This window comes from Chaetodon auriga, chromosome 2 (genome assembly GCF_051107435.1).
Source record: "Chaetodon auriga isolate fChaAug3 chromosome 2, fChaAug3.hap1, whole genome shotgun sequence".
In the NCBI taxonomy this organism is placed as follows: Eukaryota; Metazoa; Chordata; class Actinopteri; order Chaetodontiformes; family Chaetodontidae; genus Chaetodon; species Chaetodon auriga.
The window spans coordinates 6,682,501-6,927,500 of NC_135075.1; the positions used below are offsets into that span (position 1 = coordinate 6,682,501).

Here is a 245,000-nt window from a genome sequence, read left to right on the forward strand (position 1 = left end):
ACAAATTGCAGACCTGAGCAGCGGGACAGCGAGAGATATAAGCAAAGGGAGAGGGTTGGGAAGGAGGGAGCAGAAGAGGGAGGGGTGGAGACAAGGATGACTAACAATTACAACACGATAGGGGCTGGGTCTCATTACTGCGCCCATTAACATGCACCAAGTAATTTTCCCCTCTCAGTTTGTGTGTGCGCAAGAGAGCAAGAGAGAGAGTGAGTGCTGAGTGTGTGCGTGCGCGCCCAGTAGAGTGTGCCCATTAGGTTCTGCAACACACCTCCCTGCCTCCGTGCGCAATCTGCCCGGAGAACCCGGCGGCACCTCATTTCTTTCCCATATGTCTGAGCTCCGCGCGCTCTCCTCTATATTCCCAGTCGATCACGATCCATGCAAAGCGATTAGAAAGGGACATGAAAAGAGCCCGGTCAGCGGATCAGCCCCGCAGATCACTCAATAGGTACTAAGCAGCGCCGAGCTCCGGCCGATCGCTTATTTAACCTCAGCCTGGTGAAACACTGCATCAACCTCACCTCAGCATCCCCTGCCCTCACCGACAGCACGCGCTACACACGGCCAGCGGAGCTGGCAGCCGTTTGAATCGGCTCATCATGTGTTCCATTTTTACGCATGGCCATCACGCACGAGAGGGAGCGGAGGAGGTTTTCGACGGAAATCTTGCTGTTTTAACAAATCGTTCCTCAGAAAAAAAAAAAAAAAAATGTGTTCGCTGCGCTCTGTGCCAAGAACATCAAAGTTGCTTTCAGCTCGCCAGTCATTTAGTGAGTCAGTCAGCCAGTCACCACCCCTTCTCTCCCTGCTGCCCATGGAAAAAAAATGTTCCACATCTCTACAGCCAAAGTCCCCCTCTGACCCCATCCTCGTTTCATTAGCCTATTGACCGTGCGCCACGAAAAGACACAGGGAATTAAAATGTGAATCTATACTAATTGAATCTGAATTTTTAAAAAACAGTACCTTACCCAAATCTATAAACTCGATGGCATGATCACAGGGAATTGTAAAGGATCCAGGAGAGGTAGTAGAGCGCTTTGCCACTTTCTGCTTCAACTCCACTGATTTTGTTTTCCACTGAACGGGGCAATCCTTTTGAGCCTCCTGTCCAGCTCCCGGAGCCCGCGCACACACGCACTGAAGCAGGGGTGAGGAGGGCTACTGCCACGCCAGAGTACCAGCCCTCCGGAGCCGGGTAAGAAAGCAGAGCGATGAGATCCAACCTGCCATGATCTCGCCGCGTCCCATCTCAAAACCACACTGAGGAAAAACTCATGAAAAGTACGTAATCCCCCCAAAGAGACATCGGGCTCATGTTTTTGGCCAACACTCCACACAAGTTCATCCCCCTGCGAGCGACTGTCACACAGAGGCGTTATACTCGCCGGAGAGATGCTGATGAGAGTGATGGTATAGTGATGCGGGAGTGATAGTTGCGCTCCCGTCGCTCCTCCCGAGCAGGGATCGATTGGACATGAGAAATGCGATGCGAGCCCGTCTTCCCCATTCAGAACACGTGCAACAGCGCCCGCCCAGTTCACCAGCTCCCAAGTACACCCCCTCTTCCTCACTGATGTCATGTAGTTTACAAGTAGCCTGGACTGTTGAGGTGGACGGGGGGGCGAGGGGGGCGACAATTCTCTGCCTGTATGTCCAAGGAGACATGGGCTACATGCGAGCCATCCTTAGGCTGCAAAGAGTAATTCGGTGTCGTTTTGCGGCATTGTGAAATACTTGACATTTCTACTTTTTATGGTTTATTTAAGCGAATTTGCATTTACATGTCACAAGTTGCAACAGGGACAAATGATGAACGAGAATCAAGCGATTTTGGGTGCACACCTGCATGCGCATCTTAAGGTTGCCCTAAAGCTTCCAAGCGATATATTCTCCCCCAGAGTAAGATATATGAGTACAAGGTCTCTGAGAGGATTTTTGGTCAAATCTGGAAGGTCTTTGCTGAATGACGATCACAAGCTGGAGGTCATCTCTTACACCTCAGTGCTCACCTCATGTGTATAGCTTGTACGTGCGTGTGTGCTGAAGTGAGGAGGGGGTCTGATGACAGTCACGGTCCCTGACTGACAGGTGCACGAGTCGATGAGCCCTCCTCATCACATAATAGTCCACCTCGCCCCCACACTTCGATCATGTTACAGATGGTGTCTGGATATCAATACTTGGTTGTGCGCTCGCCCACTCCCACAGCGCGATGTTAAACAGAATTTAATCACCGCCGCCTCTCCGTTACGCACCAGGAGACAGCCTATCAATTATCCCATCCCTAGAATATTGTAGTGTGTTGATGGCGATTGATTGCCTTGCGCTGTATTTGCAGTCGTTCAGACTTGGAGGAGGTCGATGTCGATGCTAACGACCCAAGTTGAGGAGTATCCGATACATTGCGATGTCTTCCTTGTTTTCTTGCTGCCAGCCTTGCTGGGCCGTGCGGTGAGCCCTGTGTCACTGGAGGCGTTTTAGTTGGGAGTAGTTTAAAGATACGCGCCTTTTAACTTACCTGTGGAAAAAAGGGAGCCATGCAGAATGAAACGTAATGAGTTTCAGGCCTATGACATGGAGCACAGGCATTTATCTTTGCAGCAATCTCAAGCTTCCTTATCTCGCTGTCCTCAACCCCTTGTGAACGTTTTGTCACCTGTGCATGAGTGAGAAAGCGCTGCATGTTGATCTCCACCGATTCATTTAGGCTCCAGTCTATTACAAATCGATCTGTCTGACTTTGAGCTGAGAACAGATTAGTCATCTATGTGGTTTCGCCAGAACTGAGGTACCTGCAGGATTCAGATAAAAAAAAAAAATGAAGTTGAACTCCTAACTTTCAGCACCATGGACAGAGCCATACGCGCTGCATGAATCCACGGGGTTGAGCAGCTCCTGTCACCGCGCTTTGCTTTGCGTTTTCTTTGCTGTCAAATCGCTAATCCAGGTTGCAGACAAAATAGACAAAAGTAGTTAAACTGTGTAAAGTGTAAGCGAACACCGGAAAGTTGATCAAACATAATATATCCTGTCTGCTGCAGCGAGTGGTTGTGTCTACAGTACTGAACCTGTGTGTCGCAGTGGGGATATGAGGCCTTTTATCTTAAAGTGAGGCAGCTAATGGATGCAACAGCCCGTAGCACTTATCTCATCTGTCCCTCCTCAGAGGGGGCAGATAGTATCAGAGCAAAGACATCATGTGACGTAAACACGGACTTCAGAGTGTGAGGTTGAACGGTGTGAAATTTAATTTACTTCCTTTTCCCATTACATTTCCAGCTGTTGTTACAGGGCCATCAGCTTTCTTAACTTGTTTCACCGTGCGCATCCCTTTCAGTCTGAGGCAGGTTTGGCAAGTCCAAGATCTCAGAATCATCCTTATATATGGTGTGGTATTGTGGAAAAGGTAAGAGTATATAAGCTGAAGCCCTCTTGGCGTGTCAGGTATCAGAGGAGCGCGGTTATAAGATCTCCTCTGGGATTTTCCCCTCAATAATCAGCCCAGGAGAGAGAAAAAAAAACATTAAGAAAATATCTGCTCATAACTTCAGGAATATTTCTTCCTCCTAAATCGATATTCCTGCATCAAGACACAGTTTTCCTGGTGTGGTAAAATGAGCAGATTGGGATTGATTCGTCTGAGTTCTGTGGCCAGAAATGTTTGCCTTTTGAGATAAATTAGATGAAGCTAAAGATCACTTTGTAAAACGCAAAGACAAATGGCAGTGCGATTAGCTTTAGACAATAATTAAAGAAATAAAGCCAATATCTGCTGCTCTGGGACGCGCAGTCGTGCAAACAACGGAGCAGAGAGTTCAGAATACATCTGCTGATATGGCTGCTCCTGTGCAAATGTCAGACAAACTAAAACAAGACACTGACAGTCAAACAAAGCGGCCAGTGGGGCATCTCCGGCTCGAAAACCCTCCAAACTCTGAAGTGTGAATCGCGGATCAGACGTGATCTAATGACTTTACTCACAGCCTCCGCCCCGGTGATTAAACCTCAGCCTTTGCTTGCAATCAGCTCTCCTGTCCTGGTGCCTCTGAAAGCTCACTTCTGCACTCCGCAAGGCCGGGCGACAGAGATAAGTCATTTAACATTTCTGCAGGAAAACACACTTCAGGCGCGACAAAATAAGGCCACCCAAGCACGGCTGTTGCGAAACTGTGGGTGGTAAAGTTCCAGCGGCCGGAGGCAGTAAAATGTGGAGCCTGTTCAGTAATGATAGGTGAGAGAAAGTAAGCCTGCAACGCCGCTAATTACACAAGTGCACATATGCTGCGCCCTGGCGGCCAATGAGGCAAGTGTGAGGTTATACCGTGCGCACGACCACCACGCACACACAGACACACACACAGGAGAGGAGTTTCTGCCTGAGACTTTGTACTGTTTTCCCCATGACTCATTCTCGAAATCGAAAGGCTGGCTGGGTGCGTTTCTCATGTCCCGGCGTCTTCTCTTCCGCTCAGATGCTCCATTTTGGATACATCCAGCATGCAGGCTTTTCGCTAAAAAACAGGACTTGGTCATCGATTTGGAGCCGCCATGAAGGTTAATGAGAACAGACATCTTGGTTCCTCTGCTTTTGATGCCCCACCCTGCATGGAGATTCTTCATTTCTTTACGAGGTCACTGGCAGTAACCCGAGCAGGGCCATAAATAGTGTCCACCCCAGACAGGCCCGGTGTCTGTCAATACTCAGAAAGTTCAGACACAACATCCGCAAAGAGCGGCCAGGAGCTCAACTGCTGACATCAAACGTGTGATATCGGAGCAAATGCATGTAAAACAAACATTATCTTAACATGACACATTGGATATATTTGAGCATAAATTGTTGTCACTGTCTACACTGTTTTAAACAAGTCTGTCAGGGACGATCACGAAGCGCACGGTTGCGATCGGGTCTCATGTGTGGTGTTATACTGCCCCCGCGTGGCTGTGACGCGTCACTGTTACCTGATGTAGTTTTTTGAGGTCATCCAGATTTATTACGGTGACAGTAAAAACTGAACTAGTGCCCTTTTGCGAAGAGCCCTTTCCCTCCTTAGACCTGAACGCACTAAAATAATGAAAGCCACAGCAAAGAGCTGTCTGGTATCAGCAAGAGCTGCCTTCAGTTTTCTCTGCTCCAAGGTCAGACTTCAAAAGATGATTGATTAAATTAAGATGAATTAAACCTCTGATGTCTAATATGGCCAGCACAGTCAGAAAGACATGCTTCAGCATTTTTTTAGAATTATTTATTTCAAAATATTACATAGCTTTTGAATATGAAACGCCAACAAGTCGAGCAAAGCCCTGACCAAAAAGGCCCGGCCGAGTTCAAAATGATTTCACTGATAAATAAAACATCAAGCTCACGGAGAGGCCAAGAAACACGAAAATGAGCCGCTGAGTGTTCAAAATGCTCTTGTGCATCGCATCAGACTGCATGTAAATTGTGCTCAGTCCATTTTAGACAAATTTACAATGAAGTCTAAAACTAACAGCATTCAAAAGGCTTTAGGAAAGGTAACAGACAACAGCAGCACCCTCATCTTTGACCACATGACAGCACAGTTCCTTTGATAAAATGCAAAGGGATTCATAATAAAAATAGACATCAGTATTGATGCCGTATTTCATCAAACCAACAAGACATGTTTAAATATCCAATGTTAACCCATGTAAAAGAAAAGTGTGCATAAAGTGTAAATACAGCCACCAAAAGGTAGATTTAAAAAGCCTGCCATGTGTTTTTGATACTTACATAATTTTCATTATGTTGCATGAAGCGGAGTGCTGAATTTCATGGACAAATACTTGAATGTGTGTTTCATAGCTGTACTTGCACACATACAAATGCTAATACTGATATAAAAGACAATCCCTCTTGGCAGTATGAGTGTTTTACCTTCTGTGCCTTATTTTTAGTTTCAGTGTTTGGGATGAACATAACGTAAAACCACATGAATCCACCTGCAAAAAAAAAAAAAAAAAAAGCCAAAGTCCATGCGTGAATCCAGCATGTTGAATGCTGCACATCATATTAGACAGCCGCAGATGAGCTCAGAAACTCGGGCGTGATTGTCAGCCGCTCTGAAGGGGCTCACGTCAAGGTGACTCTGATCAAATGTGACAAGATGTTGCATGTGACGGGACGCCGCAACAGCTGCTCATTAGCTCACTTTGTCGGCGTGGAATGGAGCAGACGCAGCAGAGGTAATGAAGAAACATAGGACGCATCTTATCGCTCTCCAGATGCTTCAACTGCACGCACCTCGTCCTTTAAGTGATTTGAGACTAATGGAGCTGGTGGGACGCTATTCAAGCCCGAGTTGTCCGCCACAGTGCTTTCACCCATCCCAACATAGCAAAGCAGCTGACAAATGTGACAGGCGACAAATACTCTACCAGACCCCTGATATCCACTGTCGGACGAGGTAACTTTAAAAAAACTCTTTAAAAATGACTGCCCACATGAAGAGGTTCATGTCAGTCCTTCAGCAGCCACACGCCTGTGTCCCACGCTCACAGAGACTCTAGAGTTCATCGTGAAGGGTCCCACCCTGCCATTTGGGATGGTGTGTGACATAATCAGCTGCCTCCAGCACGAGGCGCATGAACTCTCCCACATCAAAGGAGTAGTTGGTAAACTTCGGATGGTCCCCGAGGGTTGGATGGTGACCCTGTGAGAAGTGATACATACGTAAAAAGCACAGGGAAACACAACATACAAGCAGAGGAATGTGGACGCTTCCATGAGATGACACTTGAGAAATGAAGTCTGAGCATTTGCTCTGCTCTGCCTATAATTGCACATAATCAAATGTGTGCATGCGAGTGTAAGCGAGGGCCTATGTGAGATAGGTGAGATGAATTGAGAAAGCTCACGCCGAGGTGACGGGCTAATGGCTGGTACGGGAGTTTCCCCTACCTTGTCCTGTGGGAGCACTTTGTCCATTTTCTGCCAAGTCACGTATCGAATGCCCCGCAGCCGAGCCAAATCTCGATAGCAGCTCTCATCCTGACAATTATATCTGGGAGAGACAGATGCAGACACTTTATCTCTCGCTCTTCTCAGTTTGCCTCACTTTCACTCTTTCTTGCTCTATCTTTCTCTCTCTCTCTCTCTGTCATTGTATACACACTGTGGTTCTCCCTGTGTGTCATTCACCAAAATGCACACAAAATGCTTCCACACATGCTCATTGAGACACACACACACTTTACAATCAGCTCCTCTACCCAGGGTAGCCAGGTGTGATGTATGCCTGGTTAATTAGACAGTATTTCACAGTCATACACTAAGTGTCTGAGGGGCACTTTAGGCACAGCACCCTGCCAAACACATCGCTCTCCCTGCTTCCCTCTCTGTCTTCCTCTGTCTGTCAGTCACATACACACACACACACACACAGAGGCAGACACAAAGTGTCACTCACAGCTCAAAGATGACAGCCCAGTCAGGGAGGAAGAGGAGGTGTGTGAGACCCGCCCCGTGCATGCCTATAAAGATGTCAGAGTTGTGGGTGATCCTCAACTGCATAAGGAAGGGAACATCCCTGAAAGACAGACAGGGAGTAATACATCATTCATCCTCAGTGTGTGAACACTGTCACTGTTACACAATTTCACTTTACATCCTTGACCAAGCAGCACTGAATAGCTCCTGTAATAATGGGGCCAACACTCTATAACTCACTTGTACTTGTAGTCCACCACGTTGACCTCCAGTAAAGGCACAGTCTTGAGGGCATTTACCAGCTGTAAGAACAACAGAGGTATGTGTTCTCTGATCAGGGAGAGAGCAAACAAATATATTGGCAGTGACCGTATAAATCACAAGCCTTTTTCACTTGTACTGTTTATAGCAAATAAGATTTTAAATAGGCACTTAGCAGCTGTGGGCAGTAAATCAATGGTGGAAAAAAGGAGCTGAGGGAGCGGGAGAGCTGTACAGAGTGAGAAGACAAAGGGTGGGAAGGAGGGAGACAAAGGAGGACAGGGGGCAGAACAGGATGGAGGGAAAAGAAAGCAAGTGTAAGAAAGTAAGAGACAGAGAGGAGGAGGGAGGGAGGGTGGTGCGGGACTCACCTCCACTTGGTTTAATATCCTTCTGTATTCTGTGCTGCGAGCCAGCAGGGTGACACGAACACGCCCCTCCTGAAAACAGCAATGCACCCAATAATCAATCAGCCAAGGACAGAAAAGATAGGCGGCTGGGAAAACATGATTCTCATTCAAACTAACTAAAAAGCCTCTACTTCTAATGTCTCTTTCATACAGCGCAGGCCATGATAGGATACATTAGTTAAAATCACATTACAGTGATTGCCACTTAAAGTATTTTTTTAAGTGGCATCAAAGTTTCCCTCTCTGATGTGATCTTATTAGTTAATGAAAGTCTTCTTTTTATATGTTCTTCTACTGCCACCTTGTGTTCAGAAAGAGAATTTAGACTTTTGTAGCAATGAGGATCATAACTTCACAATCCTGAAATCAAAGCAAAGACACTAAGAGCAACTTAGTGCAATCTGCTGCACATGATAAACCCGCCAAACTAGGGCAAAACACCTTAATATAAGCACTGGACATGAATGCATCCACAGACCTAATTTCTTGTCTTCCACTTAAAAAGTGTTTGAAAAAGTATTGAGAAAGCCCAGACCGAAGCAAATTATGACGAGTGGGAGATAGGAGGAGAGGGGAGGTAGAGGCAGATGAATAGGACACAATAGAGGAGAGCAGCAGAGTGAGTCTCTGGCTGTGCCATTAATCTAGGGATGAAAGGAGGAGCTGGGGAGAGGGTCAGGACCAAAAAGACCTCTCATTCAGTCGCCGGCCTGCTATCGCTAGCAGCCCCATGTCTCGCTGAAAAGCCTCTTAGCATATTTCCAGTGAAGGCCATGAATACCCAATGAGCTGCTCCACGGGAAGGAAGAAGTCATCGGCGTTTGCTGGTCATAAAGATACAGTCGAGCACTTCAAACCTGAGATTATTAAATACCTGTGAGGTGCACTGCTGAGTTATAGATGTAAGAGATGCATAAGGAGGTGAGTGCATGGCTGTGACAGTGCTTAAGTGTGAGTGCACACACAGTATTCACGCATGTACTCTTTCAAAAACCCGAAGGCCGCTCATGCCACTGAGGAGCTCTTTCCCTCAGTTTATCACAGAAATGAGATCACCAGTGAAGTCTGGCTGTGGTGAGTGCACTGACATGGCTGTTTATTCTGCTATTCAGCATAAAATTTACTATAACAACTTGATCTTTGCTTAAAAAAAAAAAAAAAAATTGCATGGGCAGCCCGATCAGCCTGAAAAGAAGTAAACAAGTTTCCAAACTCAAAACTGCACATGCAAACTAGAGTCTTAGAGGCCACAGCTTTAGGCATGACAAAAACATACAGAAAACACGATTGAGCTGGGTATGGCATTATTGGACTACTGCTTCAAGAGCAGCCATGTATCATCCTGTTGGCCTGGTGGTTTGGAGTCTGCACTTTGAACTCCTTCTGTCTTCCAGCCCACGCCAGATTCCAAGTGGATCAGATGGCGATACAAAGCAATCGGTCTGAAAGCCTTTCCCCTGGGCCAGATAGTCCACAGTGTGCCGAACCCTGACTGAGCCATTTCATTTAATCACCTCATGCTTTCATTTCATCATTCAAATGTGACTGACCGATGATCAATTATGAAGGACTGCAACGGTGTTCATGAAACTGCCTCCATCCCATGTGTAAAAACAAGATTAAATGTATTTACAGTTGAATCTTTTTCATCCTTCATGCTACATACACTAGCTGTGTTACTGACTAGAAATCTGAACTCTGCTGAGCAGAGTGTTCCCTCTTCTACAGATGTTCACAAGTGATCTACAGGACCTGTCCAGGTAAATCTATGATCTCTGTATGTGGACATGCAATGTAAACTGAGAGAGAAATGAGTTCATAGTTACACCATAGTGCTCCTTTTTGTTCTGCTCATGTTAGGCTGTGTTTTGCTGAGGGCTGAGAAAATGGCAGGTAGGATTTTGTGCACATAAGCCGTTTGCCATTAGGCTTCCATTTAAAATATAGGGGTCTGTTTTACACATTACCCAACTAGCACGCAGCTCCCTGGTGGTCTAGTGGTTAGGATTCGGCGCTCTCACCGCCGCGGCCCGGGTTCGATTCCCGGTCAGGGAACTTAACTATTTACTGCATTTACATGATGCTCCTCTAGACAACCACGCTTAAGGGCAACATTCTCACATTCACACACTGGTGGAAGAGCCTACTACAAAAGCCACCTGGTTATCAATAGCGACAACTATTCACACACCGATGACACAGCTATTGGGAGCAATTTGGAGTTCAGTATCTTGTCCAAGGACACTTCAACATGCAGAGTGCAGGGACGATCGCGCTACTTCCCCAACTGCAACTAAAATAATATCAATAATAGGTGAGGGACCTGCCCTCGACAGTCATGCTAAAGTCATTTTATGTATCTATTTGCACACGTTTAAGCACTTAGCACCCTCAATTCTAATCACATATCAGGGGACACACGGGGGTGGACATTCAGATCACTCAGAGTCATTAGTGCCTCAATGTAAACGATGTACAAATGATGCTCATCAGGATGCATAAACCATGCACATGTAACCTACTGATGCATGTCAAAGATTGCAAAAACTGTGCTCAAATGTACATCAGTAACTCCCTGGTGGTCTAGTGGTTAGGATTCGGCGCTCTCACCGCCGCGGCCCGGGTTCGATTCCCGGTCAGGGAATGCTCACTTTATGTGTCTTCTGCAAGGTTAACTGTGTGAGAAGTTATAATAGTTGATGCTGAGATCTGCCATCAACACATAAAGTGTCACTTTCACTCACATATGCTATTGGCATTCTCACTGCCATGGCCTGGGAGTAAAACAATGAATCCAATTCTGTGACAGAGACTACTGATTAACTGCTTGAGTAGTTGTCATGATTTCTGTGTACTGTGTTTCAAGAATGTCATGAACACAACAAATGCAGCCTGAAAAATTTCCCCTGACAGGAAGCACTGTCTATGAAGGAAATTTCCGTTGTAAACTTCTCTATTGAAATGTACTTGATTAAAAAGGTAAACGTCCTCCTCCCTACTCCTCACAGTTTTTCACCTTAGGAGCTGTCTGAAAGGCCAAGATGCTTTGTGAATAACTTCTCTCTTTACCAGCATCTCATCTTAACAGCAGGGGGACATTCTTAGAAAACATCATAATTCTAAGAATTTCATCACTGCCACCAGGGAGCTGTCATCGTATTCATAGCACCAGCTAGTCTCACATGGAGTGCTGTCATAGTCACTAAATAATATCTGTTCTATAGATGGAGAATGTCAGGACCAGCATGTATGTATGTTAACACTTAATCTACAAGGCCTTTCCGGGTAGATCTGTTATCTACATAATGACATACAATGTAAACCAAGAGAGCGGTTGGTTAGTTAACAGTAGTTAAATCATAATCGTCCTTTCTGTTCTACTCATGTTAGTTTGTGTTTTGTTGAGGGCTGAGAAAATGGCAGGTGCGGTGATGTGAATGTATTAAGTCATTTTCTATTAAGGGTGTACTGATGCAGTATCACAGAGCTGTGCCTGTAAGACACACTTTCAGACAAAGGCAGGCAAGATCAGAGAAATTAAGAGGTCAGAACTGCCAACCTTTTCTTTTCAATTGTCAGTGAGGATCTTTGCAAGATGAACCGAAAATAGTATTCTAAGAGTGAAACTAGGGGGATGGCTACGGTCTCTGCCAATTAAGATTGATCCACTGGTAAATATGGTATTGACAGCATATGTGAAACCCAATTTGGCCATTTATTATGTTTTGATCTTTTCTGGGATCAACGTGTTCCTCAGTGTAAAGTCTGACTTGATGGTACAACTAGGTGAATAGTTTAGGGATCAACAGTTTTGATTATGAATCATTGTCTGGTAACCACATTCATGGAAATCTGACATGTTACTGTTGACATATTTTGCTATAGACAAAGAGACTGACTATCATAGTCATCATTAGGTCTTCAATACTTAGATCATGCATTACCCATATGGGCTTACTCCTGTTCAGACTGCTGCTCAGACCAGCATTAACAAGGCAGAGGTCAGGGAGGCATCTTGGAGAGGTTTGAATGAATTGTGGGTTTTCTTACCCTCTATTCATTTTCTTACACTGCTGTTACCCTTCATGATGGATACTAATGTCCCAGTGTCTAAACTGATGAAGAATAAACTAAACCAGGGTAAAAGGTGATGATCAGCAGAGAACTAGTGAAACAGATACAAACATGTCGGTGAATTATTTTTGATCCAAAGAGCTAATACAGCTCCCTGGTGGTCTAGTGGTTAGGATTCGGCGCTCTCACCGCCGCGGCCCGGGTTCGATTCCCGGTCAGGGAACATAACTGTTTACTACATTTATGTGGTGCTTCTCCAGTCTCTACAACTCAAAGTCCCTTTAGGGCTGCGTTCACACACTGGTGGCAGAGACTACCACAAACGGTGATGACCGGTGATGACCAGCAACAACTATTCACACACCGATGGCACAGCTTGTGGGAGCAATTTGGATTTCAGTATCTTGTTCATGGACACTTCGACGTGCAGGGGACACTGAACCACCAACCCTCTGACTAGCGGACAACCATTCTATCTCCCCAATTGCAACTGAAATAATATCAAAACTAGATGAGTGACCTTCCCCTCTAAAGTCATTTTATGTATCTATTTGCACACATGTTTAGGCACTTAGCACTCTCAATTCTAATCTCATATCAGGGGACACACGGGGGTGGACATTCAGATCATTCAGACTCATTAGTGTCTCAGTGTAAGTGATGTACAAATGACGCTCATCAGGATGAATAAACCATACACATGTAACCTACTGATGCATGTCATTCCAAAAACTGTGCTCAAAAGTACATCAGTAACTCCCTGGTGGTCTAGTGGTTAGGATTCGGCGCTCTCACCGCCGCGGCCCGGGTTCGATTCCCGGTCAGGGAACATGCTTTTGGGGCTATTTGGTAAATGGAAGTCACTGTGCTCTAGTCACACTAAATCATGTAATTTTATATATCTATTTACACACATGTTAAAGCATTTTACCATTCCTCAGTCTAATCACATATCAGGGGACACACGGGGGTGGACATTCAGATCATTCAGAGTCATTAGTGTCTCAATGTAAATGAAGTACAAATGACCCTCCTCAGGATGCATAAACCTGAATCACGTCATAGATTCCAAAAACTGGACTCAAAAGCACATCAGTAACTCCCTGGTGGTCTAGTGGTTAGGATTCGGCGCTCTCACCGCCGCGGCCCGGGTTCGATTCCCGGTCAGGGAATGCTCACTTTATGTGTCTTCTGCAAAATGTGAATCTATGAATGTGACTGCTGATTAGCTGCTTATATAGTATATACTGTGTATATATATATATATATATGGTGATTTCAGGCTTGACTAAATGAATGTCACCAACAACAGAATACCTGCCTCAGTAAAGACAACTGTTGCTGTCAACACTGACAGAGATCTGCTCAAAAGTTCACACTGACAGTTTACACTGTAAGCTTCACTGAGATTGTTACTACCCTTAATAGTCTATCAAATTATACTGGATTATAAATGTGTTCATGAAACTGTGTCCACCCCATGGATATAAACAAGATTCTAATATGAATAAAATGTTGTTAATTATTCACTCTTCCTACCTTTGGTCCATCTTGCGGGATGTTCAGTCGATGGAGGACATGCTGAGAGAACGCCCTGAACATTCCTTCACTGTAGCAGTCTGAGATCTGCCATCGACACAACACATACAGTGTCAGTTTCACTCACATATGCAATACATTTTTCATCCGTTCAACTCAAAACATTGTATTAATGTGATTATTTTGTAACAGGCTGTATATAGTCATGTGAAAAGATTAAGAGTATTTGCATTTTTAGAAAACCTACTCTCTGATTTGAAATAAATTGAAGGCAAATGGAATCTGGCCACTAGTGCACTGCAGTGGGTTGTGATGAAAAATATGTAACACACTGGGAATCTGACAATTGTAAACATATTTCCTAATCTCCCCAGAATGAATATCATTTGAGCCTATGCATTTCTCAAATCTAAGAATCTCACACGTACACTGCTGCACTGCAGCTGTAAATGTGAGCACATGAATATAAACATGACATGTGGTGCAGGGGCAATCAAAAGCATCAGCTTGAGGCTGACCTATCAATATTTCACACCTCAAGGCTGGAACCACAGGACAACACATATTTACATGGTATCATATTTATAGTAATCTCCTTGGAATTATCATTTAAATAACATAAGCACTTGCTGAGCCTTTGAATACATCACATAAATATTTGACCTGAACTGCATCTTTATGATTAAACTGGGTATTATTGTGCACGTGGGTAGGAAATGCCAAAAAATAGCTATCACAAAACGTGAGATTAAAACATACAATAGAAGATGCAAACAAGGAATCACTGAAAGTATGAGACACGTGTATAAAGTACATCAGCCTACTGGCTGCACACACAAACAACACGCAGATATACATGAGTGGTAACTTACGAGAGGCGTGTTGTAAAAGAGGCCATATCTCATTCTTGGGAGGAGGGAGAAGAAGGCATCTTTGAAACACACCTATGGACAAGTGTGAATACATCAATGAAGCAAGCAAACAGCAGGGCACAGAAATCAGTTTGTGTATATGTACACGCATGAATTCATACATGAAGAATGAGGCTGCATATAATATACATACAAATCAACCATTGCCTTGTTTTGCTTATTCTATTGTTTATTATTGGGATTAATAAAGTATTATCTTATCTAATCTTAGAACCTGCTCACTGCTGTGGTGTTTTTAATTCTCAGAGGTCACTCAAGATCTACCATGTTTGAGTAATTGATGAATTCACAACCTTTACAACGAAGGAGCCTACAATGAGGGGACATTATACTGTACCTACTCTTTTCGAGTCATGGGTCTTCAGGTGGATGATGCCATACTCTGAGAAGGCCTTCCATGTTTCACTGAACAGATCTCCATAACCATAAAAACTCTAGCTCAGACATAAAAAGAAGGGAACAAATGTTAACTCAATTACTCTTACATCTGAAATGAAAAACAAAGCTGCAAAATTCCAATCAACTCCAGCCTTTAGCAGAGCCTGAGTCATTTATCTGTTCTCAAACTCTGCTGGTTGTATTTTTCTGAAGTTCTGGTTTTATACTAAGTCTGCTCTTACACTGTTATCTGTCAGCCTGCCGCAGTTTGGATTGCAGTGTGCAGTTTGTGCTGAAAGGTCACTGCTTTCCTTCTCCCTGACAGTTTTCTCTCCCTCCCATTTCTCTTTCTCTCTCTCCCTTTTCCTCTTTCCCTCTGTGCACAGTGGAGGGAACAATGGGCCGGATAAGGCTTTCTGTAAAGCGTTCTGTTTTTCAACTGGTGTTTCCCCTTGATGTCTTCATCAGGCACATGTGCCACTGACTTGTTAAACAAAAACTCTGGCTGTAGCACATTGCAGACGACCTACTGCTTGGCTTTCTCACTCGGTTGCACAAGCCAGATTCAATCTCAGTTCTCAGGCACTTTTTTCATTTGTCTTTAAATATTTGTCTACCTGTGTGTTTCAATGTTAGTCTGGATAGCAATGTCACATTAGTGATTAGTGATTCTTTCTATGAGGGAGGAAACTCCTATAACAAGTTAGCCGCTCATGAACTGTTGTAATTTCCAGTGGTGATAGCAGCTATGTTTCCCTAACTGCACAGTATGTGAAAGTAATCCTTAAATAAAAACAACATATTCAGAAAAATCTACACCATCCTCTTCATTGGACCTGTGGTGGGAGGCATCAGATACCCACCGTGTCCCACATGATGATGTTGATATCTGAACTGAAGGAGTTGTTAATGTGCTGGGAGATGTAGAGGTTGACAAAGTCACAGAAGTGGTGGTACATGTTCACCCCTATTGGAAAACACACAGTTCTTATTTTTGTCATCATGCCACAATACTTGCTATTGAATACTGAGAACATGAATTGACTGTATAAACATCTTCATTCAGTGTCTAGCCTCAAACGAGCTGAATGTGCAAGCGTGGAATCAAGCATGTGTGCTAACCGTGTAACAAGAATGAACGTTTTGTCATGTAAATATTTGTCACTTGCCAGCATCCAGTTTCATGAAAACAGTGGGTTTTTCAATGATGACGTCACAATGTTCATTCTCTATGGGATGAGAGGCCAACTCTGTGTATGACTGCAGCTCAGCGTACCTACAAAAACAGCACAGCACATTAATATGATTTCATAACAAGAACTGTAAAAATCTGCATTAACATGGAACAGGTGGCACACCATGGAAAAAACAAACAGCACAACCCAAAAACAAAAGCTGGCTGCTCTCCTGCACCTGACTTTGCTGTCTCTTTGCAGAGCAGGAATACTGAGGGAGGACTGATGTTCTTTGCTTAAAACATGGTGAGTGAGGGCAGAGTGCTGATCACTGGTACATGTTTGATTTGTGCATAGATGTGCTGGTTTTGTTGCATTCAGTACAAATGTCACAGTACGTGAAATTGTCATCTGAGAAGCGCAGCCATTTGAATGTGTGAGCCACTTCTTGAGAGGTTCACTCTTTTTGGAAAAGGCCACTGAATGTGGCAGCTCATCTGCAGCAGTAGACATAGAGGCAGGGGTAGGCTGAGCGGAGGCTGAGGCAGGGAGGGAGGCATCAGAGGAAGATTTATAAACAGAAAATATACCTGCAATAGCTTGCTGACCAGCAGTATTTGTGATGTTTTTCTTTGGTGGAATTCTAATATATTTTCCTTTCACTGATTATTCCAGAAAAATGTGGTACACATGAGCAACATTTTACGTGTGCAGTCAAATTTGATCACGCTGTCATAGCCGATTGCAGCACAACTCTCCACCAATGGGGAAAAGAGAACCGAGCCAGCCAGGAGTCGAACCTAGAATCTTCTGATCCGTAGTCAGACGCGTTATCCATTGCGCCACTGGCCCACTGCTTCATGGAATGCCTTCAACAAAAGGCAAGTATGGAGCACAAACTCCACCCCCACATTCCTGGCAGGCCCTGCCACCTCTCTCAGGACTGCTTTGAGAAGCAGCAGCATGTTTTCCACTACCTTTACTAACATGATTACTTGAGATACTATGTAAGTGGACAACTTAAGTGAATGATTTGAAAGATCAAAGATATATGCTACATGTATGTTAGGGTCTAGGATTTACATTTTATTTATAGCAGTAAGGTGGCAAGTGACTTCATTAGTTCTGTCTAACACTTGAAATCAAGGTCACTGCTCCAGATGTCTGTTTGATCTTTTGACATGACAATGGGTGCCAATCTCTTTATTTCATTCAACCAACAAGTAGCAGTTGTCTGCACAGCTTTGCAAAATCTTTCAGACATCACCTACACTAATGGAGACATAGCTGGTCTGACTCAAAGTAAACATGGCAATTCTGTTAGTTCTCCAGGCAAGACATTAGCCAGCCTGAAGCCATGCAGGACATTCATACCCCCTGGCACATGGTCAGCAAAAATGAGTACTTGTGTGGGAGAAAAGCACCATCTAGCGACGATCTGTGTTATCACGGACAAAAAGCCTGGGACAGCCAGCTGTCACAGATGCCATATGATCAAAGACAGCTCTCCAGTGGAGGTCCGAGGTCAGTTAGAACACATCACTAACTCCCTGGTGGTCTAGTGGTTAGGATTCGGCGCTCTCACCGCCGCGGCCCGGGTTCGATTCCCGGTCAGGGAACTTAACTATTTACTGCATTTACATGGTGCTCCTCCTCCTTATATATCTATTTGAATGCAGGGTGGACATTCAGATTATTCAGAGTCAGTAGTGTGTAACCAATGTACAAATGAACCTCATTAGGATGCATAAACCGTTCATGTTACCTTCTGACTCATGTCATAGATTCCAAAAACTGTTCTCAAAAGCACATTGGTGACTCCCTGGTGGTCTATCTACGTGATGCTTCTTTAGTCTTAGCAATCACTCAAAGCCCTTTCAGCATTCTCGCATTCACACACAGGGAAACATGAAGGCTAGTCAATGGCACCAATGCCTTTGTCATCCAGGAACTGCCTGCACACTCTGGCCACATGAGGCCGGGCATTGTCCTGCACCCAAAGGAACCCAGGGCTCACTGCACCAGCATAAGGTCTGACAGTCGCTCTGAGGATTTCATCCCGGTACCTAACAGCAGTCAGGGTACCATTGGCTATGACATGGAGGTCTGTACGACCCTCCAAGGATAGACTTCCCCAGACCATCAATGATCCACCGCCAAACCGGTCATGCTGGATGATGTTACAGGCAGTATAACGTTCACCACAGCATCTCCAGATTCTTTGACGCCTGTCACATGTGCTCAGTGTGAACATGCTTTCACCTGTGAAGAGAATGGGGCGCCAGTGGCAAACCTGCCAATTCTGGTTCTCTGGTGAATGCCAATCAAGCTGCTAGGCTGTGAGCACAGGTCCAACTAGAGGACGTCAGGCCCTCATGCCATCCTCATGGAGTCTCAATTAGCACTCTCAATTCTAATCACATATCAGGGGACTCACGGGGGTGGACATTCAGATCATTCAGAGTCATTAGTGCCTCAGTGTAAGTGATGTACAAATGACGCTCATCAGGATGCACAAACCATGCATGTGTAACCTACGGATGCATGTCATAGATTCCAAAAACTGTGCTCAAAAGTACATCAGTAACTCCCTGGTGGTCTAGTGGTTAGGATTCGGCGCTCTCACCGCCGCGGCCCGGGTTCGATTCCCGGTCAGGGAACTTAACTATTTACAACATTTACATGGTGCTCCTCTCATCTTAACAACTCAAAGTCCTAAAGAGCAGCGTTCTCACATTCACACTTCACACACTGGTGGCAGAGTCTACCACAAAAGGCGCCACCTGGTCATCAATAGTGAAAACTGTTCACACACAACTATCGGTAGCACTTTGGGGGTCAATATCTTGTTCAAGGACACTTCCACATGCAGAGTGCAGGGGCCATCAAACATCTGCTCTATCTCCCCAATTGCAACTGAAATAATATCAAAACTAGATGGAGGGCCTGCCCTCTAAAGTCATATCATTTTATATATGTATTTGCAGACATGTTATGCACTTAGCACTCTCAATTCTAATCTCATATCAGGGGACACACGGGGGTGGACATTCAGATCATTCAGAGTCATTAGTGCCTCAATGTAAACGATGTACAAATGAACCTCATCAGGATGCATAAACAATGCACATGTAACCTACTGATGCATGTCAAAGATTCCAAAAACTGTGCTCAAAAGCACTTCAGTAACTCCCTGGTGGTCTAGTGGTTAGGATTCGGCGCTCTCACCGCCGCGGCCCGGGTTCGATTCCCGGTCAGGGAACATGCTTTTGGCCTCTTTAAGTCGCCATAAACTCCTGTTTTTACCAGTTCACAAGAGCTCATGCCAAAGTCATTGGCTAAAGCTCAGTAAGTGTGTGAATGTGTGTGTAAGGCCTCACCAAGATTGCAAGGGGCTCTTGTGCTCTCCCGCTGCAGCAAGTGCTCGCTTGTTCAGTCTGCAAAAACCGCCAATCTCACCCTTCTGAATGAAGTCCTCATTGTATCTACAGCATACACATGGATGAGTTTCAAGACCGTCATCTGTGTCAGTGTAATGCTTTTTTCATGTCCATGTCACTTTCAAGTAAACTGACCTTTCGTGACTTCTGCGCGGCTTCCGCAAGTCCAGGTAAAGGTTGGTTGCCTTACAGAAGCGAGTGTGGCTACTACATTTTAATGATGAGTCTCCCTGGAAGGACAGAAATATTTAGTATTTAGGTGATATGAATAGCCTCTGGACCTTTGGGGATTGTCAGAGTGGTCTCTATACGATACTCTCCCTATACTACTACTTTGGAACTGCAAATTAAGTCGAGGCCTATTGTCTGTGGACTCTTTTGTTTAACACTGTGTCTGTTTCTACCTGTTGTTTCTTCCTGTTGACTCAGGAGGCCCGTGGGAACGAAGGAAATGGGCAGACTTACTGGCTTGCTGGCCTTGCAGAGTGTTTTGAGCTCAGAGAGGCGCTCCTTAACATAGCCAAAATCAGCCTGCTTCCAGAAAAGCTCCTGGGCTGCCTCCAGAGAACGGGCCCTGACAGATTAAAGATTTAGGCAGATCAGCAAAGCCAAAACCATAATGGTTCATCAATGATGCATGCTATGAATGAGTACACTTTAGCTGAGGAAAAACAGCATAGACTGTGGTTCAGTAAATTCAATACATATGAATAAAAGATTACTATCATTTGTTATACTTTAGATTACAGAGCACCTGACACATCGTGTAACCTGCATTACACTCCTGAGAAGGATCAAGTGAGAACATCATGTGTTAGAATGTGATGTGAGGAACAGTACCATGCAGAGTCAGCTTTGGTACAGACTGGATAGCTAAAGCGCTTCCCTGGGTCACAGTTCTTCTCGTAACCCCAACAGGCAGACAGATCCTGCAGTGCATCCTGTTGTAAAAACAAGTGTGAATATATACGTGTGCGTGGTGAAGGGTGGGAGTTCCCTGTCTTACTATGGACACAATGCAGACTCTGTGGACACACAATCATTTTCATGCACTAAGAAAGCCAAGTCAGACCAAAACTACTTCGAGAATATTTGCTAATCCAATTAATGAGCTAACTAAACTGACTGGAGAACATGAACACAGGTTACAAAAATAACTTTACACAATGAGACTGCAAGTATCTAAAACATGCTTCTCTCTATTACTCCTCTTACTTCAATTGTAATTGCACTTGTTCATTAAACTCCAGATTAAACCCGCTCCAGTTAGGGTAGAACAAAGTGCTTTTTAAACAAGTTACATGAGTGCTAACAGCTATGGTTCAAAAATAATTCTGATGTTGTGTCTATGTGAAGCGCCATAGCCGTCTTTCTGAACTTTTCTAAACCATCCTGTATGGAGCATCAGTGTGACTCCACAGACGAAGGGACAGCACAGTCTTTCATGTCTTCTTACAAGCTACAGGAGAGTAGAGTCCATTTATCAAAGTGCACAAATCAACTCAAAACTGCAACTGAGAGCAATCTCCATTAAATGATGTGCTGCCTTTTCTGACAAATCATAATGCCACCATGTTGCTTCATGCTGTAACAAAGAACTTTGCTAGAGCTTTTCCTTCACAGTACAGCAAAACTCAAAGGAACAACCGAACATCGACTCTCCACAAAAATCAAATTTGAACAGTGGAAAGTTGACAGAGTGCATATCTTACTTTAAAAGGGCAGAGTGGGTCCAGACGGCACAGCTTGGCGACCTTCTTGTTGTTGTAGAGGTAGTAGGGTATGTGCTCTGGCGGCAGGGAGATCCTGCTGTAGTTGAGCAGCGGTGCTGGTGGTTTGTGGTTGGTGTTGTCGGCCCTCTCAGCGGTGACCACAGTAAAAGAAAAAACGATGGCCAGCGCTACCAAGAGCAGCATAGTCAGAATCACAGGGACATGTGAGATAGCCGCCTCTCTTCACAGCAACCTGAGGAAAAAGCAGAGGAGGAGGAGAGACAGAGACACAGACTCAGACTTGCACTCTGTAATCTTGGTTGAAAGCCTAACACCACCGTGTACAAGCATGTGGGCACAAGCAAGTGTGTGGGAACAGGCGGATCTAAGCACCACATAAGGAAAAGGTCCTGCTGCAGGAAGTATCACTGACCCTTTTTCCGACTGTTGTCTGAGCAATCAAAACCGAGGCTGAATGGGCAAATGTAAACTGCTGGCCGCTAATAATGTGACCTATGCAGTTCAAGGTGGCCAAGCCAGTGTGAACACAGCAAGTCATATTTCCATGATTCATGCAATTTAGTTGAATCTCAGAGTGCATGTGCTCACACAGCCCACAGTCACTGGCATTCTTCACTCCCTAAATTAATGATCAAAGCACATTAGTGTGACTGCTGTTATGCTGTGCTGCCTAACAATGGCTCCTATATCTCTGCACATGTGAGCGAGCTGAGAAGGACTGATGACATTTTAACAGTAAGACGAGTTATTAAATACACGTGCTCTCCAGGAGCTACTTGAAGGAGGTTAAAAACAGTGGAAAAACACCCTGAAGCCACCGTGCTGCATTAAAACAACGGCACCATTAATGAATCACTTCAGGAGTGAAGCTACATGTGAAAACACGTTACAGTGTCTATGATGGCACTAGCAGGAGCTAATTGTCATCGTGAGGTTTATTTTAATTGTTTCTGTAGGGCAAAGATTTTCTTTTAAACGAGCCTCAGTTTAATTTTGTTAAATTACGGTACAGACTCGCGTTCTTGTCGCTTGTGTGCTCCCAGAGAAGAAGCAAACTTGATTACAGCCTGCTAATGAACTGTAATGTTACTCCTAAACTTTTAGCTAGCGACAATAAGTGAACTAACGAGTTGAGCTTTAAGGTAACGATGGCGTTTGAAACCGCCGGGGACTCTCAGTGAAGACCGAGGATACGTGGAGGTAATTAACTATTACTTACTCTTTTCTCTAACAGGCGGTAAAATGTGGGAATACTTGACTGGAGGCTAATGTCTGACATATTTAGGAGGTGGCTAACGTGTAGCGTTACTTCTCGACAAAGCCAAGACCACTTAACGTTAATTGAAGATGTAACGTTAACGTCACCGATGTGACAACAAAAGAACTGGAAATATAACAAATATCTCACATTTTTGAAACTTACGAGGGCAAGAAACTCACCATGAACGGTCGTCTCCGTAAGGCTGGTGTGAGTTAGAGTGAGAGGCAGTAGTTTACCTGTATGCACAGTCTGCTGTCCTCCGGACTGACGCGACGATGTTGCCGGTGGTCGCCATAACACCGGAAACCTGACCGGCGTGTAATGCGAGGCGACAGCCACAGGGAGGCGCTGTGCACCACATCTCCTCCCAAATAACACAGGCGTTCTCCAAATCTTCTTAAGGATAATTTTACAGTAAATGTTAGCATCAGTTATCGGACGTTACAACCATTCAACATTTTTATAGAACTTTATCCCCATGTGATTAAATGTCTTTACAATGATGACAACATCTGTTTGTGTTTATGGAGCACATATAAAATGTTTGTCAGTTTTAATTGCGTAAGAATAAAATGCATGAAATCATTCAGAACATGTATAAAGATGTTTAAAGGGTTTAGTGCATTATTAAGATCACATAACATTTTGTGTGAATGCAGTGAAACTACACAATTCAAATTAAGAATCACCGTACTTTCCACCACCCAAATAAATGTTTATTCATTTACATATTTATACGATTTAACATCCAATCTTCAGGATTTCAGTCACAAACTATTCTCAGGTCTACGCCACATTCTGTGATTTGTAAGGAGATAAGAACAATACATAAATTTCTCTGTACAATATTTTTTATATAGTTCATCAATTCTGTAATGTATTAAGAAATAAGGAGGAATTTGTAAAGTGCAAAACAACCTTCACCATCTCCTACAGTTATAAACTGTCTATACAATGCTATGAGAAAGGTTCGATCATGAGAAATTATTCTTGCACTACTGGAAGTCCAAAAGATTTCAAATAGACACCCGAATCACAAACTGTGGCTATCCTTCATACTGGTTCTGTAATAATGCATTGTATGTTATGCATGATCCCAAGACCCCACTTAAATAGAACATGTAAGAATGAATTTAAATAAGATAAATGAATTTTCTTTAGTGATTAAACTCTCTGCCCGATCTTTGTCTGTGAATGCACATGTGGCTATCAAGGTCAGCTGATTTGTTTTTGAGTGTCCCAGAAGTAACACAGGGCAGTAGAAACTGTTTATTTCTGGTTCTGCAGCAGTTCATCTATTTGGGTTTTGTACATGTTCTTCACATCTTCAAGGTCTAGTCTCAGCTCCTCTGCCTCTTCAGCCTTTTCTCCATACATCTGCAGGATAGTGTTGTGCCGCTGCTCCAGGTCCTGAAAAGCACAGCCACGCAAATTAGAAGAGCCTCTGCAAGTACAGTACCTCTTGACAGAAACTGAGACTACGAACAATTTAAGTCACAATGAATTCTCCATTTCCTCATACAGGCTTTACCTTGAGTTGGATTTTCAACTTGGGGATCTCCTTCACCTTCTCCTCCATTTCATCGTTTTGATTGGTGAGTCGGACAAGCTCTTCCGCCATCACAGAACGACTCCTCTCTAGACCGGAGATCTCAAGCTGCAACAGCAGGAGGAACGAATGAGAGTAGTATAAACCACTGGTACTCAGCTGCCTCTTAGGAAAAAAGAGCAATTTCCTGCACTATCAAAATGTTGATTTGCATTTGATACATGTTTTTTCACAATTAAATATATTATTTTTTGTTTTATATTCAAAGCTCCTTATCCATTAGAAGTTGACTGTCAATGTTATGAATGAAGCTTCGAAGATTCATAACATTCAGTACAGCTCTATTTTTAGATTTGGCCAAATGGTGCTGACCTGTAGCAGCACCATCAACCTGATAGTGGTTTGTTCTGAATTGCTACCTGCAGCTGTGCTATCTCTCCCTCTCTGAGCTTGAGCTGAGACTGGAGGTTCTCTATGATGCTGGAGCCTCCCGACAGTCTGGCGGCCTCGTACAGGTTGGTCCCGCTCATCGACATGGACATGGTCATAGTACTCAGTGAGTGGTCTAAAGAATCATCCTGTGGACGAGTCAAACAAGGCATAGGACCAGTCAAGCTGCACAAACCCCAGCACGTACAAACTAATGTTCATTTCTTGGTTGTGACATGTTTCCCCGGTGTGTACCTGGGAAAGAATGGAGGTGTGCAGACCAGCATTGTCTGCCCCACTGATGGAGCTGGAGCGGGACAGGGAGGGTGTGGATGAGGCTGGGGGCTCTCCCACGGAGTGGGTCATGGCCTTTCGCTCCTGATAGAGAAAAGATTCACAACTGTTAGAGAGCAAAGTGAAAACATTTGAACAACTGAAATTGAGAAATTTGTCTTAAAGAGACTAAAGATAAAATCAGGTGCTAATAATCTCTAAAATTCTCCTGAACCTTTTCCTTCAGTGCCTCTTGTGCTAAGTAGCATTTCTTCTTCTCTTGCTCCACCTTCATCTTCTCCATCTCTAACTGATTGGTCAGCAGCAGCTGGGGGAAGAAGCAAAAAGATGCGCATGAGGAAGCTGTTTCACAGACGACAAAACAAGAGTGGGAAAAAGAATTACGGTACCTTTTCTTTCTTAGCATCTTCGAGCATCCGAATGTGTTCTCCTCGCAGATTTTCCAGCTCAACATGCTCCCTGCATTGAGAGAACAAGCAATACGTCTCTACAATCACCAGTATCAAAGACTCAAAGCCAGTGAAATACCCCTCTGACACGCCTAGAATTAAATGAAATCAGTATAATGGTGTGAAATATAATGAAGGAGCCACATGTTTCCTTAAGTAGCCAAGAGCTGTATACAACATCAGCTTAAACAATCAAATTTATGGCATTTATTTACAGCTACGTGTGGTTAAGAGACTGTAGAGACATTTTATTGTAGTAAGCCAATATATTTTCTTCTTTGTCGTAAAATGCCTGCACAGTGTTTCATGCATACAGTTGCACGTCGTAGCATAAGACAAAAACTTTTCCCGAGCCAGCCAGGAGTCGAACCTAGAATCTTCTGATCCGTAGTCAGACGCGTTATCCATTGCGCCACTGGCCCAGCTACACCATTAAGCCTTCTAACAAAACATCAGTGTGCACACATGCATGAACGCTTCTGCCAGGAGGGGGTCCCCCCAGCCTCCGGTTCACACTCTGACTCACAAATGGGTTTGTTGTGAAACAAAAACACTCCCTGGGTGGCATTAGCATTACAAGAGGGGACGTGGTGACAACAATCATATGTTTTATCCTACAAAGAAAAACTATGCCAACAACTTTCTGAAGGCAGCATAACATTTACTGTGTTGTCTACCAGTGATTTAAAGTAAGGTTTCTGGGAAGAATGACAATAAAACAAACTGCCGACAAGACAAATACATTTGCAGTCTGCTATTGATTGCTTATTGATTCTCCTTCATTTTGTCATGCAGCACACCTTCTTGATGCTCTAGTGGTAGCAATTTGAAAGCCATACCATTGTTCAAATTAAACCAACTTACTCATCAATTCATTTATCCAACCCCATACATTTTAGTCATGAAAAAATACATTGAGAATAAACAGCAAAGACAGCTGGGTGCACCACATCACTCAACCCTGCAGGCTTAAGTTGTAATCTGTTACCTGCTGCTCTCATCCTCCAGCTTCTCTCTCTTGTTCTTCTCGGCATCCAGCTGTGCCAGGAGTCGCGCCTTCTCCTGGCGGACCAGGGAATTCTGGGACTCCAGAGAGGCCAGCTGGGACTTGATGGACAGCAGTTCTTCCGTTGCTGATCGCTCCTTCTCCACAGCAACAGCCAGCTGTGCCTGGGCATCCGCTGACGGAAAGAAAACGAGGATTAAAAGGGAGAGCAGATGTGAAGCTTTTGTTCACTTTGCACAATGCTGTCTTTTGATGATCGTTTTACACATGCAGTTTAACTCCTTACCGAGCCTATCAGAGATGTTCTTCTCCAGTTTTTCCCAGGATGCCGTCTGGCCGCCGAGCGAGGCCTGTAAATTCTCGATCTGGCGCAGTAGGGGCCGTGTTGCAGAGGTGACACTCTGACTGAGTTCCTGGTTCCGAGTCTCTGCCTCCTGAAGCCTCTGTGGAAGATGCCAAGAAAATGCCTTAAATAAATCCTGTCCCTGTTGAAATGATGGTTATTTTTGCCTCTTGCCAAGGGGAACCAACTTTGTAGGATGCCTTCGAACCAGAATATTATGTTACCTGCTGCAGCTCACTGATCTCCTCCCTCAAATAATCTTCTTTCCTTGCCTGCTGTTGCTCAGCCCTCTGCAGAGCCAGTCTCAGGTCAGCCACCTGTACACAATATTAGACAGAGTTAACAAAGGACGTCCTGTTAAGCCTGGCAGTGATTCAACGAACATCGAGTGCTGAAAACGGTGGAATGACACATTACAAACTGGCTGACTTTCATATATGTTTAAATGAAATGAATGTGTGTATAGAAAACATTCACATCACTATTAAATTGACATTGTTGCCTGACTATTTCTTGTAGCATTCTTAACGTAGCATCTCCAACAAAATTAGCAAGAATATGCTGTAAAGATTCACTACACTGTCCTGCCCTGGTGGTGCATGAAAGCAGGTGCTGCTGAACAAAGTCTGATCATAGTGTAGGAATCGCACACCGTCACTGCATGCCCGAGTAAGTACCCCCTGCACTGCAGAAATAAAACATGGTGAAAATAACAGCTGCACCACTGACTCCCATTTAAACATTAGGGTTTATTGAGGCTGCACTAAAGCCACCCACAGTGTACACTTAACATTTAAATATGCAAGGTGTGCTTCTGACTGATGAGCCTCCTACGCTTTCCTAACATGTGTAGCAAGCAAATTGTTCCATGGTGCTTGTGTACAGTGAGGCCGTGTTACCTGATCAGCCAGGGCCTCCTGTTGAATCCTGGCCTCCTCCTGGGCCTTTTCAAGAGCCAGGCTCAGCTGCTCCTTGGCCTGCGTGTCCCGGTTGAGAGCCGCTTCTTCAGCCTCGCTGGCTCTGCTGGCGTTCGCCTTGTGAAGTTCTGCCAGCTCCCTGACAACAGAGATGTAGAATTAGACCATCATCACCATGAGCCTATGACAGCTGTCCCCTAAAAACTGATGGACTACGTATACAAATGCTTACAGTTCTTATACCAGTGTAGATGAAAACACCCTCAAATTAAAGATAGAGGTCAACACTTTCACTTTCAATGCATCATTTCAAATCCAACAAACTGGAGTACCGCACAATAAATATGTCACTTTCACACACACACACTTAGCCTGCGCTGTATACTCTGTCAAACAAAATGAAATGTTTGCTACAGTACAACAGCTGGCTCGTAGGGTTGGATTTATACAGGAGCTCAGTGGCAGGGTGTGTCAGTGTTTACTTATAAGAGCTGTCCAGAGCAGCCTGCAGGCTCCGGTTCTTCTCCTGCAGCTCCTCGTCGTCCGTCTGCAGCCTGCTCAGTTCCTTCTCCTGCCGCTCCACCACACCGTTTAGTTTCTTGATGTTCTCCCTGTGCTGTTTCTCCACCTCCTCCTTCCCATCTAGAACCTAAACACATAACACACAGACAGGATTGATTGTTGTCACGATTATACGAAACATAGTTATTTAAGTTAATTATACATTACAATCATTAAAAGTGTGTGAGTGTGTGTGAGTGTGTGTGTGTGTGTGTGTGTGTGTGTGTGGGGGGGGGGGGGGGGGGGGCTCAAATCATGTTTTGCAAAGGTTTATGATGGACGATAAAGAGATAACAGTTGTGAAATGTGGTAAATCAATAACAAAAGCACAGACAAACAACATCTAAAAAGGCCTCATATCATTCTGCTTCCTGAACAATATGCCACACTGCAAGAGAGCGAGGTGTTTCACTATGTTTTTGTCCTATTTCTAAATGTTATTCAGACATTGTGTCGTATTTTATTTGTGACACAGGACCATAGACTACAGACTTTGACATGACCCATTCGATTCCACCCATTTAGCGAGGTTCCTTTGTTGCAAAATTGATTTTATGTACTAAAATGTGACCTGCTGCAGTTGCCTGAGCTCCTCATCCTGCTCCTTGATTTTCTTCTGCTGCTTGGCGATCTTGGTGTCGCTCTCCTTCTCCTTCACGCGCAGTTTCTTGATGATGTTGCTGTGCTGCAGCTGCTGCTTGGACAGCTTTTCACCTGAAAGTGACAGAAATTGACAGCCGCTCAGCTGAAGTAGGTACAGTTAAAGAGTACATCCACGGCAGCATCCACCTCGACTCCATCAAGATCAATGTATGCATGATTTGTTGAGCCCTAATGAATCATTAGCTGTAACTCCTAAATCATGCTGACTCCTCAGTCAACTCCTGATGTGCTACTTTTTATGAAGCTGGACAGAGTAAAAGCACCTTTATTTTAAACTGTTTCTCACCTGAAAAGCCTCTTCCAAAGGGAAGAATAATAGTCTGCTACAATTAATATTACCTTCTTCCAGCAGGCCTCGGATCTGCTCTTCCTTCTCTCTGATGATCTCCATCGTATCACTGGAGTTAAGTCGTGTAGAAAGCTCTTCTCGCAAGCCCTTTATTTCCTGTGGCACAGAAAAATGTCATCTTTGACACTTTGGACATGTGAGATTTTGGATTTCACCGTCAGAGTAGATAAATATGGGTCACATTGTAGAGTAAATATATATAAACAGTAGAAGTAGAGGCTCAGATCGCTAATATGTGAGTTACCTTCTTGGCTATGTCTCTTTCTTTGCAGGCCAGCTGAGCCTTCCTCTCTGCATCGGCTATGCGCTGGGTGAACTCGTCCTTCAGGGACTGAACAGTGGAGCTCTCCTCCTTCAGGCTCACCACTTCACTGGAGGATGAACAGTCATTAGTGTAAGAGCTCACTGTCAAAATCTATACAGCCTCAAAGCCAAGACGGCACAAGTAGATTATTCTACGCATTCACCAAATTCACCACCTGAGTGACTAACTGTACCTGTATCTTTATACCGTAGTTAGAACAATTATATGGTGCATATAGATATATAAAGAAAGACTATTTAGAAACACTTTTGCAGTTTAAGAGTCCAACTAATTTGTGGCATTTGGTAGTTTCACAGAAGCAACATAATACAGTGACACCATGTTGCCTTCTCTGACCTGGATATCAGCAAGGACAAAACAGCTCTTATCAACATTATTTACAGTGCCAATGTGAACAAGGTGTGTGTGTGTGTGTGTGTGTGTGTGCGCACCATATACTCACTCTTTGAGATTGTCACACTCCTCTTCCAGCCTGGCCTTGTCTTTGCTGACTATCAGCAGCTGAGACTCTCTCTTCTCAAGGCGGCCTGATAGCTCATCAATAACCTACAACAAGTCCACAACACTTAACCACAGCAGTTGCACAGGAAAGCCTAAAAACATGAAACTTACTCTTAAGGAAAACAGTGTGGTAGTGTTTAAATATGGCGTTGCATATTTCCTTGAGTATAACAAATTCTGTCAATTATGGGGGAAATAGTGATTGTTGACCAAACTTTTCTATGCATTGGCAGATATTTTAAAATACACTGGTGTTCAAAGGTCTTCAACCACATGGAAAAGGTGGCATTAAAGCTGTTACACAGGAAAAACACAGTGCTGCTCTGGACAACACACTTGGAAGGTCTTGCAAGACAATATGGAAATATGTCATGACAGCCTAGCTAAGCCATTTACTTCTGTTTTGAATAAAACACAGAGCTGGTTAAACAAATTTGTTGTTACTTATTAGGTGTATAAATGTTGTTTTGTATGCTCAGATAAACAACTTTACTTGTCAGAGCAGTTTGAGACTTCTGTATGGTACTATATACACGAATAATCTAGAACTAGTATCCTTCATATGCTGGGGTTAGGGTGTTCTGAAGCTGAACAATAAACTCTAGTGTATTCAACATGATCCAGGAAGTTGATTTTGACAGTTAAGCATGCATACACATATGTGTACATGAAACAAATCTTTACAATCGATGCTATCAGCTACACAAGATATACAAAACCAATTGCTACCTTCTGAAGCTCCAAAATCTGAACTGTTGAGAAACTTTTCATCTCTTCTGTGATTGGTGGAATGATCTGTTCTTCAGCTTTGGAGGTGAGATCACAGAGAGTGACATTCGCCTCAAAACCCTGTTCCTGTTCCGTCAACTCTTCAGGCTGCTCACTATTAACAGGCGTCGCACTCCGTCCACTCTCCTCCATCTCATCCAGCGATTGCTCCCTCATTGTTTCAGTAAAGCCCTCTTCCTCCTCTTCCTCCTCCTCCTCCTCTTCCTCCTCTCCTACCTTCTCCACCACCCCATCTTCCTGCTTCTGACACACAGCTGATGACACTGTTAAAGGAGCAGGGCCCGCAGTGACAGACGCTAGAGTCCGACTGCCAGGGATCTCATCATCTGAGTTAACCTCGCTGACGCTCCGGCTATCCAGTGATTGCACACTGAACGAATCTATGCGCTCAAACGCATCTGAGGAGGAACCGCAGCTCTCCGTGAGTTTGGAATAGTCATCCAGACGGGGGAAATCTCCACAAGTGGAGGCAGTGAGAAGCTGGAAGGAGCCCTGCATCAGGTGAAGGCCAGCCTTGCCCTCTCCAGTTTCTTGTCTTGAGCTGGCTGAGCTCTCACTCAACACAGACTCATGGTCCAGCACTTCAATGTCACTGGTGGTAGAGGTTCCTGAGGAAAAAGCGCTGACTGGAGGAGAGGGGGTATCATTTTGACGGTCCTCCACCTTTGAGTCTTTATGCTCTATGAGCACTTCCTTAGAGGCAGGGGAGGGCGAAGGATCAGAAGGGGTAGAGCTCTTGGGTTCAGAAGTGATAGCAGAAGGTTCAGCAGAATCTGTGGTATCCTGTTCAACTTGGTGCTCTGATGGAGTGTGTGGCTGCTCCAGTTTTGAGTCTACAGAAAGTGTTGAGCCAACATCTGTTTTCACAGTGCTCGTTTCGCTGTCAGGGCTACAAGGAAGATCATCGGAAGAAGCCACAGCAGGAGAAACCGGCTCCAGGAGGACAGTGTCTGCACAAGGGGCTGCCGGGGAGGACTCGGGCTCCAGGGACTGGCTCTCAGCAACTCTCTGACTCTCATGACTCGTGTCATTTTGAGTCTCCACGTCTTTTTGGACCACTGCTTCTTTGTTTTTCTTTTCCTTCTCCTGAGGGCGCCTTTTAGACTTAGTCGGGGGTACAGACACTACCTGGCTTTTGGTGACACCTACGTCGCCAGGGGACAAAAAGGCACTGAAAAACTTTTCGGATTCATCCACAACTGTGCGGGTGACAGGTGTAGTAATGGCCGCAGACGAAGGAGGAGGGGTGGTGGTCTTTTCTTCAGGGGGTGCTTCCCACTGCGTCATTCCCCACCCTCCACTTAATGATAGCTTTCCAGGTAATGTAACGTCTGGCAAAAATAGAAATTGTACAAGTTATAGCAGTTATCCGACATTTGCATGTGACAACATTAGCATGCTGTTAGCCATCGTGTAGTACATGACTTACCATCATAGGGCATTACAGCTGTGTCACCCCATTGGCCCTCTTCTTTGATGTCGAGAACTCGATCGATTGACTTCTGAGCTGATGTTAAAGCTTGTTTAGCGAAGCTGGACAGATGAGATGCGTTGAACCAACTCATTTTGACTATTAGGCTAGCTAGCTAACACCAAGTTCAGAAATTGTTGACACGGATGTACCACATGACGCACAGTCACTTTAACTGTCGCTGCATTTGTCGTTATTAATGACAACGTGGTGCGAGCAGTTTTCGCAATTTCAAGTATGGTTCTGTCCAGGAAAGGTTTGAGGACAGATACCTACCACTTAGCTAGTTAGCAAAGCTATGAGTTAGCCAACGCATAACGTTAGCGTACAGGAAAAGCATCAATCCCAGATCCAGTTCACCGACAGCTCAAACTGGCTAGTTGACACTCAAAATCAGTCATGTAGAAATGCAGGTGTCTCCAAAACAGTAGCTTGAAGCCTACAGCAATCAAAGCGAAAGCATCTCCATGGTTAATCCATGCTTTTTTCGGCTCCTTTGCTCGGCCGTCATGGTTTGTTTTGGTCGCTCTCAACTTGTATCTCAGCTAGCGTTAGCTTCCTCGAGACTTCCTTTCCACGTAGCACCATGACGTCATGATCCGGTCTGACCGGGCTGAGTCTGTAGTCTCGTCAGCAGAGGAAGATCCTCCGACACACACAAGCCTGCGTTGTTAATGTTTAAACTCACAGTTATAGGACTGTGGGTGTCTACACAGCTCCAGTACGTACATATTATTGCATCGATATTTTATTTATTTTTGAGCCTTTTAGATGTTGAGCTGTTTTAGATGATGCGTGAATATGAACTGCTGTCTGTATTGATACATGTCAACAAATGGCTTCTAAAGCAAAGTGGATCTAATGCACTAACGTCTCTCAATCCTACATACTAAACTTGAGTAAATATTATTTCACTTCCACAAATACATGTATGTACATGTAAAGAAAACAGAAACTTTATATGAAAAACATTTTATTCCAGTTCACACATCATTATCAGTGTCTGCTGATTACCACTTCAGTGGTTTCTGCAACTAAAAAAAAACTGTTGTCTAATAAATAAATATGCAAAACAACAAGTACATAATAATTTTTTCCATAACAAATGCTTGTCTCTTTGCACAGAGCACATTTTAGGTTGCAGTGCAGATAACACATTAATGCAGAAATCTTTCAGACAATGAATCACCAAAACATGATGACAGGTTTTGAAGTATGATTTGGCTTTTCAGTTGAAAACATTAACTTTAGTCAGTAAGTACATTAAAACGATTAAATTAGCCACACTCATTTACACTGTGACTGAATAGATTGTAAACTGTTCCAGTTTTTAGGCCATTTTAAATATTATGTATCTGCATTAAGTAATGGTTGGCCAAGAAACCAGAGTAACAACTGGTTGGGGGAGTGCCTGAGTTCATCCTATGAGGTAAAGCAGAGTCTGAACAACATGGTCTGGGGTGTGGTGACATCAGCCACAGCGAGCTCCTGCCCGTCAGTCAGCCCCAGCTCTGGAAAAAACACGTTCATTAGTGAGTCAGCATATTCGCAGTGTATTCATCTGACAAATTCAGAGTGTAGGCACTGTCATTTCTAGGGAAAATATTCAGTAAATAAAGCACCCCACCCTTCAGCGTTCTGGACAGATTTGGCCGCGTCCTCTGTTCAATTGAGGCGACAGACTGGAAAACAAAATACCAACTGAATGTCAGCCCAAGCCAAAAATTGCACAAGTGCCTGGTTTCATCAGGACACAGTCGTCACCCTGAGACGGAAAACACAACAGCGTGCAACCAGAGGTTAATTACCTGTAAATATAATGTTTTGTTCTTTCCTTCCACTGTTGCTGTTATAGCAGGTGATTTCATTTGTCTGAAAAAACACATTATATTTGGTTATTAAAGACAATGCACTACTAAAAATCAACAGCAAACAACTAACACCATATGCAGAACTTAAGTATAGTGTCGTAACTGCTAATGAATTGAGGTAAGGGAGCTCAACCTACAGGGAGGCACTCTCAGTCAGGTAGTCCAACACCTCCTGGAGTTTAGAAGATGGAGAAAAGTGCAAATCCAGAGGTACTTGGCTGCAGGCTGAACAGTTTTCCTGCATTGGAAGTGAACGTAAGGATATTTTACAAAAAGGGCATTTCATCACTGTAGAAAACTTAACTGGCAGTAAGTCATGAACTGGTCAATGAAATTCAGTGACAAACCTTCCGTTCTGCTTCAAAAGTATAAGTGTATAGGCCGTCAACATCACTGAAGACCATGTAGTTATTGAGAGGTATAGAGGCACTGCGGATGCAAATGGTCATATCATGAGACACAGTGAAGTGCACAGACGTTCACTTTGTGCGTATGGCTGCAAAGCAGAACCTGCAAACTCACCTTGATGCTATTTTGAAAACCTCGGTTGCACAAGCAGCTGCATCAAATGAAACAGAAAAAAACTATTATGTTCAGGTAGACACGTCTGTTTACATACAAGTCAATATGAGATAATCAGCTCTCGTATGGCAGGGCATACAGTAAAGGCGTCAGTCCACAGGTCTGTGCACCTTCACATTTAGCTACTCACCGGCTATAACAGCATTTGTTGAAGCTACAGCTGGAATTATCCTCTTTACAACACCTGCAACATTTAAATAGGATGTAGAAAATATATTTTGCTGACTTCTGAAAATGGACAAAGAAAAAAAAAACAATACAAATCTGCCAATCCAAGCAAACAACTCAAGATTTTTGTTTGTTGTTCTTTTACCATTTGTCTTGCACAAAGAAAAACAGTATTGTAGAGACACTCACTAAGATACCAAACTTCCGTCCTCAGTAGGGCAGCAACAGCTTGCAATGTTCTATGTACTTTGGCTTGTCTCCCAGCAGAGCTGCAAGAAATTTAGCTGTGCTCTGGTGGTGACAGATGGATGTGCTTTGTGTGCTCACCCTGGGTTAGTCTGTATGTGACTCCTGTTATGTTGAACTCTGCTGCCCTCTCCAGAGATCTCTGGTACACCCACTGGATGTGCTCTGGGTCGTCCCCATCGAGGTCCACACCATCTAATCCACAAACAAACAAGAGCGTAACGATAATTTAAGTTCATTTGTTTGAAAAAGTTTGCAAGCCACTACAAATTACCCCTCAACAGAAATAATAGTAACTGCAGTGTGATTTCATACCTCCAAAGGGTGACTCTTTGGGCCACAGCAGCATCCGGACGTACTCGATGCAATGTTCAGGCAAACGAGGCATGGAGGCTATTGTGCACATGGGGAAGTTGACCTATAAAGACAGACGTATTTTAAAAACAACACGCTGACCAGGAGCTGATTCTGTAAGGCCACTAAGTTGTGGTTGTAAACATTATTTTTTTATTTTTTTTTTTAAATGCTACCTCACCTGAGGAGGGTAAAGCTCAAGGGTGCAGTCGATGCAGGCGGTCATGCCGGGGAGGATGACTCTGACGTTGCCTTTAAAGCCTTCAGTCCCACCATCAATTAAAGGAATGATAGAACCTGGGTCCAAGACACCATCCTCATACACCAGCAAAGACAGCTGCACAGAAAGACAGGAGTTGCATTTGATTATGTAAAATGTTCCTTTCAGCACAACATCTTACAGCTTTACTGTTTTTAAACGCAAGTATTTCACAAACAAAACCAGCTGGCCGCAATACTGAGAAAGATGGACCATGACAAAGAGTGCAGTGAAGACACATTTTAATAAATAATAAATTAATAACTCACCAGCATACCATTCATCCACCTCCTGGCAACTATGGAGTCTAGTCCACAAACAATTATATGGAACTCTAGATGAAAACAGAAGGATGAATTTAAATCTCTGATAATGACACAGTCCAAGCAGTGGGCGTGTAACACAAAGCCATGATGCAAAAAACCTAATGTGTGCATTACAGAGCAGAAAAATGGAATGTAATATGATGTAAATGTTATCAGTGGCGATGTGAGAACTGCAGAGTGGGAGTGGAGCGCTGCGAAGTAACAAAACCAGTGTTTGTCAAAATAACAGGCAAGTTGCAAATGATTTTTTTTTTGGCTCTTGTTCCCTGATGGAAGGGCTTTTCAGTCTGTGTGTTTTGGTCTCAAGTCGTTTATTTGTAGTGAAAAGTGTTGTGAGTGTATCAAACTGACTAGTTACGCTCCTTCCAGCCTGGCATTAGGAAAATTGGGAATGAAAAAAACTTACGTCTGTAGAATGTTTCATCCAAGTCTTGAATTTTCTTAAAATGTCTGCACAAAGCATTTAGGAAAAGTTGCCTGCAACATTTTTCACACTGGTATCAAGTAGACTGTGGGAATTTTTAACAACTGCATTTAACTAAAGCATCTGAACTCTAGTCGTTCACTCCAAAGGATACGGGACTACACAGCATCCAGGTATGCGGGTGTTAATAAAGTCAGCTGCAACGTCCGCTTTGGGCCGACCTACATCTTTGTGCCTGGTCAACATTATACACACATCAAAAGTACATATCGGTTTGCTCCAAGTATGACATTAACTGATTATGTGGGTCAGAAATTAGTCATAGAATTCATTACAATTCTACTGACCTGAAGAGGAACTGACGATTCAGGTTCGAGACATCAATGGTGTCCATGTCAACAACATGAATGTGGCAAAAGCCTGATAGAGCCTGAGCCACGGCGTGAAAATAAATAAATAAAACAACAAAGTGTTGGCCATTCATTAAAGCACAAATTGCACCATCTACATATTCATAACAATAGTGTTCATACCAGGTCTTTCAGCAGCTCACATCCCAGTCCACCAGCACCAATGACCAGGATTTTGCAGGTTTCTAACATGAACTTCAATGACTGTGGTGAGAAGTGACAAACACGCTGTTTATTACAGCAATACAAGCCGACACAGGACAGACTAAATGCTTGCATCATTCCACTCCTTGTAAATTGTCACCTCTGTGCTGGGTTCAAAGTCAGGATGCGTGAAAGGCCCCGATCTTTCCAGAAACTTTTTCACATGGCTCCATCGCCCCTCCCACTCACAGGTGAGTCCACTGCCTCCATCAACCACCATCCTGAAGACAACAATGAGTACATTTAGGATCAGTAGCAACTCTGCTAAACTCTTAAGTATTTCATGATGGATGGCAAACATGATACTGGATGGTCTGACATTAGATCGTGCAAAAAATCAAATAAAAAAATATATATCAATCAAGACCTACACTCAATACTGTGATGAACTCTCACATAGTAAGGGTTCTATTTGCAATCCACAGCAGATCATGTGATAATTTAAGAGGTTCAAGAAACTAAGGACTGTAACATTCACTTGTGTTTTGATGTCTGTCCTGTCGTCGTGTGACGTTTTGTTGTTCAACAACGTGAAAACGTAGTAAAACTACATACTTCTGACAGGTGGGCGTTTCTGACCCTCTGACATTTTATGGGTCATCTCGCGTGCCCTTCCTGCCTGAACAGCTCGCGGAGCTAGGCTGTGTAAACAGCTAATATAGCATGTCAACAGCGTCAAGCTACAGTCAAGACCTTTGACTTTGCATAGACGTGAATGATACATCACTTTTATGTAAAGACGTTTCAGCTTCTTCCGACCAGCTCGTCAGTGTTTCTGTCCGTAGCCTAGCTGTCTAATCAATACCAGGTTAGCTCCTTCAGCTAGCTAACGTTAACCTTCCTCCTGGCTCGTAACCTCAAAACCTTCCGACAGTTCTACCAATTCATCACTAACTTCTCAGTCAGCTCCACTACTCTCCTTCTTTTCTTCTCCCTAAAAAGAGGGATAAAAGAAGGTTCATTCATGCTGTGCTCTCGTAGGTTAAAGAGATTTGAAAGCATCTTTCGGGCAGTTAATCACTGTGTTTCTTGTTTCTTCGGCAGCTACTTACGGCTCATCCATGCCCGCCATGTTTGGCTACTTATCTGCCTTCAAATGCCAAAGTCAGCAGTCGTAAATACAAGTGCTCCTGGGCAATATTAAAACAAAATGGCCCCTAGGACAAAGATTTAGACGTGATTTTAATGTGGAAACAATACAGGTGCTGTTTCGTGCTAGCTGCACGAAGAAGATAAAATGCATGTGAGATAACTTGGCATTACCTATAGAGTTTTAGCCGAATTCCAATATTTCCGATAGCTTGAATGCAGCACTGTAAGCGGCAAGTACACCACAGGTCCAGCAGGCGGCAGCATTTACCCATTATTTTCTATGGTCCAGATATACTGTGCACCCACCACTGGGAATACCTACTGCGGATTATATCAAACTGTATTTCTTTCATAAATGTTAATGGTCAAACAGTATATTTAGCACAGATATCCAAGTGTTGGCACTGTTTCATGCAAAATGACTTTGACTTGTCGAATACAATGCAGGAACAGTAGCTTTAATAATGGCAAGCAGAGTTAAATAATTGACTCTGCTGGTAATTACATGGTAATCACTCTACTCTGTGTGGTTCAGCCCTATAACTTTAGTAATTATCTATAAAGACCAGTTAACAGTCAAGGAGAGACAGGAGGAAAGAAATGGCCCATCTGAGTTAAATTAATCTGTTTCAGAACAGAATTTGGTCAAATTGTCAGCCTGCATGCAAACTGTTACTGGATCGATAATCCAGCCTTTTATTATAGTTTATATACAGCACCTTGTGTTATTACTTGCAAAAAAGAAATCAGAACTAAACAACTGTGCTAAACTGCCCGAAAGTATGCTACAAATTTATTGATTTGAGTTGCTTTCATTTGGGAATTGCTGCACGAGGCACTTAGCATGAAAAAGACATAAAACTGAGATCCTGTTATTAAATTTAACGACGTTAAAATGAGGACATCTCCCTCACGTATCTGATTTAGTGTGTCCACATTGTACTAATGAATCTTGGTGTTTAATCTCTCATTATAGAATGATTAATACGCCTTGGATGGACTTCTGTGCATTTTAAGAGACATGTCTGTGGGCGCATGAACATAATTCATGCATCTGTCTGCAACCCCTAAAGGATATGTGGTGTAGATACCTTGTGCAGAGGTCACCAAAGATCTGCCTAATTTCTGTACTGATAGCCTGCTGCTCTCAAATTATTTGACGCTGACATTGGATAGTGTGTGTGCCTATGTATTACTCACGTTGTGGTACCTTACTTGTGGGTACAAAGTCCCCATAATGTAAATCGTAGGTAGGTGAGGTTAGAATTAAATTAGTCTATGTAATGTCCCCAGAAATCACGGAAACATGACACTGTGTGTGTGTGCAGGCAGGCATGTGTGTGTGTATGTGTGTCAGCAAGAGGGAGAGCATGCACAGCAGGACATAGAGCTTTTTTTTTCTCCTGGTTTCAATGATTTGAATGGTTTGATGGAGCATCAAGATTTTTTTTCTGATTTTTAATGAGATGTTCCGAATGACAGCCTCCGAAAACTGATAACTAAAAATAACTGCTGCGGCCATGTCCTTCATAGCTGACTGCCTGCCATCTCAGGCCTCCTCTCTCTCTCTTTCTCTGTTTGTTCTGTCTCACTGTCTTGTCCTCTTTCATTTAACCTCAGCTATGCTCTCATGTGAAACAGGGAAATGTGATGAAATTTCATAGAAAAACATGGAAGACAGAAGCCCAGAAGACACTTAAAAATTGCTTATATTATGAATGAGGACCATCGCTGTGGGAGTCTTGCTCTTGGGCACTTCAGTTGATTATGCACAGATCTTCAGGTTGAAGCAATGTCTCCTCTTTTGGTTTTGCCTCCAGCGTTTTCTTTTTTTGAAGGTCTTTAAAGCACTGTTTAATGCACACTGGATCTAAAGTAGGGCAGCAGAGAACTAGAAGTCAAAACATCTTCCAGTGGTGGCACATTTTTATAGATTCCATTGAAATGCCATCTGTCATTCCTCCACCTTAAGCGGTGACATTCTGAATGTCACTACTGTGCCTTTGAGATGACCCGGCTCTCTGCCATCCATCACAGCCAACCACAGTTAACACGTCCATGCAGAGACTGAAGAGTCCAGAATTGAATGAAATACTTGATCATAACTGTCCATCAGTACTGTGACGCTTTCCTTGGAAGAGAAACCTCAGAGGTGCTGTCTTTCCCCGTCTGGCTCTCCAGTTTTTCTCAAAACAGAGAAGACATTCCAGTCTTTCCTATGCAGATTTCCTTCACACACACTGACATGGGAATCAGGGTTTGTCAGCTTTATGGCCCCATATATCTTCATATCCATTTGCCATTTGATGGCTTTCCGTCAGGACGTCCAAAGTGGTGTTGATTGTGCTAATGATGTGTCACAGCGATGTGTCCCACGTTAGGCATGAGCGGGGCTGCCAGCCAGAGGACAAGGAGAAGCTACAGGCTGATGTTGTGTTGTGCTGTAGTAAGTGATTGATGACTCTCTCTGTTGTAGTGCTTTGATTAAGACTCCAGTGATTTATCGCCACGGCTCACAATGTAATTAGACTCTATATATACACTCAACAAAACAGTGTTGTCTTGCTATATGATACCAATATGTGTGAGTGTGTGTGCGTGAGTGCGCACACTCTTCTGTTATCTTCATATGTTATTACATTGTATTCTGATGTGTGCATCTAAATGCTTCCCAAGCCTGCTTGAATAGATTCCTAGGGAAAGAAACACACCCCTCTGATCACCTTTTGTGTATTAAAGCAGGAAATGTGTTGCACATGAGGCATTTATTAAATTATTTAATATGTGATGGATGTGTTTGCCTTAATCTGAAATTGCCTGGAGTGTATATTCGCTATTGGCAATAAGCTCTATAAATAGATCTTATTTGCAGTGAAAATGCACCCGTGCTGTGTTTGATGGTTCGGGGCTGTGGCTTTTGGTTTGTCTTGGTCTCTTCAGTTTGGCTGAAGCAGAGGAAAGACAGCAGATAGCAGGAGGACTAGCGAGTCAATGTACAATGAGTTTATTTCAAGTCGAAAACAACCACTGATAATGGGCAAAAATCAGGCTTTGTTTGTTTCCCCATTGATCATTAAAATCCCTTAAAGTATTTTTTTTTCCACATTGCTACTTGTAATGCAAATCCTAGGTTCCACTGCCAATGTCACCATTGTAACGTGTCTCTAAGTGAAGAGGCTGGACCAGATCTTACAGTACATGGGGTCGTTGCAACATCACCAAGGTGTTCAACAACACAATTCATCTTCCAAGCATGAGGGGTGTGCTGGTTTGCACTTTGTTCTTCCTGTTTCTGATGGGCAGAGCCCCACAGACGATTTGTGCTCGGCACTTCCTGCCTGCAGGGGTGGAGGACTTGCCGTGATCTTGCTGCACATAGCTTTTTTTTCCTGCTGTTTGTTCCCTAGAAGTCATTTCTAAGATGGAGGAAAAAAGCTGAAGACTTGGACCAAAAAGTATTGATCACGTGGTGACTTGGAAGCCCCACTACACTACATGATATGTAACTCAAAGGCTATTAAAAGCAGCCACTGCAATAGTTAGTGTCAATCCTGCATTTAGTTTCATTTGACTTTAAGACACAGAGACAGAGAGATAGATATGGACACATGCAGGGCAAAAAGCTGAGTAAGAAAGAAACAAACTACAGTAAGATGCCAAATCACAGTGCCAACAAAGACTGATGAAAATACACATCTGGTTTTCATTTACATCATCTGCTGTCAAGATTAAAGTAATAGTTCATGCTTTTGGGGCGTATTTCCCATTCGCTCTCTTGCCAGAAGTTAGATGAGAAAATTGATATCATTCTCGTGTCTGTTTGGTAAATATGAAGCTACATCCAGCAGGTAATTAGCTTAGCTTAGCATAAAGATGGGAAGCAGGGGAAACAGCTATCAAATATGATACAGCGTGTGAAGTAGTGATTTTTTAGGTTGTGGTGGTGGATGTTTTAACTTTTGAACAGAGCCAGGCCTGTTTCCAGTGTTTGTGCTAAGTTAACTGGCTACATATTTGGCGTGCAGACATGACAATGGTATCAACCTTTTGCTCTAACTCTGGCCAACAAAGAGTGGAATATCAAGCTGTTCCTTTCAGTTTCATTACAAGTGTTGACACCTTGAGTTCCTGCACCACTGGATTTGTTCTTGTAGCCACCAAGAACATCACAACAAGGACTGCTTACATATACTGCTCAGGCCGGTCACATGACAGAAAACAAACAATAGAAGGGACCCATGTCTGCATTATGCTGATTTGTATCAGTTTGGTGTTAATATAAGACCTGATATATTCCGTCTATCAGATCTCTCATCTTTGGGACAGGCTTGCTGTCTGTGTCTTTCAAGGACAGCAGAGGAATTACTTGCAGGAGAACCTTAAGACAGTGGAACGGAAATTTCTCTCCGGCTATTTCAACAGCGTTTATTCCTGCTTGTGCTTCCTATTTCCTGTCCTCCTCGGCACGCTTCCTGCACTGCCATTCCTACTTTTCCTTCATCACTATTGTCCCCTTCTTGCTAAAAAGAGACTTTGTGCACTGCAGAGACAACATCCAGCCTGTTAGCAGTCACCCAAGAATTTCCTCACAGGAGTGAAACACACCTAGGATTGAAGTGGCAAACAACAGATTTTTAAAGATTTGGATTTTCCATCCAAGTAGGATGCAACTGTGACAGAGAAGGTACAAATCAAAGGGAAGCTCCTTTTTTTCCAAAGTTTTATTGTGTGGTGTGTTTCATCCAGGAGCAGCAGTTGACTAAAGCAGTGTGCACATTGATTAGAGATGTACCAATACCAATACTAATATCGGATATCAGTCTGATACGGACTCAAACAGCTGGATGGGGTATCAGTGACCATGGGCCGATCTGGTATCAGATGCCATTATTTTGATAAGTAACAATTCGGTATGTTATTTGCTACATTTTTGTTTTACAAAATTAAAGTCAAGTATGATTTTGCCTTACATGAGAAAATGATTCTAGCCTCTTCCACACAGTGAGGCGTACAGCTTATTAATTAAACACTGGTATCAGTATTCGGCACAGGCCATTACCCAGACTCCAGGCATTAGTATCAGTGTCAGGGCTTCAATAGTCAGAGCGGTGCATCCCTGCCAACTCACTGCTGATCTCATTTGTTCAATGTAGACTCATCATTTCAAAAATTACCTTTGACCTTTTTATTTGTGGCAGTTTTTGCTTGATTTTAATCAGTCAGTCCCACACCTTGCCATACCATATAAACAGCCATGATTTATGATAAAGAAGTTGTCTGTGCTGTTCCCACCCTAAGGTTTAAGCCCCAGGGGGTTCCTCAGGCCTGCATTTTATGTTCTCCTCTTTCCTCTGCAGAGCATGGGGCAGGGTGGAGCTTTAGGAAGTGGGGTATATCCTTCCTCTCCACTGAGAACGTGACTGGGGAGAGAGGCTGGAGGCCTGGATGGCTGGGGCTCTTAACCAGTGATAGGACTACAGATACCACTAGCAACTTATTTCCTTTGTCAGTGGACTCAGATGTTTACGTATCATAAGCATAATGGAACAGTCACGGGAGATATAGCATCTTAAAATCTTTCACTGTCTCCACTAAAGTATAAACAGCAGTGCACCTGACAGCTTGGCAGCCCTTGGAGTTCAGTTGCCTGTGAGATTTGTATTGTTAAAGTGACAGCTACAAGAAAACACGCTCTTCTGTCAGAGCAGCTTGATTGCAGCAATATGCTTTAAAATGTGTTTTAGCCTTGTTGTACTCTAGTTCTCTCTGGCAAGATTTAGCTGTCCCATCCACTGGAACAGTAAGTCATTTTTATATGCACTCGTGGTATTTCAGATTGACGATATCACATAACGAAAAGAGTGTTATTTACGCTGCTTTTTCACTTTGACTTATGCAAGGTGCCAGACCATAATGATAACTGCACAGACTGTTAGCTGGAGGAACAATATGTACAATATTACTCATGTTGACATAACACACGTTAATGAATCATAAACTGATTCATTTGTGTTTTCCTCTTGACTTTTAATCTTTATGGTGGCTATACATCTGCATAAAGACTCATAATTTAATGCATGAATGCACTTTGGAATTTATCACCAGATTAAACAACCATAATGACGGTATGATGTGACAGTTTGCTTGTTAACGTCTCTGAGCAGTGGAGGCAGTTGAGTCTGTTTCAGTTCCTCACTCAAATGAGCAGCATGACAAGAATAGTGCAGTTTAAAGGAGAGTTCCACTTTATTACAATTTTGATCTTATTTTTGTGGTTTTGGTGATCATCATTAATAATAACATTGTATCAACCAAGCAGTGACATGGTGACGTCACTACAAATAAACTCTGACAGAGCCAAAAACTAAGCATCAAATGGCATTGGTGTGAAAGGTGTTGGTCTGAGCGTCACCTGACTCTGCACTTCCTCTGAGCTCTATGGAGCATTTTGGCATCTTTCACCACATTTCACTTTTGGTTCTTTGCTGTGTTGGTTCGCTGTCAACGCTCTCATCAAATCCACAGCTGTTTTCAGAAAAACACTGTGATAAACATAAATGTGCACCACCTGCCCAGCGCCACATGGCAGAAGATAGGGGACATAATGGAGTGTTTATCTGCAAAAGAGCAACATATTCTTTCTCAGGGGTTGGTGGAGACCAAAACAGAGCTATGAGGACAATAAATATCGGACTTTACATCAGGTGGACACAAAGACAACTCCAAATCAAGGCTAACGATGCTCCTTGTGTACTGTGTGTTTAGATAAGTAACTGGATCTTATTGCCAGCATATCAGCTGTGCTCACTTTTATATAAACCTGTCTGGGCAACTACTCATCTTTCATGCCTCGCCTGACTTTGTTGTGGCAATGCCAGATCTTTTTTTTTATTTTGGTGGTAGAAAAACATGGCCAAAACTATAGAAAGTAGAACCTAAAAAATGTTTTACCATCGATTCATGAAATCTGAGATGAAGCTCTTCTAGATGACGCAACAGTGGATCCCCATGTGCAGATGTAAGCAACTTTCCAGCCAGTGTTGAGCTCAGTGCTCTCCCCAGCCCGCTGTAATGAATTCATTAGAGCACAACTAAACTGAGATCTTGATTAAAAACAATTTGGGTGCTTACTTATTTATTAAAGTGGTAGCCAAGTGGCGTTTATCAGCTCCTGTGGGCCACTCAGCGAGGTAATGGCCGTCACATGACTCAATCTACTGAATGTATAATAGAAACACGGAGACACCCACATATTCATAACTAACACTGTGTATGATGAACACAGCCCCCTTTCTCAAGGAAGGATTACTCTGTTTTTCTACCCCTCTCCCTCCTGCCTGAAGTGATGACTCCATCGTATGTCACTGTCTCCCAGCATCACCCTGAGTGATTGCCAGTCCTGACACCCACCTGCTTGTACCACTAACCCACCCAAATGCCCGGGAAATTAAATGCTCCACCGAGGTAATAAAGAGAGTAAATCCTGGTTGTGTTCTCTGCCGACGGCTGGGGTGCTGTGGGGGCAGGTATTACCATATTAAGCCTAGGGCAGACAGGATCACAGCCCAGCACTTCCTCATTACACCTCATCTAGTGGGGATTTACTGCTTTTCCAAAAACAGCTTGCCGACAGCTGTAGTCTTAGCCTGTGCTGTGTGGAGGTCGTGTGCCGTGTGAGCACAAATATTCAGAGCTGGATAATTTAGCTTTCAAACGTTTATTGTAAATTGTTGAATATTTGGTGGTATCCCTGTTGCGACACTATACTCACATGGCACGTTGGCTTTATCTGTACGTGGGTTCGGTGCACATGAACGGAAACTGTCCATATCAACTATTCACAACATTAAAGCGCACCTGAATTAAAATCAAAGTCAAGTCAAAGAAAAATTATTCGTTGTTGTAGGATTTTATGTCTTTGACTAAAAGATCCAAAATACAGTACAAAGTATAAAAAGCATAGATTTTTTTGTTTTGTATTTCCTAACAGTAATATAATTTTCATAGTCATCGTACGGCCCTTGTTTGATTATTAGCTAATGAGGAGGTACAAACAGCTTGCACAGTTACTGCAACAAACATGATAAAATAGTTCATTTTGAACAGATTCTCCCTCCTGATATCAGCTGCTGAGGAGCAGATTAATAATGAAGCAGGAAAGGAGATTATGCTGACTCATTAAGTTTATAACTCTCTGTAGGAGTAGATGATGATTCTGCTAGTGATCATAACTGTTGCCACAGAGTCACCAGTATGCTTGATTATAAATGACGGCCTTGAAATCTTTTTCCAGGGGGAGCTGGATGACTTCTTTTTTATTGAAGTGCAAAGTCAGTTTATGGGATGCCAAGAGTTGCTTGTCTCTTAAAAGGGAAAATAGTAAATGGTGGGGGGAGTGGAAGAATCTGATAACTCAGCTCTCCCTGTAAGATAAGTCAAGAGGACACAATCTATAATTTCTTATAATCACAATTAAATGAGTGGCTTTGATTTTTTTTTGTTGCCTTTATGTCCTGTCATGTGACATTTCCACTAGTGCCACTCCATAAAATGCATTTTCAGCTCACTGTGTCAAAGCATGTAAAAGTCTCGTGACGGGTGTGTACCCCATTTTAACAACAAACTGTGTGTGCGCACACTGTCTGTAGAACAAAACTGGCACTTTTTACACACACAACTGCTTTAATGATCCCTGCAGACACTTAGTAAACAGCCTTCGGCGGGCCCTCAGCAGGTTTGTTGGTGTGTATTTCCATTTAACACATTGTCTCCCTACAGTTGATCAACCTGGCTGATATCAGAGTGAAGTCATCTATTCGCACAGCAGGCAACAAATGGCAGTCATTAGCGTCAAGCTATATTTTGAATCTACCTCAAGATGGAAAATCAGTTTTGGGATTACACATCTTCAAACTATTGGGACTGTAGCCCTTTGAAACACATGACAACAGTAAAATGTAAGGCAGCAGCAGTCGAAAGTATGAAGCTCCTAGTCCAAAATATCCGTCTGCAAAATTCAGTTAATTGCTTTGGAAACAAACTGGTGGGCCGCTATTTCATTTTAACTGTACCACATCTGTGCCGCAGTAACCACACTGCTGTAGTTGTACTTAATAGAAACATATTGTAATTCTGAACTTGCATTCTGCAAACATATGACAGTATTTGTTTATCCAAGAGGGATTTTTGGAAAACAGTTGCATTTTTACATTGAAACCAGACCCGTCACTGACAATTATTACACGACCCTCAGGCAAATATCTGTGAAGGGTTCAATCAAAGCTGTCAAGATGAGGATTTAGCATGTGGGGTGTTGATGGAGGATCAATACAACTCCATCATGGCTAAGCCATCGCCTCACTGCTAATAAACACAAACCATTCACCGCTTTATGATGTTCACAGGCAGACCAAATCCAACACACTCCAGGGGCTGAAGATATAAACAGACAGGGGTGCTTCTGTTCTGTACACTTGGGATGTGATCACACACATCACAGTTGCCCATCTTGTGTTGTTTTGTGTTTTTCTTCTGCTCAATCTGCCCCAAAATATCACCGGAATTGGATGCCTTGCCTACAGCTGTTATCAGCTCCACATTACTGCCTTGAATTCAGCGAATGTTGAACTGATGCATCTTCTGCCGCCACATGAGAAGAACCACATACCGTATGTGCCTTGATATGAACTGTGAGTAATCAAATAAGATCTGGAGTTCCCATCCTATATTTTTCATAACGTGGTAATACAAGGTGTATGTGGAGTGCAGGCCCTTGCTGTTATATGGTGACCCTTGAGCTACTGTTTGATAAGAGTCATATATTTGTCTTGGTTATATTCGTCCCATGGTGATACCGAGGTTGAAAAATCCCACCATGTGTTACAGGGAAGGCAATAGCAACATGAATGAGGTAAAAAGGAAGAGATCATTGTTTATTGTGGTTTTGAAATTTCCATATTGCCTGAAAGCAGTAACATAAAAAAGAGATATTTCTCAACATTTCCCACGCAGTTTATAGAAACAGTAAAGTCTTCTCAGGGGGTCCTGCCCATAGGTCCAGCCTCAGGTGGATCAGCGCAAGACAGCTTTTGTCTCTTGATTCAAAGCCGGCAGCTCTACTCTAACCCCACAGAGAAACAGCACATTGTCTTATCACTTCCTCAGCAAAAAGCCTTGGTGTGTGGGGAGGAAAAGGTGAGAGACAGAAGAAACTGGTGCAATTAAAAGAAGGGAAAAGGAGCAAAAGAGAACGCTGTTAATGGGAGTAGAACATAAATCAAACCTATGTATTTTTGAAAGGAGGCAAGGGGAGGTGGTACAGGAAGGGGGGTAACCATCTGTCTCTGTGGACAAAGTGGTGTTTAACTCCTGCATTTAAGCACATGCTCAACTGATTACACATACATGAGATCACTAAGCGAATGTGCTGAGGTGAGATACTGTGAAATGCTGGTGGCTCACAGGAGGTGTTGGGATTTACACCCTGTGTGGGTGACTGCTGCTCCCCTCAGCAGTGGAAGATCCTCTCTGTGGGATGTCGAGCAGATAGAGCATTGTTATAATACACTTTATAACCTCACATTGACTGTGATTAGCCCCTGAAATGAGCATGGCTTTCTATCACATAATTCAAATCTATCTCATATCTGTTAATATCATCTTTAAGATGCTGCTCATCCTGTGATCAGTGCATCTAGTTGTATGATAGTAATGTGATCAAACAAGCACAAGAGAGCATTTTCATTATTTTTATATCTTTTGTTTTCAGCCTGTCTACTGCTCAGTCCAGACTGAATAATCTCAACAACTATTGGAAAGACATTTATGGTCATCAGAGGATGAGTTGTACTCATTTTGGTGATCCCTCAACTTTTCATCTTGCACCATCATCGGTCAAAAATATATGGGCATGAATCACATTCCCATCAGCCACGGCTGCACTAGGTATTAAGTGCTAATTAGCCACTGTGAGCATGCTAACACTAAACGAAGATGGCAGACTTTGTAAACATCATAACAGCTTAGCTTTATGCATGTTAACACTGCCGTTGTGAGTATGTCAGCATGTTGACATTGGTTTAGCTCAAAGCACCTCTGTGCAGCCTCACAAAGCCGCTAGCATAGTCATGTTTAATTACCATTCCTCATGCTCCAACTTCTCACCACCTTACATAATTAAAAGCTCTATTTTCAATATATTTTCCATGTGACGCCAGAGGAAAATCAGGGTTCTACTCCATGCAGGTTGTCATCACAATGGGAACCCCTTTGGGACTGTTTAATGTAAAATACAACCAACCACTTCACAATTTTCATAGCCCAATTACAGAGATGACTGCTAAAAATATCTGCCACAGGTCCCTCACGTGTAAAATTGGGATTCTGGCTAGTTGCATTTGCTGACAAAGTGTAAACTAAATGTTGGCATGATGTATTGTAGCCTGCCAAATCCCTCCACCTCTAACCCCATGCATCACAGTGATTGAATAGCTTTCGAGGTATCAACAACATTCACCAATCGCTTGTCTGCCAGAAGTGAAAGTCAATGACATTATGTCTATTTATGTGTTTTGATTAATTGGTAGGAATTGCCTTTTCCATGCGCGTCTCCCTGCCGCTTAGAGGAGTAGCTGTTGGCAGTCATTACCATAATCATGTTAGTGTTTGGCTCTGCCCTTGTAGTGGCTCTGTCCCATTATCATTCCACACAGTAATGGATGCACATCAGAGATGAGATTGTGACAGCCTTGTCCTCTACAGGTGAGGATACTGGTCACAGCAGCACAAAGCAAAATTAGCTTTATAATTTGATACTTTAAAGTTGAAAACATGCACCCTGCTGATGAAACTCTCGGCTTATATGCAGCCCTTTAGAATGATGTTGCTGTAGCGTTTAGCCAAAAGTGCAAATGTGTCCGTCTCATAATTTACGCTGTGGTCTGCTGACAGTCTCTGCGGGGAGCTCAGTGGCACTGCTGTTAGCTCGCTGCTGTCTATCTGACTGAGACATCTTCTGTTCCATCTCAGCGGCCACCTAAAGCTTCATTTCCCTGCCTGTCACCGTCCGCCCCGCTCACTGTCTGCCACAAGGACGCATGGTTTGATAAAAGCCACTCCGCCACATATTACATCTCATTTCACTGACACTAGTTGTGCAGCTACGGTGTAAGACCCGAGCACACCTCACCCCTTGACCTCACCTTATGAGAGTAATGAAAAGTGCAGCTGTGGATTAATGTAGACCACCTCCCTGCACACACACACACACACACACACACACACACACACACACACACACACACACACACTTCCCAAAGGCAGGTGGGGAAAATGCTGAAAGGTGTTGTTGCTAAAGGGAGCAGGGATTTGTTTAGCACAATAAGCATGTGTCCATCCTGAGGTGAACAGGAATCCAATAGTGAGGTTTGCCCCAAGGATGATATCTCCTGTTTTATTGCCTGTTTATGTCTGTGTTAGCACAAACTTTGTAATGGAGCTCATAAAATGTGCATACTGCTTGAAGGTACGGATTTTGTCACAGTGGGGACCTATTGCTGCTACAGTGGAAAGAGCACGGGTGCTTGTGCTGTCTGAATGTCATTTCTATCTCTTTCATCTTCATATATTCTGCAACACACTTGACAAAATAGAATTATTTTTGATGGTGAGCCTTTCATAGCTCTACATTTTGCATTGTGCCATAAAAGCATTCAAACTATTCTGCCTTGCAACATTGACTACACAATTTATCCCAAGGTTAAATGAGTTTAGTGTGGGACGCAGTCTACAGACACAGAGAGAGCTGGAGAGACCATAACGATGATAATGACAGTTGTGTTTCATGACAGTCTGCTGCCTAACTCAGTTCATTGACAGCAATGGCATTTGAATACATCTACTTTATCCAATCAGCCACATTTCATTAGCTTAGTCTGAATTGCTGCTTCTATTGCAACATGTATTTCTCAATAACAGTCAGATATTTCTTGCCGCAGCTCAGTGCTATGAGTTGGATTTGGCTTCTCTACAGCGGAACCAAACTCGATTGAATAAAACATGACAAAAATGAATGCTCCAAATTATTTTGTCTGCTGGTCCGGCTATGACCTCAGCTGTGCTTCAGCTCCAGGTGCCGCTTAACCTCATTAGAGCAAAATGAAAAAAACTAAATATATATTTGTCTAACCATGCACACACACACACACACACACACACACACACACACACATAAAATATAAACAAATATTTTAACCTTTACACACTCGATACTTAAAAAGCCACTTTGTCTGTGCAGTATATCCTTATTGCCCACTTAAGCTTAAAGTGGCTCCATCACCTGACATTTAAATCTCAGTTATTGCACTGGCGCCACAGAGCTGAATTCATAAACCAATATGACACAGCAGAGCCAAGAGCCTGCTCACAAAAACAAGTGTGGGCATTACAGACAATGGCCAGCAGGTCAATGAGGGGTGAGGAGTGAAAGTGAGTCCCAGGAGACGGAGCAGGAGGGATTTTCACTGCACCAAATAATTGACAACTCAGGCAATATCAACCTGCCAATGTGTTGCGACAACAGTAACGATTGGTTGTGGTTCATTGTATCAAAGCTGACCCTTTTGACCTCTAGGTTGCCATGGAAACACACACACACACACACACACACACCTCTAAAGGAGCAATAGCTGCCTATTGACATCTGACACAGTGTCGAGAATGACAGCTATCACTTGGGGCAGATATTACTTATAGATAATGTAATTATAAGTGTCCTCTCCTTCTGCTGATTCCCACTGAGAGACAGATGAGGTGCTTGCACGCTGAAGGTCTCCACAGGTCAACGTCTTTTTCATTATCACCAGTTTAACCACGCCGTCAGACTGTGGCAATGTTGTGACCTATGCATTGTTGTCCTGATAAACTGCATGATCAAATATACACACTGAAGCATATTCTACACTTTGGTGGTTTTGCAGCTTCCATAAGTGAAAATTGACCGTGCTGTTTGTGCTGATGTTGGTAGAAAACCCTCCAGTTTATATGTGAAGCATCCTCCCCCCGCCACGCCCTTTATCCCCCGAGGCTCGCTATGCGTGAGAATACACGAGAGCCCAGCTGAAACCACCTCAGCAAAATATCTGACCGGAGACAGGACAGCTAGACCACTCATGTCCCTTGAGTGTGTTTCACAGTGTGTGTGTGTGTGTGTGTGTGTGTGTGTGTGTGTGTGTGTGTGTGTGTGTATGTGTGTGTGTGAGGGAGAGAGAGAAATAAAAGAAAGGAAAACCACAACATGAAGGAGGGTGGTGCAGATGATGAAAGGAAGAAGTGAAGGAGAAAAATAGATATCAGCAGTCAAATAAATTCAAATAAGCCCCTACATCCTGTAAAGCAGCCTCCTATAGGGTCACCTTGTCTTCACAGACGGGACATCAATGTCCAGGGAAAAATTGACCTGGAAAAGGAAAATTCACAGTGACCTGAAGTGAATCTGAGCATCAGCTGGCACGGCGTGCTTTCAGAAAGGACACAATAAAACGGTGCATATAGAGAGCAGAAGTAGTCGCCTGGAGTGAATTTATATGAAATAAGAACGTAATTATAACTGATAAAGTCAGGACGCATGCCTTTTTTTTTTTTGTTAACAAATCTCATAAAAAGAACAAAACTAACAATGAATCATTCTAATAACAAGTACCGTCTGTGTAGCTTCATTCCTTGAGCAATAGAGCTCCACTGTACAACTGCACTGCCCTGATGCTGAAAGTACTTATTAGAAAACAAAGTGTGTATTAATCAGCAGCTGAAAATAGTGCCACTGTCAAACTGCAGAGTTTCAAAGTTTCAAACTCCGGAGTTTGAAAGTGCATGGATTGTGTACAAATGGTCAAACATGGTCACAAGTAATGTACATTATCTAGAGTGGTTGGAAAGTTGATGTACAGTACACACAAACAGCACAGTGATCCAAGATGAAAGCCCAGTCTTAATTTGAAAACCTTAAATATATTTTTATACTACTCATGAATACAAATCAAAATTTTTCCAGTTTCCCATTTCAACTTCAAAATAACCCTAAACCTATGATTTGACTGTCACTATGTCAAGAACAGTGTGTCTCATCTGAGAGCAAAACGTACATGACCTGTGAGTTACAAGGGGTCTCACATTGTTGCAAACACTACCAGGAACCTCATCTTCTTTTAATGCAATCTCTCATTTCCTGTCTGTCAGAGACCCGTCTTGATTAGAAAGGACTTAATTATTCCAAAAGAAAGGGCTGGTGGAGACACTAAAGGGAGGCTGTGGTGCTGGCTGTTGATGTTGTTCTATCAGACAGCTCGAAGGGAGGAAGTCCTCTGTCTGAGCTGCCAGGCCTGGCTGTTTTTTGGGCGGGGGGGTCCTGGGGATAAGAGACCGCCCTGTTATCTTTGTATAAAAGGTCACATAGGTCTGGCGGAAGAAGCAAAAGCAACAACCATCTGTGTTTTCCACACACTCTGGTGCAGCTATCTAGACAACGGAGAGCCTGGCTGAGTGAACACACACATGCATCACATCGCTCACTCATATCTGTGCACACGGGCTGCACGGTGAAAGATGCATTGTCAGAAGAAGTTGGAAAGCCCCCGGATGCGTTTTCCTTCTTGTGATGTGTATGTTTGAGCATCATTGTTTTTGTAATGCACACAGTTTCTGTACACACTATTTCTCAGAATCACTACTACTGATTTATCAGAGGTTTGATTTATGGTTTGACTTGTTTTGACGTGTTTTGTGCAGAATGTTATGCAATTTTTCATTCACGTGACAAACCGTCAAGGATGACATTTCACTTTGCAACCCTGACGTATTACAACGAAATACACGGTTTAGCTGTACAGCTAAAGACAGACACATGCAACCGTTGTATGTGAGCTTAAATGACATGTTTTTTTTTCTGTTGCATGTTGTTACATAAATCATACAAGGTGCTTACATCTACAGCAAGACTTGCGTGAGTCTGTGTAAAAGCTCTGCCAAAGACGTGCGTTTCAGGAGCAGGAGCATCTGCATCCTCCCAGTCTCCTTTGGCTGAGAAATGGGAAAACACACAGAAATGATCCCATTGTTTTCCATCCTTTAGTGCCGTACATAATCAAAATATAGAAAATAGCACCAACGCTTTCTTTATGTCGACTATGCACAGGACACACCTACATAAACACACACCTTACACACTCTGCTGTATTTCCACATGGGACCTGGAGTGCTTACGGTCGTTAAAATGATAAACAAAACATACTGCAGAGAAAACATGTGATGCCGTAGAGACCCACGAGACACAAACCACACAAACTCAAGAGTCTCCTACAATCAAAGGCCTCGACAGTGTTCGTTAATCTGTGACGCCAACAGCTGCATATAATGTTTTGACTGTGCTATTGTGCTTTATTTGGAGAGGATATAAATGCTTCTTTTTTTGAGAGAGAGAGAGATTTTTATTTTCGGCCAGTAAATCATTGTTTTTACAGTGTAGCTTGGAGAATTGTCTCTGCAGCAATAGAGAAAAAGAATAACAAATTCATCTGTTATCAGAGTCTGACCTACTCTCTCGGCTTCAGGCTAATTAACGGCAATGTGACAGCTATTGTGCCGTAGCCATGGCCTTCAGAGTCTGGCCTACAGAGCAATAATACTTTGTTTTTTGGGAATGGAGCGGTGCTGACATTTCATCCTACAGTGGGCTAGACTTAACACAAACAGCACTTTGAAATTAGAAGGTAATGAGAGCAAATGAGCCACCGACACACTGCTCAATCATTATTTGGGTAAGATATGTGTCATCTTTTAAAAAGTGCTTACACATGGGAAAAATACCCAATGCAATGACTGCAGCACTATGACAGTAAACATACCTTGAGCATTTTTGAATATCATGTGTCTGTTATTCAAATGACAACAACGATACAGGCCGGTTTTATTGATTTGCTGTGGAGTTCTGAAGGTCCTGTGGGGAATTAAACTTGTATTTGCTGATTTTTGATGAAGTGCTGACTTCCATGGTCCACCTGTTTACTGGAAAGCTCTGCTGTGTGTGTGTCTGTCTGTGTGTGTGAGAGAGAGACAGAAAGAGAGAGTAGAATAGAGTTTGCTTTGTCTGCTGACATCAGGGTTTTCTTATCTCCCACAGGTTACATAAAACTATTTTCATCCATAAAGACATCTGAGTTTCTTTATGTGGTTCTATTTAATAATGCATTATACATACGGTTCTTTGTCAAAAACAACTGAACTCAATGATCCCAAGATAATGTCTGCATCTCTGCAGTCCGATGACATTTTAATGAAGTCTGTTGTCCTGTTATATATACATATCCTCTGCTGCGAAGTCCCTTAATCAGAATCTAAAGCTCAGGGCAAATACACAAGTCTGAGAAGAGAGCTGTGGTCCTTACTGGTTGTGCACAGCTGGGGATCAATAACATAAGTCAATAATGATTCGATCCATTACAGCAGTCAAAAGCTTTGCCATCCAATTACAAAGGTGTCTGGGTCACTTTAAAGAGTGAAAGACCTGAGCATGATTGTACTTGATTACCACATAAATCAATATCTGAACTTCATACACCGCAGGTAGTTTGCATAAGGTTTGCATGCATAAGTGGCTTCTTGTCTTAGAAATGAATTCTGAGGCAAAGCTGCTGCTGACATACATTAAAGAACACACTGTGGCCAAAAACTAAAACATGCGCTTTCCAGCAATCAGCTGCATTGAAGTATGATGCTGTACTCTCAGAGGGGAATAAAAACACTCCATTCAATCCAGCGTCCAGTCACTGGCAAAGCAGGTGTTATGGATTGTCTCAGCCCTGGGAACAAGTTGCCGACCCCTTTCCCTGATCCCTTTCCTGTTTGGCGTTGTGTGTGCAGCCGAGGTGAGGGGAGATAGCGTCAGTTTGTTCTCTGCTACTACGGAATGTTTTTAATATCTCCATTCCCCTTTTCTCTTCCAGTCAAGTCATGTTCCAGGTGGGGTGACAGAGCACAGCACGCAGCTACAGGCGGTCCAGGAAATTTGTGTCCTCCGTCCAAAAACATGTTTTGACCGTCTGTGCCACATCTGGGGGGATATTTACTCCTAAAGCCATTCTTTTGTGCAGCCACATGACACAATACTCTTGACAGATTCTATTTGCACACCCTGCGAAAGCAAAACATATTTTGCGCAAATGAAACGAAGAAAAAAAAAGGTCATATGTGGCAATTGTGAGCAGAATACTCTTGAGAGAGGTAATTTGGCACTGCCAAAAGACCAGAGTGGAGCTATCTTTAGTCTTCCAACTCAAAAACAAAAGGTTACTTTATGGCAGCTATAAATGTGCTACTACTGACACATTAAAAATTGTCTTGGCTTCAACACTCCATAATGGCTATTACAGTATCACATTGTAACAAGGGGATGCAAAACAACTGAGTCACACTGATTCAATTGTTTTGGTGATGTTGTAGCGTATTGCAAAATAGATTACTCAGCATCCTACAGACAGGAATAAATGTCTTAATTACTGCAGCAAACACAATGGTCACATCTTCATTGGAAATTACTTCTACATACATTACACATTCAATATCCTCTTTAGTGACTTGCTTAATAATTTAGAAATTGTCTCATTACACACACGAAAATATTTACTGTGTGAGATGACCGAGCAAAGATAACATAAGGTGATTATGACAAGAACACTCTCTAAGCACCTCTTTGAGTTTGACAGAGCTGTGCACCTGCAGCAGAGCTTAATCCTTACTGCACCAAACCATCTGGAATGGGAATTTTGCTGTGTGTATAATATATGGGTCTGTATGCCGCTGCAGCAGTGAGGACCGGAGCCCTGCAGCGTTACAGCATTGCTAATTCTTTTATTGTTCTTCTCTACTCTATCACTTTCCACTTCAAGTCTGCAGTAAAAATCCCAGAAGTATACTCCATTGTTTGACCTTCAATGTGTGGGTGTTAAACCAGCAATGGGAGCTGTCAAATCAAAGACCCCAAGAGGCGATGATCCCAGTCTCCCCCTGTGTTGCACAAGGTGCCTCTGTCCTTGAAAGCCCACCATGAGTCCCCACACTGAAGCTGGTCAAAGTTTGTCTGTTCCTCAAACCATCGGGCTCTGCACAGCACCACTCAATCAGCTCTGTTAGAGGTTACCGAAGGGGTTAACATCGCCAACCTTTCCCATCTGTTGCTAAGGAAGTGTTGCCTGTTGTGCAGGAAACAGGGAGAGCAGTTTCCTGTTATGAAGAGAGGGTTTTAAAGGGTTGCATTCATTCAATCATGCAACAGATGCCGGGCCAGGAAGCCTGGCCAATAGCAAAAGCTTTGGTGTCTGAGAGAAACTGTATTTGGAAACTGCTTTTAGGAATCTTTTTGAGCACTTCTCTGGTTCAGGAAATAATCCATGAGCAAAACATGATGGAGAAAACGCTGAGAAGAATCTACGCTTGATGTCTGACTGTCTGATTATATAGTATATTGTGTACTCCTCTCTATACATGATGTTCTAGTCATTGCAAGCATGACAAGTATGTCATATGTGAGTAGCTCATGTAACTGTGAGGGTATTAACTTTCTGTATATCAGTCAAGGGGCATGCACATTGCACCAAAACATGCGCAGATGTAATTTAAAGCTGTTTGTCTGCACAATGAAACATTGCAGATGAATATCTATGGTCTGAATCTCTCATACTGATTGGATTTGGTCTTACCCAAGTCTAGTCTGCCCTGCTGCCTCTGGGCAATGGCACCGTTTCACACATCTGTGGAGCAGAAACAAAACATGACCAGATGTAAATATAATTGCCCACTGATGCTCAATGTGCAAAAAGTAAACTAAAGTAAGTGAGACACACTGACGTGCATTGCAGAAATGAAACATGTAAGAGTGGGTTTGGTTCGCGCTGCGTGTCCGCGCTGTGCTGTGGAGTCCAGCCTCAGGAAGCGCCAGGCAGCACCTCCCGTTTCCACACAAGAGCGCACCAGTGTACTGTAGCATCAGCAGTGGAGATGCACGCCAGTTGAAAGCTCAGCTGCGACTCTGCGAATACAGACATCTTCCTCGATTTCACCTGGAGAAGACAAGACAACGTGTTCTGCAGCTCTCCCTCTGCCTCTTGAGTTCCCCGCGATGTGTTTGCGTTTGGATTAAGTTTCCAAGTGGTTTCGAGGGGCACGGTCGCTGTGGGGAGATATGGGGATAATTGTCGGTTCCCGTGGATGATGGTGTCCCACAATGAACGCAGGTGGGTCGCTCGTGCTTTCTGTCGAGAGTCCAGGAACCAAACTTTAAATGTCTTACAGCAGACAAAAAGTGATACGCGGCGGCGTGACTGTGCGTTCACTTGTGTGTTTGTTTGTGAATGATGCTGTGTTAATCGAGGCACTTTGTTCATTCTGTAGGAAAACATATTTCACCCCACCGTTTATAGTGCATACAAATTGATATACACTGCAGCTCGATGCAGCCTGTTGTAGTGCATAAAGTGAGGTAGGCATTGGTCAAATTAAATGAATAATAATGAATATTCAATATATCAGGGCTATAGCGTAATCATACAACTCCAAAAAATCCGGATGGGATGAATTCTGTATTCAGTTTAAATCCACAACGCTGGATGAAGTTATTTGGGGGGGAACTCTCCACCGTGGAAATGTTCTGTCCTAGGATTAGATTATAGGATTACAATCCATGATTGTGAAAGGAAGCAAAGCCATTGTTCTATGCAGAAGATCACCTGTTTTGCAAGTGCAGTGTCAGGTGAATTTATCAAATAAAAAAAGAAAAGTTCAAAATTGTTATCTTGCTTGTGCGTGCTGTACAACTGTCAAAGGAAATCTTAAGTAATAATATCCCATTCTGCTCTATAGCCTTGTCACATTGGAGTTTAGGCAGGTTGTTGAGACTTGGTGGGTGACATTTCGTGATGAGGACACAGTCTGAAATCATATCCTGTGAGTTTGGCACAGCCAAGGTCCCAGTGTCTATCTCTTCCTTTGTTTTTCAAACATTTGTTGTAATTGAATTCTTGTTGCATAATTCATATCCTGTTGTTTGCAGTTGGGTGCTTTGTCAGACTGGGACCCTTGTTTTCTCTTCCATCTTTATTGTTCTTTGACGCACTCAAAGGACCTTTTCAGCAACAAAAAAAAAGTGTGTGCCTATATGTGTGTGGTGGTGGTGGTGGTGGTGGTGAGTGTGTGTGTGTGTGTGTGTGTGTGTGTGTGTGTGTGTGTGTGTGTGTGTGTGTTTCTGTGAGGCAGAGTGAGTAACTATTGTGAGAATCTGGGAAGAATGATGAGAAGGAAGTCCATTTGTGTTGTGAAAATCTGTGCTCCTAGAGAGGTTCATGGTGGAGGGATGGGGGCCATGCTGTTAATGTCCCTTCCCCTGTGGACATCCTGTGTGGAGTCCTTCAAGGGGGCTCTGCTGGAGTACCTAATGAACCTGGAGTCTTAAAAGACAGAGCGTGATGACATTTATAGAGAAAAAATACGTATAAATGAGAGCAGAAGGCGATGTATGGCAATGAAGGACAGAGAAAAAATATAAATCAGACACAATGACAGAGAGAGAGAGAGAAAACACTCAGAGATAGCCAGGGTGCACACAAGGTTTAATAGGATGTGCGTCAGGGCAGGTACAAAATAACAGGAAGAGACTAGGGGTGTACACACTTTGTTAAATACGGGTGTGTTTCATGACAGTTCTAAATTTCATAAGCAGTGCTCATGAATGACTTCAGAATTTTTCACACTTAACTGCTTGACATGGTAGCGTCTAAATTTGAATGCAAAACAAAGCAAGTCAAAATTAGAATACTGATTACAGATTAAAGTTGTCTAATCATCCTTCATGCTGCCATTGTCATACAGATACGGATGTTTTGGAGTAATAAAATCATCTGAAAGCCAATTATTTGTTAAAGTTGAAAGTTGAAGTTAAAATCTGCTACAAGCGTCCAACCCCCAATGTGTCACTTCCCAGACAGGGAGATGTTATTGTTCCTTCTCTAAGTACCCTGTGGCTCTGTTGTTTTTCCTGCTGATAATGTCCCCTGCAGTATTCTGCATGTCACTGACTATTGTATAGGACTTGACTTCCTCTTAGCATTCTATACCAAAACAAGACTCACATATTTACCCTTATGTAACCCTTTTTGAATTAACTTTTACTCTCTTTGCACAGATTTTCAAAACCCAATGCAAGTCCCTCAACCAAAGGTCCGCAGTCATCTGACCATCAAAGTGCAGTCCAAACTGATGTCCAGGCCGTGTCCCCCTGTCCATGGTCCAAAACCTCCTGTTGCCCCCAAGCCCAGACCCCTGTATGGTCCTCACACACACGGTGGGACCTGCCCACCGCAGAGCCTGAGTAACGGGGACCTGGCTCACTCTGATGGAGAGACGGAAGATCTCCATGAAATGGCTGAGGAGACTCAGGACAAAGAGGAGAAAAGTGAGACAGAGGACAAATTCAATGACAATGGCATAGGACACAATAACAAAGAGGACACAGAAACTGAGAAGGAAACAGAAAGAGAAGTAGACGTATTGGATAATGACAGTGACAGCATTGGCTCTGAGGACACAGTCAAAGCAGATGATGGTGAGACTGCTGACACTACTGAAGATGAAAACACTGACAATGACTTGAACCACCCTGAGGGTGGCAATCACACTGATGATGAGAATACATCAGCACTCTCACTTCTTCCTGCTGACATGAAGGATGAAACAGGAGAGGAGGGAGAAAAGGAGGAACAGAGTTGCAGTGAAAAGACTGAAATACTTGCCTCTACAGGACATGCAGAGGAAGAAAACTTTGATCACACACAATCACTCAGTCAGGGTGGTAAGGACAGTGAGACTGAACTCAATGAATTGGACAGTGGACATAGTGAGGACTGTGTTCACTGTCCAGAGGAGACTGAGCTGGAAGATGGAGGATTTGCATTTGGATTCAGCGTGCTTCCAACAGTAACTGAGGAGTATCCCTACGATGTGATTGGCCCCACAGATGATGCTAGTGATACATGTGAGTCGTGTGACACAGCTGAAACAGAGGTATGGCAACCAGAACGGGCCACCAAAGACCTCTCTGGCTGTTTTCGATTCACATCCAGCACTGAGGATGTGTTTGGGCCTTATTCAGTCATCGAAGCCGTTCCGTCAGATATCGGTGACACTGCTGACCCAGAGTGGAGTCAGGATGATACTGATGACAAACCTTCAACTGAAATACAAACTGCAGGTGCTTCCAACCAGGAACCTTTCTATGTGTCATCAGATGATGTGGACAAGCTAGAAGATAAGCAATCCCCCTCAGGACTGGGTGAGATTGAGGAGGGCACTGAGGAGTCAAATCAGCACAAAGAAAAAGTACAGGGCAATGAGTCAGCAGATGAGTACGCAGACATTGACGACTCACTCTGCACTAAAGCAGATGACTTTGACCAGTGTGTCTCATCGGAGGATTATGTCGAGATAGGCGATGATGACGAAGAGGAAGAAACGGAAAAGAAACATATCAAAGGGAAAAGTGCGAAAGAGAGAACTGCAAAACGAGAGCAGGCTTTCCTCAGCCAGCGAGCGAGCTGCCAGCCTCGCCTCAGGTTGTGCAACATCACAGTACCAGCTGACCTTGACCTGGGCCGCACCCCAGAGCTCACCAACAGGGTGGTGTTTGCCCACACCACTGAGGCCTTTGAAGAAGACATTGAAGAACTGGACTGCCATATTGTGCCTTACTATGAGGACACAGACTCAGACAGTGAAGAACATATATATGAAGAGGCAGGGTTTGACTCAGAAGGAGAGAACTTTGTGACACTTGATAGGAAGACTATTGTCACACGATCACGCTCTTATTCTGGGAAAGTTCCAGGTTATGTCCCAGAAACTGTACCAGAGGAGACAGGGACAGAGTATCAGACTCATGACTACTGTACAGTGGCCATGGATAAGACCAATGAACCACTTGGCCATTCACAGCAGCCCGGGACCAACTGTTTGATCCCGTCTATGAAGTCTCGCCGCTTCCTGTTATATTCCCGGTCTGCAGAAGGTCCAGAATTGTCCTTGACTACACCCACAGAAATCGGTCAATCTCTGAAGGACGAGATCAGGATGAAGAGGAAAGATGATACTCTTTCACTTCCATGTGTCATAACGTCTTCTGGAAGCTTCTCTCAGCGTAGCCATCAATCATCCAGTGGTGTTTCCACACCAACCTCTCTAGTTGACATCCCACCACCATTTGAGCTGGCATACATCACTAAAAGACCAGTCACCAAGAGTTCCCCATCCGTCCTGATTCAGCATGAACCCAATGACATACCTAAGAAGAAGAAATCCTCCTTCAAGCGCTTTCTGGCTCTTAAGTTCAAGAAGAAGACAGATTCAAAGGGTTTCAGTGATGGTAGTGTCCGCTCTTCACGTTCTTCCTCCGAGTCTAGCCACCACGGCCCGGTAAGAGTCATAGAGCTTGATCGCAGAAGTACTGGCAGCTCTCCTCAGCTTCAGTCCCACCTGGTGAACTCCCATCACCGTCCTTTAGACCTGCCATCTTCCTTTGTCCACCACCAGAGAAGAAAGTCTTACGGCAGGGGCGTTTCCAGAGTGGAGTCCTTCGAGGAGCGTTCTCGGCGCTCCATCATGCCGCTGCCTTTAACCAAACCGCGGTCCATCTCATTCCCCAGTGCGGACACCTCAGACTATGAGAATATCCCAGCCATGAGCTCAGACTATGAGAACATCCAGATCCCAGGCAGACCCACCAGATCCCACACTGTGACTGAGTTTTTTGAGGACCCAAACCGCAGTTCGGCTCCCTGCAATGAGAATGATGGCTATGTGGATATGAACAGTTTCCCAGGAATTGACAGCACACTCCAGACATCAAAAGCAGACACTGAAAGGTATAGTAAAATCTTAATAAAGTGAAAACGTTTTTTTATCATCTCAAGCCAACCTGAAAGGTGCTTTTTCACCCAACTTACAAAAAACATGTTGCCTTACTTTACCTTTACTTGTTTAACCCTACCTTTAGTGATATCTAGCCATACAGGTACTTTTGTTATTACTTTCCCAGGTTTTGAGATAGCTCTCTGAGAAACTTCTGATGCCGACTCAACTAGGTCGACCCAAAAGACCTTTATAGACCTATACGTAAAACTATGGAGGTGATTTGAAGTTCCAGTGAATTGAAACTTATATTCACTGGTACAGTTTTCTACCAAAGAAATAGTGCCAGTGAAACTGTTGACTGTGTTGCTGCTGATCATTTTATCAGTGCTATGAACATCCAAAATGAAATTCTATTCACTTCCGCTGGAGATGAAACTGAAATTTTCAAGGCTGATATCTCAAAATCTGGGCAAATAAAACCAAAATTCTATGCATTGTCTAGACACCAAACATTTGGGTGTACTGACTCTTTAATGTGTGTATTATTCATCAACGGCATCCACGACTAGTTAGTCAAATGATAGAGTAGGTGACTGACAGGAAATCAACTGTTTTGTTAATTGATTAATCGTTTAAAACATTTTTTCAGCAAAGATGCCAAATTTTCACTGTTTCCAACTCCTCAAATGTGAATATTTGCTGGTTTTCTTAGTTATCTCTGATGGCAAATGAAACATTTTTGGGTGTTGGACTATTGGTCAGACAAAACCAGCTATTTGAAGACATCACTTTGGACTCTGGGAAATCAGGATGGCGATTTTGCACTTTCTTTCTCCCCACACATGTTCTGACATTTCGTAGACTAAACAACATCAGTAGAATGATCAGCAGATAAATCAATAATGAAAACAGTCATTAGCTGCAGCATTAAGTTAGATGTCTTCAACATAATAAGCCTAAATGATTATTTATTTATGATGACATGTTTTTGCTCATCCTCTCAAACATGTCAGTGTTAAAGTGTCGCAGCTAAGCGTATCCTGCATGTTCACTTTGTAGTCTATGGAACAGGAGTCAGTGTTTATCTCTGGACTCTTGAAATGGTCAGCTGAGTTGTTAAGCCTGGACCAATCTGCAGTCCCGGGGCAGTCTCGACCACTGAACAGCTGACAAATATTCCTACACTGTATCTCAGATGAGCAGAGGGCACCTGGCTGAGTAGAATCGGATCTCCCTCTTGTAGGAAAGTGTTCAGTGAGAGATGAGCAGCCTGCTTTGTCAGGCATCGCTGGCTTTGGAAAGATGGACAATGCTTGTGGGAGAGCTTACTCCTGTTTTTTCATTTGGTGGATTTAGAGGTCACATCTGGTGCCGCTGCTTCCTCTGCAAGTCTGAGGTGATAGAACAGGTAATGGCAATTGGGTAGCTCGCTGAGTGCAGCTTCTTCACATTAGAGAAAGTCATCATGAGCTGCAATTAAAAGTGAGAAAAGTGTGGGGGAGTTTCTTTCACACAAGGAAGTTGAGAAGGATGAGGGAAAAGATGAGAGAATGAGGGGAGGGATGTGTTAATGGAAGGCGCAGAAGAGCAAGAAAACAAAGAGTGTAGAGATAAAGTGATATAAAGGAGGGGGAGGGGCAAGTGAGAACAGGAGAAAGGGAGCAAGAGGAGTTGGTGTAATTGCTCTCCTGTACCTGACACTTACGGTTAAGTTTAGGAGGGCTTTTATTAAAGTAGCTCTCTCCCGAGTGTTTCTCTTTCATTGGACCCTTGAGGGGCAACAGGATTTACTGCAGTGTGTGACAGAGTGAGGAATCACTGTGGTCAAACTGTACCAAATTACACTGGCCTGTGCCACAGCTTCAGCCACTGCGGGCCACAGTCTTTCCCCAGTCTTAATAAAATAGTTATGTTTGATGACCTGTGTGTGGTCTAAGAGACAGGCCATTACCGAGAGCTTCTTAAAAGGCTTAAGAAGAAAAAAAAGGGCAAAATGCTTCTTGCTGTGCCCTTTGTTTTATAATTCATGTGCAGTTACTGTCTTGTGTAACTATTTTACAGATGTAGAAGAGGGTCCAATTTGCAGTTCATATCATTTATTCAACTTTTCACACACGTAAAGCTCATAGTAACCTCTCCTCCAGACAATCTGTGCAGCAGTAGACACTATATTTCCAGTGCACTTTAAACTCTATACATAGTATCTCAACATTTGAAACCAGTCCATTTCCCAGACAGTGGTCCCTCAGTGAGGGCTCTTTCTGTCCCGATGATGTTATCGATGTGGCTCATTGTGTGGTGGAGGTCTCACACCACTCACAATGATGCAAATAACCTATCTGTCCTGTCACCTCGCCTTTGCTGCATTCCCCCGGTGATCGCTCTGTTGCCAGGGCCACTCTTTGGTGTGTCTATACAGAACTGGTTTATGTTTATTTGAGTGTGTGTACATATATGTGTGTAAGTGCATGCCCACAGTGTATGCTATGTGCAGCCAGTGTAGGTGTTTGTCCCTTCCTTTGTGTGTACGTCTTACATTAAACTCTGTTCAAAGCATGACATTGTCGCCGTCCCATGGCTGCCTAGCTGATGATGGCAGTGATTTATTGAGACACATTCAACAGTCAACGTTGTTTTGGACCCACAGAGGAAAAAGTGGATTTTTGTGGTGAGGTAAATGACAGAATGGCCCCAGAGCAGTGTACACAAAAGGACTGTGCCTACAGTAGCAGACATACATTTTAAGGAGTACTCACAAAGCTTTTGTGCCACAGGCTTGGCTTGTTTCCACTTGTGTGATTAATGTATAGCACTGGTCAAACACTGCTTCACCACAAGCATTCAGGCTAAGCTAAGAGATGTGTTCATTAGCAAGCTACCATAGTGTACAATGGAGAAAGAAAAGGCACACTAATGATTCATTGCAAACCTAACCAAGGTGTTTGTAGGTGTGTTTGTGTGTGTGTGTGTGTACATATATGTACGTGCACACTAAGTTACAACTCAGCATTGCTTTATCAAACATGAGGCTCCCGCTGAGAATGCAGTGTCAGCAGAATTGTCCTTGCCAAGTTGCGGTGTAGCAACAAATGAGTGTTGAAAAAGGCGTTTTAGCAAAAAAAAAAAAATGCCCAGGGTTTGTGATTGTGCTCAACTTAACGCCCATTAAGTGTTCTTTATGTCAACTTTAAATAGTTCCAGGTCGACTTACAGCACAACAGTAATTCAGATGTGCTGTCCCTATGCACACAGTAAACAGAACTATAGTGGTGTGTTCAGTAAGATACTGCCAATGTATGCAAAACTGTACATCTCTAGCATACCCTTTGGCATTATTTTCACTTCAAACAGCTCAAAATGAACCTCTTCAGAGTGATGACAAAGCCCTGCCGTGCCCTCTAAAACAGCTCCTCCACCCACTGTTATGTTACTGTTAGTAGTGATGAGGGAGCCATCTTAACTACATTGTTGTACTGGGTGGTGGCTGTGTGCTGTGTGGCGAGGTGGTGGACAGGGTGTGTCATTTGGCTCGCCAGGTCTGGTGCCAGGCACTCTGAGGTCATTGCCAGGTCATCCCCGGGGAGGAAGTGTCCAGCCTAGGAGCTTCCCACCAGCCTGTTTACAGGAAATGCAGGACGAGGGCGGTTCTCTGGCGGGAGGCAGGGAGGTGGAGACAGGAGAGGACAGATAGGATGACGGGAGGAGAAGGGGGTCACCATGGTGGGGTGGAGGTTCCCAGACTCTCCCTTGAACAACAAGATGAGGTGTGGTCCCGGCAGGAATGCCAGGTCTGCTGTTATTGTTGCTCCAGTTTGTCAGGAATGCCTCCAGCCTCCCACTGCATACACCCCAAAGTACTTTTGTGGACAAATCAAGTGAAAACGAGTGAGCAGAGGTTATAACACGATTGCATCCGTGGCCCTGAATCACAGCCTGTCACGTGATGTAGGATTAATATCATCCAAAGCCATCGTTCATCTCATCACAGGTGACACAGCAGCAGACAGAGTGCCAGTCTTCACACATCACTTTGTCACACACTGTCACAACAGCAGCAGCACAACAGCCACAGGCAACATGTAATCATCATCACTAAAAGCAGCACATGAGCTAAAACTGCTCCCTCCTCTTAATTTCCCCCATCAGTATCAACATCTTCTATAGTTAGCAGGCTAATGAACCTATTCAGCTGCTGCTATTTCCTATAATAGCGCCATTACAAATGGAAAAGGCCCTTGCGGATTGCATCTAATATATATTTTAATACTCTATGTTTGGCTCAATTGAATTATATATTACAAGCATCATCAAATTCACAGGTGATTGGTGGAATACACGTCCTTTCACGGAGACTCATTGTGTCCTCCTCTGATTTTGACATAGTAGATTTTGCTTTGCCGTGTTAAAAAAGACATTGTGTAAAGCTGAAATAATAGCATTGCCTTAATGGTCTTGTTAAAGGGCTTCATGTATTACCATATTATAATATCACAAATGTGCAGGTTTAAATATAGGGTCATACAAGAAGCTGATTGGAGCTAAATTAGCATTAGTTACATTGGTACAGAAAAAACTGGAACATCAAGGAAGAGCATGTAATTGTTTTCTGTCCCAAAAAACATGAGATGCAATTTAAAGAAGAAATTGTTCAAGTGTAACTATTCATAATAATTGTTTGGGATTTTTCTGTTGGACTTTTCTGGGAGGCGTCATTGTAAACATTCCACGACAGCACAGACGATGTGCTGCTGATGGTGGAGGGTGAAAAGGTGAAGGTGAGAATGTAGGGTGTGTTTCTCTTATGAAGGACATATGGAAGAATTTCCCTCACTCTCACTAGAATAAATCAGAGCTCAAGAATGAGTTTAAAGAAGATCCATCCCTACAGTCCCTTTCCTTCCCAACATCACCCAGGAGCCCACAGCAGGCTGACCTGTCTACTCTGAGGTCAACCATGAGTAATGGCCTGTAGGTGCTTTCTTCAGCCCACCCAAAAGGGCTGATTGCGCGTGTGTGTGTGTGTGTGTGTGTGTGTGTGTGTGTGTGTGTGTGTGTGTGTGTGTGTGTGTGTGTGTGTGTGTGTGGTTTCATGTGAACCTCATGAAGCATGAGTATGTCTGAATGGAGATGAAGTCCTGCGGGTAACTCTGTTAACCTTTGGTCTTCTAATAGCCATCTACTCTCTGCACACACGGGCGACTGTTTAAGACATTAGGGCCAACATTCTTTATTTCTGTAAAATGACAGAAAAAAATAAAAATTACAAGTTCCTAAAGCCCACTGTGACATCTTCAGATGCTCGTGGATAGTTCCCGATTATTATTGTGTTGATCAATTAATCAATTAATCAGATAGGAACATCTGTAACATTGTTCGACATCTCACTTTAAGGGAAAGTCTTTTTTTGTATATTTTTGATGCAGTTTCGTTGTATTCTTCATACACCTGTTGTTTTTTTTTTGCTTGTTTGTTTGTTTTGTTTTGTTTTTTCTTTGTTTGTTTTGTTTTTATGGAATATATCAATCAGTCCCTCAGAATCAAAGAGGAGGAATTATTCTAACATGAATGACCTTGGACAGATTGGGTAGATCTTTGTCATAGAAAAGTCAATGGCTTCCACTAAAGAAGCACTTCATTGCAGTACCTGCAGTACTCTCAATACTTAGCATAGCAGAACTTAATGGATACTGGAACTGTCCTGTCTGTTCATTTCTATTCTACACTTTGCATCTCATTGTTAGTCTGTCCCATTTGTGTCCCATGTTATGTGACATCCTGCATAAAGATTCAGCTTTTATATCATAACAAGGGTGAACTTTACATATATCAGGTATGCCATGAAGCTGCCCATTAGTTGTGAAACCTGCCAACAGTCTCAGTGGGTAACGAGCATTCGTATATGACGGCTATAGAACAAGCTGTCCTACAGCTGTCATATAGCTGCTTTGAGAATTCTTGTTATCCAGTTATCACCCTGGCAATGTGAATTTGGTCAAACACATTATATGGGTCTTAATGGGCCAGAGGACATTAATAATTACCACAGGTAGCATTTAAAAGGATTACATGTGAAATGACCTAAAGTGTGCCCCCCTCAGGCACAGCAGCACACAAAAGGATTACCCATGTGCGGACACAGCCGTGCCATCTGTGAGGAGAGCGAATCATGAAAGGGATTACAGTGTGCCACTGGAGGACTTAATGTGAGGAGTGGAAATGTTCAGAGACTCACACAGGAAAAGGAAAGACATATATTTACAGGGGACTTAGAGTATTGCTCTGTGGTTTGAGAATATGTTGCTGCAAAGATTTTTACTGTAAATGTGCTATCTGGGATATGTGTCCTTAATGTGTCCTTGCATTTCCTATTGAAAATATTCAGAGTCTTTATTTATATTGAACTCATGCTGTAGTATCAATACTGGTTATATTACTTATTCATATTTCACTACCAGTGCAGTTTTGCTGTATTCATTCGGTCTTTTTTCTCCTTTGGCAGCGCCTACACAGAGCCTTTCCCAATGAACCCAGTCTCTGGTGGGCTGTCAGCAGATGAGGACCACGGGCGTACCTCAGAGGAGGAAGAGGGGGTGGCGGAGCAAAGTTATGACCGACAGGTGAGATGGGATCCAGAGACAAAGATGGTTCATTCACTCCTCTCAGCTAGCAACTGGTCCAGCAAATCAACATGATGAGCAGATGATGCTGCAAGGGTCCCACAGAATGGTTTATTGTATTAATAGGCCTTTTTAGACATGCACCTGGCACATTTGAATAAAACTGACATCACACCATGAAATAATAGGCGCGAATCAAATGTTCTGTGGGACCAGAGTAATCCATCTGATGGGTGGGACTTAACGTATAGATGTTACAGATTCACCATTGTGCTAGTTGAAATGTATCACCTCAAACTTCCCAGGCTTCCGTACAGTAAAAGGCAGCCATTTTACAGTAGTATCAGAGATGGATCCCACCCTTCCTGCTGCTACCACAATAATATGAGACCGCTGCTCCCATCATGTTAGACACATTTCCTTGTTTTCTTCTTCAAAGAGAAGAAATACAACAAATTGAAGGAAAAACAGAGAGGAAGAGGACCTGAGACACTTGAGTTGGCCCCAGGAACAGCTTCGACTAATGGGAGTGTGTTTTGGTTTTATTTCGAGGAAATGAGGATCAGTTATGCCTTTAATGCAGTATTTGTGAAATGCCCCACATAGGAAAAAATAACACTGATAAAGCACAGGAGCTATGCCAGTAAACCCCTAAATGGCTTCAATGTTATGTTTTGGCTGGGATGTTTTGAGACCCTGTGATTAGCCTCTAAATCAATGGGCAGCATTGTTGTCACCACACACACAGCCTCTCATACATAATGCATCTGAATTTAAAAGTCCCGTATTTGAGAAGGCTTTCGTGTCTATGCTGCACTGTAATGAAATAATCTGTCTTATTTTGACAGCAGAAATCTAACCAAAAAGGGAAAAAAAAAACGTGAATTTGCTTTTTCTCCACTCTCCCTGGCTCCTGTTCTTATTAATGCTTGAGTGGAATAAGTGGCCACAGACAGCCTTTCAACATTAGCTGTGTTCATTCATCTCCCACTGTTCTCTCTGCCTGTCATCCAGATTGATGGAAGATCCCGAGCCTTCTACGTCGCCAAAGAGCTCGTCGACTCAGAGAGACTGTGAGCATCTGCCCTCGCGGATTTCCCCATTTGCACTCTTATCCCACATGTCATCACACACAAACACACTGCATCCAAATTGTGCGTTTCTGTGGCCCTCGCCTATTCCTTCCAGTTGCATCGCTCCTGCTCCTTCGCCAATTCATCGAGCTGCATGCAGAGAAACTGACAGCCAATTACACGAGTGTCTTGTGTAACATATTAAACACACTAGCCTCGCCATTACCTTGCTACACAATTAAACATTCCACTAATGTACTTTTCCCATCATGCATAATAAAATAATTGAAGAAATCTTGTGGAAAAATTAACATCATCGGGAGGAAAGTAGTAAATTCCACAGTTTAATTCAATCTTATGTTTCTCTCTCCTTGTTTTTCAGACATGTCGACACCCTTAAGTACCTTCAAGAGGTAAGAAAACCTTTGCTGCCACGCCATGAGCATGTCACAATAGCGTTGAATGTCTCCTGCTTCAAGGTCTTTTTTGAAAACCTGCTGATAACATCATATCCTGTGTGTCTGCTCCCCAGTCTCTGTCTCCCTCTTCTCCTCCCCCGTGCTGTAAGGCTCTGCTCAGGTTTATCAGTGTTGTTGCAGCAAGATCTACTTCCTGGTCTTGACAAAGTTGACATGTTGTCCTCTGGCGTGGTCAGTTGTAAGATGACGCGGCATGCGTCCACCAGGCACTGGTTACTGATGCTGTGCTCGTATCCGTACTCAGCTGATATGTGTACACTGATACTCAAACAGCTCAGCCGGCAATCTGCCACCTAAAGGTCACACAAAGGCTGTTGCTGGTATTTTATACTGGTTATATGGGATACACAGTATTAGCTCCTTATGACAAGGTTGTCCATGAAATGGAGAATTTTCCTCTCAGTGGAGTAACGGGTGTAGTTAATGCAGGACAGAGGATTTAAAGGTGAGCTGTGGTAAGCCTCTCGAGGTCGGCCATGCATCACAGCTAACTGTTGTCATCCATTTCCATCATTTCTCATCCACTGCCTGTCAAAACAAGACCACAACCCTGCAGTTAGGAGCAAAGGAGAATGTTTACCAAAAATACCACATAAATGACACCGAAACCGTTAAAACAATTATTTGATTTTAATCAGAAAGGAAAGTCGTGAAGGAGAGGTCATACCTTTTAAAGAATGGTGCAGGAGAGTTGCTATTAAGGTGATGGTTGCCAGTACAGATGTGACAGGTAGAGTCATTGAACCCAGAGAGGGCCATCAGTCAGCCTGTACCTTATACCCTTGAATAAGGTCATAACCTGAATTTCTTATATATGCCCCCTCACCACGATTTATGAAAGCCTGCTGTGAGTACAGAAGCAGCACATTTGTGTAATGTGTAATTTGATGCCATCAAACAGCAACAAATGCAAATATTATACAACGGACCCTCTAATAATCATGCATCTGCAGTCTCATCATGACGCTCAGTCATACTAATTAGCTGCATGCCAAAGAACAGACAGAAACATATGCTGCAAATCAGTATGGGCATGAATGCCTCAGAAGTGGCATTGTGACAGTGATGTAGCCTGAACTCTTAAATCTCTTTGTGAATGATTTCTTCACAAATTCTCTCTTAAAAAGACAGAGAGTAACCTTGGCTCGTGCTCCTGTTTGGTGTTACCCTAGGCCTACCCCTTAATTGAATCGTTTTGACACCTTTCAGAGGTGACATTGAGGCCTTTTTCATTATGCTGTTGCATAATGCATACGTCGTGTTATAGGGCCTTGTTATTCTTCAAACTTCAAACAGCAATATGTCGAGATATTAGTTACTGCTTGATGCAGACTGATGCAATTAGCACGAAACTGAGTAATTCAGCTGGGAAACACTCCAGCAGCGCAACATGCACAAACACACAGTTTGGGGGGGAAAAAAACAGGAGCAGCGTTAAGTGAGAGGCACACATGAGCTATTGTTCCATTGTTTGATAAGGAATAACAAGAATACAAAGAATTTCCAGACCCTGTCTCCACAAAGGAAGGGGGGCCGTGCTCCTCTTCTGAAGGACTTTCCCTCTAACAGCTTCGACATGTCAGGCTCAGACTTATTCTTTTTTTTTGTGTGACCTCTGAGCAGATTCTCTGTGTTGAGTTATGACCAGGCATGACTGGTCACTCCACCGACTGCTTAACGCTGCTTCTTGACCTGCCTAACGTGAGGAAAATAGGGATAAGGTGGAGAGTGGACTGGCAAAACGGAGAGTAAAGCTCTCATTCATGGAGCTGAGTGTGTGTGTGTGTGTGTGTGTGTGTAACCTGGGAGACTAAGTCAACCAGAGCCGTTAAAGTAGCCATTCTTCTCCCCAGCGGACGTGATGAATGTTAACTCATACGCAATCGATTGTGCATGATGAACGGCGTGCTCTGAAGCGCCCGGTGTCACCACATTATCTCACGCCAACTGGGACAACTCTGTTTGTTTTATGTCTGCGCTTTACTCAGAACTGGAATAGATGAGCTCCAGACACTTATCCCTTACAGACACGCCAAGGCTTTATGTACTGTATGACATTAGTTTGCCAGACAGCTTTGCCCACAGTGAAAACTGAGGTTTTTTAAAGCATGTTGACACCTCCTAATGTTTCCTCTACTTTCATCTATTTTTTTGTCTTCATTTGCTGAGTAGATAAATAACCTCTCCCCTGCTTTTTCACTCCCATGTGCCATAACTCCTTATATTAGTCCTCTTAGTCACTGACACCGCAGCTATTAATGCCTGTTGCTTATGTTTTATGTGTGCTGAATGGACTTCAATGCACCCCAGTTCATTGTATATCAGGGAATTTTTAGGTTCTTGTCAACTGAGACATGAAAAGTGGGGACTATATACAAAACAGCATTGTGTCATTGAGCGCCAAGGTCATTATGCAACAACACCTGGTGTGTAACTCTTGTGCAAGCAGTGCCGCCTTTCCTGAATGCCTGGACAGAGCCCAAAGTGGCGGGAAGGCACTGAGGTGATTTGAAGGGAGGGTAGCAGGAAGGATGTTTAGGAGGATCTGACCTTCCTTCCTTCCATTTTTCTCCCCCACTTCATTCCTCATTCCTTTATGCCTTTCGGTTCTCCTGCTCTCCCTCCCTTCCTCCTTTCATCCTAATTACCATTTCCTTCATTCCTCTCTCTTTTACGCTCCTTTTCTGCCCCACTTTGAAAATCCTTGCTAACCCTGTTTTCTCCTCTCTCGTGCAGGACTTCAGGTCAGCAGTGACAGAGGCGGAGGGTGAGGAAGGGGAGCCCGTGCTGGAGGAGCAGAGGTTAGGAGAGATACTGGGCGTGCTCCCACAGGTCTACACCCTCCACAGCAGCATCCTGAACGAGCTGGAGCAGCACATCAACCAGTGGTAAAAAACACTGTGGCCGTTTGCGTCTGCTTGTGCTGTGGTTGTTGTTGTACACTACAGTTAACGCTCTGTTTTCATCAACAGACTAATGTAGTTTGGATGTTGAGTAAAGAGACTTCCACTATAGTCATAATTCATTCTCCGCTGAGGTCACAATAATTACTGTACTCGATTCTAACCCTGATTTAAAATTCATATGATAATTTCAGAGGCCATTCTTCAACCAAGAGGCCTTGCATGGCAGCAAGTGCCACCAAACTGAAGTGCTTTTTCACCAGTTTTTAATATTCTTTTATATTCAGATTTGTCCTTGAAAAATCCATCCTAAATCATTGGTGGGAGACTTTTCTCAGGGTTAATTTGGTGCTAATTGTTTTTGCATTTTTTTTGAGGGATAGACGTCTGTACATTAGATATAAGGGGCGTTGACTGGCTTAGCTTAGCTTAGCTTAAAGACTGGAAGCAGGGGGAACTGCAAGCCTGGCTGTGATCAAAGGCAAAAAATCTGCCTACCAGCACCTCTGAAGTGTGCTTGTTAATGCATTTTTAACTTAACAATTGTAAGCAAAATGTTTGCATCATTGTTTGTATAAGGTTGCCAAAAACGTCATTATGGAAAACATAGGAATTCAGTAACTGGAGGGCCAGCAGGCTTGAGGAAAAGTGGTTGCAACAAAAAATAAATGAATTGCAATAACATATAAATTACAGATTCTTGAAATGCACAGCATGTCATAAAATTTGGATTTTTGTCTAAATTATAAACCTTCGCTGTAAAATGATGAAATGATGACAGAGAATGTGCTTAATCTCTCTCTCTCTTCCTTTCTGCACAGGGAGGAGAGCCAAAGGGTAGTAGATGTGATCCTGTCACGTCGGCAGGACTTTGGGGTGTTTGACACCTATATCTCAGAGTATGATCGCAGCATGTCCTTACTGGAGGAGAGCTGCAGGAACAACCTGGCCTTCGCCAGCATCGTCAAGAAGTTTGAGGTAAACCACTGAGCAGACAGGCTAGAGCCTGAACAGATAAAGGCGGCTTTTAATTGTGTCTCCTGCCAACAGTTAGTCTTCTACTTAATTCCCATTCCCACCCCAAAGGATCCTCTGCAAAGGCAAACAAGTGTTTGAACTGTCACGTATTCAGATTTCAAGTTCAGTTTCCATGTTTATGGAGTGAAAGTGAAGCCTTGTGGGTTTTTCCAGGGAGCAGAGATCAAACCTGGTATTTCCCCTGGTACCCATTCACCACTCTCAACTTAGATTTTGTCACCCAGCTTCCACGGGGAGAAAATGGCCTTTCTAAACTCTCACTGTCCCACTGCTCTTCACAGGACTGACCTTTCCACTGTCATGCTGGCATATTTTATATCCACTCAACACCAAATACTCATTTTTTGTTCAGCATGGATCTCTTCATCCCTGATCCTTCCTGGAGAGCAGGGAAGTGAGATTTGGGTCACGGGATCTTAATTCTGAAAAAAAACCCATTCTAAAACCATCACTGATTGTGTGCCTGGTCTACTTAATCAATGCTTTATCCTGATGTTGAATAGGAGTGGGTTTAGTCCCAGCTGGTAACAATACAACTGACTGTTTTTAACTAAAAGACAGGGTATTAAGAGAGCCTATAGTTAAGACCGCAGAGATACAGCAATAGATTACTCATTTCCATGTAGCCGTGTCCTGGTCCATAAAATTGATTCACAATTTACAGAGTTAAAACCGCTGTGTTTCAGCACACAGGACTCCCTGAATAAAAAGACAGAGAAATGAAAAGGATTTATTATCATTCAGTTGTTGTTTAGTAACTGGAAAGAGTTTGTGTTCAGTTTGAGTGCTTCAATTTGTGTCAGACATCAGTAAAAACTCTTTCCTGGGCTTCTGTTTATGTTGAAGTTTAGATAGATACCTACTCAACTCAGCACCTCTCTCCCCAAATCTACGCATTACCAGTTCCATGCTGTACTCTGGTTCACTGTGAGTGGTTCCAGGCGTTTCCAGTTTGATAAGAAAAGCGAACAGACAAGGCACCAACTGTCTCCGCTCATGAATATTCAGCAGCAGCTGCCCCTTCCCAGAAAAACTTTGGCTCTGCCAGACTTTAGTGGAGTTAATGTAAATAGAAGGGAGTGGAGGTGAGAGATGAAGACTGCAAACAATGACCTCTACTATCTTACAGCATGTTTTCACGCTTGGTCTATGCCACACAGTAATTTAGCCCTTGATAACCTTGATCAAAGTCAACAACGTGCCACCTCATTTTAGCCTCATGAAGTTGATATCGGTCCCCTCTCTCACATCATAAACTGCTAATAGCTTTCTTGAGTACCCATAAATGACTGATTTGCAAAGAAGGATAAATGTAAGAAAGGATATCATCTTATCAAAGGTCACAAGCACATTTTTCTCCATACAAAGGTTGGTTAGAATAAAGGTTTTTTCCTACTCCTCACCTGTGTCCATGTGAAAGCTTTGATTCATCTTACACCTCTAAAATGAACACCCAGAGGCACATCCACGGACAGTTCACCACACCTGCAGCGCATATACACACTGCATGTTGTATCTACGTTTCCCATATCACATGTAAGCCTGTAATATGGGGGCTGTCCTCCCACCCTCCCACAGCGGAGCACTGTGTGTATATGATGGATGCTGCGTTGAATCAGAGCACTGCCATGGGAATTGCAGGATGTGTGTGACCCCACTGTAATGAGGGAGAAGCAGGGCCGAGGGAGAGCAGCGAGGAGGGTACGGGTCACGGGATACACTATACCTACTACTGAGAGCGGCGACGCTCATTTATCTGTTTGCCTTGTGACAGTTCACAAGTCATTACACTTCAAAGGAGTGCAGATGCCCATTTGAATGTTTTCATTTACTGCTATTTTTTGCCATTTTCAAAAAGCTGCTGACTCAATAGCTGCTATTTTATTCTCTTTCTCTGTGTCGACACTTAAACCCTTACCTCCCTCAACGCGTTTCTTTCTTCTCCACCCTCCTGCTCCTCCATCTTTATGGCTACAAGCCAAAGTCCAGCAGTATAAGTGGTAGTAATTTCATTGTGGATGTGGTGATGACAGTGATGAAGTAGCCACAGACCCTGATCAGATCCGAGCTAGACCCTTACAGGATTAAAGCCTCCTCTCCACAGCCACTTTCTTGTTTACCACACCATCTATAAACATTGGCTGACACAGTGGGGTGTGTGTGTGTGTGTGTGTGTGTGTGTGTGTGTGTGTGTGCATGTTTGTGCCCCCCCCTTTTGTGAGAGTGTTTGCGCCTCTGTGTATTTGTGTCTGATTGTTTTGCAGGGGCATGTCCGTACACAAATTGAGTGGATCATGCGAAACTGGTTTTTATGAAATCTTTTTCCAAAGTGCTCCAGCTTGGATTTATATTCATGTCATAGCTTGCGTTTGTGTAAAGCCCGGGTGTTTTCTCTTGTGCCAGAAGCCCAGGAGGAGAGGAGGAGGCTGTGCAGCAGGTGGACAGAGAGCGATAGAGGGAGAGAGCGATGGAGTGAATTCCTTGTAAAGGCAGCTGGGCAATGAGGCAGACAGAAGCTAATTAGAGAAGCAGCCTCCTTTACAACTCCCAATTAGATCAGTTGTGTGTGTGTGTGTGTGTGTGTGTGTGTGTGTGTGTGTGTGTGTGTGTGTGTGTGTGTGCAGGCAGCAAATCAGCTGGCCGTGACAGAGTCTGAAAGGTGTGTTTGTTTGTCCGTGTATGTGTGTCTGTGTGTTTATCTCCCAGCACGAGGCATCACACACACTCCCTGCTCTCTCCTCCATTTGGCTCCTTCACCCAAACAAACCACACGCTAATTACCATCTCTGGAAAGCCACTTCTTCCGAACAAGTGTCAATTGGATGACAATTTGCAAGCGACACTTGAGGAAAGCGGATGTTCTGAAGCTGAGCGGGCTGAATAATGGAGGGCTGGTTATTATTGTACTCAGTGCATCAGGATTAGGAGAGAGGAGGCGGGGGGAGGGTTGTTGCTGAGGACCAAAGTTGAGGAGAAGAAAGAGAAATGGAAATAAAAAGAGAAAGTGAGCGCTTGTGAGGGTCTGCTCATTAAAAGAGGCATCAGCTCTGTTTTACTTTTGGACTCCTGCACTCCAGATTGTGATAATGATGACAAAGAGTGGTGTGTTTAACCTGCATCTCATCCCTCCCCTTCTCAGGCCTAATCAGTGTTATCGCACCACCAGCCCAGTGTCGGTGTGTGTGTGTGTGTGTTTGTGTCTGCTTGTGTGTAGAGGGTTGCATTAATAATATATCATATGTGTTTGTGAATGAGTCTGATATGAGTTCAGTGTGTGTCAGTGCGTGGGTTCCCGTTTGTGTGTGCAGAGTGTGTGTGTGTGTGTGTGTGTGTGTGTGTGTGTGTGTGTGTGTGTGTGTGCAGTGTAAATAAGATGAAGATGCTGTTTCCCGCAGGGTGCTATCTGTGCCTCTCTAATGGAGGATAGGACTTCATTAGATTAGAAAAGAGTGCTTGTGTATGTGTGTGTGTGTGTGTTTTAGTGTGTGTGTGCACGCGCACCCAGTCCCCCGTTGCTCCTCTACCTCTCAGGGCATAAATACCTGTCAGAGACAATTAGATCCTGATTGATTTTCTAAAGCTTTCTTTGATTGTGCCAATTTCTGTCCCCTTTCACCTACAAATGACTACTCTGAGAAGAAGAATGGCACTTGTTCGGGTTTTTTGTGCGCTGCAAAGACGTGTGAAGGTCAGCCAGTCCGATGGTGTTCCTTTGGTCACCTGTGACCTTGACTTGCAGCCTCATATTATGGAGGTTGCCCTCATTTAGAAGACATAGAGCTGTGGTTTTGTGTGTGCAGTTCAAGGAAGCTCAGGGGTCCATTATTGGCACAGCGCATTGATGAAGATTTTAATAATAATATTCAGCAGAAATGATCAGGTGTCAGTAACCCCTGTGAAGCTGTGATATCTGCATATAGTTTTAATTGTCTAACTGGTGTCTGTGTGTCTTTGTGTGTGTCCGTGTGTTTGCAGACAAGAAGCCCAGAAGAAGCTGAAATCCCACTGAAACACCAGCTGCTGCAGGTTATAGTGAGAGTACTTCAATATCGAATGCTGCTCACAGGTAACACACACACACACACGTGCGTAGTAATCTTTAAAGCAAGTCCATTGCATTTTTGCTGAATAGAGACCATTGTGGCCATTAGTAGCAATTATGGGATAATAATAAGTGTAATAGAAGCAAACACAGAGGAGTCAGCAAACTGACCTTGTAATATGAATTATACCTCAATATCTATGGTTTGTTTACATTAGCAGTAGCCACCATTAGCTAGTATTCATGCAGCTTACTGAAGGCTACCAACTAAGGATGTCATAGCAAGTGTATATAAGTGAGCAAGGATGTGTTTTATTGCTCGTATGAAGGTGTTATGTCTTCTTTTAGAAGTGACATACTCTTACTTTTAAATTCACACTGGTTAAGACAGTATTAGTATTAGTTTAGTATAGCATAATGTCATGGCCTCATGCATTGAGCAAGCTGCACTTTACACTTAAAAAATGTCACAAGTGTTCTTATAAGCATTCAGTTGTATGTAAACAATCAGTTTGAGTGCCATATTTTCATGTTTGGATTTTCTTTTTTCTGCGTTTTCTGCAGATTACCTGAACAACCTCTCCCCCGATTCTAAAGAATACGAGGACACGCAAGGTAAACCTGCAGAATGGAGCTCTGTGATATGCATAACCAGAACCATAACAGTGGTGTCTTTTCAGCACTCACAGACATACTGACACATAGACAGTGCAGCTGCTGGACATGTATCAGACCCTAGTTGTTGAGTCACAGTCACTGAGTGTGTCTTTATTGAATGCCGTTGCGCATAAATCTCTCTCTTTCTCTCTCTGTTTGTGTTGCAGCTGCCTTGGTGATCGTGTCCGAGGTGGCAGACCAGGCCAATGACAATCTGAAACAGGGGGTAGGTTTACTGCGGGTGCACTCCATGTGTTTATTACAATCAGACTGTTTAGCTCCTATTGAGTTTGACATATTCACAGCCCAGCATGCTGTCATTGAGACACGTCTTTATATTCCGCCTGGCAGTGAAAGAGCAATTTTCAGATGGAGATGAGGCGTGAAGAAGTTAGACAGCTGAGGTTTTCCTGTGTATGAATCCCTCTTCTAAATGAAATGAGTGAAGGAGCGGTCTATCCCTCTTTGGCGCTGGCCTCCGCAGCCTGTTGATTAACGCAAGTTGCGAGGAAAGCTGATGTCATCAGAAAGTCCCAGGTGTATCATTACAAAGGGAGCAGTGTAAGGGTGGACATCACTCCCCCTCAAACATGAGCAGTGTATGGAGATAATTCACCCTCCCCCCACTGGCTTCTTGCCTCTGTCAAGATCCCCTGTGCCTCGCTTTGGCTTGCCTCCTCTGTTTATCACACTTGCTTTCTTCCCTCTTCTATGCTCATGCGCTGACACACACACACAGGCTGACAGACAGTGGAAACACAGGCTCCCTCTATCTCTGCGCCCCCCCATTCAGTTTTCAGTATCACATCCCTTTCCGCCTCCCTCCCTTTCATTAACGAACAAACAGGGACAGTTTCATTCTCGGTCTTCTCTTCTGTCCATCACTGGATAATCTCCCTCCATCTCCACGCTCCCTCTGCTCCCTCAGGAGAACCTGCTGCGCCTGGTCCACATAGAGTACAGCGTGAAGAGCAAGAGGGACCTCCTGAAACCCGGAAGGGTGAGCACCACGTAGCTGCTTCTGGCTAGTGTTACTATTTCACTATGAAAACACAGCAACACATTGTTCTGCAATGACATCTGAAGAAAAGTATTTGAAGGCTTTCACACGGTCTAAAACACAGTTGATGTAAGCAGTAATTTGACAGCCTAAAATGCCTTTCTTATGCTTTTTCTGCGTGTGTGTTGTTTCTTTTGACAGATGTTTGTGAAAGAGGGCACACTCATGAAAGTCTCGAAGAAAAGCAGGCAGCCCCGACACCTGTTTCTGGTAATATTTAATTGTTTATTATACCTTCGTTCCATGTAACTCTACGTGTGAAGCTCCTGTTTGAGCCTTTAAAATACTGCTTTTTGTTCCCTTCTGTAGTTTCAAACTATTAAATACAAAATTTGGGGTAATATGCTTATTAGCTTTCTTGCTGAGAGTTAGATGAGATGATCCATTCAACTCCCATATCTGTCTGTTAAAGACAGCCAACAGGTGAACATATATTGTGCAGAAAGATGCAGAGCATGACTCTGTCAGATTAAGATGTAAAAGTCCACCGACAGGGCACTCAGAAACCTTTGTACCATGTAGCTGCCTTTCTCCAGCTGTCACTATCATAATAAAGCAGAAATACCAAAAATAGATACAAATCCCCCCATCCGCACTTCTAAAGGTCACTAATTAACACCTTATATATCACGTGTGTTAAAAAAAGACAATTTGTGGTTTTACGAGGTTCCTGTGTGTCAGGCTATTTCTTGGCTGGGCTCAGTGACTTCTATGGTTTTCCTGCAATGTCACATGATGGTGTTTTTGCATGGATTAATCAAACAAGGTATAAGGTGTTAATTAGGAAGCTTCATAGGTGCCATTTTCATCTTTTGGATGGAGCTCCAACAGAGATTTGTCACCCCCTGTCTTCAACAGGAGAAAACACCTGTGATTTGATCGAAGCGGTATCAAAAACAAAGCTAGCGTGGTCTGCGGAAATATGGGGGAATGTTGGGCGGCGGTCGGTCTGCGAGGTAGGTGAGGTTAAGAGGAGGGGGAGGAGGCACGAGGCCAAGGCTGTGAGACCTCCACTTGGCACCACACCCATCAAGAAAGGGCCTCCCTCTCCGCTCTTCTCCTCTCCTCCTCTCTCAGTGCTTGTTTTCCAGGGCCCCACTTCCTTACAGGATGTTTGGTGTGGGTCACTGGATGCTGGCTTCCTGTGTACTGGGAGGGGACTGACAGCAAAGTGAAGGCCAGACACCCTGTAGAATGCAGGGAGGAGGAGGTGGTGGTGGAGGAGGGTGGCGGTGCTACACAAACACATAACGTGAAATAGTGAAGCCCATTCTATTGTTCCATGTGCAATCAGTGCTGTCTCATGTTGTGAGTTATGCTTGAGCTACATATCCGCAGGAGCAGCATTTCTGATTTTGGCTTGTACTGGTTGATCCAAATAGTATAGTATAATGTGAAGATATGGATTTATTTATTGTATTTTATTTTTTTGCTCTATTCCATCATTCTCCCAGTCTGTCCGAACAGAATTGCAGTTGAGCGATAGCTGAAAGGGGTTGGTGGTTGATGCTTGTAGGCTATTAGGGATATATAGCCATTCTCTCCCCTTGAAGTGGACAGCTTCAGTGGGTCAGTTGTTATTTATGGGCTTTTAAAGAAAGAGAATCCAAACAACAGTGAAGATGAAAGCCATCACTCACCTCAGCAACACGGAGAAGCTACAGGCATGTCACAAAGCTGAGCTCTAAAGAAGAGAAGAGAGGTGGAATGAATGAGTGAGGGAAGGAATTAGAGGGAGGATGGAGGTACAGAAAGCTGCCAGAGGGAGGAGAGTGTGAGTGAAAGAAGTAGGTGAAGGAGGTCAGTGGATGAGATGAAATGCCACTGTTGAAAAAATAAATGTCTTAGGTGCCAAGCGGTCAAGAAGGTGCATGCTGTGTCTCATCTGGGAAAGTCATTAACTTGGAACTTGCTTGGATTTCTGTGGAAGGAATCTTTGGGTAAGCGAGCAGCGAAGGGTGGAGCAGACGAACTGCGGTGGCTGCAGCCCAGAGGTCGCAGGCAGGGCTCGGGCTTGGCTATCATGCACTGTTTTGTCTCCAGCCAGTGAACCCGTAACTGCGACTGTTTGTGTTGTTGTTGTTGTGGTGAAGGTGGCCGGTTCCACCCAGTCCTGGTTCTCAGCGTAGCCTGAGAAGGCTGGGAGGGTGAAGAGAGGCCTGGAGCCCAGAGCAGGGTGGAGAATTCCTGGATGCTGCCTTTACAGCCCCAGCGGATGTTTAGAGCACACATTAGGTGTGACCAATGATGTCATCTCTTTTGTCTGGGAAAAAATGAAATACCTCTCATAACACAATGGACTCTCAGCGTGTTCGGGGATCACAATACTTTTGGTCTGACAAGCAAATAAACACTTTTAATGCCTTATTTTGTTGTGTGCATACATGGGAATTTTGTGCTGGGCGGTTGCACAGACATGTGTGAATGCTGTGAGAGGAAACATAGTCTAAGTAACTGAGCCCATAAAGTTGCTTTCAAGAAAGAAAGAATAGAGAGAGGTGTGTGCTGCAATTTAAATATTTCCCTCAAGGTAACATCGCCACCTTGTGGTAATCACGGGGTATTCTGAAAAACTGGGAATGGAAGCTTGTTTTGGCGACCCAAAAGAAAGAGTCTCATTTATCTACTCTTTCATTCTTTTGAAGAGCATGATAAAAAAAATCAATTTAATCCAACACAATATGTCTTTTTCTGTTCTTTACCAGATGAATGATATAATGCTGTACACCTACCCTCAGCAGGATGGAAAATACAGGCTAAAGAACACTCTGTCTCTGTCCGGGATGAAGGTACGTGAACTTTTCCCTTCTCCTTTTTAAGATTTTCAATTCAGTTTTCAAATTTGAGCTCATCTCCAGCTTGATCTCTTGGCTGAACTCAGATGTGTTTTTGCTCCTCACAAACACACACAGGTGAGCAAACCTGTCCTCGACAACGTGCTGAACTGCCTTAGGATCGAAGTGTCTGACATCACTATTACTCTGTCAGCCAGGTGAGCGTCTGACCACCACATCTTGAAATGAACAGTGTGCAGGCACAAGACTCCCTGTTAGTCTTTGAGGAGTGTCGGGTGTGATTTTCTGTTTCTCTCTTCAGTTCAGTTGGAGAGAGGGAGGACTGGTTCCACACGCTGAGTCGAGCCATAGCAGACCATGCTGCAGGACTCTGTACGTTCGGTGGACCCTGCAGTGAGGTAAAAAAGGTTAAAAGAAGTAATAATAATAATTCTTCTTCAATTTTGCCGACATCCTCCTCACCTTGTCTGATGTGCTGTGTGTGTCCACAGGCACGTGAGAAGTTATGGATGGCCCTGGGTGAGGCGGCTCCTGTGCTGGTGCCAATTTCTCATGTGATGATGTGCATGAACTGTACCTCCGACTTCAGCCTCACGCTGAGACGACACCACTGCAACGCCTGTGGCAAGGTCAGACACGCAGACCTCGATGTGATTAGTCTTGACTCCAGTTTTGTTTCACTGTACAGGATGCCAAGTTTTAGATTGCTGACCCATGAAGCGCTAATGGAAAAGAAAAGTACCATATATCAAAGAAACCCATTATTATGGGTTAATCGTTTCATCTATTGAATAAAAGAGTTACAGTGTCTGTCACCAAGCAAGCGATGTGCGTTAAATAGACTTTTTTAATGTGTTTTTCTGAATATTTATTTGTTGTCTATCCTTTTGGTTCAAATGTCTGAAAGTCAAAGATAGCCCACTGAAACCAGATGCTGCCTATCTGTGGTTTGTACATTTTCTTTGCATTCTGTGGCTCTGAGCAGGTGGTGTGCCGAGCTTGTTCCAGGAACAGATACCCACTGAAGTACCTCAAAGACAGGGTGGCCAAAGTGTGTGACCACTGCTATGCCGAGCTCAGGAAAAGAGGTGAATCTCAGCTTTCTGTGTTCAAGTGTGTCACTGCTGGGGGAATGCAGTGGGAAGGAAAACATCTTGCTGTGCTTCTACCTCTTTGATATGGTATTAATTATGTGTGTGTCTGTAGGAGGCAGCGTGTCGGGGGCGTGTGGTAACTCCAGTCCTCGGACTCACAGGGCCAGCCGTCCTCTCTCTGCGGTCTTCCAGAGCCTGCAGCCCCCGAGTTTGTGGAAGAGCAGGAAGAGCACCTCCCCTCTCAACCAGGTGGACTAGGCTTCCCATTTGCCATCTGTGCCTCTGTTTCATTTCAAACATGCTCATTTTTAGCACATAATTGCCTACTGTATACTATATGTAATCAGCTGAAAATCAAAAGTCTGTTATGTGAGTAAAAAACATTCCCTGACTGGGAATCAAACCCACACCAAACCGCAGTGAGAGCTTTGATTCCTAACCACATGTGACAGGTTTGTGTACTGGAATGTCTGCCATGTGCGATACTGATCAGGTGGACACATGTGTAGTGCAAAACAGCTGCAAGTAGGTTTCACTATGTACTTTTCAAATGGTCTTCCTATCTTCAGGGGTTGGACGGAATAACAGAAATGTAATGCTGGTCATGTGGTTTGGTTGTGGTGGGTTATATTGTTGCAAACAGTTCCAGTTATATTGTCCAGTCCCTCTATCCGTTAATGTAGGTTTATGTGTATCTAATGTCCATCTGTCCATCAGGTAGCACTTACCGTGGAGGGCTCCACCATAAGCGGCAGCCTGCAGCGCCGGAAGAAAAGCAAGCGGAAGTGGAAGCGGCTGTGGTTCCTCCTCAAAGACAAGGTGCTCTACACCTTCACAGCCCGTGAGGTGAGGGGGCACAGAGTCTCCCACACCAGCCCCAAAACTCTCACACATTTTCATGACCATAGAGGCATTTCCCCACAGCCTTTGTCTATACATTTTCTTCTTCACGTCCGGCTAATAACGTACAGAACTGTTTTAAGACTCACATTTCCACTGTTCAGCCTTTCCTCCTGAGCACAACACTTGACGTGACTAATGAAGGGATTCTCTGTGCTCTCTCTGTTCCTTTTTGACAAGCATGCGTCTGAGCATTGCACCGCTTTGTTCTTCTTGAAGCATGAAATTCTTGCAATGCGCATATCGCTGCTGACAGTGAGATTGCAGTTTGTAACTTGTGTGCCTGTATTTGATGTCGTCCGTCTGGTTTCTTCAGGATAAAGTGGCTTCAGAGAGTCTACCTCTGCAGGGCTTCACCGTCAAGCTGACAGAGAGGCCAGAGGGAGAGGAGAGCAGCAACGTGTTCCATCTGTACCACAAGAAAACCCTGTACTACACCTTCAGGGCTGATGACCATCAGACTGCACGCAGGTCAGAAGTGATGGGTTTCTGCATTGGAACTTAAGTTTTAAAAGTATGTTCCCTGACCGGGAATCGAACCCGGGCCGCGGCGGTGAGAGCGCCGAATCCTAACCACTAGACCACCAGGGAGCTGTGTGTGTGTGTGTGTGTATGTGTGTGTTTCTCTGGGTTCGTGTGGACATGTGTGGAATGTGTGACAGCAGGCAGGCCGGATAAACTGCCTCTACATTCCTGTATGACCCGTATGTCTCATGCAGGACAGCTGTCCATATGGGTTGATGTTATTTATACCTTTAGTGAGCCTTTTTTCAGGACTGAAATTCTGTTTTGATTTCTAATTTTAAAAATATTGAAAAATGAATAATTAACAGTCTCATATCTGCTTTTGTATTATTATGTTTTACTGGGTTATCTGTACATGACATTTAATGCAGAAATGTTTTGGTTAAGATCTGATAGCATTAAAGTCAGTATTAGTGTGAGAGGTTTAGGCACTGCACTCTTTTAATGAATATGTGGATATTCTTACACTACTGGTAACTAAGCAAGGTGACAGAACATGTTTATCAAAGGGCATTAGACTTAGACTGCTTCTTTATTGATCCCAATTTGGGAAATTATTTTGTTGCAGTAGCAGTTAAACATAAAGACAGAACACAGAATGTATACAGCTTTGTTTAAAAGGCACCAATTATCGTAATGCTTGTTGACACATTTTCTTTGGATCAACGTGTTACTCACCGTGAGGTTCATTAGGACTTTCTTTGTAAAAGGGGTACAAAAGAGTTTCAAGTGCACATCCTTAAACATGTGCACAGGGGCAAAAGCGTGTTATTTATAGGAGAGCTTGATGTACCATCCATCATTAACTTAGTTCTATTGGTGTGTATGTTGGACAATAATCAACAAGAAATGTCAGTATAGAAATGACAGACTGGGTTTGATGTAGTGCGGAAACATTCTTCATTACATAATTTGTCCACCAGAGAGCACTGAAAACTAGATTTTTTTTTTTTTTTTTTCAGCTGTCAGACAGTGTATCTTGGTCATAATTGTTTTTTGTCTTAATTCATCCATATCAAGACAGCTTACAATCACCCGACATGTAATTTCTATTTTTTAAGTCTCATATATTGATATCAGTACTGGGCTCAGAATCCAGTATCAGTCAGGGTATAATTTACTGTAAACACTGTAGATACTGTAGAGGAGCAATAAAAGAGCAAAAAAGGAACTGAAAGAAACGATATAACGATAAAGATATGTACTGATTTGTTGGTTAAAAAAAAAAAACTAGATAAAAAAAACTAGATAGATTAGGTTATTAACACTCATGCATTCATGTTTAAGCATCTTTTTTCTGTTTTCTTTTAACTGTTTCATATTGGGTGGCACCTAATCACTATTTTCATTATGGATTAATCTGATGGTTATTTTATGATCAGTCCATTTGTTCTGTAATATAGTCACAATTGAACAGAGCTCAAAGTGAGTAAATGTCTGACCAACCATCCACACCTCCAAATGATTCACTCTACTGCAGTTTAATACGCAGAAAAGAATCAGAATCAGAATCAGAATCAGAATCAGAATCAATCAGAAAAGGCTTTATTGCCAAGTATGATTTTACACATACGAGGAATTTGTTGTGTTGCAGTTGGTGTATGATACATCTATTAAAAATAAGAGCACAAAATATAACAATATAAATATATATACACAAGTCTGTTTTTTGTCTGTTTGTTTTTCCGGAAACACGGTCTGTTTTTTCAGAAGGAAATCCAATCTGAGCGTTAATGTAACGCATAGAGTTGTATTTATGTATTTATGTAAAAGTCTCAAATCGTGACATTTGAAAAACTGAAATGGAATATTTACCATTTTTGAATGAGAAATTAATGAAACAATCAGTTATGAAAACAGTCCCTGATCAATTGTTTGATACTGAAGCATCATAAAATGGAAATATTCATGTAAAGTACAGATACCTCAAGTTTGTACTTATGTGCAGTACTTGAGTAAATGTACATTCCACCACTGCCAATCTCCAAAAACACTGGATCCTTCATTTCCCATAATGTAACCAATAGTATCTGTCTGTGAGACTCACGGTAAAAGCCCACCTCTTTCTGCCACCCCTTGCTGAAAGTGTGTAGTGGTCACGCCAATGCTGGACAAAGAGGAGAAGTCTTTTCCATGACTAGCAAAGTGTCTTTATCATGTAAAATCAGAGTTCCCCTTTAAGAGTTCCATGAACCACTGTGCTCAAAGGTCTCATGTTCCTCTTTCTTGTCTTTCAGATGGGTCAATGCCATGGAGGAGGCAACTGTTTTATAGCACCTGCTCAGTTAAACAAATGTGCCCAACTGTCCGTGACTGCTGCAACTCCTCTGTGGAACACAACATAGCTACCTGCCGCATCTGAGCTCACTCCATCAGTCAGGATTCATCACATCTGACCTGTTGTGGAATATCATGTGACAGTTTAATCAGCAGGGGGAATCTGAAGCAAGGCTGCCACCCAATGGTAGGGAGGTAAAAGCAGGGGAGTCAGAGGGTTGCCACTATGTTGGAAAGAGAAGTGGAAAACTCTTGTTGGAGTATTTTCCAAAGCATGAAGGTTCCCAATGTGCAGATCCAGCCGAGTTCACGGGAGTCCTCACTTTTTAGGAGCAGCTTGGCTACATCAAATGTTTCATCTAACAGAACATTTTACTCCCTATGTTTCCCTTTTTCACAACCATCCCACAAAAGACTGATGTCCAAGTCAACTTTGTTAACTTTGCTGTACTTTGGTGTCTTTTTTTGAGGTTCCACTGGATTATGAAACCACTCTTTTGGTTCTGCAGAATGTCACATACCTTTTTATACGTTTTATACAGCCTGTGTTCTGCAATCACGTACAAAAACATCTAAAACAAACTTTGCTCCATAGTAGTATTCACTAGTAGAAGGGAAAATATTGGTAACCGTTGAAGAGAGATATTTGGTATTCCGACTATATATGTGAAGTATACACTGCAGATAGTGAGGTGAATTACATGACTTGTTTGTATAGAAATGGTGTTAGATGATGTTCTGAGTAAGAGGTCATTTTAACCATCATGTTGTGTGTACATTTTATTTCTTGTGGAGTGTTACACTTGTATTGAGTCTACAAAACTATGGAATGACCCTCAGCATGACAGCCACTCAACAGAATTTCTAGAAGGATGAACACTTTCAAAGACACTTTGTATTTGAGTCTGTAGGTTTTTGACAAATCTGTCATACAGTTCTGAAGTGCCATTTGATTTCTTCCAGTTGAATGCAGTGCAATTTGTAATTGATGATGAATGTGCCTGAAATGAAATTGTACTCCTTGTTCGTCTTTTGTTATCACAGTACTGTACTGCTGTCATGCCTCCAGAAGAGACCTTGATAACATCTGCTTTTTATCTACTCTTATATACTTTAATCTTCTCGTATTTTGAACACTTCAGTTACAATCCAGTAACATAAGAATATACTATTGTGCCACTTTTATTAATGGATTTTTCATGCTGTATATACACTGCTGGATAAAATCATACTTCAACTACATGGACTTAATGGAAAGTGCTGAACAGAAGTCATTGTCGTACTACCTTTAAACTGTCAGTGTTAGAGTCATCTGAGCCGCTCATGTCTTCAGCAGTAGGGAGGACACTGGACCGCTGCTCTTCTTTACATAATCACACATGCATATTTTCTCCTAAATATAAAAATAAAACCCACCTAAATGCATTGTCTGCTCCATTCACAGCGCAGCTGTACTACATGTGATCTTTCACCCTGTCAAACTACAATCGTTCTAAAGCACACATTTGTTCATCAGACAAGTACTGTTCAGCTTTTCTACCTGTTTCCTAGGTGCCATACCTATAGTGTTATTATGGATTGTACCTCTTGCATATAGTGCATTGTAAATGTTTATGTATATAGATACATATAAAAATAAACTCCTTCAAAAAGTTTACTGAATGTGTTTTCACAATGCAGCGCTGTGCTGTTCTTACATGTTTATATCTATCTATGTATATATATAATCACTACCTTGCTCCTTATTTGAGAACATGTCAGAAAGGTTCGCTTGTACAGTAAATTTAAGACCAGAATTGTTATGTATATAAATGCAATTAACATGCTCATATTATTTTGTATTTCTACTAAACCCCCCTATATCTACATATGAGGAGACAGAATGATCTCGACACATCAGAATATTATGTAATTTAGCTCAAAAACACTGCGCACAGAAAATGGCTATATTCAGTAATTCAATCAACTGTCACACATTCCTAGCAATTATGAGCCCCACAAAGCATATCAAGGTGTTCTTGTCATGCTCTTAATGTGTCTGTACAGTGTTGATGTTGTGCTTTTGACTGTAAGTGATAAATACTGGGGTGATTGTGAAATAGGTTCTTGTGTGGCTCCATTGTTTGTGGCGCTGACAGTTTAGTTAAACATCTGTTTCATCCAACAGGGGGCAGCAGTGCATCATTCCATCCAGAGCTCATTTGAGCTGTGTAAAACCTACTGATCACTGAAGACATGAGGGTTCCTCCTGCACAGGTCTTTTTGTCCAGCAGTAAACACTTACTGTCAGGGCGTTTGAGTTAACAGAGTTCAAAGATTAATAAAATGCAGTTACAGAAGCAGAATTTTCCCTTGCAGAGCAAATGTCCTGCAGCATGCCTTGCACTTAAAGTTCAAGCAGTTCTTTTTCAATTATTAATAGAAATTTGATTTATCGGTCTTGTATCAATACGGAGGAGACAGAAGGGGAGAGTGAGAGAAGGAAAGAGTAAATGTGAAGCATACACTGCAGATAATGAAGCTGCAGGTGTACTAAGTCTGTCTTGATTGTGATTGTGATTGTGTGTGTGTGTGTGTGTGTGTGTGTGTGTGTGTGTGTGTGTTGGTGTGGTATATGATGGAAAAGTCAGGTAAGAGAACATGACAGATGCATACAATAAGACAGATTTACATCCTGCAACAATCAGTGTTATGTCCTACAGCCTCTTGTCCTTTGTGTAAGCTATTAATTAAGACTCTGCTGTCCTGAGGTTTCAGTCTCTTGTCAGCACCTATGTATATTATTCCAAAGAGCTGTGATGCCGCTCTTAAAAAAGCAAGAATTACTGTGTTTGTCAAACCATTTAATGTACGAGGGTGATGCTAGATCAGAATGTAACTGTACTGCATTCCATTCATTTTCACTACACTGATTGACCCAAGAGAGGGGCTCTAATTTTAGGTCAAATTAAGGTGACATATTTGTATTAGCCGGGGGGATTACACATCATTACTGTTAACTGTGGCGTTTTTGCAGATGTAATTTGGCCAAATTAAAGAACCACACATTTCCATCCACTGCCAGGAGAGACTGTAATCAGCCCTTCTTCTCTGCAAGCCTTTTACTTTCCAGCCACAGGCAGACTGCTGGGTAATGCGAGCCGTCTAGATAAGTTAATTAGTTATACCAAAGAGTTCCACACAGCCAAAACAACCAAGTCAGACAGCAGTTGACCGCAACCAAGAAAGTAGTGGCTAGCATGAATATTTAAAGACAAAGAAACAGCACAAAACATTTTGGCCTATTTTTTTTTCAACATCTGCAGTATTAATGATTCTGAGTTAACCAGACCCGATATGAGAGCTTACTAAAGGAGGGGAAAAGGATGTGGCTTTAATTTATCAGCCAGTACAGATGCTTTGATCATTCAAACTGGCATTTGATTTGATCATTAATAATTTTAAAAGCCCGTCTATACAGATAATAAGAGAGGAAGGGAACAGAGGAGAGTGGTTGCTGAGGACACTGTTACCGGATACAGAGGTCAAGACCAGAAGATCATTTCCAATTAGACAAGTGAAGATGGAGCGATTGCATGTCATTCAGAAAGTAGGCAGAACAGAAAATAGGAAGATTGGGGTTGCTCTAGATACATGATCCCAGGAGCGTCAATGACCCAATACTTAGTTGAAGTAACAAGAGAGAGAGAAGTGAGAAAGGCATTGGAAGCATGGGAAAGTTGTTCTTTTCCTTCACGCATCTGAAAGTTAAAGACACCTTGTTCTGCCTATAGCAAGGACTCAGCGGCACGGCCTCTAATGCAAACACATTCACAAACCCTTTTACTTAGTAGCCAGGGAACCAGAGCTGCATGTTCGAATCAATAACCTTCAATTTCTGCAGTCTCAGCAAATAGTAAGAAAAGAACCTCTAAAAATAGAAAAAGGACAGCTTCACCCTGTACACACTCACAAAGATTCAAATCCACCTCCAGGAGGCCAATAATAAATCAGAAATTCAACAGAGCGTTATCTTAACAACCCTGGGTTCAGAATATTATGAGAATTTGGCTTCAGTGCTGCATCAAGCCCTTTTTTCACCAGGCCCAAATAGACCCAGCATTTAAAGTGTGCTTCAGAAATGGTATCATTTTTATAAAGACCTCTTTGTAAATAGCTCATTTACTTCGTTTGATGCCATAAAAATTACAACATTTCTTTGTTTTTTTAGACATTTATCAGTTCAAAGCTTTGCCATGAAACATTATATAACATTTCCTGCCTTTTAGAGAGCTGTTTCAGGCCTGACACAAAGCTTAAAGGTCGTATTCCAATGGGTCTATGATGCAATTTAACATAACACTGACCAAGAACAAGGCCTAAAGGTGACTCTTCCCAATATTATTATTAGTCATATTTACTCCTCATTCATTTGCATCCACAAAGTTGCTTATCAGGTCAGATTCACTCATCATCTCTACTAAGCCGTCAAAAATGTTCTCAGCCTCTGATGCCAGCTGTCCTTAGTGTCACCAGTCGCCAGCAACGGTGGGCCTTAAGTCCTGGTCATGCAACTCATTAAACAATTTCTGGACTTCATTATTTGAAATGCACTCTACACTCGCACACTATATCTGCAACAAAGTAATAGGTTATAATGCCTATATGGTGACATTTGGTGTACCCTCTGCAGAACATAGCATCATTTCATATCAGTCCAATGCCAAAGCATTATATTTCACTGAGCGACAATTAATCCTAATTAGATGGAAGGCCACCTGTCCCCGCTCTTTCATACAAGGATCAAGGATGTTATGATGTGTCTTCAAATGGAGAAGCTGAGATCCATTCTCACAGAACCTGGTTTCCATTTATTGAATATGTGGAGAAGTTATCCTTCCACGAGGCGATACTCTGACCTGATTCTAATCTTTCTTACTTCTATGCATTTCCTGTCTTGTACAACTGTTGTTGTTGTTGTTTAACCCCTCCCCTACCACCTCCAAAATACACACCTAATTGTCTGTGGCAGAAACAGCCCACTGGTATGTGACTGTTATCGTTCTGGTATCACAGTGTTCACATGGGCTTTATTCTTATGTCTTCCCTGGCTGTGGAGCCTACGTGACACCAGTCATAGCGTGCTTACATGCTGACATTCTCAGAATCCTTTTCCAATACCAGTACAGCTGGTATGCATGAGGGCTTTTTCTTTTAAGAGGAAGTGTTCCTTCTGATTTTTGTTCTTGTCTAATGCTCCTTTTCACAAGCGCATTAACGTACACTACGTAGCACAATAGAGGATAAGTATGAATGCCAGCGTAAAATTAGCAGCTGAGTACAAATTTCCTGCTGCCATTCCTGTTGTTTGTGTCGTCTGCTGTGGTGGCTGGCACAACATTTCAAACCAGAGACAACACAAACACTTGGAGATGTGTGTTTGCCATTTTTGTCACCGCTTGTGAGGAAATTCACGTTGACAGCGTCTAAAAGAGGAATGTGAGGTTATGCTGCTTTTACAGATAACCCACACCCTGGCCCACCATGTTGCCATGTATGGGCTGAACGTCTGTCTAAAAAACTGGTCTGGTTTACCTCATGGCCACTTGAAAGAAGAACCTGTTGAACGTCTCTTTGTATACAAACATGCGGTTCTCAGCCTTGAAACATGAAAAAGGCGGAGAGGTAGGCTGAGGGGACGAGAGATTGTGAAACGCAAAGGACTGAAAAAAGCTGAAGAGAGGGGAGACGGAAACGAGGACAGATAGAGAAAGGCAGATTTAGTCTGTGGCGTGTCTCTTGATGAAAGGACCGTTTCTCTCCTTATTTAGGGATTGTTTTTTCATCCCTCGCTCCCTCCCTCCGTCTGTCTGCTCCTCTCATTACTCACTCTGATGTTTGCCCTGGCACTGCCGGCATGGCAGAAATGGCCATCACAACAGGGACCATCTCGGTCGCCTGCCCAGATCCAAATCTAATTCACACAGGAAAATATGAAACCAGTAGTTTCATACATTATATGCTGTCATGTCATAGCACTGGTATTCTCACAATGAATGTATAATAACCCACAGAGACTCAACAACAGGCAGCTTTATCCCTTTCAAAGTGAACTGAATTCTTACAGCAGATAACGATGCCTCTCATTTAAACTTTAAAGCTGCAAGGGGTCATTTTTCCCTCCTGCAGCCACAGGTATTCACGAGAAATGAACCATATTAGCGTCACATAAATTGTGATATCAGAAAACTATGCCCCCCTTCTGTCCTACTTTTCTTCCCTCGGCGGGTGGTGATGGTGAGAAAATCTTGTTTGCTCTGCTCGTGTTGAGGAGAAAATCTTGCTTCTCCAATTCGATGTGGTTCCTGTTGAACCAGAATGCTTGGGCGGGACAAAACACAGGAAGGGGTCAGTCAAGTGCAAATCCACTGGCTATCAGTTGGCAAACCAGAAGAGGGTTTATTGTGATGGGAGGGGCAGGCAGTGATGACTAATCAAAAGTGTGTGATAATTTTACTGGGAGGAATTTTATTTACAACTACTGGTGCCGCATGAGGTCACTGGTGAAGACATTTTCCAGGAAGTGAAAGTGATGGAAAAAGTCACGCTTTCCTGTCATGGGACTTTATAAGTTTTTTGTGCTTGTTTGTGAGTGTGTTAAATACTGCACACCTGGCTGACAGGGTAAATCTTTGGGGTTGTAATACAACTCTTTGTTCCAACTACATTTGAATCTGTAGTTTTGAGCGATCTTGAAATGATCACATTGAAATATATGCTTGACTGCAGTCATGTCCAGTTGCCAAAGTTTTCTGTATGGTGGACAGATTTTTTTGTGTTAAAAACTTTTGTCCTATTGAGTTGCTGTCCCATGCCCCAAATGTTTGTGGTGGTGATGAGGTGATGAGTAATTCCAAAGTCTTACTCAGTAACCTCTACCAGCATTCAACCCTGATCACCTTTTCTATACGTCATTGTTACAGCCTTTTTAGAGCTATAAATAGCCCTTTAGGAGCAGAGACAGACCGTCTAAATTTACCGGTCCCTTCTCTCTTATAGTCATACAGTTTTGGTGGGTGGAGGCTGATGACTCAGCACCACGTGGACCTCTGTGCTTTGTGCAGGAGAGGAGGAGTGGGAATGTGGAGGTGCTGTGGGCAGGGCCAACACGGAAATGCATGGCATTGTTTGGATCAGCCCACAAACTGTATTCGCTTTAAACCTGTGTTTGTGTAACCAGACAAGTTGAGTATTAGAACAAACACATTGCACTGATTTCCTGGTTCCCCTGCCGAATTTTTTGCTGGAGGGAAAAATTGTTGGGTGGCATTAGCACAGAGCTTCACCTTCACATTCTTGGTTTGCTTTTCAAAACTGACATGCTTGATATAATATGTTTGAAACCGTGTGAGGTTCAGATCAAGATGCTGCAAGATAAAACAGATCATGATACTGTGACTAAGATAGGCCAGCTTCCAAATATCAGGTTTCCAGTGTTGTCAGTCCAGTCCTGCCAGTGTAGGAAAAACAGTTAAGTCAATGAAGAGTCTTAAACAATAATCCTCTATTCTAAGGCAGCAGTGGAGGAAATATTCAGATCCTAACACCACTGTAAACATACTCTGTTACAAGTAAAAGTCCTGCATTGAAAATGTGACTTCAGTAAAAAAAAAAGATGTCAGTATTGTCAGGAAAATGCACTTTAAAGTGTTAAAAGTAGTTTACTCATACTTTAACATAAAAGCAGGATCTTACTCTTGTGGCTGACGGGGAGCTGATTTTGAACTATTCTGTGTGGGACTGCAACTGATGATCATCTTCATTAAGGATTAATCTGCTGACTATTTTCTCAACATTTTGATTTGTAAAAGAATTTAAAGTGGTCAGAAATTCCATCATAATTACAAATTCACAGTGCTTTTTTTTTTTTTTTTTTTTTTTTGCTCAATGCTCAGTGTTCAAATAATCAAAAAAAAATACATTAAAATGATTAATGATTAAAATAAGCAGAGAATCCTCACATTTGTGAAGCAGTAACCATGAAATGTTTTTGCATGAAAAAGGACTTATGACAATATTATTTGACTATTCGTTTCGGCTGCACTTGTAGATATTCATATGAGCAAAATGTTAATTTGTAAAGCAAGTAGTAGCTGAGGCTGTCAAGTGACATTTAAAAAAAAAAAGTACAAGTACACGAGTTTGTAGACTACCTAGTTCCATGCCACCACTGTATTATGACTTTATGGCTTGTGTGTGAACTGAACAACTATGGAGTCTCACTTCTGCGTGTGCTGGTGTGTGTGTGTGTGTGTGTGTGTGTGTGTGTGTGTGTGTGTGCGCGTGTCTTTGGGAATTCACCTGGTTGACGTCACACATTGACTGCTCTGCACCGCGCGCCACAGAGCCGCAGCACAGCGCCAGGCACAGGCACACAGAGAGCGAGCTCCACTTAACAGCAGCCGACTACAACACTTCCTTTTAAACACCGCTGCATTTTTTTTTCTCGAACCTTGGAGAAAACCGTGGTTCAGAGACCAAACCCGGCACAAACTCGCGACCAGCAACACTTTCCAGCTCGGTGGAAGCGGTAAGTCACAGCTTGACGTGAAGCGGTTAAACTTGTTGGAAAAACTTGAGCTCGGCGTTGTTAGACAGTTGGGACAACAGCGCCTTTTTACCGGCTTGTTGTAGCTTACTGGGTGTCAAGAGTCGGCCGTCTTTGCTCTGAGTCGGCTTCGGTTGGTGTTTTGTCTCTCAGGGAAGCGAAGCTCGACAGCAAACCTCGGCTGACATCAGTAGTAGTTGTGGTCGGACTTCTCTGGGAATGAGAGGATTTACTGTCGCGGAATGTCTCCCTCTCTTGTCGTGTCACAGTTGGAGTTACGTAACTTAAGACATGGTTCAGTGTTTGCAGGTCCGGTTAACGAACTCTGGGGAACAAACTTCATCACCAGGAAGGCAGTTTGTGTGCTTCATAAAGTGCTCTAGCTAAGTGTTGTATCCAATGGCAACAGAGGAGTCTGTTTCAGTGATGTAGCTAGCAAGCTAATGTTAATGGAAAATTAAAGTAGGGTAATGGGTGGCGTTTATCATGCTGACGACCACCACGATGAACTCAAACCAGAAATGTGTTCCTGTAACTTGAGCTGACTCTTTCCTTTGATAGCATACCCGTTGAAACGCCTAAATGTCATACCTCAAATGTCCTTGACTGGGGTGGTTCAAATATAGTGGTCAACCCCCTCAATAATTCATGTGAGCAAGCTGACAAACATACTACATTTTTGTTCATGGATGCTCAGATTCATCCTTTACAGTAACTTATTCCAGAGTGTTTGAACGTATACAAATAAGGGGTCCTCTTAGTGATCCCACAGGTGGACACAAATGGGGCACTGACAATAGTGTCTCTCTACTGACTCCCACAGATTGTAACGATGTGTAACTACTGAGTTTTACATGTAATCACATCGTGATTATTCACCGTACATGCAGCCACAAATGTGTATATGAGCCGGATTTCTTGAAGTACAAATGTAGATAATTGGATTTCTTATTTACCTTACTTGCATTAAATCCCTTTGGTCTCTGGTATGTGTTGAACGAAAGCTGCCAGTTTCACGGTCATTACAAAGACAAAACAGATGATGAGCAACAGCGCTTGGCACATTGCGGTCTAACTTGTACTGGAGCCGGTTTGCATTGTTCAGCTGAGACTAAAGTCCATGAGCCTTAGATATCAAAGGTTCTTCTGCACTCAGGTTTAGCAAGTGGAATTACCATCATATAACTCCCTTCCCATCCATCACAGCCTTTTCTGGGTGAAGTCAGTAATTGAGAAACAGGCTACGTGGAAAACACAATGAGAACAATGTATTTGTGTCAAAGAAAAAAGAAGTTATATCTCTCAGTAGGATGACAAAATTCATGTGTGAAGATTACTCTGCATTCTCGTGGCTGTAAACAACTCAGCCTTCTGACAAGGCTTGTCAGCTCCCCAGGTACACCAAACACATTATCCTATTATGAAATATTCCCTCCATCGCTTATGAAAATCTTGTGTCACGCACTACAACACAGCTCTGCATTTGTGGCAAGGCTCTATCCTGTTGTTATCTTCTGGAGGCAATGCAGCTTTGTGATCGCAGGTAATACTATCTGCCTGCAGTTAGTGATGTGTCAATATTGGCCTGTGACTCCATGTGCTGCTTGGAGGACACAGTTGGGACATCTGCTCAGTGAGGAGTTGGCCATGCAGCTCTGATCCCTTGATAGTACAGCACACAAATAAACACATCACCGACTTGTATGATTCAAACAATGTTTGGACTGATATTAGACTGATCAGTGTGTATGAATAATTGATCATTTAATTTGAGACAGGATGGCAGAGTCGAGTCAGCCTCAGTAGGTACAGCAAATGAAAAGTCAAAAACCATCACATCAGTAATTAGTCTACTTTATGATTTTAAAGAGATATTTACAGATTTACATGATGATTTTTATTAATTTTGTACTTTATTAGGCAAAGGTGTACTGCTGTTTGTGATGAGACAACATCAGAAATTTGATTTATTTCAGTAAGTAAAAAAGTGTTTAGTTGAGTGTGTTTGTAATGAATAAAGTATCGCATTGAGGAAGCAGATGAGATGCAGATATTATAAAAGTACAGTATCTATCTTATAAATAATTCCACACACACACACGTAGACGAACACATAAACAGGCATTTGGCATGGATTTTCTAAATCAGCACTGGGTGATGATAGGCTGTTTAACCTGCCCTGGGCTTCTTGTCACTACCTCTCTCTCTCTCTCTCTCTCTCTCTCTCTCTCTCTCTCTCTCTCTCTCTCTCTCTCTCTCTCCTCTACACACACACCTGCACACCTGCTTGGCACTTCATGCTCAGATGCTATTTTGTCTGTGTTGACCAAGGCTTTGTGAACTGTGAGCGTGGCAGAAATGGACACCGCACTTAATGCATGTGGAGAGAACACACACACACACACACACACACACACACACACACACACACACACACACACACACATAGTGGCAGGATTCATTCCGTGCTGGTATGGCAGGTTTGACACCAAGCCAAAGAGTTCACTGATACTCGGGGGAAGGGAGAGAAAATCAGAAAAGGTTAGCACTCCACAAGAGTGACAGTGTACTGTCAGTCTGAACATCAGTTATTAACAACTTGCATTGATTTGGCCTTGCGTCATTCAAAGCACATCCTGAAATTCTAGCACTCAGTAACACTGGAATAAATGTCATCACAACAACAGCCATTCATCTGGCTCTGACCTTGAACCAGCAACCTCTGCTCAGGTCTCATTTGTTTTCAAATCTCACTCACTTCTCTTTCCTGTCCTTCTTTGACATCACAGAAGGGCAGTAAAATTCATTTTGTACGTGCAGGTGTTGGTGTCTCCTCAGACAACATCTGTAACATACAGTCTGTTAACGTAACCTCTCTGTGTGTCTGCGTGCGTGTGTGTGTGTGTGTGTGTTTGAGGGGGAGGGGGGTGCTTATGAAGGGGTGTGTTAGACATTAACCTTGGTTACTGAAAGAAAGGAAGGCTTTGATTCCTTCAAGCCAGTCTCTGCTGAAATTCATTAAAGGCTGCTTTGTTCAAGGTTATTAGTGTGCATGCACAAGTGCAGTTATGTGCTTTTGAGGCGGTGTTAATGCGGCGATAACAAATGCCACCTTGCCTCAGTGAAAGATTCGTGGATTAAGAAAAGTTTTGTAAGAACTAGGTTTTGTGTATAAATTTGTGTGTCAAAACTGGGCATGAAAAAGAAAATCAAATGATTGATTGGTCTCAAAACTTACCTATCGCTCATGTTATTACCTCCACCAAGGAGGTTGTTTTTGGTTGTACTCAGTGTGTCACTTTATAAACCACTCCCGTTCTCACCATGACAGATTTTCAGCCATTTGAAAGTGAGCAAAACTGCTAGTTCCAGCTAGTTTTAGCCTCAGAAAGAGTTCTTCAATAGTTTTTTGATATTCCATACCATTTTTCTGTAACTGGTAAGCCAAATTCTTGGAGGTGTGAACTATTTAACATACAATTCTGATTTCAAAAAGTTTGGATGCTGTGTAAAACATAAATAAAAACTGAAAATGATCATTTGCAAATGAACTGTGTTTACTGACAACACTTTACAAAGTGCTCCCCAGCACACACAGTAATATTGAAGCAGTGAACCTCGCCCTGTCCTTTCCAGGATGCCCCTTTCAAACCCAGTAATGGTGCTATCGCCTGTTACCAGTTAACATGTTTACCTGTGGAATGTTCCAAACAGGTGTATTTTCAGCATTCCACAACTTCTTCTGGTCTCTAGTTGCTCCTGTCCCAACTTGTCTGAAACATGTTGTTGGTATCAAATTCAGAATAAGCAGATATTTGCAGCATATATTAAGCTGATGAGGTCAAACATTAAATACATGGTCTTTGTACTGGTTTCAATCAAGTATTGGTCAAAAAGGATTGGCAAGTGATCACATTCTGTTTATGTTTTACACAGCATCCCAACTTTTTGGGAATCAGGGGTTTGAATCGCCATAATTCTTGAAGGCTTGTGTGCAACATGTCCAGATGTCATCAAAACTCAGTGGTCTTTAGTGTGACTCATTTTTTACACAGTCCATCTGTGCAAAGCCCTAATAGTCACAGGATTTGGGTATTCTCCAAAATATTCATTGATGATGATTTCTTTTCACCATCTGTATCTGAGTGCAGATCCAGATAAAGACAGACAACTGTGAAAATGATTCAAATGGTAAACGTAGAGGATTGCCAGAGGTACAGTATGTACTCTCTTGAGTGCTTTCTAATTTCTGTACGTAAAGCTAGGAAAGCAATATCCCAGCAGACGCCTACGATCAGCAGTGCTCTCACGGTTAGAAACAGCCCCTTTCAGTGATCACTGTTTAACATCCAGTGTGGATGGATTTTTTTTTTTTTTTTTTGTTCTTGAGCTATCATAAAGAGCGGTTTCACAAAGCAATAGATGTTTACACACACAACAACACAGCTTATTAGGTTGAGGCGCTAGTGTTGCCTGGCTGAGTGTGACCACGCTCGCTCAGGTTCATTATAATCATATGGAGCGTGTTTGTTCAGCTCTAATTTGCCAGTCCACCTACCGGCCCACTGCCATCCAGCCAGGCTGTTGTGGTTCTGTTGTAGATCTTTGTGTCTTTCACTCCGCCTCACTCTCTCGCTCTCTTGCTCTGTCATTTTATGTAGACAGCACAGTCTCTTGAAGTAACAGTGAAAAGAGCATAAAGTGGGAGAACAGAGACTCCAGAGTCATTATCCTCTGTCACATTTCTCTCTATATTTCTGATTACCAAATACATCATACTATATAGTATACCAATGTGTTAAACACTTTCTAGTGTTGCATGACAGCACCAACAGGTCACCATCAAGTGAGTCAGAAAGCACCTAACCTGACTTGCTCGCAGTGGGTTGTATGATACGAACTGACAACTCTATTTTAGTCATGTTAGGTAACTTTGACGTTGCTGTGACAAGCTTTGCTCGATGGAAATTTTTTAGAACAGGTTGATCTGTTACCTCTGTCCTACTTTTCATCTTCTAGCTACTTTTAGCATCCTGTAAGGCCGGTTTTCACCGCTGAAGGTTTTCCTCTGTCACTGAGGCAGTCATAATTTCCAGCCATTGCTCCCTTTCTTAGTAGACAAACACCAGCTAACATACTTGTATTGAAAACATCTGTGAACCTAATCAGTCAGGTCAGAAGATGTGAACGTGCTGAGTCAGCATAGATTTTGTCAGTTCTACTGATATGCCTTTTTCACAGCAGACATTTTGACTTGTCAGTTACTAATAACATTAACAGTGGCTCTGTTCCATTCAAGTGTCAGCGTGACAGCGAAGCAGCATGCACAATACCAGGACCCTGAAACTGAGGAAGCTGAATGGAATTCAGCCATCATTCTCTTTTTTTTTTCTTGTTGTGTCACGTTCAGATATCGTCCATGAAAAAGCCCTGTTGGTTTAGAGACAGCAGAATTACAACCCGAGCATTTAAACCCAACTTTAATTCGACCATTTTCCACTGTAGACATGTTGACATATCACAATAGGAAAAGCACAGGTGTAATTAACAACAGTAATAATTGCTGCATTCCATTTAGGTGAGACAGTTTCAAGATCATGTAACTGAGCCATCCTGATGGCTATTAGTTTCCTGCTATGACAACTCAAAATATCTGCTACGAAAAAGGTCTGTTATCCATGTTTTGTGCTTGAATGAATGACACTCACACATCCTGGTTGTGTTTGCCTTGTACTACGCTGAATTTGAAATCAAACAAAGACTGTCTGGCCAAAGTGCACCCTCAGCCATAATTTGAGGGTGTTTACATTCACATCACATGAACAATGCAGCATCTGTAGCCCTTTTAACGCACATATTCCCAACTTAAGGTTAATATTAAGTCATCATGTTTGGCTTCAAGTTCTACTCTACAGAATGTTAACACTCCTGTAAATGTAAACAAACCTTCCTTGCATTTGTGTAGCAAAAGGGTGGCCTTGTTCGAGTAAGGGTTAACTGTTCAGCAATACTTTGCAGTCAAACATTCAGTTCAATTCAATTTTCAATTCAATTTTATTTGTATAGTACCAAATCACAACAGAAGTTGTCTCAGGACACTTTCCATATAGAGCTGGCACAGGCTGAGCTCTTTTATCTACAGAGACCCAACAATTCCCTCATGAGCAAGCACTTGGCAACAGTGGTGAGGAAAAACTTCCTTTTAACAGGCAGAAAACTCAAGCAGAACCAGGCTCTGGGTAGACGGCCATCTGCCTCGACCGGATGATTCTATGTTCACAATAAAGAATCAGTATATCTTTGATCAAGACTGAATCCCTTTAAGATGTTCTGCAGGCTACTCTATGGCTGACAAATAAGAAGAATTTCCCTAAAGGGATTAATAATCTATAATCTGATCATCTCTCTGTCATTGATTTGTGGATTTATAATTCAACTCTGCCAGTAGCACAGTTCAAGTTGCTGTCCTTAATGGCACAAAAAACTAATGTTACACAACAATTCTTGTTTAATATGTGAAGGAAACTCAGTTGTTGTTGCTGTCTGTCTAATTGCACCTGTCTTTGTTCAGACCTGCTGATGAAAGGTTGACAGACAGAAGCTCCCCAGCCTGCCAGACCTGTTTGATCACTCCATCCGCTAAATGACACGTCCATTAATTCAGTACATACCAAAGCTTTGACTTGTTTGTGGTGCATTGCTGAGTATGACTTTGATGATAACCGATCTATTGTAAACAAACACGCACCTCTGGCTTCATTATTGTGTTCTCTTTATATTGTTGGAAGATTGGTTTCACGTCATTCAATCTAAAGAATATTATTATTGTCGTATACTAACCTGTTTATTAGCTACTTGCTGGTTCTGTTGTCTTGTTCATTGCAGGATTAACTGCTTCATGAATCTGTTTTTATATAGTTTGCTGAATTGCGCTCAAAGCATATATTGCACTGTAGTTATGGGAAAAGGAGCACTTAAACTTCCACCAAGCTGATATGATGGACAACAGCAATTTTCATGTCAAGTCAAGTCTCCTTTAATGACATGTTCTAGTTACTTACACCTTGCTGTTGTCATGTTTTCCGCATACTGGACCTTCTTTCCAGCTAGTGTATAATTTATTAATTCTTTTCTGTTGTACAAAGTTAACACGAGCAAGCAGTGCAGCTTTACAGTTACTGGCACTTGCCAGTCATTTCAGTTTAGGGCAAAAGCTAATGACTTACTTCAGGGTAACTAAATAGCTCCTGTAGGCCACACACACGCACATGGACAATATTCATCTCCTTGGAAGTTAACCTCATTGTGGCTGGATCCAGTGAAGACAGATCTGGTACTATCATTCAGTTTGATTTCTCTGTATGTCCACTGGCCTGCCTTCCAGTGTGTTGTCAGCCTTTTTTTCTTTCCCTCTCTTTTGCTCTTCTCCTCTACCCACCCCTTCCCCAATTGCATGCACTCATTTTTTCCACTCTCTCTAGGGAAACAAGGCTTTCTTTTCTATGTACCAATGCCTGTGCATGTACATAGTGTGTGTGTGTGTGTGTGTGTGTGTGTGTGTGTGTGTGTGTGTGTGAGTGAAGTGGAGACAAAGCTGGAAATGGACTCTGCAGAAAGTATGTCTTTGTGTGTATTTTACTTCTCGCAAACTCCATAACTTTGATTAATACTGTTTTTCTGTGTGTGTCTGTCCGTATGTTTGCATGCGTGGGCAGTACCATGAGAGCTCTAACAGTTTCTCAACCCTCCTGACCTCACTCAGAAACAGTCGCTTGTTTAAGAGTTTCTAGATCCCCAAGCAGGCTTGCAGGGTCAGTCAAAGCCTTCAGCAGCAACAACAGAGATGTGTCATTCTCAGCCCAGTGGAGATACAGCTGAGGAGGACAGCTGGAAATGCACAATGCACAAATTATTTTAATAGAATCTGCTAAAGATTTAAACATGTAGCTAACACAATGTATTACTGTAGCTTTTTCCCAATACAACACATCAACATTTTGAACTCTATATGATGGAAATTCATGTCCTTGTATCATTTCATATACAAATGATCAATATACACATTTATTGTGCATATATTTGTCATCTTCTGACATGTCTGCTGTAGGAGCCTAAATGCAATTCTTGGATTTTTGGTTCTTACATGCATTAATAAATAATTTTAGTTAAGTTTAAAACAGTTAAAATACATGGTAATATAAGTTAATTGATGTAGAAGGAATTAAAAGGCCTATTTACAGGTATTTTCAGTTCATTTGTATGGTAATCTAATTAGTTTATGATTTAAAATGCATTTTGATGGTTTAAAATGGATGAAAATGTGATTTATGTAATATTTGTAATGGATAGGAGCATATAAGATTTTGGTGTTTTTTGAGGTGCTTTACAGCTTTAATTGCTTTGATTGAGGCTCCCGTGAGGGCAGTCAGTCATTCAGTGGGGCGAGGTGAGAGTGGAGCCACACGGTTTTTTGACCTCTCTACCTCGTTGTTAATGTTTTTGGATATGGATGCTTAATGTGCATAATCTATATTTTCTTGTATCACCCTGTCTTTGTTTTTGCGTAAGTAAACCGTTTAAACTTTGACGAGCGGTCCTGTGGATTCCTTTTCTTTTTTTTTTTTGGTGGATGTGGATCTTAACGATGGGATTTGAGAGCGTCAAGCCAAGCTCCATTGTGTGGAAACCTACATCTGCTATTTTATTTGTTTTATTGCTTTGTTTTTAGACTCTTTTCATGTGATAACATTGTCCTTGCTTCAGCTTAATGGTAATATGGTCCTCTTCGGTGCCCTTCCATCTTGACGCCAGTTAAACCTGGACAGGGATTTGTGGCTTCAGAGCTATGGAGGATGGCATGATGGCACTGTAGCGAGCTGAGTTGCATCAGAAAGCAAAGATCCTGGATTTGAATTGATTGGCTGAAGGCTTTTTTGTGTGGACATGTCAGAGCGTGGACTGTGAGGGTTTCCTCCAGGTGCTTCAATTTCCTCCAAAGTTATTAAATTTGAAAATTGCTTGTCTATCTGTCTGTATGTCAGCCTTGTGATGCACTGGTGACCTGTCTAAAGCGCAACTCTGCAAAGGAAAAGTGAGGATTAGGGCTGCAACTAACAATTATTTTCATTATTGTTTAGGCAGCAAATCCCTTCGCTTAAGAAGCTGGAACCAGCAAATGTTTGACATTTTTGCTTGAAAAATGAGTGAAACTATTAATCCATTATCAAAATAGTTGACAATTAATATTCATTGCGGCTCTCGTTAGGATAGAAATTGGATGAACTATTAGAACATATGCAGTACATCTAACTCTATGGCATTTGTTGGGTGATTATTATTAGATTTTCTCACTCTGAAATTGGCTTTGATTTCACTAACCTACATTTGAAAATGCATGCTGTGTTTCTTAGCCGCAACCAGCAGTCACTCAGTCACTGTCAGTCATTCCCAGTCAAAGACTTTGTTCATGTGTCATTTTAAATTAGACCAGACTGTTGACGTTTTCTCACCTATGTGCTGTTTACTGAGTAACTTTTGAGTTTTGGAGCGCTTGGGGTGTAAAAAGCTTACTCAAAGGGCACCTTCGTGATGGCTACTGAGATGCCAGTGTTAATCACTCACTTCCCCATCCAGACTGTTGGAATGTCAAACCAACAACCTCCAGAACACAAGACTGCCTCTGTAGGTCCCGCTGCCTCCTAAACACTACAGATCCTGAGAGAGGCAATGTATCAAGAATCATGTTCACCTACACGCATTAATAGAATTGCACAGGTTTACACCTGAGACCTGTTCAGTGCAGACACAGTAACATCTTGTACTGCTAAGCAGCTCCACATAGCGATTAGAAAAAGCAGCAGAGAATTAGAGACAGGGTTTCCTCTTTCCACAACACGTTTCAGCTGCAGTAAGATAATTGTTAAGAACCTAAAGACCTCTTTTCTCTAAAACTCCAGAGCTTAAAAGCCACGTGAAAAGCAACATGAACATAAACAAAGCTTGTCTCCTTTTGAATGATTCATTATTTAAGCAGAAATAGGGAAAGCTACAGTGTGTTCCTGTGCAGGAGTTTAATGTCCATGTTCACACTCACTCACAGAAGGATGTAGTGTTTAGAAATCACTGACTGTACATAATTATTATTTCAACGAGCAGCTAAACATCCTTGTGTGGTTAGAGTAAGATGGTGTTTGCCTCAAATCACAGGTGTGTCATGTCTCTGAAATTACTATTAAGCCAAGATTATGTTAATGGAGCAAGAGACTAAAGCTACATGAGATCAAGTTAAGGAACTTAGAAGCTCACAAAAAGTGTTGTGTGGAGGAATTTGGTGGGATTTTATTGCTGCTTTGGGAATTAGGATGTGGGCAAATATACCCTCCGGGTCCTGTGAGTGTGTGTGACATAGCATAGCAGCTTTGATAACATGAAAGTATCTGTTAGCACAGTTTCCTTACACAGCATGAGGCTTGACTGGCTGGCCCCCAGGTTTAGAAAATTTCACCCTTTGTAATCTATTATAACAAGGCCCCTTGAGGGGAAGCAATACTAGTTTCAGCTATTGTTTTCAAGGTGAGACAGTTTAGTATTAAAGAACACTGATTTCCTGAACACTGTGTCCTACAGCCGAAAACACCGGACGAGTGTCACCTAATGATTAGCTCTGTGGTGTCATACTGATATTTACTGATATTGCAGGATCATTAAATTTGATACATGTTATTATTTTAAAGCGTGCGCACACACACACACGCACGCACAGAGTGTATAAAACTTCTGGTAACTTGGCCTACATTTTTCAGGTACAATAATAAAGCATGATGTGTGTGTGTGTGTGTGTGTGTGTGTGTGTTTGCGTGCTTATTTATCACACCATTACATTGAGATAATTGTCTTTGTTGAAAACATTCATTAACACTTTATACTGCTTTATAAGGAGACTTGACCACGCCACTTGACCACCATAATTGTTATGTAAAGATTTATTGAAGGGACCAAGGCATCCAGGCAGATAAAGAATGACTCTGGAAAGACTGCATTCAAACCCCACAAGAAACATTTTAAGAGGAAGTGTACGAAACACATGCAAAGTAGCGATTAACAAATCAGTCAGTGGTGCAATTCAGCTTGAATGAAGCAAGCAGGTAATACTTAAGGAAGTTGCATTTTCTGTTTCAGTTTTCTACTATATCTTTACAAGTGACTGAGGATTTTTTTTCTTTGTCTGCATAATAGCTCTAACATACCAGTTTTCAGATCTCTGCTTTAGATAGCTTGATGCTAGTTTAGATTGACTTACAGTACTATATAGAAGATCGGCAAGACCGGTGCTAGTTTAACAATTCTCTATGATGTAGTGCTCCAAAAATCCCTCAAAGAATGGCCATAGATGCAGCGAACCAGAATTACAGATCATAAATTGTGCTAGAAAATAAGCCCACAAAATCAATGTGAAAACAGGAAAGTAGAAAAAGGGACTTCACAGCTTATCTTTTAACTTTGTTCCCCAGAAATGTGATCCTATTGATTTTCTGCTTCTATCTCTCATTCCCTCATCTTGCTGTCATGTGCACAGTTTGTGATTAATACTCTTGTTTCTTTCCTCATTACTGACAGGTAGTTTCCAAAGTTGTGTCTTGAGTTGGAAACTTCTACTTCCTCTATAGTTCCCATCTGAGGACACTGTTAACCACCAGCTCTCTTCCTTCTTGTTTTAAGTGCAGAACTTAAGCAATCCAAGTACAAGATATATATATATGTGTGTGTGTGTGTGTGTGTGTGTGTGTGTGTGTGTGTGTGTGTGTGTGTATGTGAGATGTTCTAACTGTGAGTCTCTCTTTGTTCCAGGAGGCTTAGGTGAGCAGTCACCATGGCACCCTTCCTGCGCATTGCCTTCAATGCTTATGACGTGGGCGCACTGCCTCCTCCGGCTCAACCTCCCATCTGTGCTGTCAAGATGAAGGAGTCTGTCAACACAGGTATGTGCAGATGGACACACAAGTATGCAGTTGTCATTTTATCTAGACAGTGGAGTGGCACAGTGAATGTAGAGACCAGACGTCCCGAATTTAATTGCCTTAACAGCCACCATCTGCTGGCCTCAAAAATCCATAAGCAAACTGACTCTCTACTCACTTCAGGGGCTTTGTGCTGTCACAATCTTTTGTGACTTTACTGAGAAAGGAAAAGTAAAAGACAAACGTTTTGTTCCCAATGATGATTCCAATCTTCTTTCACAGAGCGAGGAAAGACCTTGGTCCAGAGGAAGCCCACCATGTATCCAGCCTGGAAGTCCACTTTTGATGCTCACATCTATGAGGGGCGAGTCCTAGAAGTGGTCCTCATGCAGAGCAATGAGGAGCCATTGGCCAAGGCCACGATGGGCATGAATGTATTAGCAGAACGCTGTAAGAAGTCCAAGACCAACGGCCGTGTTGAGTTCTGGGTGGACCTTCATCCTTCAGGGAAGGTCCAGATAGCTCTACAGTTCTTCCTGGAGGACACTGATACAGGTAGAACTGCTACATCTTAAAGCCCCTGGAAACCTGGTTTCAAACCTTAAGTGTTTTTATGTAACATTTGATGTGCAGGACTAAACAAGTCAACAAGTTAAAGTTCAAGAGAAAAACACATTCCTAGATATTATTTTAGTCTATCAAGCAATCTCAAGTATGTGACATCAAAGTGCTTTTTTGTAACCCAGCCAAACTCAGTTCAAATCAACAGTTTGTGTTCTCGTAGGACCCGATCATTTAGAAAATATGTTTTACACTGCCTTTAAAACATCATTCCCTGACCGGGAATCGAACCCGGGCCGCGGCGGTGAGAGCGCCGAATCCTAACCACTAGACCACCAGGGAGTAGTGTTTTATAGGTTGGCCATGGTGTGTGGGGAAAATCCCCTGGCCCCTTCCTCCTTACCTGTCCTCTTGGCCACTACTCTTAAATAGACCCACAAAAAATCTTTCTCTGTCAGTGTTGACACATAAATGCCCTCTACAGGCAGAAAGAATGCTCATTCCCTGCACTTCCCACTCACAACCACAGCTTAACATGTTAGGTTGTTTTAGTGTGGAGTCCTCGTTGCTCTGGGCCAACTGCCCCGCCATAAACTGTCTACCTCAGGCTATCAAGGGTTAATCTGCATGCAGGTGACATGTCTCTCCCTGGGCTTGTCAGCTGACTACAGGTGTGGCCATGTAGCCAATGCAGTGTAACAGTCCTTCAAGGTCATGAAGGAATTTGGTCTCGGGCTTGGCTGTGCTTTGAATAAATAGCCAATATACTGGCCACAGTAACAGTGTATATGTATACTGTGTGAGTCATCATACATAATGAAAAGTGTTAATGCCAATTCTTCTTGATACAGTGTACTACTGTAGGGATAGGGTTTAACAAACACACTGCAGTATGTAAGGCCTATATTGGTATTTTCTGGTAAGATTTTTTAAAATTTTATGCATTTGCATTATGTGTTTCATCAAGAGTTTTATATCATTATGGTCTATCCTGGAATGAAAGGAAAACATTGAATCATTGGGATATTTTGGTATAATTCAGCCACTTAAACATATTGAATAGCAGCACAAATGTTCCACCACCGGCAGCTTGAGTTCAAAAATCATATTGCGATCATTATCTGCAATCAAAAACCTATTTTAGTTTCACTTCAGCTGTTCGAAGCAGAAGTGAAGGAAAGCAGTTGCAGCTGAGAGTGCTGTATTCATCTGCCAGCTCACCACCCCAGACGGGGAACCCAGTTTGTGGTAGCCACTGGGATCGAGTGAGACTTACAAACCAGTTCCATTCAGAGGGAGTTTCTGTGTGGGAGGAGCACAGTCGGGGGTTCGCTGTTCAGGGTTGGAGAGGGTCATGAGAGGGGAGTGTGTCTACTGTTATGAAAGAGCTCTATACTCCATCAGCTCCCTCCTACACACTCCACAGGTTTCCTGAAAAGCAGCCTGGGGTATTTTTAGGCATGTGTGAACAGCCCTCAATGCTGTCTGCCTCCTCTGTCTGTCTTATTTCTCTTGCCCTTTCTCTCACTCCCACTTTCTTGGCTTAGCTCACTGAAGCGCTGTCCAAACATAAACATCTGTCAGTAGAATGGCAGAGAGGAAATTACTTTATCTCCCTCACCTCATCACTCTTCCAACTTTTCCCTGTCTATCAATTGTCTCTTTAGGGGCTACTCCTTTTTTGAATCATGCCTCCCTTTCTCCCATCCACCCACTCACCCACCCTCCCCATCTCTTCCCAAGTTTCTGCCTTCTTTGTTTACTTCTCTCACGCCTCTGTCACTGTGTTCTCTGGGTGGCTTTTGACCCCACCCTGTTGACTTGTGTCAGTAGGAGCCGCTTATCCTTTTTCTGCTTTTACCCTCTGTTTAGCAGCAGTGACTGTGGCCTCCTTCTTTAGCTAATAGGGCTTTTTGACTAAATACCCCAAGGTGATTATATTTAATAATATATGATGACGTCCACTGTGACGTCATTCAGGGAACATCAATCAATGTTATCGGCTTGAATGTTAAAAAAATGTGGTTATTAGATAAATAATTAACATGACTGTTAGCTCACTGCATCCTTGATATCATCTTTTACTGTCTTTGCAAATCAATGAAGTGTATTTGGACAATTACTCACTTTACAGCAACAACATCTGTTTTGAATAGACAATAAATACAGCACTTTGATTTGTAAATTGATCTCTCCCCACAGTGGCTAGTCAGCCATCAATTAATGTTGCTCCCGAGGATGGAGTCACAACCCTCAACAGGAGGAGAGGAGCTTTCAAGCAGCCCAAGGTTCACATGATCAAGAACCACGAGTTTACAGCCACCTTCTTCGGCCAGCCCACCTTCTGCTCTGTCTGCAGAGAGTTCTTGTGGTGAGATGCCAAGTCCTGCCTTTGTTACATTATGTCACTCTTATGTTTGAGTACTTGAGCCTGTTAGCATATCAGATACTTCTTTGACTTTGACCCCCACTATGTCTTGAGTATCTTCTGAATTCCAGGGAGAGGTACTTATTAAGGTACTTATTTTCTATGCTGATCCAGAAGCAGCTAACCTTGCCTCTTGTTTTTCTCTGCATTATTATTACAATCAGTGTTGTGTTGTTGTCAAAATGCCACTGGCACAACTTTGATAATTCCAGACCATTTGTGCTGTCACTGACTATTTTTTCCGGGTACCAAATGAGACAAAATAAGTTGTCCAATAAGAAAAGTCCAGCCTCCCAAGGGTGTTTCTCAAAAGACCAATTAGTAGCGTTTCTACTTTCCTAAATGGGGCAGTCCTTGGGGGTGGGGTGGGGGGGTGGGGTGGGGGGGGGGGCGTAGTTGTGGAAGGAACAACAGCAGGACTGCTATTGTGAGCATGAGTCTCTGTCTTGGGAAATCCCACAAGGCTGTCATGTTGTTTTCCAATGGTGTCAGCAGCATTAACCTGTGAGCCAAGCTCTTCCCATATCTGCCAAACTACACTATTATTTATCCCCTTCAGAGACAGACTGGAAGAAATCTAATGCTTGCTTTACTATGTGCGTATGTGCGTGACACTGTGGCTACTTATCATCTGAGCATATTTGTTTTTTATACGTTTCAATCTCATGATGTGAAAGAAACAGTATCTTCAGGTATGTTGATAGCAAATGAGTCATTGTTGTGTCGATTTTAGTAGCAAGTTGCTTTTCCCATGCTTTTTTGTATTTGCATAATATTTTGGAGAAAGGTTTGCAGACAGTACAGATGGAGTTTGGTAGCTGTTGCATAAAGGAGACAGTAAAGCTGTACGTTAAGGCTTCTAATTATCTGCATGCTAGCTACAGCACACCACTGTCATAACCGCAATCCTAGTAATGAAAACCATCCTGGATGTATTACTGTAGTATCAGCTGCCATTTTTTTCTCAATTAGGGCAAAGGAATTTTTTTTTTTTGTTGCTTCATGTCACCCATTGCAAGAGTTTAATTGTATTCCTTTTCTTCCATACAGGGGGCTCAACAAGCAAGGTTACAAGTGCAGACGTGAGTGTTTCATTAACAGCCGTTTGCCTTCTTATCATATTTTATCCTTTTGAATTCTTCACAGTTAACGCAGTTTTTGTTTGATTATTTATTTCACTCAGAATGCAACGCAGCAATCCACAAGAAATGCATCGAAATAATCATCGGCAGGTGCACCGGAACAGCGGCCAACAGTCGTGACACTGTGGTGAGCGAAGTTAATGTTCTCAGACGTTAATGCACAGCCTCCCGTCAGATCTGACACTGACAATGAACTGCATGTTGTTTTGCACTATTAGCTTTTATTGCTGATTCAATACTGACTTTGTATTCTCTCCAGCTTTATTGTATGACTTCTTCACTGTTATGGTAGTTCATTCATCACTGAGTCAAGGATCAAATTCTTCAGTACAACCAAATTTTACAAACAATAACAATATTAGATTGAATATGTAACTCATTGGAGAGGTGTGTTCAAGTATTGTCCGTGAAATTTCACTTTGACTTTTACCTGCCACTCAAAAGCAACCCAATTGGCAACAGATATAGTCCCACATGTGTCTACTTTAATGACCAGATATTAGCTGTCTGTGGGTTCAATGGATTTCTGTGTGCTCGTAGTTTCAGAAAGAGCGCTTCAAGATTGATATGCCGCATCGCTTCAAGTACTATAACTACAGGAGCCCCACATTCTGCGACCACTGTGGCAGTCTGCTGTGGGGTCTCTACAGACAGGGCCTTAAATGTGAAGGTGAGTCTAATGTGCTAATTTTTTCTTTTGTTTTTCTTTTACTTTGTCTTAGATGTTATGTTTGCCTTTCTCATTTTGACATGTGTCTCTTTCATTGTATTCCCTTTCTCTAATTGGCTGACCAGACTGTGGCATGAACGTACATAGTTACTGTCAGAAGAAAGTGGCCAATCTGTGTGGAATCAACCAGAAACTACTGGCAGAGGCTCTGTCTCAAGTCTCTCAGGTTTGCACAGTAACAGACTGTTTATTTTAGTTTGTGTGGCCTATGTGTTTATTTTATGCTGGCCAGTGTTAAACAAAAATAAGAGCAAAGGATTGATGTCAGTGCACAATGTCAAAAATGTTTCAGCAAACATTTCTCATCCCTAGAAATCTATGAAGAAGTCTGATGACTCCAATACAGCAGACATTGGGGTCTACCAAGACATCCGTAATGCAACAGCAGACCCTAGTGGTAAGATGTGTTCATTGTATTGCACAACACCAAGCTGCTTGATTTAAATCGAGTTTTATCCTTAAAGACTATCAGTGACAATCTTAGTCACTGATCGTGACAAGCAGTCGTACTAGTCGGTGATATTCTGTTTAACTTCATTTACATTCTCAAAACTTTGTTGGATGAGTCTGCATGCATTTTTGCATTCAGGTTTGCATATGTATTTACTGTGTGGTTGCAAATGTGTATTTACAGCAGATGGCAATGGCAAGGCCCATGAGGGCTTGAGCCCAGCCCCCGCCGCACCTACAGTTGCCCGGGTACGCCTCACCATGAACCACCTGACATTCCACAAGGTGCTGGGAAAAGGCAGCTTTGGCAAGGTAGGCCCCACGGTCCCCATCTGTAAATCCTTTCCTAAATTTAACATGAAATGATTGTGTGACACAAGATTGGAAGACACTGTTAACTTAAAACTTTGCAGAGACTTGTTATGCCCATGATGTTACACATGCTGTATATGATAAAATAAAACACATTCATCCAGAAAGTATGTGAATGTTCCACATGAGAATGTTTGTTGCTTTGTAGATGAAAACCACCAAAACAAATGTTACCTTAAAAATGGCAGTAAAAGACAGAACTCGTCCATGTCTTTATGTTTTATGTAGTTTGGAGCCATTAGAAGTGGCATTGTTGAGAAAAAGAAATATGTGAAGATGTTTGAAATGATGAGACGAAGGTGAATTCTAATATAAACTGAAGGGCACACATCTACAAGAGACAGACTCTTATCATGTTACTGTCTCTTTGTGTATTCTGTTCTCAGTCTCTTTTCACTGCCCTTCCTTAAGTCTTTTATTTTTGTATTCAATTTATGATTTATGAATTATTAATTAATTAATTACCACCTTAGATGTAGTTGACCTAATTTTTGATTAACTAGGTTTTCTAGAGCAATACAGCTCCCCACTGGCTGTTAAATGACACTGAGGTTGGAGTGGGAGACTGTGTTTCGATAAGAAAAGAGCTTAGTTATCATCCATCACTATAGCTGCCAGGTAACGTTTGACAAAAACATCCAGCCTCTGAAGGTTGACCTATTTGAGGAAAACAGAGAAGCAGAGGGAAGATGGTTTACTTATATCCAGGCCCAGTGTAGTGCAGTGGCAGTAGATCAAACACCCAGTGTCCTCATTCAGGTACATTGAGATTGAGCATGTAAGTACACCAAAAAGAGGAAGATGTATAAATAACCTCCTCGTTTGATTGTAATTTGCTCTGATTGTACTTCATGAAACTGGTGTGATCACACTGATGTAGTACTTACTCTAAGTGGCTGTGACACCTCAGGTGCTGCTGGCGGAGCTGAAGGGGCAGGGACAGTACTTTGCTGTGAAGGTTCTGAAGAAGGATGTCGTCCTCATGGATGATGATGTTGAGTGTACCATGGTCGAGAAAAGAGTCCTGGCCCTCGCCTGGGAGAACCCCTTCCTCACACATCTCTACTCCACATTCCAGTCTAAAGTAAGCACACGCACACCGAACATCTCGACTAGTAAAAAGCATGTTCCCTGATAGGGAATCAGCCAGGGCAGTAAGAGCGATAAAGACCTGTACTCTAGCCCCCCTTATCTAAATCCCTTCTCTCTCACGCACTCTTCATGTCTCATTTGTCTGCGACCGTGAGCTGACAATGATGTGTTGTTTGCACAGGAGCACCTCTTCTTTGTAATGGAGTACCTGAATGGAGGCGACTTGATGTTCCACATTCAAGACAAAGGTCGCTTCGATCTCAACAGAGCCACGTAAGTACACTGGGATACTGTGTGAGTAGTACAGCAACCGTTAAGAGCTAATATAACTTGAACTCTCACAATTAAACCATGTTTAATGGTTGCTTTGCACATTTCAACCTTCAGGTTCTATGGTGCTGAGATTATTGTGGGACTGCAGTTCCTCCACTCAAAAGGAATTATCTACAGGTAAGACCCTACAGCTACTACACACTGGTATCTACAGTCTTTATATTCAACCTGTTACTGCTACAAAGTAAGCTGGAACTCAATCTCTTTTTTGGATTTTAGACTGCAGCACTTCAAACAGAATATATTGTAGCATAACTGGTTGTACTTTGTTTTATATCTATTTCTGTGTCTTTCCTCAGAGATCTGAAGCTGGACAATGTGATGCTGGACAGGGATGGACACATAAAGATAGCAGACTTCGGCATGTGCAAAGAGAATGTGTTTGGAGAGGCCAGAGCCACCACATTTTGTGGGACACCGGACTATATCGCTCCAGAGGTTAGCTTCAGGGCTTGCCGTCACATTTCCTACCACTACTCTTCTATCAAACATACTCAGTCTTTGTGCCCCCTAGTGGTCATTGGGAGGCATGGCAGTGTCTGCACATATCCCTGAGCAAAAGACATCCACTTTGCTGCTGCAGTACTGGTGAACAACAGCAGAGTGCTTCCATCTACGCAATGTGTGTCCTTGTTCTCTTGACTAACTTCTGGTGTGTTTTGTGAATCTGTCTTTCATCTCAGATACTGCTGGGACAGAAGTACACCTTCTCAGTAGACTGGTGGTCTTTCGGTGTGCTGGTGTACGAGATGCTGATTGGCCAGTCACCTTTCCAAGGCGACGATGAGGATGAGCTGTTTGAGTCCATCAGGTCGGACACACCTCACTACCCTCGCTGGATCACCAAGGAGGCCAAGAGCCTGCTTGAGCTGGTAACTATTAGGACACCTATACAGGGTTATTAGGGACGTTCTGCTCCACATAGGCAAACACCGAGTTCACACCATACACATGAATGGGGTTCAGTGAATACATTATCTCAACATGGTAGCACATGGACTTTTTTTGTGTTGTTTCTGTAATCAAAATGGCCGTTCTCTTTCCCTCCGTCTTCATTCCAGTTGTTTGAGAGAGATCCCACTCGCAGGTTGGGGGTGGTAGGAGACATCCGTGCACACCCATTCTTCAAAACCGTCAACTGGCTAGCACTAGAGAAGAGAGGAGTGGAGCCTCCTTTTAAGCCCAAAGTGGTATGAGCCAATGATTTTGTGTCTGAACAAACTATGTCTTTCCTAAAATGCATTTGTGTAAATATGACTGAATGCAATGCAATGGTTACTGATTACTTGATGCTTTGTTGCATTAACCCGACTGACATCGCTGACCTGCCACCCACAGAAATCCCCCAGCGACTGCAGCAACTTTGACCGAGAGTTCCTGAGCGAGAAGCCGCGGCTCTCCCATGCGGACAAGAACCTCATCGACTCCATGGACCAGCGAGCATTTGCTGGCTTTTCCTTTGTCAACCCCAGACTGGAACACATGATAAGCAAATGAAAAAACCAAAATGGCTCCCCTGTGAGTGCATTCTTGGCCCTGCACTTCTAAATAGATTCTTATCCTAATCCCTTTATCTTCGTATGGTCTAAGTTCAACTGGATGTATAACAAGAACATCAAAAAATTTGGGCTCAACTATGACTTCTATGAGTGGATGAAATAAAAATAAAACCAGGATTTTGCTGACATGTAAAGCAATAATCCTGTCTCAGCTGTCAAACTGTATAGGTGTATAAAACAGTATAAAGCTCTATGAAATTAAGGGAGATTTTGAAGAAACCAGTGCTACCTTAATCAATGCAGGGGGAGTAGTCAATGATGTATTGTGTCTTTTCTTACTTTTCTGTCATTTTTCGTTGTGATCCCACTTTGAATCTGTACAAATCATCTCATGTACTGTATTTGAAAATATTTTATTCACAGGTACATGCCTGACACCCTTATTGAGTTTTTAGAAATATATAATCCCAGCATGGCATGTACAAGTTAAGAGAGTTCAGTGGTACTCACCCTGTATGCTTTGCCTATTGTATGCCTCCTATTACACTCCACCTGTGTATAATTGTGTGTTACCACATGCACACAAGTGTGTGGGTATGTGCAGATCTTTCTTTTTAAGGTACAGTTGCTGGCACTGCAGTCGGTAACATTGTCTGTTGTTGAATGATCCCCTGATTCTGTGATGCCTGTGTCTGGCAGATATATAGGCATCATAAAAAGAATTGTGCTACAAAGTTGGAGGGAAGTTGAATTCCTCTGAATTGAAATAATGTTATTGCAGAACTGTATCGTTCCCTCCCTCACTGACTGCATATGTCTTGAGAAACTGGAGGTGCTCTAAACACACCCCAGAGGCTCACATACCCTCACTAGAAGTAATCTGTTTTTTTGTTTTAGCACAGGATTTTTGCATGGGAGGCTTCTAGTCTTTTTGTGCCATTGGTGTCCAACCTCTTGAACATGAAACTGGAGCAGAGTGCAAACAATCATTCCATACAAAATATTAATTTTCTGGGCTGTGTTCTGGAAAGTTGCAGTAATGGCACATCTAGATGTATTGAAAGATGTGTCATTTTGTGTGGGAGGGACGGGCATTTCACTGTAAGCATAGGGTCTCATATGTGTTATATTACTTGAATGTAGGAATTTGAATGTGAAAATAATAGTGCTGTATATGGAAAATGAATATGTACATTATAATGAGCTGTCTGTGAGTAATGGGTGTACTTTTTATACTCCTCATCTTTTACATCTGATTATAAATAAATACATTGTTAACTCTAAATCCCTGCCAGCCGCTGTTTGGATTCTTTCTTAAATGCATTTACATGTGTTGTAGACTTGTATGTTTCAAGGCCTCATATGCAGAAGCTCTTACAAAAACAGAAATCCTTTTGTAAAGATTCACATACCATAGAAATTCCAGTACTAATCACTGCATTCCTGCTGCTATCGTGCGGTCCTCTGGTCAGTGCTGGCTCCCAGTGATTGTTTGCTATATTTTAGGGTGCCTATATTGGTCCCTGTGACATCTTCTGCGGTACCCCACCTCAGACAACGTGAGATCCCGTAGAAGGGCACCAAAACATGTCCAGGTACCGCAGGGATTTTTAGAAAACCTATCGGGGTCGACTGCCATCTAGCGGTCAGGTGCTATAATTGCACCTCTTCGTGTAACGTGTGAACGAGAGACGATGAGACATTCCTGCAGTGCGCACGGCTCATGACCTGTCCTCGTCCTCTGTCCCCAGCAGTAATCCGCTGCCTGCTGCAGGATGTGGACAGGGAGCGAACACCAGGCATGAAGCAAAAAATAAAGAAATAAATAAAGAAATACGGCGACATGCACTGAGCAGTAAACCTGCTCCAAGTAGTTGAGAAATTTGCCTTTATGTAAACAGCCAAACCAACGCAGTATTAAAGTTGTACACCTTTGAAAATAAAACGAGCACTTACAATTGTCAGATTAAAACGCATAATCCAAAACGCGGAATCATTTTTTTTGTCGCTATGTGTTTATTTAATAACCCCAATTTTCTAGTATTAGTTGCCTGGTGCTCTGTTTGAAAGCTTACAGAGGGAGCAGCTCTGCACTTTAATAAAATGACTGAACGAATTTGGGAGTAAATGCCTGCCCCCTTTTGATTTATTCATGGCTCTCTCCGATTGTTTCGACTGTTCAGGCAAGATCCGACTGCTTCTCTGTAGCTCGCATTTATTGTACTGTTTCCACCTCAACGCGAGCAAAACGCGGATATTTTTTTCTTTTGTTATAATAGGCATCCGATGGGTTGGTCTATTATGGAGGATGATCTGAGGCAGTATCCTATATATGGTCCAAATGAGCGGCAAAACCTGTTTCGGGCTACAGATTAGGTTTAAAGGCTCCCAGAAACGCCTTCCGAAACGACTAATACGCTTATTTAATAAAGAAAGCACATTTGTAGTGGGGAATAGATGGACTTTGAGCATTGCACTCACAGTGTCAAGGCATATTTCCAGCAGTTTCTCCCGCCCTCTCCTCCAAAAACCCGACTTGAGATCCTTTTGCAGCAGAAGTACCGTACCAGGAGTGACATGTACAGTTTTATCCAGCCATCACGACAGGGCGTTATTGTGATTTATTTTAAAAAGTAACTGCTCATTCAGCCTTTAAGTGTACATTTTTGTTTACTTAACAAATATCATATTGAGAGGAAATTAAGCAACTCGAGGTCATCTTCAATAACACAATCTATAGGCTACTTCATTATAAATCGCACTATTTTTTTGGAGCAAAAAACACTGCACTTATCGAAAGTGGGTCGATTACATGTGCAATTAATTCCAGCTCAACCAGTAACTAAGTGTTGATTCCGCTGGGGATAAAACCCTTTAACGACTGTTCACGTGAACCATCGCGTCAGCATAAGAATGAATGCAAATGAAAGCCGTTCTGCTTTTTTCTTTTCTTTTGTGCGTATTATAGATTTTGGTCTTGATTCTGGTTGTGTGATATTTTATTGTGTGTGTGAAGATGGAAGTCAGTGTGATGTAGCCGGGCTCAGAGGCATATAGGCGGCAGAACATGCGCAGTGGCCATTTGTGCCATATTGGAATGAGGTCGTGAACGAGAACTGCGTCAAGTTAGCGGGACGCTGCCCGAGCCACGCCGGAAGTCTCGCGATTTAACCCTCAACGCGGAAAGTCTCGCCGTTGCTCGAGCGACGGTTACGACTCCCGCCTCGCTGAGCACTTTATTTTGAAACGGTCAACCGGAGCTCCCGCGTCTCCTTCACGTGAGCTTGACGTTACTGCGAGCGAGCAGGCGGAGAGGAACGGCATCTAAAAAGCGACTTGGAAAAACTACTTAGCGGTAAGGGGCGAATTTTGCGACTAAATATTCACATACTCTGTGTTGTTTGTTACAAATCCCTAACGGTGTTTTGCATTGTGGTGGCGCGTTCGTCTTTTTTCCCGTCTCTCAAAAAGATGACTCGGGTTCGGTCGAGTGTAAGCGCCCTTATTGCTCGTCAGCCTGCTCTTATTGCTCAAGCTGTGACGTTCAGTAACTTGACTCGGACACAGGCGATTTTACCATGTGTCTACCGAGTCCCACACGGTCGTTCTGCACTGAGGCCGGCATGTTTATTTATTAGCTAGCGATTTGTTCATCTTCTCGATCGGTATTTGTCATGTTCTCCTCAGAGTGAAAGTTAGACCGTCGGCGCTGTAGTCTCTCTCTGCAAAGCCGTTGCGTTAATGGCCCATCTCTGAATGCTGCGGTTCGTCCGTATACAAGCAGTGCAACCTTAAGCTAGTTTCAGTTCGGGCATTGTGTGGAAATTTCCAGCATTTGGCCCTGAGTAACTACGTATATTTATAATGTCGAAGACTTACATAATGAAGGTTGCACGACCTCAGCCGATGTGTGTTTCTGTGTAGCTGCGAACAAACAGCTAAATCAACTCATCGGCTTATGGACGCGCTGTGGTCTGCCCGTACCCGATGGACGGGATGATGCTCCGTAGGTTGTCACATTCCGCGTTGACTTATTGCAACCGATTTTTCTCCTGCCTCTTAACTTCCCTATTGTGCAACTTGAGTGATCGTCTGGCAGCGCTGCTATGCGATGGCAGCGAGCAGCATTGACGCCGGTGGATGAAACGGCGGCGTTATTTGTGCGGAGGAAATGTGGATTTGCGTTTTCAGCTCCCCGTTTGGGCTGAAGTTAGAGCAGGTCGACCAGTTGATAGAACTAGTTTGACGGAGCCCGAGGATCGCCGTCCTCTGAAGCAGCAGGCCGACTCCCATGGCTGGGCTTCAGTGCAGCCCTTTGTTGGCAGCCGTAATGTCCATATTAATGACGTTTGGGGGGTTTAAAGTTATTTAGATCGCCTTGGCAGGTGGAAGTCATCCCAGAAACCTGATGGGACCCTCCACTGGGCTACACAATCATTGGTTTGTCAAGATTATTAGAAGTATTATGAGGAGTACCATGAAATGTCAACCTACCTCCACTTTGTCAGCCCTTTTAAAGGGGTCATTAAGCCTAAATTCCATAATAATAATAAAAAAAAAAAAGACCCCCATGTTTGCTCACTTACCTACAGTACAGCGCTATTGACTCATCATCCAGATGGTTTTGGTTTTATGGTGCCAAGTCTTCAGGCACCAGTCAGTGAAATTTCTGCAACCGCTCCGATACAAAAGAGGTTTTTGTGGATCACAGCACTGAAATTTTTTTTTTGGGGGGGGGTAAATAAATGAGGCATTCAGCAGCAGCAAATCACGTAAAACAAGCGAATCCACAGCCATCAGTGTGATCAGGTTTCATTGGCACTGCTGAAGACGTGTTGTGATGAAAACTGTCCACAGTGAGAAGTGTTGGTTAATGGGAGTTTGGTGGACTTTGCACACAGCTGCTGGACTTCAGTGCTGATATGTCAGAAACCTGCCACCATGAACCCAAAACTAACAGCATAGCTCAACAGCACGGCAGGTGAGTGTGGGGAAAGGGTTTTTGTAGTTTGGTTGAAATAGACCTTAAGTTTTTTAATGACATAGATTTGTAACACACCGCGCTATAAAACCATTGCAAGTAATATGAAAAACAGCAAATCAGGATTATTTATGCTCCAGTGTGGACGCGAACAGGAGGACATGCTAATTGCCTTATTTTCCACTACATTACTGCTTATAATGTAATGTCATCTACTGGTGATCAGCAGATGCCATTAAATAGTGTTTGGGGAAATGTTTCAGAAGCTAATTTAATTTTATTGAAAGTGGAGTATGATTTCCTGGAGAAGCCGTACTGTGTGCGAATGCGCATTTTGTCAGATTGCATTTCCCGCCCAGGGACCTCAGAGGTTCAGGAAAGTGTGCATTGAAATACTCAATCGCATGCTAAGTGCTGATGAGAATATGATTCAGTAAGTGCTTGTAAAGAGGATGTAGTATGGATCTCGGTTGTCTACGAGTGCCTGTTTGTATGTGTGTGTTTGTGTGGGTGTGTGCACTCCCTTTCTCTTTCAGGTTCAGTCAGTCAGAGTCTCGGGTGGTGCAGAGAGATTCAGGCACATTGCTGCTAGCTGTGGTCCACACAGACCACTTACTGCGTATGAAACAGGGGAAGTTGCATTTCTTCCTGTCTGCCTATGCAGGCAGAGGCCGTGCCGCTCCGCCAAGTTAAGTGTTGTAGAAACCCACAAGGAGCAAGTGTTGAAAGCTTGTCTTTGGAATTTTCAGATGATACTACTCAGAAGTGTTGCAATCAATATACCTCTTAGAGGTGGAATATGGACACTGCGTTATTTTTTGAGAATGATTCAGTTTTGTCTTGTTGAAATTGCATCAAAAACAAACAGTCCTGAAATTGACTGGGAGACTGTAGGTAAAGATTTAAAATCCCACCATGAATTCATAAAAGATCTAATGTCTGAGCTCAGCATCAGGTGTGAGAATACAGCTTCTTAACTTCCACTCCTGTCTCCACTGCTCTTTTTTTCCACTCTTATGTTTGGAGCATGACCCCAGAGACAATAAGGCCCTCTGGTGTGTGTGTGTGTGTGTGTATATGTATATGTTGGGGGGGGGGCGGGGGGCAGAGGGAGTCTGGGGCAAGGTCGCGGGTGAAAGGTGGCGCTGATCCCAGCGGAGCACGGGGGTCGCAGTGGCAGTCGGGAGGGGGTGGTTTCTGGTGGTGGCCCTGGTTTTAATAGAGACGTCAGACATGACAAAGACGGGCCTGACAGGCCGGCTGAATGGAGCTGCCGTGACGGAGCAGCTATCCTCAGCGTCCCATACACCGCTCTCCCTGCTGTCGTCACGCCCCGCGCTCCCTTCTTTCTCATTCATGCCGTCTCTCTTGTTGCATTAACTTATTTCATCTGCTTGTCACAATACTGCAGGTCGGTTTGATGTGTCAGAGCTTGATGTGCGTGTCCACATTCATGTCACTGCGCGGTTTGAAATCTTCACATCGGGGCCGGAAAAGGTATACGATCACGCCTTTGTCGAGAGATGAGCCCAGATGAGTTTCACAAGTAAAGGTGGAGCTGGATGAGATTAGCATAGTTTAATATATTTCCCGCCGATCACGTACCATCTGGTGTGTTACGTAGGTGGTAGCCTGTGCCACCTCGAGTGAATGGCAAATATGCAGCATGTAGTTTGTGGTTTTGTTCGCCACTTCTCGTGTTTTGTACTGACTGAACATAACGGTGGATTTGGTATCTGAACAGCTCTATTGTCAAGGCCGAGGAGTCCTTGATTTCAGAGTGGCTGGAGGAAAATCCAAACAAATGCAAATTCATTTAATGTTGGCCTTGAAGCAGGGCTTATAAATTAAGGCTGTTGAATTTATGTCTTTCTTGAGTCTACAGCTTGACTCTAAAGTTGGAGGTTACTTTGCCGGCTAATTAGTGCCACAGTTGCTGGTGCATTAATGTGTTTGACTGTTGACTGATAATATTTTTATTCTCTGTGGCTGCGGGCTGGTAGATGTCATCTGTCCGAGCTGGCGGAGCAATTCTTGATCTTCATTTCTTCTTTGTGTAACTTCCTGGTGACTCGGTTTGGCCTGTGAACTGCTGAGTGGGCTGTTACAAGCCAGCAGTATCACCTGTCTCATTAATCTTGTTGAAAACAGTATCGAGTTCAGAGATTATTGAGTAAAGTTGAGATCTACAGAGGGTGATTTGATTAAGCACAGGCTCACCGTAGTGTGCTGCGGATCACTGCGAGGAAGGCGGCTTGGTTAGACGCTTGCTTTCTATGTTTTGGACCAGCGCTCATTCATTTACTCTCACTGGATAATGATCCTCCTCCTCTGTTCCTCCTCAGAGCTCCTAGTCTTGGCCTTGAGGGGGCACCAGCATGAGTCAGGAGTCACTGGAGTCTGGTAAGAACTACTCTGTGAACAGCTGCGTGAAATCAGCTAGATAATATGTTTTGGAAAGCAGGTTGGGAAAGAGAAATGTGTTGTGTGTTCCAGATGGAGACTCAGCTCAGGATGTGTGTGACTTCAGCTGGGATGACTACCTGGAGGAGACTGGAGCCATGTCTGTGCCCCATCACGCCTTCAAACATGTGGGTGCTGACAGCCTTCACAGCTAACACACAGCAGCTATTCATAATCTGTTACTAAACATCTGTGTAAAGTCCTTATTAAGTTTCAGGTAACTGCTGGTTGGTTTCAAACTATGTATTAAGTCTGAAAGCATGACTCAAATATATGGAATGAGTCAGCTAGTAAAGCCCCTAGTAAGGTGAACAGCTAGAAAAGCACCCAATCATAAAGCGGAAACACAGAAGTCACTGTAACGTCACCAGCTGTGACAAAGCTTCTTTAGATAACCACTCTGACACATGATGCGTAGCTGCAAACCAGCAGCGAGGTGTAACTGGAGTAAGAGCCAATAATGACATAAAATAACAGTCAAGTCAGTTGTATTTGAATAGCACATTTCATACAGGAGGTAAAATCCACGTGCTTTCCAGGAAAGCATAGAAAACATTAAACAAATGAGGTAGAAAACATACTGTGACTGTGAGCGTGTCAGTCAGGTCAGTGATTCCAAGCATCTCCATTCTGCAGGTGGACCAGGGCCTGCAGACCGGACTGACCCCAGGCATGAAGCTGGAGGTGTGTGTGCGCTCGGAGGCCGACAGTCCTTACTGGGTGGCCAACATCATCACCACATGCGGCCAGCTGCTGCTGCTGCGCTACGAGGGCTACCAGGACGACCGGCGAGCCGACTTCTGGTGTGACATCTTGACGGCAGATCTCCACCCGCTGGGCTGGAGCCGCCAGCATGGAAAGACCATGAGGGCCCCTGAGGGTGAGGCATGGCTGCCGTTGGCATGATGGACGCTGGAAAAGTTGCAGCCGTTTTTTCCCTGCACGGTGATCGTATAAAACATGGCTGACGTGCAGAGGATCAACAAACACCAGCCATGAAAAGCTGGCCTGGTGCCAAACATAAGTCATTTTATTTTGTAAATGAAATCCACAGTTAACTCAACGTTATTTTAACGATGAATTGCAGATGCTGTGTGTTTTAAATGTAGAGCAAATATAGTGCTTCCACTTTAAGACTTTTTTTCTTTTTGTGTGAGTGCTTCAGGGACAGGCGAGCTGTGGATGAACAGGCTCTGCAGTGGAGAGTGCGCTCGGTTCCTTGTACCATGTATCTGTTCCCAAAATGCTATTTAATGGTGGAACTCAACTAAGTAATTGCACTTTTCATCAGCATAGCAAGGAATAATGAACAGTGTTCTCTCGGTACACTGCTGCCACTGTGGTCTCTTCTAGCTTCGTGAGAAATACTTTTGCCTGGAAAAATGGGCAAGAGCTTTGCAGTTTATCTTTTTTTTTATTTAAATTAATGCAATATAATTAAACCTTGACACCTAGACATGTCAACTTATTGAAACAAAGAAATATTAGGAAACAAAGTACAAGAAAAATACGTGATTGGGCTGTTCAGGATGTGGTTGCTGCACGATACAGTTGACACAGATGGAAGTTGTTTACAGCGTGACAAAAAAAAAAGCCTGATTTGATGTATTTATCTTTCAATTAACTGCAGTAGTGATTCTTATTTTTTTTGGCTGATGCTGGGATTCAGGGTGACTAAGGGAGAGCAGGCAGAGTAGTGCATGTGTGATCTTGAGCCCAGTTGGTGGTTTGGTTAATAAAATCAACACTGTGTGTATGATCCAACTCAGGTGTGCGTGAGAAGCACCAAGACTGGGAGGCTCTGCTGGAAAAGGCCTTGGCAGAGGAGTGCAGCGCGCCTGCCAGCCTGCTGGAATTGGTAAGGCAGGAGAACGGAGCAGCTGTCTTCTTACAGACTCCTCACACCCAGGGCGGGGCGCTCGTGTCCGTCGGAGCCAAGAACAATCTCCTCTATCAGTACTGATGTGATTCATTTGACCACTTTAAAACAGCATGTAATGCAGTTAGAAAAACTGTTGAGATCGTCATCATGAAGTTGGACCTGCCCCGTTATTGTTCAAGTGGTGAGCCAAGTTGGCTAAATACAACTGACGTTAGAAAACCAGCAAGCCGACAGTTTGTACCCTCGGGTGATCAGAATTGTCAACAGTGACTCTGCAGTGTTCGCTCTCACACACACACACACACACACACGCAAACATGTTTGCTGCTTGTATTTATTGTCTTAGTGTGGATTTAAATCTCCAAGTGCTTGGCGTGTTTGTTACGGCCATTTTGAAATGGCAAAAAGGCAGTTCGCACTTAAAATGTCTTAAAAGGCTGTGAGCTTGTGTTTACGGCACCGAGGCTGTGCCGCTGAAAACAAATTTGCTGCAGGAACAGCCTGTGAAATTCTTTGGAGCCATTAGTTAGCTTTCAGTGACTGTGCTTCAGTTCTGCCACTTAGTCATGCAGCGCATTCTCTCCCAGTACAAATTCCTCTCCTTGCCTAGGCGTGTGTTCGTTTGTTGGTGTTCGTGTGTGTGCTATCAGCTTCTCATTTACCATCCCTCACCCACCTCCCCCCCTTGCAGCCCCAGCGTGGAAGAGACCCAGTGGAGCTCCTGTGTGCAGGCTGCTACGTGGAGCTCCAGGACAGCGTTGACCTGGGGCTGGCCTGGGCTGCCGAGGTAGAGGAGAACGTCGGAGGAAGGCTAAAGCTGCGCCTGGTAGGCACAGAGGGCCTCCCAGACACACCCGCAACCCTCTGGCTCTTTTACCTCCACCCACGCCTCCACCCACCCGGCTGGGCCAAAGAGCATGGCTGCACCCTCAGGCCTCCCTCAGGTCAGTGCTACTGACCTCGGGTTGGATTTTTATATTTAGAAACATAAGAAAGAAAGGGAAGATGATTTCTAGATCTCAAGGTTTACAGCCAAAGCAGACATCACTAATATTTTCGGATGGAAGGACACATGAGGAATTCGCAAGGCAGTCAGAGACCAGATGCATGCCTGATTATGTATCTGATGTTTTCTTACTGGTTACTAGAAAAATCACATCTCATGTTTATTCCTACCGGCTCAATCAGATCGGCCATTACTCCTCATTTGTCACATTATGTGAGTTATATTTACATTTTCCAATACTCTGTGCATGCTGGTGGAATGCAAGCAACCAGTATTCAGAATGTGATGGTGTCCCACCAGACCTTGAAATTGATTTTCTGTGCGGGTTTAGATAGATCATTGTTTTCAGGGCCACGATCTGCTAATGCCCTTCAAGTGAATAAAGTTTGTTAATATGCAAGATGTATGAAGCACCGCAGGCGATATCTCTCTCCTGACACAGCTGATCTACCTTCTGGTACCACCACTGCTAAAGGCTTATTGATATTTAATGCCAGGCTTTTATTGCTAAAATTTTGTGTGTGTGTGTGTGTGTGTGTGTGTGTGTGTGTGTGTGTGTGTGTGTGTGTGTGTGTGTGTGTGTGTGTGTGTGTGTGCGTGTGCGCGCCTTGCTTTTGCAAGTTAATAACAGAATGTAGTGAGCGGTAGTGGTGCATTAAACTGATCATAATTACAGCCTTTTGTATTGCTTGTATTTTAGTTTCATGAAAGAAAAAGGAAGAAGCAGTGCTTCTCTTTGTGCAGTGAAAGCTATCAGCTGAAGTTCAGCCTTATTAATTCCGCACATCATCTTGTTTATAAGGCCTTCTGGAACATGGCACCCCTCAGAAGTTAATGTGTTTTGTGGTTACAAAATTGAGGAGGAGACCATTTTTTTGTTGTTGTTTTGTTTGCTTGTTTCATTAATTGTGGTGACCTACAGCCGATTCCAGAAGACGGGACACTGTAAAACATAGACAGGATTGTGATCATTTGCTAATCCTTTTTGACATTTACTCCATTAAAAACAGTACAAACACAATATATTTCGACGTTTTATCTCATCAACTTGTTGTATTAGAGCTTGATACAAAGAACCCGCTTTGTGTTAGCCCAGTTCAGCCATCTAGATGTCATTATTCCCATAAAGGAGTTCATGGATTAAAGTCAGATGTGCATTTTACCTTTTCATGAAACATTTCTTTGATAATCAGACTATACAGCAGTCATCAGGGCGTCACATTTAGCTCTTCAGCCGCTGATTTGCATGGATATGTTTCAGACCTGTTGGCCCTGCGGACAGAGAGGGAGTGGGAGGAGGTGAGGCAGAGGATCAGCGATCTGCCTCAGGATGAAGCTCTGACTGCAGAGTTCAGTAAGGTACTGCCAACCGCACTCTTATTTGTTCATGCTGTTTGTCTGCTTGTCAAGATCTGATCATTATGCAATAAGCAAAGAGTTGCAAAATTTTCCTCCAAACTGGGTGCGAAGAGCTGAGCTTTTGGAAATGACTGTGCGTGCGCGTGTGTGTGTGTGTGTGTGTGTGTATGTTGTGTGTCTCAGGATCAGCCTGCCATCACTGCTCATTGTTTCAAGGAAGGAATGAAACTGGAGGCTGTTGACCCCGCTGCTCCTATTTCCATCAGGCCTGCCACTGTCACCAAGGTAACAGACTTTCCTATCAAATCTGTCTCTCCTATGCTGCAATGCTTCTCTCCTGTTTGCTGTTTATTGGCCTTAGTTGGTTGTGTTCATCACCACACAGTGTTTATTTTGTTAATTCTGTAGCTAAAAATGATCTGAAACGATGTCTTTTTCAACCCAAGATGTTGCTGTTCAATGACAAAGTCAAAGTCTTTACTTTCGTGTGACTCAGTGAAGGAAAAATGACGATTGACAACTTTACAGCTGTCAATTAAGAATGTCCCAGAATGACCTCCTCTCTGCCTCAGGTGTTCAGCGAACAGTACTTCCTCGTGACGATGGACGACCTTTGTGGGATTGAGGAGTCAGAGGGTGCCGGGAGGTCCTTTCTGTGTCACAGAGACAGTCCAGGCATCTTCCCTGCTCAGTGGAGCCTCAAAAATGGACTCCCTCTCAGTCCCCCACCAGGTCTGCTCTGCCAAATGTTGTCCCCAGCATGTTATTTTATCAGCTGTCAGTGATATCAAGACTTAAGGAATGGTGGTGATTAGATCACTGATGCTTTCTTTCCCTCTGTCCCTGACTTCATTTGCTTCTCTCTTTCTGTCCATTCTTTCTTTATTTTATCATGTGCAGGATACCAGGGTCCAGACTTTGACTGGGCAGATTACCTGAAACAGTGTGAGGCCGAGGCAGCTCCACAGCATTGCTTCTCAGCTGTAAGTTAACCTCCTTTTTACCGGTTCACACTGGTCAGGCTGCAGTGAAAAGGGCTGTCTAATGTCCACGACACGTGAAAAATCCACCACCAAGGGCCGGTCAGACCCACACTTTCAACAGTGGTCACTTAGAGAGTCAAATATGAGATGAGCGATGAACCAGCTCCCTGCGCATTGTGCTGTCCATAGGTCGTTGTTGAAATGACAATTAAATATGACATTTGTTTTAGATTAATATTATTATATTGCTGTCGTAAGAAGGCGGCATGAGGTCTGTGCTGTGATGCAGTGTGCCTGCATGAATGAATAAGAATTTATTCAACCATTAGCAAGCTGTCAGAGCCAAAGCCTCCTTCCTATTACTTGGCTTGCATTATTCAAGCAGCAGATCAGACTGCTGAGATCTTTTTTTATTGAAATAAAATGAACTTTTTACTGTATACAGGTTTGGTTTGTGTGTGTGATTTAACGCCATTGATAGGATTAGGTCCAGATTTATGTTAAGAAAGAGAGACTGACAGTATTCCTTTGAAAGAAATATACTGTAGCATCCTGTAAAATGTGACACCTGCTGTATGTCATGGCCACCTCTTATCATCTCTACAGCAGGCATGTAAGCAAATTGCCGCTCTGTTTGCAGCCTTGTTGCCATTATTTTTTGATAGATTTTATAGTTTACTGTCGTAACATCTTCTGGTCATGTGACAGAATGTAGGAAATGAGATTTAACTCATTTCACTGACACTTTAATCAAATGTGATGATAACGTGTGTCCACGGTGTGATGAGCTGTTAACAGCAGGCTCACTGTAACTTTTCTCCCTTTCACCAAAGGCAAATATTTGTATTTCTATATGGGTTTTCATAATGGGCACAACTATCCTTTTGCTGTGAAATAGCACTCAGATGAGTTTTTTCCCCTCTCTGTTTACTTGCCAGGAGCAGTGTGACCACAGCTTCAAAGAGGCCATGAAACTGGAGGCCGTCAACCCGCTGTCACCTGAGAACATTCACGTGGCAACTGTGACCAGGGTGAAAGGGCAGTATGTTTGGCTCAGCCTGGAAGGTGAGATGGGGTACTCAAACAGTGAGCTTACAACAAAACGAACATGTCTAATCTCTGCACAGACCTGCACCACATGAACGGCCGTGTCATGTCAAGCATGTGGAGCTGATCTCAATTTCCTGGCTCCCTTGTTGAGTAGCTGCCTTTTTTTATTTTCTGAGGAGAACAGCAGAGTGTTTATGTCACATCAGTTTGTACACAAGATCGCTGCTTTAGAGATTACACCGTCTCCGAGAGAGGCAGAAATTGTTGCAGGGTTGCACAGTTCAGACAACATCTTAAAATTCAGCTGTTTTCAAGCACCTGAAGCTCTTTAAAAGAGGTAGTAAGAGTCGCTCTCCGAAACCTGATCAGATTTGATTGATGGTGGTGTCTGCCTGGCAGCATCTGTCTCTTACAGTAAGAAGATGATTAAGAGCAGAAGTTTTCAGGGCTTTTTAAGGTTGACGTCTGTTCATTTTGATGTCTGCACACTGCCAATACAACACTGTCATTTATTCTAAAATGTAAGACTACACGCTGTCGTTGACGTGTGTGTGTATATAAACTTGGATTCACGCGAACAGTAGATGAAGAACCTAAAAGTAAGGCTGACTTGTTTGACTAGAATTATAGCTGAAACATTATATAATATTAAAGTAGAAGGAGTGAAGTGTGTCACTTCCATTTCCTCTGAGTTTCACATCCACAATCACTGTTGTGATTTTCTAATAGCTGTGTGTGTGTGTGTGTGTGTGTGTGTGTGTGTATGTATGTGTGTGTGTGTGTGTGTGTGTACAGGACTGAAACAGCCCATGCCAGAGGTTATAGTTCACGTGGACTCCCTCGACATCTTCCCTGTCAGCTGGTGTGAGACAAATGGCTATTCACTCGTCTACCCCATCAAACCCTCAGGTATACACCTGCCATCATGTGGACTCTCATGCTCTTTGCATGTCTGCCTTAACGAGACTGTTACTGATGCCTTGACAAAATAATGCAATCTATTGTTTTTTCTTACCCGGATCTCCAAATTAGTGGCATAATGTAATAATGTGACTGGACTGACATTAGTCTCTCCTTTGTTTTCCAGTTGAAAAAGAGAGGAAGATTGCTGTGGTGCAGCCTGAGAAACAGTGAGTATAACAACAGGAAGGGCGGGGGTGTTGACTGAATCCAGTTGCCTTTCAACATCTGACTACATTTTCATCACTTTACAGCCGAACTCCACCTAAGTCATCGTCACCCGACGCTGTCAAGCAGCAGATGGCCAACCAGTCAGAGACAGGTGAGCGGTATGTCTGGGGTCTCATTGAAGGAGTCCACAGTGTGATATGTGATCTCTTCTGACTGTCTCTGTAGTCTGTGCCTGTTTGATCGTTTGTATCTCAATGTGCGTCCACGTGCAGGACAGGGGAACGGGAAATACTGCTGTCCCAAGATCTACTTCAACCACCGCTGTTTCTCTGGTCCTTACCTTAACAAGGGACGCATTGCAGAGCTGCCTCAGTTCATTGGCCCTGGAAACTGTGTCCTCGTGCTCAAAGAGGTGAGGAGGGCTAGTCCAGCTGTTAACTGTATGAATACCACCAAAAAAACAGATGTCATCCCTCAGTCCTGAAACACAGGCAGGAAGGTTCAAAGTCAAACGTTTCATTTGTCCAGTTGAAGTTTATGACCAGATAGCTGCAAAAATAATGCTGCTAAGGAGAAGCATGTTAGCATGCTAAAGTTAGCATTTAGCTCAAAGCACTGGTGTGCCAAAGTCACACAGCTGCTTGCATGGCTGTAGACTCTTTGTCTTGTAATTGTTCAATTAGTTGTGATTCCTTTGAATATTTACTTGAATCATTTTGGAGATGCCTGATAGCCTCTATCTCACACCGTGGTGTGAGACTACATTTCCCATAAGCCTTATTTCATGGGCAGGAAGAGGAAGACTACTTGTGCTCCTTCCCATCTTCTCAGTGAAGTGATCTTCTGTCAGTCTTTTGCTCATTGTACCATGTGACATATCAAGAAAAACAGATTTAGTTTCATTTACACTGAAAGAAGACCCCCCCCATTCTGTGTGGCAAAGCAGTGACATTTCTACCATATAGCAATCTAACTAATTGATAACCAGTGCCACACAATGTAGTGGCCAGTATAGGCTGCTAATCTACCACCTACCAACTGTCACACATTAACGGTGATGGACGTCACAAAATGACAAGGCTGCTTGATGTTAAAATGCTACACAGAAAAAAAAGACCTAACCTTCAACCAGCAGATAACCTGTGGATGTTGCAATTCTCTGCTTGTCTTTTATCCAGGTATTGACTCTGCTGATAAACTCTGCATACAAGCCCAGCCGTGTGCTGAGAGAGCTGCAGCTGGACCAGGAGAGCCGCTGGCAAGGCCATGGAGAGACACTCAAAGCCAAGTGAGGGGAAACGCCATTAAATCCTCAGCTCGAAATCCTCTGCTCTGTGGAAAACCTGCAGGAATAGCAGGAGTGTTCACAGCTGGCCTATTTTAGGACGCGTGCTGGATTAAACATGTACTTGAATGCACAAGTGGAAATAAATATCTGCGCACCGGAACCCTGCACATGCTCCTGATACTTCAATGATTTAGCCGACAGCATTTCAGTCACTTTCTTAAGAGAGAACATGCTGCTGTAGCAACTGTGTGAGATCAAACATGAACATAACAGGAGCTGTAGTGAGTGAGAAGAGTCAGATTCGTTTTGCCCTTTGTTTTTTCAACCTAATACTGTGTGGAAATATGAGCGATTTATCACTCTTCATTTACCATTCAACCTTGCTTTTCCCTAAATGTCAGGTACAAGGGGAAGAGTTACCGTGCCACTGTGGAAATCGTTCGCACTGCAGACCGTGTGGCAGACTTCTGCAGGAAAACCTGCATCAAGCTTGAGTGCTGCCCAAACCTGTTTGGACCTCGCATGGTTCTGGACCGCTGCTCTGAGAACTGCTCTGTCCTCACCAAGACCAAGTACAGTAGGTGTTTTTCAGAACTAGAGACCAGTGATTGTCGAGACTTCAGATGATTTATCGAGTGATCTGGGGTGGCTGCTTTTTCATCAAAGGAGAAAATGAACATGGCCTCCAATTGCTGTGATTAATTTGTAATGGCTCAGAAATCTGTAAGCTTGCTTGTCAGTTGTGACCTTAATTCTAAACACCATTCAAACGTGCTCTCATTTAACACAAAGCTCATTCATTCCTCCTTTCTCAGAAGCCCTCACTTCTTTTCATTTGCGTTGCTCTTGAATAGAAATCATCAATGGCTACATAAATGCTCCCTTAATGAATACAGACATTCTGTGAAGCAGAGGGATGCAGTTTGGGATTTAGAAACTGCAGTAACCTTCCAGAGGCAATGAATGTGCAGGTACAGTTTGCTGAAAATGTGTCAGAATTGGCCTCTTTCATGAACAAACCGAAAAATCACACATTTGTTGATATGTTTACTTGCTGCTGCTTTGCGGTGATAATGCAGTCATTCGTCTGTTGCTTTCTCATTTGTCTCTTATGTTTTCATCTCACTCCATACAGCACGTATCCTCCACAGACATGCTGTTCCTGTAGAGGATACATATGTTAAAATCTCCTCGATCAGTTCATTTCCATAAATAGATTAAGACATGTCACATGCAACATTACACAATAAGCCTGCTGTCTCGTCATCAGCGTACTACTATGGAAAGAAGAAGAGTAAACGTGTTGGCCGTCCACCCGGGGGCCACTCCAACCTGGAGGGGGGTGTGAAGAGAAGAGGGAGGAGGAGGAAGAGGAGGAAGCAGCTCTTTGTCCATAAGAAGAGACGCTCCTCAGCCTCGGTAGACAACACACCTGCTGGGTCTCCACAGGTAACGCGCTTTCTTCATTAAGCATCATATGAAAGGATGCATCAGTTGTATCAGCCACACTGTTAACTTCTGTTCCTCCTCACACTCGAATCTAACGTCTCTAATGTCTTTGGCTCACAGGGCAGTGGAGAGGAAGAAGATCTGGATGAAGATGACTCCCTGAGTGAAGACTCTGGCTCTGAGCTACAGGACGACCTGCAGGATGATTCTGAACAATCATTTGGGAAGTCTCAGCCCACCACACCGTCCCCCTCCCCACCGGCAACACCCAGGCCCACGCGCCGGCGCCGGAAACCCCGCTCTCCCTCTTTCTCTGATGATGAGAACCGCCCTCCCTCACCAAAGGTAGTGAAAGCCGCAACGGGTTTTAAAATGACTCAGTGACAATATATGCTGAAACATTCTGGAAATATTGATCGTCTGGAATTTTCGTATCAAAGTTTACCTTCCAGACAGTGTATCTTTTATGAATACTGTATTGCAGGGCTGCTCAAAGTTGGCCCAGCAGATGTTTCTACCGGGAAAAAAAAGATTTATGATTTTCTTTGTAAGATAAAAAGCTTTTTAAATAAGAGGGAGTCCCAGTTATGAATTGTTTTTCAGAAATTGAGCACAGCGGGCAGAGTGACACATGGCACAGGAAGTCAGTCAATTAAAGGAACTTGGGAGTACCACTGTGCATCCTAACAGTACAGTGCAGTCGGTGTTTGCTTTTGTCCGTCCATGGGAAAAGGTTTAGGCAGGTTTAGTACCACTCAGTGTAAAATAAAAGTTCTTTTTTCACAGTCCATTCCTCTGCCCCTTCCATCAAACACAACTGCTTTTCTCTGCCCAGCTAACCCATTTCAAAAACATTTTGAAAGATGTTTTCACCGTGACCTGAACTTGCTCTGAACAGCTTGTGGGGAAATCGGCAAGATTGAAACATCCAGAGTCTGTTCTATGAATTGTTCAGGTCTGATACCCTTTCTTCTCAGCATCAGTTATAAGGGTTAAGATGAGCTGTGAGCCTTTCCACCTCAGCTGGGAAATCCCAGTCTCATTCTGACTCAGCCTGTCTGTGTGTTTATAGACCTCAAAGACTGAAACTCCTCAGAAGTTGTGTTTGGACACCAGCCCGCTGGAGTGGAGCGTTACCGATGTGGTTCGTTTCATCAGGACCACTGACTGTGCACCTCTTGCACGGATTTTCCTGGATCAGGTTAGAAAATACTCAAACTTTTTGTTTGTTTATTTGTTTTTTTTGACAGTATATTTATATTTGGTTTCACTTTAACGAGGCCTACACCATTTAAATAACTGCACACTTGAAGTTCCGTCATTTGTCCTCCTTCATTGACTTTGAATCAAACTCATTGTGTTTTTGGCCTTAATTACAGCGCCACCATCCAACTGGGCTCATATTTCTCAGGAAGCACTTACAGATTATTTCCAGTTATGGGTCCGAGTTATATGTTTTTAGCTTATTCCAGCTTACTGCTCTTGCAGCTGATACACCAGAAAATAATAATGATAATAAAAATAATAATTTTTCTAATAAAACAGCCACGAACACAATAGGGTTGTGCTTGTTGGTCTGTTTTTAAATCTAAAATATACTTATAAGGTATTCTAATGGCACAAAGTCAAACAGCACTCTCAGCCAGCCTTTAACTGTTGGTACTTTTTCCTGAATCCACTGCAATACAGTGTTCTTCTTCACAGCAGAAGTAAGAATACAGAACAATCTCTTGTTTTGATTGTAACAGATATTCCCTCTCCCATGTGCCTTTAAGCACCTATAAAGTAACAAGTCAGTTTAGAAATACTAAAACTGCAATAATTGCTTTATACTCTTGTTTTGTATTCACAGTCACAAATACAGGAGAACACTTTACTAGAAGGTTGAGCCATAACTAATTTTAGAAACAACATCTCATATGAATTCATGTTTTTACAGGAGATTGACGGACAGGCGCTGCTGCTGCTGAACCTCCCAACAGTGCAAGAGTGTATGGACCTGAAACTGGGACCAGCCATCAAGCTGTGCCACCACATTGAGAGGGTCAAGTTGGCATTTTATCAACAGTTTGCCACGTAGCTGACGGGGAATGAACATGGACATGACTACATCCTGTTCTGTGTATTAATCCTGTGAAAAACACTGTATTTTCCCATTTTGACTTTTCTAACACTGGACATCCTTTAGAATCCTGCATAGACCTCATGGTGTCGGACAAACACGGATATGAGATCGACAAAAGCAACTCTTTCCAATCATTCTAAAAAGAACAAAGAAGAAGAGCTACATAAGGTCCAAGACAGTTCGGGTGCTCTTTAGGAAGGCACAGGTGAGGAGTGAAAGACAAGAATTCAAGGCACTTTAATGCCATAAATAAGTGCAATAGCCTTTATTCCAGCATGTTTTGAAAAAAAAAAAAAAAAAAGCAAGCTATTATCGAGGACTTGCTTTCAAGTTGAAACAGGTTTGAGTTCTAGTTATGTTTTAATAGAGGCTTCGAAACTTGTTTCTGTCTTCAGAGTGCCTAGGATTCTTCTTTTATTTCCTCTGTCTTTAAGAGGAAGAGTGACCCAGTCCCAGTTCCATAACACCATTGGTCCTTTGTGTCCATTCATGAGTTAAAGCTTGCCCTGCTGTCTCTAAAAGGGCCCACGACTGAATCGCAGCTTTTACTTGTCATACCAAGCCTACAGTATTTGGTATCTCTTTGCCAGCATTTGTCATCTGCTGGAGTCAGACATGAGGTGACAGAACCTCCTAATCTAGTGATTACACACTGAAGTCTAATTTCACTCAAGTGTTTTTGGTGCCGATGAGGGTACACATTGTATGTGACTGCCCACTTACATCGCAGGACTTAAAACATTGCTTTTTCACAACATCATCTCACTGCAAAAGCTTGAAGATGTATCTTGGTATATCAGCAGATTGGGAGCTTTTGACTTATGCTTTGTTTGTTGGAGACACACTAAATATTCTCAAAGAGATCATTTGGCCCGCTGATGAAGCAATGACACATAGTTGTTGGCACACAGAGAAAACTTGAAAGCAAGCAGTCATGTTGAAGTAGATACACTGATAATAGTAGAATTGAAAGTCATAGTGAGCCGTTGCAAGATAAGGAACTAAATTTGAGTGTGAACACCAGACACGCACACTGTACTAACACAATTTGCAAATGTTATCCAGCTGAATTAAGATCGGATCTGCTCAGCAACAGATGTAAGAGGGCCTTCTTTTCAAAAGATCAAATTACTTTCTTCTTCGAGCTTCTACAGTATGTAAGAGCAGTTTACAGTGCAAGGATTCTGTTATGGAAGCACAAGCAAAACCATGTACTGTGCGGTGGTATGCAAATATTACAGTGCATGTTTGTATATAGTGTATATAATCAGATATCTTCTAGTGCAACAGGGTGAAAAAAAAATCTATTGCTCCACTAACTTTCTGCATAAGCAATGTGTAAAGCCCTAAATATACAGTATATTTGCACAAAATAGGCCTAAACTTTCTCATATGGGATATATGGTCAAAACAAATTCAGTTACAGGTGTTAGTTTGAGCCATTTCATATCCCTGAAGTCATTATTTTTAACAACTAACTTAATGATAAAATGGCCAGTTTTAAATCAAGAAGATATTCTCAAAAATGCTTTTGTATATCAGTTTTTCCTCTTTTTACCAGCTCCTGTAGTGTGATTTCCTGTAACGTGCTTCATTTTGTGAGTAAAACCTCTGTGTGTTCTTTGTTTACTCATTTTCTTGTACTTTTCGCTGTACTCAAAGCAATGGAACAGCTTTTTATTTCATGTTTGAAGATTGTTAACTGCTATTTAATGAGACGACGGCAATTAAAACGGTAAACGACGAGTTTTCGACGGTTCCTGATGTTTGTCATACATTTCCCAGCATGCATTCCTGGCCACGCAGGTCACGTGACATAACGTCTGTCAACATGAGTGGGCACTGCTGGGCAGGGAAGCAGCTGGATGAACGCAAGCCGTGACCTGCAATTATTCTTAATTTTTTTTTCCATGCATACTTGCTGTTTTTACGGGCGTGAAAGTCACGAGGAACCGGTGCACGCGCCTTTTTCAGCGCCAGAGAGAAAATTTAAGTTTGCTAGCCTAGCGTTAGCTTAATGGAGCGGAGTAGTTAGCTTGAGGGCTAGCAAGGTAGGTAATGGTAGCATCTCAGCTGCTGCATCTCCTTTTTACTCTGTACGTTTGATTATCGGCAAAATTTTACTTGCCAGTGGTTGACGTGCGTTTTACAGCACATTTACAATAAGTCCATAACAGCGGTATTGTCCGTTTCATTAATTACCTGCTGGTGGTATCTGTTATTAATGTTAGCTCGCATTTTCGGGCGAAGATTCCAGGTCGAGCCAGGAGAGGTTTCCACTGCTGCACAGACCTTCTAAACCAGCTATTGATTTTTAATGCTGCACCTCTGTTTTTAAAGTGTGTGGACGAGTCAGCCCCAGCTACGTTGTACCTAATTGCAACTTGTAGTGACCTTTCTGAGCGACGGCTTTACTTCTCGTATGACAAAAATCAGCTATGGCTGTATGGATGCCTGAGGGAGAATGAGTGTGCGCCTGGAGGGTAGAGGATGCCAGCATCTTTTGCCGAAGCCTGTCCAGCTGAACATATCGATTAGCTGACCAATAACTGCTGGAGAGGACCGGGAAGCACGCAGTGTGTGTGAGAAGCCACTGCTCTCGACTTTAATTATTCTCGTGCAGCGCCTCTGTCCCATGGATGCTGTTAGTGGTGTCAACATGCTGTCCCAGCTCGGAGACGTGGCACTGGCAGGTCCAGGTGGAGCAGGGCTGCCCGCTGTGTCCTTTACCAACACGTCGGTGTCCTCCAGCCCGACGCCGGCGACTGATAACAGGGGTTGTGAGAATGGCGCCTTGATGGACTCGTTTGGGATTTTTCTGCAAGGACTTCTCGCCGTGGTGGCTTTCAGCACGCTGATGTGTGAGTATGACCAGAGCTCTGCTGTGTGTCAGATATGTGACTCCAGCTGCTGATGGAACTGGACAATTATCCAATAGCATCACTCAGTTAATCAAATGCGATATTGATTTCAGCTGGAATGCCTTAGACTCACAACAGGGAAACAACAATAGTAAGATAGTATGGCTTCCTGGCTCTTGTGAAGGTAAATGCAGGCATTTCAGTTCAATATAATACCACAGCTGGTGACTTCTTGTTATGTTGAAGTTGTCGGCTGCGGCCGTAGTAAAAGCTGCGAACTCTCTGACACTTCCTGTCACATGTTTGACCCTTCCTGCCAGAAAATATCTGCTTCCCCTCTCAGTTTGATACTCAGTGATGAAAACTCTAAACTGGAAACTGGTGTGGTTTTCAGAAAAGATTATTTTGCAGATGGCATTCAGACCTTATAAAATAATAATGATAAAACATGAAGTTAAGGCAGCAGTGTTAGGGGAAGAGGCTGTTGCATGCCTTGATTATGTGTGTTGAAGGTTCCCTCAAACTACAATGAGCACCTGCAGCTTCAGTTCTTTTGTTTCACTGATTTGCTGGCAAAAATGGTCCCAATGTATGTAGAAAAGCTTGTCCTCAAAAAGGTTCATCACTTTAAGGGACTCTGTATACTCTGCAGCTGCTTCATAGTAATAGTCATAATCATTTCTCTTCACTGAGAGTGTTTTGTAGAAACTTGGACATTTCAAAATCATACTAAATAGCACAGACTGATTTTTCACGGCTGCTGTTCTTTTACAGTTTCTCTGTGACTCATCGGCACAGTTTGTTTCCACCTCTAGCTAAGGTGGCTTTTTATTGGACAGCAGAACTTTCTATTTAGATAGGCAGGGAAACATTGGCATTGAAAAATCTCTCTCAGGGTTAAGTAATGGTTCCATTCGGTCAGTGTCTGGCACAGCGCTGACAGCTGCATGACCTAATAAGAGAAGTCTCACTTCTGTGTGTCCCAGCAGCGTCGGAGCACTGAGGAATGATCAGCATTTTTCTTTGCTCGAGGCAGAAGGAGTAGGCCTCTGCCTGTGTTCACATCACACCCAGCTGCGCACAGGGTGTGTTTAGTCTGAAGTCACCATTTGCTTGGAGCAGAAACTGAGGTCGCAGCTCGCACTGTAACTTGCCCGCACGAAAACACAAAAAGCCTTGAGTTCGATGTTTGGGTGATATTACAATATTTAGTGCAAGATTTGAGAAGTGAGATTGGTTAATGTGTTCTCTGTGAGGCTAATGGGCTTGTGTACGAGTTAATAGTCCAGCTGAGGTATCACAGCTTTGAGCAAAGCACCTAGGGTCTGTGTCTGATGGTATAAAAGTAAATAAGCGATATCATAATGTGCTAAGGCTCCCCCCTCCTGCAGCTCATAGGACTTAAAAGAAGAGTGTAATGGGGGTGTCATGGAAAACAAGTCACTATTGTGAAGAACAGCAAGAGCTTTATTTGTGTCGAACATGTCACTGCTTTCAGCGATGAGCTGTTTTTCATAAAAACCCAATGACTCTTTTCCACAGGGAGAATATTTACAGTGAGGACTTCTGGAAAAGCCCATAACTTAGACACCCCCGAGCAAAAATGGAATGTCGGCTCTCATTTCCAAACGATAAATGTGTCAATGCAAGCTTTTCAGTTAGACTAAACACACAACCTATAAAACCATTAAAATGCCCGTTGGAACTTTGACTGCTCACAGGAGGATTGTAACGCGGCTAAATGAAAAGAGAAAAGATTCTGTTTGATTGAAACTGCGTTTTTTCTGTGTTTCCATGAGTGAAATGTAGTAAAGTCCCGCTATCTTTGTGGCACATGCTTTCTTTCACAGTGAAACGCTTCAGGGAGCCAAAACATGAGAGGAGACCCTGGAAAATCTGGTAAGGCAGCTGAGCCAGCTTAAATTCATTTCTCTGCAAAGGCATCAAATGAAACCCTCTGGAGTGCCTGGGAAACATATCAACTGTCCTGTCTCCCTGCAGGTTCCTGGACACCTCAAAACAGGCTATTGGGATGCTGTTTATCCACTTTGCTAATGTGTACTTGTCAGACCTCACAGAAGAGGATCCCTGCTCACTGTGAGTCAGTTCTGTCTTTGGCTGTCCTCCTCAGAGCTCCCTGATTCTGCATGTTACAGATAGATTTTCAAGAAACTGCGTCAAAATAAAGTAAAGCTCTAACTGCAGTTTTAAGTAACATTCACTCCTCTATCTCTGCCAGATACCTCATTAACTTCCTGTTGGATGCTTCTCTGGGCATGCTGCTCATCTATGCTGGGGTGAGAGTCGTCAGTGCCATTGTGGAGTGGAGGCAGTGGGATTCTCTTCGTTTTGGAGAATACGGTGAGGACTTTGTGTGTGAGTGGTATAGTGGGAGCTCCAGCACATTCCTAAAATGCCTGTAATGCCCAATGGAGGGCAGTAGCTGCCCTCTGTACTGCAGTGCTGCAGTGTCATTTCTTACATTTCCTAGTGTCTTCTTTTGTTCCCAAAACAGTTTGTGTAACTCTGAAGCGGTGAAATCTAATAACGATCTGTGCTACATATCTGAATACCTAAGCAGATTTTTTTCACAGTGATCTGTCTCTCTTTCCGTGTGTGTGTGTGTGTGTGTGTGTGTGTGTGTGTGTGTGTGTGTGTGTGTGTGTGTGTGTGTGTGTGTGTGTGTGTGTGTAGGAGAGCCAGTGCAGTGCACAGCGTGGTTGGGCCAATGTATCCTCTACATCCTCATCATGATGTTTGAGAAAGTCCTCATCATGCTGGTCCTCCTCATCCCCCAGTGGAAAAAGGTCAGTAAAAATTGTAATCATTGATTTAAAAGATAGCAGATTAAATTAGTTCCCATTAACGTCATAATCGTCTTTTTCAATTCAAGATACTGTTGCAGCACTCTTCAGGGCCATTATTAACATTTTTTGACCCGATGAAATAATAACACAACCTTCATCTTATGCATGCTCATTGAGGTAATGAGGAGAAATGGTGGGAGTGATCAGAAAACCAGGGCCTAGGGCTGCATGATATATCTTTTCAACTCGAAATTGTGATGTGCACATGTGGAATATTCACAGTGCAGGAGGCACCATGTCAAGTAAGACAAATTAACTAAAAGACATCATGCTACAACATTTTTTGCTGCTTCACAAGGCTCTCATTATCCATGACAAATTTAAAAGAAAAGTCTGATATTACATAATATAGCCAATTTAATGGTTCTTGGGCACATGGAGCTTGATGAGCTCCCAATGCTCTGCTAAAACGTGCTTTCGTGGATTTATCGAACAACCGAAGTAGGCCCACTGGTCGCCTACAACAACCTGACAACCCTTCACCAGAGCACAGAGCAAACTGATCGCTCCGCACACAGAGCCTGAGATGACCATGCTATGAACATGCAGGCGATGGAGCTACATAGCTGCACATAGCTGAAACTGAAAGTAGAGGAGTTCAAGCTGATTTCAAGAGGGGTAACAAAGGGCTGAACCAAGTATGGTTGGGGGGGGGGTTGATTGAAAAGGATATGCATTTAAAGTGATCAAATTATGACTGTATGTCTGTACACAAATAACACACTGTATGTATCTGGTGAAGTTTCCTCTACAATGACTCACAGACTTGAACTATGTTTTAATGCTTTGCTTTACACAGTAAGCTGGTTTCGTGGATGCATTTAGACATGCTCCTTGAAGTCAAAGATAAGTATGTCTACAGTCTACCTAAGAGTTACAAAAGAATGTTCCCTGACCGGGAATCGAACCCGGGCCGCGGCGGTGAGAGCGCCGAATCCTAACCACTAGACCACCAGGGACATCTGTGACAGACAGGTTCCCTGTTCACAGGCAGCCTGCAGCTGTTCATGTGTGCATGTAGCAGTGAAAACTTCAGGTCCAATCTTCCACATCACATGCTAAACATGCACATCAAGTGACAGGGGATTGAGTGCCAAATCCTAACCTTTAGACCACCGGGGATGTCTGTTAGTGTCAAGGAGGCATGCTCTCTGGAGGCTTTGCTGTACTTTGCTGTTACTTCCACCTCACCAAGCTTTGTCAATACGGGACCCTGCAGGAATAGTAAACTGAATTTTTGCTCACGTACAAAAGATGAGGTGGTTCTTTATTATGCTTTAATCCACAACCTGAGTAATAATTTAAAAAAAGCAGTGTGGTGGATCTCTCGTTACAAAAACATATTTCTTTGTAGGACCTGAAAGCCAGGATTAAGAACAAAACTACCCGGCAAATCCACTTATCCACCTTCATAACACACGCCCTTGATTGCTGATAGTCATCTGAAATCACTGTGCACAAGTACAAATGGTGCCCTCTGAATCTTTTAAGTTAAAGTTATATTTACATTCAGTATTACCCCCAGAAACACATTGTGTGATCTTGAGTTGTAACAAAGGTGCTGAATGCATTTCTTTCATCATGACGCCTTTATTGTTTATGTCCATCACTTGCTGGCAGTCTTCTTCACTGCTTTTGTTGCTGCATTAGTGAGTTGCCTTCACTTGTAAACCAGTGTGAAATCACTACCAGGAATGTGTATAGAGTATACTGTACTGTACAACATAAAAACTTGTTCCCTGACCGGGAATCGAACCCGGGCCGCGGCGGTGAGAGCGCCGAATCCTAACCACTAGACCACCAGGGATGTCTTAGATGGGAGGTTCTCTGTTCACAGACCCTGTGTCATAGTGGTCTGTATACCACTAGTAGGAACATTATATTATAGATGTGATATCACAGTAGTTATGCTGAACTTGATAATAAGTCCTGCCACTTAACATGAATAACAAGGAAAGGCAAAGGGCTCCGAGTCCACAGAGACATTTTCACCTTTTGTCACGCGGCTTTTCTCTAATGATTTAATAGCTTGTTTATGTTCATCAGAGTCAAAAGAATTGTTTACACTGTCTTTTCAGCATGTTACCACATGTGCTGAAACAGTTGTGTGTGTTCCCTCTTCCATTTAAATAGATCCAGACTATCATTGTCCCAACTGATCTTACTGCTTCTACTTCTGATGTATAACACAAGGTCTGCTGTCTGTGTTGCTGTGTGTGTGTGCTCATGTCTGTGCTTGCGTCTGCGTCGTATATGTTTGTGTGCGTGTCGCAGCTGGCTCTCCTCAATCCCATAGAGAATCCTGACCTGGAACTGGCCATCGTCATGCTCATCGTTCCGTTCTTCATCAACGTAAGTCTAATGTTACTCCGTGTTTTTCTTTGTATACAACACCAGTCCAACAACTGTGCAGTGACATTCTGTCATTAGTTACCTGAGTCATGACTGTTTGTTCATACCATGGCCATTGTCTTGTGTGTGTATGAATGTAAAACAAAACTCTTCTCGATTTTGGTGAATAACAAAAAAAAAAATCACTTATTTTTTGTGTTTCCTTCAGGCCCTCATGTTTTGGGTGGTAGATAATTTCCTAATGAAGAAACATAGGACAAAAGCAAAGCTAGAAGAGAGAGAGGAGGACTCACGGGGGAACAGCAAGGTGCGCTACAGACGAGCTCTGTCCCATGATGACTCAGAGTCAGAGGTAAGTCTACTGCAGCAGTACAGCTGTAGTGCACACCAAAGAAAAGACATCTCATGAGCAAAGCAACATCCGTTTTTATCCATAAAACATATACGTAGTTGAGGTTGAGTCAAGACTTACAAGTCTTTGAGGGAGACCGAGTGAATGCCCATTGGCACTGAAGCTACACACCTCTCCTGCTTTCCTCCAAAAGCCCTCTTCTGAGCTTCTGAACCCCTGTCTCAGTATGACGTATTCTTTTGACTGTCAGCTTTTCCTGCTCTCCAGTACTGATTGGCAACCTGGTGTGGACAAAAGTACTTGCACCCTCAGTGTGACGAGGAACATGCCCTGGACCTGTTATGTTTTTCTGGATCATGGTTCCCAGTTATTTTATAAGCTTGTAAAGTAGATGAGCCCAATGCAGAGCTCTGCTTCACGCAGTATTCACCCACACCCATAATACATGAAGTCATAACAACAGTCTGGTATAAGCACATTTTCAAGAGCAAAGTCACATCAAGGGTCAAGCCCTTGATTTTTCTCAACAATCTGGTCTCTTGTTGCAGTGTGAAAAGCTACCACACTGTTTCTGATCCAGTATTCTTGACACACAAAAAAGCATTTCCTCACTGGGGTCCAAACCCAGGCCACAGCAGTGAGAGCACTAAATCCTAACCACTAGACCCCCAGGGACATCAGACAGTGCTGTAAAGGCATGTAGTCAGGACTCTCAGTCCTTAACAGTGGTTGAGGTTCAACATACAGTCTTTAGTAGTGGTGGTGGTGGTTTTTAGTGTTCCTGTGAGACGACATATGTGATCTCTGAAACTGTGATATCACAGTTGTCATTAAGAACTTGACAGCAGATCATTGTTTTTACGGAGGAGTGCAGCACCTACAAGGCTCTTCTAGAAATGCTTTCTGTTTGAATCAACGACCAGAGGCAAAGGTGGTAGGACACCATCACACTGATGTAAATTTCACCTTTTCAGACCCTGATCCCTGACTGGGAGTTGAACTCAGGCCACAAATCGTAAACAGGTGACCATCAGCCATGTCTATGACACTAGTTTCCCAATTCACAACTAACCCTAACTAATCACTAGAGATCTTTGAATCCGCTCACTCCACCAAGTTGACAGTTCTGTCTGATATCAGGCAATGAATGCCTTCAAAGCAGAGTGCTGTTTGGATATCAAGTAATTGGTGCTTTTAATCGACTTAGATCAAACCCCTATTGCAGCGTCTGCCTATATTGGTGTTGTTACTACTCTTTGGTTCTAGTGTACAGCTTGACAACGCTTCACAATGAAATTAGTCCCACCCAAGGGTCTGATTGGTTAAATGTTTGACCCCCCAGCAGTGCTCATTGTATCAAGCATTTTTTCACCCAAGGAACAACTGTGTCATGTCATGAAGCCAGACGAGTCAGTCAAATTGGTGATGTTGAGGAAAGTCAGAGGCACCAAGTCAAATGTTTTGTAGCCTGCTAGGTTTGCAGTACTGTGCTCTAGTGCTTGTTAGTTGAATAATTTTAGTTTTTCCTCATGCATTATTCAAGGTAATTATTGTGTTTTACACAAGAAACTAGAGATGTTTAGTATGCTTTCTTATCATTGCAATGGAGTAGGCCATTGATTTCGCATAGCAACAGTTGCATTTGTACCGTAGTACAAATGAAGTGTGAAATACAATGTCATATTAAAAACTAAGCACAAACACAAAGTAAATGTTCCCTGACCGGGAATCGAACCCGGGCCGCGGCGGTGAGAGCGCCGAATCCTAACCACTAGACCACCAGGGATATTGATGATGACGTTTTCTCTGTGTACATGGAGGCAGTCGTTATAGCATGTGCCCCAGCTGATTCAGATCGGTGTAAAAGATAAGACTTCTTGATCCCACACTGGGGAAACTCAGTCATTACAGCCAGCAACTAAGCCAATATACAACTTAGAAACTGAACCAGATGAAATGGATTATTTGCCTTTATTTAATTTTCATTAGAGAAGGTGAGATTCAAGGCTTTAGAAGAAGAAGAATTCCAGAAGAAGAAGAAGAAGAAGATATGAAACACTGACTTAAATGAAAGCACACTTGTAATTAATAACAGTTTGAGCAGTCTCATGTGTCTAACCAACACACAGAGTAGTTTTACTGTTACACTGCTTCACCAATGTGAAAACTGATTCCTCACCAGACAATCAACTTCAGCCAGACCTTTTCTCATATCAGTTTTAGCTTATTTTTGTCTGTAAGACGAGCTGGCAACTTTAATGAAATCGGAGCTCAGGCTGCCAACTCTCAGGAGGGCCCATTTAACTTCATGTATACTGTATTCTCTTGCTTTTATACTTGAGTGGTTGAAGTGAAAACTGTATGCATTCAGGAGAAGAGGAGATAACATAAATGAGTACAAAAATTCAATTTGAATGAAAGATCAAACCAAGGGGGAAATCCCCAAAATGTGATATCCTAACTTATTCACTTTCTTAGGTAATAAAAAGGTTAAAAAAAAACATATATGGATACATAAAGAAGACAGACATCACCTAATAGTTACATCTGGTAGCAGCTGATAATGAATTGTCTCCTCATTTGTTAAATGTGATGTTGATTTATAACTCAAGCATGCTTCACTTCCCTTTTAACTGCTGTTGAACAAACTGTTCAACATGTGATATTGTTCTTCCTGTGGTCAGATAATGAGGCAGAGATGAGAAGTATAGGTCAAGCAGAAGTCAAGAGGAAGTAATCAGGTATGCAGGTTTGGGTCTTAGTTGCTGATCTCTGTTCTGTGAGGATGGCACAACATAGAGGGCCAGTGGCACAATGGATAACCTGTCTGACCATGAATTGGATGATCCTTGGTTTGACTACATTACAGACATGGTGCATCATATCATGCACCATGACTTTTTCCTGCTCCAAACTGTCCTTATCATGTCAGTCTTTAACAATCCACCTTCAGTCAGCCTCTAAACCCAAGTTTCATGTTCATTTTGCTAAGAGACAACAAAAAACATAAATGCTTCATTCTGTCATTGAGCCACATGTTGGGAAAGTTTTAGATCACCGAAAGAAATGTCAAACTACTTTTCAAGCCATTTTAACCTTTGAATGGGTCAAGCAGTGAGGACAAAAGCCAGCGTCTTGGTTTGTTTCACGTCGTGCTCGTGTGCTGCAGCTGGCGTCACAGAGCATGCTTTCAGCACAGTGCTGAGCTGTGGGGGAGGGGCGAGCTGTGCTGAGGCAAATGTAATCGCTTGGGTTGCAGTAGCAGTACTCAGCGGGCCAGTGGCGCAATGGATAACGCGTCTGACTACGGATCAGAAGATTCTAGGTTCGACTCCTGGCTGGCTCGTATGTCTTTTCCTTGGTGCACTGTTGTGCAGCATCAACGCGTGCTCTGTCAGGTTTGGGTGAGAGGAAACAGGAAGGTAGTTTGTCGTATTGTCTATGTTACTAAAGGGACATCAAATGCAAGACACAGTACAGGAGAAACTGTGAGCATTGACATGCATATTTACAAACTTAATCTAGACTGTATTCTCATGCTGTGCTTTCTTTTTTGCACATGAGCATTATTAATGGAATATTACTAATAATGGGAAAAAGGTTCTTGATGAGCACGTTTAGTCAGTTTTCATTAATGAAACTAACACTGTTGCTGAGAAGTTGGCTGCTGCTGAGCATGCTTTCAGCACAGGGCTGAGCTGTGGGGGAGGGGCGAGCTGTGCTGAGGCACATGTGTTGGCCTGCTGCAGTGAAAAAAACCAGTGGGCCAGTGGCGCAATGGATAACGCGTCTGACTACGGATCAGAAGATTCTAGGTTCGACTCCTGGCTGGCTCGTCTGCTTTTTTATGTTATATATCTATATAATATATTTTGCATTTGAGCATTAGTAATGGAATAGTACTGAATTATCATTGAGTATAGCAAAAGTCAAGAGATTTTGGTAAGGTTTTTATTTTTTTAATCTACATCTACGTCTCATCTTTTGCATGTTGAGACAGTCACAGTGTTTAGATACATCGGTGCCATCTCATCATCGTCTTGTCTCAGTCATGGGAAAAAGGTTCTTGATGAGCATGTTTAGTCATAGTTTCCATTAATGAAATTAACGCTGTTGCTGAGAAGTTGGAGGTTTGCAGCCGGTCAATTGCAAATCTTCATTGAACAACTCACTGCAACTGCTTCTTCTTCTTTCATTACTCCCTGCAATGTTTCAAATCAAAATAAGTTCATAATACTGCAAAAATGGAAATACAGTATTGCAATACTTTCATCAGTGGACCATAGGCTCAATAATAATGACAGTATAATAATATTTTTTATTTTTATGGCACTTTTTCATACGGGAGTTGCAGCTTCAAGTCCTTTACAAGAAAGGAATCACATGCACCAAGTGGGTGCTTTACACACAAAGGACAGAAAGCACATGAAAACAGATAAAAATGAATGCAAAATAAGATGAATAAGATGAAAATAACAAGAAATTATAAAAAATGCAGCAGTGTGTAAGCATGAGGCAATGCACAAATGTTTCAGGCCTGTATCAGGAAGTCATGGTGAAAGTCTAAAGTGAAGAGATCAGTTTTTAGCTTTCTTCAGAAAATATTCATCGAGCTGCTTCCCTGGTATCTGTAGGTAGTGCGTTCCAGAGCTTTGGGGCATAACGGACAAAGGATGCATCATGAATTTTCTTTCGACTGTTGCTGAAACCTCCAGTGGACCAGCAGCAGAGGATCACAGTGTTCTTGAAGGCAAACAATCAGTCAAGCCAATGAAAACAAACAACATAGTTTTAGTTATTTGTAGACATTTTATTGCACAAATGTTACATATTGTGTATTTTCTAAGAAGATCTTTGAAAATTCTATCTTCAAATAGTTTTTGGGCACGTTCAGCTCTTGGGTCAAACATCCACATCAGTATGTGTCAGAGGTTGCGGAAGCACAAGTACAGTGACTCCCTGTCCTGGAGGGAAGGGAAGCATAGCACAACACAGCCTTTAAGTCATTCTCAACTATTTTCTTGTTCATTAAATCATGACAAAAAGTGGAAACCCATGTTTCATTTTCATAGCTATCAGTGCTGAAAAACACAACACAGAACTTTAATTAAGATTAAGGGATTAAATACTGTTTCATTGTGATATATAATACTAGGCTGGTGAAATCTCAGCTGCTGGGTCAAGCAGTGATGACAAAAGCCAGCATCTTGGTTTGTTTCACGTCGTGCTCGTGTGCTGCAGCTGGCGTCACAGAGCATGCTTTCAGCACAGTGCTGAGCTGTGGGGGAGGGGCGAGCTGTGCTGCGGCACATGTAATCGCTTGGGTTGCAGTAGCAGTACTCAGCGGGCCAGTGGCGCAATGGATAACGCGTCTGACTACGGATCAGAAGATTCTAGGTTCGACTCCTGGCTGGCTCGTCTGCTTTTTTTCGTCATGTATTGTTTGAAGGCTTTAGGCTCAGATGCAACATCAGCAGATATCAAAATAAAATAACATCTGTCAGGTTTTGTTGAGAGGAAACAGCATTTGATTTTGCATTTAGCATTTGTAATAGAATATTACTGAATTATTATTGAGTATCTGAAGCTAAAATGCCAAAGGAATTTGTATGTCAACAGTTCACCCTCATTGGTTGGATTAATACAAGGTTATCAAAGGTTTGTACATGCAATGATTGCTCTCTACCGCAGGCTAAAGAAGGGTTGTCAAGGGGTAAGACAGCTGAAAAATACATAAATAAAATGAACTCTAATTTACTTCTTAAGATTAGCTTTACAAGTAAAACAGCTTAGATTTTTAAGAAATGTTGCAGTTTTGTTGTGGATCCTGTGGGTCCTATACTTCAGGGGGGCAGAACATTTTTCCTTTCATGTGCCGCTTGGACTTTTATAGCATTCTTTGAGGGCCGTGGTCGGCGGTGCTACCAGAAATGATCATCACCTGAGAAGCTTTATATGCATTTGCAGCGGAGGGAGATACTCACCAGCAGTAGTAGCAGTAGTAGTATTCTGTTATTCTTTTATTCTTATTCTTGGTACTTGATGCAGACTGTTGCACAACAGTTATATTTCTACAAAGACAGCTGATATTTATTGGTGCATATTGCACATAGTTACATATTTCATATTGTTTACTATTTAAGTGTGATTTATATTGTTTTATTCTATTTCTATTTCTATTTTTATTACTGTTGGAGCAACTGCAACTCACCCAAACCCCCCCACAGATCAATAAAATGTCATGGTTCTGATTCTGATGATGACGACACTCATGACACTCACAGCTGGTTTTCCAGGTTTGGGTCAGTCTCTTTTGGGCATACTCAGGTCTTTACAAGAGTCCATTTGAGAAGAGCTGATCACAGTAGAAGTTTGTTTCTTTGCAGCTCAGTGATTCATGTTGTAGGTTGTCAGGACATCAGCTTGTTCATCATTAAACTGTGTAGCAAATAAAACCTCTCGCCAAATGCCTGAAGGAGTTTTTACACTCAGCAGGATATTCAGATGTCATAGCAGGCTTTTGTTCTGGCAGAGTAGGAAAAAGCACAGTGTTTGGAGCTGGAGCTGGAGCTCTGAGCGGTTCTTGGTTAATGTCCACCATGAAGGCCAAATCACACAGACACATGCTGACACTGAGTTTCCACATCAGGTTTTCCTTCATCTCTATGAATTATTCCAGACTAACTGACACTTTGGAACAATTTTACTTTATCCAGTGCTAACAAGGCACTCCTTCACAAATTCTCCTTCTGAATGAGGTTTCAGCTTCTTTGCCGGCCCGCTCACAGTGAAACTTGTCTGCGTAACACTGGAACCAGAGAGCATTAATTTCATTCAAGTGCATTTGTCCTCGCAGCTCATCCAGTTTAACGTGTTTCAAACTGCAGTGACTCTTGAGATTCGCCCTTTTCATCACTTCCAACTCTCTCTCTCTCATTCCTGTTTTTCAGATCCTTTTCTCAGCAGACGATGAAATGGACGAGTCGGACGAGGATGACATTCGTCGCCTCACTGGCCTGAAGACGGTGAAGAAGAAGAAGCTTCGCATGGGGATCCCCGTTTGACCTGCGTGCCTAGCTAAACCGCTACAAATTCCTCTGGTAGCCGTCGTTCACCTCACAGGCCCATTTTCCATACCTCCACAGAATCTGTATCAGCTTTAGGAGCTGAAACTGTCTTTTCAAACATAGGACGCCCTTCAATGACAGAAGAATATACTGTAATAGAATTCCTTTTACTCTTGACTCCTGGAGGACTTCTGCATAAACTGTGTCTACCCTGGGATTTGACGTAACACACTGGGAGATATTTCAGCAGTTACCCAGGTACTCCGAAACACTGTTGCATTTCGACATGGCACTCCTGGGGTGAGCGTTGTGTTTTAAGACACTGTTTAGGAAAAAGAATCCCACCATAAACAAGCGTGATGTTAAATCCTTTATGCACGTCTAACAGGAAGACATTAACAGTGGTGTAATAACGCTTGGACGTCAGTGACAGTGTGTGTGGGTGCAATTGTCCAGGATCACTGGTTGGGCGAATCTAAACAGCCACAACAGAACCAAACGTCATGCAAACAGAACTGTTCAATGAGTTGGTTTAATTTAATAGTCTAACAAAAAGTCCTCTTAAGTGATTGTATTACTGATGTAGATTCAATGTAAACTTTGTCTTTTGTCTTCTCATGTAGCCGTACCACCATGGCCTGTGGTGTGATGTGTGTGTGTGTGTGTGTGTGTGTGTGTGTGGGTGTGGGTGTGGGTGTGGGTGTGTGTGGGTGTGTACAGTTGGACACACCTCAAACTTAGAGGAGGATTGCGTCAGAGTGTTTGAATCACTGTATTGATGCAACTTTTAACACTTTCCAGCACAGTGACACACTTTACTACTGCATATCTTCTGTGTAATGTTACTCATGTCAAAAGGAGCACATAAATGCTTGCAGTAATCTTCCATTTTAATCTTCTGACAGAGTCCTTTCATCTGTTACACCTGCGGGACTACAAGCACCACACTGCAACATCCCTCTTATATCAGCTCAGCCAGTGTTGTCTGTCTTTGGACACAAGACTGCAGCCTCAGTGTGTTCAGTGTGATCGTTAGCTGACGTGGTCTGGCTGCGTTTGGTTTGTCTTTGAATGTCTTTTGTCTAACTTTACGTTGTGGGTTTTTTAATGTAAGTTTTGTGTGTTATATTCGGGCCAAAAAGGTGACTATGCTTGTTCCAAAAGTGTTCTTTATTCCTTCACTCCAATGTGGAGACTAGATATGGGAACCTTTTCTTGCACAATTTCCCATTTATCACTACTTTAATCTTTCCTTTTCTGTTTGTGGGATATTTTCTTTTTTTTTTTTTTTTTTTACAATAATGTGCCTGAGTGAAATTACCAGCAGGTGTTTTGTTTGTTTTTTGTTTGATTGATTTATTCTTTCGGACTGTTTTATCCAGAGCTCCAGATCTTCAGGCATGAAGCAGCATTCAGCAGGCTCTGATGTTAAGAATGTGACATGCTAAGACCTCTAAACTGTTAAGTGACTGTGGACCAGACAGTCGAGTCAAGAGAATGTGTGTGTGTGTGTGTGTGGATTCATGTGTTCAAGTGTGCATCGTTGACTGCTGGTCCTCTTTAAAGTAAATGGAGAGTGACATACTGTAAACTGTGAGCGATGATTACAGTAATGGTGATGATTTCATTCTGATGTTTTTGGCATAGTGGCAAGGAATAAATTACTGAACATTTTAAAGGAGGAAAGTCCAGCATCTCGCAGCAGCTATGGTAACTCTCAACTGAACCAGGATAAAGAGGGCTGTTAGTATTTTGCAAAGTGAAACTACTAGATGATTACAAAGGCACTGATGGAGGTAATTTATCGTTAGAAATGCTTTTCCAATAAAGGATGTGATACACTTTTTCGATTGCTGACTCTTTTTGTGCTGAGATTGTGTTATAGTTTCAGTAAGATGTTGTGTTTAGGAGAGAAAAAGATCGTGTTCCCTGACCGGGAATCGAACCCGGGCCGCGGCGGTGAGAGCGCCGAATCCTAACCACTAGACCACCAGGGAAGGTGGCTAATGTTGTGGAAGTATAATTCATAAACATACCGAACACCGCAGATCTCGGGAGAGGTGTGGTCGTCATTCATGAAATAGATGTAGGGCCACAAATACTTAAGCACAGACACTCATTTAGCGTCACGGGTCGCGCCCATCTTTCACAAGCGCTTTAGAAAGATATTACACAGCTCATCAGCTTCGGTTAACACCAACGCCAATTTCTCGAGTATTGCCATGACTGCATGCCGTGATTTCACCCCTCCCTGAAACAACCATATAATTTCTTCTTTTCTGGAATATAATTTCTTGTGCTTGTTGTTTTCTCCTCCAGCCACAGTAACATCACGTATCATGATTTTAAAAGCCACTTGTGGAGCTCCAAGTACAGGTTGTAATACCATAGGCCTGGTCTAAGTTGTTAGAGGAGGTTGGCAGAGATACTTAACCGGTCAGAACAACACACACACATGCACAGAGATGCCCATTACTTTCAGTGTTGTTCTTGGAAAGACCTAATAAGCACCAGCACAAACATGTTGTTGTTGTTGTTTTATCCTAAGTAGATAGCTAATGTACAAGCTTTGACATGATTCAACATCACACAGCCTACACAAGAGCAGTGAGACTGCGTCTTTGGCTTTTTCACACCTCTCAGTTTATAACTCCTAAAATCAGAACAGATGCTGTCTCACACTGTAAGATTATCCTGCCACTGTGTTGTGACTGAATGAGTAAAACCACCCTTCAGATTCTCTCTGCACCACTGAGTTTGTCATTTTAAAACAGTGAGTCACTTTGTCCATCATCACGTCCTCCATTTCAGATTATGATTCCAAGTCTTATGACTGCTATGGCCTTAAGTGTTTGCTGACTTCTTACAGCTTAAAATATGCCTTCATCATGAGGCGAATCCAATAAATGAAATGAAAGTGAGCAAAAGAAAATCTGAAATGGGGTCTCACATGCATTATATGTGTAGAAAATGATATGATATTATACAGGAATCAAAATGAAATTAAACACACTAGGTAAGTTGGCAGTTCTGAAATTTAGGATGGATTTCAGAGCATGATCAGCATATTATTTGAGTCCAGCATTGTACCATTGTATCATTGTACCAGTGACGGAGGATCTGTTGGGGTTGATATTGTGTGGGGCCACATATGGTCCCTCTTGACTTCTTGATGCCAGTGACTCACATCAGAAAAGCATCAATGGCTTCACTGTAATCTAAAAGTTCAGCCCTCATTTCGTTGCTTCATGTGGTAACAGTCTGGAAATGCTTTTATACAACACGCAAGAAGACATTCCCTCAGGCTTAAATCAAGTTGCAGCAATGGCCAGGCCAAAGTGGAGCAGCAGGGAGGTGTTGCTCGGTAGTGGACACTTTATACCTTTTTTAGTCCCAAGTCCCACACCGGCATTTGAAAAAGAGGGTACCCTGTCAGGGTCTGCAGGGGAGGAGGGGGCAGGCAGCCTCTTGTGTTGTGTCCAGAATTATCAGCTGTTGGCCTGTAAGCTTATCATAAAAGATGGGGGATCCATTCCAGCTGTACCATCCCTCACGTCACACCTAATTATACACACTGACAACAGGCAGAGTGGGACAGAAGGCAGGGGGTCTGACTGACTCACCGGGTCTGGACCAGGACTATATATATTGTCAGGCTTGCTGGGGGACGGAGACACACACTAGAAAAACAAGAAGCAAATTGATCACACTGGAAAGAGGTGTTTGTGGACTGTACACCGACTTCAATCACCATGTCACAGGTAAGTCACTTCAAATCAAATACTGTTTTGATTACTTCCAGAAACTGGACATATGTAGTTCTTTAGATGTGACAGCAGAGCGTTAACACCCTTTACTTTCCTTCTTTTCACCCTGGACATTCATAATCACCCCTTCTTTCTGTACTTCACTCCAGCCAGGCGAGGTGAAGAAGAAGAAGCGTCCCCCGATGAAGGAGGAGGACCTGAAAGGAGCCCGCAGTAAACTGGGACTGAAGGGCGAGGTCAAGAGTAAGACCTATGAGGTCATGGTTGAGTGTGGTGAGTAAAGCCTTTTATTAATGTTGTTTCCTTTTACACTGAAACACAAGACATGATGTCACGTCAGATGTTAAAGATCCCATTCTAAAGACATTTTGCCTTTCTATCCTTACAAATGTGATCTTTCTCCACAGTGAATTAGTTTTACTCCTGCTTGGCCTCAAATATCATGCCTCCTGACAGTTTGGTCTATAGTAACTTAATTATCCGATTTTGTAGTTTCAATAGAAGAGGCTTTAACTAACGCTGGGCAATGTGATATGGTTGATATTTTGCTACTTCAGAGTGCTATGGCTCTTTGGCCTCTTCCACAGAGAGCCAAAAATTCCATATGCATCAATAGATAGTGAACACACAATGAATAAAACGTTTTACAGATGAAATAAACTCACAAATTAATAGATATTTCGATTAACAAATGAAATGAAAATAAATAAATCGAAGTCTAATTAAAAACATAGATAAACACTTGCATATTCAATGCATAATTATGCATTATTAAATGAACACAAAAGCAGAAGTGTGGAAATACAGAAATTAATCAAATGTATAAATAAATTCACTATATTTATTTCCCAGTCCATTATTGTATTCACTGTGATATTTATTTATATGTTATGATATTTCTTTGCTTAATTGAATTATTACTGTATCTGTTGATTTATTTCTCAATGCAGCCTACTGAAGCACACCTGGTCTACTTTGTTACTGGTGAAGATGGTTTTCACCGTTATTTTCTGCACCAACACATGTTCATTCAAGTTTAAGATAAAGTGACACCGTGATAAATAAATGTTCCCTGACCGGGAATCGAACCCGGGCCGCGGCGGTGAGAGCGCCGAATCCTAACCACTAGACCACCAGGGACTGTTGCGATGCCTTATGTCATCATTTTTCAAGAACTTTCGCACAGTTCAATTCGACCTTTGGCTATTAAATTGGGTTAATGGTGTCTGTCGAAGTGAGCAATGTTTTTTCAGATTCGCGCACTGCTAACCTCGTTGTCCTGTCTATAGAGCTGCAGCACGGAGCCGCTTATTTTACGATTATTATACCAGGTGGGATTTTATGCTGCTGTGTTAATGCTCTACTGCCTGCTGTGGGTTTTGCTGAATTAAGACAAATTCAGGTGGAAACACAGCAAGAATTTTTGCAGCTAATTCCCAACACAATCCAAATACCATTCAGGAGCAGACTTCAAGTTCATTCTTGCCCGTATTATAATATTTCATCATTTCTTAATTAACTTCCTGCTCCTTGCTCAAATGCTGAGTAATCTGCAGGTGCCTTTAAAACTGTGCTCTTGCCAACACCGTCCACCTGCTGCACTTGCATAACTCCCACCCGCTGTTTGACAGCAGAAACAGCCTGGCCTCAGGTTTGCTTTTGTGCCCTTTCAACTTCTCCCACCCACACTAATGTTGTCTCATTTATCTTAAGTCTATATTTGTGTGTTTGTGGGACAAGTCAGTACAAAAGGGACATTCATTGTCTGAAGCTCAGTAAATCAGAGGTGCTTTCTGAATACCACTCGAGAGAACATGATTTTACACGTTTGTATATGTGTATGCTTTTTCCAACCTTACAGGTAATTCACATGATTTAGAAATATTGCTCACTTGGATGATTCCAAGGCATCATGTGAGCTGGGATGGAGAGGCGGTGTTTACTGTAAAGACACGAAAATCCCAATTCTTCAACTGGGAATTAATCAAGAGCCAGCTGGCAAGAGTGCTGCATCCCAGACACGAGACCGGCAGGAAGATGCGATGAAACAGGAGTTGCTGCAGGCGTTTCTGTTCTCACATGCTTCCTTCAAAGAAACCTGAGTGGAATTTTCATTACCTGCTGAGGATGAGCAGTCACCTGGTTTAAGCATGTGTTTTTCTGACCATGTGTGTCTCTGTGTTTAGAACGTATGGGCAAAGTGGCTCCATCTGTGTTCAGTGCTGTGAGGACGGGGACAGAGACAGCCATGGACAAGCCTGCTGCCACCAAGGCTCCTGGAGCCAGTGTGTTCAGCAAGTAGACATCATTCAGGGCAAAGCAATAGCAGAAAGACAACACACTGATGTCTTTCTGTTTCTGAGTCAATGATGATCCTGCCTAATAAAAAATTTAAAAAATAATATTTTTTAAATGAAGCTGGATTGAAGAAAGATAAATGGACTAATTGTGTGCCAGCTGTGTGTTGACATTACTGCTATGTAAGCAGTTATTGTACTTTGCAGTTTGCACAGTGCATCAGACTTGGCTTAGGTTTGGATTCATGTAGCTGATACGCTGTAAATAAGTTATTTATCAGTGCTGACAAAGACTGTTTTGTTCATTTTTTAACTTACCATTTTCCTAAATAAACTATTTTCCCCTGTATTGAATTTCTTTATTTTCTAGTATTCTAGTATTTCTAGTATCAATACGTCATAAAAGCACGTCTGTTTGCACTGATGTGCACATACATGCGAATGGGTTGAGTGAAGCTGAATATAAATAGCAGCCATGTGATGATTTGTTTTATTATTAATGTAGCTACGTTTTAATCTCAGTGTTTGAACTGCTATGTATGGACAAAGCCAGCACCTCTAAATTATTTACATTTTGGTGAGGTTTTGGATGCTTTGCCAAGGAGAAAAAAGCTGCTTTAAAGCTGCTATAATCAATACTTTTATACCAACAATGGATCACATGACTATGTTTATGTGAAAACAGATACTGGTAGTGACAATGATCACTGGACTCTGGATGACTGCACACCGCCTGCTCAGCACCAAAGCAGCTGAAAAGTTGACAACAAGCAGAATGAACCTAATGTAGCATTTATCAGATAAAGTGCCAGCTCATCCAAAAATGGGCAAAGAGGTGGAGTGTGGGTGCAGCTGAGGCCGGCTGAACGAAGCCTTCTCACTGGAACCTAACGCCTAGCTGCCACTCAAGGATGCCATGCCCATAATTAATTGAACATTTTGATTTTGGAGCCAGCCTCGAGTGGCCATTGGAGGAACTGCAGTTTTTGGCACGTTCATGCGTTGGCTTTGTTTTTTGGCCTTGGAGGTTGCTGCTTGTATGAGATGCAAAGGTGCCTGTGTCAGGGCAGGCTGAAAATGAAATTCAACATGTGCACAGTAGAAATCCATGCCTATCTATTCTTTTTTTTTTTCTAAATGAATCATAAATCCAAAACACACAGAGATGAGAGGAATAAGGAGAGCCTGGAGAGAAAAAACTTACTGAGTTGTGAGTTCAGTCAGAGGCGAAGATGATCACAAACTTCTGCTGAATGTAGTCCCTGAATCTACCACTAAGATTATGTCCTGACATCCATGCAAGTTTAAAGACTTGGTTACAGAATGTGTGGGTCACTGTTGCCCAGCATTTGTGTCGTTACCCTTTCACTGGCGGTGTGTCCACATGATGAAGATGGAGACAGATCACAGTCTTTTCCAAGAAGGAAAATAATATTGTTTGTTCACAAGGTTCAGAGAGGTAGAACTGCAACCTGCTGCCAAACGTTTATTTGCCCCAGTATCACATCAGAAAGGTCTGATTCATGTACATACGCTATGCCTGCAGGCCACTATTCAGTTTTTTAAAAATAATTTAACTTAAAAAAAAAAAAAAAGTCAAAAAGAGTCTTTCTAATTTTCTCACAGTGCTCTACTGTTTGCTCGCCGGCCAGTGGGAAATGACATAAACACACATTAGGTAAAGCAGTGCAGGCTGTTGAGGGAAGAAGTCCAGCAAAGTGAAGCAAACAAATAAACAAGTTAGTAGTTTTATTTTCATATCTGGTGATTATTCACAAACAGCAAAAGGCATTCTGATACGTGCTCGCACTTGCAGTAACTGACAATTATTTTAGTGCAGATGATGAGGAGCAGCACAGACATCTGGTATGAACTGACTGCTGTGACATAATGTAGCATGTTTGTATGGGCAAATTTTCTCCTGCACTAAATAACATTTTTGCCATCACTAATTGTTGCTTTTGTGATATTTTCCACTGGACTGACATTCTGGGTGTCAAGCTTGTCGCGTTGCCAAACATCTGGTTAAGTGTAAGTTCAGTGTCAGTCCTACCAACATACACACACTTTCAGCCTGAGCACAGATATTTTCTTTGAGCTTTACAAAGACCAGAGTTTGTAGCTCAGGACCTCCTGCACATTGAGCTCAGGTCTGTTGGTCAGTACTCCAGGACAACACACACACACACACACACACTTTTTGCCCCTCCCCCTGGGCAGAGAGCTTGTTTCTCAGCAGTGAAATCAGTCACTGTTCAGTGGAAGTTTGGTCATGTCTGGACTGCTGGGTGTTCGCCTGCTGCTGCTGTGGGGCAGCGCCTGCCTCTGGCTGCCTGGCCAGGCCCGGGGGGCTCTGGTCATCTCTGGGGCCCATGAAGCTCTCCAGGTAACTTCACACACTGATCTTTCGTACTCATCGTTTTATACGGTAGGTGAAGTTTAATTTTGACAGTGCTCATTTTATGTGGCGGTTCCTGATTTAGCCATTGGTCTGTCTTATGAATAATCTCTGCTCCTTCAAGTTTTTCTTTCGGCCTGGTTCATGTTATGCCAGTGTGGGTTTTGTTTTGTTTTTTTTAATTATTCCTAATATCTGGGCATCATGTTGGCTCACCCTGCTGTATTTGACTTTCAGGAGACAAGTGGAGCTGCCAGATCACTGCAGGTATTTGGCAGAAACTGATCGGAGTCATATTCTGGTGAAATATTGTTGAGAATAAGTTGCATCTTCCTGCTTGTACATTATTCACCAAGTACTCGCTGATAAATGCAGGGACCTCATGAGTTACTCTGTCATAATTACAAAACTTAATCCTTAAAATGAAATAAATCTGGGTATTTTAAAAGAAGTAAGTGCAGCCCTGATTCCCAAGAAGTTTTGACGCTGTATGAAACATAAATCAGACAGAATGTGATAATTAGCTCACCCTGTCATGCAACTGAAAACAGTACAAATGCAGTATAGTTGACGTTTTACTTCATCAGCATCATTGATTTTTGTAAATATACGTTTATTCTGAACATATTTTAAACAAGTCGGGACAGGAGCAACAGAAGACTGGGAAAGTTGTGGAATGCTCCAAAAACAGCTGTTTGGGACATTCCACAGGTAAACAGGTCGATTGGTAACAGGTGAAAGTGTCATGATTGATCAGTCGTTCACAAGCAAGGATGGAGAGAGGGTCAACATTTTGTGAGCACATGATTGTATAAAGGATGTTACTACATGGACTCAGGAACACTTTGTAAAACAAAACTTCATGTTTGTCAATGACTGCATTCTGTTTCTATTCACATTTTACACAGCGTCCCAAATTCTTTGCAGTCAGGGTTGTTTAATTCACACCATTAAGTGGCAGTGAAATTGCCAGCTTTGCTTAATATTTCATTTTCCACATCTTCAAACAATATCTTCTCCCATTTCTATGTTCTTCTTGTTTCAGAAAAGAAGTACAAATGAGGCCACGGTAAGAAAATAATCTTTTTCTATCTCTATTGATGACAGTGATGAAGGGATATATTCAATTCAACTCAATACAGGCTTTATTTATCCTGCAAGGACAACCGTGTACATGAGCACACCACCCAGATTAACACACACACACACACACACACACACACACAATGCACAGAAGAAGAAACAAAAACAAAACCAAAAACCCTTATTAATCACCAAACAAATAGGAAAGCTCTAAGCTTTAACAATAAGTTTTGAAATGGTAATTAACACTTAGATAAATACATACAAACCTATAAGAAAATAACTTAGAAACTATGAAGGCTGCACAAAAGTATATGTAGAACATGTAGAAGACAGACAGCAGAGGGAATGAAGGGACGTTAGGCTCAATATGCTCATTCCTGATGATTTCCTGATGATTTGCTGCTCACAAGCTGAACTCTGATGCCAGCGTTTGACTTCAGTGATCTTTGAGCTTTGTGTTTCACTGACCAGCAAAAAAACAAGACAACATCAATAGACTTCCAACGAAAGATTGATTCAAAGAATTGATTGAGGAAAACTGAACTGACTCAACAAGAGTTTAGTTTTCAACACTCACACACTGTCCCTGCTCAGAGCGTGCAGCACCCGGGCTGACTCACCCAGTCTGTCTCATCACAGCACACCCAAAGTGGAATCAGTGACATTATGTCTTTTTAAACGTTTTCTCAAGCTCTTTGGCACCAGACAGGGCAGCACACTGAGAGCTGACCCAGCCACAAATACGATTCTGCATGAAAAGGCAGAAAAATAGCAGACCTTACAGCCATTCACTGCCTGTGCTTATGACCGTATTCATTACTGTGGAAATCTTTCCACCTCTGTGTCTCAGGTGGAGGTGTACAGCGTGACAGTGGATTGCACTGTGACGTCTCGTTTCGCCCACACCGTCATGACCTCCAAGGCTCTGAACAAAGCAAACACCTCCCAGGAAATCTTCTTTGAAATGGAGCTGCCCAAGACCGCCTTCATCAGCAACTTCAGCATGTCAGTCTGTCTACACTCTGTCCATGTTCCTACATGCATGATGACCATTTGTGTGTGGCAGCATTCATCCTTGCTCTAAAACTGATTTTTCTAAATAATAATCCAGTTCCTTAAGCCGCACCATGTCATTCTCCATCTTTGTGTCTCACAGGGAAATTGAGGGTCAGGTCTATGTTGGGGAGGTGAAGGAGAAAGAGAAAGCCAAGAAGCAGTATGAGAAGGCTGTTTCCTCTGGACAGACTGCTGGACTGGTCAAGTGAGTCAGTCAAGATAAGAAGTTCATAAACCCAGAACTGCAAGCACAAAAACACACATTTAAAGAAACATCTCTAAGCATCTGTATTTCCATGTGCTTCCATTAGAGGCTGTCAGTTATGTCTTTGTTTTATTTCAGGGCATCTGGGAGAAAGATGGAGAAGTTTTCAGTGTCTGTCAACATCGCAGCCAAAAGTAACGTGACTTTCATTCTGACCTATGAGGAGCTGCTTCAGAGGAAACTGGGCCAGTATGAGATTCTGACCAGAGTTAAACCCAAACAGCCGGTGCAGGAGTTTAAGGTGAGCCCATGTTTATGTTCAGGTTAAGGTTTATGTTCCTGGTGAGTTCAGATATTCCAAATGAGTTGTTTACCTCACAAATTATCTGTGTGTGTGTGTGTGTGTGTGTGTGTGTGTGTGTGTGTGTGTGTGTGTGTGTGTTTGCCTGTGTGGAGACAGATTGTGGCAAACATCTATGAGCCTCAAGGCATTTCTTATGTTGATGCCCATGCAACCTTCCTCTCCAATGAACTGCTCCCTCTGGTGGAGAAAACTGTCACAGACAAAAAGGTACATGATGCAACAAGCCTGCTCACCAGTTTACCAGTCATGCACTTCCTGAATCTCAACTCTTTTTCAGCTTTCAATATGACCTTTTGTTGCACATTCAATAAAATTACTGACCAAAGAATTAAGAAGAACCAAAACTGACCGTATTGTATCCCACTGTCAGGCACACATCTCTTTCTCACCAACTATGGAGCAGCAGAGGAAATGTCCAGGTTGCGATGGAAGTCTCATCGACGGAGATTTTATCATCAACTATGATGTGAACCGAGCAAAGGACCTTGGGGACATTCAGGTCAGCTCTGAACAAATTTTGCACTCAGTATCTGCTGAATGTTCATTTAAGTCACGTGCAAGATGTACTTTAATGCTGAGCTCTATAAATGGAAATGATCAGCCATTTTTCAGAGAAACATTTTTCTTTGTCTTTTTTTTTACTGCTCTTTATGATTCTCTGCCCTTCAGATTGTGAACGGATACTTTGTGCACTTCTTTGCTCCACCTGACTTGCCCAGAGTGCCAAAGAATGTGGTGTTTGTGATCGACAGGAGCGGATCAATGGGCGGAAGAAAGATGCAACAGGTGAGAGGCTGTTCAGACCGTCAGTGTGGTTCTGATATATTGATGGCCACATTTTCACCTCTGACCTTATAACTCTTTGTAGACACGAGAGGCAATGCTGGCCATCCTCCAAGACCTCCATGAGGACGACCACTTTGCCCTCATCCAGTTCGATAACGTAATCCTTTCCTGGAAGGACTCACTCACCAAAGCAACCCAGGAAAATGTGGCCCAGGCCATGGCTTACGTCAGAAATATAAGGGATAATGGAGGTTAACAGACACTAGCTTTAATCCTAAATGTCATCTTCACTTCTTAGATGATAGAAATACACTCTCATACTCATCAACTTTGCAATTTGTTGTGTGTTTTCCTTCCAGGAACCAATATAAATGATGCAGTGTTGAGAGGCGTGGAGATGCTGATCAGAGACAGGCAGGAGAAGAAGCTCCCAGAGAGGAGCGTCGATATGATCATTTTACTGACCGATGGAATGCCAAATTCTGGTGAGCGTGCATTGTGTGCACAGACTGTGGGATATATTGTTTATTTGTGTAAGTGCACATTTGATCCTTGTGCTTTATATTGAGCATTCAATTTCTGCATATTGTATGTGTGCGTTTGAAGGAGAGTCTCACCTCCCGAACATCCAGAGAAACGTGCATTCTGCTATTGGAGGAAACATGTCTTTGTTCTGTCTTGGATTCGGGAATGATGTGGATTACTCCTTCCTGGATGTGATGAGCAGACAAAACAAAGGACTGGCCCGCAGAATCTTTGAGGGTTCAGATGCAATGCTTCAGCTTCAGGTGGAGGCTCTAAGCTTTGCATTTTAATTTCTATTCAAAGCGATGTCACAGCCTTTTACTATTATGGAATCACTATTTTTTGATAAAATTTGAATAAAAACTATTTATACAGCATATTCTGTACAAATAGGTGTAACACAATGTGTGTATGCATTTATTCCAGGGTTTCTATGAGGAGGTGTCCAGTCCTCTGCTTTCAGAGGTGGACCTGCGTTACCCTGACGATGCAGTGGACTTCCTGACCACCAATCATTTCGACCAGTTGTTTAACGGCTCAGAGATCGTAGTGGCCGGTCGGCTGATGGACAGTAACCTGGATAACTTCATGGTGGAAGTGTTCGGGCAGGGGGTGAGGAGAAAGGAATGGAAGAAATGTAGAAACAGTGCTGAGGTGGAGAGAAGACATGTTTATTACTGTTTTTTAGACATAATTTCCTCGACTTTTTCCTCCCCCCTAGTTTGAGGACGACTTCACGGTGCAGGGCCAGGCCACCGCTACAGATTGGGACGTGATTTATCCAGATGAGGAGTACATTTTTGGGGATTTCACAGAACGTCTGTGGGCCTACCTCACTATCCAGCAGCTCCTGGAGAAGAGGTGAATGATGAAATCTTGGAGACTGGTCTCACAGAAGTCTTTGTTAATGACACTTTTTGTCCATCATCTTAGAGCCCATGCTGAATCTTGGAATATTAATTTATAGGTTCCATGGTGGTTTTCTGAATCCCAGTGTCGTATATGGCAACTTCAGTACATTTTCTTTCTTGCAGCAAGAGTGGTGACACAGACGAGAAAGCCAACGCCACAGCTAAGGCCCTGGACATGTCTCTGCAGTACAGCTTCGTCACCCCCCTCACCTCCATGGTGGTCACCAAGCCTGAAACTGAGGACGGTCCGGACAGCCCACTCATTGCTGACAAGCTAACTGAGGGTAAGGGAGCAAAGAAAGGATTTAAAAGGTGGCACTGGGTAGCGTTTTCTGAATATGGCTGTAGTCAAGCTTGTTCCCTGCAAAACAAAACCTTACGGTAATACATTCACAAGCAGCAGCCTGAGCTTCAGTCTGAACTGTGGAATTTATGAATTTGTTTTGTCCATCTGTTTTTGACAGCACAAAGACAACAAGCGGAAAGAATGGGTAAGACAGTGTTTAAAAAAAAAAAACATATAAACTTTTGGGATTAAGTCAATTCACTCCATTGATTTTAACATGAACTTTATTGATCCTGTACATAGCATATCGATATGCACCTCCAGTACACACGCCTTCCTATTCGCAACCACCCACATATTTTGGTAAGTACATTTTTAGCAATGCTCGCTGCATGGCAATGTCAGTCTGTCTGTCAGTTGGTCTTTCAGTCCGTCAACACAGCTATTGTATAAATTGCTCAGAATTTTTGTACAGACATTCATGATCCTCAGGGGATGGGTCCTAATGACTTTTAAAAAAAGTTACCTAAGCCGTGGAATATCTCAAGATCTATTGTAACAGTGTGGCATCTTTTCATATTGGCATCTTGTTTTTGAATGAAATGTTTCTACAACACATTTATGTCCTCCTCAGGTTGAATTGTAATCCTTAACTTTTCATCTAATGCCATCATCAAGGCAAATTCCCATAAATGTCAGCTATAGCGTACTTTGTCTTTAGCATTGACTGTGCATGCTAACATGCTAAAATAAAACAGTGAATGGGATAAACATTTCACCTGCTAAACATTAGTAGATTAACATTGTCATGGTGAGCATGTTAGCATGCTGACATTAGTGTTTAACTCAAAGCACTCACAGAGCTGCTCTCATGGCTGTAGACTCTCGGTGTTGTTTGAATGTTGCCATCAGCATGTTGAGCCAGTATCATCCATTTTATTTTTTACTGTTGTTATACTTTGGGGTCACCTGCAGTGGACGGAGATCCTCATTTCATGATAGAGCTTCCAGACAGAGATGACGCTCTGTGCTTCAACATCAACGACAAACCAGGAACCATTTTCAACCTGGTCAGAGACCCAGTACCAGGTCAGCCCAGAGTCCTGATTATCAGCATGATTTTCTTAACCTTTGTATAAAATGCAGCGCCCTTTTAACTTTTTTTTTTTTTTTTTTTTTTTTTTTTTTTTACTTCACGTGTATACTCCTTGTAGACCAAGATTTTAGACACTGCCTGTAAATCACACCCTGCAAGTGAGTGACTGAATCCCAAATTGGTTCCTCAGGTATTCTGGTAAACGGCCAGGTCATTGGTGACAAGATGATTCCCCCCGATGGTAAGATTAACACCTACTTTTGCCGTTTTGGCATCGTCCACCAGACTCTGGGGGTGAGGTTGGAGGTGAGCACTCAGGCCATCTCAGTGTTCCAGGACGGCAAATGGGTCAAGCTGCTGTGGTCTGATGCAGCTTCTCTCAAAGGACCCAAGTGAGTGGCTGCACCATAACATTGTTATCATCTTCAGTGAAAGTGGGCTCTTTCTCTACATGAGTAACATGAAACATAAAATCCAGCTCAGGATGAATAACTGACATCTTTTCCTCCAGTGTGGATCTCCTATTGACCAAGGATCGCAGTCTAACAGTCACTCTAAAAGATTCAGTCAAGTTTGTCATCCTGCTACACAAAGTGTGGAAGAAGCACCCGTACCACCGGGACTACTTGGGTTTCTACACCCTGGACAGCCACCTCCTGTCCCCTTCTGTTCACGGCTTGCTAGGTACATCATGACACATGTCAAAGAGTAGATTGCATGGTTTAAGGTGTAATAGTCGGTCAAAAGAAAAGATCTTCATTTCAGAATCTTCTTTGGAGAAGATAATGATAAAATAAATTCCTAACAAGTTAATCAGTCCACAGATAAATATTAGCCTAAAGGAGAACTGGTCCAATTTGATATCATACACAAGGCAAATGATAATCATTACAAGTTAAACATTGCATATTGCCAGCCAGAATATCATTTCATCCCGCAACCACTCAGGAAAAAGTATTGTCAAATGAAATCAGTGAAAGACCTCAAAGCAGCTAATCAATATTTTGTGTAACAATTTATTACATGACAATCTAAAAGGGGTCACTCATCGTGTTGAACCTACCGAAAATTATGAGCTTTACTGAGTTTTATACTGAGTTTAAGGACTTAGTTTAGCTGTCTGGCCCACAACTGTACTGTTCTGGTTCACTCACCGTTCTCATAGTGCAGTTTTCAGATGTAGCAGGCAGCTGTTTTCAGTGCAGGCAGACAGAGTTAGCAACTAGCTAGTGATGAACATGGAGTATTTAGCAGCTAAAGAGCCAATGTGGATACGTCTAGGAGAACGGATGGCTGGCCACCATGGGAGCTGCTGAAGTCTGAAGTCTTCTTCACATTATCAGTCCCATTCAACTGTTCTGCCATGCTTTCAACTCTCAAAACCCAGGACCAGGGTTGACGATTCTTTCCATAGAGGTTGTGGCCCTCAGCTTATCCTTAAGGTCCATAGTAATATGACTACAGATGAAGAATTAATTCAAAGTGGACCTCACTTCCTCCAAATTCTCTGGTGGAAAGTCAATAACTACTGAGTACATTTCTGGTCAGGTCCAACTGTTATGTTTGGCTGTTCAAAAAGACCCAACTGCAGCACACTCAGGCAGGCAGGCTGAAGAACAAAATGATACTGAGCCAAACCAAACAGGCAGGCATAAACTGCAGGAGCATACAGAGGCAAAATCCCACAACACAAAGAAGAAACATCAGTTACCAAACGAATAGCAAACCAGTCAGACAAGAGGACAAACACTGACAACTTGACAGCTGAAACAGGGAAAACACACTGACTAAATACACGAGAGAGGGAAGATTAATGAGGGACAGGTGAAAGTAATCCACAGTCACAGGCAGCAAGTAAAACAAAACAAAACAGACGTTCAATGTTTTTGACGTGACAGTAAAATAGATTTAATAAAAGTCAAATGAATTTTTAATGAGTGCAGAATGATTATATTTGAAATAATGTTAACTTCAAACGGTGGATCACCCTCCAGGTCAGTTCTACCATGGGATTGAATACGAGGTGACAGACCTGCGTCCGGGTGAGGTGCCGGAGAAACCGGACGCCACCATGTTTGTGAAAGGACAGGAGCTCAATGTGACCAGGTACACGACACGGCTCGGATAAGACTGTGCATGTAATGTGACTGTAAATGAATATGACCTCTTGAAATATGATTTGGTCTTCATGTCTTGTCTGTCTCTGTCCACAGAGGCTGGCAGAGAGACTTCAGGAGGGACGTGAAGAACGGAGAAAATGTTCCCTGCTGGTTCATTCACAACAATGGAACAGGCCTCCTCGATGGAGATGCAGCAGACTACGTTGTGTCGGGCCTTTTTAAAACTGCTTAAAAACACATTACACATCAATGTCTACTACAGAAACCAAATCAAAGTCATACAATAAAAAATCAATTCTGCCTGTACTTACACCATGAATATTCTGACACCATGTACCAAACAGGCTTCATTCACAGCACTGTATGGACTATTTCACAGTTTCTATCAGTGTAATTGCTGGAATTATACGAATGGGACGGAACATCCCAGAATAGTATGAAGTGCTGGAAGACAGCCCCAGCAATCAGTTGTTCGGAAAATAAATGGGGCACAATTTGGAGAGATTGACTCGAGCTAGATTCACTGATTTAGTTTGCTTAATGATTTCCAGGTCTTTGCTTTGACTGCTCCTCCTTTTTCTCTCAAGTTGATGTTGAGAATGTCGACTAGCTTGCTAACCTTTGCATGGTGACACTGATACGCCATGTTAGTCAAAGTGTTTTCTATAGTCAGGAGCTACTCTGATGAAAAGGTCTGTTACAGTTCATGTGGAGCCTACTGTGGGACTCCTGAACCACATGACAACAAATAAATGTTAAAGGGCGGTGACACTTGGTGAAACTCTTTTTCATGGTCAAATAGTCCCAAAGGAAAAGTCCCCTGAGGACTCTGATTATTGTTTTACCACAGGAAATATCAACACTTAACAGTAATTAATGTTGCTTTAATTGGTGGTTTACAGTTTGTGAGGATATAATCAGCCCCATTCACATCTCCGCATGTGTAGAGGAAATAAATGCATTCATGGAAGGGAAAATCCCACAATCTATATATCCTTAATACCTGCACTCACGATTGCATCCAGTAAACACACACAAGTACACCCTGAAATCAAGCACTAGATAGGCAAGTCAGGACAAGATGAATATAACTTGATCAAATCCTCTATACACTCTTAATCCCCCCCCCCTCCACACACACATACCACTTTACGGGAAACCACGCATACTGACTCGCACAAAAACATTGCACAGGGGTTGCAGAGGTTCCCTCCTCCTGCAGCACACAGTGTGGGCGGAGTGTAACTCTGATGGGAAGATCTGATCCCCACATGCCTCGAATTCCCTCCACACTTGTTTTCAGCCATGCTAGAGGAGAAGCTCTTCTGTTTTCCAGGCATGCCAGCGGTGAGGAGAATCATGCTGCTGTGGGTTTGCGTCTGCATCTGGCTTCCAGCTCAGGCCCGGGGAGCTCTGGTGGTTTCCCGCAGAGATGCTCTGACACAGGTATTTAGAATCAATCAATCAATCAAGTTTATTTGTCACATGTAATCCTACAAGGTGCAATCACAGTGAAATGTCATCTCACTAGTTCCTTCAATTTGCGCATTATAAAGAATTTGAATAGAGTAGGAAAAGTGATAAATAAATGTATGTGAGTGACCTCATTTAGAATCCAGCTGACCTGTGGGAAGACGCTCCTCCTGAGTCTCTCAGTGCTGGCCTGAGTATCTGGTGCACTCTTCCAGATCACAGCAGGGAGAAAAGGCTATTATCCCAGTGGTTGGGATCCTTAATGATTCCTAGCCTTATTCTTGCAGCGTCTGGTGTAAATATTCTTTGGGCAGGGTAGAGCACTGCCAACCATATGAACCACTCTTTGCAGGGCCTTGAGTCCTGCAGTCTTCCACCTCAGGACGCGCTCAATGGCGCGGGTGTAAAAATTCCTCATAAATTTAAGGTGTACCTAAAATTTCCTTAAGCATCTGAGGAGAAACAGTCGGTTGTTGTTGTTCCTCTATGTAGACCTTTTCATTATTATTTGCAATCAGGCCCATCAAATAAGCTAGATGTGCAGCATTTGCATGTAAACAAATGTCTGTATTGTTATTTTCTATCACAGTCAACAGTTTATAAAAACTGGCATAAGTTTTACGAGTTGAACTTTCCCACGAAAAATCTCCAGGCACGCAGGATGTGATGTGGTTTGCATGTCTGTGAGCAGCAACAGTGTTTTTCCCTGAAAAGGGAATAAAAGAAGATCTGTTTTGAGGATGTTAAATACCAAAGCTGTGCAGAAAAACAGAAAAGCTCCATAGAAAATGAAATGGCAAAGCAGTGGTGACGCGGTCCAGGAACACCAAAGCACCGACAGCTGAGAGGAAATATCTTTTAAAACTGTTTAAAAAACAGCTAAATAGTTCCATGACTTGCATTTTTGAGCCAATCTTGTTGTTTGGGAGTCTAGTATTATTTTTATTAGAAATAACTGGTTAAAAAGACACTTTTAGGCACATTGGGTTTCATAGAGACAGATTCTCTGCAGATTAAAGCATCAGGTGCATGTTAGGATGAGAGCTGTTTTAAGTCACTTGTTGCACGTGAAATCTCAAGTCTGTTGATGCACGCCTCCGAAGTCCAGTCAAGTCTCCAGTCAAGATTCAAGTCTTTCATGTCTCAGAATGATGACCATTGAAATGGTCTTCAAACCTTTTACTTTCACAGGAGTGTCAGTGAACTTAACATGGCTCAGAGCAAGTCCTGATAATTCAAGGTGTGCAGCTGTGCAGTGCCTGCCTGTCACTTCTTCACTGAACCTTTTTAAATTTATTGACTTTTGTTGACTCGTTTTTATAAGAAACAATAAAAAGACTTTCAGTGCCCAATAAGATAGGTGCTGGATCAAAGAACACAACATTAAAATCATTGTAATGGGAGCTACTTGGTGTGCAGATCTATGTCCTTCAGCTCTGAAAGATTTTTCTTTAAGTCTCAAGTCGCGTCTCGTCTTCATGGCGTCAAGTCTCACAGCATTCCAATCTAGGTCAACTCTCAAGTCAATGAGATCTCGTGCCACCATTCTTGGTTGACGACTTAAGACTTCCTTCACTGATAATTGTGGAATTTTGTCTTGGATAGGCCAAAATTGCTTCAGGCCTTTAGGCCTGACACAGGTCCAAGTCTCAAGTCTCCAGCTCTGTGTGTCTCAGAAACAGAAAGTAGTAAGTCAGAGACACCAGCTTGCCTCTGCCTGCGCCTCCTTTCCTCTTGCAGTTTCCGCTCCACCCACTCATCAGTTTGTTTAACTGGCTATGGTCTGTCATTTCAGACCTTAGCATGACTCACCCCTCCTGTTGCCCCCATCTCCATTTTGTTGCCAGATTGTCTATCTTGCCTAACCTGTCTGCCTCCTGCTGCTTTTTTATTCCTGCCACCTTGTTTGTTCTGTGACCGTTACATCAAGCCTCTTTTCCCATGCCTGTCTGAAGTCCTCTGTCTGGTTCTGGGTCACACCTTGCTTTCAGGACATGTCATTGCAATGCCTGCTTGATATTCTTGAAAGGCTTGCTCTGAAAGACATTTTGGAAAACAAATTAAAATCAAACTGAGTATCAACAGAATCGAAAGTGAAAGAAGTGAAAGAAGTGAAATATGTACAAAAAAAAAAAAATGGAGAAAAATTGTCTGAAAATCTGGGGTTTTCATGCCAGGCTGTGACAACTGAGGGAACCTCGCGTTTAGTGATTGCAAACAGACATCCAACGCGCATCTCTTTCCTACTTTAATAATAATGCAATCATACTATGGTGTCTTGCAGGAGACCAAAGAAGCTATGGGCACCAGGTCAATAAAGGTACTTGGTTTAAAATACTTTTAAAATAATAATATTTGGCTTCACCCTTTACAAAAGTAAATGCATATTTTGTCTCTTTTTCTTTGGCAGAAAAGAAGCACAAACTCTGGGAGTGTAAGTGTTGATATTGATATAAAATTCTGATCTCATGACCTTTCCCAGCTACAAGGCCTTTTTGCGTCAATGTTAATGTGTCATTGGGCAAATTAACAGTGAAACCTGGATGTGATAATTCAATACACTGACACCATTGGTCAAGAGGACTGGTAGCGTCTAGCTCACAATAGTGGCATTGTTTTTGTTGCACAATGAAGTCCACATTTTCTTTAAAACCTCATTGCTTCCAGATGGCACTCGCTCCACTCTTCCCTTCCTGGTGTCCACAGGCATGTATTTATTTTCTCTTTGCTTTACAGCAGACAATAAACAGGAAGTGGAAACTGGAAGTGATTTGTCCATCTACATTTCATTCCTTTCTGCGTTTGCCAGTATGACAACCGCGAAAAGTTTCATCTTACATTGTGTTTACAGAACAGTGACCTCTCTGTGTTTTGTGGCATGAATCATTTAGGGACATCCTTCATGACATCTGATCCAGAATTCAACCACAGACAGCCAGTCCTCCCAGCCACCGGTCTTGCTCGTTTGCTGTAATATGACACTGTGTTTCAGAATTTGCGTGTCTATGATTTATTGATGTTGAAGCCCTAAAGAAAGCCTTTTACTCCGCAAGCTCAACAAACTCCTCTCTGTCCATCTTTTCAGATGGTGGAGGTGTACAGCGTGACAGTGGATTGCACTGTGACGTCTCGTTTCGCCCACACCGTCATGACCTCCAAGGCTCTGAACAAAGCAAACACCTCCCAGGAAATCTTCTTTGAAATGGAGCTGCCCAAGACCGCCTTCATCAGCAACTTCAGCATGTCAGTCAAAACTCAATACTTACGACAGTGTACATAGATCTTCTCTTACTCCATGCTTGACGAACGTCCTTGTGTCTCACAGGGAAATTGATGGTCAGGTGTATGTTGGGGAGGTGAAGGAGAAAGAGAAAGCCAAGAAAGAGTATGACAAGGCTGTTTCCTCTGGACAGACTGCTGGACTGGTCAAGTACGTTGGACTGAGGGATGTAGTGGTGCTTTGAATGTGTGGTGGTGGTGGTGGTGTGCACATCAGATTAAAGTAATACATCATGTCCATCATGTCAGGGCTTCTGGAAGAAAGATGGAGAAGTTTTCAGTGTCTGTCAACATCGCACCTAAAAGCAGCGTGACTTTCATCCTGACCTACGAGGAGCTGCTTCAGAGGAAACTGAGCCAGTATGAGATTCTGATCCGAGTTAAACCCAAACAGCCGGTGCAGGAGTTTAAGGTTGAGCACACTCTCCTCTTTTATTTCTCTTAATAGTGACATACTGGTCAGGAGCAGAGAAACAGCTCGATTCTCCAGTGTGAGGAGTACTAATTGTGAGGAATTTGTGTCAACATTAATGAGACTTTCCATCACAATGTTTCCACTCTTGATCTGCCTCAGTGATTATGTCTGTGTGCGTGTGTGTGGAGACAGATTGTGGCAAACATCTACGAGCCCCAAGGCATCGCTTTTGTTGATGCCAGTGCAACTTTCCTGACCAATGACCTGCTCTCTCTGGTGGAGAAAACTGTCTCAGACACAAAGGTAAAAGATTTCTATCATTCTGTTCAAAGACTCATTAGAACTTGATGATGATTTTTTTTTTCCAGCATAAATGCTGTGTCCACTAAGGTCACTTGATATGAATCTGTTTGTCTCTCAGGCACACATCTCTTTCTCACCAACACTGGAGCAGCAGAGGAAATGTTCAAGTTGTGAAGGCACCATGATTGACGGAGATTTCATCATCAAGTATGATGTGAAGCGGGAAGACAGCCTGGGGGATGTTCAGGTCAGTGGGCAGTAAACACTTTGTGCTAGTACATAAGGCTCAGTTAGATTAACTGAAGCACAGTATTATGAGCACTGCGCTACTCTTTTCACATGAACTCCTACTTTAATTGAATAAAGTCAAACAACTCTTTGAAATATCTTACAGTCATGTTACATACTTCCGATCTCAGCTGTTTGGGGGTCTGCATAGCTGTGCTCTTAATCAAATGCTGTGTTTCCCTTCAGATTGTGAACGGATACTTTGTGCACTTCTTTGCTCCACCTGACCTGCCCAGGGTCCCGAAGAATGTGGTGTTTGTGATTGACAGGAGCGGATCAATGAGTGGAAGAAAGATTAAACAGGTAAACAGAACAGCTAACTTTGTGTGCAGGTAAGCCCCACACTGTATGTACATTTTCATTTTTGAATTTGGGAACTTTGCAGACCCGGGAAGCATTGGAAGCCATTCTGAGAGACCTCCACAAGGAGGACCACTTTGCTCTCATCCTGTTTGATAGTGACATCGCCACCTGGAGGGACTCTCTGACCAAAGCTACAGAGGAAAATGTGTCGAAAGCCATTGCCTATATCAGGAAACTAACGGACAGAGGAGGTTAGAGGAAAATACCACCTTTAGTGACAAATGTTTTGTGCCCTTCCTTATTCAGACACTGAGAAAATCCAGTTTGAATATATGCATTTTAGAATTTGTCCAACAAGAGTCGAGAGAATCAGACGACGTAGTTTAGCATAAAGATGCCTTGTCATCAGTGCGAGCTTGTTAGGAAGCACACAGACACTCCAGGAAGTCCGGAGATGACCACACTCATAACCCCACAAGAAAAAAAGCTTATTATTTTGACTATTTGACAGAGTCAAGAATTTCCCCCCTGCTTTCAGTCTTTGATGCTAAGCTAAGCTAACCGCCCACTGGCAGTATCTTCTTATTTAGTGGACTGAAATGAGAGTGGTAGGAGTCTCCTCACAAAGAAAGTGTTTTTCCCAAATCGCTGACCTGTTGCTTTTAAGAACACACTGAAGAATTGTTACTTGATTTTCTCTTGTGATAATGTTGTCTCAAGAAATGCTCGTGTTTATCTGCTCTTTGTGTCGTTGCCTTTCAGCCACCAATATTAATGATGCTGTGCTGAGGGCAGTGAGCATGCTGGTGAAAGAGAGAGAATCTCGCAACCTTCCAGAGAGGAGTGCAGATATGATTATTTTACTGACTGATGGGATGCCAAACCATGGTGAGCTGCCTTACTTTGGAAGAATGTAATAGGTCAGAGGTTACTATCTAGACCACGTACAGCAATTCCTACACTTGATTTATTTTTTAAAAAACATACATAATATATGTGTGCCTGCGTGTATGTGCGTTTGAAGGAGAGTCTAACCTCTCCAACATCCAGAGGAATGTGCAGTCTGCCATTGGCGGGAAGATGTCTATGTTCTGTCTTGGATTCGGGAATGATGTGGATTACTCCTTCCTGGATGTGATGAGCAGACAAAACAAAGGACTGGCCCGCAGAATCTTTGAGGGTTCAGATGCAACGCTTCAGCTTCAGGTGGAGTAAAAAAAAAAAAAAATCAAGCAGAGATACGGTTCATGGAGGTTTGGCATTTGATATTTGTTTGCACCTCCAAGGACATTTGGGGAACAGATATTGCATGATTTGAAGTGTCTTTGTTGCAGGGTTTCTATGAGGAGGTGTCCAGCCCTCTGCTCTTAGACGTGGATCTGCGTTACCCTGACAATGCAGTGGACTTCCTGACAAAAAACAGCTACAGCCAGCTGTTTAACGGCTCAGAGATCGTGGTGTCCGGACAGCTGACCAACACTGACCCTGACAACTTCTTGGTGGAAGTCTTCGCCAAGGGGGTGAGAAATAGACAGCGATATGTCAATTAAAACACAAATAAGACACTATGCTGGTGAAAAGACAATTCTATACTTGTTCTCACATGAAACATTTCCTGTGACTGAATATTTGATTCTAAGAGTATTATTACGACTGAATTGAACTAGATTGTCTTCTGTATTCTCGGCCTCGGTATCAAATCACTAACATGATGCTCCTATTTTACTCTTCATTTCTCTTTAAGGATGGTTGGTCCGCCACTTTGGACCAGAAATAAAAATGTAAACAGCTATTTGATTGGCTTGCCATGAAATTTTGTACATAAGTCAGTTATTAGAACAAAATGAAGTCACTAAAACAGCGACATCGTGCCAGTAGCATCAGCACCGTGGACTGCACAACAGATCAAACAAGCAAGTGTGCGAGTGTGCAGCTTAGAGGATGTTACACTCTCTCACATATCTACTACTTAGTATCGGCAATCATCCACTGAAAAAGACATATTACCACCTGAACTGTCTACAAGGGAAACAGCATGCAGGGTGCTCCAGGCAGGGTCTGTTTAGGTACCATGAACTGGCAAAAGCGTGTGTTTATCTAGCCTGTTGGTCATCTGGAATTAGGCTGCTTAATTCTCCAAAATGAGGGTTTGGGGCTGCTCACAGATTTGCAACTGCCAGACCTGAGGTAGCTGTTGGGGGTGTAAACAGCGACCCAGGCCCCATTGATGTTGGTGGTGGAGCAGAGGGAGACAACATGATATTCCAAACAACGATGTTGCAGCAGGGTTGAATACAAAAAAGACACATTTGGATAAAGAACATATATGTACAGTAAGAATAACAAAGATAATAATAAATAACAACCAAAAAATATATAAGCTATATGATAATCATACTGATTTCTCCTGGGTGGGCAAAATACCTGGATTCCCAGGGCCGCCCATTATACTCGGTCCAGTCTAAACTAAGATGGTGATCGTGGAAAACATTAGACCAGTTTAGCTTCACTGCATTAGTTTTGTCATTGTGAGCATGTTGCTGTTAGTATTTAGCTCAAAGCACCACTGTGCAGCCTCCCGGAGCTACTGGTCTGGCTGGAGACTCTGTTATAAAATGAGAATTTTAATTTCCTCTAATGTTAGTAATGTCCTATCATTTTATCTCTTTCTCTAGCCTGAACAGGACTTCTTGGTGCAGGGAAAGGCCCGTGTGGTAAACTTAGATGTGATCTACACAGAACAGGAGTACATCTTTGGGGATTTCTCAGAGCGCCTGTGGGCCTACCTCACCATCCAGCAGCTACTGGAGAACAGGTTTGACCACCTGAACTGTGTCTGTCAGCTCTATCTCAACCTGCACCAGGATTTCCAGCAACTTTCCCTGTGAACTGGGACAGATTACTGAAAGAAACTCAAATGATTTGATGATGCCTTCTTATTTTATTGCACATCATGCATCATATATCATTATCAGAGAAGCAGCCAACTAACTCCTCTTTCTTTTTTCCTCTGCCAGTGACGTTGGTACTCAGCAGGAGAAAGACAGTAAGACAGCCAAGGCTCTGGAAATGTCCTTGAGATACAGTTTTGTCACTCCTGTCACCTCCATGGTGGTCACCAAGCCTGAAACTGAGGACAGACCAGACGGCTCTCTCATCGTGGATAAACTGACTGAGGGTGAGGGAAATGCAACCAGCCATGTTTGAATAGGATTAAAATTATTTTTAAGAATAGAACAAAGTGATAGCGATCTGCTTAACCGACAAGTAAACAACATGTGTTCTTTTCAACATTGTGTGTCATTGTTACACTATGTGGAAAGCTGCTGAATCAGTATGTGAGTAGAACATGCTAACGACACGCAACAAAATGATGCTCTGTTTCACAGCCCAGCGACAGAAAGCAGAGAGACATGGTGGTAGGACAATCTCCCTTTAATTAATTATATAACATACTTTATAAATCTCATCTTAGGCTGAACCCCTTTACAGATGCGCGCTTTTATTGTCTTTGACAACAGGTTCCCAGGCCGGTGCTTCTGGATCCCATCGCCAACCAACTAGTGAGCTTTTTCATCCAGCATTCATTTAACTATGACATCATTTTATAATCATGCATCTGGTCATGTTTAATTAGTTAGCAGCTTATTTCTTTTGTATTATTTCCAACAATACAAAAAAGTGATCCTTTAAACTGACAAATTACCACCATGTTTTTTCTTTTCAAACTCGTAGCGCATTGTGACATTATTAGAAACCTGTTGGATCAGTATGTGTGAGTCGAACGTGTCAAAGACGTCCGAATAACTGTTGTTCTGTTTCACAGAGCAGCGACACACAGCACACGGCCACAGGGGGGGTACAACAGTCTCTTTTTCCTTCATTATATGACATATTTTATTCATCTTGTTTTGAGCTGAAAACAGCTTTACTGATGTATGCTTTTATTATTTCTGATAACAGGTTCCTGGATCAGAGTTCCCAGTTCCCGCAGCCGATCAAATGGTAAGCTTTGCCAGACAGCATTAGTTCAACCATTGCATAAATTTGATCATTTTTATGCTTTCACTGTTCCTGTAACTTTTACTTAAATCTTAAAGTGAAATTATTACTGGTCAATGATATCAGGTGTAATGTTATGATACTGACTTTACTAAGTGTTAAGTTTACTCTGCAGTTGTCATTTCATCCACTGTATCTTGTATTTTACACTGAAGAGGTCAGTGTAGGCTCTGCAGGTTGGGATTAAACATCATAATAATGTGCCTGTTTTACTGGAGTTTGATTTTTTATATGCAATGATCCTTGTGCAGTGGACGGAGATCCTCATTTCATGATCGAGCTGCCAGAGAGAGACGACGCTCTGTGCTTCAACATCAATGACAAACCGGGAACCATTCTCAACCTGGTCAGAGACCCAAAGTCAGGTCAGGCCTCAGTCATACTCAGAGAACACGTCTCTGTCTTTGTCAGATATATGAGAAGGGACAACAAACTGAAACATGTCATTGTTTTTAGGCTTTGTGGTGAATGGCCAGATTATTGGCAAGAAGAAAGTTGTTCCGGATGGTCACACCAACACTTACTTTGGCCGTCTTGGTATCATCCATCAGAGGCTGGGGGTGAAGCTGGAGGTGAGCACTGAGGACATCTCAGTCGTCCATGATGGCAAACAGGTCAAGCTGCTGTGGTCTGATGCAGCTTCTATCAAAGAAACCAAGTGAGTAACGCTGCTTTGAGCATTTTATTTAAAATTGAAATAGATATTTTAATCAGGTTAAAGATGCTTTTAAAAATGAATGTAAAGACATTTTCAAAATTATTTTTAGTTAGACTAAAAATCTTCACTTGCTGTCAGCCATTGGTCACAGCTTATTTTTGCCTCCCCTCCAGTATGGACCTCAGCCTGACCAAGAACTGCAGCCTGACAGTGACACTGAGGCACTCCGTTAAATTTACAGTCATTAAGCACACAAAGGTTTGGAAGAGACGCCGGGACCATCAAGACTACCTGGGTTTCTACACCCTGGACAGCCACCACCTGTCTGCTTCGGTTCATGGTCTGCTAGGTAGAGAGCTCCATGTCATGATGCGTTGATTCTGAAGCTGTTTCGTGTTTGCCAATTCCTAATTCAGAGTAAATCAAAAGACATGACGTAAGCTGTTTTCCTCCAGGTCAGTTCTACCACGGGGTTCAGTTTGAGGTGACAGACCTGCATCCAGGAGAGGTCCAGGAGAGCTTGTACGCCACCATGTATGTGAAGGGACAAATGCTCAACGTGACCAGGTGCACATGTCCCATAAAGTTTAAACACACATAGTGCATGCCAGGTGCAGAGAGCATGTCTTTATGCATACACACCTCATGATCGATTCTTCTTGAACTTTTCCACAGACACTGGCAGAAGGACTTCAGCAGCCACGTGAAGAATGGGGAAAGTATTCCCTGCTGGTTTGTTAACAACGATGGAACAGGCCTGATCGATGGGAGAGTTTCAGACTACATTGTGTCAGGACTTTTTAAGACTGCTTTCTGAACCATGAAAATTCAAAATCTCAATTGCACTGGGCCTTCATCATTACGTGAGAGTGTTATGTGTAAGAGATGGCAGATTATAGTGAGTTACAGTGTGCCTTCATTCGTTACACACACAGAGAAGCAAACATCATAAGAACCAGGGTAGTAACATGTTTATATAATGGCAATACAAAGCAGAAGTTTATGATTCCAACTGGCTGCCATGTGTGTTATTTTTAGCTAACTGCGGGCTTCTTGTGAAAGTCAGAAGTAGAATACGAGGTAAAGTGTGTGTGTTTACTGATGACCTAAATAATGTGGTGGGTAAAGCTTTCCAATACTGGGCTGTCATAGCATTACGTAAATCTGCATACTTATTTTCTTCTTGTCAATGCAGGAATGACACTGGATCAACTTAAAGCACTAAACCTGGTGGTGTATCATGGCGCAGCATGACACTGTACCGGAAACCGGCGCTGTGCTTGCTGTGAAAGTTCAGTTGGACCTACGCTTAATGTGCTTCACAGCAATACATATATTGACAATAGAAAATCCTAACTGCTTTTGCAGTCACTAACATAACAGAGTAACGGATTATCTCATTAATTGCTCATTAATTGTGTCAAGAACTGTTTTTTTCTTTGTCAGATTAATATGGCAAACATCAACTCATATTCATGTTTTGCACTTCATAAGACATCCTTTAATCATATAAAAACAATTTCACACAGGATGTACATAATTGTCCTTCGTCTTCTTCTCTGCGCATGTGATTGTATTTTTGCAGATGTTTTAACTTGTCTTAGCAGGGAAGGCCTAGATGTGACTAGTAATGTCCCAACACAAAGTGTGTTTAATGTCTTTGGCATGTTCTGCATGTGTGTACTGATTCAACAGGTCTCTAATAATGTAACAAATTGAAAGAAAGGATTTTGAAATCAGTCTTAAGGCTCTGCACTGGCTCACTTCAAGGCAACATGGGTGTGTACATGACCCGGGAAAGAACAATAACAACATGTGTTTTGCCTCACACTGTGAACTGTGCTTTGTGATCTGCATCTTGATTCATAAAAATACTGGTGGACAATAACTAGTTGGCGTATATGAACTGTGTGACTGTGGTTGAAGTCAGAGTGGTGCTTTATTAAGCATAGTGTGCTGGCTTGCTTGAGGCTCGGTGGCTCGTGACCCACTGAAGCAGTCTTGAGAGCAGGAGGCACAGTGTCCAAACACAGAGTCTTGCTTCTCTTGCTGGGTACCAGTCTCTTTCAGACATCATGGAAGTTGCCAGATGTCTCTTCTTGGAGCTGCGGAGTAGCAGAGGCACTGAGCGATGGTGAGGCTGGGTTTGGAGCTGCTCCACTGTGGAAAACAACCAGTGGGGATGTCGTGCAGGGATGTTGGAATGATACAAATACAGCTGGCACTTTGTTTCCTCAACATCATCATCGTCATTAACAAGAGCACAGTGAGTGCCAGTACTTTGAGGGGAAGGGATGGAGCTTATGTTTTTCTGAAAATACTTAAGTACATTTACTTTCCCAATTTTTAAATGCAGTGCTTTACCTGTAATCAAAATATATTTATTTTGTTGGGTATGTTTACCTTTACCATTTGATTAATTATTGAGAATGCAGGTGCAGAGGAACGTTTTCATAGTTTATGGCCACAGGGGGCAGCAGTGAGCGCATTACAGCGTATGCTCCGCCAACTGTACGCAAAGAAGATGCCGCACTCTCAGAGTACAATAAGCGACATAAAGTTGGGATTTGTGGTTTATTAGAAGTATTTTCAAACAGTTAAATCATTTTTACAAACCAGCACACTACAAGGATACTAACCGATGAGTTTGGCACATGTCCGCTACGTAAACCTCCTCACCTGCGATGAAGAACAGCGCAAAGCCGCGAACATGACTGAAAGGTATCCGTACAAGCTAACGTTAAGATGGCTAACGTTTTAACTTCTACAACAACGCGCTGCCGTAATTTAAAATAAGATAACGGAAAAATTGAGTTTGTTTGACTCACTGTAATTGTGACGTCATACTCGGTGTGTGTGTATGTGTAGTCCTACATACGCCTGAAAACGCGTGAACTGATTTCTCGACAGGTTACTGTTGACTGACCGGCAGCTGCTCTCCACATGAAGACAAGACCAGAAACAGGTGACATGAAACCGACACACAAACCATTCAGTGACCACTTTCTACGAGCGACGGTGCTCCAGTGCTCACCAGCAGCTCATTAACCCGTACAGCACAGTTTACTGTAATACTGTGCACTATCTATCTATCTATCTATCTATCTATCTATCTATCTATCTATCATTAACTCCATCAAACGATGCAACTTTACTGTAATTGTTGAACATTTATTATAGCTTTCAGTATTTTTGTCTTTATTTCGTTGTGTCCATTGAAATTCATGAATGTCATTAGTTTATGAATTTATTTATGTGTTTATTTATTTACATTGTACAAAGTTTTATCATTTCAAAGACTCATTTTTAGCATGGTACAAAATCTCAGGAAATTTAGGAACTCAGTCATCAGGATGTTCAGTCTGTACTATATTCACACTGATGGTGGAGTAGAGACTGGTGTGTCTTTATCTTTATATCAACAGCTCAGAACACACATTTTCTCTGTCCCCTGTTAATACTCCTCATTTGAATACGTGTGTTTTTGCATGTATGGTTAGTTGTGTGCTATACTTGCTCCGTGCAGTGAGTCGAAAGTGTGTGTGTGTGTGTGTGTGTGTGTGTGTGTGTGTGTGTGAGTGAGACAGAGAGAGAGAGAGAGTGAGAACTACTTGTACTGTAACAACTCGCCAGCTCTTATTACATGGCTGTGGTGTGTGTACTAATAGATCCAGGGCAAGTGTGTTGACCCCAGTCATGTCGGAAGTTCAGGAGTTGAGAGGGATTTTCTTAAGGGGTCTTTGCAGAAGTGTTTGCCTTTGTGTGCCTGTCTCTTTGTATGTGTGTGTATATGTGTGTTTGTGTAAGCTGTGCTGATTAACACCAGATGTGCGGGGCTCAGGGTGTCGGCAATAGCTTGAGAGGGCCCCACTGTACTCCATTCAGCCCTGGTTGCACAAAACGCTCAAACGACTTCTTCACACATGGCTGACATTAATATCTTTGCTGTTCATCCCCCAGATCCCCACAAGGTTAGAAACAACAGGTCAGACTGAGCTGAAGGAAGTTTTATCAAGGAGGTGAAGCAAAGGCAGGGAGTCGGTGTAGGTCTCCTGCTGCTCCACCAGAGGGCGGGAGAGAGCTGTGAAACATCTGTAGTGTCCCTAAACGCAGGTCCTGTAGTCAGCTTTGACTGCTGTGGCTTAATCCTTTTTTCCAAGGATCGTGGCCCCTTTTCAGCTCATATAAAGCTCAGGAACATTGTGTTTTTGTGTTGTATTACTGTGTGCATTTTAAAGAGGAATAGTTTACTCAGAAAGTTCTACACAGAAACAACTGCAGTATTTTAAGGCAGTGACTGAATCAAAGTTGTGATTAGTGCTGCAGCTACGGATTATTTCCAGTGTTGATTAATCTCTTGATTTTTTGAAATAATCTATATATTATTTAATGCGCAAAATGTCAGTAAGTAGTTTAAAACATCCTTCATGAGTTCTCAGAGCCATAAGTGACATTGTGGAACTGATTTTTATTTGGTCAACAACCAAAGACAGTGAATGTACAATCATGCAAAAGAGAGATGAGCAGCAAATCCTCACGTCTGAGAAGCTAGAAATTTTCCTTTATATATGACTGAAATGATCACTCGATTGCTGATCTGTTGATTGTCTGATTGCAAAACAGATTAATTGTTTAAACTCTACGTATGATTTTTGCAAAACAGCAGATGAAAGTCAAAGAAGTTAAAAATCATTCTGGCATGAAGCTTTTCAATGACCAGTGTCATCATCCTCACTGCAGAACATTTTGACAGATTTCTTTGTAGAAAAGTCTCAAAGGTAATGTTGCATTGTGAAACAACTGTCTCACAACTTCTTTTTGTCGTATGCAAGACTTCAGAGTGTAAAAATGGCCGCTCTGTGCGCTGACAGATCTGTCTGATCGCTCAAGTTTGTCCCAAGTTATGATTTCATATCACTTCTTCCATTTCAACTCCACCTCCTTGAACCCTTTCCTCCGTCCTCACCTCCCAGGTCTCCCGCCCTCCCCCGCCCGTCTCTCTACCTTTTGTCCCTGTGTGAATATTTCACATTGCTGCTGCCGCTGGTGCGTGATGCGGGGGACTGAGCGCTCATTGTGTGTACGCCGTGTGGGTGCTGTGGTATGTGGCTGCCCGGCGTGTGGTGTGTCGTGACAGGCGTGTGGCCGCTGACGCCAGCCGGCCGCCTGCCTGTCTGTCTGTCTGTCTGTTCAGTTACACCTGACTGCCGCTGACATCGCCATACCCACACACACACACACACACACACACACACACACTCTCTCATATACATTGCTCTACTAGACATGGTGCCCAAAAGTCAAATTAAGGGTCATCAGCTCTCGGCTTGCTGTCGTCTGCCCGCTCGTCCCTTCAGTACAGGAGGTTAACATGGAGCTTCAGTGTCACCTTTGATGTTCTGCTGACCTCGTGAGTTAAAGAATGTCACCAAAATCAAATCAAAATGTTTGCAAGAAGCCTGATCAAAAGCATTGTAACCTGCTTGATTTAAAATCGAATTGCACTACATCTGTTGCATATCTGCCGCAGATTTACATTATTGCTCTTCCAGCGTGTCTTATCCTGCAACAGACATTTTGTTGTGGCATTTATTTTATATTAAAAATGCATTATTGAATTGTGGTTTGGGAACGTGCTGTGTAGATCTGTGCTGAAATGCAGCGAAGGCCAGGCGATATTGCGGCACGCTGTGGCGTAATCCTCGGTATTTAGTGTGTTCTCTCAGGCTGCCGAGGTGAAAAGTTGAACCTGGTGTTGACCTTCTCTTGAGAGAGGGCTTAGCTCTGAAGTCAGGCACAGGCCAAACGCACAGGGAGGATATTCTCAAGTTCCTCTTTCCCTCCCCTCACGTGCACCGCTCCCCTCCACGGCCACGCTCCCCTCCCACACGGAAACAATTAGCATCTGTGATAAGATGTCGTACATGTTTCCATCATTTTATCTCGTCCGTTTTGTTTGTTTGTTTTTCCATCATGACTAAAGTCTTGTGTCCTCTTGTCACGGCGCTGTTAATCACAATTACATCTCATCTAGGTGCAAGGAGTTGGAGAGAGCGAGAGAGAGAGAAGGAGAAAGAGACTGAGAGGGGCTGTATGTTTATCACTGCAGGGAGTTGAATTCCAGATAGAGAGATAATGAAGAAAACAAGCAAACAATTACGCAAAAATAGACAAAGTGGGGAAAAAAGCGAGAGCAGACTGACAGACGACAGGAATAATGTTTGGGACAAACTGGATGAGTTTTCATTTGCGCTCCCAAGCAGCTGATTCAGGACAAGTCTCTCTGTCGCCAGAGAGCAAGAGAAAGCTTTGTATTCGCCTGATGCGTCAAAAGGATTATCTCCGGTAATCACAAGCCCTCGTAACCACAATGATTATTTAGAAAATGTTTTTAAATCTTGGTGTTATGTGTAGCGTTTTATGCGTTTAGGCCGAGGGGGTGAGTCAAGTTGTTTGTGATAATGTTCTTCAGTGCAATTGTCGTGAGTGCACAGAGAGAGGCGTTTGAGCGCTGTCTGTGTGTGGCCTTTATTTAGACTCTTCTCTTGTTTTTGTGCTGCGCTCGTCCCTGTGAGGGACAGAGAGCTCGCTGCGTAAGATTTTCGTGTCTTATCATGTGTTGTATCATATGCCTCTGACTTGCTGATCCACGCTGTATTTGGTTAAAGCAACATGACCCAGAATTCAAAACTAAGTCTGACATTCTTCCAGTCCAGCGGAGCAGGAGAATACATGGCCTAAAGATATGAGTCCGACAGTAGATGTTGAGTCGTGCCGCACTCTGTTCTCCATCTGTTTTAGTTTTCGCGTGGTTGTGATAACCTCGGCCTGACCCCTGATTGGGCTAATCTCGCCCTCATCTTCTCTCGCTGGTCAGCTGACAGAACGCTGCTCTGCAATTGGCGGGCGCACCACCGAGGAAGAGGAATTTGTTTAGCATTGTGTTGGGGTAACAGTTAGCCAGTGAGAAGTTTAGTCTACTGTCTAAACCATAGCAAAGCTTCAAAACACAGAAACAGAAGGAATGTTTAGGGTGAGAGTCGAAAGAGCCAAACATGTTGGCTTTCCCAGGCCGCAGCCAATGAAACGCTGTTCCCCTCAAAGTGTGTGCACAAGCACAACTGGATGACAGTGAATATAAACTCATGTGTGCCGCACAGTGCTCACAGTAATAGCTGTAACATCTGTAAATACGTCGAACATGCTCTGTGTCTCCGGTCTTCAGACGTCAGCTCTTGTCTCCATTTCGAAGCGGAGAATATTGCGGCTAACCCTCAAAGCGTTCAGTGCATCAATGTAAACGAGTTTCATTCCATTTTTTCCCGTTCCCTCACGATGGAAAGATCCCATAAAACGAAGTTATTGCAGTTACAGTACTTCTAAATTGCTGTAAGGGAGCGGACGAGTGGCAGTGCAGTGCAGTAGCTGCTCCAGGCAGTCTGTTTAGAGGGCTTTAGTCCAGCCAGATTAGATCAGAGGACCACTCTGTTTGTTTGGGAGGGGCAAGACTCCTGAGGGATACCCTCCCACCCCCGTTCTCTCTCTCTCAACTACCACTCTGCTATCCCTCCCCAGGATTCACCCTCAGGGCACAGTCTACTGGAGCCCCCCTGACCTCTCTGTCACCCCTTCCTAACCCACGTTAGCCAAGGCATCCTGGGAACAAAAAAGAAAACCAAGGAAGACTCTGCTGTGTCTTTACGTCCACAGAACCAAATCACAACCAGACCTGTTCATCTGGGGGTGTAGGCAGTGCCACCCAGGCGGACCTGGTCAGCTTTAGAAGAAGTTCATCGCAGCGGGTTGACCTCTCTTTCATCTGCTCTGAGGTGTTGTGTCACATGTAGTACTGCCGCAAGGGCGACGTATTAGTTCAGCAAAGAGCATGGCTGCTGCAGCTGCACTCGAGTTCTTGTGTGTGTGTGTGTGTGTGTGTGTGTGTGTGTGTGTGTGTGTGTTAAAAACATGACATTAAATTTACTTTGGGTGGGGGTGCACTTTGGATGGAGTCCAAGTTTGATTCTGTGAATGAGAGTCTGTCACTGGCGTGAATATAGATCCAAATTTATCCTGTCGCCGATGTGCTGCCCTTTTCACATGATTCTTGCGCGACTGTTCGTGCTGTGTTGTAGTCTTCTGGGTCTCATGACTGTAATACGCTCGTCTCTCTTTCCACCTATTCCCATGTCTTTCCGTTGACACACTTTTCCCATTTCTGTGCCTTTCCGTGCATCTGTCTGTCCCGGCTCGATGGCGAGGCGAGGGCACAAACCTTCACATGTACATACACAGACACGCAGGCACACACACACACACCACCCCCCACCTCTGCTGACCTCTTCTTCATCTCCCACAAGGCCTTGGGGTGAGGCAGCCTGGCACCAGACAGTTATTTAAACCCTCAGGCAGCTTCACAACAGGTCAGAGAGAGAGAGGAGGGAGAGAAATGGATTCTCAGCTGATAATTTACTGATTAACTGGGACTTTTTCTTTTGAATAGGATAGAAGAGTTTGTGAAGTCTTTTTAAAATAATATTCAATGAATGTCGGGCATTGTTTGCCGGATTTACATCAAAATTTCCTTTAGAAATATATAAATACAAAATAAAATTTAAAGTCTCAGAAACTAATTGGCTTCTTTGACTTTAATTATTGCCTTTGTAGATTCCCTCTCAGTCTTTAAACCCATCGTTTTAAAACAGAAAACTGTTATTCAGCCATAAATTAATTTTGTTGTTTTTTTTATATTTTATGTTTCATTTAATTTTAATCCCATGAAACAGGAAATAAAAGCAGGGGGATGCTGTGATTGGATTAAAAGTAGTCTTCGTAAACACTGTGACCCATGTCTTTGACACACCTCCTTTCTCCTCTTGAAGAAAGTCTCTTCATAACAGGAGCGCCGAGAGATGAAGGTCTCTTTTTAAAAGAGGGACATGGGATGGGGAGGCAGACTTTGGAGTCTTTGTTAGGCACGTGGGCCTGTGCTTTGTGTCGGGTTTTGTTCTTCTAAATCCTCCTCGGTTTGTTTGTCTCCGAGCTCTGCTTTGAGCGATTAGGCAGCGAGTTTGAACAGCTCGGTTAAATGAAGACATAATTTCAGCCCTTTATTGTAGCTTTGAATAGTCTCTCTTTATATCAATAAATGACACTGGCTTGAATAATAGCTATATTGAAGGTTTGTTCTTGAAAGAGAAATAGCCCAAAGTGTTTGCAGAATGTTACTGTTGCATTAGAGTTGGGGCTGGCTTGCTCTTTATGGGATGAGAGTGTATTGTATTGGACAAGTGATGTCAGTAAACCATGCCACCAGAGATGAGCCATATCACGAGAGGCATCGCTAGAAATCTGAGTTGTGCCATTAGACAGAGAGAAAGGCAGTATCTTGAGAGAGAGGGAGAGAGAGAAAAAGGGGAGAGACACAGAATGGATTGTTCCACAACAGACTGACGGACCTTTTAGCCTTATCTTCCTGAGCTACTCTTACAGAAAACCAAGGAGAGAAGGGAAAAGAATGCCCTGCTCTTTCTCTCCCTCCCATTTCCCATTCTCTCATTTCTCCTGTCTGCCTCTCTCTTCCTTCTTCATTTCTTCTTCTTCTTTGTCCGTCAGTCTTTACCTGCTGTTTCTTAAAAATCCTCTTAACCCTCCTTCCTTTGTCCCCTTCCCTCAATATCTTACCTTGATGTTTTAATATCTTGTTTCTATCCTCACCCGCTTCTATCTTATCCGTCTTCAGCTCTTTGGGGCACTCTTAGAGCTCATTGCTCCTACAGATTGCTAAAAGGTAGATTTGGAAGCCGCCGCGGAGTCTCAGCAGCAGTTGGCTGTTAGCGTTGCTCTCCCGGATCCCTCTCTCCATCTCAGGCTCACACTACATGCATGACAGCTTTTTGGGAGGGGTGCCATACAAACATGGGCCCAGTTGCCTTTGCAGGAACATCTTATTTGCATTTGTTTACATGTGCCACTCACCGCACGTCTGGATTTGCCGCATGTCATGATGTTTCGGTGCAGCCCCTTGCCCAGATCCTGATACACACACTCGCAACAGTATTTGGTTGTGATGACACTACGAGTCGTCCCTCTCCTCCCTCTCTGACAGAATGAAATGGATGGATAATTAGATATCAAAGGGAGGCAGGCAGGGTGTGGCGAGGCGCGCGGGCCCCTACGATGGTAAAGCACTTATTAATGAGATAGGCCTTATCTGCTCTCCTCCCAGGAATTCTGCCTTTGATCGGCCCCGACTCTGGACTTAATACATTTTTGATTGATAGACCGAGATGACAGAGAGAGGCGGCGTGGTTGGGGTAGGTGGGTGGAGGGGAGCGTGCATGTGCGTACGGAAGAGACGGGGCGGGGGCGAGCCTCGGATGCAACTGTAACGATGCCCTTCACATGATTAAATAACTTGTGACAATAGTGTTTGAAATTATGGGATAGGATACATTAAGATGAGCAGACACACGGCTTGTTTACATGGTAAATAATAGTGTACGAATGCACACGCTTGCACCTTCACATTCCTCTGCCCACACAGGCATAAATTCACAGAGACAAGCCAAACAGACAGGCCTATTCAGTCACCTTAACCCCGACTATAACTCACACACCGGGGCACCAGAAAATCTTTTCACTAAGACAGAGCAGGCGACGGGCAGGCCTGTGGAGGGGGACCGAGATAAGGCCCTATCCCCGTCTGGAGATGAGTTATAGCCCACCCAGGAGGACGTGGCTAGCAACGACCCACCCGGACACGCTGCTCAGCTCGCTGGGATTGGTAGGGATGGTGCGCCGCTGTTAGTGAGGCAGCGGGCGACCTCGTGGACAGAGATAACAGCCCCGCTCTCAATAACACCTTGACCAGAGGGAGGAGAGGCAGCATCGAATCATTCAGCCTCTGCACGCACTCGAGCCCGGTGCCACACAAACCTAAAAATCCACACGCATCACACTCCTCCGCCTACACCCCCGCTCCCCCACCCACCCACCCACCCGCCCAACAAAGAGGTGACTGAGCGTAACCATTACAGCGCCGTGTCACCTTGTTATGAGTCTCTGTCAGTGTGAGGCGTCAGGTAAATTAAAGAAGCCATAACTGCTGCTCCGTCAACCGCCCGTCATCCCCCATTTATTACCATGCCAACGGCAGGAGGGATAAACCCCCCCGTCAAGTGGACAGATCGATCAATGTGACAGGCACATTTCAGGCCTCCAAATCAATCACACTAACAAAGGCAGGTGAAAAAAGAGGTGGTTGTTGATTTTTTTTTTTTTTTGAGGACTGCTGTTTCTGGATGAGTCAGGAGAAAAGGCTGAAACGTACCTCAAAGACTCAAACTTCATCTGACTCTCAATGCTGTGGGTCAGTGCGTCGATCTCTCCTGTGTTTATTTATTCATCCTCTATTGTTCCGGCTTGATGGCACAGTTGGTTTGGAGCTTTAATTCAGATTGGTGCTCGCAGCTGCGGAAGGTGCTGTGTCAGTGGTCAAAGAAGGGCCATTGGCAGAATGAAACCTCGCACATCAAAGTTTGTATTTAACATACAGGCCAGGCTCTAACGCTGGACACAGCATGAGAATGCGACTCCATGAGAAACATGATGAAACGGAGGAGCGCTGAACAGAGAAGGGGTGGGAAGCGAGACAGCGCGAGGAGGGGGTTAGATGATAAGAGTGGGAAGAACTGATAGAGAGGAAGAAACCGTGTAGAGAAAGAAAATGATTAAAAACAGCAATCACCCTCGGAGACTGATAAACCAACCAGTCGTTAATTGGAAGCGTGCAACTCGTGGGGATATGGTTGGATTAGGTTCACTTCTTCCCTTTGCTCTCCGTCTCTTCCTCCCCTGCTGTCTTTCTTCTCCGTCCTCCTCCATGGACTTAAACGTCTGCAAGACGCAATTCATTATCAACAGTTCAAATAATTACAGTTAACATAATATTTATTTTTGGCAACCAGTGGAGAGAAATTAAACGGCCGCTTTCATGAGGTTCTTCCTCTTCCCACTGTACATCTGAAACAAACTTGTGGAGACAAAATGCCGTTTGTTAGCGAAGAAAATGAAAAAGGAAGAGAGTCAGAGATGGAGAGACAAAGAGCGGTGAGGAAGTGGCTGTTTTTTGAGTGATCTAGGCTTTTGGGGAATATAGGAGATGGGAGATGGGTGGTGGTCCATAAACAAAGGGCTGACAGCCAACCCATCACCCCGGCAGGTCTGGCTTGTGCTGCTTAGATAAAGCAGGGCTGCTGCCTCCTGTATCAACACCATCCATCATCCATCTTCGCCTGCTCGCCCGCTCATTTGCCCTCACTTCAGGCCTCTCACTCCCTACACCTGCCGCTCTGCCAGCTGTGTGTGCGCCTGTACCCATGACAGCTTTCACAAAACTTTCAATACAGCAGCCACGACTTCTGGTTTTCATTAGAAAACTCTTTAGAAATCGACCTAGTTTGTAAACATTTCCTGTTAACTTAAACCTCTGGTGAGCGTAAGTGCTTCTGGCGCAACTGTCCGCCCGAGCCGTAGCTCCTGAGAGCGTCCGCTGTTTGTCCACTCTTTTCATGTGCCTCGGGGGGGGGGGGGGGGGGGGGGGGGTTGTGGTCTTTGGTGAATTATGCATCTCAAGCTCAACTTTGAAAGGATGAGCATTAATCACTGATGTGTCCACCATCCTCTGTGTCCTTATCTGTTGCTGCTCATTTTTGGCTTGCAGCAAAGTCAAAGAATACTGACAAGTGAAATGAAAGCCATTGTTTTCTTTTCATTTCTCCTCAGATTATGTGAGAACTATTCAGGTTTGATGTATTTTGCTCGTCAAATCGCACAAAGCGGGGGTCTGACTGAGCTTTGGCAAAATAGCATTTTCCAAAACTAGCCTGACAAAGTTTTAAAGTATGATTTAGGAAATTTTAGCCCCCTGAAAATGACCCTTCAGGCCACCATTGTTCCTCCGTCAATTTGGTTTTTGTATGAGCATCTCCTTCCTTTCTTTGTTGCTGGTGGGGAAATGGAAAATATGCAAATGGCGATGGGCACTCTGAAGAAGAAATGTTGACATCTCCCATCCTCACTGCCCCCTAAATACACACACATCATGCACACACCATTCAGTGGGCTCTCTTTTGGCCCAGTTTGGCGGGTCTGTCTCTTTTGGCTGTCTCTCAAGCACACTTTAACAATTGCAGCCATATTGCCTGCACCCCATCCTTTCTTCTGTCCATTCTGGCCCATTTGAGTCAGACTGGACAGGTGCTGAGACAAGAAGACAGAACGCTGTCAGCAATTGTAACAAACCGTTTTGGGTTATCTAACTTTGGAAGAGAACAGTGGAAGTAAAAGTTGTCTTGTGTTTGAGAGAGAATGTGCTTTGATGAGCTGCCACTTCTCCACATGTTCACATGTTAAACACAGGGAAGAGAAGGGGTCTGTGAGAGTAGCAGTGCAGGATGAATTAGGATTTTTGACAGTGAAATTCAGTGACGGTTGGGTGCAGAGGAAACTTTGCAGATGCAGTATTTATTTCTTCAGTGTTTCATTCAGTTCCACCAATCAGAGGGGAATTAAGAGATAGAGACCTGGAGACTGAACAGAGCAGGACGGCTGGGGAAACGGCTCAACTAGAGGATGAATTAAAATGAATAAAAGCCAAGAAATGGGAAAATGGGCTATCACTTGTGCAGCATAATGAACAAAGTGCAGATATCACTGTCTTTCTGCGCCCGGGGGGCTCGGGGCTCTATGTTCTCACACTACTAGAACAAATGAGAGTGAACGGAGCCAGAAAGCATAATGATTGTCCATTAGTCTGTCCCTAAACTTGCTTCCTGTTGTAGCTTAAGGGAAGCAGAGTTTCTGAGCTGTGGGAACCCGTCACGTGATCTCACTGCACCCTCTGAATACTCCCAGCCTGCCCTACTGCGCCGAGACACATGCTCCCTGTGTAACGGCTGAGAGTTGAGCACCGAGTCGGGAGGTTTAAAGGCTCTGTGTGAGTGTGGCTCAAAGTGAATGAATCTGGAAGAAATATGGCACTTTGATGTATGCAGTCACCGGCTTCCAGGTTTAGTCATATACTTTAGATGTATACTGTGCGTTTAAGTGCCAAAATATAGTATGATAATGAGGTAATGAAACTGAATAGTGTCATTTCTAGCAGTGCAGCCTAATAGAAAAATGTATTTAATACATTCGCAGTAAGAAAGATCAGAACTGTCTGTCTTTTGTTAAATTGTTCTCTAGCTCAATTATTCTTAAATTACTTTAGCTTGTTTTGTCTGAACAACAGTCCAAACATAATCAGTTTATAATAATGTGAAACAGAACGAATCCTCAGTCGCAGAAGCTGCAGGCACAACATGTTTGTCTGAAAAATGACTGAAGCAACTGATCGATTATCAGAATAAATGCTAATTCATCTTCTGTAGGTCGACTAACTGATCAATGACAAGTGATCTTTATCTATAAAGTCTTCCTCTATTTCTAGAAAAGTTACAGCTGTATATCACGATCTGTGGAGCACAAAATGACATACACCAAAGTAGAAGATTTAATCCATATTGTCCATCCCTTCACCTTTTGACAGTAAACTACCAGATTTCTTTGCGTACGCAAGAAACTGATCATCTTAAGAAGTCAAAGAAAACAGTGCTGCCTGTAAAAGTGGTTGTGCATTTCACAACCTTTCGGACACTTTTCGGGAGTGGATGAGTTATTCCCCCTCGTAGACATGACAGATGAGCACCATCATCTCTTTGGGATGAGCTCATCACTGCATACCCTCAGCTCTAATGATGATGATGATGATCTTCAGTCACGCGTGGCCAAAAAAAGAGCACGCTGCGTTTAAGACCCCTGCACTCGCCACCGTCTCCATTAACCCCCATGACTCAGCTATTGACACTAACCCCACCCCAGTGTAATGTTCACACATCAGAGGGCCATGATGGACTCGCTCCGTCTATGTGGTCGGACTGACACGATCGCACGTGACATCAGCAGACCCTGAGTCGGCAAGTGTGTGCGGGGAGACGGAGAGAGAGAAAGGGAGAGGGAGCTTCGTGATATTAGGGCTGAGGAATGTGATGTGTTGGAGGTCATGTGAAACACTGCTGGCACTCTGAATAACCTTCAGGAAGGCTATCACGACATGACCCGGAAGTGGTCAGGTCATGTGTCAGGGCAGAAGGCTCGTCTCTGTTGACAGCACCCTTTCCAATCTATACACAACTCTCACTCCTCAACCTCCTGGGAACCAAACTCCCCGGCTGCTCGGTGTAAAGGGCTCTGTCCACACAGGAAAAGACATGTTGACGTGACTGACCAAAGCATAGAAAGCCATTGTTGGCAGTTAGAATATCAAGGAGGCATTTTCTAGGGGCGTGAGCTGAGAGGAAAACTTCCCCCAGGAAGTGCTGTGGCGCTCTAATCGAAACCACATCTTGATGTATCTCAGTGGTCAAACCCCTTGTGGTTTACAGCTTTAATCCCAGACAGGGAAAGGTGTCCCCGTCTTGAACCACGTGGACCACTGATCAATGTCTGAGGGTCTAAGAATAGAGAGGGATGGAGAAGGGGTGGAGGAAGGGTTGACGTAAAAGTCACAGAGTTCAAGTTGCATGTTAAACAAACAGCTCGGCCTTTTGAATGGCTGGAGCCTGAGGTTTGCGTAAGTTAAGTAAATTAGTGTAAATTTGCAGAAGTAACCTAATTTTCTGAGAAAACAAATGGCGGAATTTTAACTGAGCACATAGCGGTCAACTCACCAGGCGGAGTGAGGGAAATGAAGCGAGACTGATGTAAAGACTAATGGTTTGTGTAGGCTGCTGGCACAGCAATTATCACTGCCCTCTGCTTTGTCAAAGAGGGCACAGCGAACTCTGTCAAATGCTCCTGAGATCATCAGGAAGAGTGCAGTACGCCACTGTTGCGTCATCTCGGATAAGTGTCTAAAAATAGAGCATGATAGTAAATAAAATGCAGAGTGAGATGTAACGACGGGCTGTCTTCACCTACAGACTGTCTCTGTTCTTTGCCATGTTAAAACATGGAGCAGGTAATTGGCAGATATTTGTTGGAATGTATGTGATCATGATTTCTGAGGCCGCTCCTGTTCACTGAGATGATTCCTCAGTTAGTCAAACAGGACGAGATCAGTCCAGAGCTGTTCTCATAAGCAGTTCATCACATACTGTCGGCCAGGCTAACTTTATCAACACAAAGGGAAATGCATTCAGGGTCGCAGCTTCTCAGACGTGAGGATTTGAAGCGTGTCTGGGTTTGTATTTTCTGAATTTGTCAGCGTTGTACAAAACAAGAAATATGAAAATGTGTTTTTTGTCTTTGCACAAAACATTATGTTTGGATCTGTTTTGTCTTGCGGTCCTCACTAGACTGTAAAACACAGAAGTAACACATAAATCCTCATTGTTATTCAGCTAATAACACTTAATGTGCTCTTTTATTTTGTCATTGAGAGGACTGTATGTCATACCTACATTACAACCGTAGTGAAATGTTATTCTTTGTTGAATAATGAGTAAACCGGCTAACTTGAAACCATTAAACTATTAGGATGAAAGCTTAATAAATCATGTTATAAATGTTTGTGTCGTGTTATTAAGCTGTAGCTAAACAACTTAATGTTGTGTGTGTGTGTGTGTGTGTGTGTGTGTGTGTGTGTGTGTGTGTGTGTGTGTGTGTGTGTGTGGTGCGCTCTTTTTTCCTTTTCCTTGATATCAGAAAAAGGAAAATCCTTATTTAAACAAACCTACTGCACGTCAGTTGCACAGCTTTTTACCAAGGTCAGAACAGCTCAACTTGTCAGTGTTTGCACATTTGTGTGCAGCGTTGGTGTGTGTGTGCGCGCACTCTAATGTGTGTTTTAATGTTTTAACATATGCAACCCCTTATAAACACTGTTTTATGCAAACAGTGGCGGGGCTCCCATCAGATAAGGCTCCAGAACAGGAGAAGGAGACTACATTGTGAGGGAGCGAAGGCTGGGGGAGACACAGAATGAGTGAGGGGTGAAAGCGGAGGCAGCGAGAGACATGAGCTCCAAACATCGTTGCGACATTTTGAGGCAGCTAAATAAATAGGAAGGAGGAACTTTTGGGGCTTTTTATTTGACCGTTGACAATTTCTGTGTCCTTGTTTTCTGCATTTTAGCAGCGACTGATATCTGCTTCAGCAACTGCTTTACAAAATCCAGAGTTTTAAAAGAATAAAAAACAAACACAATTTGGTTACTCCACAGAAAAAAATGTAAACATGTAGCTTTAGCTCTTCACACCAGGTTTTTATTTTGTTAAAATCAGTGTGGGCTCGTGGAGGTGATATCAGCTGTCCACCGCAGTCCAGAGTGTATCTGGGTTTTTGGTGTTTTTCGGTGTAATCTGTGTTGTGTGTGTGTGTGTATCTGATTGTAAGACACGGCATGGCAGTGGTCACTTTATCATAGCTAACGTGTCCTCCTGCTCCCCTCTCCTTCCTCTACCAACAAAACATAAAAGACCGCTGCCCGCAAAATATAACAGCACAACTTGGCCTGGTCGCTCGAGCCATCCGTCTCTCTATCTTCTATCTCCCTTTCATTCCGTTGGAGAGAAGAATGTCTCCCGTCCTCTCCGAGTTCTGATGTGCGTCTTGCCTTCATTTTAACTTTCTCAGCATTTCTTCTCTCTATATTCTGATTTTCCTGTGTTTTTGAAGATTGAGGAAGCACTGCGGTGTTGACTGAGCTACTACTTTGCCCTAGATCAGCTAAATCTCTCATTTTGAACACCCCCCGCCAATTTCTGTCACTCCGGGAGACAAATGTGCATCTCGAGTTCATTCCCCCCTCTCCCCGTGCCCACTGGCTCCCTGAAACTCAGTTCCTTGCGCCTTTGAAGTGCTGCGTGCAGAATGGAGATTCTTTGCATGGTAAATTTGCCCAGTTGCCCGCAGCGTATCCATTACACAAGTTTAAAGAATGCTTCGGAGTCGTTTTGGAAGGGCCCTTTTTTCTCACTTCACAACCAATTTCTCTGTGTTTTGAACTTCGGTAGTCATGAGCCATGTAATCTGTAAATTGGGCCCTTTCTTCCAAGCTCGCGCTCCACCATCGAGCAGCGTTTGATGTGCAATTATTTTGCTCATTACAAGTTAATTTTATTGTTATAGTTTGCAAATGTTTCTCGGGGTCATGATGTTAAAAGTTTCTGAAGAAGTAAGAAAGGGGGAGAATTAGCGAGTGGAGCGTACATCACGGCGGTGCGCAGAGCTCATTTGAGATGCCAGCGCTGGCTATCTCTAGGCTCACTTTCAAGCCTTTTAGAAACAACCTGCTGGGTGGTTTGAATAGCTAAGGAGAAGTTGATCTGGGATTTAGTGTGGAAAAGGGATCCAAGGCCCTTTATCTGCTGTAAAAGGTTGGGAAAATGGAGATTTGTCGTGTTTGTTAGAATGGAACCATAATCTCTTCCACAGAGAAATCGTAGCAGTATGGGAATCATATGTCCCGTTTATTTAGCCTTTTGTGCCCATTCTCTCCCCACACACATCTCTGGCACGCCGGTGTGATTACGTGTGTTTGCCGACACACTGTTGATATGAGAAAGGAGGGATGGTGAAGAAGAAAATCTGCCCCCTTTTTTTTTTTTTTCCAGAAATACTGGATTTGAGTGGTTTGCTAATTTCACATAGAAGAGGATCAACACATTAATTATGTCTGGCTCATGAACAAAGCTGTTTTTTGGAGCTGCTAAATGTCATTGTTCGAGCTTGGCAGCACAGCTCTGAACATCATATAACCATGCCGCTAAGCATTAAATTCATGTCACTGAATTATGCCGTCAAGATTTTTTTTTTTTTCAATGGCTGCTAAATCCATTGATGGAAATGAGATTGGATTTTACAGCGACATTTTCCTTTTGTACTATTTCATTTTCTGATACCCTAAATCATTTGGCAAAATACCGTTATTGTTTTGCCTTTCTTGGCTTAAATAAAGACAGCTGATTTAGGCCTATTGCTGTTTTATGTTTGATCCAGTCACCCTAAGTCAAACACATGTAAATTTCCCTTTAGCTGTGGGACAGAATAAGCAAGGCGCACGTGCACAGAGTGTTTGTAGACTCTCCTTTTCATCTGGGGATGAGATAGCGCTCTGTGCTCTTTCTTTTACCTCTCTTTCATTGCTCCCCGTCTCATGGCAAAGGCAAATTCTGTCGGACTGTGTTCTTTAATACCATCAACGCTAAATAAACTTTGTTGACAACAATAGCTTCTGGCAAAGCGCCTGCACAAACAAAGGAGAGCCAACAGGTTCAAAGGCAATGCATCACTCTGCTTCTGACTCGTCATTATTCATCCCTCTGTCTTTACCTCTCATCCCCCATTCTTTTCTCTGCATGCGTGTGTGTGTGTGTGTGTGTTTTCTTTGTGGCTCTTTGTCTGTTAAACTGCTACATGGTGTGGATACTGAGGCTTATTAGCTGTTCAGTTTAATTAAAAAAGGCCATTCATATGAAAATGTGAGTCCGATAGCGATTGCTGTCCCCAGCAGCTTCCTCCTGTTACTTTTAATTAGACACCCACTTGATTGACATCAAGCCTACTGGCTGGCTAAAGCTGAGTGTGTATTTGTGTGTGTGCGAGAGAGAGAGAGAGAGAGAGAGAGAGAGTGTGTGCTCATGTAGTGTCTGCGTGCATGTGATGCGAGTGTGTGCAGGCATTTTCTACACAAACATATACACAGACGTGCACAAATACCGGCTCTAAGGTCATTAAAACATTACGGCGGCGAGACTGTACATCAAAGTTCATTTTGTCGTCATGAGGTAATTATCCGCACAGTAGCACAGAGCCCGACTGCCCACCTTGTCACTCATGTCCACCGGGTCACGTCGAACAATGAACAGTAACCTTGTGCTTATGAACAGGGTGCGCAGTGTTACTGTGTTCAGTCACACCAGCGCCACCCGCCACGCTGATGGAGAAGGCGATGAGCTGCTTTTCTCTCTCTATTTGTCCTCCTCTTTCCTCATTCGCTCTCCTTCTGTCTCTGTTTCTGGAGAGAAGTGGCTCTCTTCATCTGTTTTCAGTGCACGCTCCGGCTCTCGCTACCTTATTATTATACTGTCAGCGGCACGTGCCTGGCTGATAGATGTTCCTCTCAACTGTTTACTACAAGCAGATGATTTAACTAAGGCTCTCTGTTCAACTTGACCTCTCCTCTTTCCTTCTTCTAAAACAAGATGACTTCATCTGTTGTTTACGACGACTCCATTTTATGGGAGCAGGCGCGAGGAATAAGCTTAGCTATGTGGTTGATGGTTGTGTTGTAAGATAGTGTGTGTGTGTATGTGTGCGTGTTAAAGTGGAAATCGAGGAGGTCCATGTATGTGTGCATTTTTTTCCCCTCACATCTCCGTTATCGCAGGGCAGGCAGATTGCGTGCAGCGCAGACTCGTTTTTGTGTTGCTTTTATTTCCAAACACAACAGCAGCTCGTGTGTGTTGGAGTAACAGTGCACCGGTGCGTTTGCTGAGTGTAGCCCAGAGTAGCAGCCTGTTTCACGTTAGGGGCTAAGTAAGGCCCACCTCCGCGCAGACTGGAGTCTCCAGCAGAAATGGCCCATCAGAAGTCACTGCTCTGTAAAGTTGTGTTCCTTTCCCCACGTTTTGTTTTGATTTGCCGGACGTTTGGGAATGATTTGGGAGAAGGGCCTGATGGCGGCAGGGTTACCAGAGCAAGACGTGCACAGTGGACCTGAAATGTTGTTCCAATTACTGCCTTCATTATGGGTTTGTCATCCGCTGTTTAGACGCACAGCGGCCCGCATTTCATGCTGTGGCAGGAGAGGCCACTTGTTGTTTTTTCATGTAGTCTGATATCCGCTGGAGGCGAGTGCAGCTCAGAGTGTGGAGACAGCCACCGACAGGGGCCACTCTCAGTAAAAATGTGAATGAAGTGGAAGCAGAGAGCGAAAAATGACATGATTTTCATCGTCAGGGCAGGTTTGGTTTGTTTTTTTTTTTGTTTTTTTTGTCTGTCTACAGTATTTTAAATGTTAGACCTTAATTATCATCATGATTTAAATTGCATGGACTTTAACCTTTCACTTCATCTGTTAACTAGAAAATACTTGTTAGATAGAAGTTAGTTCTGCCTCAGAAGAGCTCCATTTAAAGGTCCACAGGCCCCTCTGTTTTGTGACTCTGTTACACAGTGTTCCCTCCTTCCTCTCAGACAGATTAAATCACTTGTGTTACTCGGAAATGCTCCAAGCAGTAAGGCAGGATGGAGCACGTACAAAAGAGCCTAACATGGTTTGAAAGAGCAAGACAGAGAGTGAGACGGAGGGGAGTGTGTTGATGTAACGTATCATTGTGGGGACTCTGCTGAGTTAACACCATTAGCCAACCAGTGCGAGAGTCCAGCTGTCTCTCTGAGCCGCCAAGGTGAGTTACCTGGGCTGACTTACCTGTCCTCCCAATGCCCCCCAGGATACAGTGTTTCAGCCAGGCCCCGTGTCCTCCCCTCTCCACAGCACTTAGCAGTGATTAACCCCGGATTCGGCAGGCCCACCTGCCATCTGACTACCATTACAGCCCTGCTTATCTGCCTCTCCATCTCCCTACAATAGGGCCGGGGCCTGGGCAAGGCTCAGGGATCAGGCTGGGGAGGGCTGCCTGCTCTGTTTAATAATAAATCATTAGCTAAATACTTTTGTCCATTTGTGTCATGTTACATGTACTTCAATTTTCTGCTCTGTCTCTGTCCATCATCCCCCTCCCACTCTTTTCCTTCCCTTTCTCGTCACCACGGCCGTCTGCTGCCACCATCCAGAGTCGCTGCCAGTGTCTGTCCACCAGACTTCTCCTTCCTGTTTTTTTTTTTTCCTCTTCTCTTTCTGTCTCCAAGACTGACTGACTGTAAATGTAACTGATACTAACCAAAGCAAAGCTGATCATCCTTTCACATAAGCAGCCACATAATTGTATGTATCCTATGCTCCGACACAGGGAAAACAAAAAGTTTGTTGGGCTTTGGAGATCCCAGAAAAGGCTTTATTTTCTGAGCCGGGTTGATCATTCCATTATGTTGAGTGTTAACTCAAGTGGACGTACTGTTTCATGTTTTGTGCCTGTTTCTCAGAATGGCACCATCTGAATTGGCCTGTTTTGGCTGCTCTCAAAACCATCCATTCAGACATTTCACTAACATTTATGCTCCACTGTACATTTTTTTTCAGTAGAGGTACAAGGACTGCAGAGGATTTTGTCAGAAGTTTCACAACACACACACACACACACACATACATGTGCTTGACACCAGCGTTTGCAATCTGGACAGCGAGGAGGAGATAAGTCTGTTGGTTCATCTCACTTGTATAAAGTGATTATGGACATACTGAGGCCTCCATATTTAGACTTCTTGACGCCCACTCCTCAGGTCCTCCCCCCTGGTCCGACTGTTGTAATCTAATTTTCCGCTGACAGAGACCGTGGAGATCCTTGGGTCACGGTGCAAGTCCCTCCAGCCCCCCTACCCTACGCCCTCACGCTCTAACTAAGAAGTCGCCATGCAGCAGACAGCACACATTAGATCTGTCTACCACTACGACGGCTAACCCACCCGATCCATAACCCCGCACTGCCTCGGTAATCAGAGAGAGAGATTAGAGAAAACGACGGCAGAAAAGAATTGCATTTATCCTCGTATCCGCTTTTTGTTGCTCCTATCGTTGCTCAGCACCTTACAATGCCTGTCAGGGTCCCTGTCAGCGTGAGAGATGAACTGTATATTGCATATAAATTTCAACCTGTGAGAGATCATTCAGGAGGATAAAAACAGGGATGAAGAAAGTGTGGAGGAGCGTGCGCTGTGTCGGATCTGAGTGAGGAGGCCACACCTGGAGAGGTCGCGCTCCTCGTTGACCTTTAGTGTGTCACCGACCAGGCTCACCCTCAGCTTCACTATACATCACTCTGCCTGTCAACACTTGCATATGGCCTCTACTGCTACGGTTATCTGCATTGGAGAGCGGTTGGGCTTCTTAACTTGATTCGCCCGTTGAGGGATTTATCTCAATCGTTTGACCGTCGCAGAAAAACGCCGATGTCACGATCTGACGTGCACAGTTCAGAGGAAATGATTACTTCCTGTGTGTTGTCTAAACCTCATGTGGCCTTCAAAAATTCACACTGGTGTGGGGTTTTAATTTCTGTCTGAAGGGAACAATTACTTTTTTCTAATTTCTACATCGATGCTGGCAATTCTTCCATTCAGCATCTTGTATTGTAGTTCTCTCTCGCTCCCACTCTCCCCCACTCTCTCTCCCCCTCTCCCTCTCTCTCTCTCCTCCAGGCCGTGGCATAGCCAGTAGCTGATAGGCATCTCCTCTGGAGTCTGCTGTAGTCTGCCCCGGCTTCAGACAAAGTGCCTCCATCAGACCAGTGAGGCTCCCTGGGAACCTAGCAGCAGACCCCCTGGCCCCACCACCAGTCTGTGGTGTGGTGTGTGTGTGTGTGTGTGTGTGTGTTTGAAAGATGGGGGCTCAGACTGGAACCTTTGTGTTCCAGCTCCAGTGTTGTAAATGGGTTTTGTAAACTGGGAGGTATGAGATGTGTAGCATCCATGATATGTAGGCAACAACTTGAATGGCTGGTTTATTCGGAGTGTTGTTCTGGAAGCAGCACGCCGTGCAGTTACTGACTATTCATTGCATACATTTGTATTAATACGGTTGTATTGTAGTCCATGTGATGGAGTCATATCGAGACTGACTGTTTCTCAAAGTACTGAGACAATGAAGCACACTCATACACTCATGTAAAAGCACACAAGCACACACACACGTGCGCATACAGCACACACGCTTCATAAGTCATGCTCCCACTTCAAATCTGCACTTGGCATCAGGGAACACTTGGGAATGCTTGGCTTTTTGACTTTCATCATAACTAGAAAGAGAAGGACCAAATGGACAAAAACAAAAACCAAAGGAGGAAATCAGAAGAAGTGCTTTTATCAGGGGCCCAGTGTTCAGGGCCTGACACACACACACACACACACACACACACACACACACACACACACACACACACACACTCTCTCTCTCTCTCTCCCTCTCTTCTCTCTTCCTGTACCTGACCCACATGTGACCCCCCAACATTTCCAACATTTAAAAATGCAGTCAAGGAGGCTATTCTCCCACTGGAGTTTATTTGTGTGTGTGTGCGTGCTTGTGTGTGTGTGTGTGTGTGTGTGTGTGTGTGTGTCTAGCGTGCATTCCTCGTTGGCTATCGCCACCATCACTTGACAAGAATTATATAATTGCAGCCTGTGATCTCATTTTCCTCAAAGAGCATTTTGAAGTTTCCTTTCCTCTTTTGCTCTTTTTGTTTCCTCTGTGTCCCACTTATTTTAATGTTAAAATGACTCACATTAAATCACCCGACTCTCCCCTGCTCACCCGGCTCTACCCCGCTCCGTTATGCCATTCTGCAACGCATTAGCTCTGCGCTCAGTTTGTGGAAACTTTTCTAGGTTTAGAGAGTATGTTTGAATAGTGTGTTTTAATGTGTAGATGTGCTGTAGAGTAAGGTAAACTCTGGTTGGTAGCAACCACCGTTTAATTCTTAAGCAGCAGCAGTGGCAAAGAACACAGGTACAGCAAGTTTAATACATTTTTTAATACAGGAAATACAGAAAATACTGTGTACTTTCTCAGGATTTTAGTTACTGTGTAAAATCTATTGTGGTGATGAAAAACCACCAAAAATTTCAGATTGTATTATAGTTAATAAGGACCTGGTACAATTTGTTATAAATAACAATTTTAAATCAATGTGTACCTGTTATATTATTCATTAGAATGTTAATTAATTGATTAATGAATATCAGACTCCTCTGTCTTCAGAATTGCTTTCATTTTTGTCAAGTTTTCATTGTAAAAATAGTTTATTGAAATGGTCATTTTCCAACAATAGATTGAAATGCTCTAAGTCACTGTCAATGCTCAAATAGGCATCTTCCATTTTTCTCCTTCTGTTTTAAAATGCTCCCAATACCAGGTGCACATTACTAATTGGGCAGCTAATGACTCTGTGCTTTGACTCTCTGGATGAAGCCACGCAGAATGAAAACGCTGCACACTTCTGCAGCTGCAGTCCCATTCGTAGTCAATAGAGGGTAGAAGTGATCTGCAGAGCTTTGGCTTTATGTGACGGAAGGCAGAGACATGCAGAGACTGTTTATATGTGTACAATGAGTGTGTGCATCCATGTCAGTGTGCATGTGTGCTCATGTGCCTTTGTCTTTAGGGTGTGATATGTTCGTATGTTCTTGCCTTTGATGAATCTCTGCGTATTACTGATCCAGTTGCTGCGGTTGGTAAAGTTTAAAGATCTATTAACACAAACCATAGTAATCTACAATGATAGCGTACAATTTTAACAGCAAGAAATATGAAGACACTTTAGGGGACAGTAACTGGAATAGTAGCTCTACTGTCAGAGATTAAAAAAAAAAACCCTAAAGCACCACAAGGCCCCTGTACACTTATTATTAAAACCCACTCTGTATTTCTAAGGGAATACTCTGGCAGTATAACAGTGATTTTAGTTAAAGGGTTTCTTACTTCTCTGCGTGTTGCATGGTGTGTTTTCCTCTGACATCTGGCATACAGAAGCTAATTTGTTAAAGGTAACGTTTGTGTCCAGCTCACTGACTGTCCACGTCTGTCCTTTAACATTTAATAAAAAAAGAAATGGCTGTCTTTCTTTCTGCTACCATAAATCAAATAGCTTCGAATGTATGGAGGAGTTAAAGAGCAGTGAACCCCCCATACCCCCCCCACACCCGCATGGCTTGGTGGCTTTATTGTCACACAGGCCTTATCTCCGATTGACACCTCTGGAAACGTCCCAGGAGAGGGACAGATTTGCTGCAGGATTAAACTAATTTACCAGATGATTGAATGTGAGTCCAAAGCCACTCTTTTGGAAAAAATGCAAAAGGGGCTCACGACCACCCCTCCAGTAGCCATGATACATGAATGACTTGGCAATCGTGCTCACTGTGTGTGCACATGTGAGTGTGTGTTGTATGCAAATCTGCAGTGTGTTGTCCCTCATAAGATGAACTGATCTGAAGGTGATTTCTGTATGGACGAAATTCACGCCGTATTCTGGCGTATTGTAGTTCTGCAGTGTATGAACATGCAAGAACATGTTTTTAATAATACTTCATGGTTTTGCTCCACCATTAAGGTTTCGGAGATGATCGCTTAAAAGCCTGAGAGCCACCATCTCTGGATTTGCAGCATCGAATCATCATTGTGATGTCGAGCAGATGGAGGCGAGGAGAGGTGGCTTTGGGTCTGACAGTTTGGAAGAAAGGAACTCCTCTGTGAGACTCCACAAAGCAAACCAAACCTCTTTTCAACACTTACACGCCGTGTGAACTCTGCATTTTGTTCACGTTCTTCATGGTCTCCCAAATATGTAAAAATATGGCAACGTTTTCAGTGTGTCCAAACCAATTTGTGCCTGAGGGATGTTTCTTAATTGGAACACATTCAAGAGAACACTTACACGCTCCCGAGTGGTGTACAAAATATTACATTAATTAACATGCAAAACAGTCCTGCTCGGCTCACACGCGCACACACACACACACTCGCAACGCAGGCACGCAAAAAGATTGCAGCGACAGCACAAAACAGACGTAGGCCAAGAGGAAATAAGGGCAAAGAATAGGAAGGAAATTTGCTCGAAAATTTAGCTGTAAGCCTGCTGAAGATCTTATTACATGGGCTGAAGATAGAGATCTCAGCTGGAATAATACTTAGCACATGCTGCCCTTTTAATTAAGCAGTAATATCTGCAGAGAGGGGTGGAGAGCAAATCTCTCTGTTTCTGTCTTCATCTTTCTCGCTCGCTCTCTCCCATATCACGGCTCCCCATCTTTACCCTCTGCTCCTCTCTCTCCCAATAATCTCCTATGAAATGGATGGACCAAGGTGTGGGATGGGGGAGGAACAGGGGACACACTCCTCTGTGAAGTTAGTGTCTTCTTTAAGGCCTTACACATGTTTCTGTGTTTCTGCCTCACTGGGGCTGTCTGAGCGCCCCGCCGACAGCTCCGGGCTCTCACTTTGAGGTGCCTTAAGTGTGTATGTGTGTGAGTTTGAACCGACATGCATGTATGCATTGTTTGTGCACACCGATTCTGCCCCTGTGTGTAAGTGAGGACCACCCCTAAAGCCGGCGGGTGGTACATGGGCACCTTTCTGCCACAGTGTTAGCGCGGAGGCCCCGCAGCCTGAGGGCACGCAGGGGCCGTCCTCCTGTGGCCGCGAAACCTCATGTGAGACTAGGATAGGAACCAGTTGTCCAAACAGGGCCGTCCAGTCTGGTGGGGTCTGAATATCAGGATCTCTCACCATGGGGCGGCTGTCAGGGACAGACCCTCGGCGTCAGGACCCCGGACTTCATTAAGTTCAGTCGCCAAAGTGTTTTGATGTCAAACCCAACGATATTCAAGTGTTCTTTGTTTAACCCGCTGCAGTCACAATAACTGCCACCTGATATAAAGTTAATATGTTTGTCAGGTCGTGTAAAGAAAAGTGCAAAGTCACGGCATCATGAAGCCCCGGCTGGGTTGGCGGTGATGCCGTGTTATAATAGTGATATGACTCTGTGCTAGTAAATACAGTAGGTGAGCTGAATGGCCTGTTGTTATACTGTACGACTGTTCTTACGTATAAAGCCTTTAATCCTCTGAGTATGCTATTTAATCTAGTGGCTGAGTGACGCCTCTGTGCACTTCCAATTGTACGACATGTAGCACATAAAGCCTTTATTCAGATGTGTTAACCATTGCTCTGTGCTCCATACAAGTGCAAATCGAGTTAACACTCTCCATTCGCCTGTGTCTACACACCCTGTGCCTGTGTCATTACGCTGCTCACACTGGCAACTGAGCTCATTTTGTAATTCTGCACACACACACACACGCACACACACATATACACACTGCACACACTGCACACACAGGAGCTCCAAAAGGCCACATGTTAATCAGCTGTGAGTTAAACTTGCAGCAGAGAAAAGACAACAGATCAGCTCAATTAACACAAAAAAGAAAGTGCTCTCTGCACACACACGCTCACACACACACACACACACACACACACACACACACACACACACACACACACACACACACATGGCCTTAGCCATTGCACCTGCAGCTGAAGGGGCATTGTTCCAGCAGTCCCCCCCCCTCCTCTCTCGCTCTCCCTCTCTCTGTCTGTGTCTCTCTCTCCGTCTCTCTCTCTCTCTGGAGGAAAGGTCTTTTTTGTGGCCACTCTTTTCTCTCCACTCAGGGCCTTGGCCTTTCCACAGGGCACACCTCCTTTCTCCCGTTTCCCTGGGTCGCTCCTCTCTTTCGGAGGTGCCGGGCGCCCCTCGCCTGCCTCACTGCAAACACAGCTGACAGAGGGCTGCTCACGTGCCACTCCACATGGGCCCCAAAATCCCTTTTGAGAGTGTGTACGAGAGTGAGTGTTGGAAGAGAAAGTGGGGGTTTGTGTGTTTGAGGAGGATCTGTGTGCTATTCATCCTATTTCTCTTGATGCTGCGGATGTCTGTCCATTTTCAATTGTTTGGTTGGATTGTTCCCTGAAAAACACCCAAACACACCACGTAATATAGTCTCATCTTTGTGAAATGAGATTATAATAAGAAGCTAGAGTTAAAGCAGGCCTTTTCTGGTGCTGCCGATGTTTTAGTTTATATTCTTTTAATTTGAGAACTTTATTATATTAAAGTCTCTCGTATTGTCTTCTAATCCATGCAGCAAAACTGCAGCACCTGTGCTACTGAGAGTGTTTTGGTTTCAGTGTTAAGCAGACTCTTATGGAGGACTTGAAACAGAAAAATGTGAAATAGAATAAATGACTGATATCAGGAGGTTATTATTGACCTGTTCGTTCTGAGAAAGTATGTTTCGTCTCCACTCCTCTTGGAAAATCATTCTGTCCTTGGCTCTAATGCCGTTTTGCATTGCTCTCCTCTTTGGCTCCCTGTCCCATTTGTCACCGCAGCCGGTATTGCTCATTCTCACTGATCATCCTATCACAGTGCTATTTTTCATATTTCTCATATCCGCTCCCCTTATCTCTCTTCCAGCGCCTGGGCCAGACACGCAAAGCTAATACAGCCTCCCAATACGTGCACAGAATTCAGTGACCAAAGATCACAGCGGTGTGAAATACATATAGATTTTATACGTTATTCTGTGTTTGCTTGTAATAGGATCGGCCTTATCCCGTTTCCAATAACTCAGGAGATAACATGAAAGTACACATTGTTGATCAATGGGAAAGTGGAATACCGAACGGGCCCTCGGATATGAATTTACTCAACCCTCACAAATTAGGACAGTGCTGGAAATGGCAACCGTTCTAATTATTTGCAATATCAGTCATTCGCTGAGCACTTGATAATCAATTTATGCAACTTCTTAATAAGCCACAGAAAAACACAGACACACAGACGGCGCTCACGAGGTCGTGTGTGTGCGCGCGTCTCTGAGCTCACGCGCATATGCTAATGTGTGTATGTGTTGAGGCTGTGATGGATGAGCTGCTGGAGCTGTTGGTTGAGTGCTGTTGCTGGTATTTTAACCATGCTGCCTGTGTGTTTTACTGCCCTGCTGGGGTGCTCTTTCATAAAGACCCTGCCTGGCTGCATCTATCTCCCCAGGTTAAAACAAACACAAACGCCCACCACCACCATTCAGCCTCCCTCTCCAGCCTGCTTGGCCTGCCCTCCTCCTTCCCTGGCTCCAACAGCCCCATCCAGGGGGCAATAAACTCGTTATCTCCCCCTCTCAGATCCTAATCTGACGGCCCGCCGCCCTGCACGCTGCCAGGTGACCTGGGGTGGGGTAGTGTGGAGGGAGGGGGTTGAAGCTCCCTCTCCAGCTCTTACTCTTACTTACTGCTCCAACTCCCGCTCCCCTCTGCTCGCCTTTTAAATCCCTTCAGCTTTCCCTGCCTGTCAGCACCATCTTAACCCCCACCTTCTGAAACCCTCCCCTGCCTGAGGCTCTGACGACCCCCCCCGCCCCACCCCCGCCCTTTCAGCAATTAATCCAGCTATTGATCATAGTAAAACTCTAAAGGCTGGTAGGCTGCAGGCAGGCTGGTTGAAGTTTATTCAGGCCGGTGGCTGCACGAGGCCGCACTGCTGATGAAGCCGGAGCGTCACAGCCTTGCTGGTGTTCAGCGCAGGGGTTCTTTATATTGTATTTTATTCACATTTCTCAACAATATTGGAAAAAATAAATAAAAAATCTTGTAAGTAAAACTTTATGTTATGTGGAAAAGCAAGTATTAGCTCCATTCAGTGTCCATGTAAGACGTGAGAGTTGAGCTCGCTGTATTTCAGTGCAGTTGCTCTATGTATGAGTGAGGGCGCGGGGCGTTTTACACAGTGGAAGATTTTGGCCAAAGTCCAGTCATTCTTCAGCTCTTTTTGAGGAATGTTTTAAGATACTGCCCCACACTTTGCTTATTGTTCTTTGCATGCAGGGTCACGACAGGCCCTCCAACATTTTACAGTAAAGTAAAACCAGACAGACACACAGAGACGTGCTGTAGCTGTGCTGTGACACTCCTTTGGTGTACTCCACTTAAAACACATTTGTAATGTTGACATAACCTGACTACAGCTAGCGTAGCTCAGACAGTGTCCAGGGACTAGTTCATAAACCAGACCACCACCTGTGATAGCTGGAACAATGCTAATGTATGTAAGGTCTGACTGGACAAGGTCTGCTGAATGGAAAATTCCCCAAGATTCACACACTTCCTTAATGACTCATTGTGCAGGTCTCCGGCTGTGCAGACCCTTTATATTAAAAGTCTGTTTGAAGACAGTGGGGGTGTGTGTCTTTCACTATGTACATTCAGGAAGTGTGCTTCCAGGTAAACAAGTATGACTTAATTCTTTGAATCGCTACAGATCTCTTCACTGTATCATCAAATGTAATTGTGAAAACTCTCAGGGGGTTTCCACTGTGATCATAGCCACGTTGATGAAGCACTGTGCTTTTCCCTGGTTGGTGACACAGTCGTCCTCTGTGCTGCGCAGGGCCCAAGCTGAGGCTGCAGTCCCGGTCCAGGTCTTTGATGTAGGGAGCGAGGCGAGCTGTTTGGGTGTTTGGGCAGGAGCTAGGACAGACGGGGGCAGAGTGTGATGGAGTGATTACTCTCCTCGCTGCTCTCCTGTCTGCCCTGGCATGAATGCCCCTCTTCATCCACCCTAAAAGGCACATTATTGGCCTGAGGAGAGTGGGATATCCTGGCCACTGACCCCAGAGCACGGGTCAAGGGGAACAGGGGGGCAGATGAAAGGGAGCGTAATTATGGGCAAAAGACAAAAAGAAACCTTGTCTCCAAACAACTATTTTGGTGGGAAGGGGAGAGAGGGTCAGCTTGAAGGGGGTACAATTGAGATCAAGACGTTTTCCCTGGCAAGTTATGTCCTTATCACGTCCCCTGCCCCGTCATGTGAAGCCGAGGCCCAGCTCTGATTGGCAGAGCCGTGGCTCTTATCTGATGACGATTGGCTGAGGCCCGCGGGCACAGGAAGTGACAGCATGGTTCCCACAGTCCCACCCCTGTGAGAAACAGACTCCGATCGACCAGGGAAGCTCTGACATCTGTGTGTGTATGTGTGTGTGTGTGTGTTTGTGTGTGTTAGGTATCCATGTGCCTGCATAGTTATTAAAAACCCACGTTAGCCAGCGCTGTTTTCACACTGCATCTTCACTGCATGTGAGGGGGCTTTCCTGCTCATCTCTGAGCCTCTCAGCCTCCGGCCTCTGACATCGTGCAGCCTCGGGGTCTGTGTTTGTCTGACCTAACATGCTCTAACTGGCCAAATGACCATCTGATTCTGTGTTTTTCAAGCTTACACTCCAGGGATCTGTTCTTTACTGAGAGAACTCAGTCAGGCCCCGAGTGGAGTTTTAGTGGGATGTAGTTTGCTGTCGTGGCTCGTCTGAGAAATCGTTAAATCTTTATTCTTAACAATTTTTTTTTTTTTTTTTTGTTCAACCAGAAATTAGGGTAACTCTCTCTGTCAGTTATCCTCAAAATTAAAAATGGCTTTCTGGGCACTGTGGGACACAGTGACAGGGAGCTTTCACTGGTGGTTTAGTACAAGACAGCTGGCATCACGGCTTGGTGGTGTGAGGGCTTCTTTGAGAGCCTGTGAATCAGAGCGTTAGGCATCATAATGTCAAGGAAGATTAGGTGCCATTCATTGATAGTTCATTTGATCTTACGGTCCTTTGTGTTTTTGATTTTTGTCGTTGGATTTGTGTTTGCTTGTGTGTTTTTCTGTGAAGGTCCATTTAGGGGAAAAGCATCACAAACCGATTTATAAATACTGTGTTGTTCCACGGGTCGATGCTGTGTGCGGCCTATAAAAATAGGAAGTTAAATGCTAAAATTGATTTATCTTTACAACATTTGCGGATTCCAGTTAAAACTGTGGTATGGTTTGAATCAACAAGGCAGTCTGCACTCACTTAGGAAGTGTGTGTGTCCATGTGCTTCTGGAGTCATTGACATCATTAGTGGCACATCAAAATGGAGAATTGAGCAACATTGATTGGGACACTGTTCGGTCGTGTGCTTGTATTGGTGGCCTCACCTCATAGACGGAACATGCATCAACAATAATATAATTTTCAGATCTGTCAACAAACGGCGTAATGATAGGAACGTGGTTAAATCTGCCTGTTTTTCTGTCATTCAGGGGGACAGCGACTCCGTTTCCAACAGCTGAAACAAGTAGCAGGAATTGTCTGATTTTTCCTTCTTCAAAAGCTCTCCTCAACAACAACATTTTAGAGCAGCAGTGAACACAAAGTGTGAGTCATTCTTCATTTTCACAGACATACTGCGGTACATGTGATTGAGTCACTGTGAATGGTAAATTTTAAGCTAAACATACTCATCTGCAGAATTCTGAAAACCATGAAACCCGCGATGATGGGGGCTTGGAAACCACTTTGAGATTAGTTTGTACTGAAGTTTGCTGGGACAGAGATCATGTTTCTGAAGCACAGTGAGTCACTTTAGCATCAGTCTGACCACAGTTTTCTATGAATTACATGCAGCAGTGATTTAGGGAATTATTTCAGTTCCCTGAGGCACACCTCTGGGCACCCAGATCCTCTGACTGTTGACCAAAAGATAGTTTCTGAAAGCAGAGACATGCTTCGGGCATCCCAGCCCAAGAATCAGAACCTTTGTGATAAATGTGGATACTAAGTTTGTTTTATAAGAACATTCACAATCTGCTCTTGTGATCATTCTCATTCTCTTTCCTGAATGAATGGAAATGTGCCCTTCTTGTTGCAGTGAATTAGGAGCAGAAAGGGGATTTGTAAGTGATAAGTCAGGAGCTGAATAGCTGACCACTTGACAGCATTATCCAAGGGTTGAATGATAAGATGGTTGAGTGTTTGGAGCTGTCTGGGCTTGTTTTGACACCTGTGGGCCTCGGACAGGTTAGATGCTGCTCCAAGGTATGTGTCGGATTTGTGTGTGTGTGTGTGTGCGTGCGTGCGTGCGTGCGTGCGTGCGTGCGTGCGTGCGTGCGTGCGTGCGTGCGTGCGTGCGTGTGCAGGCCGGTGCTGCATGCTGGCAGATGGATTGAGGGTCTAGTCGGAGAGCAGAGGCGAGCTCTCCCTCCTGGCTGATGGATGGAGGTCAGGGAGGTGTGGGGCTCTCCTGCCCACCCAGGAATGACTTTATTGGGGGTAGGAAGAGTGCTGCCACAGGCTGCTTTACCAGCACAGCACTCAGATTCCAGTCCAAGATTCATGGTCGCCCTTTACAGGAATGTGGTCAGACAGAGGGAACAGTGTGTGTGCGTGTTGTTAGAGGTGTGTTTGTGTGTGTAGCACCTAGCATATGAGCGCTTTGCATTTATGTGTGTTTATGACGCGTGCTGCTACCCTGGAGCACGTCTTTGTGCCAGACCGTGGATATCCCAAAACTCTTAAACCTGGATGGAGAGCTGACACTTCAGGATGACTTAGTGGGAGCAAAGAAAGACAGTCGGGGCTCGTCTCGCAAGAAGTACAAATTTGTGATGAGGGAGAGACGAACCAGCATTAGGAAGGAACATTGGCCTGAGCAGCTTTATTACTGCCAGAGATTTACGCTGTACTTTATTCCCAACTGTCACTCGTAAAAGTAAGGAGAGGAGAGGAGAGGAGAGGGAGGGGATGATTTACTAGCGTGGCCCTATATGATAATCAAACCCAAACAGGAAATCAGTCGAAGGACTTGGCAGAGAGGAGGATGTCATCATGCAGCTGGATGCTCTGATGGGGAGCAATATTTCTGTTATTTCTCATTTCACCTTCAGTCAATCTGCCCCTGAGCCTTTTCCCAACAAAATGTTTTTGTTTTTCATGCTTTTCACAGCAGGAAATTCAATAAAAAAAAATTCTAAATTTAATGTTATTGACTGCATCACTGTCTGCATTATGCAATGCTATAATTACTGTATCACTATTAATTCCTTTCTAACATAAACATCCTCTGTCTCTCTCACACACATGCACACACACACACACACACACACACACACACACACACACAATATCATCTTCAGCGGAAGTATCCTCGGGAGATGTTGCCAAAAAAAAACTAAAAAACAAATGCTTTGACGACTTGAGGAGGAATTTGAAGAACTGTCCCGAGGAGTGTTTCTGAGAAAACAGATAAGATAAACCGATGGAGGAGTTCAATGAGGCATTCAGAGAGATCAACCTCTCTGATAAACTGAAAGATAGTGAGAGGAAAGGGGGAGAGATAGTGCAGGTATGTGTGAGGTAGTCAGATTTAGGAGATGCAGTTGGCAGGTTTCATGTACAACATTGTTGGTAGATTATGGTATCTTATTTGAGCAAGCTAGATACACGGAGGTGGTGAGAGTGACTTTGGAGCAGTGCTTGAGAATGTGGAAGGGGCTACGTGCTGTTGTTATGCCACGCTTGGCTATACGGGCCCCTCTCTCGGACTGCATTGTAAAATCACAGTGATCTGGCCTGACAAGGCGTTGAGTCTTATCCCCGCAGCGCAAGCTTAGGGGTTGACGCCACCGGCTGAGGAGGATAGCAGCGGCGGATAAGATGAGGGAGAGGCGAAGATCCTCTGCCTCATCGGCCGCATTAAGAGATGGGAGGAATCTAAAGTGTAAAATCGGCCTCTTTTGCGATCAGTTGGGATTTAGCGCTGGTTTGTGGCAGTCGGCGCCGGCGCTGAGTTCTCCCTTCTGACAGGGTAATCGCCCAGGGGCTTAGCGCCACAGGAAGAACAATACCTCCCACTTCCTCTCATCTCATCTCACGGATGATCTGGACAAAGTACACGTCCACATCGACCATATCTGCCGGAGCGAAGCAGCCGGGGAGAGACAGGAGGATGACAGACCGAGGCCTGAGAGAACGCTTAGAAGTCCAACATGCTGTCAGTGAAGGGCAGGCATGAAGGAATATTTGTGTTTGTCTTAAGTGTGTGTGTTGTGTGTCTCTAAATATGCTGTGTGTGTATGTTTGTGTTCTTTTCTGTATGCCGTCTGCGTGCATGCAGCGTTATTAGATTATATGCGTCCGTGTGCACCTTACTCATGTTTGCGTGTGTGTCTATTTACGATATTATAGGCCACGAGTGTGTACCTGCACGCACAGATAATGTGCTCATAAATGTATGTGAAGAAACAGCATGTGAGATCCAGGGGGGTCAGTGCTAATCTGCCTCAGGTTTTAGTATCTAGAATCCCTCCTGTTCCCATTAATAAGCACCCTAAATAAAGCTGTATCTCTGACACATGCAAATGAACCGACGCAGCAGTAAAAAAGATCAAAAGATGAGAAAGGCTGCTATTACAGTAATCTACCTCGGCAGAGATGAGAGGCTTTTATCTGGCCTAAATTAACTGGCTGATCCGCAGTCCATCATCAGCCACAGGATCAGAAGGCGTCAGGTAGTGCAGCGCTGCACAAATGTGTTTCCAACATAAAACACTAAAAAACAGCCGGTGGTCTACTTTTATCAGCTCACGGAGTTACGCGTAAGTAAACTCATTTTGAGTCTCTCCATATGCATTCACCTTTATTTTCTGCTACGTGGCACGTGTTCTGAAACGCTGCGGGAGTGGTTCATTTGACAAAACTGTTGAACTGCTGAAATTTTGCAAAGGGAACGTAGAAATGGTCTAAATGGTAAACGCAGCAGTTTGGCCTGCCTTCTCGCCGAAAAAGCTAACCTGTTGACCACTCTTGATGTGTCCTCTGTATCTCTTCGATTTAGGCAGGGCCGGCTGCACCGTAACCCGAGATGCGACTCTCCTCCCCTCTGTCTGTCCAGGTGCTGGGCTTCACTGACCGTCTAAATCTGTTAAGTCCAGTCTCACCCCTCTCTCTGTCTGGCCCTGTGATAAGGAGCAGAGTTTCCAGTCTCTCCCCTACACATGCATTCTCATATAACCCAGCCATTACTTTGCATCGGTGAGGTTTATTTTACCTGATAAGCACACTAAGGGACCATTCTCTCCGCTGTAAGTCCTGCGGAGGAGCTGCTGCCCTGAAAAAGGTTTGAGCTATCTGAGGTATGGCAACCATTTTTATGACACTGCCTGTTGCACTGAGCAGCTTGTTGCCAGGTTGTCAATGCAGGCACGTGCACAGCGGAAAAGTACCCCATTGTGTACATACAAACAATCTGGGGTAATTATGTGACCGTAAAAGGCAGGTCCTCAAAGCAGGGGAGCCATTAGAGAGAGAGAGAGAGAGAGACAGAGAGAGAAAGTTGTTTTTTACATGCATAAATCACACACACACAGACAACAGTACACACATCTGCACAGGCACACACACGCAGGCACATAACGGAGCCTTGGGGCATGACCTTTGCACTGAAGGAGCTGCTAATACGCCCAAATGACTGCCCAACAACTTGGAAACATCAAGTGGCTGACTGCTCAACAATAATGACATCTGCCACAGACCGTCCAATTAGCACCACAAATGGCCACAAGAGGTCCTGCCTGTATGTGTCACTGTGCATGTGTGTGTGATCCCCACTCACACTCATACCTTCATTTTTATTCAGACTCAAGCTCAAGAGAGTTTCTGTATATTTAGGTAAATGTAGTGTTTGCTCTGTGTGAGTTTGTGTGTATGTGTGTGTGTGTGTGTGTGTGTGTGTGTGTGTGTGTGTGTTACCTGCCTCTTTTGGCTGGAAACTGTCACTGTCTCTGTCTAATCGGATTGGGAGGACACCAACGGCTAATGCAGCCTGCTGCCATCAAGTCGTCCATTTAAAGCAGCGCTGATCTGATTGCTGGAGTTTATTGGAAAATGGAGCGAGCAGGGGCAGGGCCCAGCTCCCCCCGTGCTCCCTGCACCGTAGCTCTTTTCACTGACCGAGCGCAGGGAAGTGCTTCAGCCATTACCTAGTTAGCACCCTTATCAGCCTCAGTGAGTTTGGGGTCACTTTGGACAAGGACCTAAAGGGAGATGTTTAATGTAATTTCATTGACAGGAAATGGGACTTTGGATGTGATTAGGTACTTGCGGGACAGGTAGGGGAGAGGAGAAGTGCTGTTTGGAGTTTGTGTAAAAGCCATTTGATTGTGCTGCTTGTGTCCCTCGTATCACTCGTGGAATCGGCCTCGCTGGAGAGAAAGCACGGCGTTGACTGCAAATTCAAAGTCATATAGGTCACTTAGCATCAACCTCTCAGGATTAGGACGTTTGTTTCTATTTTGACTGTCTCCGGAGAAAGGGGAAGAGTCAGAGGTACTCTGTTGTCACTCAATGTAAATGTTCTTGACACATTCTCATTCAGAGAACAAACACAGAGCGAGATTGTTTGGCAAGTGAAAATTGGTGCTTTTTTTTACATCCTGCCGAGATCGCACAGACCGAAAATGAAGCGTTTGGTGGAAAAAATAGAACTCCCCGGGGAACCGCATTAAAGTGTGTGAATGTGTGTGCAAACCCCTCGCTAATGCCCACCCCCCACCCCCTTTTCTATGACTTCCTATGCCCCCCCGCCGCCCCCGCTTGCGGCCACCACTCTCCCAGTCTCTGTCGCCCCGTGATCTTATCACACCTCTTCTGATTTCATTTGACCGTCGCCAGCTAATCAGAGGCCAACATCTGGGTGGTTGCCATGGCAACCGACAGGACCAAATATTCTGGGCCTTAAAAGGTGGGTCGAGGTCTGGTTGGGGAGATGGTGGGGGGGGGGATTGACAGCTTTGATGGACAGAGTAGAACAGAGGCCTGAATGGCTCTACACTGCCACTGTGTTTTCTATGTGTGTGCATGTGTGCGTGTGCGTGTGTGTGTGTGGGTGTGTATGTGTTACCTCATTTCCCCCGAGTCCACTGCCCATCCCATGGAACCAGTGGGAAAGGGTGGAGGGCTGTTTGTTTGTGAGTCTGTGTATGTGTGAGGCAGAGAGAGTGCAGGGGTATGGATGGAGCTATTTTCTAACTGTACCAAAGGCTCCGAGCAGCCGCAGCAGTGGCTACAGCTTATAAATACATTCATACACACAATAGTTTCTTTTCCAGTAGTGGGAGAGAGGAAGTGCACTGAGCAGTGTATAGACCCCTACTGCCTCCGTGTTTATTCACTCAGCTTTACGCCATTACCTTAGCCTTTTGTGATTTATTTAATAACCCTATCTGCCGGCAGACATCTGTACACTTGTGCGCTTCCTTGTCCTTAAGATGCGGCTTTGTCATTGATTACCTGAGAGACTGGTTCACATTTGATTGATCAGTGGATTGACTGATCGCTTTACCTGTTAATTACTGTCACTGTCCTTCCTTCTCCTCCGGTCCGAGCAGCCTTCCCTGCACTGGTCTGCCTCTCTTCCTCATGTATTCATTTACCCGGGTCCATTAAAGTTGGGCTCCCCTAAGGCAAGTAAAAACCTCATTTAGCGCAGCCTGCTCAGCCAAGACGGGAAACGCCAGACCCCCTCAGCCCTAACTGGATTAAGAGTCAGCCAACGGATGGGCCATGGGACAGAACTCCCTGGTCCAACCACTTAAGACCACATCACACCAAAACAGAGAAGTGGGATGTGAGGAGACCAGCAGGCAACAGTGGGATGGAATGATAACTAAAGTCCATAATATTAAGCAAGTTAGTATTGTACTGTAAGTCACCACCAGCTCATAGTACTGTTGGTATAATTCCCCTGCAAGCATTCATTTTCTTCTTTCATATCCTTTTTTAATGTAGGGGCAGAGATGTCAAGTGTGTGTGTGTGTGTGTGTGTGTGTGTGTGTGTGTGTGTGTGTGCGCACACCATAAATAAATACTGACACATATTAGTAAACCATGACATCATTAATTACTAAATAAGCTACAATCAAAGTTTAAGTCAGAAAAAGACATTGAGTTTATCGTTCAGCTCATCAGCTCTATGAGGGCTGCGTGGGTGTGGTTTGGTTGAATTTGATTGACAGTGGCCCGGCAGCTTCAGCCAATGACCCCACAACTGTCATGAGATTCTCATTCAAATGTTGCTGAATCCTGATTGGTGCACAGAGGTATGTGACGTCCTTCCCACTGTCGCCCGCCCACTTGAAAGCAGGGACAGGAACACAGAGAAAAACACAAATACAGAAATGTCACCCCCGCTCCAGAGTCAGACTGAGAAACGACGTCGTCAGGGCCTTTAAAGGTTTTTATTTAGTTTGATTTTTGTTCAGTGACTGTGATCAAAGGATCTACTGACTGAGCAAATAAAGAAAGCAAGACATAAAAACAAAAGTTGTGGTATTACTGGACCAACTGATTTAATGGCACATGATTTCTGGGAAGCGCGGCACAACAACACCACACAAATGAGCACCTGGAGCAGCCCACCCCCGACCCCCAAAGATTTACAAGCCACGTTTTTTTTTTTTTTTTCTTCCTCGTAGACAAAACGATAACTAAGTATAACCAAAAAAAAATTTATAGTCAGCTCAAATAAGGCTTTCTCTTTTCGCTGATAGCATTTTTAGATAAAACGCTGAAGATAGTTTCGTGCAGCAGAGCGTCTGAGCAGCCCCTGTTGCTCCTCACTTAAAAGGTGTGTGTGCAAAATGATTCTGTGTTAGCGTGTAATGAAAATCATGGTCATACATAATGTACTGACAAGGACTTTTAATTATCACAAGGAGCAGAATCATACATTTCACATGGAGGGCCAGATGGGTGTCACAGAGGAATAAAGCCATTTGAACGTGTCAGGTTAAGTGTTTGAATGATCACTGTCATAAACAGACTGGTATGTAAGCTGTCTTCTCGTTGTCCCAGCCCTCCCTCCCTGCCTCTCTTATCTGGCTCTCTCTTGTGTCACATTTTAAGACTATTCTCCGATGATTTACGTGTCTTCTCCAAACAGGCAGACAGAGATCACAGATCTCCCCAGCATAACCCCTAACACCATTATCTCCCCGTTAGATATTAGTCACATGGGACATTAAAGTGTTTTATTCCATGGAAAGAAACGTGATTTGTTTTTATCCACAATGATTCATCTGTTATTACTGTTCATCTGAATGTGTGCTGTTGGTTTCATAAGAACTAACTTAATCTCGGGTTCGGGCTTTTTTTGGTCCACAAAGTGTAGCTGATGTTCGCAGTAAAAGCACTCCGGCGCTCCTCTGATTGAGTGACCGGGGGGGGGGGGCAGGGGAGTGAAAACGAGGACAGGGCAGCACGGCAATGGAAGAAAGCCATTTTTAAGACAATGTTTTGAGGAGGTAAAGGTGGGGTTAAAAGTTTGAGACGGAGACAGGGTGGGACGTTCCTCAGAGATCACAGCATACCAAGAGAGAGGAAGACAGAGATGGAGGGAGGGAGGCAGAGAGGAAGACACGTTTTAGTCCTACACTAACAAAACTGTTGTTTGATCTGTCAGAAGCAGTAATTCACAACAATAAACTGTTTCATCTCCCTTCCCCTCGCTTTCTTTTTAGTTTGATACCTAAATCAATCTCCCTGTTTTCTTGCTCGTGTTCTCTTAGAGGTCAGCAGCCTGTGAGTTTATGCGGTCGGGGTCCTTATGGTGAAATTCATGCTCAAAATCATTTATGTCGCTGATTATTGAAGTCACTTATCTTGCAGTTACATCACGGCTTTTTACCAGTTCAAACTGGCTGAAGACCTCACGTGCGGTATGCTGGCGCAATGAGACATAGACCGAATCAGATCGTGTTAAATGAATGATACTGTCTGATGTTGACAGCACCTCAGCTAACAACAACGCGGAGCCTCAGTTGACAGTTGTGGGTGTTTCCTCATTGTTGCCATGCACTATTGGCCAATTTGAATCAATTTGAAAGAACACATCGCTGCACACCAAAATACATCAGCCATGCCAACACCAGACTGGCCTTACAAACACTACCGTTAGAGAGAATACCCCAGGGATCCCAGAGAAGTCAGGGTGGGGGAGAAAAGGGGAGAATAGGATGAGTGAAAAAAAAAAAAAGGAGAGCCTAGAGAAAGTCATTGAGCATCAGGGGAGTGTCATGGATCTGTTGTGGTGCAGCTGTAATTAAGAGGGACAAACAGAATATGTGGAGGGACTATAGCAGGGTGTAAATGCATTAGGGCCCCCAAACCACAGCCTGCTGGGATCAATAAGTCTCCATTCACATCAGGTTGGACAGGAGCTGTCCAGCTCTGCGAGTGCTGAGCCTCACTTCGTGCAACATGAAGTCTGACTCAGGCTGAGACCGCAGGGAGGTGGGAGAATGATGTATGAAAATGTGACGGTTTACGCGCCGAGATATATGATCCGCTGAAGGAATTTCATGTCAGACACGTGTTGATGGCAGCAAAGCGTAGATTAGAACGGGAAAAGACAGAGGAACCAGCAGGGGAAGATGATAAAATAAAAGTGATCAGACAAGAGCGAAGGGAAGCCAGAGCCCACTTTGAGCGGATGATGACAGGCGGAGGGAGGAGCACTGATAACCTTGCTGGCTTAAAAGCTTCCTCCGGAGCCTAATCAGGCATCCCAATTACCCGCCACCCCCGCCCGCCCCGATAAACGGCATTATTAATTAAAAGGCTCCAATTGAATCTGTGTCTGATGGACGAGCCTCGGGACGATTAGCCGCAAGACCCGACAGAGTTTATGCCTGCATGATGGAGCCTGTCGATAAAGGGAAGGAGAGACAAGTCAACACACGGATACAATGTCATCCACAAACACACTGACAGAGCGTTCACTTAAATACTAGTGCTCGATGTGATACATGAGGCCACAAATATCAACATCACATGAGACTTGACGTAAAATAGGAAAGTTTCTGTTTTCAGTCTTCACCTCGGAGGTCAGCGCCGGTTACACAACAGCGCAGCTTTTTCAGATTTTTTTTTTGCCTTCAGCTGCTCCAGAGCAGCTCATGAATGGACCTTGTGGCTGATTGTTTTCTCTAAATCGGACCTAGTAGCTGTTGGCAAGTCACTAAAAATATGTCAAAGTAACTTCCCCCGTTAAACCCAAGCAGTCACGTCTCCATTCTGAAGTCACTGATGCATTGAAGTATCAGTACCTGTTTCAGAATCTTATTGAATGTTTGTCATTTATCAGTGTTATTTCGTTGAAAAGAGAAAAAAGAAAAACCCCATTCAAAAAGCAAATGCTTTTCATTATTTGAACGTGTGTTTGTACTGTTGAAGCAGCAGAAAGCTGCCCATCCTCTGATATGTATAATGTATCATAATGTTCTCAATACACAAAGGAAACATGTCCAGAGTCACTGCAGAGTCATATTTGATATTATCAGATTACCACATACAGTGTAACAAAGTACATTTAGTCAAGTACTGTACAAAAGTAGAAGTTTGAGGTACTTGTCCTTTGTTGAGTATTTGCTTTTTGTGCCACTTTCCATTTGTACTGCACTACAGTTCAGCACTGCAGTAATCTGACAGCTGTACTTGAATTTATTTTGAGATTAACATTTACATAGAAAGCACAGTCTCATCCTCTTATACAATGAATGTGACCCACACACACACACACACACACACACACACACACAGTAGGACTTGAAAAAAAGGTATTAACTTTAACTACTTTCACTTTTGAGTAAAGGATCCAAATATTTCTTCCACCACTGGCAATTTGTGACTTTTCCTCCTTTCCCTTCATGGTATAAACAGTTTTAAAACAGGTTAATAATGATATTTTCTAGCAAATAGACACAACTGCCTAATAGCTAATAGATTTGAAACCTAATTCAAGCCCACACTATGACCTTCATCCTGTATTCTGGACCTGGTGTCCAATCTCTGTTTAACCTGATACCCATCTATTAAGGCATATACTCTCACAGTTGGGTCTCGCCTCACTGGGTGAAAGTTTTGCCATCACTGTTTGTGGGGAGGTATGTAGACATGGCTTGGCTTGGCTTGGCTCGGCTGGGACGCCCCACCTCTACCCCTGCACCCCCCAGGGAGCCCTGGGGGATCAGATAAGACTGGGTTCCCAGATCAGGGTCACATTGACAGTTGAGTGCCTCAGGAAGAGTGATGGGTTTGGGATTGAGATTGAAAAGAGGGTCCCTTATACCAGAGGGCCCCTAAGGGACCTCCAGAGCCCACAAAATATGTTGACCTGAATGATTCTTCCAGGGAGAAATCCCTCAGGTGATGATTCAATAAAAAACTAGACATTATTCGATACGAATTTATTCAGTGAGTCTGGATTCAATTGTTGAGCTCAACCGTGGTTTCACTTCTGCTAATTAGTTTTATTGTATCCAATTGGCTGGAGCTTTTGAACGTGAGCAACAAGATGTTTGTGGCCAATGAGATTGGAGCTTGACAAGAAAACTGATTGTAATTAAGGTCTCCTGGGAGCCATCCTCTCCTCCTACTGTTCCGTGATAGAACAAGATAATGAGAGCTTTCCCACATATGTATCAACTAAGAATGTACCAGCTTGTCATAGTGAGGGTCAAAGGGTAGATGCAAGGATATTATCTTAGAAAAACCATTCCACATGAGAAGTGAGAGTCTCCTCAGGAAGAAAGAAATGGCCAAATTATCTTGTACAATGAGACACTAAAGGCGGATTTCAATCAGCATCAGAACTGACAAGTTTACCGCTTTCGTTCAGCGTCTTAAGTAAACTTTCTCGTGCCTGTACGCAAGTTGTGATGGTCATTTGCTACTTGTCTTTGATGCTAATTTAACGCCGGATGGAGCTTTGGTGAGACTGAAGAAGTCACGTGTGTCTCATCTGAGAGCGGATTGTACTCAATGTTATATTTAAAATAATTTTTAAAAAAAGAATATTCAGGGTTTGTGGAAAAAGAGAAGAAGCTCTCGAGGCTGTGGAGGACTCCACGGGGCTGTTGACTTCACCAGAGAAATAATGTTGCTGCAAACATAAACTGCATCATTGTTCTCAGCCTGCAGACAACCTTTCACATATTTTCCCTTTTGGTTGATGCAGCTTTGATACTCCATGTCTCTGCTAGGCACACACACACACACACACACACACACACACACACACACACACTCACATGCAAGATTATATACATATACTCATGCCCCTTATAACTGTGAGTTGACCTATTAACCCAGTACACAGCACCATTTACATTCAGTCATACACACTCACATGTGATTACGCACAGATATATTGCACTATGTAGACACAGACTTGGCCATGCGTGTGCACGCACTGTGTCCTTCTGCCACACACACAAGAACACACTATTGGTCAGTCAGACCGACTGGCTCTTGGGCTAATTGAGTAGAGTGTGTGGCCCCGTGTGGCCCCAGTCTGACCCCTCTGTAGCCAAGGACACCACTGAGCCTCTGCTTTGATACATTTGATACGGTTTAAGTAAGGAATGAAGACCTAAGCCTGTTTACATTTGAACTGGATTAGTGTTGGGGTGACAGTGCAGCAGCGAGAGAAAGTGAGAGTGAGAGTTGGGGAAAGCAGAAGTATTGGGAGGAGGGCATGAAAAGAGGAATCGATGGCCTTTATCGTAAATCTAACAGGTGGTAGTACCACGTCGTTTCACTTGCGTTTTCGGGGTCTTTTCATCGAGTCTGTCTCGTGTTCATAATGCAGACACACATAGGTGATGTCTCTGCATTAGTCCGAGCTTCAGTTCTTGTAAAAACAATTTTTTTGAGGTATTTGACTTTATTTTTGCATGCAGAGCCTCGCTGCAGGGAGCGTGTGTGGTTGCATCCAGGGCTCTAACCCTCTCGGTCAGTGATTTCGTTCAGTTTATTACAGCTATCGTTTCATTCTGTATTAGTAAAACGAGTCTGTGCACATAATCAGAATGGAGTGACTGAGAAGAGGAGACATCTGATATCTCTCCCCGTTCCTGTGTGTGTGTCTTGTTCTTTCTCTTTCTTTCGTCGTCGCTCCACCACCCCCACCCCCACGCATCACTCTCTCTCCCTTTTCCTGAAGTAATGATTTGATGTTGGTAATGGCTTCCTAAATTTTGTAGAAAGGGCAGAACCAGCGCTGTCTAGAGTTTCAGACGTTGGAGGTCTGCCAGACAAGGAGGGAAAGTTAGGAGTGTTGGGACTGGGGGGGGGTTTGGGGGGTTCAAGTGAGCTGAGGCTGGGTTGGATACTGTAGTTAAGGAGGTCAAGTAATGAGTGTGGGGATCAGCAGGGTGTTATCCTCATAATGGCTTCCTTTCAAGATATTAATATTTCTTGTTGTTCTGACATCCACACGTCACAAAATGAAGAAATCCCCCAAATAAATCATGTGTGCTTGAATCCTTTCTTTCTCAAACATTAATGGCAATGCAGTTGTCAAAGGACAAGCCATATAAATACTTTGGAAACACTGATTCATGATCAGCAGAAATGAACTTGTCACATACAAAAACAAGCAACAAATCTTAGATTTACTAAGGCTGTAACTACAGTAAGTAAGTGATAACATTTTGCCTCAAGGTGTGTCTGGCCACTGCTGGGACCAACGCACACAGACACACAGCTTCGCTACAGCCAGCAGAATGGATTCTATTGTTGGAGCGCTGAACTGCTCGTTCAGCTTAGCCCACATGAAAGTCAATGGAAGGGAGAATGACGAATGGATGTGTTGGCGCTTGTAGTTTACATGCTTGTACATCTGCTGATGTGTCTGCGTGTGTGTCTGAGCGCGCACTCTCAGCTGTGTGTTTGTGTGTGTTTGCTTGTTTGTCACATGATGTCCTGTGGCAATCCTTAACTAACCGTACAGGCGCCAGTGGAAGGTGGGTGTGTGGGGGCGGGGGGCTGGGGGTGAGACGGGCATGAGAAGATGCAGAGGAGGGAAGAAGGGTTATGGAGCCGTGGGGGGGGGGGGGGGGGGGGTGCTCTGGCTGACTGCTGTCACATGATGGGCATATAATGAAGCCAAACTACATTCAAACTGTTGAATAACTGCGCAAATGACTCATGACCTGACTTAGCACTGTGTAAACATGGGGCTGCAGTTCAGTCTTCTGAATAAACTCTCAGAGGATGCACTTCTGTCAGCACTGAGAGCATGTTGTTGAGAGCTTAACATTTACACCGGCTAAAAACCTAACACACACTGAGAACCTTGGGCACGCATTTTGGAATTGCTAATATTCTCACTGTCCTTTGATACTCTGTGTGTGTGTGTGTGTGTGTGTGTGTGTGTGTGTGTGTGTGTGTGTGTGTGTGCACGAAACTTGGATCTGCTGCCAGTATTCAGTATGGACCCTGTAAAGTATAATGGAGGTATTAAAAATACTTTACCAAGGCAGAGCATTTCATCACTGTCAAATTAAAAATGAAACATTATGCCAAAGGGGTATTTCTGAGCAAAATGCCGAGGTGACTTGACAGGAGTCCAGAGTCAGTGGACAAAGGATGGACACAGGCGATGGGCACAAAAACAGCCGAAAGGAAACAGAGTGGCTGCGTGTGGCTCTTTATCATAGAGGCTTAGTAATGCTGTCATGTCTAATGCTCACACTCCATTAATCACACAGCCTGTATGTGTGACTGGACCCGCACATTGGATGGCACTCTGGGAGTGTGTGTGTGCGCGCGCGACTCCATGTAGCCGAGGTGGTAGTGTTTACCCAGAGCATAAGCAGTGGTTGGCCGCAGGCCTGGTATGGCTGGCCGTGATAGGCCACTGTGAAATGTGTCTGACAGAGGCAGCCTGTTGCCCTCTCCACTGTAATTTTGTGTGTGTCCTGTGTGTGAGTACACAGCCTGCCATGTCTGTGCACACTTGTATGTGTCTAAATTATTGTAGGTGGTGTTGACTTCACTGCGTAGTTGGCATGTACAGATTGCCTCTGTCTTCAATGTACAGATCTCTGTGTGTCACTGTACAGACACTCACCTTGACTCACCTTGATTTTTTTTTCCCTTTGCCAGATCAGAAAGATGATTTTTGTTTTAGTGCTGAAAGGAACAGTGTGCATTTTACTAATGGCCGTATGGTTACAGCAGAGAGGGGGAGAGAGGAATGGAGAATGGTAATAGGGTGGGAAAGGGGAAATGAATCAATGGAAGGCCCTGCCATCCTGGCTTATTCAGCAGGCCTCTCTCTTCTCGTCTGTCGTCTATTTTTTCCCCCTCTTTTCGTTCTTGAGCTCTTGATCACTTCTCTTTCCCCTCTCCGCTGCATTCCGCACAGTTTTGTCATCCTGCCAAGGAAACGAATCAGAGAGCCCTCTCTCAGCCACCACACTTTTCCTTTGTCTCACTGCCTTTCTCTGCCTCTGTCCTCTTGTAGTTCGGCCTGCACCCTGCTGTCTCCGCACACTTCACTTTGACCCCCCTGCAACACGCACGCAGACACACACACACACCCGCTGTGGCCTGTGATGTCACACTCGGAGCAAAGGCTGTTGGGAAGTGGCCGGAGGTCGAACGAGCTCGTGTCCAGCGAGCATTTCTGGCTGTCGTAAACTGCTCATTCTTCCCTTTCAGGAGAGAGCTTCCCTTGTTTGGAGAAAGTGTCTCCTGTTTCAAGAAGTCTGTCCTGCCCTTTTAGAGAGTTTCAAAGAGGCTCCCTGATTCCCTGTTTTTCCTCTAAGCTAATTCGATGTGTCTGTACATGCCAGTTATCATGCTACAGAGCTTGTTATTTGCACCAATAATTGAATGAAGCCGTTTACATCGCTGACTTTTAATTAATTTTCATGTGTTGTTTTCTTTTTTTCGAGATGATCTCCAGTGAACCATGGCAGTGGTGAAATGTTTTAATCAGAAGAGTAAATGGAATAATTCTATCAGTCAATTTGGTCTTGTCTTTATTTTTACATGGGTGATTAACCATGTTACCAGTTGTTCAACTGGCAGGGTGGATTAGCTGGATTAGATGCTCCGTGTTTGTGTGTGTGCATGCATCAGTGCATATGTGTATAAGGTGTTTGTATGAGTGCGCGTGTGTGTGTGTGTGTGTGTGTGTGTGTGTGTGTGTGTGTGTGTGTGTGTGTGATGCCAATTAATGATGGTTTGGCAGGCTAAAAGTCAATCAGAGGCATAAATGTAGCACAGAGAAAGAGACTCGATGTAACCAGAGCAAGAGAGCAGAGATTATACCTGTCCACATGACCTTTGACCTCTTTAACAGCCACTGGAAGAAACAGATACTGGAGAGGATCACTTTGAGCATATCTTGTTGTTTGGCTGCATGTTTGGCTGCATGTTTGCTTGTGTCAGGAACAGTGCACACGTGTGGAGAAGCTGTCTGTGCCACTTAAACTCTGGCACCATCCACTCTGTCTGCATTCTTTGCAACCTGTAGTGCTGTGAGCAGCTCGGTGGTAAACGTGTCGCTCTGCTGTCTCATTCCCAGCTCTTATCAGGCCAGATAGCCCTCAGATAGACACTCCTGCCCGCACAGGTAGAGGCTCAGCTAGCCACAGCATCTGATGGAGCCGATGCAAGGCCGCTATGATGACAAGAGGACAGGGCCTTATCTGTTGTCATGGTAATGGCCATGATGGAATGATGACAATCTGCCGTTGGCTTCGTATTTTCTTACAGGACGGCGTGACTGCCAAAATGTCCACCTGCTCCGGCATGTAAGCATGATCAGGTGTACTGCAATATCCACATGCAAGGAAACTGCAAACGCAAGGGCGTAATATCGCGCGTCCGCAGCTGTGTTTGTCCCGAGCATCTTTGCAACCGGGGAACACATACAAGTAAATGATCACGGTCATGCAGAAACTGCAGGGAAGTGAGTTTATGTCGCTGGCCCGTTTTTTTTTTTTTTTTGACTCATCGTGCTTTCACCGCGGTGTCTTTTCTTTCCGACAAATATGACAGATGCATATCAAGCTGTGCAGTCTGCTCAGGGGAGATAAGGACCAGTTAGGCGCTGGGGTTGCAACATCCCACTGAGCCAATGAGTGAGCACAACGCGTTTTTTTATACTGATCCTCAACAGATAGGCCTGCAGTGCGTGTGTGAGTGTATGCATGTGTGATGGCCCTGATTATTTCTGTCTCCACTGAATTCTGGTATCTGCTGTGTAATGGTTGCAGGTTTGCACACGTCTCCTGTCCCGAAACTGTTCTGAAGTCAAAAAAAAAAAAATTTTAAATAAGGAGAGGCCGTCGAAGATCAGGCTGTCTGTCCAGTTCGTGCATGTAAAGGTAATCGAGGTGTGCATGCTGCACGTCTCTCTGACCATGCTTAATTGTAAAGTGCTAAATGTCTGCTTACAAGAACAAAACATTGACACAGTAAGAGATATCTAAAACTTTCTTCCTGCTTTTTTCTGCTGTGTGGACCGTAACAGAGCTCCTCACATCCACAGTTTTGTAATGCTTTCATCTTTCTCCTCTGTCTCCAAACTGTTCCTGTGGTCCACTGACCATTTAATCACATTATGCTTTTTTTCAATCAATGAAACACACAGTGTCTCATTGAATGGTACATTTTCTTAAAACTAGCCTGTGTGTGTGTGTGTGTGTGTGTGTGTGTGTGTGTGTGTGTGTGTGTGTGTGTGTGTCTCTCTCTCTCTCTCTCTGTGTTTGTGTCCTCCTATCTGTATTAACCTGACAAGTATTGGGTGAGCAAAGCCATAGACACAACAAAATCTCGTACTGAAGATAAATGCTGAGGAAAGTCGTCTAGGAATGCCCTCACCTCATGCAGCGTTTCTGCATGAGTGACAAGATGTGCAGGACTCAAATGAGGCCTGGCCGGCTGGCTCCTTCTGTGCGCTTTAGCAGCCATGTCCGCATTTCTGTGGTGTACCTCTGCGTACAGGCAAACATGTTATAAGCAGACGTGTGCTCTGCATGCATGCGACCTAGAAATATCTGAATGCCTCAATGCATTAAGAGCAGCTATGCTTTGTTGTGAGGACAACTTGGTCCATGAGAATGAAGTAGGCTTCAAAGTGAATTCAGGGCAGCCACAGAGCAGCTCTGTCACTTAATCCACCACACAAGCAGCCATCGTTCGTCTACAATAGCGAGCTGAACAGCTTGGGATTCTGAGCAGGGCATGGCAGGTCTCTGTGGGCTTCTACTGTCCTCCACAGTCCTCCCGTTCTCTGTCTGGTCATCAGTCCCTGTGGGAGTGTCCAGAGGATCCATCCAGGGGTAGGCACCTGGGTCCCATCCTCTCCATCCTGGCCATGGGCCACGGTGCCCTCGACTCCCTTACTCATGCCTTTCTCCAGTTACCTGCCAGTGAAAGCGAGCGGAGCGGGGCGGGGGCTGGGAATGGCGAGGGACATTATATGGGCGCGGAAGAGGATGGCAGGTCCAGACGCCCACTCCCCTGAGCCCTCCCAGGCATTAGTACTGTACTTGCCCCCCAGTTTGTCAATGGGAGCCTCCAGATGAATGGGCTCATTTGTCCTCAGACAGTGGGGATGAATTTGTCTGCCGGAGCAGGTGAGCAGGAGGGCCTCAGCACAGCAGAGCACGGCATGAATGAGAGCTGAACACTACCTGTCCCAGGTGAACATCCTGAATGCTCCCTGTCCCAGGTGAGAGGAGACTGACCTCATTTTCAGGGTGAGTCGAGGCAGGAGTGCTCTGCATGTCCACACCCTGTTTCTGACAGCTACTGTGTTAACAGATTACGCCCTTGACTGCCGCAGAAAAAATGCATGATCTGAATCGAAAAACGATCAGATGACTGATGCTAATTTATAATGGTCTTAGTTTAAATTGCAGTAAGTCCATGTGATTAGGGGAACTGAATGGTGTCAGGATTTTGTATCTGCCTCATTTCAGTTGGGATTGTGTGCAAACAGAAGAGTCCAGACACATTAGCGTGGCAGCAACATCCCTGGCAGCAGAGAGGGCAAGTGGAAACCCAGTTATAGAGGGGATAATCATCTAGGAGTACAACATAGCAGCCACAAAGACCTGTAACTCTATGCAGTCATAGACCTCTTTCACTATTACTACACTCTACCCAGAAACCTTTTTAAAACCACAAACTGTTGCAATAAGCTCCATCTCCAGCCACCAATGACTGATACGAAACCCTCTCCCCATTTCTTTCCCCCTTTCACTTCTCTGCTTTCATATCAGCCAGCTATCCAGTTGATGCTGGTTAAATATTCAGAGCAGTCTTTCTGAATGCGGCCATTTAATTTTACATTGACATTTTTTTAAATTTGACCACTGAAAAGTAATTTTTTTTTTTTTTTTTTTTTTAGTGTGCATCCCGCTTAAAATATATGATGGTTCTAAGCGCAAAAAAATCATCTAAAGTAAAGACATATTGGACACAGACAACTTTCATATGATATGGTCTGTGGGTTTCATAAGGAAAAAATGGATGTCGGCCTGCAGGATGAGAATTACACTTAAATACTGTACAAACCTACGACCCCTCCTCATCAATCTCTTCTTACTGTCCTTTTCAAACCTCTATGGTCTTAATTGGTCCTAATAGTAGAACATAAGTATTTCCTGTTTGAACTTCTCACTTCCTGTTTTTCTTTTTTTTTTTTTTTGCTGCTTTGAAAATCCATGTCCTCAGTCAAGCTTGGTATGCAGCTGTAACAAGTGCAGCGATGTAAGGCCCAAAGTGCGGGAGACGAAAACAGCGCCAGATCAGAGCACTTTTGACTTTCTCGACTAATTTCTGACACTCGGAGAGATCATCAGTGAGATTTGGCGTTCTGGCAGGTCAGGATGCGGTTGTTTCCTGTCAACAGAGGTCATCGGTGATTATCTGCTGTCAGCCCCGCTTCTCTCTGAGCGAGTTATGAGTGTCAAAGCTTTGCCGATCACATCATCGCTACGCGTTACGGTTGATTAATTTTAGTGTCAAGTGGTTTCTATGAATAGTGCTCACCAGGTGTTTTACTGAATGTACCCACCTTTTTCCTGTCAGAGGGGTATTTCTATGAATTTCTCTTGATCCCTGAAAAGAGGAAGTTCACGTGTGGGTCTTAATAGCACACTCACTATGACTCGAGCCATCGCAATTCAGTTCAGTGCTTAAAGCTTCATCATGGCGTAGCAAAGTGTAAGTTCTCTTTTTGCTGAAGGTCAGCAAACCAGCAACTTACTGAGTGGCTGAACTTCATGGCAAATAATGACAAACATACATGTTTCATGCTTTTTATTATCTAAATATCATTATCTAAATATTGTCCCATTTTGCAGCCTTAATATCCTTCTAGGGGTCTGAGGAAGGAGGGATTCTTTTTTAGTTGGGCCCAGGCAAAGGTCAACCCCCACTGCAACACACACACTAAGAGACCTGCATCTGAACTGCGCTCCACTTCCTTTCATCTTCTGTGTCTCTCTCTCCCTAACTCAACTTTGTGAGGGGATGGTCGGGATACCTTTTGATTCCGCTAATTCAATTTGATGGAAAAACAAATACACTGGGGGAGTGGGAGACAAGAAAAGAGTGGGAGTAGTAGGGGGGTTGGAGAGGGGGGGAAATGAAGAGATGGAGAGTTCCATGGAGCTCAGAGAGGGAATGAGCATCGCTGGAGGTGGTGGTGGTGGTGGAGGGGGGGGGGGTTGGTGAGGACAAACGGAAGAGCAGAGGGGAGGCAGAAAAGGAGGTGGGGAGTCGAGATGAGTTGAAACATCCAGTTCCAGGTTGAAGTCGTAAACCTCTCTGTGCTCTGATCTAGGTGGCCACCATGTTCACCCCGCCGACGCATCCGAGATCTCTCCTCTTCATCACGTCTATGGAACTCCGCTTTGATAGTGAAGATAAGTAACATCCTATTTTATGGCTCTTTTCGTGTCACGTAATTCATGATGTGAGCTAGGAGAGGATGTCCTGTTCGATGTAGCGGTCGGTCTACTGAGGCTCTGTGGGTAAAAAGTATGCAACACTCGCTCTTTACAGAGTCTGTATATGAATTTAATAGCAGCAGCAACAGTGGCACATGCCGACGACCAAAACACTCAGCCAAGCATTCATTTCAAGAGCAAGTGTGCATGTCATGTGGCTGCTGCCTAATGTCTTTTCATGCTGCCCTGCATCCCATAAACACAAACACTGCCCCTGCATCAGACATGAGAGGCTTTGTCACACACCATCCTTGTATGTATGTATCTATGTGTGTGTGTGTTCATGTATGCGTATTTGTGTGTGTGTGTGTGTGTGTGTGTGTGTGTGTGTGTGTGTGTGTGTGTGTTCAGGCAAGGGCAGCTCTGGGAGTCGCTGGCCTGGCAGACTGCTGTATTATTTTTGGGAGGGCTGCCCCTTCCCTCTGGAGGGCCTCATTGAAGAGCGCTGGCTCTCTCCATCTCCCCCTCTCAGGCTCCGGGAGTCCGGCCAAGCCCGGCCGAGCAGGCTCTCTGGCTGCAGCAGCAGCACACAGCCCGCTGGAGCTGTGGCCTGTACACGGCCCAGCACCCACAGCACTGCGCTACACACAGATGGCTGGACTGCTTATTGGCAGTCGAGCATTACATTTTCACTGGTGTTCAGCAAGTGGATCGGGGATCCCACCCCCTCTCTGGAAACAAACACTCAGAGGCAGTGCTGCAGTCCTGTATCCATATGTGTACAGCAGAGTCAGTGTTGTGGGTGCTATGATGTAGCATAAGCTGACAAGACAGTGCTCCAGCGACACTGGAGAACAAAACAGCACCTATATAAATCCCTGGGATAAATATTATTACCAATTTGGACTGATCAAGCCCCTGGGAAACCCCAGCAGATCAACCTCCACAGCAGTCCAGCAGATGTGAGCTGGGCGGAGGGTTCAGGGAGGGGTAGCGGTCCACTTTTAGCTTAGACTGTTTAATCGGGTGGTTTGTGCAGTGGGTGTGTGAGGGTATGTTGAACTCCGTGATGATGACCTCAAATTGGCCCTAATCGAGCAGACTCATTAGCTGCTGGCTCTGTTCAAAGTTCCTTTTCAGCCCCTTTATTTTACTGTAATCGTCCAAATGGGGAGGGAGAGACCAACACAGAGAGAGAGAACAGAGGAGAATGAAAGACAAACAGAATAAACGTGAGAACAGAAAGAGGGAGAGAGAAAAAAGAAACAAAACAAAGAGAAAGAGAAAGAAAAAGAGGGCGAGATGAGGGAGCAGCAGAGTCGACGCCTGCTTCCTGGCAGCCTCAGCTGCGCGCACATCTGTGTGCAAAGGGTCTGAGCAGACCCCCACGTGTTTGCTCAGGTCGCCTGATTGCCTTTCCTTCCTCTCCGCTCTCCCACTAAAGACCCGCTGTCCTTCCTCTCACTCCAATCACCGCAGCCAAGAGAGAGGGCCACTCCGACAGACACGGCGAGTGAGAAAGGCTCCCCCTGAACTGCACTCATGACTCAGAGTTTGCCACATACAAATTCCTAAAAAAAAAAAAAAAAATGGTTATAAAAAACAGACCATGTGTGGGTTACTTGGTGAAATAAGAGTGTGAATTCGGGATTGTAGTTGTTGTTGTTTTTTTTGGTTTTCTTCACGAGTGTCTGTGTGAGCATGTGGGTATGTGCATATGTATGACTGTGTGTGACTCTGGAGCCCTTCGCTGGAGCCTGCTGTCTGGGTACAGTGGTCCAGCCTGGGGCCTCAGCTCCAGCTCCACAAAGAGGCCTTCTCTTAACAACGCGCCATCACAGATAAAGGAGGAGCCTGACCAAAGCATTACCACGCTTAGGGGATCACAGAGCTTCCCATGATGCATCTGATATCACTTAGGATTTTAATAATCAAGCACTCTTATTAAAAGGAGAGTTTAGTCCAGCGCTACATGCTGTGTGTGTATGCAGGGATGACAAAGAAAGACAGACTGAACTCACGAGGCAGTGACAGATTTTACTTTAGTATTAAACTTTATTTCCTTTACTTTTGTGAGATGGAAAAAATGATAAAAACGTACAGCTCAGGGACTTTTCATCTAAGATAGGTCAGTGTTTTTCTTTACGTAATAACCATGAAATTCAAATCATAACAGTTTCCATGTGTCTTTGAGGAAAGCTTAAAGAGTGAAAATAAATTATCGTAGCAATAATTATAACATCAAATATAACAACAATAATAGCAATTAAGCATTTATAAACACTCTATTTACTGTGTCTTTTTTCCATAAAAGTCCATTATTAAAAACAGGTGAGCGTTGTGGTGGTGTACAATCCAGCATGTGAGGAGAGCACTGGCTTGTGGGTACTGTAGTCTGCAGCTGTCTGGTTCGTAACAGAGGTGTACGGGGTGCTGTAGCTGTGAGCCAGTCTTGGGATTTCCAGCGCCGAAGAGTTTGTCTTGCTGTCCACAGCAGCTGTGGACGACAGCCTGGGGATGGACAGGGTGCAGGTATCTCAGTATATAACAAGATGCTTGTGAGGTGAAAACAGCGGTCCTTTTTAAGACCTCTCGTGAGTCTCCTGTTACAGGATCAGGGAGAGGTGGGTACCAAAGTGACTTAGTAAAAATAAGCAAAAAGAATGACAAGCGTCTCCGTTCACTCCATTCCTGCAAGCCTCAGTCACCCGGGGACTAACAAACCCCTCGTCACATTAGCTCTTGACAGAGTCCTCTAAAGTCCTGCTCTGCAGCGTCCCATCAGTGAGGTCAGGCATGACGCGACCTTCAGTCATTAAGTCCAACCGAAGGTCTCTCCCTTCCAACCACTGTACATGACGCAACAAGTCTGCTCAGCTTTCGACGCGATGTGGAGGGCCATTTAGTGTTAATGGCGATGTTGTGGCTCCTACAGGCGGAGGAGGTCTGGGCCTGGAGGGGCCTCAGTGAGGCTCAGCCCAGACCGGCGAGCGATTGGAGTGGTGGGGGTGGCCAAATGAAGGGTGAATAGGCGTGGGAGTAGGCAGCATGTGTCCAGAGTGGCTGAAGGGGGGCAGGTGACCCATGTGGGCCATGTGACTGGTGAGGCCGGGCGCGCTGCCGAAGGGAGAGGCCTTGTCCTGCATGCACTTGGAGAGCTCGTCGAAGCCGTCCCCTGCTCGTTTGTTCCTCTTGGACTTGCTGGACATCTTGCGGTTGCGTGTCTGGATGCCTTCTTTCTTCATGGTCAGGGGTCTGTTGACCTGTGGAGAGCAGCACATTAGCTCAAGGCAGGCCAGACAAAAGCATCGCTGACAGACTACGTTGTAGTGCTTCGGGTCTGTTTTGCTGTTAGAGCCTGCTTGTTTACCAGCTCATCATTTCAAACGTCACCATGAGTATGTCACTTATCGCGTTGCCAATTAGGAGTTACATGCACGTCTGTCAGGGCAGCCCGATATTTTGAGTTACAGCAGTGTGAAACAAATGCAATAAATAAGGAGCAGCTGTTTTGCATATATGGCTCTATTATAAGGCGAGTCGGGGGCGTTCTGGGGCTTTTGTCTGATTTAAAACCAAACAGAACCGTCCTGGTCAATATGAATACATGGGGATGAGGGCTGGCTGGAGCTGAAAAGGCGCAGCCTCAGACAAATCCTCATCAGTGTAACCGACGCCGTTACACTGAATGACAGTCCCACCCTGCAGCCTCTCCGGGGAGTAACGCCCCCCATTGAAACAACGATGGATTAATAAAAAAAAGACGACCGGTGGGTTCTGCTCGACAGGGTGAGCAGGCTTTGCCTCCACACTCTCACAGCTTCTCTGCTCCTAAATCGATAGGAGCTGTCCGCCCACTTGACCAGTTAACGACCAGCCGCCCCCCCCCAAAAAAAAACCCGCACATAAGTTTTTTTGTTTTTTGTTTTTTTTTCCAGGCTACTTACATTGTGCAGTTTAAAGTAAAGGCCGCAGGCGTTACACACCGGGTCTCCGTTCCCGTTGCGCCTCCACAGGGTGGTGGTGGTGGTCTGGCAGTTTGCACAGCAGGTGCCTGCGCGTCGCGCGGCGGACTGAAGGGAGCAGAAAAAACACACCATGAATAATGAGTCATTGACAAGCCGGAGAGGTCAGCGCGGACAGCGTGCTGCACAGACACAGCGCGTTAAATATCACTACAGGTGTCATTCCACTCAAGTCTGCGATTGGTGCATCAGCACAAAGTCAGGAAGAGACAGAAGGCGGCACGTGGATTTTAGTGATCTTTCTACTCGGACCATGAACAGAAAAGCATCATAAGGAGGGCCACTCAGACTGGAAAAATTGCTTGACTCCTCTATTAAATCAATTGCATGTAAGCAGACCGCTGCAACCATGATCGGATTTTCTCATTTGTGCTGAAGGATGTGGGGACATTTTTCTGGAGAATGCCTGATTCTGTACACGCTTTCCGATCATTAGCATTTTATCATATTTAATAAATAAAAAATAAGCATGCTGGTAGTAACAGGTCATAAGGCGGGCCCTGTGTAAACCCTTTATTTATCCTGATCCAGGGGAACTGGCCTACAAAGTCATGTAAGACCCGGTGTCCCGCCTGGCAACGTGCTGCTGCTGCGTCCATTGCGGATCAATTCTTCACACATAATAAGAAACATTAGCTTAACATGCAAGAACCCTCCGGCTCTTTGCTTTGCAGGCAGCATCCAGGTTTTTTCTTTTAATTAATTTCAGGTGGACTCGTTGCTGTTGACCCGGAGAGCAACAATAAGGCCGTCATTTCTATGCGCAGTAAAACACGGAGCCCATCTTTTTAAAGGAAAGAAGCCGCTGCTGCGCTCAGGCTGCAGGCCACCGCTAGCCACCGAGGACGACAAACAAGAGAAGAACATAAATCCATTTATTTTCCAATCCCCGCCCCTCACGGTCTGTCTCTTCACACATAGCGGCTCCTCCAGTGTTGTGATAATCTCTTTACAGTATATGTCAGTCTGGCCATAGAGAATGCAGCGCGCTGGTTGAAGGCGGAAACAGCCGGGAGCCTGACTTCCTTATCTGGGCCGGGCAGATATCCGGATAGGAAACAACTGGATGCCCCTTTGAACACAACTCTGAAAAACACTTGAGCTGAAAATGCAAAAGCTGCAGCCACATGGGCCGAGCCAGTGGAAAAAAGTAATGGGACTTTTCGCGAGGAGGACCGACGTGGAGGTGGTGAAGGAACAACACGAAAAAATAGGCAAAATATGGCAGAATCATAATAGGCTCTGGTGGGGCGTATTTTTTATTTTTTATTTTTTTTTTGAGCCCATCCTTAATATCATTACCGATCTCCTGATAGAGGACAATTTATTTGCACGTCAAATGACCAGTTAATGTTAATGAAGACCATTAGACCCAGGCTACAGCCTGCGCAATCATAATTAGCCTGGGTAAGTGAGATAGAACAGATCCCTTTTTATTAACGTGCAAAGGTTATACCAGCACTAAACTAAAAAAAACTAAACAAAACAAAAACCCTAATTGTTGCATGGAAAGGCAATAATTAATTCGGAATAATTTAGCCATGCATTATTCTTGTTGTTATTAATTATAGCCTTGTTGCTGTTTATTTATTTCAATCACTAATATTTGAAGAAGTTATAAGTGGCTTGTGTTTATCATGCTTATCTTTATTTTTACTAACCAATTAACCATCTATGGAGAAAACTCTTTTAATTTGCACAAATGTATTGTTATTTGTGGCTATGTCTGATTTTGCAGACACCAGGACACCTGGACCTTTGTTGACACACTCGCATGCAAAATAAAAATAAAACTCTTATTTCTGCAGAACAAGGAGATCCTGTAAAATACCAAACCTCAGAAAAATGACAAAAGGCTGTAAAAAGATGCAAACAATTTTGTGTGCTCTTGTTCAACAAAACTTAATGTGAAATAGACAGACAGACAGGCATAGATAGATCATTAAAATACACAGATTTGTAATTGTTAAAATGAATAAACGATGACAGAGAAATGTGTCCAGCTTTAGAAGGGTTAATGTCAGAAGTGGCTGTACAGCTCTGGAGCAGTGGTACATCCATGACAGGAGTGTTATATGTCCACGCTGCTTTTCATTTACTCAAGCATGGTGTTAACTAAAGCAGCATGGGCATTGGTATCAGTAACAGTATCAGAAGTACCAGCAATAATGATAGCAGGAACAATGGCAATAGTAGCAGTATTGTAACAGGCCATGAAGGCGGATCATCGGGGGGTGAGGGGGACAAACAATTCCAGGAAGATCATAGGGAAAATATAACTTTCCTGGAATTGTGCTGCCGGCATCTGCTTTGTGCTCATATTTGGGTGCCTTCTCTCAGAGTGGAGCGATGGAGTAAGAAGAGGGACTCACCAGTCTACGTTTGGGCTTGATAAGTGGTCGGTTCTGGCCGTTCATCTTGTGGTACAGTCCGCAGGCGTTGCACAGATAGTGGCCGGTACCATCCCGTCGCCACAGAGGGGTGGAGGTGGCACCACAGTTTACACATTCACGGCCCTCTGCATATAGTTCAAGAGGAGGAGACGAAAAGAAAATTTATATAATTAAAAAATTCACCCTCTGTCAGAAGCAACACATAGCAGCTGTCCGGCCCGATCGGGCTACCGCACGGTGCAGGACGACCCTATATGGCAACGTAATATGAAGTGAAAATCTGTCTCATATCAGAGTGCAGGTGTACCAAGTGTGCACGGCTGTCATGGACACAGACACCTCTATGTAAACCGATCCAGAGTGGGGAGGTCACAGACAGCCAGAACATGTCCAGAGGTGTCCAACAAGAAGAATGAGACACACCATCAAATTAGGACTACATTATTCATCAACTCAGTGGGCACCCATCAGAGGAAACATAAGTGTGTGGTGGTGGTATTAAATGTGCCGGACAGTGTTGCAGCCTTTGATGAAAGGCTTGCATGCCAGTTGTCAGCAATTAGTAATATAGAAATGGCGTTGAGTCCAACATTGCTTTGATGAAGTTACCCTCAAACCGTGGCTGTGAAATGGTCTTCCTGTGCATTCTTGTGCTCCTCTACACAGAAACCTGCTTCCTCACATGCTCTCCTCGCCTATTCAGGTTTGACTGACTTCAAACAGCCTGTTGCTAAACCGACCGCTTCATTTAATTCAAGTATCCTTCTCTCCCTAGAGCATCATCTCATTATTCGTGTTATAATGCCAGTGACACCCACAGTCCCACCCTCACTCCACAATGGAATCTGACCCGAGCAAAAAGCTATGTCCCCTTTGAAATGCACCTTGCCGCTTTTTTGTACCTCCCTTCTCTTCCTCTTACGGGTTTCGCAATCCAGCGACCACATTAAAGTGGCTTCATTAACACTTAAAATATTCACCAGCAATGACTGATGTGCTACGTCTTATGCAATGTTTCGTGTTGAAATAAGGGAAGAAGAATGGGAAGCTTGGTGTGAAAGGTAGGTTAGAGAGGAGGAGGAGTTCTGGTTTGAGGCTAGTTCAGCAGGAAGCCCCACGACTGTAAGGTATATGTGCTGACAGCTGAAATGTCATTGTGGCATTTTGTACAACAATCAATCACCATTACTGGCACTGGACACCGACTTTGATAGATAAGAGCCTTTTTAATGTCGTAGCTGATATGTTTGTGTTACTGATTCAGGCACAGTCTGGTCAGCTTCTTTTAAATGTCACAGTATAACATTTCTCTGCTACAACAGTTCACATTCACTCAGATTATCAGCCACTGAACATTCCCCGGGTGTATTAAAAAGCATGGGGACAGTGGATGACAATAAGGATAATTACAGCACTACATTTGGAGCAAACTTGTTCGCAGTCTGTGATGTCTTTTTTTTTTTTTTCTTTTTTTTTTCATTAATTCAAAGCACAACAGCTGGAACAATGTAGGGAAATTACAGAGCCATTACCAGACTGAGTTGTTTTTCGAATGTCTGCACATTAATGTCAGGCATAAAGCCTAAATATTGCTCCTGACACATGCAGTCTATTGAATCAGGTGCTTATCCAGACAGTCAGATAATAGACTGTGTTTTATCAAAAACAATTTGACTGGCTTGGAGAATTTTGTGTAAAACCGAGAATGTGTGCTTTTAATCAGGATTACTCTGCCCTGCTCTCCAAGCATTGAGATGGTGCATGTTGCAGCAGCGTTATTAAATACACTTTCATCTCTACAAAGAAGCAGATCTGCTGTGTGCCTCAACTCCATGTCAGCGCACTGGGCCAAGGCCATGCTTAAAAACACAAACAGCAGGGCTCTGTCGCCTGCGCTTTGTTAGTACTGGGGAGAGCTGTGGGCGGGGTGGAGGTCGTGATTTGTTCACTCGGAGGTATACAGGATATGGCAGGAGCCAGGGCGTCGTGACTCCTTCATTTTTAAGTGCAATAAAGGCCACGTTTAAAAGAAAACAAGCCAATGGCACGAAGATGAGGCCGCTGGACTGTCTGAACATGGAGCTGGAGAGACGAACTGAACTGAAGTCGATGTTAGTGTTGAATATGTGGTCAAATTAGAATTGCGTTTATTTTTGGCCAAACCAACAAGAAATCTATATGAGTAATTGATTAATTTTAATTAGGTCTGATCCCACTTTCTTTAAGTTTCATTTAATTGTGCGCCCTATTGGGCATTTAGTGCATAGTTGATCCCGATTAGTGTGATGAGTTTCATCTCTCTGAAGTGGACCGGCTGAAGTGCCGGGAGCTCACAAGAGGCCAGGAGGGTCCGAAATGAAACGATCACACGTTTGGTGCGTGATCCCAGCAGAGCAACAAGTCATGCTTATGAAAGCACACAGCAGCGTCAACACAGAGCTGACGGTTTAAAGCAAATAAAATAACAACAACAAAAAAAACACTTGCGCAAATTCCCGCACGACCACACACTGTAAACGAAATGTTTGACAGCTGCAGGTTATGGTAATATTAATACAAATGGTGACAAATGAAATATTTATCTACCGATGAAGGATTGGATAGAGTACACCGCTTTACCGCTCATCTGAATAAACCATAACTATTTAATTAGGCCTTATCAGCGCGATCTGCCATCTGATGTGAGGGAGAAATTCAAACACACGTGAGACTCACCTGAGCTCGACCTGGCTTTGCTTTTGCATTTGGGCGTGAAGCTGGAGGAGGAGCCGCCGAGGAGGCTGCCGGGGTGGAAGAGACTGCCGCCGTACTCGTGGGGTGGCAGGGAGTAGGCCGGGTAGGTCGGGATGGGGTGATGCGTGGTGGCCGCAGCCTGGCTGTTCATGGAGGCCAGGCCGCTGCGGAGCGGACTGCAGCTCTCCATTTTCATCCCGTCTGTCAGCGGCACTTGGTACTTGATCGACTCCTTCTCGTCCATCCTGGTCGAGGTGGAGGTCGGAGAGGTAGGGCCGGGGTCCGGGGACACGTCTTTCGGGGGGGTAGGGGGGAAGCTATAGAGGTGCGGGCTGGAGTGGGACGCCGGAGTGAGCGACGACACCGGGGCCGTGCCGGTGCTGCTGCTGCAGGGGTAGCCGGAGCCGGTGGTGTGCAGGCCGGGTTTGCTGAAGTGGCTGACCGCCCATGCGTTGTGGTGGTGGGCAGCGGACAGGGCTGCTTTCCCTGGGTCCAGCCAGGGAATACCGGGGCTGTGGATGAGGTGTGGTCGGCAAACCTGGTTCCCAGTGAGGCGAGCTGCAATTCAAAACGATCTATTTAATAAAAGGCTTTATTTGAACTTTTTGTGACACACCAGAAAGATCTTTATCTTTAAAGTCCTTACCTGTTAAAAACTCTGAATTAATCGAGTCCGACATTTAGTTCCAGGTTTTTTAAGTTGCTATTATTTAACTAATTTTATTTTTCTCACAACCGGTTAATTATCCAAAATGCTTTCCATTAAATTACTCTCGCTTCGTGTCTATTCAACAAGCTTAAGGTCTGCATAAAACACACTGAAAGGAGCTTCTCCTCAGTATCTTTTCATCGACTGCAGCTCTCGGACTAAAGATTGTTATTAGTAAATTTGCGGTTTTTATTTTATATCCGGGAAGTGCCTCTCTCTCTCTCCCCCTCTCTCTCTCTCTCTCCCTGCAGAAACCCCTGCCCCAGCACAGAGGGGTTAAATGACATACTTCCCTTTCCTCTCGCTGTCATTTGCTAGAAATTCCTTGTATGTTGCTGAATTGTCCCAGAAAAGTCCAGATTTGGCCCGCTGCACTCTGTTTAAAGTGTCTCTACGTAATTCCACACATGATGCATGTTCTGGTTCATCGTTGATGAATTATATAAAAACATGAATAAGGCCTTAATAAAAAATATTTTTAACAGTGTTCCTCATTTGTCATCACACCGCTCTGACTGCACTCTTGCGCGCATCTTACCGTGTGCTTGGCTGTATGTGACCCTTGCCCGGGAGTTGGTGTAGTAGGGGTTCCCTTGAGAGTCCAAGTGGTTCAGAAACATGTCAACTTCGTCCTGGGGCAGCAAAGGCGCCATGGGCTCCATGTAGTTGTGGCTCAGACTGTGGTGGTGAGAGTCCGGGTGCTGGCCGTTCAGCACTGCGTGATGGTGCGCCATCCACCGAGACTGATCGGCCGCTGCGACCTCCATGGCTGAGCCGGTCGTCTCCTTTCCCCTGAAGGCGGCTCTGTGTGTTGCGCTACTTTGAGGCTACGTTTACCTCCAAGGTAAAGGGAGTTAAATCCTCCTTACAGTATAGTTCCTGAGCTGTGACAGTCTCGGCTGGGTTTATTTACTTCAGAAATAGAATCCTTAAATAAGCCGATCTCCTCCTTTCTCCTCAGTTATACCTGCAATGAGACGAAAACACACTGTTAATTCATCACCACGGTGGCCGCTCCAGCTCTCCCTCCATGCAAAGAAGAGGCATCCTGTATATGCTTTTTATCTATTCATAGCAGTTGACATGAGAAATAAACTCCGCGCACTTTAGAGTCCTAATGAT

At 43.6% G+C, this 245,000-nt stretch overlaps 12 protein-coding genes and 20 non-coding genes across 39 annotated transcripts in view; 18 read left to right on the plus strand and 14 right to left on the minus strand.

The window, feature by feature from the left end:
• Positions 1-1,559, minus strand: part of tafa4b (TAFA chemokine like family member 4b) — a 37,682-nt gene extending 36,123 nt beyond the window's left edge. The window contains exon 1 of the mRNA XM_076748564.1: positions 975-1,559. The gene's annotated coding sequence lies outside the window, so the exon portion shown is untranslated. The remainder of the gene's footprint in view (positions 1-974) is intronic.
• Positions 1,560-5,276: 3,717 nt separating this feature from the next.
• Positions 5,277-22,952, minus strand: eogt (EGF domain-specific O-linked N-acetylglucosamine (GlcNAc) transferase). 2 transcript variants are annotated; one of them, XM_076745400.1, is made up of 16 exons: positions 22,896-22,952; positions 21,378-21,630; positions 20,506-20,606; positions 20,131-20,239; positions 19,801-19,895; positions 19,606-19,710; positions 16,220-16,326; positions 15,914-16,017; positions 15,014-15,106; positions 14,613-14,684; positions 13,741-13,827; positions 8,089-8,157; positions 7,697-7,758; positions 7,437-7,556; positions 6,929-7,031; positions 5,277-6,680 (listed from the first exon to the last, which is right to left on the minus strand). In XM_076745400.1, the coding sequence occupies exons 2-16, from the start codon at positions 21,579-21,581 to the stop codon at positions 6,534-6,536; spliced, it is 1,578 nt and encodes a 525-aa protein (XP_076601515.1). In that variant the 5' UTR covers positions 21,582-21,630; positions 22,896-22,952; the 3' UTR covers positions 5,277-6,533. The 2 variants fall into 2 exon arrangements, with proteins under 2 accessions (XP_076601515.1, XP_076601507.1); XM_076745392.1 differs by having other exon boundaries at positions 22,839-22,912.
• trnae-cuc (transfer RNA glutamic acid (anticodon CUC)) lies at positions 10,111-10,182 on the plus strand. The gene has a single exon. It is a non-coding gene; the product is annotated as a tRNA-Glu (tRNA).
• On the plus strand, positions 10,700-10,771 carry trnae-cuc (transfer RNA glutamic acid (anticodon CUC)). The gene has a single exon. It is a non-coding gene; the product is annotated as a tRNA-Glu (tRNA).
• On the plus strand, positions 12,353-12,424 carry trnae-cuc (transfer RNA glutamic acid (anticodon CUC)). Its single transcript has one exon. It is a non-coding gene; the product is annotated as a tRNA-Glu (tRNA).
• Positions 12,959-13,030, plus strand: trnae-cuc (transfer RNA glutamic acid (anticodon CUC)). The gene has a single exon. It is a non-coding gene; the product is annotated as a tRNA-Glu (tRNA).
• trnae-cuc (transfer RNA glutamic acid (anticodon CUC)) lies at positions 13,302-13,373 on the plus strand. Its single transcript has one exon. It is a non-coding gene; the product is annotated as a tRNA-Glu (tRNA).
• trnar-acg (transfer RNA arginine (anticodon ACG)) lies at positions 17,005-17,077 on the minus strand. The gene has a single exon. It is a non-coding gene; the product is annotated as a tRNA-Arg (tRNA).
• On the plus strand, positions 17,773-17,844 carry trnae-cuc (transfer RNA glutamic acid (anticodon CUC)). Its single transcript has one exon. It is a non-coding gene; the product is annotated as a tRNA-Glu (tRNA).
• trnae-cuc (transfer RNA glutamic acid (anticodon CUC)) lies at positions 18,814-18,885 on the plus strand. Its single transcript has one exon. It is a non-coding gene; the product is annotated as a tRNA-Glu (tRNA).
• Positions 19,416-19,487, plus strand: trnae-cuc (transfer RNA glutamic acid (anticodon CUC)). Its single transcript has one exon. It is a non-coding gene; the product is annotated as a tRNA-Glu (tRNA).
• Positions 22,953-23,350: 398 nt separating the features above from the next.
• tmf1 (TATA element modulatory factor 1) lies at positions 23,351-32,885 on the minus strand. The gene is made up of 17 exons (XM_076751409.1): positions 32,264-32,885; positions 30,775-32,165; positions 29,987-30,090; positions 29,464-29,590; positions 29,210-29,315; positions 28,779-28,921; positions 28,129-28,295; positions 27,629-27,785; positions 26,954-27,046; positions 26,673-26,829; positions 26,369-26,561; positions 25,321-25,390; positions 25,146-25,238; positions 24,893-25,015; positions 24,628-24,786; positions 24,191-24,316; positions 23,351-24,069 (listed from the first exon to the last, which is right to left on the minus strand). The coding sequence occupies exons 1-17, from the start codon at positions 32,397-32,399 to the stop codon at positions 23,929-23,931; spliced, it is 3,486 nt and encodes a 1,161-aa protein (XP_076607524.1). The 5' UTR covers positions 32,400-32,885; the 3' UTR covers positions 23,351-23,928.
• On the minus strand, positions 25,730-25,802 carry trnar-acg (transfer RNA arginine (anticodon ACG)). The gene has a single exon. It is a non-coding gene; the product is annotated as a tRNA-Arg (tRNA).
• A 379-nt stretch (positions 32,886-33,264) lies between the features above and the next one.
• Positions 33,265-38,265, minus strand: uba3 (ubiquitin-like modifier activating enzyme 3). Of its 3 annotated transcripts, XM_076752444.1 has the most exons (18): positions 38,202-38,221; positions 38,045-38,083; positions 37,250-37,370; positions 37,069-37,149; positions 36,883-36,965; positions 36,690-36,770; positions 36,518-36,561; positions 36,055-36,119; positions 35,708-35,863; positions 35,488-35,590; positions 35,254-35,367; positions 34,889-34,942; positions 34,699-34,735; positions 34,524-34,605; positions 34,314-34,414; positions 34,114-34,177; positions 33,933-33,987; positions 33,265-33,816 (listed from the first exon to the last, which is right to left on the minus strand). In XM_076752444.1, the coding sequence occupies exons 1-18, from the start codon at positions 38,219-38,221 to the stop codon at positions 33,728-33,730; spliced, it is 1,389 nt and encodes a 462-aa protein (XP_076608559.1). In that variant the 3' UTR covers positions 33,265-33,727. The 3 variants fall into 3 exon arrangements, with proteins under 3 accessions (XP_076608559.1, XP_076608568.1, XP_076608551.1); XM_076752453.1 differs by lacking the exon at positions 38,045-38,083 and having other exon boundaries at positions 38,202-38,265; XM_076752436.1 differs by lacking the exon at positions 38,202-38,221 and having other exon boundaries at positions 38,045-38,194.
• Positions 38,266-58,175: 19,910 nt separating this feature from the next.
• fgd5a (FYVE, RhoGEF and PH domain containing 5a) lies at positions 58,176-90,308 on the plus strand. 2 transcript variants are annotated; one of them, XM_076751456.1, is made up of 21 exons: positions 58,176-58,523; positions 60,467-63,197; positions 69,686-69,803; positions 70,818-70,876; positions 71,259-71,289; positions 74,092-74,243; positions 75,080-75,236; positions 79,272-79,362; positions 79,903-79,953; positions 80,163-80,221; positions 80,924-80,995; positions 81,197-81,265; positions 83,761-83,844; positions 83,968-84,047; positions 84,152-84,248; positions 84,342-84,479; positions 84,836-84,938; positions 85,057-85,193; positions 85,662-85,790; positions 86,161-86,315; positions 88,607-90,308. In XM_076751456.1, the coding sequence occupies exons 1-21, from the start codon at positions 58,514-58,516 to the stop codon at positions 88,641-88,643; spliced, it is 4,560 nt and encodes a 1,519-aa protein (XP_076607571.1). In that variant the 5' UTR covers positions 58,176-58,513; the 3' UTR covers positions 88,644-90,308. The 2 variants fall into 2 exon arrangements, with proteins under 2 accessions (XP_076607571.1, XP_076607580.1); XM_076751465.1 differs by having other exon boundaries at positions 85,662-85,763.
• On the minus strand, positions 86,364-86,435 carry trnae-cuc (transfer RNA glutamic acid (anticodon CUC)). The gene has a single exon. It is a non-coding gene; the product is annotated as a tRNA-Glu (tRNA).
• A 6,731-nt stretch (positions 90,309-97,039) lies between the features above and the next one.
• Positions 97,040-119,079, plus strand: LOC143333377 (protein kinase C delta type-like). The gene is made up of 17 exons (XM_076751470.1): positions 97,040-97,215; positions 109,081-109,211; positions 109,473-109,745; positions 111,954-112,122; positions 113,230-113,261; positions 113,363-113,448; positions 113,862-113,991; positions 114,117-114,217; positions 114,364-114,448; positions 114,686-114,813; positions 115,784-115,957; positions 116,147-116,238; positions 116,353-116,415; positions 116,598-116,736; positions 116,982-117,170; positions 117,360-117,488; positions 117,637-119,079. Exons 2-17 carry the CDS (start codon positions 109,103-109,105, stop codon positions 117,793-117,795), a joined length of 2,058 nt encoding a protein of 685 aa, XP_076607585.1. The 5' UTR covers positions 97,040-97,215; positions 109,081-109,102; the 3' UTR covers positions 117,796-119,079.
• trnae-cuc (transfer RNA glutamic acid (anticodon CUC)) lies at positions 110,022-110,093 on the minus strand. The gene has a single exon. It is a non-coding gene; the product is annotated as a tRNA-Glu (tRNA).
• Positions 119,080-121,053: 1,974 nt separating the features above from the next.
• Positions 121,054-139,260, plus strand: sfmbt1 (Scm like with four mbt domains 1). Of its 2 annotated transcripts, none has more exons than XM_076751471.1 (21): positions 121,054-121,152; positions 125,124-125,181; positions 125,275-125,369; positions 125,878-126,121; positions 127,011-127,099; positions 127,815-128,067; positions 129,391-129,488; positions 129,672-129,773; positions 130,061-130,220; positions 130,389-130,471; positions 131,410-131,536; positions 132,317-132,430; positions 132,609-132,651; positions 132,736-132,803; positions 132,925-133,064; positions 133,831-133,940; positions 134,342-134,517; positions 135,211-135,389; positions 135,510-135,734; positions 136,462-136,590; positions 137,329-139,260. In XM_076751471.1, exons 2-21 carry the CDS (start codon positions 125,157-125,159, stop codon positions 137,467-137,469), a joined length of 2,601 nt encoding a protein of 866 aa, XP_076607586.1. In that variant the 5' UTR covers positions 121,054-121,152; positions 125,124-125,156; the 3' UTR covers positions 137,470-139,260. The 2 variants fall into 2 exon arrangements, with proteins under 2 accessions (XP_076607586.1, XP_076607587.1); XM_076751472.1 differs by lacking the exon at positions 121,054-121,152 and adding an exon at positions 122,752-122,778.
• Positions 139,261-139,347: 87 nt separating this feature from the next.
• Positions 139,348-154,857, plus strand: stimate (STIM activating enhance). Of its 2 annotated transcripts, XM_076757209.1 has the most exons (8): positions 139,348-140,375; positions 142,226-142,274; positions 142,377-142,472; positions 142,615-142,736; positions 143,070-143,182; positions 145,517-145,594; positions 145,803-145,946; positions 152,897-154,857. In XM_076757209.1, exons 1-8 carry the CDS (start codon positions 140,150-140,152, stop codon positions 153,008-153,010), a joined length of 942 nt encoding a protein of 313 aa, XP_076613324.1. In that variant the 5' UTR covers positions 139,348-140,149; the 3' UTR covers positions 153,011-154,857. The 2 variants fall into 2 exon arrangements, with proteins under 2 accessions (XP_076613324.1, XP_076613325.1); XM_076757210.1 differs by lacking the exon at positions 145,517-145,594 and having other exon boundaries at positions 139,357-140,375.
• On the minus strand, positions 144,130-144,201 carry trnae-cuc (transfer RNA glutamic acid (anticodon CUC)). The gene has a single exon. It is a non-coding gene; the product is annotated as a tRNA-Glu (tRNA).
• trnae-cuc (transfer RNA glutamic acid (anticodon CUC)) lies at positions 144,978-145,049 on the minus strand. The gene has a single exon. It is a non-coding gene; the product is annotated as a tRNA-Glu (tRNA).
• trnae-cuc (transfer RNA glutamic acid (anticodon CUC)) lies at positions 147,661-147,732 on the minus strand. The gene has a single exon. It is a non-coding gene; the product is annotated as a tRNA-Glu (tRNA).
• On the plus strand, positions 149,220-149,292 carry trnar-acg (transfer RNA arginine (anticodon ACG)). Its single transcript has one exon. It is a non-coding gene; the product is annotated as a tRNA-Arg (tRNA).
• Positions 149,710-149,782, plus strand: trnar-acg (transfer RNA arginine (anticodon ACG)). The gene has a single exon. It is a non-coding gene; the product is annotated as a tRNA-Arg (tRNA).
• On the plus strand, positions 151,292-151,364 carry trnar-acg (transfer RNA arginine (anticodon ACG)). The gene has a single exon. It is a non-coding gene; the product is annotated as a tRNA-Arg (tRNA).
• Positions 154,858-154,938: 81 nt separating the features above from the next.
• Positions 154,939-155,010, minus strand: trnae-cuc (transfer RNA glutamic acid (anticodon CUC)). The gene has a single exon. It is a non-coding gene; the product is annotated as a tRNA-Glu (tRNA).
• A 1,671-nt stretch (positions 155,011-156,681) lies between these two features.
• On the plus strand, positions 156,682-159,152 carry mustn1b (musculoskeletal, embryonic nuclear protein 1b). Its single transcript, XM_076757211.1, has 3 exons — positions 156,682-156,774; positions 156,930-157,053; positions 158,967-159,152. The coding sequence occupies exons 1-3, from the start codon at positions 156,766-156,768 to the stop codon at positions 159,080-159,082; spliced, it is 249 nt and encodes an 82-aa protein (XP_076613326.1). The 5' UTR covers positions 156,682-156,765; the 3' UTR covers positions 159,083-159,152.
• On the minus strand, positions 157,849-157,920 carry trnae-cuc (transfer RNA glutamic acid (anticodon CUC)). Its single transcript has one exon. It is a non-coding gene; the product is annotated as a tRNA-Glu (tRNA).
• Positions 159,153-161,333: 2,181 nt separating the features above from the next.
• On the plus strand, positions 161,334-170,679 carry LOC143333419 (inter-alpha-trypsin inhibitor heavy chain H3-like). The gene is made up of 22 exons (XM_076751473.1): positions 161,334-161,463; positions 161,713-161,742; positions 162,521-162,544; positions 163,412-163,566; positions 163,718-163,822; positions 163,961-164,123; positions 164,283-164,393; positions 164,557-164,685; positions 164,856-164,972; positions 165,055-165,223; positions 165,332-165,457; positions 165,579-165,760; positions 165,924-166,109; positions 166,219-166,358; positions 166,532-166,692; positions 166,873-166,899; positions 166,998-167,057; positions 167,670-167,783; positions 167,981-168,182; positions 168,302-168,474; positions 169,785-169,896; positions 170,004-170,679. The coding sequence occupies exons 1-22, from the start codon at positions 161,350-161,352 to the stop codon at positions 170,140-170,142; spliced, it is 2,739 nt and encodes a 912-aa protein (XP_076607588.1). The 5' UTR covers positions 161,334-161,349; the 3' UTR covers positions 170,143-170,679.
• Positions 170,680-171,211: 532 nt separating this feature from the next.
• On the plus strand, positions 171,212-182,567 carry LOC143333435 (inter-alpha-trypsin inhibitor heavy chain H3-like). The gene is made up of 24 exons (XM_076751476.1): positions 171,212-171,356; positions 173,668-173,703; positions 173,794-173,817; positions 174,469-174,626; positions 174,709-174,813; positions 174,912-175,074; positions 175,270-175,380; positions 175,499-175,627; positions 175,855-175,971; positions 176,054-176,222; positions 176,734-176,859; positions 176,996-177,177; positions 177,306-177,491; positions 178,647-178,786; positions 178,989-179,149; positions 179,361-179,390; positions 179,493-179,534; positions 179,798-179,830; positions 179,935-179,976; positions 180,285-180,398; positions 180,490-180,691; positions 180,865-181,040; positions 181,147-181,258; positions 181,367-182,567. Exons 1-24 carry the CDS (start codon positions 171,216-171,218, stop codon positions 181,506-181,508), a joined length of 2,841 nt encoding a protein of 946 aa, XP_076607591.1. The 5' UTR covers positions 171,212-171,215; the 3' UTR covers positions 181,509-182,567.
• Positions 182,568-236,057: 53,490 nt separating this feature from the next.
• gata2a (GATA binding protein 2a) overlaps positions 236,058-245,000 on the minus strand; it is a 13,495-nt gene continuing 4,552 nt past the window's right edge. For both annotated transcript variants that reach the window (XM_076751495.1, XM_076751487.1), the window contains exons 2-6: positions 244,417-244,845; positions 243,152-243,727; positions 240,416-240,561; positions 237,966-238,091; positions 236,058-237,281 (exon numbers count right to left, since the gene is read on the minus strand). In XM_076751495.1, coding sequence (XP_076607610.1) covers positions 236,982-237,281; positions 237,966-238,091; positions 240,416-240,561; positions 243,152-243,727; positions 244,417-244,645 — 1,377 coding nt within the window. In that variant the 5' untranslated portion in view covers positions 244,646-244,845 and the 3' untranslated portion in view covers positions 236,058-236,981. The remainder of the gene's footprint in view (positions 237,282-237,965; positions 238,092-240,415; positions 240,562-243,151; positions 243,728-244,416; positions 244,846-245,000) is intronic.

What these genes read in the sequence shown, in the direction of transcription:
- eogt (XM_076745400.1), bottom strand. Translation starts at nt 21,581, where the DNA reads ATGCTGCTCTTGGTAGCGCTGGCCATCGTTTTTTCTTTTACTGTGGTC. An exon ending in CCGCGCAGAAGTCACGAAAG is followed by an intron (nt 19,711 to 19,800) that starts GTCAGTTTACTT and finishes TGTATGCTGTAG; the next exon opens with ATACAATGAGGACTTCATTC. An exon ending in AAGAGCCCCTTGCAATCTTG is followed by an intron (nt 16,327 to 19,605) that starts GTGAGGCCTTAC and finishes CTGTTTTTGTAG; the next exon opens with GTACGCTGAGCTGCAGTCAT.
- tmf1 (XM_076751409.1), bottom strand. Translation starts at nt 32,399, where the DNA reads ATGAGTTGGTTCAACGCATCTCATCTGTCCAGCTTCGCTAAACAAGCT. An exon ending in AAGAGGCACTGAAGGAAAAG is followed by an intron (nt 25,016 to 25,145) that starts GTTCAGGAGAAT and finishes TTTCTCTATCAG; the next exon opens with GAGCGAAAGGCCATGACCCA. An exon ending in GAGAGATAGCACAGCTGCAG is followed by an intron (nt 24,317 to 24,627) that starts GTAGCAATTCAG and finishes CTGCTGTTGCAG; the next exon opens with CTTGAGATCTCCGGTCTAGA.
- uba3 (XM_076752436.1), bottom strand. Translation starts at nt 38,151, where the DNA reads ATGCTTTCAAATCTCTTTAACCTACGAGAGCACAGCATGAATGAACCT. An exon ending in GTAGTGGAGCTGACTGAGAA is followed by an intron (nt 37,371 to 38,044) that starts GTTAGTGATGAA and finishes TGTTGTCTTCAG; the next exon opens with GATGGTGGTTGATGGAGGCA. An exon ending in ACTTTGAACCCAGCACAGAG is followed by an intron (nt 37,150 to 37,249) that starts GTGACAATTTAC and finishes TTCTCACCACAG; the next exon opens with TCATTGAAGTTCATGTTAGA.
- fgd5a (XM_076751456.1), top strand. An exon ending in CCCTTAAGTACCTTCAAGAG is followed by an intron (nt 71,290 to 74,091) that starts GTAAGAAAACCT and finishes TCTCTCGTGCAG; the next exon opens with GACTTCAGGTCAGCAGTGAC. An exon ending in AGCCCCGACACCTGTTTCTG is followed by an intron (nt 81,266 to 83,760) that starts GTAATATTTAAT and finishes GTTCTTTACCAG; the next exon opens with ATGAATGATATAATGCTGTA.
- LOC143333377 (XM_076751470.1), top strand. Translation starts at nt 109,103, where the DNA reads ATGGCACCCTTCCTGCGCATTGCCTTCAATGCTTATGACGTGGGCGCA. An exon ending in TCAAAAGGAATTATCTACAG is followed by an intron (nt 116,416 to 116,597) that starts GTAAGACCCTAC and finishes GTCTTTCCTCAG; the next exon opens with AGATCTGAAGCTGGACAATG. An exon ending in CGGACTATATCGCTCCAGAG is followed by an intron (nt 116,737 to 116,981) that starts GTTAGCTTCAGG and finishes CTTTCATCTCAG; the next exon opens with ATACTGCTGGGACAGAAGTA.
- sfmbt1 (XM_076751471.1), top strand. Translation starts at nt 125,157, where the DNA reads ATGAGTCAGGAGTCACTGGAGTCTG. An exon ending in TCAGGAGTCACTGGAGTCTG is followed by an intron (nt 125,182 to 125,274) that starts GTAAGAACTACT and finishes TGTGTGTTCCAG; the next exon opens with ATGGAGACTCAGCTCAGGAT. An exon ending in TGTTTGGCTCAGCCTGGAAG is followed by an intron (nt 131,537 to 132,316) that starts GTGAGATGGGGT and finishes GTGTGTGTACAG; the next exon opens with GACTGAAACAGCCCATGCCA.
- stimate (XM_076757209.1), top strand. Translation starts at nt 140,150, where the DNA reads ATGGATGCTGTTAGTGGTGTCAACATGCTGTCCCAGCTCGGAGACGTG. An exon ending in GGCTTTCAGCACGCTGATGT is followed by an intron (nt 140,376 to 142,225) that starts GTGAGTATGACC and finishes TTTCTTTCACAG; the next exon opens with TGAAACGCTTCAGGGAGCCA. An exon ending in TCGTTCCGTTCTTCATCAAC is followed by an intron (nt 145,595 to 145,802) that starts GTAAGTCTAATG and finishes TGTTTCCTTCAG; the next exon opens with GCCCTCATGTTTTGGGTGGT.
- mustn1b (XM_076757211.1), top strand. An exon ending in TGAGGTCATGGTTGAGTGTG is followed by an intron (nt 157,054 to 158,966) that starts GTGAGTAAAGCC and finishes CTCTGTGTTTAG; the next exon opens with AACGTATGGGCAAAGTGGCT.
- LOC143333419 (XM_076751473.1), top strand. Translation starts at nt 161,350, where the DNA reads ATGTCTGGACTGCTGGGTGTTCGCCTGCTGCTGCTGTGGGGCAGCGCC. An exon ending in AAACTGTCACAGACAAAAAG is followed by an intron (nt 164,394 to 164,556) that starts GTACATGATGCA and finishes TCCCACTGTCAG; the next exon opens with GCACACATCTCTTTCTCACC. An exon ending in CGATGGAATGCCAAATTCTG is followed by an intron (nt 165,458 to 165,578) that starts GTGAGCGTGCAT and finishes GTGCGTTTGAAG; the next exon opens with GAGAGTCTCACCTCCCGAAC.
- LOC143333435 (XM_076751476.1), top strand. Translation starts at nt 171,216, where the DNA reads ATGCTAGAGGAGAAGCTCTTCTGTTTTCCAGGCATGCCAGCGGTGAGG. An exon ending in CAGCAGCTACTGGAGAACAG is followed by an intron (nt 178,787 to 178,988) that starts GTTTGACCACCT and finishes TTCCTCTGCCAG; the next exon opens with TGACGTTGGTACTCAGCAGG. An exon ending in ATCCCATCGCCAACCAACTA is followed by an intron (nt 179,535 to 179,797) that starts GTGAGCTTTTTC and finishes TCTGTTTCACAG; the next exon opens with AGCAGCGACACACAGCACAC.